This window comes from Hermetia illucens, chromosome 2 (genome assembly GCF_905115235.1).
Source record: "Hermetia illucens chromosome 2, iHerIll2.2.curated.20191125, whole genome shotgun sequence".
NCBI lineage: Eukaryota > Metazoa > Arthropoda > Insecta > Diptera > Stratiomyidae > Hermetia > Hermetia illucens.
Window position 1 is genome coordinate 143909720 of NC_051850.1, and position 223989 is coordinate 144133708.

A 223989-nucleotide genomic window follows, 5' to 3' on the forward strand; every position below is an offset into this window, starting at 1 on the left:
GAGTTGCTTTCCTTCTTTTAACAAAACCCTTAGGGAGACTCTTTCCAACTGAATTTGTTCTTAACCACACTGTGCCTCCTACACTCAAAAATATGAGGGTCTATGGTTTCCTGCACACCACACTTTAGACAAGTATCATTGTTGATTTTGAAAATCTTCCGAAGAAAAGGTTTGCTATAGATATGGTTTGAGTAAAGTCTACTGAAAGTTTTGACAATTGCTATAGTATTTGTTGAGATGAAAGCTGTTAAATGGGTAGTTTCGGAAAGATTGCCGTGAAATCTTTGCCTTTTAGTCTCGACGTTCGCCCGCCACAGTATGAGGCACATGATGCGGTGAAGACTTAGTTAAGTCTAAGCATCTTGTCAACTGAGACACCACAATCGTGGCTATTCTGTTGTCCAGATATTTGGGCATCAAGAGCGTGGAGGCAGCAGCACAATCACGCACTGATCTCACAATGGCCCAAAACGATTTTACGACTCTCTCAGGTTTTAATTCCCATGAGAAACCTCAAAGTTTACTAACCTACTAGTCTATTTCACTTTATGATTGTTTATTGACGTGATCTTTCTGGGGTAGGGATTTCATAATTGTCTTGCCCAGAAATGTTATATCCGGTTCCAGTTTTAGGGGGGACTGATGTACCAAAATTTTACATGGTTTGCCATTATTTATCCTAAAGGCAAGAACGCTAGACTTATCTCTGTTCACTGGGAGTTTCCAAGGTATTCACAAAAAGGTCAACCTATTAACGTAGTAGCCTATCTACCTGATCGTCTCCTGCCCCTATAGCATGGATGATAAAGTCATCTGAGTATTGGTAGATGTCAATTGAGTCCTTGAGTATGGAGTGAAGCGAGGTTATGTACAGATTGAAAAGTACTAAGCTTAAAACACTTCCTTGGGGTAGGCCACTGTTTACCCAGCTTCAGCTCCCTGTATTCCAGAAAGCGCAGGGTCAAAGAGTATATGAAAGATGACACATTTTTTTCTCATAGTTTCGGCAAGAACGAGTAGGTCCGCTCCTTCATATGCTTTCCTGACGTCAAAAGACCCCGCTTTCACGACTCTACTCTAACTCTTGGCTACAGAAATTTTCAGCAACAGGTCGCTTAAGCACGTCGTGGTCGATTTCCCTTTTTTGTGCGGAAGAAGCAAAGTCTTTCCTTGATCATACCGTTAACAATTTTGGCGAAAGCGTTTGTTAGAAAGATAGGTCTGGTGTTCATGATATGTGGTTTTTGGGTATTGGAATAATCTTGACTGTCCTCCATTCTTGTGGTGATAGGAGGGCCTTCCAAGCCCCATTAAACGCGCTCAGAAAGTGTAATTTGGTTTCTTCATTCAGCCAGTTTACATAAGAGTAAAATATCTTATTCCCTAGAGCGAACTGTCTCTTGTGCCTAGTAAGAACTTTATTAAGATCATCCATGTCGAAGTCCGCATGGCAATAGGAGGCATAATGTGTTGTATCTAGGGGTACAGATCTTTTGCCATAGTTACCTTCTATTTCTGTGAGAAATTTTTGTTTCTTGTCTTTATCCCATGATGTAAGTTGCCTAGACCCTTTCTGAAAGTTGTTGAACCCCCTGATCTTTAACCAGAATTGTTTAGTGTCGTTCTGGTTCGACATTTCTTTCATAACTTATCCCAGAAGTCTTTTTAGTGGCCTGTTTGGTCCTGAGGAAGTTCTCGTAGTTTGGAGTTTTTCTGAAAGCTATCATCACTCCCTTAGATTTCCTTAGACGGGATCCCAGGTCCTTATTGCACCAGGCTTTGGACCTCGTGGTTCTCCTAACTTTGTATGTTGCCAACTTGATCTGCTTCTGTATTTGAAACGTGAAATTCCTCAAGTCATCTTGAGGCTGTAGGTTCTGGATCAATTCCCTAAGTTTGATATTGGCTACTCTGGAAACATCTTTACGTTTTACATCTAGGCTCTTTATCAAGATAAGTACTGAAGACTTGAACACTCCCGCGTGTGTTATTGTCGAGAAGATGATCTTCCCATTATTCAGTGGTCTGAAGTCGTCATTACAGATGCTATTTATAAGGATGTTACTTTTCACCAAGTTAATCGAGTCCCCAACAGCTCTGGCATTGAAGTCTCCCATGATAATGACATTTTGCAGGTTGCAGAGAAAGTTCATAAGTCGCGCAATCTTCTTCCGTTAAGTCTGCACTGGAAATTGGAATGGGAGGGGGTAAAAATCGACGTTACAATGATTTTGGGTTTAAGGTTTAGTGTTTCTGCAATCAGTATTTCATGTTAGTGTCAAAATTGAGTTTTCTAAAGGTTATTCCGTTGCGAAAACGACCGCCACTCCCCCATATTCATCATCTCTCAATCGGGACACTAAAGAGTATCCTGTGTAACCTTGGAAACCGGAGTGAAATGAATGTCATAGGTTTCTTGCAGGGACACTATGTCGGTGTTTTTGAATTGTAAAATCTGGCCTCCTCATCTTTACAGTTAACAATGCTATGCAGATTCTTACCATTTGGGTTTTCCATGAATAGCACGTCGCTAGAGTTGTTAAACTTTTCTGTCATAACCCTGATGAACTCTATCTCGCCTGAAATTCCTAGGTGCTCGTGCCGCTCATACAGTTTGTTAAATACTAGCATCATTTTATTAGTTTTCGGTACTAAGATACTATAAAGTAGGCAGCATGTTGAAACACTAGGGAAAAGTCCTGTAAATTGTAACGGGGTTTCTTGTCTTCATTGCCATACTGTACTTTCCTTGGCCCCTGGGAATGTTGTTCACATCTGCAATATTATCTCTTGAGTTAGTTTGGTTTGAGCTGCTACCTTTTAAAAGGGGGAAAGCCATGTTGTATTCGACGTCATTGTCAATCGACTTCTAATAATTTCTAATCGTGTTAGACGCTTCCTTGATAGAGATATTCTGTACGGCTACAATCTTAATAGCTTTTTTATGCTCCGTCCATTTAGGACAGTCGCTATTCCTTGCATTATGTTTCAGACTTCCATATAAGATACATTGTTTTTTGTGCACCTTCGCAATCTTCAGACGAGCCACAGTTTAAGCATTTACGTTTGGATGCTTTACACATCTTAGCGATATGTCCTAACTGCCCACAGTTGTAGCATTGCCTTTCCCTCATTTCAGAGGGATCTACTTTGAAATAGGTTTTCCCAATTACGAGGGCGGTCCGATAAGTACTTAGCCTCTCCGCCCGATGGCGCTACTATCGCAAGAAGTATTTACTGTCGTGTAGAACATTCTCGTAGACGGCTACTGTCAAAATTTTAGTCGAATAGGACTTGTAGTTTTGTTTTTAGCGCGTGTAGAAGCGGGCGTGCGGGCGAATTTTAGAAAAATGGAAAAAGAACAATATCGGTCGGTGATTCGATTCTTGTTTTTGGAAGGGAAATCGCGCAGCGAAATCAAAGAACGCTTGGATGCTGTGTACGGTGACGCTTCTCCTTCGATGGCGACCGTCAAAAATTGGTTTAATGAATTTCAACGTGGTCGCACGTCAGTTTTTGATAAGCCACGCCCCGGTGCCCCGAAAACGGCTACTGCGGAGAAGAACGTTACAAAAATCCATGACCTTGTATTGGCAGACCGCCGATTGAAGGTACGCGAGATAGCCGAGACAGTAGGCATCTCAAAAGACCGCGTGGGTCATATCCTGCACGAAATTTTGGGCATGAGAAAGCTGTCGGCGAGATGGGTGCCGCGTTTGCTCACTCCGGACAACAAGCGCAACCGTGAAACCACTTCAGAGCAGTGTTTGACGCTGTTTAAGCGCAATTCGAAGGAGTTTCTTCGTCGTTTCGTGACCGTCGACGAAACATGGATCCACTGGTACACTCCAGAGACCAAGGAACAGTCGAAACAGTGGACTTTACCCGGCGAACGTGCTCCCAAGAAGGCAAAGACTGTGCAATCGGCAGGAAAGGTGATGGCCGCCGTTTTCTGGGATTCACAAGGTGTGATCTACATCGACACCTGGAGAAGGGCAAAACGATCACAGGGCTGTACTATGCCGAATTATTGAGCCGATTTGACGCCGAATTGCGGAAAAAACGGCCGCATTTGGTGAAGAAAGAAGTGCTCTTCCACCACGATAACGCACCGGCTCACACTTCCGCCGTCGCCACGGCCAAATTGGTCGAATTGGGCTACGAACTGCAGCCCCATCCACCGTATTCCCCAGATTTGGCCCCGTGCGACTATTATTTATTTCCTAACTTGAAAAAGTCACTCGCCGGGCAGAAATTTGAGTCGAATGAGGAGGTTATAGCCGCCACGGAAGCCCACTTTGCAGACCTCGAGAAAACGTATTTTTCAGACGGGTTAAAGAAGTTGGAGCATCGCTGGGAGAAGTGTATCGAGTTAAAAGGAGACTATGTCGAGAAATAAATCGCCACTTTTCAAAAATTTTCGTTTTTTTTTGGTAGGCTAAGTACTTATCGGACCGCCCTCGTATAACTGACACCGGCAGCGATTCTCCCAGGAAGGTTAATTTTAGTGCCGTGGGTATTTTGACTTCCTTATTTTCACTGTCAGTTCTTGTGAACCTCTGGGCTTTGATCACTTTTACGTTGGACTCTGAGGCTTGAATGATTCTCTCTTCCATCCAATTGAGTGATACACCCTTAATGATGCCAGAGTGGCACGTCGCACGAAACGCTATGAAGGGCTTCAGGCCGCGTTCTTCGACCCTGGGATCCATTATGAAACGGTCTGCAGCTTGAACCGTTTTGAAAAATACCGATATTCTCACGTTTGATGTTGACAATATCTTTGCTGTAGTTAAGGGCGTGCATGCTACGGTCTGATCGAGAATGGGGGTAAAGTGTTATGTTTAAGATTTTGTAAGTTTTATAAAAATAATTCCCTAGTTTACTATAGCTCTTTTTAAATTATAAGGAATAAAGAATTTTATTTATGTTGAGGTAGCAAACACGTGTTTCGGACACAACATGCCCTTCTTCAGTGCTTATTTTGTAATGATTTGTTTTACTTAACTCTAAGCCTTATTAGCCCCAATTAGACCAATTAACATGATAACTAATATTTAATTAACTAATTTGTTTGAAATTGTAATACCCCCTTAATTACTTACCCTAATTAAATTAGATGATAAATTTCCCAAATTGGTGTTCAACAACCTGGCGTTACTTTGTTTAAATATTTCTAGACTTTCTGCGGCGTCTAGTTTGTGGACTTTATGTATTTTTTGTATGATGTCCACGTTGTCCCATGAAATGTTATAGCCGCTGTCTACTATATGTTTTTCGACTGCAGACTTAACGTGCCGTAGTGGGTTTTTAGTCGCTAGTTCCGCTTCTTTGGTATGTTTCTCGAATCGTGTTTTTACCAATCGCTTAGTATGCCAAGTGAGTTTATAGATCCCGCTCTCTTCCTCCTTGGATTTTGAATCCTTTAAGCTCCTAAGTCGCATTTTAAGTTGTGCATGTCTACTTGTTCCGCTCGAAACGTCTCACCATAGGGTCAAAGCTCTTACTGTACAAGACTATGATCTTGCCAGTCCTCATGTATTCCTCGGAAACTTGGGTTCTTAGCAAGAAAAATTGCGAACTCTTGGCCGCGTTCGAGAGAAGAATCCTCCGAAGAATTTTTGGCCCCCTACATGAGGATGGACGATTCCGTAGCCTACACAATGACGAAATCTATGAGCGATACCATGACCGTCCGGTTGTGGATAAAATCCGGCTCAATAGGTTACGGTGGGCGGGTCACTTAATCCGTATGGATGAAGATGATCCCACCCGGAAAGTCTATAAGGGCAATATCTATGGTAGGAAAAGAAGACGAGGCAGACCCTGCCTAAGATGGAGCGATGGCGTGGGCCAGGACGCCAGACAGCTTTTAGGGATATCGAATTGGTGGACCTCGGCGCAAAACCGGGATGTCTGGAGTTCCTTATTAAGGCAGGCCTAGACCGGATACCGGTTGTTGCGCCGTTGATGATGATGATGATGATGTCTACTTGTTGGGACAGCCTCTACTTTAAATCCTTTAAGCGCATTACTAATCCTAGGCCACAACGAGGTGTTCACTGTTGTCTTATCATTGGTGCCTGACAACGACGTCAATTGTTTTCTGTTATTGATAGTCTGTTTCTTCCTGATTATAACGTCTGTAATGTTGGTGCTATAACTGTTCTTTCTTGCGGTGTCTTTTATATAAACCAGTGATTTGATATATCTCGATCTGGTTAGGGAGATGTTTAGCATTCTATGTACCATGCTGTGGAAGACCGCGAATTTGTGCTGGTATGAATGGAAAGAGCTGCTAGGGTTCGTTGGGTTTTGGGCTCTCTGAATATATCGAACTCGAGGTTTTCCCCGTTTCTAATGACTTTGATGTCCAGGAATGGTATTTCCCCCATTTGTTCAGTCTCCATAGTGAAATTAATATTTTTATGGAGCTGGTTGATTTTTTCTAGCAATCCATTCATCAGCGATTTGTCCACTGGCTAGTACATCATCGACATATCTAACCCAAAAAGTGGGCATTATTCCTTTTAAGAGTTTTAATTTAAGATTTTGGTTAAATTCTTAAACATAACAATAAATTTCTTTTTTTAACAGCCATCAAGGCATTCAAAATTATCTGTATAATCCACTGTCAATTGCACTCCTCATCTTTGTCACAGCCACAGTTAGATACTAGACAGCTACCTCACTCCCCCTTGCCCCTCAAGGGGGGAAATCAGTGCGAGTACACACGATTTCAAATTGTTTTGCCCTTGAGCATGAGCGAGATGTACCGAAAACCCGATCAGCTGTGTTTGACATACCGCCCGGACTTGCCAATGTAAGTGAATACGTGAAACAACTTTTTGCTATATGGGTGAGCACGCCATAGTACCCGAATAGCAAAAGCTCACCGATCTCTCTCTTACCAATACGATTTGACGAAGATTATGCCTTTTCCTTGTTTAGCGTCTCTGATGTGTACAGATAAGCTTCTGCCAGCACATTTGCAAGTGGGGTCATTTTTGTAAGGGTACTGCCTATAGTAGATCTACTGTGGTCACAACCTTGACAGTATTAACTCCTCTCGTTCTCTTTAGTACCGCGTCTACCTTTTGGGGTTGAAATTTTTTATTTTCTTTTCTACCTTGTCAAACAGATCTTTCGTGATTGGAGTTCTTTTATAATAAATTGCTTTTATTCTAACGCTGTCGTTTTTTTAACATGTTTTACCAATTTAGGCATAAGCTGATGAAATGCTGTTTTATTTATTTGAGCGAACGGCGCATGATTTTTGTCATCGCACAAACTAAAACTTCCGTAAACCATGAGGAGAAACCTTTCAGGTTTCTTTAGAGCATGCTCTATTCTTTCCCGTGTTGATGATGTAGATGGCTGTGCAATCATTGGTCTGATGTGGACACGAGGTTCTAAATTTTCTGTATCAACACAGTGAGATGCAGAGGAAACTTGAGATTTTATTAACAAAAAACGAGCAAAAGCTGTTTCTGAAATAACCTACGGATTCAATGGATTCACTTGATTCACATAGATAAGATGTGTTCTCCGCGGTGCAATGTTTCAATATAAGACCTGATCGGAAGCGTATGTCGGTGAAGACGAGGTTCTTACACCATCCTTCGCACATTTCCATAACAATTTCCTGCTTCTCACAAGCGAATATTTGCCCTGGAAAGACTTTCGGTAGTATAGAACGTGGGCAAGTGGAGTATCGAATGAAAGGTCTCAATTGAGGCTTTCCACAGGAAATATTCGTTTTGACATTGGTTACAAAGGCGATAGGTGCGGAGTCCGAAAGGGGTCACTTACTTGAAGAACCCATTCTCAGGGACAACCCATTCGAAAAATCTGAAAAAAAAATCATGGTGGTCTATGCACTTGGTATCTAGGCCCCCCCCCCCCCTCCGTTACGATATCTGCTCAAATAAAGTTGATAATAGCATGGTATTGGTGGTCAAATGATAGTAAAATCCATAATAAGAACAAATAGAGGTGATGAGAGGGCGCTTCCTTGATGAACACCAACAAAGGTACGAAGCGGTTTTGATACACTCGCCACACTTCGAACTTTACTTTTCAGATTGTGGTAGAACAATTGAACCCAGCACACGAGTTCTTCTGGTACTAAGTGATGTCGTAGAGCATATCAGATGAGTTCGTGTGGCACACGGTCAAACGCTTTCTCTAGATCCAGAAATGCAATGTAAAAAGGACGATGCTTCTCACGGTATTTGTCCATGAGTAACCGCGCAGCGTGTATTGCGTCAGAATTTGTTGACAAATCCGGCTTGATTCACGATTATTTCAACGATTTCGCGAATACAGTTGTCAAGAATGCGTTCAAAAATCTTCCTGGTATAAGAATGTAACCGGATGGGGCGGTAATTTGAACATTCTGCCGGGCTACCTTTCTTTTTCCATATTGGAAATGTGGTACTTTCTTGCCAGTCAGGTGGTGTTCTACCTTCCTCGGTGACCTGATTGACGAATTCACTGAACCACAATTTCTGGTCCCAGATCTTCGCTTTCCAGAGCGTTCCCCGGTTTCATTCGTGTTATTGTTTCCTTGACTTCAGTTGCGCTAACAGATGGAACTACTCCAAATGCGATGATTGTAGAAGTTTTCACCCACATGACCATTAAGGTCCCCTGAAATTATGATATAGTCATAAGCAGGTATGTTACAGGTCTTTGTATCGAGAAGCTGCCAGAAATAATCAGGTCGACCTGTTTGTGGTGCGTACGCGGTGAAGAAGTGAATAGTTCAAATAGCCGATATAATAGTGAGCTCCATCAGCCGATCATGAAATCGTTCGACTTCTTTAATGGCGTGAAGGAAATCGTCTGAAATGGCAATGCCAAAACCATATTGAGTGTGTGGGCTACCGAAATAGAAGTTTTTAGCCATTTTTACCGGGTCCGCGATCTGTCGCAGCTTCTGGCATCTGACTATCTGGTTCCTTGCAGAGCGCAGATATCATTGTGCCTTTTCCGAAGGGCTCTTGCCAATTCCTCGGTCTTTTCAGTTACCGTGCCAATGTTTAGCGTGCAAACACGTATTTGTATTTCTCGGACTAACTTACTCACGTTCTGAAGCTGTCCATTCGTCCAAAACCCTTTCCTTACAAAGTCTATTTAACATGCAAACAATTTACCAAATGGACTCTGTTTCGAATATGAATTTTACAAAATGATACGTAATCACCATCCTGCAACTGAATTTTTGATGCTAATGTACCCCGGCTGCAACGGGTAACATCACACGCACATCCTGCGATACTGAAACAAATGTGGGATATTCTGTTAGATGGGGCCATGTTGCTTGTTTACTTCAGAAACACTCCATGCAAGGTAAACAAAAATCATTTCGTTTAGTTCGTAGATTTTATTGTAATTCGAATTATCAATTTATATATTCTACATTTAAGATTTCCACGCACTCAATATATAACAGTTCTCAAATGCAAAAAGTGAAATACATTTCAAATTCTCAGAAATTTGTATTCCAAACTGGCATCTTCCCCCAGACGTTGAAAGCGTGCCTTCCCGCTTTCGATTAAACTCAAGTTGTACAAAATTATTTTGCTTTGGCGGACGCCGCTTCTCGCTCGACGGCCCTTTGTTTCGCTTTTTCGTAGAGAGGCATCAACTGACCTTGTTCCGCCAACATTTTCAGCAGTTCCACAATGAATGGAAGATAGTTGTGTTTGCGGCGGATGTTCTCGACCTGTGGAAGTGGAAATAGTCGGTTGCAAGTGAGTAAGGGAAAGTGTTGAGTAAAAAGGGAATTAAATGCTTTGGAAAGGCAACTCACCTTGTATCGCTTCTTCTTTGCGATTTCGTCCTCGATAAGCGACCTTAGCCTGGCAATTTCGTTTTGCTTGTCGTCCGTGTCCATAGCATTCTCAGGCGAGTTCAGAAGTTCGTCGATCTTCTTCTGGTAGATCATTTGTCGGTCCGAAACGATGGCCATGAGGTTGAAGTGGATCTCGCCTTCGCTGTACTTCAACATGCGCTTTTCAATGATCGGCCGCACAACATCCACCCAATTCTGGTTGGCGCCAACAGGACCCAAGTCCACTGGTCCGCTCTTCAGTCCGTCCAACTCGTACAGGCGCCCATCAATCGGGATGTACCCAATGAAGTGGAAGACATCCTCGTCCTTGTTTTGATTCTTCGAATCCAATTCAAATAGTGTTTGTCGGGCGAACGAGTTGTGGACGGTGCGGATTTGCGAGGCGTTACTGAGGCTGAGTCCTTTGGTGTAGGCGTCGAATGTCTGGCAGAATTCCTGTAGAAGCGGAAGTTAAGTGAGAACGGTCTGTGATTGTAAGCGTGAATATGTTTACCTTGAATTCAGACAGCGTGTTACCAAGTTTCACGTCGGCATGCTCGCAGTTCAACAAGATACTCAGAATAGCTTGAGTCGCGCAGGCATTGTTGATGACTTGTTTCGCGAAGAAAATCTTATCCAATCGACTGTCCTGGACAATGGAACCGGCCGGCTCGTCGTCCTGTACCCACTTGAAGAGGAATATCAGACCGTGGATGGGTTCCAAGTTCTTGAAAGAGTCTGCGTCCAAACTCCAGAGTTCTTCCACTTGAACTCCCTCGCAACCTGGCAATGTAGAAAACAAAAAACCCGCATTAGGCGAACCTTCAAATTACCGGCGATTGTGACCGCGTATTTGCTTGTAGATGTTGAATTTTACCAAATTCTCGTATTAATTCCGTGAATACGCCTGGATCGCTCTCAATTAGACACCAATTTCCAGCACTATCAGTCATTTTTGTAGAATAATGTTCGCAATCAAAGTGAAACTTTACGACAGAGTGATATTCACGAATGGTACGAAAATGACGTTTGATATTTTTCGTTGATGTGCGCCTAAGTGATGGCAGCGCTATTGGTGAGCATGGCGACAGTTAAAATGTGAAAGTGAAGCGTCTAGTTTTTGAGGAATTGCGGGTTACTTGGAGTAAATATGTGCTTTTGGGTTTATCCTTATCTTTATTTCAATTAGCTGCTACAACTTTCGTCTATTTGTTTATTGAAGTTGAAAAATTAATTTCGATTCCCCATTCCCTTCCAAACTCAATATCTGAAGAAAGTCCCCGCAACCACTCAACAGTTTGAGGAACACCGTACACAAGTTCGCGGCCTATGAGAAAATCTCTGTCGTCTTCGTATCTGTGTCGTGTTCCGTGTAAACTTTTGGGCAAATAGAAGATCCTTTCTGGCATTTTTACGCAGTTCGTCACCACCGAAGCAGTCGTGGCCGCCCATGCAAAATGTCCGCGATCCCCGTGCAGTGATATCCCTGGTGTATTTTGTGGGAAATTCGCGGTGGCAAAACCAAGTGCAACGATGTAAATCCGAAATTCGGTCAACGTTTGCAAAAAAGAAGACAACGACGTCAGCGACGAAGACGGTGCGAAGGTGTTGTGCTCGCGTGCGAACGAGAGAGAAGAAGTGACCGCGGAGCGCGGACTGAGTGCAGAAGATTTTTCGTGTGGCGGCTGACGATATTTTACGTTTGAGTGGAAGCGAAAAAGGTGGAGGATTCGGTGTAGCCGGCAAAATGGTCGTTTCAAAGGATGGCAAGCGGAAGCGCAAGGAGTCGCCGATCGTTGATTCATCGCCGGAGATCCCGAAACGGTACGTTTTGTAATAAACCCGGGTTGGAAGAGGATTGGTCGCGTGTGGGGCTGTCAGTGGTGTCGGCACCGCGGTTTGTGTGGTGCATTTTGACAAATGTCGGCCTCCAATGAGCGCCACGGCTCCGGCGTATCTGCTGCTGGCCGAATGGCGAATCTTCTCGCCCGAGTTCACTTCATTTGCTGGCAATTAACACTTTTCAGATGGTGAATGGTGTTCAGCGAGGCTGATTTACGGTTTCCGGCTGGAAACTGGGCGGCTTATTGGGCGCTTTCATTGTTTCGATAATTACGCATTTTATCTCTTATTAGAATCTTTTCAAGCATCACTTAATATTGTGGCGTAGACTGCGATGTTTCTTCACCCAAAAATCGCCTTGGTCCCACGCTTCAATCTCTGCGAATTGCAAATTTCGGGTAATTCCGTTCGCGTACCTGGGCCGGAAAGTGCGCTCTTAATTGCCAGCACTTTCTTCGTTTTTTATAGGTCCATGTCTCGCATCTTGATTGAGAACGATGGAACAGAATCCGAACAAGAATCAATCGCGAAATTGGGATTTCCATGCGATTTGCTTGAAACTGAGACGGATAAAAACTTCTAGACGCAGAGAACAATAGGCCGCATTCCTAGCCGGGGGAAGCTTTGCAATTTCCCATTGTTAACACGTTGTACCTAAATTAGGTTTGCCTTGTGGTTGTAAACCATCGGGACTTCCAATAATCAATAAAATTGAACGCGATCATGATCCCTTTCCTATTTGCAAGTGCAGGAAAAGCGATCTATCAACTTTCTAAATATCGCAACTGACGGCCTTTCTTCCAGAGGTCAGTTGAATTGGGGAATTATTCTTGCTGAGGCAGTTCCAAGTGAGGCGCATGCAGCAACCGCGTAAACACGTCATTTGAAGCATCGCAGCATTGGTTGTTGCCTTTCCGAGTAGCTCTTCAACTCCTTGTGGTACCACACTGAGAGTGTAATGAAGGGAGCAATGTAGTTTAACCCTCCAAGTGGTAAAGAGTTACACGCTTCGAATCCATTCGCGGTTTCGAGCTATCAAGTCCTGGGGACCGCTGAAACGCATTTCAGAGAACCATGAACGATGACGTGTAGGTGGGCACGCGCTACATCCCATCAAGAGGTAAATGGCAACCCATATAAGTCGCGGCGGGGGCACGGATTTTGCAGGTTTCCCCAGATTCATGTTTTCTCACGGTGAAATATGTGGAAGACATGTTCTGGTAGAAAGTATGCACTCAGTGTCTGCGTCGTGGTCAGCTACAAAAGATGGTCTGTTGGTGGCACTGTTGCCTAATTCTACCGGAAAACGAGAAAGGAATGCTCGACAGAAAAAAATTTAGACACAATTGGTGATAAAAACACTGGTCTAATAACGGTGGGCGATCCATACAGTCTGGACACCGTGGAAATGGAAAGCCAGCAGCCGATGGCAGCAAAAGGTACTGCAGAAGAAGGCGAAGCTTCTTGGAATTAGTACATTAAGGTTGCTACATCATCGTGTGTGGTAATATCCAGAGAAATCGGACACAAGGCTACGGAACTTTCAACGGAAGATGAGTACAAACTGGTAGCAACGTGAGACTCACACTGGATTTAGCAAACTCTTCTTATGTCGGCAACCATAAAAAGTCAAGTCTAATTAACTTGCAGCACACCAAAGCCTCGTCCTTTCTAGTAACAGCAAGGCTGGTAAATTTACAGAACCGTCTTTCTTGTACAAAAGCTGAGGAAGGATCTACAAGAGCGAAAGTCTGGGTTCTGATATCAAAATACTGAGACAACTCTCTTCCCAGGATTTAGTTGCCGTCATTTTACAATACCAGATTAATGGCAAGAGGAGAAACGATGTAGTTGCCTCTGCCTCTGATTCTTTGTATCCTCATCTCTCCTGAGGATTTCAAGGAGGAGAGGAAAGAATTTGGCCAGGCCAGAAAAGTCCTCTTGATCATGCTTCCGACGTCGAGGTTAAAATGGTGTGGGGTTCCCTCGAGGATCTTGCGGGCAGCATCCTACCTAATTAGGCCACACGTGCAGGATTCGAGATTGCTGGGTACGTCGGCAACGTTTTTCACGTAGTTTGGCGGATAGTGGCGGGTTTAGCTTTCGCATTGCGTCTTTGAACAGACGGAAAAATCCGGTGATATTATGGCCCAGCCAAATGTTGAGTACAGGTTCGCTGGGGAGTCTCAGGTTCTTCCTGTATACCAGTTTGGAAATATCAACACTCTGATTCCCAATTTGTAATTTTTCCACTTATTGCCAATCACAAAATGACTACAAAACGCTTTAGTTAGATTATTAGTTCCGTAGTATATATGTCATTACAAACAAGTCGGAATACCCGATGCTGGTGCTTTGGGTATAAAGGTTTTGTTTATACATATTACAGGTGTAGATATTACGCTCACCCTTCCGCTGTTCCCGCGGGACACCCATTTGGTTTTACGTCGCGGGGCTGGATCAGAATTTATTCTGCGTTCGTGTTTCTCTTGCGTTTATTCTTCCGACTGAGTTCTTCCTGCTTAAGCTTCTTATCGATGGCTGCAATCACTTTTAAGACTTCGATTCATATCTACTTTCCTTTCACCACATGTTCGATTAAATTTTCGGGTGTAAAAAGCTCCCTGGTTGTAGCTTCCAATGTAGCCCTTTGGGCTGCAAATATCGGGCAATGGAAAAAAACGTTCTGCGTCCTCTGATATATTTGGGCAATATGACGAATCATCACGCCCAAATCGATACAGATATGGTGGAAACTTACCTCGCCGTGCCGTCGCTCGATCCATTTTCGAATATCCTATATGATTCTGTGGGTTCAACGGCCTTTTTCTGACTCGTCCTGCTTCTCCTGCCATTCCGCGACAATTTCAGTTCGTGCGAACTGTCGCCAACGGGTAGGAGATCCTTAGGTGACATACGCTCGATCGTAAATTCGTTGTCTTTCTTTCGCCAGAATCTCAATCGGGACCATTCCTGCTATCACGCAAGCTGCTTCATTGGATATTGTTCTGTTAGCGCACCATGTTCGGAGTACACTTATGCGATACGCAGCTCCAATCTTTCGCTTATTTGCTGTGTTTTTCAGTGCATTTGCCCATACAGCGACTGCATACAGTAGGATCGAACTGACCACCTTTGAAATAAGGAGTCGACGGCTTGGTCTTGGGCCATCTATATATGGTAGCATTCTCGCAACGAGCTGGCGGCGCGAGATCTTGGGCTGCACATCAATGAAGGCAAGACAAAATATATGGTGGCAATGTCAGCATCGAAAATCAAACGGGAAGAATAAAGATAGGAGAATACAACTTTGAGACCGTTGATAATTTCTCCTATCTAGGGTCCAAAATCACAACCGATAACAGCTACGATGATGAAATCCGCGCACGGTTGTTGTCAGCCAACAGAGCCTATTTCAGCTTACAAAAACTCGAAATGTCTCACCATAGGATCAAAGCTCTTAATGTACAAAACAATGATCTTGTCAGTCCTCATGTATTCCTCGGAGACTTGGGTTCTTACCAAGAAGAATTGCGAACTCCTGGTCGCGTTTAAGAGAAGAATCCTCCGAAGAATTTTTAGCCCCCTACATGAGAATGGACGATTCCGTAGCCTACATAACGACGAAATCTATGAGCGATACGATGACCGTCAGGTTGTGGATAAAATCCGGCTCAATAGGTTACGGTGTGCGGGTCACTTATGGATGAGGATGATCTAGCCCGGAAAGTCTATAAGGGCAATATATATGGTATAAAAAGAAGACGAGCAGACCCTGCCTAAGATGGAACGATGGCATAGGTCAGGACGCCAGACAGCTTTTAGGGATATGAAATTGGTGGACCTCGGCGCAAAACCGGGATGTCTAGAGTTCCTTATTAAGGCAGGCCTAGACCGGTTGTTGCGTCGTTGATGATGATGATGATTCTCGCAACCAGCGCTCTGATGTTATATGCCTTGGTGCATGTCTGTCTGTCATGCAGTCTGAAGTTTAACCTCTGGTCAATCATTACGCCTAAGTACTTAAGCGCATGTTTGGAATGAATTGTGTGTGTTCCAACTTTGATCTTCATGGAAGTGCACTTTCTCCGCTTGGTAATAAGTACTACTTCCGTATTATGCTCTGCGAGCTGTAGACCAGCATTCTCTAAGCAGGATTTAATCTCATGCTTCATTTGCATAAAGCTAGACTTCTTCGAGAAGGCGGGCAACAACCATCACACCAATTTCGTCGGCGAAACCAATGAAAGCCACACCAGTAGGAAGGTCTAGCATCAGTATTCCGTTATACATAATAATCCACAGGAGTGGCCCTAGAACGGACCCTTGTGGAACTCCGCATGTCATTTGGTATAATTTCATTCTTTCATCTGATTCGCAACACAGAATCCTATCGATTAGGAAGTCGGCAACGATACGCACCAGGTACTTCGCCACGCTCAAGTATCTTGCTCCATCCAGCGGAATTGAAGGCATTCTTCACATCGAGTGTGATCACTGCACAACATTTGTCCTCGTCAAGTGCGATATGAGATGTGTTACCTACTAGCAACTAAATTTCAATATAATACTAAAATCAGTACTCTGACATGCTAAATGCATACACATAACGTAGCTACGTAGAAATGGGGTAGTTCTGGAGTCAAATATACTCACAGAAGAAACAAACAAAACCTTTCATACCTGAAATCCCGAGCCTCTGGTCTCCCGACTTGTTTAGATTTTTCGGTTGGATAAGTTCTGATAACGAGACCTGTTACACTTTTTAACTGGAAGGAGAGAATTTGGTTAGGTGATCAAAGCCAAACCGGTGCTCCAAATGATAACATTCGCACGACAGACGAAATAGAGTTAAATCTTCGCACTTTATAGGAGGCATTTGCAATTGTTTTTAGAGTCTGGTGCCCGACTAAATATAGATGGGACGAAGATCAACCTATTCCCAAGAAGCTGACCAGGCAGACTTTTAACATCTGATGTGGGCATAAACGCCAGACATTTTTTTCATTGGATAACGCCGATATATTGAAGGAAATAAACAACCCTTACGAAAGCCTCCACATTTTAAAAAAAGACTAAACACGAACCTGGGCAACAACTTGTCTACCTTAGTTGAGCTTTTAGGGGAAAACAGGTGCAGGTTTAGCGATCACGATATTTTTCGATTTATCTCCACGCCAGATCTGCTTGTCGTTAACACATGACCAATAAGCAAACAGAACGTCGGTTGCAAGAATCTACTCCTAGTCGGGCCCTACACACTCTTGGCCCATCCGAAGACGGTCCCCGCGGCCACCGCGAATATGTCGTGTGAGGGCTTGCCGAATTATGCAACCTTAATTTGAAGCATTTTCAGACCATGCCACCATCACCGCCCTAATTGTTCATTCCTCCAATGCAGCTAGGAGAGTTGTGATAATTTATAAAGCCTGAGAACGTTGTTTTTTGTTTTCATTGCACCTACTTCAACCATAACAGCGTGATGTGACATACAAGAGGAAATAGTATTGATGAACGAATGAAGCCTCATTGGGCAATTTTACCTTGGATACATCATGTTACATTTTTCTCCTCCGAATGTTGCTTTGTTAGTAGCTATAAATTCCTCCAGAATTCCTTGCTTGCGCAGGGCACTACAAAATTCGATCGATCAAGTCTAAGCATGGAGCGTAAATTCTGTTTGCGGGTGCTACTATTCGTAAGGTCAGCAATCATCTCCTACCCCGTAGAGAAAATATCTTTCATTGTTTTTCGGCTAAGTGCACTGGTAAGTGGAATCCAAAATTCCCTTTTGTCCCGGACGCGACAAGCAAAGAAAGATTAACGGATAATTTTATTGATATGATTATATGTTTTCTATACCAATACCAAACGATTTCATGGCAAGCGTGCTTCTCAAACAATGCGCGTCGCCAATGGTGCAATAAATGTTGGAATCCTATGAATTGTTATCATCACAGTCCTACATAAACGTGTTTCTGGACCTCATGCTTCACCTTGATATGAGTCCCAGTCAGATTACAGGGCCATATTTTCTCTTGGGTTCAACGGCCCTCGATTCCACCAATCCCGAAGATACTTCTTGAATATATCGCTGATTGCAGTGTTGTGTCCAAATCTCATTTTCTTTATGATCCATATATCTGTCTTTGACATGGTTATAGGACAAGAAGAACTTTGTATGCAACGCAAGTTTTCAAAAGCGAGTTACCAATTAAAAGAAGCCAATGGTGTCGAGTTTGTATTATATCAACAAAGATGTCCTAATATTGCCCTTTGAGGACCTTTTGCAAACACATTTTCGTAGAACTTCATTTGAAGATTAATCTAAAATAACCAAGCAAAGCTAAGAGTTGCTTCTTGTCACTAATTCACTCTAGTCTGTTAGTTTACTCCTGTTAGTGTTAGAAAAGCGTTATGAGATTCGAATTTTTTTTAAATCCTGTATTTACGTATTGTTTTATTTCATTTTAGGACAAAGGTTCAAGCTCAACGCAAATTTGCTCAGGGGCAAGGAAATCCGTCAGCATCGTACTCTCTTTCTTCTGCAATTGCCGCCAGCAGTTCACAACCAAATACTCCGATTAGAGAAAACAAAGAACCCATCCCGGAACTGATACCCCACAAGAAGCCAAGTGCGGAAGACTTGGTAACATACATTTGCTTTCGTGGAACTCCAGGACTACCACCACATTTAGATTTTTTCAATCAAAATAAGAATGCCACTAAGGATGAAACGGATAATAAAAATGAGGTAGCAACACCCAACGAAGTGAATAAAAGTAAATCGCCAGCAAACGCTCCCGGCAAAAAAACCAATAAAAATAATGACAAAAATGATAAAAACGAGAAGAATGATACTCAGCCCAATGCAAACTCAATGGAAAAGGCAGACAAGAAAAGTGAACCTCCGGAAAAAGAAAAGCCCGAACCCATGGGTTATGCAGCCAGAAAAAGAGCTGATCAAGTCGTTGAGGGCAATCGAAAATTTAAAAATAATGAAAGGCTTACTAGATTACGGGAAAGACTGCCAAAAAAATCGGAAACGAATCGTAGATCACCACGAACTCGGTCAGCATATAAACCAGAGAGCGACGAGGAAGAAGATGAAGACGATGAAGCTGTAAGCGAGATATCTGAGCCAAAAAAGACTCCACCGAAAAAGGCTACAGGCCGAGGAAGGCGGAAAGCTGTGACACCGCCTGCAAAGGAGGAACAACCATGCCCTGAACCTGAGCAGCCCGCTGAAGAAGAGAAGCCATCAACTCCGGTTTCAAATCTTCGAAATAAACGCAACCAAGCCAAGACGCCAGCAACACCCGAAAAAAAGAAAGAAGAGGAAAAGAAGCCCGTGCAATCGAATGACAAGAAAGCTACCCCCATTCCAGATAAAGTGACTACGCCATCTCCTGAAAAGGTGGCTGTTTCTACTCCTGAGAAAAAAGCGGCTCCAATATCCGAGAAAAAAGCTGCCCCAACACCTGATAAAAATGAAAGGAGGGCGGATTCGGTAAGTAAGAAATCTGATGTTAGCTCAAAGTTGTCAAGTAAAGGCGGTAAGAAGACTCCGGTAAAAAGGAATTTAAAAGAAAAGGCGAAATCAGAAAATGAAGAAGACGCTGTAGACATCACGCCCCCAAAACCGAAAAGAGGTAAGAAAGCAGTTGAACCTGAAGCTTCAAAAAAATCACAAACAGATAGCTCCCAACGTTCTGCTAACAACACACCTGAATTGGAAAATCGAACTGGTCGGCCAATGCGTAAAACTAAAGAAGCTGCCACGATATATATGGAATGGATAGGCCTGAAATTAAATTTAGACGATGACGGGTCATCTCTAGATAGCTTTCCAGAACTACCAAACGCTAAGGAAACTCAAAAAATAGAAAATGAATTGAAACAAAATACTTTAAAAGCAAAACCTTCTCCGAAGCAAACTAAACAACCGCCAGCCAAAAAGAAAGGAGGCAAAGGTGGTGGGAAAGCAGCTGCCGCCAACAAAAAGAAAGCCGAATCAATGGCTAAGACAGGGGATGCTGAGAAGAAGGAAGTCACGAATAAGATAAAAGAGGTGCCAAATTCAGAAAAGAAAGATAAGGTAGTTGATAATGAGGATGAGAAAGTAGAAACCACTTTTAATGATTCTGACGACGAACCACTTGTTGCACAGAAAGTTGAAACTGAAACGAAATCATCACCAGCAAAGGGAAAAGGGAAAGCTGCGAAGAAGAGAGCGAAACCTCCGCCTAAGACAACGGCCAAGAAAAAGGTAACAGCTGCATCACAGAAACAAGAACCAAAGTCTATAGAATTGGCTGAGTCTAAAAAAATTGAACTGAGCAAAGATGATTCAAAGGTGGATATTCCAGCTTTAGTTGAAGCGGGCGTTGAAAAAGGTGAAAATTTGGAGAAAAGCTTTAGCGATTCAGACGACGAACCGCTAGCGACTAAACTTGTTACGAAACAACCGGAAAAGGAGGCAAAACCTGACCCGGAACCACTTCAAATTATCACAGAAATAACACCCGTTACACTACCAAAAATTAGTCCACCAAAAGAGGAGAAAACGATTTCGTCGAATAAAGTTCATCCGCAGTTAAATGTTACAACAAGAATAGAAGACAGACCATTTTTAAAGGGTCCAACTTCCCCAAAGTACCCAGCAACGAAACCTCCACCGATCGTGGCACCACCAATTCACAGGCCAGAGCTCATAACGGCTCCGGCTCCTATAATGTCGCTTCCTGTAATTCCCCCGCCAGCGCCATTTACACCACTTATTGAGAGATTTCCATCTCCCAAAGTGAATCCTTCATTTCTAACTCCAAAGTTCGATAGAAATTTAGACAGAAAACTTCCGTCAGAGCCAGTCACATCTCCTACAACAAAAAACAATCTACCATCTCCAACAGTGCCGAAATTGGATTTTTCTAGTAGCAAACCCGCCTCGCCCAGTAGTAGTACGGCTAATGTGAAAAAATCAGATCCGGATGCAATATTATCTGCAAATCTAATGCCTAGCAAAGAGGAGTCGGGGAAAATTTTCGGTATAGCAAGTGTGAGTCTAGCCCAAAGTTCGGGGCCAGATAATACCAAGTGTACCCTCGGTAAATGCGGCTCAATTCATAAGCCCGTTTTAGGGCCGGTAGTGCCTACGGAAGCATATCTGGGAGAACCATTGTCAAGTAAGGAGCGGCGGAAAGCTAAAGTCAACATGACACATGAACAAATCCAGAAATGGTTGATTGAGTGTTCGTCAAATCCGGATGATATTCAAGATGACCTGGATGATGATTTTGATGAGCCTCTGAAACCAAAAACATTCGCACCGACTCCTCCATTGGTTCGAGATGACAAAGAGGGTGGTGCGCTATCTCTAAAGGCGACTAAGGAAGCGCGAAACGAAAGCACCTGGTCAGGGAAAGGACCTTCACTGAAAGCAACCCCCGTTGTTGTCAAAGAAGATTCAAGGGAAAGACCGAGTCCATTGCTCTCAACAGATTTGGCTAAGCATGATTCACCATTTGAAAACCGTAATTCACCGAAACCACAGAAAATTTTCGAGAATTTAACAAAGGAAAAGGCATCGTCACCAACTACGACACTAAAAAAATCAGAATCAATATCAAAGCTATCGCGTGATAACACAAAGTCGCCGAAACCTTCGACTTCTTCGGCGACATCTTCGCCAAAACATTTAAAAAATTCAAAAGCAGTTTCGAATGTATCACAGAAAAAACCTGCTGTACCGAAAAGGCAACCGGTTTACAATACAAAACCGACACCGGGAGAAGCAAACAAGAAGAAACCATCGAAAAACAGCTTTTCTGCATTCTCACCGGAAAACGAGACCAGTGTATATTCGTTTGATAAAGAAGACGATGTCCCACCTCCTGTAGCAAAACCGTTCCGTCGTCATAGCCGCCGGGAATCAAATGCGGATGAAAATACTTCAAGCGAAAAACCCAGCAAGCCGGAAAAAACGTCCGGAAAGGAAGTGCAGCAGAATAGTGTATCTGTGACGTTAAGTCCTGAAGAAAATAGTAAATCAATTAAGGTGAGCCTGGAAAATACAGATGCAGTTACAATAGCAGCAAAAGCAGATAAGCCACCTGCAGATAACTCGGCTGTCGGAGACTCTGATTCGGAGGGTCACACATTCTATATTCCTCTACAAGGCACTGGTGCAACGGCTACAAACTCAGGTAAATCAGATGTCATTCAAGGAGTGGCTGTGAAGTTGGGGCGGGAAGGCCCCGATGGTCCAAATCAACGAGTCATCATGCACGCGACGCTCGTCACAAAAGCGCAAATGGGTTCGAATACTACTCCGATTCCGGAATCAATGAACGTTCATGAAATTGTGAAGAGTCTCTTGTCTAACAGTAAAGATGCGCCTGCCCCAGCAACTTCAAAAAGCGTTCCTGTTGGTACAGTTCAACCTCGCTTTAAATCAACCACAGAAGGACAAAACGCTTCGGGATCAGGTTTGACAAGAGTCAATTCAAATTCATCCCTCCTGTCGGGTTCTACAAAATCGAAGCCGGCCCCCGTAGTGCAGAAGAAACCGAAGGATACGACGCCTATAAAAATGTTCAATAACACAGCATTCCCTCGCCACGACGACCCAACTCAAATGGTCGAAGCGCCAATATTCCGGCCGACAGACAAGGAATTTCAAGATCCAATGGAATTTATCGAAAGGATCACGCCGATTGCAGCACGATTTGGTATTTGTAAAATCATACCACCGGACAGTTTTAAACCCGAATGTCGAGTCTCTGACGATATGCGATTCACAGCTTACAACCAGTATGTGCATAAAATGCTTCATCGTTGGGGGCCTAGTGCAAAAGAATTTAGTGCAATCAAGAAGTATTTGGCGACCCAGAGTATAGCAATGACCCACCCGCCTTGGATTGGTGGCATGGAAGTGGATTTACCCCGGCTGTATCACACGGTGCAGGAACTAGGTGGTCTTAAGGAGGTCATAGAGAAGAAGAAGTGGGCCCGAGTGGCTGAAGAAATGTGCATTCCAAAATTAGCTCAGGATCGTGTAACGAAACTAGATGATATTTATTGTAAATATTTGCTGCCATATGACACACTCTCACCTGCAGAACGGCAGAAGTTATTTGATGAAGTGGAAGCAGACTGGGCAAAACGCGAAGCGAGAGCCAGGAGGAATGCTGATCGTTGCGTGAATCTCGAAAATATCAGTAATGAAGATGGGGAGTCGAGCGAAAACGATGATGAATCGGATGAAGAAGTTGATGGTGTATCAATGGAGTGCATAGTGAAAGGAAGGAGCATGCCGCTGAATGCCTTCTTCCGAATAGCACGAAACACAATGGCTCTGTGGTTTAAAAACACGGAGCCTACAGTGGCTGATATAGAAGCAGAGTTTTGGCGCCATGTGGCTGTTAGAGACAGCCACGTATGCGTCCATTCCGGCTCGATAGACTCAAGTGGATGGGGCTACGGTTTTCCATCGCCGGGACCAAAGACAAAAGGATCTCCGTGCGCCAAACATCCATGGAACTTAAAGGTTCTTACGAATAATGCAGGTTCAGTTTTAAGATCGTTGGGTCCTGTAATGGGCATCACTGTGCCCACCCTTCACGTAGGCATGCTTTTCAGTGCATGTTGTTGGTATCGCGACCCGCATGGTCTCTCGTGGATCGAATATCTACATACGGGTGCGAGCAAAATTTGGTATGGAATTCCTGACGAACAAAGTTCAAAGTTCCGGAAAGCACTAACAGCACTTATTCCAACACATTGTCAAAACAAGACTATCTGGTTACCATGTGATACGGTCATGGTACCGCCTCATATGTTAACCGACCGGGGTGTATCGCTGTGTCGAGTTGAACAGAAACCAGGCGAATATGTTGTCATTTTTCCAAGAGCATATACATCGAGCATAGCTACGGGATATGTGGTTTCGGAGAGTGTCTATTTTGCCACAAGTTCGTGGTTGGATTCAGCAAAAGATGATTTCAGGGTAAGGACATTTTTTGAATTTTTCAGTCGGAAATATTTTACAATGACTTATTTGTTTTTAGGATATTCACGAAAGCTGTGAGCCGGCCATGTTCTCTCTAGAGCAAGTTCTATTTGCGATTGGAAATGACCAACGCGTTTCGATTGACATTGTAACGCAAATTTTACCAATGCTGTCGGAAATGTATGATAAAGAAGTTGCTGCCAGGCAGCAATTGAAGGTAAGTCTTTTCTATCGAGTGATTTTTTTTTTCTTCTTCAATTAGTTGTGTTTGTACAGGGGCCTAGGCCAAGTTCAGACTTGCTTAGGATGATTATCAAGAGTACGAATGTAACTGACGATTGATTGTTTTGCTCAATAGATAAATGTGTGGTCCCTAATTAGTTTGATGGTCCTCAGTTTGGGTCGCAGTGTCGACCGGAATCCTGTCTGAAGCCATCTTTCACTTGTGAGGACATGCCTAACGGATGTTTTTAGTATTAATTCAACATTTAGTTTGCAATTCATTTCCAGCAGACTACCCATAGTATATTAGCGCAAGGTTCATTTTGGAAACAAAGGCGTAACCCTCGTACCTCGCTTGCCCACCTGACCTCTCCATCTATTTATTGTAGGGCGTTCGTATATTCTATCCAATCCAATTTTTATATAATAGCTGAAAGTGGAAATCAGCCGTAATGTAATAAGTAACATTCTTCCGAAACTTGTAGTACTCACCCTTACATTTCTCTCCCCTTAACTTTCGGGAACGAGACTAATTCCACATTGAAGGAGAAGAGAACACTCTTAGCTAAAGTCGACGCGACATACGATATGCCGTGTATGTGACCGAGATAAAATGCCTGAAAAATATGAACTTCTCAGCTCGATATCGCTGGTAGAATTATAGTTGCTGATCACACCATAATTTTAATTCCGTTTTTGATTTTTTTGCTGCGCCCAACAAGGCAGAAACTTTTCGTTTTTAGGTTATTTTATCTTTTCAAGATTGTTGTTTATCGTACCTCAGTCGGCTTTTGGATTCTTTTCCATTTACTTGGATATTAAAGCAAGTTCTGGCAAGTGACTACTTACCCTCGGTGCGAAGGGCATGACCACAACCGTCCTCATATTAAAAGTTGCGCTGCGGATGGACCCCCATAGAGAGCGGTAGATTGTGAAATTAAGAAGTTTGTTGTTTTCTTAATTACCAAGTGCGACCACCACTTCATCCAGAAAGTGTTGATTCGCGGTGTTGAGGTACTTAATACGCTTAATTTTGGGTCGGTGGTCGTCGCCAACAGTGATTTTGCTGTTCCCATCAGAATCAGTCGAGAACTTTTTTGCATCAGGTGATCATTCCGAATTTGGACGATTGCCAGCTGGTCAATTAGCGAACAATCTCCCCTCCGTAATTGTAAGATATAAGGACGGTGGTGAGCTCTAAGTTTTCACTTCCTGGAAATCAGCTGCAACGATAACGATATTGCAGGTCCGCGGCTTCATAGGCTTGCTTTCTTTTCTGCTGATTAGCCGGCATTTTTTTGCAGAGGTTATTGTCATCGAAGCAATTGTTTTCACGAACCTTAATTTGGACTTCCTCGTTTAGGAGCCAAGTGTTGCGACAATTGACGAAACACCTACCGGGTCTCGTGGATCGTGTTCTTGGTTAGCTATTGGGTTTCTTCGATGGTCGCTTGTCGGTGGTCGAATAAACAACATCCATTTTGCCTTTGGCCTTGTACTGCTCGTGTTGTTACAACGACATGCTCTTATTCTTGATGGTAAATGCGAGGTGGCGTCCCATAAGAATTTAATTGGTTTGCGCTGAGTGCACACTCCGCACTGCTTTGTCATGGACCTTGCTGACTTCCTTATTTTCAACTATCATTCATGCGTCACAGTGATGAGAACCATTGCTAATTTCTCAACAGGAACGAATGCGCTCTACTTTCGACCCTAATGGGTCCCTACCTAAGCTTTTGGCCACAACCCAAAAGAGATATAAAAAGAACTTGTCTGCGGAATTTGGAAGCGAGTCTCCGAGCGTAGGGAAGTAAAAACTTTAATGATTTGTCCATTGGTGGTGGTTTATATCCTGTAATATTTCTTCTTAGTGTCCGTGTCGTACGGAAGGTCGCGGTTCAAATCTCACTGGTGGCAGTGAGATTTGTATCTTGATTTGACGTCGGATATCAGTCGACTCAGCTGCGAATGAGTCCCTGAGTCAAATCAGGGTAATAATCTCGGGCGAGCGCAATGCTGACCACATTGCCTCCTACAGTATACTGTAGTGTATCGCTACGGTCTTGAATGAAATGCTCTAACACATTTCAAGGCCCTGATCCAATATGGATTGTTGCGCCAACGATTATTATTATATAATATTTTTTCTTCGGAAAAACCAGTGGGGATACTTTTAATAATTCCAAATCTGTGAATATCTTTCAAGGATATATATGCTTTTAACCCTAATGTACTCAAGCGGTTGTACTCAGATTGTTCGCACAGAACACTGACTTAGAATAAACTTTTATCCTCGTAGGCCCATCTTCCTTGACCATAAATACCTAGTCATTAAAATTAAGACGCCTCGTAAGCTTATGGAAATTGAGGGGTTTGAAAGCCTCAATTCTTTTTTGACCATTAATTTTGTTTATGTATACGTGGGGTTGCTTTTCTTCACACATACTGTGTACGCTTTACATTGATTGTTCTCATTGTATTTGTACACTGGGGTTGTTTGCTCCATATGAACTATATTTTGCTTCTCCATGGGAGAAAAAGTTTTACTTAGGTCCTGAGACTGGGAAACCTCGGGAAAATCTTTGAGTTAAGCCATGACTGGTAGAATTCCGGAAACTTTTAGCTGTTTAATTGTGGGAGATTGAATTGGGGATCTTGACAGGTTCCTCGATGCCCTTCTCCTTTTCCTGGTTAGACCATAGCCACCGATTTCTATTGGGCTTTTAACTGTGGCCCTACAGGTGCCTGAGATGTTGAAATTTGGGAGACAGACCGGTCTAAGTTTATTTTCCCATTGTCCTGCGGTTTATATTCCCTAACCTCCATAACCTATCTTAATTAAGGCAGAAATGCCTGTTTACAGGGGAAAACACACTCCAAAAAATACGGAAACAGGTTACTACTTTAAAGTTTGATTGGGTGTAAGAGCAGAAATAAAACTTAAGCACTCACCTTCTGTTAGCAGATTCACAGCCAAACAAGAACAAAGAAAGAAACACGGTTCATTACACCCACGCGGATAGGTAAAAAGAAATTTAACTTCAAACTAAACAGCACTGTCGATACAAACACGAAGTGCGTCTGCCCACAGCAGATGTCACGAAATAAGTGATTTCTTCAAATTATAACCAAAATCCTTTTCGTATTCTCTTGGCAGACAACCTTTGACCCAGTGCCGACATCACTACTCGTTCAATAGTTTCTTTCGTTTCCCAATCTTGAAATTATGCTGGTCCTTCTATGCTGTGACGACAACACACAATTGGAAATTCTTCTTTAATGACATGTGAGGGATAAAGTGTTAAAGATTCGACCCACACCAGCAAAGTGGCGAGCGAATCTATGTCGGCGAGTGCTTTGTTGGAGCTAGCATTGCGTTCTTAATTTTATCTTCCTTTCCTAGTCGTCATGTGCATTTTCGCAAATATAACTGAGCTGTGTCATACATTGACTAATATATCTAAAAGTTCAGTAGACAAACATTGTCACTAACATATATAACGTTTTTATTACAGGCGGCCGGACTCACAGAGATAAAGAAGTTCCAGCAGCCCGTCGCGAAAAGTAAACAAAAAGTTCCGGTGTCTGAGGAGCACGAGTGTGATCTATGTCGTGCCAATCTGTACATATCAATGGTAAGGACAACGGATGGCATCATCTATTGCCTGCAGCACGCTTTGCGAAACATCAACAACGGCAACATCCAAGCAAAACAATGCACGCTAATATACACCTATGATATCGATGATATCGAGAATTTAATTAAGAAAACAAAGGATCGGTTAAGTCAATCTCAGAAAAAGGGGGCAGGTAACGGTTCAAGTAACAAGAAATCGAAATGAAGTTGAATGAAAAGTGGTCTTATTTCCAGTTAAGATAAGTTTTACAATACAACTAACTTGTGCATTCACTTCTTGTGTAAATATCCGCCGAGAATTGATTATTATATAATTTATTATCGCGAACTTTCATGTATACTAAATTATTATCGCTTTTCACTAATACCTTTTAGTTTTTCCACTTTGTATTAACATTGTTGATTATTTTCAATGGTAGCAATATGATATACCGTTACCATGTAATTTAACATATTTTTCTGTAGTTTAAGGATGAAAATCATCTACTTTTGTAATGGCAATATATTATAGAGGATGCATTTTGTATAGAAGCCAGTGTAGCAGTAGAATATTGCTGCAAGCAGACGATGAAAGAAAGGTGTCAGCTACGTAGTAGAAGTAACGCATGTGGTGTGAATTTTTTCGACGTTTTATACCTAAGGTTTCACTTTGCAGCCAATTCTATCATTGTATGAGTATCTCAAGGGCGTCTGATTGAATGTTAGTTCAGAACCAGGAATTAATCTAAGAAATCACGAAATGTCAGAATATGACCAACCAGTGTTGGTGGTCAGGGTTAAGTACCCTTTGATTGTCATGTTCACGACGATGGCGACACTTGTTACGGGCATCACATAATCTCCTGTTTCAATTTCAAAGTCAGGGCACTTTGAAACTAAAACAAAAGGGAATAGGCAGTTTTTGAGCAAACAATTGCGAATAGCCACTGCCACTTTGCATGAGGTTTGATTTCAATTAGACAGTCTGCATGACACTGACCTGCTCCACAGATATTACTCCAGTCTCGAAAGCCCTCAAAGACATGGGCTGATGAAAACACACTTCATTGGAAGGTTTCGGTGAAACCTCTGAAATGTACATAGAACATGCAGTCGCAGAATTTTTCTCTAATTTTAGTGTTATTGTCGATATAAAGATTATTTTTTTAAATGAAAAAGGAACGTATTTTAAATGTATACTATTTTAGCTATTAATATTATTTTATAGTGCTGCTATCTAGTAAACTCAGTTATACATATTTACATCACGAAACTGTAAATCTACGAGTGCTTAATTATGTGCAACTTTTATGTTGTTTCCTTCCCGTGATTGCTGCAATATAAATGAATGCTTGTCCTAAATTTTAATGTTTTTTTTTTTTAACCGAAATAGGATTATAGTTGAATAGTGGCTTTTACATATTTTACATTGCTGAAGAGATGAAATTATTTTTTGTAGAGATATGAAAAGACGACCATGAAAACAAAAACACGCGAAATATTGATTAACAGATTTGATACCAGTCTTTCCAGTTAGGAAAACTGCGTGCAAGGTTAAGCATTATATTGGAGGATAGGGTTTTGTGTTGTTGAAATATGTGTGTGCGTTCTGAAGAGAGACTGGTGGTGAATTTGAGACTTCTTTTTTTTTGTTAAATCATTTTATCTCTTTTTTGTTTTATTATTTTTAGTATAAAGGTAAACACTATGTATGCTTAGGTTGTAAGCAAATGGACGGATATAATTGTATAAAAAATCTCGTACAATTGTAATAATTATAAATAAACAGATGAGATGAATAGTTCTCATTAAAAATTTATTAATTGTCGTTGTTAATTCCCATGAGTCAATCCTACCCTGGTTTCGTTGGTCTAAGTGTAAATCGATTTTGTTGTATATATTTCTTTTCGAGTTTCTCACTAGTCAAGAGAGATTGAGAGAATTTGGTATCCCGACTCAATGAAAAGACTGACTAGGCTGACCCTGGTCAATGTGCGAGTCTAGATAAAGTGACAGGATCGCTTTCTTTCACCATCAACAACGGTCTATGATTGTTGCGCTGTAAACTTGACTGACTACTCAGAAGGAGTGGGGTTGTAAATAAAAATGGAAGTAAACCAGTAATTATTAGTTGTTAAAAGCGAAGTATTACAATTACAAATATATATATGGTCGCCCTTCACCTCTTGGTGGGGTGTAGCACGCCAACCATACCTACGCACTGTTGCTCGCGCTTATCTGAAATGCGCCTTGTGTTCCGACCAAATTCTTCGGTAGTAATAGTATCAGGCTATCGTACTCCGATGATACGATGCAGATAGGTGTTGACGAAGGCATGGAACTTTTGAGTAACGGTGGAGTTCACTTTGCATGTGTTACTCTCATAAGATAACATAGAAATAACACTAGCACAAAACAGTCTCGACTTGACCTTCACCATCATCATCAACGACACAACAACCGGTATCCGGTCCAGGCCTGTTTTAGTAAGGAACTCGAGACATCCCGGTTTTGCTCCGGGCTCCACCAATTCGATATCCATAAAAGCTGTCTGGCGTCCTGACCTAGGTCACCGCTCCATATCATGCAGGGTCTGCTTCGTCTTCTTGTTCTACCATAGATATTGTCCTTATAAACTTTCGGGGCTGGATCATCCTGATCCATACGGATTAGGTGACCCACCCATCGGATTTTATCAACAATCAGCTGGTCGTGGTACCGCTCATAGGTTTCGTCTTCTTGTAGGCTAGGAGGCAAAAATTCTTCGGAACATTCTTCTTTCTAACGCCGGCAAGAGTTCGCAATTTTTCTTGCTAACAACTCAAGTCTCCGAGGAATACATACATACATGGCAAGATCATAGTTTTGTACAGTAGGAGCTTATGCTGAGACGCTTCGAGCGAAATAGTTTTTGTAAGCTGAAATAGGCTCTGTTGGCTGCCAACGACCAGGCGCGCGCCTGATGATCTGTGTGATGTTCCAGGATATGCAATATGTTGCGGGCGAGTGAAGGGCTAACAAAAGTCAGATTCACAACCGAATCTGACCCTCCTTTCTGGTAAGTATTAACTTGGCCATCGTAAGCCAATATGATCTCTAACTGCCCGAAAGCCTCCAAAAAACTTTTGGATTCGTCAGTGACTTCAATGCATGGCCTACAGAATGTGTGCTCGAATCCAGCCAACGTCAGGCTTGGAGGAGCATAGCAACTATGGACGTATATGAAGTCTATTTTTGCCCACACGAAACTACATGTGGGCTCCCTCATACATTCCTGTATGGCTACCCATACATTATTGTTACCGTTTCTATAGGGTTCGTTTACTATGGTCACTTGCACTTACAATTCGTGGCTGGTCTGAAAGAGCAGGTTTTGAACGATCCTACAGTGATTGAGGAACAACCCTACAGTGATTGGGATTGATTTTTTCACTGTCCAGGTCGTCCTTTTTATCGCACAGCATGCATTTGGAATGTTGAGTGGTTAGAGCACAATGCTGTCGTACGAAGGTCGCGGTTCAAATCTCACTGGTGGCAGTGGGATTTGTATCGTGATTTGACGTCGGACACCAGTCGACTCAGCTGTGAATGAGTACCTGAGTCAAATCAGGGTAATAATCTCGGGCGAGCGCAATGCTGACCACATTGTCTCCTACAGTATACTATAGTGTACCGTTTCGGTCTTAAATGAAGTGTCCTAAAACACACTTCAAGGCCCTGATCCAATATGGATTGTTGCGCCAAAGATTATTATTATAATGCATTTGGAATCTTTGTTACATTTCCGATCTCATGCTTTTGAGCATGCACGGCAGCACTTTCAAGTAAATTTTTGATTTGGCAAGGAAAGCATTCGAACTTGCTCTCTTCGAGCCCTTTCAGCTCCAGCATGAAGTCCTTCTTTTGGTTCTTCCGGATCCTACTCACATTTTCTCCCAAGTCTTTGATATCAAGGTCAACTTTCACCCTGCTTAGCATGTCTACTTGTAAATTATTATCGTCTCGAGACGAATCTTCATTCACTTCTTCATCTTCTTAGGCTTTGTGTTTTTTGGGAAACTGCTGGTTTTCGTCTTCCTCTCCCCGAGCCTTTTTTCTCTGTCCATCCACAAGTATACGTTTGCCTGCCACTGCGTTCGTCCGGAATTATAGTGGAACTCCAACAGCTTGAAAATGAATGACCGCTATCGGGCCACGAATGCTTCTTTTTCACCAATTCGATAAATTTGAAATAGCTCTAGTTAATTATTAGCAATTTTTGGAATAAGTATTTGTTATTTGATCCCAGCTATACATTGGAAGGTTCAAATACATTTCAATTCTTAAAACAAGTATATTATTAACATAGTCTCATGCCATTGTCGGGAATTTTCTGTTTAACTACGTTCTTTTTTATTTTTAAATTTTCTTCCTTTAATTCAAATTGCGTTAAACAGCAAATTTTTAGGAATCAATATTAATTTTTTTATGTAAAAAAAGAGCAACATTTCCAAACTGATGCAAGTGCAGACCCTTTTTTGAGATCCAGGGGGTCAATTCTTTTCAGCCTCTTGAATTTCCGATGAGACAAGATTCTCTTAGCCATTGTGTTGGGTAACTGGGGTTGTTAGCGGGACACTTAATTTCTCCCCCTATTTTCCTGGTCTCTAAGTCTTTATATACTTCTTTGAATTTTAGACTGAGACCGCTAAAGCAGATTGATGTTAAATGGTTTTGCAGAGCCCCATAGTTGAATCCCACAAGTCCACACAGGCTTAAGATTCGATTTGTAGACCAACAACTTACAGTTCAAAGAAAGTGATGATTTTTTGTGAAGCATCCACAAGCAATTCTTGAACTTAAGTTCAAGCTAGTGATTTTTTGCCTCTATGTGCGGTTTCCAAGTGAGTCTTCTATCAAGGTATATCCCCAGGTGTTTAACATGATCCGATTGGGGTATAGCGATGTTGTTGATCTTCAGTTGAGGACACTTTTCGCAAAGTGAAAGTTATTTCACCTGGAATCTCCGCTTTGTTAAATATGATATTAACAGATTATGGAAACAACCTACTCCCTGGTTGATTTTATTAATAAGACCTGCGTGCCAAACCTTGTCGAATGCTTGGGCCACATCTAGAAATACTGCTGCACAATATCTTCTGCCTTCGAGAGCATTGTTTATTTCTGATACAATCCGGTGGACTTGTTCTATTGTATTGTGCTGCTTTCTAAATCCGAATTGGTGATCAAGTATAACGTTTTTCTAATACTTTCCATATTGTTGGAAGAAGGCTAGGGACCTATAGGTCTGTATAATTTGACTTGTGTGGCATCTTTTCCAGGTTTTGGAATCATTGTTATGATTGCATTCTTCCAACAAATATCCGATTCTGAAGAATGCAGATATAGCACAGCAATTTGAGGGGTTTTACTGGCAATTGCTTCAACATGAAAGAAATAATTAGTCAATTAATAGTCACTGGATTTAGAAGTAGACAGCCCGCCCATGAATCGTTGAATATCAGACTCCTGATCCTCAATTAGCGCCGATTTAAGCTGTTTTGAAGTTTCATTAAGTCTGCTTTTTGCGTGGGGAAATCTATGCAGTTGCCATTCCCTTCGTGCTCGTCTTTTATCCCGCAAAAGTTTTAAAATTGTCAACGATTCTTAGAATTTGACTCTCTTCTATAGAGGCGGCTTCCAGTAACATTTTATTGAAACGCTCAAACACTTCAACAATGTCGGATTTTTTCCTTAATTGATGGATCAGTCCAGGTTGAGAGTTGTTGCACTTAAGCTTATTTTACACCGTGATAATTACGGGAGAGTGATCTGACGATAGCTCGTAAATTGTTTGTGCTATTGAACATTGGCGTCCGATTCCCTTTGAGACCCCAAAGTCGATTAGGTCTGGAATTTTGTTGATATCAGTCGGCCAGTAAGTAGGCTGACCTGCAGATATGTGGTCAAGTTTGCCGTCTAACACTGCCTCATACAGTTTTTTACCTTTAGGAAAAAATAACCTGGAACTCCAGTGGGTATGCTTTACATTGAAATCTTCAGCGGCGATGAATTTGCTCCCTAAAGTCTTGAAGAACTGAGTAAACTGCTTCCGTGCTATTTTATGTCGCGGAGCGCAGAAAATTAATGATATGACTAGTTTTCCTGGCCATACCTGCAGGTTGCTTGAATGAAATCCTTATTGATTACTTCCAGTGAATAGTGTTTGAGCTGTCAGGCCTCTGGTTTTCGCTCCAGGGTGGTTAGCATCTTAAAAAAGATACCTTGAACCTGTTATTTTTTTTTTTGTGAAGTTAGTTGCCGATATTAGAAGCAGATCGATGTCATGAGTTTTCAAAAAGACGGTAACTTCAGCTCTGTGTTGGCTTAGGCCGTTTGCATTCCAATCAACAATTTTGATGGTATTTATTTTTTATTTAAAAGAATCTGTAACATCATATTGTGGTTCTTTATTAGTTCCTGGATCATGGTGCTGATGGTATTCATGAACTGATTCAGATTATTCGATAGTGCAGCAATAATTGAAGATAGTCATTGCCTTGAACTGTCAACGGCAGGTTTGTCTTGACCTTGGTTTTTCACTACATCAGCATATCGCACTCCAGGACGAGTAGATGGTAAGTTAACATAACTAGCCGGAGTTTGTGTTTTAGCCATTTGTTGTTGCTTCCATTTTTGAACAGGCAGCGGGTTTTGCTTCAGGGATTTATACACTTCACATCTTTTATAATTGACAGTATGATCTTGTCCACAGTTGCTGCATTTCCTGGCTGTAGCATCTGTTTTATTTTTAGTGAAAGAACTGTTTTATAGAATTCCCCCTTGATCACAACGCGCAGGCCTTTGCTGGTATGTGTAGTATTGTCGGTTTTCCAATAGCAAATTGAATGAAAAACAACTGTTTCGAATTTTATCATCTATATTGACTTAATATTTCACCAATGGCAAACATAACATTCAGGTGATTATTCATAAATACATAAACAATTATCAACTCACATCATCGAAATTTTGTACATCCATTAAAAATATAAAAAGTTTAAATTAATAACGTAATTGTTGTATAGGAAACTGGGCATATTTTTTCTCATTAGACTACGTGCTCAATAGTGCATCGTGACTTAATCTTAAAATTTCATAGATTTCATAATCAATCATACGTTCTTAAGTTGGATACGAAAGGGCAATCAGTCGTCCATTTACATTATTTATGGGACAATTTTCTTTAAAAGGAGATGATTACATCGGTGTATATACAATTGATTTATTTACACGTATATAGGTCTGCAATAAGGATCCAAACTAGTGTATATTCATAAAGTGAAAATTCTAGTAGTAAAATACTCTCATCATCTAATAATAAATGCGTAGAAAGCAGTACGTTTGGATTGTAGGCTCCTGACTTGCTCAATTAACTCGAAGGAATTACTATGTTGGAGAATAGGGGAGCGTATTCCAATAATGTTGGTATCAATTTGATTGGAATGATTGTAAAATGCATTGATTCTTCAGAAAGGGATTTCTTAAAATAAATTGTAAAGCTCGTTTCGGTACATCGCGAATTTTGGAGTTAAAACCTTCACTCATCCATAAAAAGTGTGGAATATGGGCTATACTAAACGTTTATCCACGCGAAACCGTCGGCAGTTAGATGACCATGTATCGTTTAATATCGTTAAGTTATTTGTATATACAGAATAATATTTCATACTTTAAACATTTGCAAAACTTTTCAATTTATTCTAAATCTAATGCAATAATAATCTCTTTTGTCTCGAAAAAGTGCAATTTGCAGGAAGTAAATTATATAAATATATATTAATTTATGAACCGAAGACATTTGAAATTCCCTTAACTTACTCACTGGATTGCATAATATTTGCTTGCAATAAATATTCGGAACAAAGAGTGCTTCAAATATTTATTTTAAACTATGCCTCGTTCGAATAATGAAAAGTGTAGGAAAAAGGTGAGATAAAAACTATGATTTTATAAAAGTTTATATGGAATATGTATTCATTTTATATTTAACTAATATTTTAGGTATTGCAATCAACTATTTTCAATAAGTCGGTGAAATCTAGGTGCGCCAAAAACAGTCGTGCCTGAAAGTGTTGCGCTATTTGGAGCGCGTCATAGCTTAAAGTAGCGCGACTGAATTGGCCCTTTTTCTATGACCATCGATATTTTTTATCATAGTTGATCCATAAACTTTTTGAAATGATACAAACTGTGTCCAAAATAATTTGCATCAATTCGAAAGAAGCTTGTCTCCGAAATATGCACAGTACATGCCAATCAATTTGAACATTCAAACAATTATTCACAAAATACTTCTAAAATTTCAATGCAGGTGGGATTTTTTCCTCCACGTATGCATGAACCGAACAGTCTCATTCAAAGACGTAGTATCTAGATAACCAATTGGATTTCGTTGCTTTTCTCTAAGAATTCTGTTCCAGTTTTAATGGAAAAGCCAATTTTCTGACCCTGTCAATAGAAACTTTTTGCAATGCGTTAAAGTAACTTTCGTTCTCGATTAGCCAATATTTTTACAAGATGGCACAATACTGACACAAATGGAATAGTTCTTATTCATCACAGTATTAAATACCCTCTTAGTTCAGACTATAAAAAAATTTTCCCTTCCTAGGTATGTAGGTCAAAAACTCCTAACCATCTCTCCTTAGGTGATACAGACATTGCTTCTTGCAGTTATACTCGACGATAGTTACAAGGATCAGTTATGGATGTTGTTAAAGCTCTTATGAAATATTTAAAATGAATTAACTACCTACGACTTGCATCGCGACGTTTTAAAATATCGAAAATTACATCAGATGCATTTTGATTATCACTATTGTGTGAACCTTCCGAATCGGAATTGTTCAGATCATTTGAATCTAAAAGTGGAATGCTTTGAGCAGTATTATTGCGAAATTTTACGTTGGTCGAAATGTTATTCGACATGGAATCGTTGTTTACTATGAACACCTCTTCACTCTTCATTCGAATGTAGGTGGTATATTTGTGAGCAACGTGGCAACAAATACCACATAGGCATAGTACCAAGCCCATTATATTGATGGGACTCAACTGATCACCTAAAACTTCCACGGCAAGAACAAGTTGGAAGATATCCTGCAAAATACAAATATAAAGAGCAATTAATATTCGCCTGTTGTTTATTAGTGATAATGGGAAAAAATGTTTATTCAATGAAAATAAATCTTCAATTGGTTTTAAGAGAGCGATAACAATGTGCTTACAACTATACAAAGAATTTATATTAGAATTAAACAAGTCGGGAAACCGGAAGCTTAACACTTCAGGTATAAAAGGTTTTGTGTTTTCTTATGTGAGCAACATAACGTCAACGGCGATAACCTGCCCAGAACTAAGCGATTTAAATATCTCGGGTCAATGCTATCAGCCAATGGAGAACTGCGTAATAAAATTGCTTCACGCATTAACGCAATCTGAATGAAGTGGCATTCCACAACCGGTGTTCTTTGTGATCGACGTATCAGCGAAAGCCTCAAATCTAAAATTTACCGCAATGTCGTCCGTCTGCCGCTCTCTATAGTTATGAGTGTTGACCGACTATAAAAGACAATGAACGGCTCAAAAACCAGCACATGGGCAAATAGTTATAGACCGCTAAGCCTTCTCAGCAATATAGAAAAACTATTGGAAGGGCTAATCAAACAGCGTAAATAGCGTGGAAAATAAAAGATTGATACCAAATAAACAATTTGGCTTCAGGCTCAGTCATTTAAGCTACCAATTATTGCGGATCATTATCAAAATTAAATCTGCATTGATTGCGAAACAATCTATGACTTTGATATCGCTGGATCTAGAAAAGGCTTTCGATAGAGTTTGGCACAACGGTTTGCCCTATAAATTAATAAAAGAAAATTGTCCTTCCTATTTTATCGGTATTGTTAGTAGTTTCTTATCAGTAATTATATTTCGGAAATTGAAATTATTGAGGCCGGAGTTCCACAAGGGTCGGTATTAACTCCTCTAGTATACCTCCCCGGTTCGAAAATGTGCAGTTTGCAATCTTTCCATATAATACCGTCATTTATGCAACGAATTCTTTATATTCAGAAATTCAACCACCTTTTCAACAAATGTTAAAACTAAAACCGGCTTCGGAAAGTAATAACTGAGACCTTTCATTTGACATCTTACATGACTATATTTGGTGAAAAAAAAATTACACCCTTCTTTGCATGTATGAGGACATCCCCTTAAATTCGATGTAGAATTATGTAACTCACTGTATGCGTGAGCGTTCACAGTTCCTACCTGTCTACCAAATTTGGTGTCAATCGCTACAATCGTCTCCGAGAAAAATACGTGTGACGGACAGACAGTAAACCGATTTTGATAAGATTTTGATTTACACAAAACTTTAAAAAATGGCAGGAGGAAGCTGGCAAGTTACCAGTTAGGATATTCGAAAATCACCAGAAGTGATCAGTAAGAAGGTGACTAAAAAGCAGAGGCGAAACTACCGAGGAGCAGTAGTAGGTGAAAGTGTAAAATAGCAGATAGAAACCATGCGATACATATGAAACAACAGGAAGAAGCCATCTAGCAGCAGTGTACAACTCGCTTAGTGACTTGAGGGCAGTGGTTCGCCAAGTTGTAAAATTGATGAGCGTAACACTTATGAGTATTTTTAGAAATGTTAAGTGTTATAATTGGAGTAGAGGAAGGGACGTAACACGGGATTATAAGAAACGTCGGACAACATCTAATTCTTTGCCACCGTCAGCAGAAACGACGCTTCCTAGATGTACAAATTGATCGACTTCCTCGATGTTCTGCACATTAATACAGATAGGGTGAGTGTGATAACTCGTGGGACTGAGAACCTTGGTTTTGTTGGAGTTGTATCTTCAGTCCAATTCTACTTGCCTTTCTCTTTCTAAATCCAGAGCCATTTGGCCAAGGTCGATGACACCGTAAAAGATTAAACAGATGTCATCAGTGTAGTCGAAGTATTTGAGTAAAGACGTGAATTTCTCCACGTGCTCCTGACAAAGGAGCATGATGAACGTCAACGATGACAAGAAGAAATAATATCAGTAACAAGATAAAACCCTGGGGGACTCCGTTTTGAATTTCAAATTCCTTTGAGGAGTCGGCCGTTAGCGACCTTCACAGGACCATCGAAAGATTTGTGACCACAAGCACGTTCTTCTATAACGCGGTATACACCTCTGAAATCAAACGGAGGAACTCCACAAACCTCCCACTGTCAGCGTTACGGCCGCCAGGATCGTGTTTCTCCACCACATGACCGGGCAAGGTTTTGTCAGGGCCCATATTGGCATTCAGATCACCCATCACGATCACAATGTCACCTTCAGAAAGCCTTACCTTTAACGCAAATCTGGTGTCGGATTGTTGCCGACGGTCAAGCAACAATCCGACACCAGATTTGCGTTTGCTACCATTTGGCTTTCCAGAATACAAAAGCGTAATGACGCAACAATTGAGGAGTACTCTTCAGAGTCCCACCATATTACTTCGCTTAGGCCCAAAATGTCCACCTTATATCGTTGGGAATTCTCGCTTGAATTGGAGAAAGCTGGCATTCTAGGGACCCTCGATATCATTTTCGAGGAGCGTGTAAACATTGAAGAACTCAATCATCAGCCGTTTTCCATAGCCAAAGATCGAAGCTGTAAGATCAGTCCCGCCCGAGCAACAAAAATAAATTTAAAATTCAAATAAAAACAATATGAAACTGAATAACTAATAATAAAATAAAGGGGAAAATAAAAATGTGAATCAGAAAAGAAAATAAACAAATGAATAAATAAAAAGAAATATCAAAAAATAAGTAAGGAAATGCTTAAAAATTAATTAAAGGAGACTCCTCTCTCAGAGCTCTAGGGTTGGTTCACAAGGATATAACTTATCTTTTCGTAAATCGTACTTGTAACCACACATCGAAAATCATAAACCCTAAGTAGCGCTGAAGATTCAAATGTGTATAAAAATTTAAACATCCAACAAGATAGGCAAAATTTTAAAGTACTACATTATAGTTCGGTTTAGTATTTATTTTGATATAGATAAATGTAAATGTGTTTCTGAGAAAAAATTATCTAAATCGTCTTTTATCTGAACAGTACGCTAATCAAGTTTCAATTTCATTTCATGGCGCAAGCTTCACTAGCGGTCATCAATACCAACCGCGGGCTCCATAGAGCACCCTATTCTGGTTTCCGAGGTTGCTATGTCATCAATGCCACCATTAAGTAAATTCTTGCAGCTTAGTCTCGGCAGGGCCGCTTGCCGGTCGATTCCTTCACACAGAGAATCAAAGTAGATCGATCAAAAGATCTGAGATATGATTTCACAGGACGGCGACGTCGGAGCGTCAGTCATAGTAAGTTTTTCACGAACCGAGTACGCTCTTCGAAACCGACTTCTACTTGTCGAAAACGGCGACCGCGTTCGAACACAGATCTTTCCAACAAGATACTCAGAAAATTTTGACAGTCACAATGAAATCGATATGATCGCCTAATATAACAAAATTAAAAGTAAATCCTTGTACAAACCTATAAATACTCTTTTTCCTCGAAACGTGTTGGAAAACTAAGGAAGATTTCCAAGAGTATGTGAGTGGCCAGAGATTTCCGAAAAAATACTGCCTTTAACAGTTTAACTACAGGTGCGTGGCCAAATTAAAAGGAAGAAAATCTCCGGCCGGGATAACAGTCCCCTCGGGCCCAAGCATAGCAATTCGATCTCATCTTTTCCGTTCCATGATTATACGATCTTTTTTATCGGTCTTGAAATGTTTTGCACTTATTATTTCGATATTTCCACGTAGGGGGTATTACACACTCTTCGCTATTACTTTAACCACACAACTATTATCGAAAATAAAATAACCATAGGGGTAGGTATGGTAGGTATCAGTGATCGCTCCGAGGAACCCAATTAGCACTATGGTGCCCCGTTTTGATGTCACAGCCTCCTAAGATCGTGACTGCTGTTATGAGAGCAAGGAGAAAAGGCCCAGCCGGCTTAGATCTTTAGATTCAGCTCGTAGCTTTCACGAAGGAAAGCAAATCTCTCACCCTGCAGCTAGAATTCTCTGGGGTACTCAAAGAATGGTTTACCAAGAGTCCTTAGCCTGCCTCTCGCCGTAATCTTGTACGTATTTCCACGCGCCTGGCACAAGAGCTCTGGTGATCGGGTTTTGTTATAAGCACAGGTGGTAAGCCTTCGCCATCTGAGGTCCGTGGCTTCTAAGTAGTGCGACTAGAACGCGCGTTCAGCGCATTTCTGCACTGCCTACCAGCCTCGAGGATGTCGCTCCAACCGCTTAGTACAAAGCCTTAATGGCCGCTTGGCTGGCGGTTAGAATGTTATGTTTGTTGCTCGAATCATGCCCCAGGAATCGACAGGCTCCCAATATTGCCAGTACTTCCGCTTGGTAGGCGCTCGCGAAACCTGAGAGATTATACGTGGAGGAGGTGTAGGAGTACATTGAAAGCATCTATCATGTTGGATTGCAGAGCCCCGGCGCAAAGCCTGCCATCATACAATAGAGCCATACGTTAGGATGGGACGTGCCACAGCTGTATACATCCAGAGAGCCATCCTTGGCCGGAGACCCCCATTTCTTCGCAAAGATTCTCTTGCAATCGAATGCTATACAGGCTTTCTTAACCCGCAGTTCTATGTTCAATCTCCAACTCAGCTTTGGATCAAGGATTACACCCAGATACTTTCCATTGGTGGTGGAATACAGATACTCTTGGTGGTGAACAGCACCAGCACCTTTCTCTTCGTTCCTTCCATGATGTCACTCATAACGGAGGGAAACATCCTTGACAATAATATCACCAATTCGTCGGCATACGCCACCACCTTCACCCCGCTCCTGTCCAATATACGCAAAATTTCGTCCATCATCCAGAGCACCGAAGAGTTGGCGCCACCCTGGGGCATACCTCTGTTCACAGCTCTGATCAAGTGGCTGCCTCCCAAATGCGACTGGATTATCCTGGTTCTTAGCATGAATATTATCCAATGCGTAAGATATCCCTCCAATCTAATACTGGTCAAGGGTTCCTTGATGGGGTTGGTAGGAACATTGTTAAATGCTCTCTCTTTATCCAAGAAGGCAGCTAGAGTGTGATACATGTACTGCGGTGACCACTCAACCGCGGCAATTACCTCGTGAAGTGCTGTTTTGCCTTTGACGTAGGCGTGCTGCGACTTAGAGAAAGGCGTTCTCTCCATAATCGTCCTTACGTGGATGTCTAGGACGCGCCCTAGGGTCTTCAACACGAAAGAGGTGGGGCTGATTAGTTGAAAGTCCTTCGCGGACTCATGACCGCGAATTGTAAGGAGGAAAATGGAGGTGTTGAAGGAAGTTAAGTAGATGAAACAGATATATACTACATACAAGAAAATGAATCTCTCATCCGCTTGTCACTGCGAAACTTATCATTTACTGCCATAAGCATTGTCCCATTCTTAAAAAGTTACCATTATAGTTAATATCTTCTAACAGATCAATTCTCAACATTCCGACCTATTGGGGAGAATTTAATAAATTTCAAAACCCTTATTTAAATTTACCAGCAAGAGAACAAAGCAGCTGCCTGAAAAAAATGTTTGATTTGGATATTGAGTAGGAACTATTGCACCAACTCAGAGTTGTTCTATCTATGTCGTTATTTGCTTTCAGATAAATATTAACTTCTAGATTGGTTATAGTTCTTACCTTGAATATTCCACTTATCGATAAGGTCAAGCTCGATGTGTGTGATAAGACCATGAATTCACTCACTTCCATTGCAAATGCAATCATCGCTCCAACCGTAATTTTTGTAAATACAAGCAAAATGTCAGTGTACGGAACAGTACTGATTTGTTGTAGCAAATCAATTGCTTGTTTACCTATGACGAAAGAAGTTTTAATGATATTCCCATGAACTAAACTTACTAGCCAAAAACGCGATGTGTACCTTCAAAACCAATAGTGAATGGAATTATTGAGATAATCATCCATGGTTGCATGTGGAAAATCATATCGATTGGATTATGTAGTCCCAGTTTCGATTTCTGCATAATTAACTGAGCAAAACTCCAACGAATACCACTCGTGAATGAGGCGAACAATAAGAATGCAAAACCGAATACATCAAATTCCGTTGACTTGTAAGTAAACATAAATAATCCAGTGGCAATCATAGCCACAATGGCGACAAGTGACCAACTCTGTTGTAAGAAAAAAATCAATCGTCTGCAAATTGTCTTACCAAAAAGTTCCATACCTTCTTTTCTAATCCAAGTAGAATGGCGAAAAACAGTATAAAAATAATTGTACTTGATTTGGTCATAGTATAAAGTGAAATTTTAACTAGTTCCAGTCCCCAATTGGAGAAACCAATATCAATGCCGCTAGCGATACCAGTCGGTGATATTTTTTTGAATGATGTCCGCCAATCAAGTAGAACGCGCGATTTTCCAGTAGCTACTCTGTAGATGTAACGTAAAAGCGTCGAGAACATCAATTTGATGATTAGATGGTAGAGAACTATTGTTAGCGGAAATTTGTAACGCTGCAATGAAAAAATATTTTAAATTACCAAAAAGCAAATTAAAGTAGGAATGGAACATAATGCTTTCTCTTACTGTAGAGCTTAAATTAATTTTTGAAATTTTTTGTAAGGACTACCAATGATAAATATATGACAAAGAATTGAGAGAGATTGTGTAACTGTATTATTATCAACAGCTTTTTAGCCAGGCCTGAATAGAGGGGGTGGAAAGGGGGATATTCCCTCCTGGAGTTTTCTTGAGAGCCCACAATAACTATTTCAATGAAAAAAGGCGATAATATGTAAGCCTGCATAATTTCACCCCGGCCCTGTTTCCACCAAACTCGATTTCTCACTTTCATTTCATAACCTTCAATGCTTAGGCAGCAGATAAGACATGGTGATGGCGAATACTCTCCCGCGAGACGTTCACAGTGCATCCCGATAGAAAGTAACTATGGAAAAAGTAGCAACCAAACCGCAAGTTAGATTGGTAAAACAAAAATGTCTTAGACTATGAACAATTAAGTAAACGTTAATATCTTGGAATATGCGGTCAGGGGTATATGTGTGGGAGTTTAAAGGAGGTTGTGCCCATATCGTGGGCGGAGTTCCTAGTGGGCTCAAGCGTGGAGTTGTGCTTTACAACTCGCATACCCTAGCCCTTAGTTGCGACAGGAGTGTTAAATAGGCCTCGCATCCATTAGTATGAGTGCTGAGCCTGTGCTCAATATAAATCAATACTGCTGTGTTAGTCATGGCGGGGCTCTGATTGTGGTATCCAAATCAATCCGTACGCAAAAAGTACCGTAGGATTCCTACACGACAGGTACTCACGCTAAAACTCCAGGACTTTCATGATGGACAAAATAATAACCTTGCCCTCATGATTCCTCAGAAACTTGAGATTTTAGCAAAAAATTTGCGAGTTCTTAGCCACAAAGATTTTTCCGGAGCCTATGTAACACAGAAATCTATGACCGATATCACGTTTGGTTGTGGATAAAATCGATGTGTGTGAAAATGATTCAGCCTGCAGAGTCTATAGCAAAACCGGGATGTTTGGGGTTACTAGGCTAACTCGGACACCGGATGCTGCGCCACTAATAATGATGATAACATACTGAAGCAGCATATCAAGAAGCGGAGGGTCACATGGAATATACACTCTAAAGCCGAGATAGTCCGCCGGCGGAAGGTAGTGAAATCGAAAAAATATGCAAGAAGAGAAAGAAATGAGAACTACAGCTAGAAATGTACTAGGGTATACACTACGATAACGTCGGAGGTTAGTAGCGAGGTAATTAGAAACAAAGGTAGGACTTATGTATTTCTTTTATAAAAACAATTGAGTGGGCATTTGCCCCATTAGTTCCTAGCACATAATATATGCATATATTATGTGAGAGTATCCACTTTCGCGTGATACTGACATTCAAAGTCTTGAATTTACATCGAAGCGATAACATTGACCTATTATAAGCTTGGTAGTAATAGTGCGATTTCCATCAAACTTGGTACGATCATGATTTATGTTATAACCTACATTGCTGCAATTTCGTGATTTCAACATTAACTTAAGGGGGGTTTTGCAGTCAATTACTATAATTTAGTATTATACTATCATTAACTTTATTTGAACATATATCTATCAAGCTATGCGATTTCGATCGCATAGCTTTCGGTCACGCTGCTCCGCGCGTCTGATGAGATCGCCTCTGCCCTGAATTCGAAACCGCATAGCCAATATTATAAAAAATTGTTAAAAGTACTGGGCGTTTGCCCACGAGAGAGTAGTCCGCGCACTGAATAGCAGAAGTAAGTTGCTTCTCAAATATGTGCAGCCCGCCATCAAGTAGATGGTGGGCTCTGGACAAGCTCCCCCCAAAACAAAGCTTTCCATTTTTATTAGCTCAAACCAGTTGTAGGTTCTAATAAATGCGATTTCGGTCGTTGTAAATCATACCCTTGGCGGGTTTTGAATTGAATATAAACGAGCCGAATGCCACCTGTTGTCGCTTTCGGTCACGCTGCTCCGCAGGGTAGAGGTTCTGAGGCAGCGTCTGATGAGATCGCCTCTGCCCTGAGATCGAAACCGCATAGCCAATATTATAAAAAATCAATTCATTCTTTAAATTGAATCCGAAAGACGGTGACATTATCAGTATAAGAATATATTTTTTTTATCTCAGTTAATTTCATTCCGCCAAAAACTGTGTAGATAGCTAGAATTTGAATAGGCATGTTGTACAATGGTTGTCCCATGATTCATGATACACATATAAGATAAGAAACAATGCGATATGAATTGACTAAGTTCGAGTCGTGCTATCAACGAAAATAAATCAGTTTATGGAGATGTTATATATACACAGATATTTTTTCAGGTGAGGGAACTAAGCACTGTTTGCTCATGTACGTATTTAAATTTCAATGAAAATAATAGATACGACGAGGCATGTTTGCATGCTTTATGTGATTTTGCAATGAATAAGGGATTCTAGGTAAAAAGTGTGAAATATGCTGAAACTGATTTTACTAGAGAAAATTTTTCGCAAAAAGTACATTGCTCTTAAAAATATTGTAGAAAAGAACCATGACAAATGCACGATTACGATATGGTTATCTGATGGTACCTAATATTGCAAGAACTTCCGATGAGTTGCCTTGAGAAAGTTAATTTTTATCTCTTTGTTGAGGCATACATTGCGCTGAAGGCGTAAAGGAACCTTAAACATTAAAACCGCCAAATTTAATACAATTCTTCAACTTTGTTGCTAATTTTATTTAATTTTCCAGGTTTCAAAATAAATTTGGATATTCCATCAATGCGCATAGTATTCTCATAGATAAGATATTGTCTTCCCGGAACCGATCTTTTAACATTGGTTTTTCGTTTCAATCGGGTTACTGCCGCGAAAATTCCCTTCCGTTTGATTTTTTTTGGGACCTGGTCGATGAACTGAATCATTCATTATTTTATCTTCACACCCATAAAAAGTTAAGATTTGGAAAAAAAGCTTATCAATTTTCCCATATAATATAAACTGAACCCCCTAAAATAAAATGTTTGCGAACATTATGTTGATCGAGGTACATGCATTAGTATCCACAGAGATTCAACCTGTATATGGTAGGTAAACACTGTATTATCAATCGTATATTGTGTAATGGGTCAGTATGAAAAGTTACAGAAAATTTTGAGCTTTAAGAAGAGTAAAACTGCCTTTATTTGAAAGAAGTTCAATTTTCCCTGACCCTCCTATGTATTAGGAGGAAGTTCTTTTGCAATCATTAATTTGAGTTTGCTTAAGAGAAATGCATTGGATTGATCAATGAAGGATTCTCACTTTTACAATCATTCCAAAAACACATTCATGACATGAGAAATGTGTTCCTTCAGAAAAAAATCCGCCTCACCAAAAATTCCACTTTAATTTCCCTGTGAAATGACTTAAATTAGCTACATCTACAAAGTTTTCATCCGTCCATCGGAATGCGGAATAAGAAAAACGATGGTCACAGGGTACTATAGGTCCCAGGGCGAAATGTGGATTGGTACCCACTATGGAGCATAAAACCAACAACCACAACCAAACCCTATTACCACTTCCACATGGTGAGCGCTGGTAGTTCTTTCTTAACAAAAAGCTATAGACGGGAAAGAATGAAGGCGAGTCTCACGCGCTTAAAAATGGGATAAATTATGCCAACTGATCCTCCAGGTTGGAGGTTGGCTAGGGTTGACAAGCCTACACGGAAAACCGAAGATACGACGCTACAAAAGGAGCCTCGGACTGGATGGATTTTTCAGGATTTTACACTGCACCTTATATTATAGTGGCCATTCAGTAAACCATGTGCTCGAGGTAGGTTTCTTAATCAGCAAAAAAATGAAACCTGCTGTTATCAGCTTTCAAAACATAAGCGAACGGCTATGCACTCTGCGTTTGCGAGGTAAATTTCGAAATATAAGCCTCATTTACATACACGCCCCTACAGAGGCTACTTTGATGAGTGCTCAACAACCGGAACATCGCCGAGTTGGAAGTCCCGCCAACTGAAGACGACGGATAAATGCTGCCACTACCAAGCATCAAAGAAACAGTTCGTCCAATCAATTGGCTTAAAAATCATAAGTCGCCAGGAACCGATGGAATTACAGCTAAACTGGTTGAATATGAAGGCTACCAACTACACCAAGCGGTTCATCAACTTATACTTAAGATGTGGGACAGCGAATCAATGCTTGACGAATGACAGCGAGGCATTAACTGTCCTATACATAAAAACGAAGATATCATGCAATGCAACAATTATAGAGGTATCACGTTGCTGAGTACTATCTATAAGATATTCTCCGCTGGTCGGATAGTCCCATACGATCAAAACATCATCGGCCAACACCAAAGAAGCTTGTGCGGCAAGCGATGGGAAAATTGTTGGAATTAGTTTCACCATCTTTTCATCGACTTCAAGGCGCCTATGATAGTGGGGTATCTCTCGCTAAATGAAGTGTGGATATCACACGAGCATGTTTCGAGGTCCTTGGAGATGTTGACCTCCGGCGTCCCTGAGTGGATGCAGCATGCTGGAGTTGCTTAAACCTGATATGATATCCAGCACAGGATCAGCGGGGAGTCGCAGATTCTCCCTGTACACCATTTCCAGGAAGCTTGCCGTGGATTCCCCTCGGTGGGCTGTGCGAAGGCCGAGGAGGACGAAAGGCAAGGACTGCGACCACGCCGGACCGAGCCATTAAGGCGGCCTTCAGCGTCCAGTGCCAACATTCATTCATTGGACTGAGAATGGTACGTAGTGGTCCTGTGGCATTTGAAAGCCAGGATCATGCCTAACTCCGAGAACAAAGTAAACTCAAATTGCATTCCCTGGTCTGGGATGATAACAGCTGGTTCACCAGGCCTTCTCGACAGAGGGCCTCGGCACATGATAGTGCAGTAATGTCAGTCAGAGGTATTGTTTCAAGCCACCACGGAAACCTGTTAATGATTGCGAGGCAATACTTGTAACCGTGCGAGTCTCGCAATGACGCCGAGGTGGATAGGGTGGAAGCGCTTGGTCGGGAATATGCCTACTTCCTTTTTTTACGTGCTTGTTGATCTTATATTGTAGTTGCGTTGAGCTGTTAAGAAAAGAAACTCAACGGTTGCCAGATTTGATTCACCCGTTGGTGAAGAGCGGTGCATACGCTCTGTCTGAGCGAACACGGCTGGGGATGCATCTGGCCGAGAAAATGCCAAAGCTGTAGTATTCAGCAACTGTTATTTGACGGACGTCTTTCGTTTTGGGCTTAGACAAGTAAGCTTTGAGGGTCGCTTGGTGAAGAGCGATCTTGGGTAGGAAACGACGAAAGAAATTTAACATGCCCAAGAACCTTCACAGATCTTTCACGGTGGTTGGCGGGGGAAAGTTTTAGATCGCTTCAAACTTGTCTGGGTATGGTTGAATTCCGTCAGGGGTGGTCATGTGGCCGAGAAATGTCACTTGCTTCTGCAGGAATTTGCATTTTTCCAACGTTTAGAATGAGCCCGGCCTCAAGGTGACTTTGGGCTCGAGATGGTCCACATGCTCATATTCGGAAGAAGAGGCGACCAAAACATGATCCATGTAGACGAAACAGAAGTTTAGGTTTCGTAGGACAGAGTGGATGATCATCCTGGTGAACTCGAAGAGTCCGAAAAGTGTGCAGATAGCTGTTTCCGGTATGTCTACGGGAGCAACAGGGATTTGGTGACACGCCTTGGCCAGGTCCAAGGTCGTGAAAACACAGCAGTTTGCCAGTGAATGCGCAAAGTTATGGATGAGTGGAATAGGGTATCGGTCAGGAATTGTCTGAGCACTCCTGTAATCTCCGCTAGACCTCCATTCGCCATTTGGCTTAAAGACCATATGGAGTGAAGATGATCAACAGCTATTGGAAAGTGTACAAATAACCTGTTTCATGAGATCATCGACCTATTTCTTTGCAACAGCTAACTTCTGGGGTGATAGGGGACGCACCTTTGAGAAATCAGGGACTCGGTAGTGTTGATGTGGTGCTGCACATTATGCTTAGCCGGCTGGGAGAAACTACTTTTAGCCGCAATATTGCGATATTTTCAGAGGGGTGCATGAATGCGATAGTCGACGATGTCCTCGAAAACAATGGAAAGAGTGTCGTTTGCGCAAGTGGAAGTTAACTAACGACTTTAAAGGGGTTGTGGGGTCTATTAAGGGTTTGTTCTGCAGGTCCACCAACAGCCGGAAGCGCCTAAAATAGGGGTGCAAATGTCTGCCAAAACGAATCGCTACTCACGTCCATCTGTCAGTAGCCGTAAGTGCAGATGGGAGAGGAGTTCGCGGCAGCCAGTCGCTAGTTTTGCGATATTAACGTGTTTGGACGGGGTACGAGAGAACCGATACCTTCGCGCCCGTGTCGACCCGAAAGGGCCGAAAAGTATAAGACGACGAGATACTGCGCTTCGGGTAGCCGCCGCCGAGGCATTCAGCGAGCCTAGTTTTTTTTTTATTGAAATTGTATCCGGTGGTCCATTTAATCGCTTGAGCTCTGAATTAACGTCCTTTTCCGAGTAATCTCTTTCAGAGCATCCAGAACACTGCACGTTCGGTTTACGTCATTTTCGGTAGGCGGCACCATAGGTCTGTTGTCACGGGACTCCTTCTCGTCTAATTTTTGTGCAATGCCTCCCCGATTGGGTGCGAGCACGACAGTCCATCACTTTAGCGCGTTCACTTTTCTGCGAGGTCACCACTTTGGTACATTTGACCTACTCTTTATTGTCGGGGAGTGAAAAGCACTTTTTACAAACCGTTTTCGAGGTTTAGCTGAATAAGATAGGAGTTAAAGCGACAAATTCGACGAACCAACTCACAAATGTCATATTACTGCTTCTCAAAAATGAGTGGCAACTTTTTCTTGCAATGTCGTGAATTACGTCCGCGCTCATCGGCGGTCGGAACAAGACCTGCGACGACGCAGGGGTAGATAGGGTGCAGTGGACAAAGTATCTTGCTGACGGGACGATTGACCTCTTTAACAGGTGGCCGGTATACCACATTGCAAATCTTCCGATGGTGTAGCGAAGCACGTTAACAGTCGGCTCCTCATCCACGATAACGAGCAACTGAAGAGGTGGAAAGAACACTTCAGCAATTTCTTGATCGTATGGCATCCGGTGAAGTTCCACCTCTTGTAGATAAAATGGGCGTAATATGTGGATACAGACTATTCCTCCAAGCAGGAGAGGAATCATCTCGATCATCATTTGAGTGTATTAAATGGAAACTGCTGGGTTTGATGCTCTCCCCATAAAGTTATTTATTGCTGTGCCTGAGGTTGCTGCAGATCTGCTATATCGGCTCATACGGAAATCCTGGAAATCCGAGGCCGTCCCCGGAGAGTGGAAGAAGGAGATCAAAAGAAAGGCACCCGTTTTGAGTGTTGAATAAGAGGATTATTTGTGTGCTCTCTGCCGTCGCAAAGATAATAGCTAAAATAATCCTGGAATGCATGAAGAACACTTCGAAAGCTTGAGCGACAGAGAGCAGGTTAGTTTCCGCTCAGGATCCTCTTGCATTGACCACATCAACACCCTACGGATCATATTAGAACAATCCGCAGACTTTAGATCTTTGTTTCACCTGCTGTTCATCGATTTCGAGAAAGCTTTCGATAGCGTGAACAGGTACCTGGAGTGCTGTAGATAGGAGGGGCATTCCAGAGAAACTAATAGCTATTATCAGATGACACAAAATGTCACATCCTACATCAAGGCAAAATCTCGGAGTAATTTTAGTTCCAAAGCGGAGTCCGAAGTTGCATCTTCTCACCGATAGTATTTCGACTTGTTATCGATGACGTTCTTCATATTCCCCTGTACAGAGGGCGTAGAGGGCTTCAGTAGACCATAACATGTTTCCTCAAACACCTCGACTACAGCTTGGCCGAATTGCTTTGAATTTGGAGAAGGAAGCAAGCAGAGTCCCAGTGAAGATAACCGCGAACAGTTGTTCCGACGGCTTGATGTTTCTCGATGCAAAAATAGCGCTAGATTCACCACCAAAACACCATCAAATTGAGGGTGTTCCGAGCCAACGAAATTTTTCTACGACAGAAAGTTTCAACATTAATAAATTGTGTTACGAGTGGTTTCCACGGGCGCGAAACAAATGTATTTTTTTGTTGGGAACATCAATAAAATATAAAGTGAAGCAAATTACTGATAAGCTATACAAAATTTAACGCATCTTCCAGCTGGTTGGAGCGTTTAAAAAAACATCAAATTTAGAGGAGGATATTCCCACTCTAACTAACCTTTGAAAACCTAGAAATCTATGAAAGGATTTCGCGACTATCTTAGTGACAGGACCCAAGCTTGGGATCCTAGGGAGAATTTGGAATATTTTAATTATCTAGCTTGGCCGTATAGCCCCCTCCTCCTTCTCTTCTTAATGTCCTCAGATACCCACAGTGTCTCTGTCTTTCTCTCTAGAAAAGCTAATTGCCGTTTTGCTCAAGCACAACGGTGCCTCTGCCCCTGGTGCTGACAACATCAGTTATCAATATATACGGTGGTTGGCGCCTGAAGCCCTCTCGGCTATGCTACAGGGGCTATTATTTGGGCGGTACCCATTACCAAAGCTCGTAAGGACCTTGAACTTTTGACGAGTTACCGCTTTATCGCCCTCATTAATGTGTTTGCCAAATTATTAAATTCGATGATTAAGGTTTGTATCAATAATTTCTGTTATGAATAAAAAGTTCTGCCGGCCAACTGTTACGCCTATTTTGCAGGCAACACAACCAAATCCCAACCTATATCCTTCAAAAGGAGCGGGGTTACACCCCTGCTTATTAAAGTTAAGAATCACACACTTGCTCATGTCATCATCATGCCCATCACCTTCTTAGGCAAGGAAATAAGGAGAACTTTTTCGGTTAGAGATCATTTGAGCTCTATTATCCCAAAAACCTTAAAGGCCGGTTGGCTGATTAATCTTGCAACTGGATTTTCTTATCAAGATCGGTGGTAAGGCCTCTTTTAGAGTATGCAGCTACGTCCACCATGAATTCGTCCAGATACTGTGAAAGCAAGGCTAACTATATATCTATTTGTATTCTGAGAAGATGCCTCGAGCTGACCAGGACCACCCCCATCCACCAGGATTTGGCTTTGGCTAAGAAGCCGTCGCTCCGTTTCAAAAGACCCCTCTTGGCGGCTAAAGAACTTCTTAAACTGAAGGTAAGGAATCCTAAAACCTGCAATTTAGTGGTACGAAATCTGAATGCTGACAATGGTCTCTCCTCGATCAATATGTCGGTCCGGAGCCCGTTTACCACTGTAGTTTCCGTGACTTCAAATAATTTTTAGGTCATCTTGTCTTATGATTTGGGAGAAACCTGTGATAGAGTCCACGTGGTGGCTGCTTGTGGTAGATTGGCCGATGGCCTTAAATCTAGAGGTGGTTTCTGGACATTTTTTCGCCAACATTCACGGGACTTTACTTGTAATTAAACCGGAACCCACGCTTGTACTTACAACTTCCGAAGAAAAATTACTGAATCGTCTTCGAACCAATCACACATATAATAAAGTCTTTCTCAAAAAATTTGGAAATATAGCTTCGGACATATGTATCACTTGTAAAGTTAAGGAAACTAATGAACACATAATCTTCTGGTGTAAGTAGTATACCAGATTCGATGTCTGGCTAGAGCAGTATTCACCTGGCGGCTCTGCTTAACCGTGTGAAAAAACAACTTGAGCCGTCCACTCCCAACCTGGAACATAATTCAAAACAAAAAATATTTGCATGTTCAATATTATTGTGCATTACCTTTGATCTCCAGCGCAACAATAAACACAATAATAATATTGGCTTTTAATGTCGAACATCTGGGAGAATGCACCAGATGCAGCCTCGTAATTGTGCATGGAAATTGTATTCGCTTCGCACAATCGGAGAGCGGCTGACGATGGACCGCACACCGTTTTATTTACGGCAATTATGTGCATCGATTTTTGAGACCATGAGTAATTGGAGTGATTGCATGTTGGTGATAACCTTTTTCTTTGGAAAGCAATTGAAATTGAATTCTCCTGGGAAGATGAAGAGTTCAAAGGTGGAAGGTTATCTACATTGACTCATTCACGCACCCGATTGTTATTAAGAAACGAAAGTGGTTTACATTTCACTATTCAATGCAAAGTCATTTTAAAGCCACGGCAAGTATCTGTTGCAATTTACGTTCTATTCAGTGAATTACCGCAGCTCCACTATCGTATTTGGGGATTAATTTTTTTTAGAATTGGAGCATGTGAATTGCAATTCTATCGCTTTGGTTTGGACTGGTTTGTGGAATTGGCCGTTGTACTTGGGCTCGTAAAGTGGCATTCTTGTTTTGAGTAGATTCTAGTCTAGATTTCGGCGTAAGTACTTAAGTACTTGCTTATTCTTTCAGGTATAGATAAGAGGCAAGTTCAAGTTTCTCTGGAATTTTACAGTTGAAAAAAAATTGGAGACAACGCGGAAATGTGGTGATATCAAATATGCCTCGCAGCCAAATTGTATTCGATTTGAACATATGCTGATGTGTGAAAAGCTCTGCAAGACCCCATCGTGCAAAGATATTAAGAATTCCCTTTTGTTTGCACATCTTGTGTACGCGAGATTGTGTTATGCTGGCTTCCGTCGATAGTGCAAATATCGCGTTCTAATCGGCGTCTGAGCCCACGCTCAATGGAAGGCAACGTTGAGTTATCGAGAAAGCGAAAAAAGCACGCAACGACGTGGAGAACGGTTGCATGAGATGGAGGTGATATACATAATTCGCCTTGCAATATGGAAGTAATCGATATGGATTTACTACACGCTACCTAGCTACATGTTTCCCACGAATTGTAGATGTAATGTGCGGCGCTGTAGCGATATTCTGGGCTGGAAATGTACCAGCTGGCGCAAAAACAAACCGAACAACGTAAACACTGAGATTACAGGAAGATTGGTGATAAGCAAGTACCTTGATAAGCCATGACTGGTAGAAGGTGAGGCAGATGGACAGCGACAGGTACAAGACAATGAGTCCCAGGCTCCCAATTGCCATATGCAGGACCACTTTCGACAGCGGCGATCGCTTCGGGATGGTGTCGATGCGCATCACGTTCTCCAACTCTACTTGATCCTCGTCTCGAATATGACTGTTTCCCGACGTGTCCGTTGGCAGTCTTTCATACTTTGGTGTTGACATTTTTGCATGAGTTGCAGTTGATGTGCTGTCGTTATTATCGTCTTCGGCGACGAGATCGAGTTGGACCCGGGAGACGATCTGATGTTATTGGCAAAACACAATTTCCTCGAACACTACACGAACGATTTTTTACACGCTTGGAAGCTATCCCATATGGTTGTTCTAGTGGGAATCACAAATGTCGAAGGTAATGGGGGGAAATTTTACAAAAGCGATAAGTTGCGTAGTTGTCGGCACGCACGCATGACAACTTCCAACTTTGTTACTATTTTGCTGCCGTCTGTTGATTCTGTCCCGGCTGACGTTGACATTTCGTTTCGGGCCGTTCTTTCACTTTCTTATAAGAAAGTTGTGGGTGCGTTCGGTTTCGGCTCAGGTGAAATTTATGGCACAATTATTTCCAATTGGTAATGACAGCACGAGTGACAATTGCTTGTTGTTTTCGTGTCAGTGGATGCCTTTTTGTTAATTATAATATTGAAATTTGGATGTTGAGTCATGGTAGAAAAGCTAGCCGGGGAATATTCACAATACTTAAAGAAGACAGATATTGGGAAAGAAGTAAGTAAATAAAAACAGCCCCTATTTACGTTTTGCCTGCTTATGTAGAATTAAAGATGTTTAGTCTGTCGCCTGTCGTCCAACAAAATGTTCCACTCATTCTTAATTACTTCATTCCGGCAAAACAATGCTTTTGTTTTAATATGTAAGGGGTTCTAGGAACCCATTCACTTGATGATGGCTGGAGTAATTAAGCAGAAATTGTAAAAAGTGACTGACGGTTTCATCCAGGGGCAAGTCATCAGACGCCCCTCTGCTATGGGAGCAGCGTCATCGAATGTGGCTCCAGGTGGTATTTGCCTCTTTATGTATAATTGTGGTCACGGATACCTCTTTTTTTGAGCTAAATACACAAAAAGTGACTGACGGCTTCCTCCTAATTGTCCCCGTCCAACGTCAACCGAATGCGAACTTAGGATTCCTTCAATCCTCAAAAAAGGTCAAGGGACTCATCCAATCCGATTCAAATACTTCCTATGTCCACTGTGTCCCGTAAGAAACATTAGGTTGTAATTCAACTGTCCATGCTTTCACTCGCCCCGTCTCCCAATACACGGCATCAGTGTACGGGTCCAACGGCTTTTTTCGGAATTATCCCATCGTTGTTGCCATTTCGTGTACAGCTCTTTCCTAGTGGCTCTCCGGAAGCCCGCAGCCACGTCGGCCGTATTCACCCTCCTTCTCCGGTAGAGACAGTGTACTTCATTCCTCTTCAAGGGAATCATCCTCGCGATGACACGCACTGACTCACCGGATACTGTCCTATATGCACTGCACACATTTAGCGCAATTGGGATATGCCAGTGCGCACGCGCAGGCAGGAACCATCTATAGCAGGATGGATTTCACCATCGCTGCGATAAGCAGTCGGCGACTAGACTTTGGTCCTCCAATATTAGACATCATGCTTACCTTACTAGAGATGAGCTAACCTTTGCTGCCTTTTCGCCCGCATAATCCACGTGCCCTTTGGAGCTCAAGTTGGCATCGATCATTACTCCCAGGTATCAAACGATTCATTTTGAAACGACCTCGCGATTACCAACCCGGATTTTGACAATATTGTTTTTCCTGCTATTGGTAATAAGGAACGTTTCCGTCTTATCTTCCCGCAGGTTCAATTTCATCATGATGGCATGAATAGTTTCACTTCCATACAGTTCTATGTCCTGGGAATGTTTCGCAACTATTACCACCGCCAGGTTGTCTGCAAAACCAATCAATGTTGCCGCCTTTGGTACGAAGGCCGAGCAGTACGTCATATGTTATGTTCCACAGCAGGGGTCCAATACGTAGCCTTACGGAACACCTGCTATCACAAAATATTCCTTCGGTCTGTCGTCTGGCTCATACCAAAGAAGTCTTTCGGAGAGGTAACTCTCGGTTATCCGAGCTGAGTAACTAGGGACAATCAGTTTAGCCAGGGTACCCTTAATCCAACCGCAATTGGTCGAGTTAAAGGCATTTCTGACATCCAGCGTCACCCCTCCCAAGCCAGGTACACGACGGTTGCTATCACATCCACAATGGACGTGCTCAGCGAAACCCATACTGCCGCTCCGATAGACCACCCAACAAATAGAAGCAGCCTGTTGTATACTACCCTTTCCAAAATCTTCCCCATAGTGTCTAAAAAACAGATAGGGCGACATGAAGAGGGTGCGCCATGTGGCTTTTGGGGCTTGTCTTTTCTAGGCGGGAAACACTCCCTTCACCATGCACGTGCTTATAAACCATGAGGCCCTGATTTTAGCACTCAACTTCAGGGGTTTGTTCGGAATCCCGTCCAATCTCGATGCTTTTTTTATCCCCAATTCGTCCACAAATTTTTCGTTATTCTTCCTCGGTCACCCTGGGAATTGTGAAGACATGCTGTGGAACTGTTGGCTGAGGGCCACTTTCTTCCTGTTGCAGGAAAACGATTGCGATTATTGTGAACAAGAGTCGCGGGCATGTCACTTGGAGTGATTTTTATCCACGAATCTTGTTCATTGCAACCCTGCACGCAGTGCTCCACGGGTTCGTATTTGCCTCAATGTACAACTACATGTAGCAATTCCTCTTAGTTTCCCATATAGCCTCCTTAAGTTACTTCGAAGATCGCATTCTTTCTCCGACTGCCGATATTCTGGCTTTCCTCTTGTCCTTTGGTAAAGCCCCATTGCTCGCAGATACGATGCTCTCAACAGCGTGATTACTTGGTTCCACCAGTAGTTTGCTTTCCTACTATTGTGCAACTTCTGCACCGGCATTGCACAGTCGCATGCCTCAGTTACCCGGTGATATAGCTAGCTCAATTTTTCTAGTGCAGTTCTCAAGTGGGTTACTTAGGCTAAGTATCAGTGGCCGCTCCAAGCAGCCCAATTAGCGCTGTGGTGCGCTGTTTTGATGCCAAAAACTTCTAATCCCATGGCAGCTTATGTAAGAGCCAGGAGCAGCCCATAACATTCACAAGGGAAAGCAGCTCTCTCACCCTGCAGTGAGAGATCTCTGCCCAGCTGACAATCGCCAGTGGGACACAGACTATACCCGCCGAAGGAATGCCTCGCCTGGCTAGTCCGTTAGCTCGCTGATTTCCCTCTATGTTCCTATGATATTAAGCGTTTCTACACATCCCCAACAACCTGGAGGATGTCGCTGCTGAGTACAAGGCCTTAATGTCCACTCCACAGCTATACAGACCTTCTTAAACCCCAGTCCTTTGTTCAATCTCCAATTTAGCTTTGGATCCAGGATTACACTCAGATAATTTATATTGGAAGATAATCTATTCATTCAGTCGCAGGAGGTGAAATTCGAGTACACTTATCTTAGTGGTGAATAACTTTAGTTCCGTTTTAGTTGGATTTATGCCGGGTCCGCATTTTGTGGCCGACAGGCACATCTTTCCCAACGCTCCTTCCATGATGTTACTCATAATGGAGGGAAACATCCGCGTCGGCATACGCCACCATCTTCACCCTGCTCCTGTCCAATATACGTAAAATTTCGTCCATCAATATCAACCAGAGCACCGGAGAGACGGCGGCACTCTGGGGCGTACGGAGCAGTTTCTGTAGATTGCATTTGAGGTAGGGTGGGACTTAAAGAAGGCGTCCTCTCCATAATCATCCCTAAGGGGATGTCAAGGAGGTGAGGCTGATTAGTCGAAAGTCCTTCGCTGATTCATGGCCGCGCTTGCCTGCTTTCGGTATGAAAACTACTCATGTGCGTCTCCAATACTGTGGAGCGTATCCCAAAGAGATACAGCTCCAGCAAATATTGACATGCCACGGCACAACCCTTTCTTGCTACCTCTGCAGCATAACTGACATTATGCCAATCGGATCTGGAAACTTATATGCGAGAGTTTGTTTTTGATAACGGTGCTCTGGTTGATAACGAACAGGTCGCTGGAATTCATGTTCGAACACAGAAAAGTGGGCTGGTTCTTTCTCGCCAGGATGCATGCTCTAGGTCTGTCCTGATTAGCGTCTTTTGTTCTGCGGAATAAATTGTAATATATTTTTGCTTTGGAACCCTCTTGTATTAGTGCGCTACCCTTAGCATGATCGTCAGTCCCCATCGAACCATCTTTGCGTCCCAGACTCCGAATCGCACTTTGTAGTTCACCGTTTCCAATGCCTCTAGGCACTCTCAATTTATACGGAGCAGAAAAGATTGACTGTTCTTTTGGTATTCCTCACCCTTGATAACTACCCAGTCGTCGATGGGAATCCTGGGAGGCGCAGGGATTAGACGAGCTTGTCCTTATCCATGCGGATCTTCGGCAGCCAAATGCGAACGGCTGGCTTCCTAACGATCTCGTCGTATGGAATGACTTGATGATTGATCTTAGCGACGCATAAACGGAGAAACTCCATGGAGAATTGCTCCTCGTATGCTATAACTTGAAACCCTCGGACCACTTGAGAGGAATCGAAGCTCGAATCCCGTGTCTTAGCCTTTGTCGTCCAGGATATACTCGTTGACCGTGTCCGACAGCCTGGCCTCAACACTGGTCCACGACTTCGGTGCTGGTTTGTCGCTAACGGAATTGCCATCCGCCAGTGTCTGTATTCTTCCACAATCGCCTGGTATTTAACGAGGTCTTTTTCATCCCGCTTGTCGTCAGTACACTCCCTAGCCTAGCCTCCTTATTCTTCGTAATAGAATGTGTATGGCCTTCTAGAATTAGCTCTTGGGCAGGACTCCAGTGGACCTCCGCTTCTTAGTTGGTTACCGATGAGGACATTTTTGTCAGCCCTTGCTTTTGAGGGGTCCCCCGACATCGACGGTTTCGCGCTATGAGTACTATGGCTGGTATTCGCCACGCCCATCTCGACGACAGTGGATTCCAAGCTGGAAACCACTTGCCATCTCGCTCCGGGAGGTCCTTGCGGTTAGTTTCAGTGCAATGCTTGTGGCAATGATCGCGCTGTACTTGAACCACAACTTTTCTATTTACTGCTGATCACAAAGTGGTTAATCTGCTCATACGGAGTCGGTTAGTTGAGACCTAACAGACCTTATGGAAAGCTCTGCGTTCGAGGAATGTGCCACCAATGATGACCCGGTGAAACCCACAAAACTGTCACAATTATCGCTTCATCTGGAGTGGCATTCTGAAATTGCCGTTCTTTGTGATCAACGTATTAACGAACCTCTCAAACCCGAAATTCACCGCAGTGTCCTTCGACCGTCATCCTCCATGGTTTTGAGTGTTGGGTGAAAGCTTTTCGACTCCATCCTGATGAGGCTTTTGAACGAGCAAATGACGAAATCGATCAAGACGAGTCTACCCCACTTCTGAACGGGACAAGATAGATATTTTTTTAATTCAAATTTTCCGTTTCAGTTGACATTTTATGTAATTCTAATCCATTTCTAACACATTCATTCTTCATTATATATTTAAGTAGGGAAGAATTTCGGCAGAATCTTATCAAGATATTTTCTATTAGATTTCGATTGGTGTTTCCACTTTTAACAAAAGTATGTTTTCTTATGTGCAGATAAACCCAATATGCTCTAGCATCGAGGAAATGATGGCTAGACTGGAAGAATTTGAAAGTTTACTAGTAACTGTGAGTATCGCGTAATCAGTCATTCACAAATTTTTCCCTTTACATCCAAGTTTCCTTCTTTTCAGGTCAAAATTGACTCAAATTCAAGTATACAACAAAATATTCCTCAAATCCTTGCTCAAAAAGCTGAATTTGATTTACTGTGCCAACGTATTGACAGCCTGGAAAGATTTGTAGCAACGGTAAATGAAAATCTAAATACCATGGAAAAGACGATAGAAATTGCCGAGGAAGAACTGAACGTCACAGATTACAGCATCAAAGGATTATTGAAGCCGCTGTTTAACAAGTCGAAATCTACGAACAGGCCTAGAAGCAATTTAGAAAATGGCGAATTTAAGACGCCCATACTTCTAAAGACTTCGGATTATTTCAACAGTGAAAGCGAAAGTGTAGACAAGAGCTGAAACTGTTACCGTCAATTATTTTGATATATCGTTAATGCCTTATAATATGCATGTAAATATTAGCAGTGAAGTAGTGTTTTGCAGGACGCAAGAGCCATGATCGCAGGGCCTAAATTAATTAAGTGCCTTTTTAACAATTAGATGTTAGTCGTAAGTATAAATTTGTACCAGGAGACGAATAAAAACTATGTATACTCATTTATTTCCTTTGTGTTTCTTCCATATTTCTTGTTCTTCAGTTATTTCGGGGCAAATACCTTCTGAAATTGAGAGCCTTCGTATTTAGTCGTATTTAGTCATAGTGACAAATATTCCGTTTCACTACTATACGTGGAAGATGCAATTTATTACCCTGCAACTTACCCATTATCTAAGTTGTTGATAATTAGATAATGCATGGATATGAAGGCTGTCTCCTGCTAGGACCTCTCATCATCATCATCATCATCAACGGCGCAACAACCGGTATCCGGTCTAGGCCTGCCTTAATAAGGAACTCCAGACATCCCGGTTTTGCGCCGAGGTCCACCAATTCGATATCCCTAAAAGCTATCTGGCCTCCTGACCTAGGCCATCGCTCCATCTTAGGCAGAGTCTGCCTCGTCTTCTTTTTCTACCATAGATATTGCCCTTATAGACTTTCCGGGTGGGATCATCCTCATCCTTACGGATTAAGTGACCCGCTCACCGCAACCTATTGAGCCGTATTTTATCCACAACCAGATGGTCGTAGTATCGTTCATCGATTTCGTTGTTATGTAGGCTAAGGAACATCAATCCTCATGTAAGGGACCAAAAGGATTCTTCTCTCGAACGCGGCCAAGAATTTGCAGTTTTTTGCTAAGCACCCAAGTTTCCGAGGAATACATGAGGACTGGCAAGATCATTGTCTTGTACAGTAAGAGCTTTGACCCTATGGTGAGACGTTTCGAGCGGAGGTTTTTATAAGCTGAAATAGGCTCTGTTGGCTGTCAACAATCGTGCGCGCATTTAATCGTTGTAGCTGTTATCGGTTGTGATTTTCGACCCTAGATAGGAGAAATTATCAACGACCTCAAAGTTGTAGTCTCCTATCTTTATTCTTCCCGTTTCACCAGCGCGGTTTGATGTTCCTGGTTGGTTGGTTTTTGGTGCTGACGTTGCCACCATATACTTTGTCTTGCCTTCATTGATGTGCAGCACAAGATCTCGTGCCGCATGCTCGATTTGGGTGAAGGCAGTTTGTACATCTCGGGTCGTTATCGTCAGCATAAGCCAGTAGTTGGGTGGACTTAAAGAGGATCGTACCATTGCATTTACCTCAGCATCGCGGATCACTTTCTCGAGGGCCCTGTTAAAGAGAACGCATGTCGAATGGTCTTGAGAGTGATCCTGCTGCTTTTATCTCGCCTTGCACATTGGTCAGAGTCAGCCTAGTCAGTCTTATCAATTTCGTCGAGATACCGAATTCTCTAATGGCCGTGTACAGTTTTACCTTGGGTATACTATTATAGGTAGCTCACTGCACTGGTGTCCATATTCCGACAGTTTCTCCATCACTTGCCGCATAGACAAAATCTGATATGTAGCTGATTTACCTGGAGTGAAGCCTCTTTGGTATGGGCCAATGATGTTCTGGGCGTATGGGGCTATCCGGCCCAGCAAGATAGCGGAGAATATCTTAATTGCTGCACTGCGTGATATCTCCCTTTTTATGTATGAGACAGATAATACCTTGTTGCCAATCGTCAGGCATTGATTCCCTATCCCATACCTTGATGAACCACTTGGTGCAACTGATCGCTTCCATATTTAACCAATTGGGCTGTAATTCCATCGGCTCCTGGCAACTTATGGTTTTTTAGCCGATGAATTGCACGGATTGTTTCTCCTAAATTTAGTGGTGGCAGTATGTGTCCGTCGTCTTCAGTTGGCGGGACCTCCAACTCGCCGATGTTCTGGTTGTTCAGTAGCTCATCAAAGTACTCAACCCATCGCTCCAATATGCCCATTCTATCGGAAATCAGATTTCCCTCTTTGTCTCGGCAGGTTGAGCATCGAGGTGTATAAGGCTTCATCCTGCTGACTTGTTGGTAAAACTTCCGCGCCTGGTGCGGTTGCTCCCTGTACTTTTCGAGTTCACAGACCTGTTGGTTCTCCCAGGCTTTCTTTTTCTGACTGTGAAATCCCTTCTCCGCTCGACGGAGTTCGTGGTAAGTCTCTGCGCGTGCCCGCGTTCTTTGAGAATGCAACATTACTCGGTATGCAGCATTCTTCCGTTCCGTTGCTAGCTTACATTCATCGTCAAACCAGCCGTTCCGACTCTTTTTGCGGCTTTTGATTTGCGTATTTATGATAACGTTCTTCAGGTGATTGTGGAGATCACTTGTTGATGCTTCATCTCCAGGATCTCTGTTGACTGTGGTTATTAAGGCATCCATTTCCCTCTTATAGGTGTTGCGGAGGGCTGTGTTGTGGATGGCTTCAGTGTTACCTCTCACCTGATTGTCAGAGGGGATTCTGGGTGGTGTTGTTATTCGAGTTCGGAGCACCATGCCAACGAGATAGTGATCCGAGTCTATATTGACCCCCCTATATTTTCTGACATTCATCAAGGCTGACAGGTGGTGGCGTTCGATCAACACGTGGTCAATTTGGTTGAAAGTGATTCCGTCTGGAGAGGCCCATGTATGTTTTTGGATCGCTTTCCGCGCAAATCAGGTACTTCCAAAAACCATTTCGTGTGACACTGCTAATTGAATGATCTGCAGTCCGTTATCATTTGCATTTTGGTGTAAACTATGGAAGCCAACGTATCGCCTGAATACGGACTCCTTCCCTACTTGGCTGTTAAAATCCCCAAGTATGATTTTGATATCATATCTAGGACAGGCTTCGAGGGTTCGTTCACTGCCTCGTAGAAGGTATCTTTCTCCGACCCTGCAGTCTCCTCTGTAGGGGCGAGAACGTTAATGAGGCTTATATTTTTAAACTTGCCTTGCAAGCGCAGAGTGCATAGCCGTTCGCTTATGTTTTCAAAGCCGATAACAGCAGGTTTCATTTTTTTAGCTGACTAAGAAATCTACTCCGAGCACATGGTTTACTGGATGGCCACTATAATATATGTAGTAGCGACTTTTCTCCGGGAAACCGGTCCCTGTCGAACGCATCTCCTGTAACGCTGTTACATCATCCCTATGTTGGGACAGAGTATCGGCTAGCTGCTCAGCAGCTTCATCTCTGTACAGGGAGCGCACGTTCCATGAGAAAATGCAAAAATCGTTATTCCGTTGTCCTTGCCAGGTTCGTCGCTGTGTAATCCGTCCAGTCCGAGGCCTCTATTGTGGGTTCGTAATGTTGGTTTTCCGTGTAGGGTTGTCAGCCCTACCCAACCCCCAACCTGAAGGACCAGTTGGTACAATTTGTGCCGTTTTTAGGCGCGGGACACTCGCCTTCATCCTTCTCCGTCTCCAGCTTTTCGTTAAGAAAGACCTCCCAGCGGTCACCACATGGAGGTGGAGATAGGGTTTGATTGTAGAGTTGTTGGTGTTGGTTCAGCAGGCGCTTCTCAGATTTTATGCTCCATCGTGGGTACCAATCCATGTTTCGTCCTGGGACCTATACTACCCTTTGACCACGTTTTCCGATGCCAGAAGGAAAATAAAAATTAATATGGATTGACCATCTCGTGTAATTATTACTTAATTAATTTTATATATAATTTTATAGTTTATAACACTTTGATTAAGAACTTTCATTTTAATACTTTCCTCAGGGAGTGAAATTATGTATATTTCTCGGTAAATATGTATTTTCGCAATTTTACTTTTCTATTTGTTTTCTCATAAATGTTTATGTTCAGTTCTTATGCATGAGAAAGCTGTTCGAAAATATCAGAGGCCGCGTCTAATGCTAATCATATCACAAGGTTAAGATTTGAGCTGCTTTCTGTAAACTGGATATTTCCGAGCTAGAAATTGGATGGCATCAAGCTTTTACAAGGCCTCGTTTCGATGCATTTTTCAAGATCTTCGATTCTATCTATAATGCTTAAAAATTCAGTTGATATTTTAATACGCCTAAACTGGTTTAACGAAAGTTTACTTGTTTACACGAATTACCATAAAATTTCCGGTAATACCTGTCGCGCAGCCAAATTCCATAGGTACGTTACCTGAAGAAGGCGGAGGTGAACAATGCATAGAAGTCACGTGATATTGGTCATTTATAAACTTACCATTTTTCGAAAATTTCGTTCAATTCATGTAGATATTTTATGCAACGTAGGTGTTATATTTTGTGTTGAGATGTTGAATATGGGAACGATAACGGGGAGAATACCACGAGCGTTGTATTCTAGCTATTGCGCTGTACATATGAAGATTGAATGCATTATGACCTGCTTAAGTGTGAAAGCTTCTTATGTACATAAAAATACAATTCAAGCAAATCTTAAGAGATGCTCGTGACAAACTACTATTTTTAAAGATGTTTTTTCCTTTAAAAAGTCTGGACAAATAAGTTAAAGCTTTGCAGCGTTCCCTGCCGATAATCCCATCTTCTTCGAAAAATCTGCAACTAAAGAAAACTTTATTTGCGCGTGAAGAGCAGAGAAAAACTTTATTTTGTTATTCTAGAATAATATTTGCATAATTTGAGTTCTTGGAAATGTTTTGTTATTTCATTTACCTTAACTGATTTGCCGTAATGTCTTTGTACATACTAATATTTACCAAGCTCACACCAAAGGCACCTAACAAATTTGTGTGCTTTTCGGAATACGCGTGTATCTATGCACGAAGAAGTGTGAACACATTACCAGTAAGGAGTATCATACTAACTTTTACATTCAGAATATTTAGAAGAGTAGACGATGGTGTGGAAAAACGACCGAATACCGCATTCTTTTTAATTGTAGACTAGCCTCATTAGGAAGTAAGAGAATATTGCAGAGTCATGATTAGCTGTTCAACGCTCAAATATCTGAAAATTGTATGCAATTATCGATTTTATCTTCTGTCTCTTTAAAACGATATTAAATTTCTAGTTAGTCTTATCACTAGTTGCCATTTCTGATCATTTTTTCCCAAGTTGGAAATTTGTAGAGAATAAACTTGGCAAGTTACCACCATTTAGGTTTATTACAATAATAAAAGTTAATCACAATTATGAGTGGGCCGACATAACCTTGGGGCGTTTAATTCAATTATTATTGTACATTGTTTTGTTTGGAAGTTCTGCTGGTTCATGTTTTTTACTTCACTAGAATTCTAATGAGCTGATTGTAACCAGATACATTTACCGATTGTTGAAGTTATTACCATTCTACCACATCCTGCAAATTTGAGTCACACAAATTTGGATATTTCTCTAGCGTGTTTAAATTGATAGTAGAAAAAACCACGAAATTAAAACGCTGCGGTATATACAGCGTACGCAAACTATACCCGGACTCGCCTATAAGCTTTCCGAAGTCCTCCATTTCCATCCGCACCTCTGCAAGCTAATTCTTAGCTTTCTTGGCGGGTGGAAATCCCAAGTCCAACTCCATGAACACCATTCTTCCTCATATTCAAGTCCAGCTGGCATCCCTCAGGGATCATCCTCTACACCTCCACCAGAAACATCCCGGCTGGTGAAGCCCGCCTGAATTGGACGAGCTCCACCGGTACGTCACCCGCTGGAAACTATCCCTGAATCCGCAGAAATGAGAGACTATCGTATTCTGCGGTAACGCAAAGATGACGCCGAAAATAAGGAGCGACATATCAAACGTATCCCTGAAAATCCACAATGCCGCAATACCAAATGTAAAGGAAGTCACCTACCTCGGGATGACAATGAATTCCCGTCTATCCCACCTCTCACATATCATGAAGGCACTAAGCCGTGCCAGTGGTGCCTTCAAATCCCTTTATCCAATACTGAAATACAGCAGCCCAACTCCTCCGAAAGTCAAGCTGTTTTGCTACAAGCAGCTTATCCGTTCCCTTCTCATTTTCCCGTCTATCCCACCTTTTACATATCATGAAGGCACTAAGTGGTCAAAGGGTAGTATAGGTCCCAGGGCGAAACGTGGATTGGTACCCACGGAAATGCCTGCTGGACCAACACCAACAGCTCTACCACCAAACCTCATCTCCACCTCCACGTGGTGACCCCTGGGAGCTCTTTCTTAACGAAAAGCTGCAGACGGAGAAGGATGAAGGCGCCTAAAAACGGGACAAATTGTACCAACTGATCCTCCAGGTTGGGGGTTGAGTAGGGCTGACAACCCTACACGGAAAACAACATGTTACGAAGCCACAACAGGAGCCTCGGACTGGACGGATTATACAACGACGAACCCAACAACGACAACGGATGCAAGATGCGTTGGACAGTGACCGGTTTCCTGGAGAAGAGCCGCTACAACATATATTATATTGGCTATTCAGTAAACCATGTGCTCGGAGTAGTTTTCTTAGTCAGCCAAAAAATGAAACCTACTGTTATCGGCTTTGAAAACATAAGTAAACGGCTATGAACTCTACGCTTGCGAGGCAAGTTTATAAATATAAGCCTCATTAACGTTCTCGCCCCTACAGAGGAGATTGCAGAGTCGGAGAAAGATACCTTCTACGAGGCAGTGAACGAACCCTAGAAGCCTGTCCTAGATATAATATCAAAATCATACTTGGCGATATTAACAGTCAAGTAGGGACGGAGCCCGTATTCAGGCGATACGTTGCCTCCCATAATTTACATAAAAATACAAATGATAACGGACTGCGGATTATTCAATTAGCAGTGTCACACGAGATGATTGTTGGAAGTACCTGGTTTGCGCGGAAAGCGGTCCACAAACATACATGGTCCTCTCCAGACCGGACCACTTTCAACTAAATTGACCACGTGTTGATCGAACGCCGCCACCTCTCAGCCTTGATGAATATCAGAACATATAGGGGAGCCAATATAGACTCGGATCACTATCACGTTGGCATGGTGTTCCGAGCTCGAATAACAACACCATCCAGAATCCCCTCTGACAATCAGGTGAGAGTGAACACTGAAGCCATCCACAACACAGCCCTCCGCGACACCTATAAGAGGGAAATGGATGCCGTAATAACCGCAGTCAACAGAGGATCTGGAGATGAAGCATCAACAAATGATCTTCACAACCATCTGAAGCACGTTATCATTGATACGGCGACAAACATACTTGGCCTCAGCCGCAAAAGGAGTCGGAACGGCCGGTTTGACATGAATGTAAGCTAGCAACGGAACGGAAGAATGTCGCATACCGAGTAATGTTGCATTCTCAAACAACGCGGGCACGCTCATAGACTTATCACGAACTCCGTCGAGCGGAGAAGGAATTTCACAGTCAGAAAAAGAAAGCCTGGGAGAACCAACAGGTCTGTGAACTCGAAAAGTACAGGAAGCAACCGCACCAGGCGCGGAAGTTTTACCAACAAGTCAGCAGGATGAAGCCTTACACATCTCCATGTTCATTTTGCCGAAACAAAGATTTCCGACAGAATGGGCATATTGAAGTGATGGGTTGAGTACTTTGATGAACTACTGAACAACCAAAACATCGGCGAGTTGGAGGTCCAGCCAACTGAAGACGACGGACAAATACTGCCACCACCAAGTTTAGGAGAAACAGTCCGTGCAATTCATCGGCTAAAAAACCATAAGTCGCCAGGAGCCGATGGAATTACAGCCGAATTGGTTAAATATGGAGGCAACCAGTTACATCAAGTGGTTTATCAACTTGTGATCAAGGTATGGGACAGCGAATCTATGCCTGACGATTGGCAACGAGGCATTATCTGTCTCATACATAAAAAGGGAGATATCACACAGTGCAGTAATTATAGAGGTATCACGTTGCTGAGTACCATCTATAAGATATTCTCCGCTATCTTGCTAGGCCGGATATCCCCATACGCCCAGAACATCATTGGCCCATACCAAAGAGGCTTCACTCCAGGCAAATCAGCAACAGATCAGATTTTCTCTGTGCGGCAAGCGATGGAAAAACTGTTGGAATATGGACACCAGTTGCACCATCTATTCATCGACTTTAAAGCCGCCTATGATAGCATAGCCAGGGTAAAACTGTAAACGGCCATGAGAAAATTCGGTATCCCGACGAAATTAATAAGACTGACTAGGCTGACCCTGACCAATTTGCGAGGCCAGATAAAAGCAGCAGGATCACTCTCAAGACCATTCGACATCAACAACGGTCTACGACAAGGGGATCTAGGGGCCTAGGGGCCCTATCATGCGTTCTCTTTAGCTTGGCCCTCGAGGAAGTGATCCGAGATGCTGATATAAATGCAAGAGGTACGATCCTACTACGGCCACCCAACTACTGGCCTATGCTGACGATATCGACATCATGGAAAGAACGACTCAAGACGTACCAACTGCCTTCATCCAGATCGAGCAGGCGGCGCGAGATCTTGGGCTGCACATCAATGAAGGTAAGACAAAATATATGGTGGCGACGTCAGCACCAGAAACCAACCAACCAACAACATCGAACTGCACAGGTCAAACGGGAAGAATAAAGATAGGAGGCTACAACTTTGAGACCGTTGATAATTTCTCCTATCTAGGGTCGAAAATCACAACCGATAACAGCTACGACGATGAAATCCGCACACGGTTGTTGACAGCCAACAGAGCCTATTTCAGCTTAACAAAATCTGTTCCGCTCGAAACGTCTCACCATATGGTCAAAGCTCTTACTGTATAAGAATGATTTTGTCAATCCTCATGTATTCCTCGGAGACTTGGGTTCTTAGCAAGAAAAATTGCGAATTCTTGGCCGCATTCGGGAGAAGAATCCTCCGAAGAATTTTTGTCCCCCTATATGAGAATGGACGATTCCGTAGCGTACATAACGACGAAATCTATGGGCGATACCATAACCGTCAGGTTGTGGATAAAATCCGGGTCACTTACCTCGGCGCAAAACCGGGACGTCTCGAGTTTCTTATTAAGGCAGGCCTAGACTGGATACCGGTTGTTGCGCCGTTGATGATGATGATGATGATTCTCATGAAACAGCACTATTACTGTCAGTGGTAGCATTCTACCCAGAACTGAACAACTTAAATATCTCGGATCAACGTAATCAGTCAATGGAGAACAGCCTTATCGAATTGCTCACGCATTAGCATAACTTGTATGAAGTTGCGTTGCATAATTGGTGTTATTTATGATCGACGTATCAACGAACGTCTCAAATCTAAAATTAACCGCAATGTCATCCGCCCTGTTGCCTTGTATGGTTTTGAGTGGTGGCCGACTATAAAAGACAATGAACGGCGCCCTGCAGTAATGGAGACTGATCGTGGAAAAATTGCGAGGGAGGCATCTTCGATGATATGGTCTCGTAATTCGCGCTAATGAGAATTCACTTGCCAAGATTGGCCTGAACATCAAAGTCAATGGTAAGCGACCAAAAAATCAGCCGAACTGACGGTGGATTGACACGCTATATATTGGGGATTTGAAAGCCTGGCGACTGCATCCAGATCAAGCCTTTGATTGAATAAAAATGGTGCAACCAATCACGACGAGCCGACTTTGTTTGTGAATGGACAAAAGCTAAAGAAAAAAAAGTGTTTTGCATTGTTTGCCGCAGAGAGAAGAGGTATAAAATAATAATGTTCTGATCGAACTAGCAAGTTGGTGAGACATATAATGACAGTCAGCAACATGATACCTTTATAATTGCTGCCATGCATGATATGCCCTTTTTACACCCATTTCCTCAGAAATGGCTACATTTATTGATACGAAATTCGGTGGTAGGTGGGTAGTTAATGGACTGATGGATGACATCTAAGTTCATCGTTTAGGGCCGGGATTGACTTTATTAACTCTTCGACGTATGTGTAAATGTATAGAGAATAAAATTCGTATATTTAATTGGTGGTAATTTTTCAATTCTTCGCTTTATGTTATCATTTCTACAGTCGCGATCACATTAGGCGAGGTGTACTGTATGTCGAAAAAAAAACATCAATTAAGTCCTCTCAAATTTCAAATGCTTAAAGTTTAAAGAAGACGGTTATTTTTTGAAAACTGTCAATGCAGGCTATGTTAGGTTGCTCTACAGAAATTATTTCCATCATTACTGAAAACAAGATGGGAAACTCCTCATCTTGCCTAAGAATTATAAGCGTTAAATTTTGGCTGAGGCGGGAACAACGCAGGAGCTAAGAGAGGTCTCAAAAGAGGTCACGCTGAAGCTGGAAGACGCAGGTTTCGTTTTATATTGGACACACTCTGCTAGTACCAGCAAGTAAAAACAAACAGCTACCAGAGGACAAAAGAATTGTAGATAGGCCACACACCGCATCGAGAAAAATGGTGTTGAAAATTAGTGGTAATGATTGGGCAGAAATTCTCGCAATATCGTAGACCGGGTCCAGATGTTCCCACATAAACGAAACAAGAGGAACAACACACTAGGCGTCGAATGATCTTCTCTTAAAATATCTTATCTTTCATACTTACGACTGAATCTGTCAATTCGACCGAGATTCATCACTAAAGAAAATGTCTTCTGCGACATGGAGACATAAACATACAAATTGCATTTACCGCAAGGCTTGTTATCGAAAGAAATACAAAAAATTTAAAATTCCAAGCATTAAATTTGTTTTTATTATTTGTCCATTTTCCTTATTACAAATTTCATTTTATTATTTGTTTCTAGACCATTACAAACTAGTAGCATCATCCTATTTCCATCATTGTATTTTTTTAGTTTTTTTCTTTTTTTTCAATTGCCACGTTCTTACTGTACATCGCCAACCATTTTGTATTTATGAAATTGTTTATTATTTCCAGTTCACCGATAGGACCTCACAAACAGATAATTTGTTTTACATTCTTATCAGTCCCATTGGGAAGATTTTTGCCTTTCTCGGTTCGAATTGTTTCATAAAAAGGAATGCATTAGAAATTTTGAATTTGTGTACGAAATTCATTTTATTTTCTTGAAACACAAAATGATGTTAGTATGCTATTGAAAACTTATAACAGCTCTTTTGGTTGATCGTTTTTGCATATGATAAATTAGAGAAAGTTTTCAGTTTTATTTGTTCAATTAGTAATCCAGATATTGAAGTTATAAATTAACAACCCAAAATAAAGTATTTTTAAAGAATAGAAATACGTGGATCTATTTATTTGATAAACAAATGTGTATGTTATTCATGCGACAATCCATAGTTTAACTAACGAAAGTTATTCATTCTGGTACGATGCTCACCTGCAAATGTTTTACTCAAGCCATATCTAAGAAAATAGCAATCACCAAGATAATAACGTACAAAATAAATAACAAACTTACTTTAATAATTATATATAGTCGTAATAATGATATAAGATTATTTTCAAATAATTGCCCGTATCGAAAACAAAAATTGACATCTTAAAACACATAAGAACTTAGAAAGTTGCAGTAATTTGATACTATCGCTAGTTAGTTATGTTCTCTGATATACCCTCGAAATAATACATAAAAAATATTACAGTTAAACCCTTCATTTCTACTTAATTTAATGAAACATTATTTCCTATTGGTTTGTACTACGAGAACTGAATAATATGCAAAATTGAAGAATGTTTGCAGCAATAGATGTTGAAGTTAACCCAAATAATCCAAATGCAAAATGTATGGTTTTTAGTGGAGGATATTTTGAGCAAACTTGTTTGAACTAAACTTGCAATTGGAAGTAAATTCGATTCTTAGCCTGCTCTTGGAGAGTCTAATATTTCCTGTTCATAATGTCGGACTAATTGTGCTGTTATCCTCCGTCTTTGTCTAGTCAAAGAACACTATTTTATGATTGCTCTATCCTACTTAGTTTGTTGTGATGGTTGATGAAGGTAGCCTATGGCAAATCACAAGAGAAGTCTTTGTACGATACGACATATGAGACGTTTAGGGATAATCAGAACTGATCGGAAATAACTTTCATGCTAGGACCTTAAATCAATTCTGTAATTGACGGTAGAGAACACATCAGGTGTTTGACTTGAACAACCCAAGAAGACTGCACACAGGAGGGTCAATTCGAGATTGAAAACGGGACGAAAAACCATGGCAGCAATGGCGGGTAGGTGCGCGGTAGGACCAACTTTGATTCACACTTCAAGGAGAATGGATTTAATGGCATTGCGGAATTTGAACTGCCATGGCATGCTCAAAATATTTTTAGTGAACTCATTAATTGCGCAAGAAATTTCCATTTGAGATTCTCTGAAATTATAATCACTTCTATTATTTCATTTTTCCCAGGACCACATAGCGCTGAATTTTCATCCAACACTTTTTTCCGCTGACAAGAGAACTTTCAATTGAGAGTAACACTCACGATGACCCACAAACCCAAACATATATGGTGGTCCTAAGAGGAGCAAATCCAGTGGCAAAAGGGCACGAAATGTCATTGTGTATATTTGGAGTAAGGGCGAGGTAACTAACTGACCCGTGACCCATGTGGTTAACGTATTGGCCGGTGTGTCGACCAAACCATAAACAGCTGTGCAATGTCATAGGCCCGCAGCCATATACTCGCAACTACAGTTAGATACTAGACAGCTACCACACTCCCTCTTGCCCCTCAAGGGGGGAAATCAGTGCGAGTACGCACGATTTCAAATGGTTTTGCCCTTGAGCATGAGCGAGATATAACGAAAATCCGATCAGCTGTGTTTGACATACCGCCCGGACTTGCCAATGTATTGGTGAGATTGGTAAGTTTTTGCTTATGTATAAGTGAATACGTGAAACAATTTTTTGCTATATGGGTGAGCGCGCCGTAATACCAGAATAGCAAAAGCTCACCGATCTCTCTCTTACCAATACGATTTGACGAAGATTATGCCTTTTCCTTGTTTAGCGTCTCTGATGTGTACAGATAAGCTTCTGCAAGTACATTCGCAAGTGAGGTCATTTTAGTGTGGGTACTGCCTATAGTAGATCTACTGTGCTCGCAACGACGTACGCGCCCATCAATGCACTGCGTCATATACACGACACTAACACCAGACCTTATGTACCGAATTTTTCTTGGGCATTTACCGTCGACGGTCGAACATGTGCAATGATTTTCCTCCATGAAAAATTACGAACAACGTCTTGGGGTGGTGCATATAGTGTTTTTTAAAATGCATGCTACTTTAACGGTGACACCTTTATCGTCCTGAAATTGTTGACAGAAAGTCAAAATCATATTTCCACGAGACAAAATCAGGTGCGTTACGCTTGAATAACGTTGGGAAATATTATAAACTTATTCCCAAAATGTGTAGTCCAAACAATGCGTTTTGGCAGAAACGAGGCTGCCACCGTACCTGTTGAACACTCCTTAATATAAACAGTTCATGAGACTGGTATGCTAGTGGGCAATACTCACGGTCCCCGTCGTTGTACGGTGCGAACTGACAAAAATGTTGCGGACGTAACCAAGAGGGTACGGCTCAATCCTGGATCATTGACCTGCCATCTGTCCCAACAATTCAATATTTCCCGCACCAGCCTGATGTGAATTTTTCACAAAGACCTCGCATTACTTGCTTACAAGGTCCAGTTGTTTCAGCAAGTGACACGAACATCCGTTTTGTTTTCGCTTCTCATTTTGGGCCTTAGAGCATCTAGAAATGGACAACGATTTTCTGGCGAAGGCATTTTCATCTCGGTGGCTATGTAAAAAACGAGTCTACCGCATCTGGGGATCCGAAAACCAGCACGTGATCGTCGAGAAGCCAATGCATCTTCAGGGAGTGACAGTTTGTTGCAGATTTAGGAGTGGTGGCATCATTGGCCCATTTTTTTTTTTAAATATTGGTGAGCGCTACAGAGGCATGACAAACAATTTTTTCAGGCCGGAAATTGAGGATATGAACTTGGATGATTTTTGGTTTCAGCAAGATGGCTTTAGAAGGAAATTGCTTACTTGCTCAAAGAACATTAACGTACTTGCAAATATGTGGTTGACGACGTTTGTTCCCTAAAATGAAAGAGATTTGGAATTTGCAGCGATTGCCAAGCTTATGGAGCTGGTATTAGGAGTTCTATCCCACCCGGCATAGTCGCCTGACATCGCTCCTTCCGACTACAACCAAACCTTTTAGGTATTTTTGAACGTAAGGGCGATCACAGCAGTTCTATTGTTTTCATCTCTGTCTCGTCAGTAGCATTAGACGAAAATTATGCGTTGTTGTTGTTTAGAAGCTGCGATATGTGCAGTTAAGTTTAAAAAATACATTCACAAGTTCGTGCCTTTGAGTGCGGTAACTACATATTAGACACACTGTCGACTTGACGCTGGGCTTGTTTAAATGTTTATGACAATGGGCGCACTCCATCGCACACATGACATCTATACTAGTAACCGAAGATGTGTAAAACAGATCCGCGTTACTCAGTCGGTAGGGCGCACCGCTGCCATGCCTTTCCTTCACCATAAAAATTCGAGCATTGGGTCGGCAGTTGAACCTCCTGTGTACAGTCTTTCTCAAACAACCAAACAAAAGGAGTATTCTTACTCAATCGATTAAATGTAATGTTCACCTCTGAGATTTATGCCATGCGACACTGAAATAAATATATCTAGGGACTTTGTAGCAGAGATTGTCCATGAGCCGAATTTAGTAATAGTTTGCTGAGAGACGCTCTCATATAAAAAGTAGTACAAGAAAGGCGTCACCCAGTTTTGGTGATTTTGTAGAAAGTTTCATTCAGAATAAGAAAGTAATCAGACACATACCTTGTGTTGGGTGGGGCCTCTACTTGCAAGCAAAACTCTATAGAGAGACCCGATTTTCTTGAATTCGGCTCTTCTTCGTTTCTCGGATAGTAAAATGTCTCTTAGGTTGAAATAAATGATGGAAAGAACATCAGTTTGATTTTGGCACTCGAAACATCAGTCAAATTCGACTATTTATCTAGCGTCATAATAAAAATGCAAAGAATTGTAAAAAGTTAGATAGTGAATAAATTTTGATGATCAAGGATTAGATATGCCAATAATCAAAAGATAAACAAATGCACAAATTGAAAAATGCATCGAATAATATATCGAAAATACATTTGTGACAAATTCCACTGTTAGAAGACAAAAACAAATCAATATAAATGTCATTTCTAGGCTTTACTGAAATAATGGAATGGGAACATTTGCTCCAATTAAGTACCAAATAAGAGGCCATAAAAATTTTAGCAAAAGAATTTTCTTAGTGTACATTTTGACAATTCATATCGAACAATGTACTTTCTTTTAGATGGTAACATTTCATAATAAAAAATGGTTAAAAAAATTGAGAAACATTATCATTCAGTTCCCGCTTTGGTATTTCAATATACTTAAATAACGGAAATTTCTTGCTTCGAGATGGGATCCTAATTGAAAAATTAATGGAATCCACTTTCAACGCCAACTACACCTTCTTTTAAACAAATAAAGGCAATTCTAGGAATATGGATCGGAGGCTTCAAATCCGGATGTGCTCTTAATGTAACTTCCAAAATCTAATCTTTCTTCTAAACATGAAAACAAAAGCTACATTTTCAATTTTCAAATCAGTCTCCCCTTTCTATATTGAATATTTTGCAAGCAATCGATTCAAAGGACATAGTCAACGTTGAATCCCATCTAAATTCCATTCCGAATGTCGGTTCAGAAGTGAAACAAATTTATTTTTTTCACACTTAATCATCATATCTATAAATAATTTATATATTAAAAACCCTAACTTATATTACTCAGTTACTTTGATTAGATAGCAATTCGCAAGGTTTTCTGAAATCTAGTTGTTCTCCCGCACACAGAATGTGAAAGGACTGTGCTTTTTTGGCTGCTTTTTCTTTTTAACGTTTTCAATGTTTTGTTATTCTCCTAACCTTTTATTCTGAAAATTCTTCAAAAATACTTAACAGCTTTGATTATAATATATGCACGTAGAAAATAACAGGGAAAGTGTTTCAGCGTTAATGGTTTAGCCTTTCTGTTTTAGAGATTGAAGAGGGCATGACAATAAGAGGCAATGGTGGCTTAAAGTTTAAAGCTCTGAAAAGAAAAACCAATAAGTCGCAGAGCTAATCTACTTATTTTTGTGTTCACAAACATACACAAAAAATGGAAGATCTCGCAGCAAAACTTTTTGAAAGGATAACATAATGTATGACGACACTGAATTGCCACATATGAAATGAACACCTTTGATCCTTATTGTCATTCCATCCCCAATCTTTACATTACTTATTCATTTTATTATAAACTATTTTAAAACTTTCCTTTTTTTTGAAAATTTGAAATGTTATTACTTTAATAACTTATTGCGCTTTGACTTTGGGATTTTGTGCATATTGTTCAGCGGATGCGCTCAATTTTGATGAGATATCTGATGATGTCGTTGATGTTTTCGTTGCAACACGTTTACCCTTACGAGCGTTCGTTGACAAATATGTCTTGTGGAAGAATCTTGCAAACAATACGAAGTAACTGAAGTACATGGCAATTGATAATTTGATATTCATTGGTGAAATATTACACGAGGAATGTCCGACATTTTTCAGAAAACCATGCGCCCATATATTTATAGCACAGCCAACAATCATTTGTGTCAATTGCAATGATGTGATGATCATTGGAATAAAACGTGGTGGATTGAAGCGAGCAGCCTTCAGTGCGTAGTATGAATACATCACGGAATGGACACAGTAGTTCATTACAATGAACCAACGTGCAGATGCAGTGTATTCGGTGTAGGAGAACCATGAGTAGATCAGAACGGTGATGTGATGGTACCAATGGAGGAAGATGAGCGGCTGTTTACGGAGCACTATGAATAGTGTATCACCCAATTCAGGAAGCTTGGAGAGGACAAAAAGCCACGTCCAAAAGCCGCTAACACGATCATTCTCGATGAAACTGCAAGAAAATAGAAAGAATAGTTAGAATTTACTTAAAAAATAAAATCCGGAGTATCTACAATAGTATATAAATTTATTTGCTTCATTTTCATCCTCGAATTTATACATGCTTTTCCTAAGATTAACCGATCCAATACTTAGAGAGGGAGCAACCGAAGACTTATCGATGGAAAGTCTAAGTCAATATTTAGATTTCTCACATATTCAATTTTGAATCGATCCAATCGGGATTCTGAGCACAATAATTAAATTAAATTGTAACTAACAATGCCTACTGCAGCAATTATTAAATCGAAGTTGCTAGAAGAAATTCAACGGCGTTTGGATCTTATCCTGCAAACAGAGCTGTTCAGAAAAAATAATATCATGGTCATTAGCACCTTCATTACAACCAACTCCGCCAAGTTATTTACATAGCATGCTAGTCCCAAGCCCAGGTAAAGGAGGAAGATTTGAGATAACGTACTGTGTACTATCCTCAGTAAAACAAAAATAAAATTTTGAGATCAGGGAGAGAGATAAATAAAGTATAGTTGAAATTAGTCCACTATGCTAAATCCTACCTGATCTCGCTTGGTGACAGGTCTCGCGACAGCCCGACCAAAAATGCATCCAATGTCGTTGAAAACAAAATGATCGGACTGAGCAACAATTAGCCTCGGAGAAATGCTAGGGTGTCCACCTCTGTCGACGCGTCAGGACGAGCCCCTGTCCCGTCGAGAAATGAGGAATGGAACACGTCAGGACGTAAGTTAGTCCGAGCAAAACAAATACGTGCCTGCACGTTAAATGTTGACATCCTGACTGCAAAGACCGAGGAATTTGCAAGGGCTCTTCGGAAAAGCGCATTGATATCTGCACTCTGCAAGAAACCCGATGGTCTGGTGCCAAAAGTTGCGACATTGAACGCGATGAAAATGGATATAAACTTCGCTATTTTGGTAACCCATACAATACGGTGTTGGCATTGCCATCTCAGTGGGTTTCCATGACGCGAACGTTTTGATGGCCGGCTGATAAACCTCACAATTATATCAGCTGATCACACTAATCATTTTTTCACTGCGTACGCACCACTGATGGCGAAAAAGATGCCTTCTGGCAACTTCGCGATGCAAAGACCTGCAACGTGCGCGCTGATGATTATATCGACATTGCAGACGGATGAAAAGGCAGACGGTAACAGGTGCCATGGGGAATTGTCTCATCTTCCTACATTTTATAGTGGGAATAGTAAAATGCAAATCGACCATATTCTCATAAGACGCCGACATTTTACCACCGTCACTGATTGCAAAGCCGTTCCCTATGAGACCATTGTACCTTAATATCGGCCGTTGATTGCCGTCTTGACGATTTCGTGAGAAGAAAGAAGAAATGATCTCGATTACCAACTATTACGAATGTAGAAAAATCGTGGAACCAAATTAGAGACACAATCCACAAAACGGCCTATGCAACTCTCGGAGTCATCAAGCCAGGTAAGCGGTTCATCAACCGAAATACTTGGCTTTGAACTGACGATGTTCAAATGAAGGTTCGTGAAAAAAACGCATCTACCAAAAATTCCTCGACGATAAAACACAAATGGCAAATTTATAAGAATGCCAAGCGGGAAGCAAAGAAAGTGATCAGTGTCACCCGAGCGGTCCATTGCAAAAATTGGTACGTAAACTGGACATTCGGACTGGCGAGAGAGATCTGTATCGAGTTGCCAAAAGCGAATCGAACACTTCTGTTGCTTTAATGACGAGGACGGTACTTTGCTTGCCGACCGTCGAGCCGCGACGGATAGATGGCGAGAATATTTCAAGCATTGCCGATATTTCGAGCAGTTCCACCTGTCAGCGCAACTGAGTAGCAACAGGACCTGACGACATCGCATCTGGTGGTGGGAACACCATGAAGATTTTTGAATGCATTCTTGACAACCGTATTCGCGAAATCATTGAAATAACCGTGAATCATGCCGGATTTGTCAAGAACTCCGGAACTAGAGACGCAATACACGCGGCGCGGTTAGTCATGGAGAAACTCCGTGAAAAGCATCGCCCTTCTGGATCTGGAGAAAGGGATGTCTTCCTGGCGTCTAAATAGCAAAACTGATCTTGAGCATTTTATCCCAAAATGGAATGATCGCCTCATGTAACACGATCTCAGATTGAATCTGGGTAAAACCGAGTGATCGATCCTAATGAAACAGGCACAATCACTGTCAACGATAGTGACCGGCCCAGAACTGAGCGACTTAAATATTTCGGGTCAATGTTATCAGCCAATGGGGAACTCGGTTATGAAATTGCTCCATGCATTAGCGCAACCTGGATTAAGTGGCGTTCATACTTTCGATGTAATAGAGTGGAGTCACACGGAAGTAGAGTCTGTCAACAGACACACACAATATTAACAAAGAATTTGTCTCGGAATTGGTGTTCCAAGCGAAATTTCGTGGGTTAATTCATGTAAAATGTTGCAGAAGGAATATGGTGATTCAGCCTCAGTACTCGTGAGTGGTGCAGACCTTTTAAGGAGGATGGAGAAGTTGTAGACATTTTGACCTGCTCTGAACGCCCGTCGAAAGATTTGACGAAAAGATGACATCGAAAAAGTGAAGGACCACAATCCAACCACGATTGAATTACAGATTAACATCCGACAAGGAACAGTCGTTTTTCTACACGCAATGCCCCAGCGAATTTCAACTGTTTTTGAAGAGGGATGCCGAAGAAAAACAAACATTACGGTCAAAAAAGATTTCGGACAAAGAAAGGAGGGAAGGAAAACGGCAAAGGCACTACAAAGGGATTTAGGAAGCTATAAGGAAGAGCATAAGGTTGGCCAAATGGTAAACGCGATTGCAAAGGTATTAAACCCGACGTTATAGTAGATTTTGATCAAAGAACGAAGCCTGGGACTAAGCAGTTTAAGTTTACAGTACAAGATATGGGTCAAAAGCGACGAAGAAACGGTAAGGTATCTCGGCTGGCAGTCATACAGAGAATTAATTTGGATGTTCAGGTGACATCATCTCTGCGTTATAGTGTCTACAAATTACTGGCAGAGTGTGAAGTTGCTATTTATTATTAAATCTGGGAAAATCACCTACATGGATGCAGAGCTTCTGATCAATCAGCCTGATTTCCTCTGTGTTAAAAGGAATGGTGGAGCGATTCTTAAGGGTTTAGTGTATTCCTAGTGGCAGCTTCATTGCAAACCACAACTATCAGGAAGGAAAACCCAGAATGCTTTCATGCAGATCGAACACGCCTTCCACTATCCCTTATTTGCAGCGATTTGTAACATGGCAAATCATCATGGAATCAATCAATGTTGAACAATTAATTCTTCACATGTGGAGTGGAGGTGATCCATAGTTTGGGCCTATGTAGTGGACTCACGTTGAATGATTAGTTATGTTAGCTATGTTGAATGGTGGATACATGCTATTCATTTTGTCGGGCGTGGAAGTCTAGTTGATAGCAGCCTAGTCATATCAAGGAGCAAAATCAAAATTTCCTTCAGATTGCTTTGATGCCGCAGATCACAATGGGTCCACTAAATCTACGCATTCCCCATAAAGTCCGTTTTGATGAATACATTAATCATCTCGTGGCTGAAGTCAAAGTTTACTAATAGTAAAAAATTGCTGGCCCAAATTCAAAGGTTCATTTTCTTAAGTACCACAGAAGCAATGGAAACTACGTTGTCTGCGGCACTTTAGGCTATCAGAAATCTTCTCGCTCAGAGTGTTTTCGAAAAAGTTTATTATAGAACTGGTCCAGCCCCCAGAGCGGCGGATCATATGCCATGCGAATGTATACGCTATTTCTGGTAGGGTCACCTTATTCGAATCTGTTCCGGCAGTCAAGCGGCGTTATCAGCATTGAGTGAAAACACCATATCAATTCACTTGGTGACAGTTTTAGATGAAAGGAGGTACATTTTCGGTGCAGTTACCAAGCTAAACATGAACTTTCTATAAATGAAAGTGCCTTCTTGCCTAAAAATATTGCATAACTTCAATCATTTTCGCCCGATTTTAATAAGTGATTAGATTCTGTGTCATTACGCATAAGTCATTTTTCATGTTTCATCGCCACAGCTAGAGTCCGAATTCCATCTTGAAAGATTTGATGAATGTCAAATAGGCTTTTCTGGCAGTTTGTATTTTTTCTCTTGGCCCTTCAAAGAAGCATTTTTTTATTGTAATATTTTGGCAGCGTTACCTTGCTGTTGTCTTGAAAACTTCAGGTACTCAGGTTTGCTTTGGTTTATTTTGAAGTCTATTCCTAGATTCAGAACAATTAGGGGGGGTTCTTGAATCTCTGAATACAATTGCGATGTGGTCCGCAAAATCAAACAGGATTGCTACACTTTTTAGGGCAGGCATACAAGCAAGCAGCTGGGTTGAGTGCAAAATATAACTGTAATTTAAAAATTATTATAGAGATCTTTTCTCTTCATCGTTATCGATATGATTTTTGCCTGACGGTCTTTCAATGCTAACTTTTTTGGTACTCCGAATTTTTCTAACGCCGGCCATATCGCTGCTCTTTGCACTCTATCAAACGCCGGGGTAAAGTCAATAAATAGATATTGCGTTCGATATTACACTCGTAGTATTTCTTTATGGGCCGTTGTTAAGCAAACAATTTGATCTATCTTTGATATTCAGGGTGTGGCGTTTCCACATTACCTAATACTAATGACTTCTGACAGCACTTTTTATGCGGTGGAGGATAAGGTGATACCCCTATAATTCCAGGATTTTATCTTCTCACATTTCTTGTGGATAAATATTTTAAGTTCGAGATTCTCAGGATCAATCAGTATAGATGCTGCGAGAATTCAAAACTAACACTTTTTCATAGATCGACCGTTACGTTGTCTCCTTCAGATGCCTTTCAACCACCTGCGGCGTTTTCTCTTTTTCATGGGTTGGAGGGATTGGTTCCTTATTTTCTTGATTACTCTCCTGGCCACTCTCTCCCGTAGCATCCCATCGTCCACCAATGTTAAATAGCTCCTTAAAGCTCACAGTCCGCCTATTCAGCATGCTGTTTTTATAGTCTGTTAATTCTGGTTGATATACCCTGCTTTTTATCCTTAGCTTTTAAAAAATCACGTACTACTGCTATAACAATTTTTAATTTGATGGCCTTTCAGAAGTTTAGCTAAGGTATTTTTCGTCCGAGCTTTTGGAAATGTCTGTCTTTGCCTTTGAAACTTCAACATTCTTCCCCTTTTATTACAAAACAAGACGGATGTTTTGGAGGAATTTCGAAGACAGTCGTTAGGTAATTGCGGTGCCTTTTAGGCCCTCAATGGTTTGTTTTGGCTGCGTTCGAGAGAAAAATCCTCCGAAGAATTTTTGGCCCCCTACATGAGGATGGATGATTCCGTAGCCTACATAACGACGAAATCTATGAGCGATACCATTACCGTCAGGCTGTGGATAAAATCCGGCTCAATAGGTTACGGTGGGCGGGTCACTTAATCCGTATGGATGAGAATGACCCAGCCCGGAAAGTCTATAAAGGCAATATCTATGAAGACGAGGCAGACCCTGCCTAAGATGGAGCGATGGCGTAGGTCAGGACGCCAGACAGCTTTTAGGGATATCGAATTGGTGAACCTCGGCGCAAACCCGGGATGTCTGGAGTTTCTTATTAAGGCAGGCCTAGACCGGTTGTTGCGCCGTTGATGATGAATGGCTTGTTTTCATTTCGTTTTTTAATTCCAACAAGAGAGTTTGAATTCTTGCGGCAACTTGGTTCATTCTTCTTGAAGCGCAACTTCGGTGGAAAATCTACAAACACTTTGACGATGGAGTGGTTATTCATTTAACAAATTTTTTTAGTTCTTATGGATTGAGTGGTCAAATTATTAATTTTGGAGAGGAGCTTAGAGCTTTTTATATAATAAAATTGAATATTGTGCATTCAGCACATCTAAACTGAATTTATTTTCTTATATTTTTTTGGTGGTATTTGAGGAACACACCTCAAACTCCTTGAACTTTTTTGCTGATCCTGACTAAATATTAATTTATTATTGTTTAACTGGGGCGAAATACGGATGAAGTGCTAATAATAAGGTTAACGTAGACGGATAAACTTTTGTTTACGATCTGTTTGGGGTATAGGGCAATCCTCAAAGGCTTAGTTGGATTGATTTTTTCTCTAGGTCTGATTTTCTTTAAGTTGATTAAGTATTTTAAAAAAGATTGTGCTTTGAAATGAATACCATTCAAATCACCTATCGTCGATAGAGTGCTATTTTGTCGTGAACAATAAGAAACACGATACGTCTTCCATTACGTAGTGTAACGAATTTGGGTCCGAAGAAAACGTATAGATGGAATGTCGCTAGTTTTGGATAGCTAACGGGAGAGTGACTCGATCATGGAACAGTACTAGAGGGTACTTCTCACGAGGGATTTAAGAGAAGAGGAGTGAAGTATAAAGGTCGACAATTCTGCTGAGTTTATTATCGGAAATGACTTCAAGGTCTTCCGTGGAGTTCTGATATAAGGAATGTCCGCTAAGAGAGTAGGAAAAAGAAGTGAGTGAGGATCTGAGCGAATTGTACATAGAGTGACACTTCTGACGTTTAGCTCTGAACCATTAGCAGAGCACCAGAGACCCAGAGTGTCTAGCTATGATTCAAGTGAGACACAGTACATAGACAACGATATAGTCGAAAACAGCTTAAAGTCGTCGGCATACAGGTTGATGAAGAATAAAAATAATAAAGGGCCCAGAATAAATTCCTGCGAGATGCCAGAGGAGAGGAAGAAGAAATGGGATGTGAACTCAATAAAACAGATGCTTCCGGATCGGTTGGGGAGGTAAGAGGCAAGTTATAAAACAATTTATATAGTAACCCTTTGAAACGAGAGATTGGACAGAAATAACATATCTTGTGATTTATAGTATTAAAGGCTTTAGCAGAGTCAGTGTAAATAGTATGTACTTCCTGCTAAGAATTTAGACATTAGACCACGGAGTTGGTAGAGTCGAGCAGGTTGGAAGCAGTGGACCAAAGTGGGCGGACAACCAGTCGCTGACAAGATTTTGAAACAGGACGAGAAGAGTGAAATCGGACGGTAATTTTCAGCAAGAATGCGATCACCAATTTTGTGAATGGGTATGATAAGAACCTTTTTCCATAGGCCAGGAAAATGGTTCTCTTCGGGGCTCTTGTTGAAAATAATGAAGTGGATGGGAGATGGAACTGGCCAGTTTTAAGGGAGTCATCCCGTGTGTCGCATCCGAGAAATCGATTTTTTTTTGCATCAATTGCATCTAGATACAGTGTAGAATATATGGGCAAAGTGATTTTTTAATATTCGTGGTGGTTCGGAAATTATAGTGTACGTGATAAGTCACATGCCAGATTTATGTCGATCGCCGCAATAAAGCGCGTATTTATCGGTCCGAATGACTTCGCTAAAAGGACAAGAATTGAAGCCAAAGCTGTACATGTGTTTCTTGAAGAAACCTAAGATTTATTGACTAGGTACAACAGATTAATGGTCAGCTAAGGTTTTATGGCTAAAAATCGCGCGTTTTTCTCGAAACTGCATGTTGAAAATCGGCTGCCACCATAGCCCAAAATCTATCCAATGAAATTTTTTGAAATTTTCACGACTTATTCAGAACATATTTCTACGTCCGCAAACTAGGATAATTGCGATTAATTCAGTAGTTTTTTTTATTCATTGAAGAAGTCATGAAAAAACACCAAAATTCACAAAAAAAGTTTAACAAGGCACAAAAAATTTAGTTTTTAATATTTTTTAATAATCCTAGTTTGCGGACTGTAGTTAAGTCTGTACGTTAAAATGCCGTTCACTTTTTTCTTTAAGATGATCGCAGCGCCCTCTAGCGCGGCAGCAGGAAAACACCTTTTTTTTGAAGATGGGAGTATGAATTGCTCCGTATTTCAATAACGAACTATGCGATCGGACTGGCAAAATTACTATGAACGCTCAAGATATTAATAAATTTGTGGTGAAAAATTCGTATTTGTACCTTTATCTAGTTCTTCACAAAAAAATTCTAAAAAAAAAACCAAAAAACGACCTTCACACGAGATGATCCCTTTAAGCAAAAATAGGTTTGGAAGACCGTCTTAATCAGAGCCGACAGTAGCGTTAAGCTTATCAGTGAGGTACTCGACAAGGAGTGGGGTAAAAAGGGGAATGATAGATGTGGGGCAGGCCACATTCGGTAACGAGAAGGAAGAGAAGGGAGGAGAGGGAACATGAAAAGTAGCAGCAGAGTAAATTGCAAGATAGTTGTTGGGGAGTTAGCAGAGGAGTCAGAGAATTTAATGGAAGCAGGAGATAGCTGGGCTGGGCTACAGGAATCGCGAATGTGGGACCAGAAAGGTTTGAGGTTTCTGCGCTCCAGGGAGTCTTCAACACTCGCACTGGATTTGACCGAGGAACACAGAGTTTTGAGAAGAACGAAGGTAGTATACAGAGGTTCCAGACATGGTAAGAGCGCAAGGTCTTAGGAGTAACAGGGAAGACAATCTCATAAAATGGTAGAGAAGGTATTGAGTGCTTGGTCACATGTAAATAGAGAGAAGAGGGGAGCCCGGTTGGTTGTCGTCAGGGCTGAGTTCAGACCTTCGAAATTTTCCTTACGAAATTTAAAATTGGCTGTTTTGCGCACGACAGAGGAGTGAAGTCGGGAGATCTGAGCATTAAACTCATCAGGAGCAATGTAAGAGCGGGCATGAAGGGGGAATTGGGAAAGGTTAGAGAAGGCAAAACAAAGAGTGCGATTCAAGTGATTACTGGAAAGGTTTAAATCGAAACTAATTACTGGTCAAAGTTGAAATTCCCATTTATAAACTTCCGATCAACAAATACAAATGTGTGTTACAACTACAAGAGTAAAGTAGGAATAGATTAACGACTGCTTTCGCGCATTCTCGTCACCATTAAAGTAGTTTGACATATTCGTCAGATTTGGAAGGGATGTGTGTGTGTTGTGGAGGAGAAGCTACAGCTTCTGAGCACTCAGCCCGTGTTGGCCCATTGTACTCGCCACCCCCGTCTAACGGAATATTCCGGATTCGTTAACATATCACAGGATTTTGAAGGGATACATTGACAAAGGTTCGCATTTACTATAGTCAAGAAATTGAACATACCCCGGGAGGGAATTCGAATAAAAACCACATGATATCCTGACCATCATATAAAAATAACGATGTCATGAACTCCATATTTTGAATTATGAAACGTCTCATGTCACATGCAGCGATAACCCTTTGAAATGTTACTCGGTGGTTTCGAAACTTGTGTTTTTTGCTCATAATCTGACAATTTATATTTTTCAATAATGTTATCAGAGAGTTCAAATTGTTAAACCTCATATTACTGTACTATCGCATTACAACATAGCTATAAATTTTGAGACACATGAAGGGCAGGGTTCTAGTTCAGAAGGATTTTCTGAACTTCCTCATTCCTTCCACCAAAGGGAACATTATAGATTTGAAAAAAAATTGGAATGTCTCATTAATAATCTTGTCAGAAGTTGCTCACAACGCCTAGTTAACCGGTAATCTTGCCTGGAGCTGATAATACAGTACTGAGTATTCTACTGATAAAAATGTGGCGTGTTCTGAGTTACATCATGAGATAAGAATTTATTTTCCCAGCTCAATTTCCTAGTGACTAAGATCAAGGCATATCAGCACAACAAAAAGTAAAAAGATAGACGCATGTGTGTATGAAATTGTCGAATATGCGTAAAATGCTTATCTGAAGAAGTCGGCAGACGGCTGCTGTCGCTTCTTTTTGTTGCGTGGGTGAGATAAGAATTTGTGTCTGATTAGGGCATGAAATTAATTAAGATTATGATTAGCTTGTAGTTTTTTGTATGTACATGGATTCTCGCAGTATCTTCCCAGGAAATTGAATTGACTTTGATTACTATGAGTTCTATTTCGGGAGAGATCACCACTGAATGAAGCATGCAAAAAAGCTGATAATGATTTTCAATGTTACAAACGCATTTCGTTGTTAGTAAAATGCGGAAACTGTTTCTTGTTTTTCACTTCACGTTGCCACGAAGTAGAAAATTCTCAATTATTCACATTTCATCGACGTATTGGCTTTCATTTCATTTTCAAACACCAGTATCGGGGCCAAGCTTCCGAAATATCACACACCATTTTGATTCAATTCAGCGTTTCCACTAGACAGCCTTCCATAATAATCTAAGTAGCGGACTTCGAACGTATTCAGAGTATACCTATACCCATAAATGCACATTGGACTGGATAACGTTCGCACTGGATATGTACTTGCTAGTGGCCAGCAGAATGGTATGGGGTACTCGGCAACTATTTCAAACGACAATATAATATGCAGAATTGCATAAGTGCACAAATAATCCATGAAAATAATGCAATGTGCTTCTGCGATTAAATAATAATTTTTGTTGTGGTGTGCAAAAATATGTTGTCATTGAGAGCGGTATTGGAAATTGCGAAAAACCACGTGCATGTTGCAGTATTTTTGTGGTACAGAATAAAAATAAGATGGTCTCTGATAAGCTTATGCGTAAAATAGATTACACATTGGACGCGCTTTGATTTCATGCCTTCCAAGTCAATGGTAATGAACGCGTTAGAAATCCAAAAAGACCAAACCAAGGAAACGTTTTCAAGAGAATGAGTCGAAATAGAGAGACCTTCCTTTGATTTCCTCTCATACATGGTATTCGACATTTTATGCCAAATAAGCTATTTTATATCCGTGGAGAATGGTTTTTGAATGCAAAAAACTCGCTGACCGCTAAAAGTTGCGTCACAACATTGGAATTGCAGGCAAACACCAAACACTTCCCTTCTGCCACTGGGTAAATAAAGGTGGCTACTACGTCGCAAAAGGTCGCCATAAGGCCAGGGGGACCATAGAGATGGACTGATGAGACCAAGATTGTCGCAAACCCAAAGAAGTTTCCAAGAAAACAGTTACAGCAGGAATGATTTCGGGATCTTAGACTGTTTTATGGCATGGATTGCTCTTTGATGATGATCTATAACTCGACTGCATTGACCGTGGGTCTGCAAAAGTGAAGCGCTTCATCCCCCTATTTATCCTACTCCACGGTTCAACGGGGGTTCTGACAAATCTGATACAATGTTGGGTGGTAATAGCTCTTTGATAAAGACGGAGTTAAGTTCTATAGGATGGGGGCTGAGAAAATCGTTGGAAGTACCACACCTACAAATTCCTCGTCCAGGGATTAGCAGGATTTAGATGCAGAGAAATTCGAGATTGTCATCTAGATGGATTACCCCCCTTTGTATATTGATTTACTGGTCACATTGTCTACCTATGTTTGTACGGATCAAGTTTAAGATAGTTCAATGTATTAGAATCGTTACATTTGGTTTGATTTGAAAATATAAGAATATGGGTCAGATGTCAATAGGCGAGTTGATAATCTGTTGTAGCAGAAGGGCCGTAGGTAGATAACTCTCGGGTTATACAAGATCCTGGAATAGGTTTTCCCATTGCTAAATGCCGCAGTTTAGTTGAAATTCTTAACAGTTTTTGGAGCACATAGTGCAGAATTTTCAGGTTTGGGGTGTTGTTTCGAGTGAAACTTTAAGGAATGGATTTGGAATATGCAGGCGTACATCTCTGGATATTCATTATTCGATTGGAAAGTTAGCCTAACGTCCAGCGTAACTAAAGGTCATATCAATTGATCTATCATTACAGTCAGGTTCGTTTTCAAATTCTGTATGACTATCAAACTTTGCCCAATATGTGCCCGGAGTTGTTCGCACTACATTGTTATGCACATCACTGATATGGGAGGGAGCATGAGCGTATGAAAGCAATCGGAGAAGGGTAAATATTACTTACCGCTTAGTGCGCTAAAGGTGTGTGGCGCCTTCAGGAAAATATCAGGCGAGTGGCGGGAATGGTCCCGATGTGCACCCGGGGCACGTCATGTTCTATTGTTACGATTTTACTCAGAGCGGAGGAGCCTGGAAGACTCAATGAAAATCAACATAAATCTTCGGAATATCGCCGGGGAATGTAAAATTTGACAAACTGGTGCGTGGTGAACTCTCCAATCAAAAGGATTCAGGCGGAACTTGGGAAAACGAAGCACGCGAGTAGGGCGCTAAGAACAGAAGGCATGGCTTAAAGCGCAGTCCACGAAGTAATGCTTTGCGGCGGTCCCATGGGGAAGGAAGAATAAAAAAGTGGGAATGGTTTTAGTGGGTGAGAATGCCACACATTGCTGCAGAAATGTCTAGACAATGAATCAATTTTAAGAAGACGTTGTTTTCCACAAAAGCATGCAAGAATGACCAATGAGTGAAGTGTAGACAATACTGGTTCTTTTCAACGCTGAAGCTGTGATCCGAAAGAAATTTATACCACTAGAGTTTGTCGCTAGGTGGGCAATCTAATAGTCCTCCAGCCACGCCCCATCCATGTGTTCATGACTTTCAGCAAAGAACAAATTGATGCTCTAATTCCATTACAGGCCCGTCCTAAATATCTTGCACTCTCAATGTAATAGGTCCGTATGCCGAATTCATCCTCCTACGGTACTTTAATCACTGTTTTCGCTTCTTGCTAGAGATGACTGCATACATTGCCTAAGTCATCCTTGAAGTTTAGCGTATCATCATCTAAAGATCGATTTTGCGAAGACATTAACTTCTTGATAGTATTGATTTGCTCTCCATTTGGTCCGATCCAACAGCAAGTTGTTGTGAACTTAGGATCCCTCACTTATCCTAAACAATTGTTTTTCTCGTAATTGGCAACAAGCCCTCCATTGCTTCGTCCACTAGATCCATTCATAACCATAAATGAATAGTACTTTCACTTTCATTTGTTCATAATTCCACATTCTCAGTGTGCTTCACAACAACTATCGCTAGGCATTGTGCAAAAACTAATCGAAGTTGCCTCTCGCCATTCGACGGGAAACATTCTCTGCCCTCAAATGTGCATATGAGTCGAGCGGGCATATGTAGTTTAGGCAATCAACTTGACAGCTTTTTTGTTCTTTCTTATTAACCTCAAAGCACAATTGCTTGTAGTAGATCTGCCTGCTACTTCGTAAGGCTTTCTTAACAAGGTTGAATGCCGACCCTACAATGGGATCGAAGAGGACTGTCGGCATTGATGCATAGCATTGGATTGAAGCACAATGTCTGTGAGATGGGGGGTTAAGAGTACATTCAAAGTTTTCCCTGCTTGTCGCAAGAGGTGACCAAAAGAGGTAGAACTTTGTCAGCTAGCAACTTGCAAATTTTGAAATTTTACTGCTACTTAAACGACTTTTGGCTGTCGAAAACGTATTATGATTGATTTCTAGAAAGGCGCAGGATCCTCGACAATGGTATCGAGGATCTTTAGAGTGATCCATTTTTTCAACTCGAGCGAGAATTCCAACGGTATAAGCATTCTGGAGATTACTCCTTCCCTTCTTCTACCAATGTGGTTTTGTACTCTGGAAAGTCGGCTAGCGAATGACGGCATGACGCGCAAGGAATCTGACGTAATATGGGCCGTGTTTGCTACTGCGCTGGTCAGGGACACGGAAGATGCCGCACAACGCGATGATTTTAGAAATACCACAGCACGAAAGTACTTGCATGTGGGCAAATTTCCGATGGGCCTGTAAAGGACTTTAATGATTGACTCTTCATTCACGATGACGAGCAGCTGAAGAGGTGGAAAGAAGACTTCAGAAGGGGATGATCGTTAAGATTCCAATGAAAGACACCCGTTTTGAGCGCGGTATTTGGAGGGGCATCTGCGTGCTCCCTGCCGTCGCAAAGATAATAGCTCAAATAATCCTGGAATGCATCATAAGCATTTCGAAGGCTTGATCGCTGCTGGTTTTTGATCCGGATCCTTCTGCATTGATCACATCGTCACCCCACGAATTTTTTTGGAATAGTGCGCGGATTTTAGATCTTCGCTTCACCTGGTCTTCATTGATTTCGAGAAAACCATCATCGACATTATTTCTTCTTGTTATCGGTGTCATTATTCATGCTGCCTTGTTCGAATGGCGTGGAAGTTCAATGGACAATGACATTTCTCTTCAAGTACCGCAATTATGCTGAAGAAATCTGTTTGTTCTCTCACCAGGTCATGGATTTTGGCTTGATTGTTCTGGATTCGGAAAAAGACAAATAGTTAGTATGAAGATTAACAACAACAAACCCTCCCTATTTGCATTAATGGGCGAAGCATCGAAGGCATCGAATAATTTGTATATCTAGGAAGTGTGGATTCTGCCAACGGTGGCACAGAACTGGATGTTGCCCGGCGCATTAACGGTGCTAGGTCCGCTTTCGCTACCTTGTCCAAAACCTAAAATGCAGCTACCTTAACACAGATCAAATTGACTAGCATGGAACGCTAGTATTCTTTCTGTGACGTTGCATGAGAGTAGACATGGAAAGTTATTCCCACTGTCACCCGGCAGCCACTTGTCTGCCTCGTATCATCGGAATATCCCCGCCTGATACTATTTCAAACAAAGAACTTGGCACGTAGGCCTGCCATCCGTATGCGAGGTGGAATTGGCAGTGAATGGGTCACATACTAAGTAGGAGCGATAATTACAATGCATTGGAATTCTCTCTCCTAAGACGGAGAACGAGTGTGTCGTTCCAAAGCATGTAGCGCAGAACAGTAGAAAAGGAATGTGAGCATCTTGAAACGTCCTGAGAGAGCTGAAGCCCATTTCGGGTAACTGAGAGTGATGGTGTCTAGGTGTGGTTGACGGGGCTATATACCACCAAGGGGAAAATGGTAACCATATATGCAATGCACCGGTTGCTCCTTGCAATTATGGCTATTACAAACGGCATTGGACATGTTGAACTTACTGTGAAGATCCTGGTATTCTTCTTCCAGTAATCGGTGGTTTGGCTTTCCCCTATGGCATTTGGAAGTCCTTTCCATGCTATACTAGTAGTATACATTCCTGCTGTGCCACAAACACGGCCAATGCTTCCAAGAGTGCCTTCGAGTGTCGCTTCTGTTTCTGTTTCCAAATACGGTTTGCGAACATTAAGACTATCCTTAAATGACCTTCTAGTGGTATTGAGATAATCCTAAATATATAATAAACTCTGTATTCGAGAGTATTTTTTCAAGATGGATCGTAAAATTCAATAAACGTGGGAATATTGTGATATTCTATGAGGTTATGATAAGAATACTCCCGGAAAACAGAATGTTGCTCTCAAATTATTCTGTAAAAAGAAGCTGCGTCCTTAAGTAGTCGAATCTCCGTGTTAAACTGTACTTTCTACTATGGATCGAAAGACTGTTGTCATCTATTCGCATAGAAGCTGATTATTAAGGTTGGACTCAAGTCGGTTGATGTTGTATTCTCGCAAACAAAGCGTGCCCTTGAGTTCCACGATGTAATAACTCAGTGGTTTGGACTTAGACCCCAAGCGTCGTAGTGAAGGGCGATAAATCAATGTTCTGATAAACATCTGGAGCCAATTAAGGATGGATCGTTCATCTATATGTGATTTATTGGATGTTAAATCATTCCCAGGACATTGATTTCACGGACTCTATCAACTTAGTGGGATCGTTCACTTTTTCATAACTCATTTTGCTCGGAATTGCGTTTTGAAAAACGAAACAATTATATTGATATGTAGGTTTTTATATGTAACTCAACTTACCTAGGAACGCAAACAGAATGGAATAACCCATAATGCCTTAACACATGTATCAGTTCAGGCGCCGTCCGACATGCTCCCATTATACTGAACATTGCCAGCGCTGTATTCCAGAATATGAGAAGACCGCGGAGCTCAAATCTGAAAGAATAGAAAAAAAAATAATTAATAATAACGTTAATTTAAAATAAAAAAAAAATATATATTAAATCAGCCAACTGTCCTGTTTAGTAACTCTAGCATTGAGGGATTGATTTTTAAAATTCAATCCTATTGACGAAATTCCAAATGCCAAATTTATGTCACTTCTATTTATACAGAAATAAACAAGAAGAACAAACAAGAAACAAGAAAAACAAAAATGCTGCATTGAAAACAGAAAAAGGATCTCATAAAATCGTTCTCAGTCCTAATAAATTGACTGCATACAATAAATTAAGTTTAGTTGATAACCCGAAAAGAAAGAACCGATATGCATCCAGATAAGAGAAGATGAAAATAGGATAGGGAACAGGAAAACCGCCTATAAAAAAACTAAAACCTGAAGCACTGAAATAACTCAGGAATAATTGTTACCATATGTCTCACAATTGAATGTACAAACATAGATAAAAAGGATCCCTTGCACATTCCAACGATGCTCTCCATAGCACTAGCGAAGAGACGGAGGATTTTCTGAGAAGGATAATGTTGAAAACTACTCGTATTATCTCGTCTTGCGTTGGATAATTTTCATTTCACCACAATATTGACCGAGCATTTCTTTAGAGACATTTGTGACGATCGAAATTGGTACGGTCACTTATGTTGAATAATTTATTTAAAGGATATTTCACAAGTAATGCGGTCAGCCTCTCTTGTAGAAATACTTTTCTAATATCCATATTCAACACCGTAGATCTGTTTTGACGTTATCCTGACAGTTTATTTTAGCATAACTCAATATTTCAAAAAATTAGATAATTAGCTAGCACTGTTTTGTTTCCGGTTAAAAATCTATGCAGGAAATAATAGATACATAACAGTTAAAACAATTGTGGCGTGCTTCAAGCTAAACAGCTTCCCGGAATAATCAAAACATTATAATAATAATAATCGTTGGCGCAACAATCCATGTTGGATTAGGGCCTTGAAGTGTGTTAGAGCACTTCATTGAAGGCCGTAACGGTACACTAGGAGGCAATGTGGTCAGCATTGCGCTCGCCCGAGATTATTACCCTGATTTGACTCAGGTACTCATTCACAGCTGAGTCGACTGGTGTCCGACGTCAAATCACGATAAAAAGTTATGCTTGCGCCTCATATAAATAAAAACTTAATTCCTGGAAATCTCAAAACGTTTTTCATATAATTTTATGCTCATTTCAATCATTATCGAACATTTTATCAAGAAGTTTTTTCCATAGAAAACGCTAACTGGGGGCGAATACCAGTAAAGCAAATACGAGTCAGTTCAGTTCATTTGAATCTTTAAGCGCATTAGATGACAACGAATCATTTCTTGGCGGTGCTTACAATGCCATTTATTGTACTCAACTGTTTTTTCCAAGCTCACATCACATAAGCAGGTATTGATGACAATGCCAGTCACTTTTAGATATTTTATCCGATTAATTTTTAGGCATTGTTTACAAGCCAACACGAAGAAGAAAAGGTGAAAATATTCCAGCGATACCGTATTGATTTGTTTAACACGATGATTGTGGGAGTGCGAATTTAGTGATGGGAGGAGGAAAAGTTTGGAAGAAATCCTATATTTATGTTTTCCAATAATGTTCACCGTAATTACGAAGAAAAATTAGTAATGGCATACTTTTATGATTGATGAAATTGTGGATTCTAGGAGGCAGAATATAGAAGGACGAACAGGAATTATGCTATTTTGGTGAATAAAGGGGAGTGGGAGAATCGTAAAAAGTACAGGCCTAACCCAAGTTGACGTACATGCGTTTTCCAGGCATATCGTAACTATTGAGGGAGTGTGTGGCGATTCGCATCCCACGTGTTAAAGTAGGCAAATGTTTAACACCAGAAGCATATGAGGATTAAGTTGTTTTCACGTATTCGCGGAAAAACAGAAACCATAGGCTGAAGGGTGTAGTATGTAGCAGAAGTCGTCCTATACTCTTAGGTGAATTGTTGAAGAGAAATGGAGCGTTAACTATCTTACACTACGGAAAGGTGTGGCTGTTGAAGTGTAATCTGAAACCTGAAGCACTAATTCACATGGTGAACCTGAACGTGATTTGACTAGGGTACTAAATTATCATGATTTATTGCACAACAGCATCGACCTAAACTCTTTTTCTGCAGACTGACTCTGGAATTTCTTACCAAACCGTCTTTTTACGTTGCATGACGATTACAAACAGAAACCTAAGTTCGAAATGATATTTTCTTGATAACGCTACATGTTTTAGTAATTTGACAGTTCTGGCCTTCCTATCAAATCTGCTAATGATTTCCTCATTCATCTATTTCTGTCCTTCATTCTACGATGCCACTGATTGATTTCAACGTGCCACAGATTCTACATAATGGAACCGATGGACTATAATCTAATGGCTATACAGACTTTGCCTAGTGTAGCATATTTTGAGATACATAACAGGAGCCACTGTGAAAAAAGAGCGTCTCCTTACCTCATAGCTTCAGAGTCAACAAGGACATTACTCCCCTATCCTTCGGTTAAAGGGGTTCATATTCACTACCTGTAACTTATGCTTGTTCGCTTTCTTTTCACGTCTGCTGAAAAAATCGTGAGAACCAAGTGGGTGTCACCTAGGCCATTGTTGCCGATGCAATGTAATGGATCTCAGCTCTCTCCAGGTCTTTCCTAAAAGCATACATTCCTTCTCTACTGTTCTACGCCATGTGTTCCTAGGGCGACCGACTACTTTGGTATATGGATTCCTTTGAGTGACATTATCAACAATGAATTCGTTGCCGCCAAAATGATCCAAAGAGTGTTGATTTGGAGGATTCAGGGCGAGGCCCAGCCTGCTCTTTTTCGATTAAGCTTTCGAGATATGGTTTAATGCGTTGCAGGATAACTTTAGCTATTATCAGCAAGGAGCACGCAAATACCTCTTCAATTATCTCACTCTAGACTCCTTCCCTTCTTCGGAGTCTTGACGATCATTCCCTCCTTCCACTCAATGGGAAAGTTATCAGTTTTCTCGAATTTACGGATGAAGAAGCAGCTGTATAGGGACTACCGAAGATGCGGTGAAGTTCCGCGGAGAAACCGTCAAGCCCAGCGGTCTTGTCCTGCTTGAACGGATTGATGGACGGAATGTTTTCCCTTTTATTTGGAGGAGTATTCCGTATCCTGTTAAAAACCGTGGCGAAATGTTCTCCTTATCTCCTAAGTTGCTCATCGTCGTGGATGAGGAGTCTACCGTTAACGTTCGGTAGCGTAATCGTGTTATTTGTAGCAGCTGGTACTTTCCTGATTAGCGCAATAGTGACTCCTCTTTTGTCATTTTTCTACGGTACCGATATCACGTTCGTCCCCACCAGCAGCCGTAATAATATTCTTCAGTTCACTACGCTCCTCGATCCACTTCCATAACCGGACAATTAGCTTTATCTTATGGCGCTCTCTCAGACGTGGGTAAGAACTTCATTTTCACCGGAGACAGAAGCATTTTTGATTAATACTCTTCGGCGAACTGTTCAAGATTTTTGCCGTCCGATCCCACTGTTGAACGACAGCCTGGTCTCGCGAACCGTGTTGAGCTTCATGGGTCGAAGCTCCATCTCTGCGGATGCGATACGCAAGCGAATTCAACTCCTAAATCTACTGAGTGTTGGCATAAATGACATTTGAGACAAAACCACAATTCTGATGAAGACCATAGTTACTATCCCGAAAAGGTTAGAAAATAACCATCCTGGAAAAAAAATTGGGTGTACCAGGAAAAATAAACGTTGCAATAATCAAGTTGGCTGATTGACAACCTCTTGATCTCGTTGTCCTAGGTTCGTGCAATCGAAAACTGCAGAAAGGAGTATCTAGCTCACAAAAAATCGATATATACACCATACACCGGGTACGCCCTTAATTAAAAAAACAACTGCTTTTCTCTCTGAAAAGGTGTATTAAATATAAATGGGACTATTTTTTAAGGTTTTGTCTGTCTGTCGGAAAGTCCTAAACCGACTATCACGAAATTTGGTGAGAACATGTGGTCTGTGTCTATGTCCGTTTACATACAGCGAGTGGTGCCATTTTGTGTTGAGTTTAAAGGGGGCTCCTCATACATGCAAAAGGGGCGTGTACATTTTTTTTTCACAGAATATGGTTGTGTAAGGTATCAACACAAAGGGCTCAATTAGTATTTTTCGAAACTGGTCTTATTTTTAGATACTGGGTGAAACATAGGGGAAATAGGGCTTAAAATGCGTGCCACAAAAAGTGAAACAGATCTCGTTGGGATAATATAGGACATAATTCTGAAAGCAATCCGATATTATTAACAAAGTTACAGAAGGTCAAACGTTTACATTTCAGATAAATTTATGGCACACTAAGAAGTGAATCATCATATAAAGTGAACTTATATGAACGGTTCCATGGGGACGTTTTAACTTGGTTTTTTTGGCTTTTTTTTAGTTATTTGCATATCAGTGTCAATTACTCGAGTAAAACATATGTGTGTATACGTATGTGCTAATGAAGCTTGTGGGTAGTAACCAATATAATAGACATGTGTTGACCTGGTTGCAAGCGGTTTTTAATTTACGTACATAACATATGTATGTATGCGTTTCTGCACGGAGTAAAGTAGAAATGCCTGAAGATGCGTTATATCAATTTAGATGCGCACATAGATATGTTTGCATCGCCACGCGGTAATAGACAAGGATTGTTTGCAGTATTTACGTTGTTGATATGTATGTCCATATTTGTATCTTGGAGTTGTTTAGAAATTATTCTATTTATTATATTTTATTTACAAAAGTGTTTTGTTTTTCTACATGCTCTTCTGCCAAGGAAATGCATTTTTCCCGTCGTCAAATCGCTTTCCTCTGAGCGCTTATTTTAGTGATAGGATATGCTAAGGTTTCCAAACCAAAGGAATTCAGATTCTGTTTCGTTACGATGACTACTTTAGGCCTTCCATTCTATTGAAAAAGAATCGTACTTCTGACGAATTTTGTCTTTCTTTATCGTCGAAATGCCAATTTCTTGGCATCCAGCATTTCGTAGTAATACTGTTGATTAATAGTGCGTCGATCATTTAGAAAGTCGAGATAAATAACAAATTTCCGATAAAAAAAAGCAGTTGCCGAATTTCCAAGTCATCTGTCACAATTTTTTGGACACTTGTGCAGCTAGGTACTTTTCAACGGAAACCAAAATGAAGTTTACATTTGACAATATGCTCTGTGAATTTCAAAATGATAAAAATTTTGAATCGGTAACGCTGCGCTGCCAATCGTCACTTAGTGAAATAGGCCAAAATTTCCGTAAAATTTAAAAAACAAAATAGTGGTTTCGATGAATGCAGTCTACCACATGATAAAAGGAACCTTCTCCGAAAATTGGCAATTCGAAAACTATGCGACCTCATTCGCGAGTTACAGAAAAACAACTTCAAAAGTGCTACGACATTGGAGGAAAATGTCACAACATCCACGGGCGGATAGTTTCACTGTAGAGCACAGTATTGTGGCTAGTGAAGTTTCATAGTCGCCCGGTCAGAACGAAATCATTCATTTCTGAAAATAACCAGGAAAACATCCCGCCTTTGCGGAAAAACGTCCTATAAAAATCTTAAATTTTTGGCATTCTGTTCAACAGTATGTCTATAGGTCTAATACGAAGTTTAAAACTAGCGACAAACATACAACTGTCCAGCATGGTAGCGGGAATTAGTTAACTTGGGGGCTTTAAAGCGGCCTGAGTGAGTAGATTGGTATTTATTGCAAGAATATAAAAAGGAATTATGCTTTAATGTGTTGTGCCTTAAAAAAGTTCGAATTTCATTGGTTTTTAATTAGAATGCGTTAATTTTTGCTGTTTGGTAATGGTTTCGATGGTACTTGGTTGTGTTCGTTTCCTTGCTTTCCTTGTGCGATCTGCATTTCGTGGAAATAAATGTTTTGATGTTTTCATTGCTTCCTCTGAGACATTCTCAGATAATCGTTCTTCAAACTTCTCTCTCCTAGAACAATTTTTCGCAGTGTATAAACAATATTGGTGGTCACATTACACGATATACATAGTCTTGACACAAAATACAACAACAACAGAGGTGAAAATCTTTTCGTTTTGCTTGAACCTAATTTTTTCCCTTCCGGCAACATTGAAAAAGGAGGTTTTATTGTTGTACGGCACTAAAAGGGAATCCCTCGTTGACAATAGTTCGACGGGGTGTGGTCTAAGGCGAAAACTCACTGAGGAAGAGGACAACTGGTCCTCGAAATATCGGTATATGAGATATGAAAGAAAAACATTGTAAGGGAAAATACTTTTTTAAGGTTGCGAGTAGTAAGTGGGAGACTCTCCCAATACGTTCTGTGTGTTAGAGGGAGATAGCACGATGGAGCTTTTAAGCTTTCAGCTATCTCGCTTGGGTGAGGGCTTTTGGCTTTTTGTATTACAATCGGTTAGCCTGTCACACGCATTTTTCTTGGGAATGGTTATAGTGATTGATATCAAATCAATTATACAGTGAGTTACATCATTCTACGTCGAATACATGCAAAAGGGAGTGTACATTTTTTTTACACCAAATATAGTCATCTAGGGTATCAAATGAAAGGTCCCGTTTATTACTTTCCGAACTCGTCCTTAGTTTTGGCATTCGTTGAAAAGGTGGAGAGTGCGGGGATCGATAGTAATCATTTCTTTCACGGACCCGTTCTGAGAAACTACCCAACCCAAAAATCTGAAAAAAATCAAGAGGCTACCACTGTATGATGCTTATGCTCCGAAATACCCTCCATACTGATATTTGTTCAAATAAAGTCAATAATAGTATTTTACTATAATTTAGTAGTTGACTGCAAAACCCCCTTAAGCTGATCCTAGATTCACGAAACGCAGCAACGTAGGGTATAACATAGAGCATGATCCTACCAAGTTTTTCTTTCCTGGATAATTCCGCTAGTGTATTTCGATAGTCGTTGGTTATAAAAATGAAAACCGCATTTGACATTTACTTATTTTCAAAGTAACTTATTGTGATTCGTCTAGAAGCTTGGCTTTAAACTATTAAGTTAATCCATTTGATTAATTTTCAATTTAATTAGTTTCGTTAAAGAGATCAATATAAAATTGCTCATAAAATTAATACTTGATGTTCAGCAATCAAGCAACGCTGTAAACAGATAATCGAATTAAACTATCACAACCTCATTGCTATAACTCTTGACCTGCAAAAATAACGTTCACGTCACATCGAATGTTCCCACCGTGCGTTCCACGGGGCATATATTTGGTCCAAATCTCGCAAAATCTCGGGTTCATAAAACATCTGATGATGAGAATGAAAACAGATGTCACACGTTGAATTTACAGATAAACGCTGCAAAAATTACTATGCGTCAGGCATCACGCGACTAACGTTCACATAACACAGCAATCTGTAGCGCGCAAAAAATTGCATTCATTGCAAGCGTGAGGAGAAAGAGGAAACTTCTAACTTTCGCGATACTACTAAGTGATAAGATCTAATCGGAACTATATAGTGGGCATAGTGCATGGCGTTCTCGATCCACTCGAGTGATTTGACAACTTGTAAATGATTAGACATACGAGTTGTGCTGAAATTGGAAATAATGAGATGATGTGAGTTACATGACTCATGGAGAAATTATAGGAATTGAGATTATTATTGGAATGATTAATGCAGTAAAGCAAATGGTTACTATCCAGACCTTAATCATGATTGAATTCACACATCAAATACTCCAACTAGCCCGTGAAAGGCACTGAGACTTTGGCATAAACTATTAATTTTAGTATTCTACTATTAATTTTAAGTTAAATACAATTTTTGCACTTTCAATTCAAAAGTATATTTTTAATTAAGGTCTCACCATGAGCATTTCTGGTTGCCCATTTATGACAGTTTATGAGAATGGGGCGAAGCACTGCGTTTGGCACTGGATGAAAATCCCCAGAATTTCATAGAGGTAGATTTCCATGAAAAGTATCTGGTCGCCCAACTGCTAGCGTTGCTAAGCGTAACAGATAGCATTGGTAAGTTAATCTTTTCCGAAGTAATTTGCATGGGATAGGCGAACAGATATACAATCATCCGTTTAAATGCATTTGCTGAACTATGCAACAGAAATTAAAGCCAAAATAATGATGAAAATGCAACTGATTTAGTCACTAGTCAATTTTGACATGATTGTCCTAATCCCTAAGGAAGGAGTCTAGTCTATAAATTTTGTTTTGTGTAAAACAAAACCTTATTAGAATTGATTCGATGTCTGTCACACCTGATTTATTCAAAAACGGCTGTATCGATTGTCACGAAATTTGATGAGAACGTGTGGTTCCTTTACATATAGCAAGTAGCGTCCTTTTGCGTTAAGTTTAAGGGAGAAAGGGGGGAGGGGCTCCCATACATGCGAAAGGCGGGTGTAAATTTTTTGTTCATAGAATATAGCCACGTGGGGTATTAAATGAAAGGGTTCAATTAGTACATTTCGAAAGTGGTCATATATTTGATATTTGCTGAAACATAGGGGAATGACGACTCGAAATACGACCCTCCAAAAGGGTAACGGTGTAACAGGGTTCAAAATGTTCGCTCTCAGAACCTATCCAACCGAAAAATCTGAAAAAAAAAAAACAGTGGTGTATCTAAACGAATTTTAGCCCAAAATACACTTCGCCTTTAAAACGAAACCAATTCGAGGCCACTGTGTTGAGAAATGTTGACCCAGAAGAATCTCTGGTGAAAAATGTCGATCCAATTTTCTGCCAAGTGCCCTATCCTGTTGTTAAGGTTTCACAAGTGATTTCGCGAGTTTCCAAATTGCCATTCTTCTGTGATCGAAGATCTTATGAAAATCGAGAATGCAATTCGTGACAATCGTAGATTGAAGTTGGATGAAATTTTTTGCGAAGTTTCTGTAAGTGTTCAAAATCTTTGCTGTATGAAGCACCATAAAAACTCTTGGTTGTCGAAAACTAACTGTGAGTTTGGTTCCAAATTAGCTGGCAAAACAATAAAAGTTGAATGCAGTTTTCCAGAATTTTTGGAGCGCTACAAATTCCAAGGTAATCATTTTCCCTATTTAGTGGTTAGTTGAGATGAAACATAGGCCCGGGAAAAGCATCAATATTGACATCATATTTTTTTCTCCTTCCGCCAAATAATTTAAAATCACAAATTTCAGCCAAAAAAATCATGGCATCCGTATTTTGAGATCATAAGGGCATAATTTTCGCTATCTGACTTAGAGGGAAGGCACGAACGCAGCAAAATACTGTGAAACCCTATGGAAACTGAAAAGGCTGATTTGGAATAAAAAGAGGAGTGTGCTAGGAAAACGAGTGTGTCTGCTGCATACCAGACCTCACACGTTTCGAATTAACCCTACCCTCTCTCTGCATTCCTCCACCTTTTCACTTCCCAGAGTGGAAAAATATTTTGAAGCTATATGAAATCTAGGCCTCAAAATACATCCCATTCCGATATCTGCACAAATAAAGCTAATAATAGTATATTACCATGTTTTGGAAATTTACCGGAAAGACCCCCTTAAGTTCATCCTAGGAGTACAAAATTTGGCATCAGCATGGATGATAATATAGGACATTTCTGAAAAGTTTGAAAATAATCCGACTATTATTAACAAAGTTATAGAAGGTCAAAGTTTCGCATTTCAGGTAAATTTATGGCACCCAAGGCATGTATGACGTCATCATCATACAAAGTGAACTTAAATGAACGGCGAGGGGACGAACTCAGTATTTAAGTCGTTGATTTGTATGTACATAAGTATATCTTGGGGTTGTGTAAAACAAAACCTTATTAAATCGTTTCTTTGTCTGTCTGTCTGTCACATGCACTCCTTTCTAAGACGGCTAAGCCAAATCAAACGAAATTTAGTGGACATATGGGAGGCAACTATGGAACCTCATGCATATAGTGAGTGACCTAAATTGTCGTGGAATTTTAAGGGATAGATACATACAAAGGGGGGAAGTAACTTTTTGCCTCTAATGTAGAGGCAGAGTTTAGTTTCTATGTAAATTATGAGATGGATGATTGAGGGTTGAAAATGTGCAAATTAAAGTGAGGCAGGACTCATTTTCGGGAGCTTCACAACCCAACAATCGGAAAGAAATTGCGATGTCTTTTCAAATAAACTTACTAATCGTATATTACCAACTTTTTTAAAATGACTGAAAAGCCCTCCTTAAGTTCATCGCAGGAGCAGCAGCATAGAGTAATGTTGCGCATAATATAGCCAAGATTCCTGAAAATCCAGTTATTATATTTCTTGTAAATTTACTGTATGTCATAATTAATCTTCAAGTGAAATTAAAAGTCCCATATATGAAGAAGCTACTTATTCCCAGCCCTTTTTTAAGGTTTTGTGTGAAACAAAACCTTATTAGAATCGATACGGTGTCTGTCTGTCTGTCCGTCTGTCTGTCTGTCTGTCTGTCACACCCGATTTATTCGGAAACGACTGGACCGATTGTCACGAAAATTGGTGAGAGTATGTAATCTGGTGATCCCTTTACATGCAGTAAGTGGCGCCATCTTGTGTTAAGTTTAAGGGGGGGCTCCCCATACATGTGAATGGAGGGTGCAATTTTTTTTTTCACAGAATGTAGCCATGTAGGGTATCAAATGAAAGGTCTCAATTAGTACTTTTCGAATCTGATTCAATATTTGATATTAGATGAAACATAGGGGAGTGAGGGTTCAAAATATGACCCACAAAAAGTGTAACAGGTCTCGTTCTCCGAACCTATCCAACCGAAAAATCTGAAAAAAATCACAGTGGTGCGTCTCTACGAAATCTAGGGCTCAAAATATATCCGGTTCCGATATCGGCACAAATAAAGTTAATAATAGTATATTTCCACATTTTAGAAATTTACCCGGCACCCCCCTTATGTTCATCCCAGAAGTACAAAATTTGGCATGCGTGTAATGAAGAACATAATGCACAGTTTGGTCAAATTTGAAGAAAATCCAATCATTATTAACAAAGTTGTAGGGGGTGAAACTTTACAATTTTTTGTGAATTTCGTGCACTCTACAACCTGCATGACGTCATCATCACATATCAATTCGTCAATACCACAACGAAATGAGTTCTTATGAATTGGGTCGCAGAGAATTATTTTGTTTTAGTTTTTTAGTTATTTGTCAGCCAGACATGTGTGCATGTAGGTATATAATATATGCGTGCTAATGAACTTTGCGGGTAGTGCCTAATTCAAATAGATATAAGAAGTAAATCGGAAATATGGGTACGATCAATTTATATACGTGCATATATGTGTACAGTATTCGGTAATAGGCAGTTTGTTTGTTCAGTTTGTTTGTTTAGGGTGAGGGTAATATCTATGGCTGTAATATGTACGTATGTCTCGTAGTTTGGAAAAATATGAAGGATTATGTTGAATTTGTAGCTATATACGGACAGAAAAATGTGCGTTGAAGTTTCTCACATAAGATGAACACAAAACCTTTATATCCGAAGCGCGAGCTTCCGGTATTCCGACTTGTTGCCTCTTGTTTCGGTGAACTTTTTCATTACACGTGAGGGATTGAAGTGTTCAAAGGAGCCCCCCCTAGCTTTCCCTTCTAGGAAGAGTCACGCCCACCGCTTTCATCAGCTATGAAAATCTTGTATATAAAAAGTGAAAGTGAAAAATAGCAAACAAATAAACCCCTCAAGAGCGGAAGGGGAAGGGGGGAGGAGGGGAATTGCAGTATATTTATAAAGTACAGTAATGTGCTACTAACTTTATTTGAGCAGATATTGAGATGGGGAGCACTTTGAGGATTTGATGTTGTATACAGGGACCACCATAATTTTTCGGATTTTTCGTTTGCGTACTGTCTGAGAACCGGCCTTTGAAATAAAAGTCCATTGTCTAACCTCCCCACTATCTCAACCAATTTATTACTAATGTCAAAAATAAAAACCTGTATGGGAAGGTACTAATCGAGACCCCTCAATAGATTCCGAACATGATCTTAAACTCTAAATAGACGGATGTCAATCCCAGCATGCGTGAAATTCACAGTTCCTACCAAATTTCATGTCAATAGATATAACCGTTTCTCAGAAAAGGGCGTGTAACGGAAGTACAAACACAAAAACAAAGAGAGGGAACTGATTTTAATAAGACTGTCTTTTCCATAAAACCTTAAAAATTAACAAGGCTGTAAAGTAAGGTAGCTTGTTAATCAACCAAAACCAAAGAATACTTTTATGAAAGAATATTCTCGAATATCAACGAGGAATTTCGCATGAAATTATTAATTTATTCATTAAATTGTTGAGTTTTTCCAGAAAGCGGATTAAGAGCAGGATTATGGAAAATCTGTAGATTTAATGATTATAATTGCCTGATTAAAAATTCCCTGAAACGCAGTTATCTTTTTCATATGGAATATTATTAAAATAAAAGATATATAACATACGTGATTATGATACAATAAATTGTACGTTCTAGAATTTTCATGTGTATTTCCAGAAGATTCTGGTATGGTTTCGTCTCTACAACATTCATAAAAGCATTTATAACTATTATATGACGGTTACCTTACGGGAAATTTTCCATATAAACATGATCACATTACATTGCTAAAATGATTTTAAATTTAATATGTCTTTTAAAAATCTTCCATTTCAAATAAACCGGTTTGACGGTATGACGGGGTGGACCGAAGTTCATACCACCACATCGTATGTTCATACTTGTTTGTCTGAAGATAGGTATGGCCAAATGAATGGAACAGATATTTGAAATGCTTTTTAATAAAATCGATGAAAAATAAATAAAAATAATTATGCTAATGAAAGTAGCAAATTCTTAGGTACGATTTATTTACTAGTGAAAACAGATGTACCGGAGAGATCGTATTGTCATTGATATGGAAGGCAATAAACATGGCGTGTGTTAAACCTTTTATTCCGTAATAAATCGGTTCAATGGCCGATTGTTTTTATGAGAGAGATTTTTGCAAGCACTTAAGAAGTACAAGAAAGTATTTATTGTATTCTAGAGGGTGGCTCTTCATTTAAATCATCTTTAATCCTTTAAAAATGTTAACAAAGAGTTGATATATTGATATTTCTACACAAATAGTCACTTTCATTACCAAAAGCAGAAACCGATTAGAAACAAACACGGAGGGGCCATCTAAACATAAATAGGAGCGAAAGTAAATTGCAGTAGTTATGTATGATAAAAGAGTCTTCACATGGTCCGGATTTGCATAAATAAAACGCCTAATTAGAGAGGTTTTTCTCCAGATGGTTTATCTTTGATGATGATAGATTATAAAAGAGCTTTATATTTGGACATTATTACACCTGGGAAACTAAACTATTTGCATTTTTTCCTGCTGCTGATTAATGTGCCTATATAGCATATTTGGTTCATAATTCGTAAAAATATAAATTCCTCCGTTAATAATCTATCTAGGAAGTTACATTTTATATTTCAAGTCAACTTGCATATATTATGCCACCAGTTTGGAAAACATGTTTTTAAAGGTGAATATCCACCAAATGAAGATGCTTTTATTATTATTGGTTGCCATAAACCCCTATGTGAGACGTAGCCCATCATCCAATCAATTTTCTAGCTCCCCAAGGACTTTCCGAGAAACTTACACTCTTACTCCACTTCTCTGTCCATATTTTGGTAAAAAAAAGTTTATAAACAAATATCGAGAACTGCATTTCTATTTTAAGCGATGAAAAACGAAGGATGCGGATATTTATTTGTTCTGTATATAGGCTTGATCAGTTGGTAAAACCGGTCTGAAGTGGTGAAAATGTAAACAAACGTTACTGACCTTTGGAAGAATTCCAAACAACACGGAAGTTGCCAACTTTGTTGGTGGAAACATATTTTAATATAATCGCCGTAGGGGTTTAAAAACATAAGAAAGCATGTAGTCAAACCAGATAAATTGAAAATATGCACCCCCGCTGACAGTTAAAAATTTCTCAGAAGTTGCTTATTCAGGCAGACTGATGCGTTTGAGTCATAGGTGATTATTTCAATGCTTTTGACATATTAAATTTCGAATTAATTCTGTACATGTAGGCTTTATACAATATAAAATAAGTCAAGACTTGTGGAAAGTTTTTCAGCGCTAGAAGCTTCCATGGTTTTGGTTTTTCATTTTATCAGAGCTGCGGTCATCTTGGCACCCTCGCTCGCACACTGCTTGCCGCATTTGGATTTTTCAACTCCTGATTTCCATGGCAGTTTTGTTTATTGAATTTACGCCAAATGGTCGACCCACTTTTTGCTTTAGCACTTTGGGAGTTTCCGCTTATTTCAAGAGCTTATGACTGGCATCAACTATAAAAGTGTACTTAGATAATACTTTTCTTACAAGTGAATGCATTATTTTATCAGCTTTGTATTTATTGGTATTTTGTCCAAAAAGTTCGCGATAAAATATGAATTGTAGAGCTCACCTAAGATCCCTTGCGAAGAAAATTCGCCACTGCTCCTCAGATACCGAGAGAAATTACTAGAAGCAGGAACAGCATAGGGATAGCTTCTGAGCACTCAGACCGTAGTGGTCCATTGTATTTGACTTCCCCATCTAACGAAATATGCCAGATACGTTTATATATCGTAGGGTTTCCATTAGTGGATGTGATGCTACCTACTGCAACTGCCTCATGAATTCCGCTTCTTCATTACAGAATGCACACATATCATCTTGAAGAATTCCTATTTTGAATATATATTGTGCCCAGCTAGTGAATTATGGCCAATCAGAATATCCACAATAGTCCTTCTGCTTTTCGACAGGATAAACTTTGCAATATGGTTGTTTGGTTCTCAGAGGGACAGTTTGGTTTGTCTAGTAGCATTAAGGCTCTCTGCCATCTGTCATTATGGGACGCTTATTCCCAGCTTTTGATAGCAGCCTTAGTCAATGCTATTAACACTCCAATTGCTGGTTCTTTAGGGTCGCTCTAGCTTACGTTTGAGGATAACATAATATCTTCTATCATACAGATTCGAGAATCAGAAGGCATTACAAAAACTATATTCAGTTCTCCCAATGCCCTGTCACCCCCTATCTCCCATGACCGTTGTTTTCCCTTAGATGTAAACCAATTAGTCTATGAGCTGTTTTTATTGCAGTGCTTTGAATATATACAGCGACTCACAAACTTGATCACCCTCGGATTAGTTACACTTTTTATTATTTAATGTTGTAGCTTTAACGTGGGTCTACAAATAGCATTACTTAGTGTTCGAACTTTTATTATCAATATATTCCTGAGTTAAGGCAGAATAACGGTATATTAATTTGGGATTGTGTGATAAATGGTTGTGTGATCAATTTTGTGAGTTTCTTGCGTGAAGTAATGGCGGGTGGCTAACAGCTTTATTAAAACTGTCAAATTAAATATGTTTAATAAATATAAAAGTAAGGGGAGGACGAACAAATAAATTAAGGTGCTTGTTATCATCAGTTTTTTTTGGGTAGGGTAGGTGAATGCATTTATGCACACAGTGTTGGACTCCCGGTTCGGTACGTCGTCGGACTACCAACTAAACGTCCCCATCACCAGAGAGCTAGCATGGAACCGTTTGTCATATTACTTCGGCTTAACTCCCGAATTCGCCAACCTTGCGGAGCCTTCAAATTAGGGAACTCCTTTCACCGACGGGAGGGGGGAAGAGGAATGGAAATGTCAGTTCCAGGAATCCCCTGTCATCCGGCTCCTCCACCGGTTGAGTTCCATCTTCTTAGCAACGAGAAGGACCCGAACATAATGGGCAACATGACTCTGACAGCATCTCTTCGACAATGTTGTCTGGAGAGATCCCCTGTGTTTAAATAGAGCTGCTGACGAACCCCACCTTCCACAAGAAAAAAAAGTGTAATGGGCGTCGTCCACAACTTCATTGCAAAACATAGAATCCAGAGATCGTGCCTTTCCAATCTTGTGTAGGTAAGACTGAAAGCCTCCATGCCCACTTAAAAATTGAGTATGAAAATTGTCAGTCTCACCATGCTTCCGATTCAGCCACGCATCTAAGTTGCCGATGAGCCGCGCAGTCCATCTGCCTCTAGTTTCACTTTGCCAAGCGAGCTCCCACTAGTCTAGAGTACGTTGCCGCACGAGCAACAACCTCCCTTGCATTTGTATACGGCTTGACGCTTCTTAGCAAGAAGGGCAACGGGGATCACTACCGCGATCACCATCACGGCCGGTTCAGAGACAGTGCGGTACACAGACGCCACCCATCACACTCACCGTCTCTGTACTTACGCGAGACGTTTACGATATAGCTCCTTGCCAAGAGCGTCAGCCCACACCTCTGCGCCGTAGAGCAGGACAGATGCGTTGAACGTCAGTAGGCACTGAATAAGAGAATAAGACCTTAACTCACAACATTCGCAAGGAAACTGAGGATATGTTGCATAGTGGTGGAACGTATTGGCAGATTTTAATGGAGGTTGGCTTCTCTGGTGACGTAGTAAGCTAAATCCGCCAACAAAAATCCGATTTGACTGTAAAAACTAAGGCATACCACAAGCGGATTTTCAGCCAAATATTGGAACAGTAACTTGTAAGGGCCATAAGAAACGATAAATATCGAAATGCAGTAGAAATAGGCCACACAATTCAATACAATCACTAACTGGAAATATTTTCAAAAACTGTTTGACGAACACTGTGAAATGCTGCTCCTAGATGGCGCGCAAAAATTAAGAAATCCTTGTTAACACCAATCGTTCGTAGAAAAATATAAAACCTAGGCCGAAAACGGCTGGGGTTGATACTTCGAACATTGTCATTCAACAGGACAATAATCCGTAGCGCACAGCAAAATCGACCACCCATTGGCTCCAGGCGTGGGAAACAAAAACGTTAGTTTGGCCTCATTAATTCGGACCTGGGCTGTATTAAAACGGTCGGTCGCATGGGAGTCAGGGAGGCGAACCGTGACTAAATGTGTAGGATAAATGGAACGCAATACTATATTAAATTTGTGAAAGCCTAGTTTGCAATATGACAATGAGAATCGAGGAAGTACTAGATGTCAGAAGAGTGTATACAGAATATTAGCTTTCATTTTTCCATATAATCGTGTAAAGTCACAAAAGGAATCACGATGGAGTGTTACATAACTATTAACTTTTTTTTAATTATATTGACGAAATTTATAGTTATATATATATAACCGTTCTAGTTTGTAGTTTGAATGAAATAAATATTTTAAAAAAATATAAGAATGTCCTTGAGTTTCTAGCAGCAGATCCCATTTACAGCGAAAGCGTGACCAATTGTGTTAGTCACACAAGAGCCGCAGAATTTACAATGAAAATTCTTTTGTTACATCTTAATTCACCACACTACGTAGGTGTAAGCGGACATTGGCCTAATGATAGTAACATGCATAAGTCTATATTACTACATGAGACCTAAGTCTCTATGTCGAGGCAAAGGACCGCCTGCATAGCCCACTTCATCAGCATTCAGCACTTCATCTTTACCTCTACATGTGTGTCACAAAGAAACTTTTTATCTAGAATGATTCCCAAATATTTGAATTTTCCGGTGAATTGTATTGTATTTTTGTAAATAATGCCATTGTGGTCTTATTTAGATTTACTGAAAGTCCATGCCTGAGGCACCAACTGTTAATCAAAACGACGGCGTGTTGTATATTTCTACACTCCGTTTCGACATCTCGATCGACAGCTAGTATAACCATTGGACAAATTTACAGTTCACATAGTAGTGGGTCGATAAACACGCTCCAGAGGAGTGGCAATAGCACACCTACCTCTTTGGGGTTTGCTTCTGCTGTTAGGTAGCCCATTTTCACACAGCAACCCTCCTCCTTCCCCCCAGCAAACTCATTTTATCACACAGCAACCCCTGCGTCCGAAAAGTATAGTTCCATTTGATTAGAGTATCATCAGGCTCTCTGACAGCATCTGAAAGTTTTTGGAAAGGTGCAGAGTTAAATACTCCTTCAAACTCCATGAACACCCCCATCGCTTTCACTACTTTCTTTGAAAACACTGGTAAGCATGTTGGTTTTCTTTCATTTAGTCGATGCGACCTTAACGTCTTACTACGAATGTGATGCACAACCAGTTTCTGCAAACATTTCAGCAAGACTGCTGTCAAGCTGATCTGTCAGGAGTTCTTTGGGTTTAAGAAGTCATCTTTCGTAGGCTTTGGTATGAAAACGTACGTAGCTAGCCCAGAGTAAGACATGCTCTGATGATTGAATGAATTGGGCCTTGGGGCTCAAAGACAAACTAAAAGAACCGCTATTAATGAAGTCTTTTTTATGTGAAAAAAAGATTGAATTGAGCACCAGAAGACATGATTGCACACCACTTGATTGGATGATGGGCTGAAATTTAATTTGCTCGGGACTGCCATCTCCAATTCGATTCTTTTCTCAACAATAAAAAAGGTAAGCATAATATCGAGTACTGACACTCTGACTATCGTTTGCGAATTTCTTAGTGTTATGATTTCTTTTTCTTTGTTTTTAAGGTTTTGTGTAAAACAAAACCTTATTAAAATCGATTCAATGTCTGTCTGTCACACGCATTTTTCTCCAAAACGGCTAAACCGATCCGAACGAAATTTGGTGGACCGATGGGAACTATGAAATCCCACGCATACAGCGAGTTGCAGAAATTTAGGTGGAGTTTAAAGGGGGGCTCCCCATACATGCAAAGAGGGGATTCAAAAATTTTTTTCACCGGATATAAGTGTGTAGGGTATCAAATGAAAGGTCTCGATCTGTACTTTCGAAACTGACATTAGTTCTGGCATAAATTGCAAAGTGCGTGAGTAAGGAGTCAAAATGTACGCATTTGAAGTGAGACAGGACTCATTTTCGGAAACTACCCAACCCAAAAATCCGAAAAAAATCAGGGTGGTGCGCCTAGATGAAATCTAGGCTTCAAAATATGTCCCATTCCGATATTTGCTCAAATAAACTTACTAATAGTATATTACTACTTTTTAGAAATTTACTGAAAAACACCCCTTAAATTCATCCTAGGACTTCCGAATTCTGTACCAGCATAGAGGACAATATTTCGTGTATATGCGCTGAATTTCATGGAAATCAGGCAATTAACGCCAAAGTTATAGCAGTTCAAACTTAGCAATTTCGCGCGAGTTTACTGCTTCCAAAGCCATGCAAATCGGATGCTGACGTCATAATTACCCGGAATAATTGACATTCGCGTGGAATATTAAAGTCACATCCATGAAGAATCTATTTATCTGCAGCCCTTTTTAAGGTTTTGTGTAAAACACTTATGTGAAATCTAATCTTCGAGAGATGTCCCATTCCGGTATCTGCTCAAATAAATTTACTAATAGTATATTATCAATTTTTAGAAATTGACTTAAAAGCTCCCCTTAAGTTCATCCTAAGTATACTAAATTTTGCACCGACGTAGAGGACAGCCTCGTGCATACACATGCCAGGTTTCATGAAAATCCAACTATTAGTGGGAAAGTTATAGCAGTTCAAACTTATCAATTTCGTGCTAATTAACAGCATTCTAAGTCATACAAATAAGATGCTGACGTCATAATTAACGAGAATAATTGACATTCGAGTGAAATATTAAAATTCCTTTCAAGAAGAATCTAGTTCTCCCTAGCCCTTGTTAAGGTTTTGTGTAAACACAAAATTTTCCGTATCAAATTAAAGGTCTTGATTAGTACTTTTCAAAGCTGATCTTAGTTTTTACATTCGTTGGAAGGGTCGGGAGCGCGGGGGGTTGAAAGTGATCACTTCTTTAAGGGGGCCATTCTCAGAAACTACCAAACCGAAAAATCTGAAAAAAATCAGGAAGCTGCCACTATATGGTGCCTGGACTCCAAAATACCTTCCATGCCGATATCTGTTTAAATAAAGTTAATAATAGTATATTACTACAATTTTTTGTAATTGGTTAGAAACCCCCCTTAAGTTCATCCTGGTACCATGAAATTTTGCAGTGATATAGGCTATAATATAGAGCATGATCTTACCAAGTTTGGTGCAAATCGCACTATTACTAACAAAGTTATAATACCTCAAATTTGTTGCTTCTTTGAAAATTGAAGACTATGAATGTCAATATCACCCGAAAGTGGATACTCTCACACAATATATGGATATATTACGTGCTACGTACTAAGAAATACACAAAACCTTTCGTACCTGAAGCGTCCAGCTTCCGGTTTCCCGACTTGTTTTTTTCTTGGTTTGCTTTGGCCCGGAGGAATCGTTTTGGGTTTGTGGGATTCTTTGCGATGCCGAGCAAATGAATAGAAAATACCCGCATTTCTAAGTGATAAGTAATGATCGTTCGATAGAGTGATGATTCCCGTTGTATGTGCAAATATCTCATTATGGTCTATGAGAATTATGAAAGGTCCTTTTTTTATTCATGTTTACTTGACGATGCCGCACATTTGTCGCTACGAATGTGATAATTCTAGGGAAAATATATTATCACTAGTGGTAGATAGTAATATCGACTATTAAGTGCAACGTGCGATGTTAGTGATATTTCCTTATAATATCACTTTCTGAAAAAGTGATGTTATATCACATCACCTACTAAGGATATGTTTCGCGCATCTCTAGTTAGTAGCAACAAAGTAGTGTTCACAGTAGAAAAACTTTCTGCATATTTTAATAGAGTGATATTCCAGAACGATTTAGGTTTGCGTCATAGGTTCGATTCTACAAATATTCGAATTTTTTCTTAACTATTATAAAATTCTACATTTGTTTTCTTACCAATATTTTTTCTTATTCAGAAGCATATCTTGGAATGAGAATCTTGACATACAATCGCTTCTATGGCTGGGAAAAGAGAAACTGAATCCCATGGAAAATTTATGGGCGTTTATGAAGCGGAAATTGCACAGAAATTTGATAAGTAGTGTAAATTTGGAAAAAATTAGAAATGTCGTTTGAAGATTTTCCGCATGACGTGATCAAAAATCTGTATTTGTGTAACTTTTAGGGAAAGTATCACAAAATAATTTAGGAGATATTGATAAGAAGGGGATTTTGATGTCTAGATATTATACAGAGGCATCATAATAAATTTTTGTTCAATTTTTCGGCTGATTAGTTTCTGATAATTTAAGCGATCTCCTTCTAGCTTCGCCCATATCTCCAGTTTGCAAGTGATGTAAAAAAGTATCTAATCGTATGGATTATCTTTCACATTTACAGTGCGAACATTTAATTGTTGGCTAGCGTTGTACCATCGTTTTGTGATGTTGATGAAGCAGAATCCTAAATCATAATTTCTACAGTTGTGTAGCGTCGGATTTTTGAGCATAAACATCATAAAAAAATTTTGAATGTTTACCATTAACCCGGTGGGTGGAAGATGTTGACGTATTTCTTACACTTGCCTTTGGATTTTAAAAAGATGTGCTTATCTAGTAAATTCAGTTCGCTCTTGTCTAGATTTCCTTCTGAACTACAAAATTACACTCTCTCAATTTAGGAATTTGAAAATGCAATCATTTTTGAATCCGAATAGAAACTTCGAGTCTGCAAAATGACATCCACAAAGTTAAACATACATTTCGGTTCCCATTCAGAATAAATTCTATTAACACCTGTTTGTACAATGAATCATTCCAGTTAATCACCTGGCGTTATGATTCAAAAGCGCAAGTGTTGTTTTTATCAAACAAAAACAAACAGAAATCATTTATTACTTCCCAGATGTATGTGAAAATTCACGATAATTTGACCCACCTGGCCGGAATGTGTAATCGCTAGCTACTATCTTAAATGTAAAAGTGTAATCTCTGAAAATATTTTGCAATAAACCCGAAATTTGTTCACATGTAGTCGTGTATATAAATCTAAGATACTCTTGAAATAAACGCCACCAAAAACTGCAATGGGCTTCCCAAATTATAGGATGATATGCGAATGTATGTATTATGGGCACCCAAAAAGTTTAAAGATAGATGGTCATTCAACTATGTACAAAAAATTGAAAAAAGTATCTAAAGATATTTATAATTGCGCAAAAAAAGTGAAGGTATTATATATATATATTTGCGAAGATAGAAAGGTATTCTCGAAAATTTTCTGATGTAAAAAAACCCATCATCAATTAAAGTTTGAATGCGCAAAAGAGAGAGTTGTGAAGTTCGTTAAATTTAAGTTTGACTATTTTTTTGTCCGTATTGGTTATGAAGGCGAGCTACAACTTGACCGCCGTAACCTTTGCGCTGGTCTTACGTTCAAGTTTTTAGCGCAAATATTTTCATTCGTTCAGATAGTTTTACTCAGTGCATCTCTACGTTCTCATGAATAAAAGTAAACATCTTATCATGTTTCATGTGAATATTGCCTTTTCCATTTCAAATAGAATCTTTGAATGTCAACAATTCGCTATGCATATGGGTTTTTAGGAGAGGTAATTGAGAAAGCTCATAAAATGGAATAGATCTGAAAATAGAAATGTTATGAACTAAGGCAGTGAACTATTCGATGCTATTCTGTCAATTTAGATTTGCAAGTTGATTTTGTGAGTCATAAAGATGAATTGGATAATTGGAAAATAAAAATGTGAAGGACTTTCAAATGATATGCTTATGACGTGGGTTTTTCTCAAAGCTTAAGTCGTGTTGATTCAGAAATAGTTATTTCAACTGCTATTAGCATTGATCGCAAAGTCGATATGACAATCAGAGAGTCACTTCTCCTTTTTGTAATTCTAGTTTTGCATCGATATCCTGTGCTTCAATTAGTAACATACAAATTTAAATATATAAAAGAATATCAACAATTTTCCCCGGTGAAGGAAGTCCCAGAGATCCTAGTCGAGTGATAAGACTATATGTAATAGCAATCTGTAGAACAATTAATGCAATTCAGATACAACTTAAGGGACCATTGGCTTGATTTAATGAAATATCTCTCAAGCGTTTTTTCTTTGATAACACCGATAGGAATTATTACTCATTGAATTTAGTGGAATTAGCTTTTGATTCCTAAGTGACATCATTACTAAATAATTCCAATTTTCTCTCTAAGCTTGGGCATCCAGTTAGAATCGTATGTGGATGCAGACTACCTTTCAAACAAGGATAAAATCATCCCAGATGATCGTCAAATTATGGAAGTGGTGTGACAATTAAAGAGGTATTTGCATGCCCCCTGATGTCGCAAAGATAATAGCTAGAATTATCATGGAACATCTCAAAAGCTTGATCGTTGGTTTCCGAGTTGGGTCCTCTTGCACTGACCACACTAGCACCCTTCGGAACGCTCTTCATCTAATTTGAGAATGCTTTCGACAGCTTTAAAAAGTTGTATATTTAGAATGCCTATGCAGAAGTCATATTCCAGAGAAATCAACAGCTATTATTAGAGCGACATATCATTATCAACAACGGCGCAACCACCGGTATCCTGTCTAGGCCTGCATTAGTGAGGAACTCCAGACACCCCGGTTTTAAGATCATAGTCCTGTACAGTAAGAGCTTTGACCCTATGGTCAGACGTTTCAAACGGAACAGTCACGAGTTGTATCGATTTAAAATCTCAGAAGAATTTGAAGTTCAAACTGAGTCCAACAGAATTGCATCTTCTGCAAAATATAATTTCTTCTTCTTATCGGCGACGCTTTTCATGTTATCTTGTCCGAAGGAAGTGGAAGACCATGACATCTTTCCATAAACACCTTGCTCTGCTTGGCCAAATAACTTTGTATTTGAAAAAGAGCCCAGGTGAATTTGACAGGTCACGGGACTCATCTTTTGTATCTGCATTAGTTGGCAGATGATTGAAGGCGTCGATCAATTTGCCTACCTGTATATAGGGCCAACATTTGGAAAGTGACAACCGTTGTTACTCAAACGCTCCAAGACTTCATTAACACCTGTCTTCGCCGTGGGATTGGAATGCTCTGATCCGACATAATCTCGAACAAAAAAAAACTTCGGTATATAGGCCAGGTATCAGCAGATGTGGTGATTTTGAGGCGGAAGTGGCAGTGGGTAGGTTATACTTTAAAAAAGGAGCGACAACTCCTTTGCTGAATATGCCACGAAATGAAACCCATTACCCCAGGAACATCAATTAAGGCAGAATGGAGGGAGCTGAAGTACATTTCGGTAAACCGGCAGCAATGGCGCGTGGTGTAGTTGGCGCGCAGTGTCCCAATTAAACAATTAGGGTAATTTAAGGGCAAGGATGAATGACTTTAGTCTTGCGAGGCATGGTGTTAGATTTGTGTTTTTGAAAATCATAACGTTGATTCCGCGGAAAAAGTTTAATAGAAAAAACAATTTACATTTTCCGGTTCTGGTTCTAGCGATGTTTCTTGAAACTGCTTACCACATGCAGATGAAGCAATATCCCCAGTATTTAATTGTATGGGATCTTTTTGATACTGCCAGACCACAGTTTTGGTAGCCCAGGAACGGATACACACTCGGAAATGAACTTCACGAAAGTTTCCTTTGTGACTGTTATCTATTTACGCCAGTTGGGGAGGTTTCCTGAAGTGGCAGCATGTGATCATTTTGTTCACTTTGTTCTGTGACGAGCTGATGAGCAATTTATTTGCTGGTATGTAGTATTTTTCCTTCTTAGTTCCCTACTCTTCTTTCAATGGCCTACTTTTTATCGTGGTATTCAATTATTCTGAAACATTAATTTATAAATATAAATTTAACTTTTTCTTTTTAACTTTTCCTAAAACCAGTAATCCAAGTAAATATTTTCAATATTTCAAATATAGAAATTTTTTAAAATTCCAATATTCATAAACCTTTTTGATGTTTTGACATAGACCTGATCGTTCTGAGTTTCATTAAATACATTTTTAACGTTGGATTCTGACTAAGGCGAAACGGCATGCAAATGCTGGGATATATCGGAACCGTTATTGAATATATGTTAGTTCGAGGAAGGACCGCTAAGTCGGCTTCTGTAGAAGTTGATTTTTCACTTGTTTAGTATTGGCAGCGAATGCACAGTGGAAGAAATCGGAAAATGTGGGAAGTAGAAAAACGGCAGACTTCATGCATTTCGTAAGTGCAGTGCAGATTTTAATAAATATCGTGGGCAAATTTCCTGGGAGGAAACGCGAAAAATGGAACTGGAAATGAGATCGTATTTCGAACTTATCGTCTTTTTGTATCTGCTCGTGATCTCCATCCTGTATGAAACGTCACAAGTATTTTTGATATGTTCGCATGTCATGCTGCATTATCCTGAATCCTAATTTTCTATAGCCTCTTTGTGTCGTCACACACGTTTTAAAAAGTTGATATAATTATACTTTAAATAGAGAAATAAACTTATTTACTTAGATTCTTAAATTAGAAAAAAAATAGTTGGTATTTTCGATACTGTACAATCGCTAAACAATGTGAGAAATTCGTGAAAGCTATGGGGACGATGCATTGCAAATCTGGCACGTAACGGCAAGGTGGCTTTTAACGTGTTTCAGCTTGATTTTTGACGCTGCTCCCAGGGCAGAGGTGAGGCAGCGTCTGAAGATTTGCTTCTGCCTTGGTAAGAAACTGTAAAGCCGTCTTCGGCTAACATGTTAGAAACCATTGTATTATGAGTTTCATTGGACGCCAGCATTACAGGAGATGATGTTAATTATCATGAATCGGATTTTAATGCTCTTTTTTGTAGAATGCAAATTCATTTCTAACCGTACCGAAAGTTCGAGGAACAAATATGACACTCGTAACAGCAATAAATAACCAAAAAATAGCCCACTTTCAAATCTTTAGTGTAGGAAACTGTAATCTAAGCTGTTTCAAGGAATATTGCTAATAAAGGATAATGCTGCTATTCATTGAGCGTCAACGGTTACAGAAACAAGTCAGGAAACCGGAAGCTTGGCGCTTCAGGTGTAAAAGGTTTTGTTTCCCTATGTGACAAGCATAACGCAGTTCTCCATTGGATGACAGCATTGACTCGAGATATTTAAATTGCTCAGTGCTGTCAGATTCAGTGATTCAGTGGTTGGGAAAATTATGAATTTGAGAAAATCAAGGAGATAATAGAGCCAAAAGAGCGAATATTACAAATTAAATATTATACACTGTAAAGGTCCAAGTAAAATTTCATCCGGATTCGAAGACAACATTAAACGTCGAGTTGCTAGGTACTTACAATTGATTGTGTGTGTTGTCACACTTTACACGCATTAGTCCGGATAAATAATATGTAACAAATAGCTCACCTGTAAGAGAAAGACAGATCATTAATGATAATATAATTTCGTTCAAGCTAATAAAAGTAATTGTGCTTATTTTTATTACATCCATAAACTGAGTACGATATTGACTGGGCAAACGTCCTGTCAGATTGATATTTTAGACAGAAACCGGATGATGTCTTGAGGTCTAACTAATTGTTCGAACTTTATTGCAATTAAATTCGCATAGAACAACGGTGTTTTAAGGTCACGAAGAATTACTCATAAGGATCAAAGGATAGGAGGAAGGTAAGAGTTACAATAGTAACTTAAATCAGTTCAGCTTTGCTGGTCCCAAATCACTCAACTGTTAACTACTGAACTTTAATATTTTTCATCGAAAACAACGTTTTTTTCACATTCTGAAAATATGCATCCTCATACACACTTGCCACTCAAAAGCAATAAACAAACATACAAATTGTCGTCTCGCATGTAATAACAGTAACTATCCTCAGATTGTAGAGCGTGTAATTATAGCAAGCATTGTATTATTAACTACACACCAGATCCCCAACTTGGCTTTCAAGGTGGAACGTTTTATTATTTCTATTTTGTGGCCGATTCATTACTCACCTGGCTCACATATACAAATGTAGATATTAAACGAAATTTTGTTTTGCTTCTTACTGTTCTTGTTTCCTAAGAACTGAAATATAGAACTATGACGTCATAATCATCAGTTAATCGTGACCTTGATATTCAACTCCGTTCTGACCCCCAACAGTTTGCGGTAGAGAAATCCCCAGTATAATGTGCTCACAATACAAAGTAATATCGATTGGGGTTTCAGTGGTGCTATTAAATGGACACTGAAGTTTATGTCACTTGGATTGGCCACCGTGTTATAAGTAGAAATTTATTTAAAATTATTCATGAAGCTTACTTTATTTTGAACAGCGGAAGAGTAGGAGACGGTTTTGGTAGGATTAGTTTTGTTTGGATGTTATCTTTTATGACAAATGAAGTGAATGCGCAATGTTTTCTCTTTAAAATTCTCATCTTGGTGAAAGGTGACTCTAAATTATACCTAGCTCAACATTTGATAGATAAATGTCAACAGTTAAATGATTATAGTAATCAATCAAACGGAAGGCCATTCTTTTTTCTTATCTTGTTAAGTTTAAGATAAATTTCATTTACTTAGGTTGATATATACATAACTACACGTGTACAATTCCATAAAACCAATTTAATGGGCGGTTATAAAAAATTGCTTTTAAGGTTTTGTTAAAAACGAAACCTTATTAAAATCGGTTTACTATTTGTCTGTCTATCATATGCACTTTTCTCAGAAACAGATACCCCTGTTGGCACTAAATTCGGCAGAAAAGTTGGAACTGTAAACCCCCACGCATGCGGTGAATTACATGGCTATACATTGTACTAAGAGGGGAGAGTCCCCATACACCTAAACGAAGGGTGTAAAATTTGTTTCATCGAATATAGTTATGTGGAGTATCAAATGATTGATACTTTCCGAAGAAGCATTAATTTTGATATTGATTGCAAAGGGGAGGAGCCCGGGGATTCGAAAATTGTCAATTACTTCAAGGACCTATTCTCAGCAACTACCCAACCGAAAATTCTGAAAAAAAATAGTGGCCCATGCACATAGTCCGAAATACTCCCCGTTACGATATCTGCTTAAATAAAGTTAGTAATAGTACTTTATTATATTTTGAAAAATTACTACACACCCCCTTAAGGAGATCATCCCGTGTGTCAGATTTGTGGAATCGTTTTTTTTGCATCAATTGTATCTAGATATAGTGTAGAATATTTGGGCGAATTGATTTTCTAATCTTCCGAGTCGTTCGGAAATTACAATATTTAACAGGTAAAGTGTCGTATGTCAGGGCTATATTGAAGCGTGAATTTGAAAATTGAAGCTAAGACCTTACACGTATTTTTGAAGAAACCGAAGGTTTATGGACTATGTGTAGTAGATTAATTGTCAGTTGCAAAAGGGGTGTGTAATTTTTTTTTCATCAAATATAGCCAAGGGGGGATCAACGGTCTTGGTTAGTGCTTGACGAAGCCGGTCTTAGTTTTGACATTTGTTGGAAAGGTGGGAAATGCAGGGGGTTGAAAGTGATCATTTCTTTAACCCTGAACCCCTTTAACAGATTTCCGGTGTTTTTTACCGGTAGGCAGTTCTAGTTTCGCCTTTTTCACGAATCCCCACTGCTTAGGCACTCATACGTCTCTATACCTTCTCAGCGCTTAGTATAACATTGTTAGCGAAAGTGTCCAGTGTGTTTTGTGAAATCTCGTTGTTTTATCGCTAGTCAATAATCGCAACCGGTAAAAATTACAGGAGGTCTGTGTTTAAGTATTTTTTTAATTTGTGTTAACATAAAACTGGCTAACAAATGGTATTTTTTTATTATTGCTTTGTGTTTTTGTTTTAGGATATGGAAATGGATGGAAAAATCGTGAAAATAAGGCAGACATATAAAAATGGCGCAAATAACTCCGACCGCCGAGATTTAGATATTGTAGAACTAAAAGCTACTGATATTCAAATCAAACCACGAAAATATTCGATCAATTTTCGCTAGGGATGGAACTGGTCCACACATTTTTAGATGTGTAGATGCTAATTGATTTCAAGTAGTTCTTTCTTGTCTAAGATTTGATGATGCGGAAACCAGAAACGAACGAATAAAACAAGACCCATTAGCTGCTATATCAGAAGTTTTTAACGCATTTATCTCGAATTGTCAATCTGTATAAACTGTTGGTGAAAATGTATGTGTAGATGAGTTGCTAGTTGTATTTCGCGGTAGATGCAAGTTTAAAATGTAGATGCCTCTTAAGCCTGCTAAATACGAACTAAAGGTTGTGGCGCCAACAGATGTAAGGACACCCCGTCCTTGCATCTGTTAGTCGTTCGTGTTTTTAAATTAATATAAGGGACCAAATATCAACTTGAAACCACTTCGGTCACGCTGCTCCCAGGGTAGAGGTGAGGCAGCGTCCGATGAGTTGCCTCTGCCCTGGACGAAATCGTAAGTCATATATTTTGCAACTTGGGTGCTTGTCCAAGAATGAGGGTTTCGTGGACCATAACCGAGAAAGCACGTTGCTTTCCAACTGGTCCGGTCCTTCCTTAATTCCTAGGTTTATTCTGGAAAGGATTTAGATTCAGTGAGGAGGAAAAAAGATATTCAAAGCCTACACAGGCTGTGCTAAACCTTGCACGACCTATTTATTATATTAGGTTGGGGAAAAAGTAATGTAAAGTAATTTTGTTAATAAATGGCGACACTTAAACATATCTTGTGTTGTAGTTATCGCATCGGGTCATACTATACGGCGATTTGAAGACGACAGGGGCTACAGGTGTCTCTTTGACAGTTTTACGATCGTACGTTTCAGTCTCAAGTTATAGCGCGTCAAAGATGGAGTCCACCAAGCAAGAAATTCGTCATATTTTACATTTTTACTACCTGAGTGGTAAAAATGCAACGAAGCCGACCAAAAAAAATTTGTAAAGTTTATGGGTCCGATACTGTAACGATTTGCACAGCACAGCGGTTCGATCGATTTCCTTCTGGTGTAGTGGATGTCGAAGGTACGCCCCATACTGGTAGGCCAATCGTCGTAGAAACCGATAAAACTGGATAAGCACCATAAAACCGTTTGGAACCATTTGCAGAAGATTGGATTCCAAAAAAAAGCTGGATGTTTGGGTGCCACACGAGTTGACGGAAAAAATCTCTTGGACCGAATCAACGCCTGCGATGCACTGCTGAAACGGAACGAATTCGACCCAGAAGCGGCCAGGATTGGTCAATAGGAATGGTGTTCTGTTTCATCAGGACAACGCTCGGCCTCACGCAACTTTGATGACCCGCTGGAAACTACGGGAACTCGGATGGGATGTCCTATCGCACCCACTGTATAGTCCGGACCTGGCACCAAGTGATTACCATCTCTTCCGGTCTATGCAGAACGCTCTTGATGCTACTAAGTTCGCCTCAAAAGAGGCTTGCGAAAACTGGGTGAGTTTTTTGCAAATAAGCAGGGGGGGTTATAAAAGGGGGATAATGGAGTTGCTTTCTAAATGGAAACAAGTTTGCGAACAAAAGGGCGCATATTTGACATAAATCGGATAATTCTAAGTATGTTAAATAAAGCGTCAAAATTCGATCACAAACACGACATTACTTTTTCCTCAACCCAATACAAATCGCAATATTACGGCGAATTAATCAATGTGTTGAAAACCAAAAACCTCAACTTTGTGGGCTATTAAAGAAAAATAAAGCAGAAATTCCACCTTTGCTTTTGCCGACAAGACAAAAACAAATTGACTCATCTCTTTATGGATTTACAAGTAACATAACATTACTGTCCTTTGCCCTTTGCTCTATATCAAAGCCTCCATTAATACAAAATTTCGTGATGCTAGGATGAACTTAAGGGTGGTTCCGCAGCCAATTACTGACAATTATAGCAATATACTATTATTAACTTTATTTGAACAGATATCGGTATGGAGGATATTTCACCTAGGTACCATATAGTGGGAGCTTCTTGATTTTTTTCAGGTTTTTCGGTTGGGCAATTTCGGAGAATGGATCCGTTAAAAAAATGATCACTTTCGACCCCCCTCACTGTGCACGTTCCCAACAAATGTCCAAATTAAGACCGGCTTCGGAAAGTACTAATCGAGACCTTTCATTTGACACCCCACATGACTGCATTTGATAGCGAAAAAAAAGAACACCCCCTCCCTCCTTAGCATCGACGTAGAATGATGTAACTCACTGTATGTGCGAGCGTTCACAATTCCCATCTTTCCATCCAATTTGGTGTCAATCGCTATAACCGTCTCCCAGAAAAATGCGTATGACAGACAGTAAACCGTACGGAGACCCCCTTTATAGTGACATAGAATGATGTAATCCACTGTATGCGCGAGCGTTCACAGTTCCCATCTTTCCACCAAGTTTGGTGTCAATCGTCGAGCAAACGGCCTTAATACGGGATGATTTTCTTAACTTCATCCTAGATCCGCAAAATTGCAGTAATATAGGTTCTTATATATGACAGTATTCTCGAAAGTTTGGTGGATATCCTATGATTATTAACAAAGCTTTAATAGGACAAAGTAGCCTCTTTCATGTCAAATTACTACCCCTTAAGAGAGGTATATTCAACGTATATCCACTACGATATATAAATGGAACCATCGTGTACCCAAATATTCTTACACGAAAAATCAACAAATCATTTATACCTGAAGCGCCAACCTTCCGGTTTCCGACTTGTTTCAGCTATATTATGATAGGATTTGCGAAAAGGGGTAAGAATAAATATACACTTTTACCAGAAATGAGATTGTTTCATTATCAATTACAACTGTATCTCTTCAGATGCATGTTCATAGTCATACGAGTATATAACGATTTTCTGAATATAAGATAAACTCCCAAACTATCTCGTTAAGTTCCGGTTCGATTATATTGTGCAAATAACACGGTTGTGTCGGATACATAAATACAAAGTGGTACAGATAACAAATTCAACATTGAGGCTACAGATGAGTTATCAAATTGTACATTAATAATAACATCCCCTGTCCAGTGAACTAGGTGGCCTTTCACGCTACGAGATTTATGTGCCGTAGTGCCGACAGTGGAAATGATATTTTTTGATTGAATATTTCCCACCTATGCTGGGATATGTATGCCATAGTTAAGTTACATATATGTACATAATTTACAGCGAAAATCTGTTTCATTTGGAACTCTTTATTTTGTGAAATTAAATTTCCAAAGTATTGCACCTTAGATGACGAGTATAAATACGTCACGTGCAGGAGCGTAGGCGTGTGAATTAGGGATGACAGGATATGGAAACGCCGTTGTTTGTAGATATATTTGAGAACATCTTGCCGCGTTGCCGTTGTCAGTCAGAAGCTCCAAGTCATCCTTGAACATCTGCCTGGGATGTACTATTGAAGTACGCTGGCCTGAAGTTATTGCAAACGAAGAACTTGGTCCGCACAGGGTTATGCCACCGGTATGCGATTTGGTCGGAAGACGGAAGTGGCAGCGGATAGGTCCCACATTAAGGAGAGGCGGCAATTATATTACTCTGAACCCACACTCAATAATATTAGGTATAAAAATAAAAAAAACTAAAGTGGAGACCGTTCAGGAATTGATACTCTCATCAATCCTTTCCACTTCTTGGCGATATGCTCACTCTTTATAGGTGAAGCCTCGAAAGAATTTTAATTTTTTTCATACCAACCACCACCATAAACATCTTTCCAATGTTAAACTCAGTGCTGACGCATTCAGGGAAAATGGGTATCCCCATATTCGTGACCAACATTTTTAAATCGTAGGTCAATGAATCGATCTCCTAATTCCAGTCCTTCTTACATTCTTTGAGTCAATAGTCTTGCTAAAATCCACTCAACCTCTAACCCATGCGATCCAACTTCCTGCATTCCTACCACGTTATCCTTAATTACCAACCATTGACTGGTAAAGGCTCATTTCCCGAAGAAAAACGTACACGCACTCAATCTAATCCATCCATCTTTCGTTTACTTGGATGATGTACTTCTGATTGCATTTTCGTCTGACTCGGAGCATGTAGAACACCTCGAGTATGTCTTTCAACGTCTCTTTGAGGCTGAGCTAGTATTCAACATTGAGAATTCTTCCAACTGCAGGTAAAAATACTAAGCGAAAAATTGTGCGATCTCCAGAAGCAGTCCAAACGTTTGAGACCACCAAGCAAAAACGACGCAACACTTTTGGCACTCCCTCGACAAGATGCACCCCTAGTCGTACTCGTCGATGTCTCAGACATCACAGTAGTTCTTCATTAGCAGGGGAATAAAAGAAAATCGGCGTTGTATTCCTTCTCCAAGCAGTTATATCAACGAAACTACAATACATACAATCGCCAATTATAAGCCGTGCATCTGAGCATCAAATACTTCGTTGTTTTTGTTAAGAAGGATGAGGGAGCCCGGAGTCTGCCATTCTCATCATGGCGAGCCGGAATTAGGCCAGAATTTCTGTGCAGTTTGTTAAGATGAATATACCCTGATTCTAGGGCAGAGGCAGAGGTAGCGTTTGATGAGCCCAATTTTCATTTCATTTCATAAGCCAGTTTACTTCGGACATTCAACATGTGTCCGGTAAAGACAACTTAGTCGCCGGTGCTTTGTCCTGTATCTTAGAGATCACTATTCCAGCTGTAGTTGATTTTTCGGCAAAAGGATCACGCTCTTCTTCAGTTGAGACTTCAAATACACGTACAAGGAGTTCTCTATCTTCAGTTCATCTTCCGCTATCTGCTGCTAGATCTCCGAAAAGGGACCTAGGAAATATATCTCGCTTTCTGTATGGAGGCATTTCGCTCAGTGCACGATCTTGTGCATCCCAGCATGCGGACAACGAACCGGGTAGTAGCTAGGAAGTATTTCTGGCCGTCCATGAACAAGAACGTTACTCCATCGAATGCCAGAAGTATAAGACCACTCAGCATGTTAAGAAGTAGATGTATTCCCTAGGTAAATAAAGCGCTTTCACGTCATATATCTTAGCATTGTAGGCTAGAGAGAGAGTATTGCCTCACGATCATTAATCGATTCAGGGGGTGGCTTGAGGCAATACCTCTGGAGGACATTGAAACACAGCTATATGCCGAAGCTCGCTTCGAGCATGGATTCTGTGATTTGGTATTCCAGCCGTAACAATCAAAGATGAGGGAATGCAGTTCTAATCTGCTTTCTACTAGGAGCTTGGAAATCTCCTCGGTTTCAAACGCCATCGCACAGCTGTATACCATACGTAGTTCAATGGCATGCAGGCACGTTGGCATTAGATACTATTAAGGCAGCCGATGATCGATCCTGGTCACAGGTCAGGCTTTTCGTTTTGGTTGGCCTCAGGAAAAGTTTTCTGTCAGTCCTGATGATCTGGTGTATGGGGAGAACCTGCAGAGACAATCTTGAAGAGACTGAATTGTTTCGCCTGTAACCGGAGAGCATTGAGAAAATGAAGCCGCCTCCGCCATCTTGAAAAATAGGATGCATTATAGGTTTGAGGGTGGTTGAGCTCCGGAAAACCAAGATTCAGTATTCCTTCTTCCATGTGGATCAGATACTTCTCCGCAACTTTATTAACCATTGCGAACCATTGGATTGATAAATTAATGCAAGAAAAAAGAACGGGAATGGCAGGAAATGCCGTGCCGCGAAGAAACTGAAACTATATATATTATAATCTGACTCTAGCCTCCTTAAAGAAATATAAAAAAAAGTCATCAATCATGCAAGGATCTCTACTCAAAAAGATTTATTGAAGGTTAAAGAACTTATTATAACATCTACACTTAAGAATCGAGAAAATCAAAAATTTGACTGACGGTTTCGTCCAGGGCAGAGGCAACTCATCAGACGCTGCCTCACCTCTGCCCTGGGAGCAGCGTGACCGAAAGTGCCAACAGGTGGAAAGACGCTCCCTTTTATCAACGCAAAAACACGACAAGGTTGCGAGTTATATTGGACTTAAAACGCCAGTCGTTGTAGTCTAAGCTAGACTAAAGCTGGGTTGTTGTTTAGGATCTGCGGGATCCTAAGTCCCCATCCACTTGATGGTGGACCGGACTAAATGAGGAGCAACTTACTCCCTCGTTTTTTAGGCCATGGATCCCTAGTTTGGAGCGTAGCACCCCAAGGATTAAGAATCGAGAAAATCAAAAATTTGACTGACGGTTTCGTCCAGGGCAGAGGCAACTCATCAGACACTGTATTCACTGTTGTAGTGCTAGTGTAGAAATAAACTCATATTTCGCAGGCAACTAAATATCATAGAATTAAAATAATAGAAGTTAAACATCTACGTTTGTTCAAATGGACAAAAAGGCCTTCTACCACCCTGCCAGACGCAGCCGCCACCTGGGCACTGCCACAGGCTGACCTGAATCTTCTTAGAGGTAGCGGGCATAACATTGGGAAATATAGTGTCACACAAGCTATGGAACGACTTATAGATCGAGGAGAGACTATTTCTAGCATCCGGGTTTTAAACCACCAAATAATAATTTAGGAAGTTTTTTGGCTACCAAGAGGAGCCTCCTGAAACCGAGAGGCGGTTTGTTAGCCAAAGCAAAAATCTGGTACAATGGGGTGATTCTGGTTAGCCCCAAGCATCTCAGGATACAAGCAGATATTGAGCTTGTTTTCAAAATATTTTTACGGATTCATAGTGTACGTAGCGGCATACTCTATAATGGGTCTTAACATAGATCTATAGAGATTGATGGCCTTATGGGGTGTGAGACCCCAAGAAAAACCAGTTGAAAAATTAATCAACCTGCCTGCCTTTCAGACTTAGAAATAATGGAGTTCAAATGGTCTCTGATCGAACTAGTCCTCGTTATCTTCCTGCCTAAAACGGTGATGGATTTGACGTGGAAAAGGGTAAGATTATTAATTTTAATGAGCAGGGATGTTGCCCTGCTTCTCTTGAAGGATATACATTGGGATTTGGGTATGTTGATTGATAGGTCCAATATTCGGGATTCTTTTACTTGCCTTTGCAAACATTTGGAAGCTAAAAATATCAATAAAAGAATTTGAATAAAAATACTAAAATAATAAAAAAATAATGCATAACTTCTAAAACAACACCAGGCTCGTTATTTATAGGCCTTCTAAAAGTGAAGTTCTGCTCTTGATGTTTATGGCGGCTTTTCGTCCTTCTTGCAAACGGTTCTGCGACCTTTAATATTTTAGGCATCAAATTTCATAATACTCATAATGCAGTAGAGTCGCGATAATTCTTACAGTCTGGGGACTGACTATTTGGTATGAAATATCGAGATAACCAATTATCGGGAGCGTAAACAAAAAAAATTAACTTTGGGGACCGGCAAATTTGTACAGGAATACGAATAATCGATACGAATTATCGGGATTCCACTGTGTAACTCGAGTCGTCCTCTTCCTCCTGGTACAGTGTATTTTAAACCTCTCCGATTGTTCAGCATTAGTTAATTTATACTCCTTTTCCAATGTTGATTTGGTGGAAAAATATGCAACAAACAAAACGTGCACCTATGTAAACCCGCATTAATGTTTATTTTGACGCTTATATGTAACATTGGTTCTGCCGTAATATAACTACTAATCAGCCCAAAACAATCAGCTTTGGACTTTGATTCATACATTCTTAATAGAAACCCTAATTTGGGTAGTGTACTGAGTAATAAGCCAAATTGATAAATAATGTTTCTTTCATCAGTTAATAAATTGAGGTTGGTTCGGGGTTTTAGAAAATTGACAAATAATCCATTTCCAACGTAATTTTTATATTCAATCCATTTCTAGCGATCTAAGAAAAAATATGAATGAATATCTCCAAGCTGCCACGTTTGTATCTCTTTAAGAAATGAGGAACCTAGACTCCCCCTTTTTTGGTTACTCTGCAACAACCTAACACGTTTGAAGTTACTTTTAGACTGTACATCACATACTTTTACTAACTCATATCCGTACGTATCTACAAATGAGAAATCGACAACATACGACCATTTTTCTGTTGGTTCCAATAGCGAAATTCCAGGCGATCCATCAATATAAATATTTGAATGTGTGGCATACTTTCACGATTGCCAATGATTTGTTTTTTTTCTCTCATTGCATATACGTAAGTGTTAATGGTTTAATGTTAAAATTTTGCCGAATAATCTTATAAGGTTGCAGTTGATTACGACACCAAAATTCAAACAATATTTGAAATTTAAATGTTATTTTGGCCAAGTAGAATTTGTTTGACGGTGATTTCCTTGTCTCTTGGAATCAACGTATCTGCCACAATCGAATTGCTATCTTTTTAGCCATCTTTTAGTTACTAACCCTCTTTTATATTACAATACCCTCAAAATGAAGGAACTCATTTGAAAATATTATCTGAATTACCAACTCCTCAGTTTCAAATTAACAGTCATATTATTCCCTCCGGTAATTGAATGATATCGTTTGCAACTTAATTTGATTCGCATTTCAGTTAAACGGTCATCCAAATAGAGACGAGATTCTCTTCCAATTAAATGCGCTCGTGTATTGAGAAATTGAGGCAAATGTCGGCAATTAGATGGTAGAATCAAATCATTTTATTCATAGCTACCTGCGTTCCACAGGTTCATTAGACACTTAATACGGGGAAAAAACGCTGGTAATCGTTCGGCCGGAGTTGTGCTCTTTTTGAATAAATTATGAGGGCAGAGATAGTACACGCGATTTGTTGGTAAAAGTTTGTAATGAGTGCTGAGTGGACTATTTATCCTAAAAATATAACCTGATAATTTCTAACCTGACAAGGTCCTTCTGCATTATAATTTAGAAGGACTTTTTCAACTGAAAAGCGAGAAAATCAATACTAAAATGCCACGTTTGTGTTGTACAATAATAAGGAAGGAAATCTTACGGTTGATTTGTCAGAGGACTAGGTACATCTCACTCGTGTCACACAACGAAAAAAAAAAATCCTGTGGAGATGTAGGCGGGTAGATTTGGAGAGGCACTTTATTGACAGGGTCATGGCCGGCACGAGCCCACATCATATGTATACCTGTAGGATTCGTTCACTCTTCTATTCTACGTAAGGAGAGCATGAAAGCGTAGTCCTTATGTGTACAAGTATGATATATGATCCTCTCCCTCAAATTTACATGCAAAGTTGATTCAAATGAAAGCATTTATTAATTTATTGCTACATAATGTAATTACTTCTCAGATCAAATTACTTTAATTAACGTTTCTATTGTGCAGATAATGTCTGCATTTAAATTCAGAGAAGATGATACGATACCATTAAATATTTTATGGTTATAGTAGAAATTTAAAAGCCTAACTTAGTATATTTTTCCTCGTGCATTTACATAATTCAAACCCTTTCTTCAACCTCCAAAATTAAGGCATTCATTACTTTTTAAAAAGCTGTGGCCGGTTAAAGTGGAGTTCTCTTATGATTTCATAATGGTAAAAAGTTTGGATTTTCTACGCTTCTCCTAGCGAAGGAAGGAAGAGAAGAAGGATGTGAATGGCATTACGGAAGAAGAGAGAAATTCCCCTTTCCAATCCCGGAGTTATTGCAGACACCTCGCTTAAAAAGATATCGCGCTTCAAAATGGAGTTGGAGTTATTTTGTTGGCATGACGGTAGGATATAATTGTTATTTCCCACCCCTAAAGAGATGCGGGAATATGGAAGGACTAGCGAGGGGTCCCTTGTCTAATCTTTGAAAACTCACGACATTGACTCTCTCTGAAACAAATCGGAATATCGGAAGGTGGACGCTTCAGGGATAAAGGTTTTGTGTTCTTCTTCTTGCTTTCTATGCACGTTTTTCAATTCGTACATAACTAAGAATTCAATTTCTAAAATATGGCAATATGCAATTATTAACTTTATTTGAGCAGACATCGTAATCACCTTTTATTGATTTATCAGAAATAAGACTAGCTTCAAAAGGAACTAATCCAGTCTTTTTCACGACCATATTCAGGGGTAAAAAATTGCACTCTGCTTTCACTTATATGAGCGGTTCCTGATCACCCCATCGGCCAAGTCAGGACGTCTGAAGATCCAAGAATCGTTGACGAAGCCGACACTTCAAGAACTCCAAGAAAAAGATATAACGCAATAATAGTTGACGATGCAGCAACATAATCAACAAGCGCATCGTCAAGAGCAATAAGATCTCCGTCATCAACAACAACATGAAGATCATAAATTTATATTATTAAATAGAGTTAATCGTTATTCTTTTTGTAGTAAAAAAAAAATAATGTAAGGTTGCAAGAGTCGGCACTGCCTCTTTTTGTTAACATAAATATAGAAAAGAAGGCTGCAAGAGACGGCGCACAGCGGATGCCGTCCGTTTTAATTACGGGATGGTTAGGCTGCACGAGGAAGCTATTGGGTTTACCTCCGAGATCCTTGTGGACTGTTCTTATACGCGTTTGAAGGAGCAGCTCGTAACACGCTTGTCAGTAAGTGAGACGGCAAAATTTAACCGCTTCCTGACAGAGCTAACGCTGGGTGACCGTGCGCCAAAGTCGACACCGGGCAGTTTTTGTGGCTGCAGAAGCTTCCAGAAAACATACAGACCATCTTGACGTGTGCGAATTCGTGGTTTCTGGATACGCTAGCTGTCATCGCGGACAAAATCATGGTTGTTAAGGTGTCCCGCGACAATTTAGGTCAGGTGGTTCAGCTGCAGCATATGATGATAGCATTAACAGCCATCGTCTCTGAATAGGCAGAGACCGTTGGTGTTTTGCGTTCGGGGAGTAGGACTAGATCAAGGCCTAGATCCGTCTCTCGAAATGAGCGATTGGTTAGTAAGTGGTCGGGATATGCGGCAAGTACCGACGCATGCTAGTACCATCGTAGGTTCGATGAAAAGACTGCAAAGTGTATCAGCCCCTGCAAATTTTTCATCAAATAAATCGAGATTTCTGGCGAATGTTACTTAAAATGCAGCACCAAGTCGCCTCACAATCTACGACCCCTTGAGCCGGCGCAACTACCTCGTCGATACAGGCGCTGCAGTGTCGGTTTTTCCCGTATCCCGGCAGAGCAATTTAATACCACAATCATTGAAATTCACAAAGAAAATTTTTCGTCGATCCACACATATGACTACAGGACTTGAGTTTAGGACTTCAACAAACGTTTTCTTGGCGCTTCATAATTGCGGACATCAGTATACCCATCTTAGCCGCGGATTTCCTGTGCCACTAAGGTTTGCTAGTGGATATTCAAAACAGGTCCCTCATTCACCCCCCAACTTCCCTTAGGTCATCAGGAAAAACTTCATCCTGCTCATCCAGAACTCTTTCCATCGTTTTTGAAGACGCTGCCGACGCACGTATTCGTGCACTACCTCGAAAATGTAGCAACATCACTACCGAGCGTAGTCTCTCTGAGTCCGTTAAGCCTGATGTTCAGCACCACATCAACACTACAAGTTCCCCATTTTTCTCTAAGGTGTATCCATTACCACTGCAGAAGCTCACCAAATTTCGTGACTATAGTTTCAGAATATGAAAATAATTTTTGAACTCCCCTTTTTGGAATGGCAAATACAATTCTGTTGGGTTGTTAAAGAGAAGAATCTTTCCTTTTGCTCTTAGTTACCATTTTCACCACTTTTCTCCAAAGGTAAGGAGGAAGCTGGGCCTCCTTCCTTTCTCCACCCGGTATAGGTCAAACTTTACCACGAAACAAGCTGGAAACCGACTCCTGGCGATCGCGCTGAAGGGGAGAAAGTAATTCATCCCTTGTAGTGTTGCGAGATCGAGGAGAGTATGGAGAGGTCTCGAAAGTCCCGTAGCTGGGATCGGATGACTGGCGAGATGTGCAAAACTATCTGGCGGGTCATCCGCATCTCATGTCCAGTGTCCATATGGGCATTGTTTACGGGATGGTTATTTCCTTGCATTCTGGAAGATTACCGAAGTTGTTGTGCTCCTGAAGTCACCAGAGAGAGATTGGAGTAATAATCCTCGGTCGTACAAGGCTGTATCTCTTCTTCCGGTCTTTAAGAGGATTATGGTTGAAAACACCCGATCAGACAGTACGGCTACTGAGCTGATAGGTCCACCGACGATGCCTTGATGCATGGTAAAAATTTCGTTGTCCGTTGTGTTAGAAACTACGTCCTTAGAACCATTATAGATTTCAAACGCTTATTTGATTACCAAGTTGGTCATCTGTGCTATGGAAACTTCGTGAGTGTAGTTGCCACCTCTGTGGAAGGGCTATTTCCAAGGTAAGACAGTATTCGTCCAAGAAGTTGGGGAAGTGTGGGATATTGTGAAGCGCGGCTCCCCGGCGATAGATCTCTTCGCAGGTCGATTAATAGGGAATCTGATGATGGATGAACTTACCTCGGTGATTGAATGAGTTGCTTCCGAGGATGAGCTCCTCATTCTTGTTGAATGGAACAAGCGACTTGAGCTCAAGGAGGGGGTTAATGAGTACATTGGCATTGTTCATGCCACTTACTTCGTCCATCTTTGGTTAAGCAAACCGGGCGGAAGAAAGTGACATACTTGGGAGTCATACTCGTGAAATGCATGTATTTGCATCTCCACTTGATCGCCCCAGGATGCGTTCACTAAATTCGTGCATATATCAAGCCCATTCGCCTTCGCAGGAGAGCTACTAGATCCATATATGTGGAATTATTTCTTGCATGTTTTACATACGGATCCCTTCCCAGGAAACTGCTCTACGTATACCAACGAGTGGCATTATTAGCATTTCTTCTTGTATTCCAACAACTCTACGCACATATTGTCGGGTGTTACTTCGTTAATTTAGAGGTAGTCCCACGTGCCATGGCCTACAGGATACATAACTGTACATAAATCTAGTTAGCGTTGATCAGGTGGAGGGGTTAGAAACTGGTCACATATCAGCGCCTGAAATGAGTGTGTATATTCCTGATGGGGTAGGGTAGTTTGAATGGGTTTCTCTTCTCGTGGAACCTTGTCTTCAGTCAGAGTTGTGTTCTGTGTGAGGTAGATTCATAGGACTCGTTTCATGTTCCCGTTTCTGTCCAGCATACTGTGACATTCACAATCTAGATGGGATTGGCCTTCATGTAATGGACGGTATCTTTGATTAGCCAGTGACTTGTCAGTAGTGATATGCTTCGATGCGCTTATGTATACGTGGCGACGGACGGAATTCCTTGACTGCTTCATCTGCAGCATGATGGACGAACGGCCATAGTTGCGGCGGCGGACAACCATCAGTTCTGTGTGTTACTATTACCTTGTGATGTCTTATGTGTTATGTTGTACGCAGAGCGATGGTTGACTGATTGAAAATGTCCATTATGTTTCTCCCTACAAGGCTGATTTCATTTTCGTTAAGAACGGAGTGAGCCCTGAGTACACCATCAACTTGATGGTGGGCCGGACTAATGGGAGAGAGACTTTTCTTGTCCTCTTTTTTTTTGGGTTACCATCCATCCATTCGTTTAAAAAATCCAGATGCCTACGGTTTCGTCCGTCGAGTGGGAGGAAGTCTTTCTCCAAGTAGTCTGGTCTGGCATCAAGTGGATGCGGACAAACAGCACATTTGAACCACTTCGGTTATACTGCTCCAAGGGCAGAGGCAGATGCATCATCTGATGAGTTGCCACTGCCCTGGACGAAACCATAGTCGGCTTATTCCAGTCAAGTCGTTGGGGAGTCTGTAATGAGACTTATCTGTTGCCCAGTAGTTTACGGTTGGCCCTCTTGTGGGAGTTTCAGGCTGGTTGTGCCCATATTGCGCTGTATATATGGGAGGCGCCATGCCTCTTAGTTGTGGCAGGGGTTTTAGATAGACCTCGTATTCGCAGATATGGAAGCTGAGCTTGCACTCAGTATAAATCAGTACCGCGATGTTAACCACTGCGGGGCTTTGATTGTAGTCTTTTTTCATTTTTTTATTGATTGGTCCCAGCCGCAAAAAAAGTCGGAACGACTGGTTCAACGATGAACGTAAGCTAGCAACGGAACGGGAGAATGCTGCATACCGGACAATTTACAGAAAGAAAAAGGAAGGAGAACCAACAAATCTGTGAACTCAAAAAATACAGGGAGCAACCGCACCAGGCATGGAAATTTTACCAACAAGCCAGCACGGGGAGGCCTTATAAACCTCAATGCTCATCCTGCCGAGGCAAAGAGGGATATGTGATTTCCCACCGAATAGACATATTGGAGCGATTGGTTGAATACTTTGATGAACTGTTCAACAATCATAGTATCGGCGAGTTGGAGGTCCCGCCAACTGAAAACAACGGATAAATGATACTACCACCAAACATGGAAGAAACAGTACATGCAATCCATTGGCTTAAAAATCATAATTCGCCAGCCAAACTGGTTAAATATGGAGGCGACCAATCACACGAAGCGTTATCTGTCCCATACATAAAAAGGGAGATATCACGCAGTGCAGTGTCAAGAGCCCTCTTTAACCTGGCCCTAGAAAAAGTGGTTTGCGATGCAGATGTTAATGCAAGAGGCACCATCCTCTATCTAGAGTCGAAAACCATAACCAATAACAACAATGACAATGAAATTCTGAAACGGTTGTTGACAGCCAACAATCCTCATGTACTCCTCGGAGACTTGGGATCTTAGCAATAAAACTTACGTCGGTTCAGCTAAATTTCACGGTTTTAATAGAAAATTGTTACTAATGCAGTAACAAATGGTCAAATTACCTGAAGCAAAATAGCAATTTGCTCTGAAATAAGGATGGACAGTGTTGTTATGTTTATAATCTGTTATTCCAATTGTAGATTTTAATATATAATTAAATGAATCAACGACTACAACACTTTCCTCCCATTTGCAAAAGCTTGCACGTTTTCATTAAATTATTCATATCTCATGCAAATTGTTTGCCCACAGCTATCATCCGTCCCACAGTTTGTTCACTTTACTTGCATTTAATAATTAATTACTACGGCCACATGGAAACCGTTTAACGTATTAGAATCGCGCCACTGGGGATCATCGGTTAATAATTAATAAGAAAGTTCAATGGAAAGTAAGATGATCAATAAGTTACTGGCTGGGGAGTACGTATACACTTGTAGTATCGTTGTATAGTTTGGTACGTGAGGCAGCACGAATACCACATATTTCACTGAAATTGAACCCTATTTGAAACACCCTGTTTCTATTTTCTTCAAGAACTAAAAGCCTTGTCTTCTAGAAATCATAGAATGACTTCTCGTGTCAATAACATTACATGGTCGACGTTTCGGAGCAACAATATTTGTCCATAACTATTTATACCTGAACAGCATTTTGAGAAAAAGAGTTCCATTTTCATCAATATTCCTATTTCCGGAATAATTTGTTAAAAAGAAAAAGGAAACCGCCTTGGAACTGGTGTTTTGTTTGTTTCCTTTTATAGCGAATATTTCCTGATTAAGAAAATTTGATTAATCGAACAATATCTGATAAAACTGATTTATTTCATGTTAAGACGGGGTTTCAACAGTTTGACAGTGAAAATGTATTTGCTGTTTTGGTAGGGGAAGCGTAATTTTGAAGGAAAATGCCAATGTATCATTGATTGATTGATTTTCTTCGGCAAACTGTGTATTAAGCCCGCTATCCACGTTCAGTTCGATCTGTCAGTTACACCGGCGGTCAGTTGAACTGAAAGCACCGTCCACGTACCCCCATCTGGGACCAGCAGTGTATCTGTCTCTCGACTCATTTTGCCAAGAGGGTCACCACTTAGTTAGCGTACTTTGCCGTTCTTCATGAGCACCTAATTCAGTCGGCTCTGAGACAGCGCTATAGGCGGACGCCAGTTGCAAACATCCACGTATTTACACTTAGTGAGGTGCTTGCGATACACTTCCGTGCCAAGGGCATCGGCTCATACCTTTGCGACATAAAACACCCATAATAAAACGTCCCCTGGTAGATAAATTTATCATAAGCCAACTTAAGATCATGACTCCAGCTGCAACCTTGTCCGGTGGTGTCTTGATTTATTCGAAGAAGCTCCTCTGGTTTCGTCTTTCTAGTCAACTCGCCTTTCGATATGGGATGCAGAGTCTGTATTCCCTTTTGGTCAAAATGACTACTTCAGTTTTTCTAGCGCAAAGTTGAAACCATGAGCAGTCATCTATCCGTTTACCCGCCGCCTCTTCTGGTATATCGAGACTACCATAAGAAATGTTTCAGAGGTTCGGCTTGAGGACGAATCTTTGCGCTATCGCCGACATAAGCGCCTTATAGAGCAGGAAGCGGTAACCTCAGATAATTCGTCAATATCCGCAAGAGCTATCTCGGCACGTGGATCGAATTTTCCAATGTGCTTAGTATATTTGTATATATCTTACGGAGTTGAAGGTATTTCTGAAAACAAGCGTTACGATGGGCACTACCTGTCCAGATCGGCGACTGTGTTGCTCAGCTCGATGAATTTTATTCAAGACATTCACAATAGCACTCTCCGTGGATGTTCCCGCTCCAAAGCCGAACTACCTTATGGATAATTCCCCTGCAGCACCTATCACTTCAGCGAATTTACTCTTAATGATATTTTTGAGCACTTCCCCGGCCGGGATACACAATCGGTATGCAGACCGTAGGGTCTCGTTTCGCCTTATTGACCAGCGCGAGACGTGCCACGTTACACCGGTTAGGAAAAATGCCCTCCTTTAGGCAAGCGTTGAGTGCACCGAGCAGTAGATTTACTCGATGGTGGAACACTACTTTATATACTTTTGTCGGGATACCCCCTTTTTATTCTCATAGTGAGAACTGCCTCTTTTCAGGGTGTAAAGCGCCTACCCCGTTGTTGTCGTTTTCTGTTTGAAAAATGAAAAGGTAGTTTGGACTACTTTTCTTTCTGTTATAAAGTGGCTGTGTAGTAGCAAAGGCTGAACAATATAATTGGTATCGCATAGAGTTGCCAAGTTAACTTTTGCGGTAAAAACGTCTTTATATTTTGGCCTTCATGCTGTAGTTGTGACATTAAGGGAGGAAACCCTTGTAAGAAGCGTTTTTTTTTTTAAAAATGTGTTTACCATCTGAAGAATGTATTTTCAAGGTCTGCAGAAACTTTTTTATGTTGATTGCTACAAAGTGGAGATTGGACTCACAATTGAATACCAAAAATCAAGAGAAGGAAGGTCCAGATCTTTAAAAGGAATGGGGAATTCTCGTGGTCACATGTTCAGGAATGACTCTGATTCAAATACATGCAACGAATGGGGCAAGGCTAATTTTTTTAATCCACACCAACCCGAGGTTAAAACCGAATCGAACCTCAACTCGATGGAGCTAGAATTTTTTATAGTCCTCACGACAGTTTAGATCCGCTAAAGGAATATTTGCCCTTTGTGAGGGATCAATTGTCAACAGAAGAGTTTCGGCCGATTCCCGAAAACATCATGAAATGTTTAGTAGCCAGTAGTATATAGAACAAATGGGGCCACTTTGAAATTGGCTGAATGTATCATCGCTAGATATTTATACTATTAAGCCAAAGAAGAACGCTCCTCCGGCAACGATAAGTGTGTATAGGTCGTGGAAAATTAAGACCGTCGATGTAATTGCTGTGTGTGTGTGAAGGTCTTAAAAAAATTAGAGAAAGAAGTGGTCGAAGGTTTTCTAGGAACCAGTTCATTTTCGATGTAAGGAGGATCCACAAAATTGTATTATTTGAGAAGAATGTCTGACCTTGGTAGGTATAATTATTCCAAGATCTGGAGTGGTTTTGAATCCAGTGATCTAATAATTATTACCATTGTAGTCCGTAAAATACGTGCGAAATTTTCAAGTTCAATGAACGAAAAATATTTATACGGGGTCTATATGCATGAAACCGCATTCTATACAGAGATGGCCATAGGTATTCATACATAGATGGCTGTAGTAGTCTGTTAATTTTTTCTTGTTGTTTTGACATCTGTCAAAAATAAACCATTTGCGATTTAATACGTATAATAATAATTTCAACCTCTGATATATACAAAAAATATTCTCCCGTTTTTCGATTAATATCGCAATTCCTCGCTGATAGAAGTCCTGTTTTTCCGGTGAATATCTTACTTTCCAGCGGCATAAACTGGACATTTTAGGCTGATGACACCCTGGAGGGTATTCACGCCTTTTTGTCACTGTATTCTGCTTTTGCAGTCTGGAAAAGCTATTGGAAGTATTTGGGGATCCTGATGCTAACAGCTACCACATGGCTAGCTCTCATGGCCTGGAACCCCGTGACGTTTCTTGGCTGTGAGATTCGGCTCCACATTAAGGAGCATCACAATTGGACAGTGCTACGCATCAATGGAGATTTGCGACATGGAGAAGGGGGATACCATTAGCAACTTCTCGCAGTTGAGGAGAGGATTCCTAAAAACGATATTGTGATTGTAATGGTGTAAAATTTGTAGATTTTTTCAGCTCCCCGGCTTCATCATCGACGACAATGATCGAGTTCAGAGCCTCGCATAAGATCAGTTCTGCTTCGAATGATTGGCAATTGATAATTTCAGAGTTGCAAACTGCTCCCCCAAATAGAAGCGAAATTCTCTTGATCGTCAACGCGTTTGACTGAAGTCTGAAGGCGTTTTTTCTTTATATTCATTCGTAAATCATTTGCTAAGATTGGTCTGAATATCGAAGTCGATGGTAAACGACCAAAGGGCAGGCCTAAACAACGGTGGCTTGGTACGCTGGATGGGGATTTGAAAGCCTCGAGATTGCACCCAGATCAGGCATTCGATAGAGCCAAATGGCGAAGCCGATCACGACGAGCCGATCCCGCTTGTGAACGGGACAAAGGCTGGAGAAAAAGAAGAAAAAAGAAGATTCATTCGCAAATCTTCGGAATCTGAGATCTTTCCCAGTTGAGTGAAGAGCATCGAAAACGTCGAACGATTTGTATATCCTGGGGCACCACAGATCTTGGTTCATTTATATAGGTTTACAGCAATCTTACATACATATGTATGTATATGCCAAGATAGGGGTCAAAATTTGTAGGCCGTGCCACATCAACAGGCGAGTGAGAAGTATCAAAAGATGATGCAAAGGGTTTGGAGTATTTTCGTCTTCCTATGCGAACTAAGTTCCCAGGAGCCAAAGTGAAGCCTGATTCTCTGATTTTAGTTCAGCCTGGGAGTAAAAGCTGCAATAACATAAATCATAAAATAAAACACGATACTGGAAAGTTTCATTAAACTCCTATCATTATTAGCAGAATTATAGTAGGTCAAGGTCGTGCTTTTCATAATTGAGGCGTTCAGCGTTCGGTTTCTGGGTATAAGGTCCACGTTGATGTAAGCCACAAAACTGCCTATAACACGTGATTTTTTTGTAAATGACGTAAGGAAATAAAGCGACCCATCTTCGACGGATACTTCGTTGTAGTTGAACCTTCGTGGTGGCGGTTGATTGGTTGACTTCTGTTTCGTTTGCTATTACAGAAGTGGAAAATGCTGCCCGAAATGGTCTCATTTCGGGATTTTCAAGGCTGTATACGAGCTTGAGCTGTGAAAATGGAAATTATTGAATAGTTTCTGGGATTTTATCCAGTCGATCTACCAAATAAGGATTATTTATTTATTAATTATCATTGTTACCGTGAATTATTATCGAACAACAAAAAATTGCTGGTTTTCATTTTTCTGAGATGGATTTCCTATTTGACTGTCCAGTTTGAGGTTTTGTAGTTTGGCTGAAAACTGTTTGTTTTATAACAAGACGGGAGTGATTGCTTGGATTTGACTAGAATGCCTTGGCCGGTTTTATTGCCAACGAATGTCATCGTAAACTACAATATACATAAAGGTAAGTTCAAGTAAAAAATGTTTTAGGTACATTAAGGTAAATAAACTTTCAACCGTGACTTCTCAACCACAATTAACGTGACAAATAAAATGTAAAATAGGGTTAACGACCTGTAAAATGGACGTGCTGATATTGAAATGTAAGTCATATTGTTTTTATTATTTTGAACTTTGGTACCAAATAGCCCCCTTAGAAATGATTATTCATCCACAAAAAAATCCATATGAATACAAAAGATGCAAACCGTTTTTTTTGGATCTTCTATTTTACATATTTTAACATTGGAAAACCCGCTTCCATCTTGCATCTTTGGCATTGACGCAAAAGATGTAGTGATTTTTTCTGGGCAAGTTACTGGGATGCTATCTCGGCTCAGTTACCTTGAAGACAACTTTGTTGGGTTTCATCTAAGCAAGCATCTACGCTGGCTTAGCAAATGATGAAAGCTTTCGTGCATTTGAACTTTCACCGAAACATGAAATCAAAAGAAATTTCACTTTGGAGTATATTTCTCTTGCCATATTAATTCGTTTCTAACGTAAAAATCATGTTTTTAGTGTGAATGGATTATGCGTTTGAATATATGTAGCGGATTAGCAACAAGTCGTGAGATGAATTTGGGAAAGTTAAATTAACATAATCTTGAGTTGCTCATCCGTAATCTACTATGTGCTTATGTGCCTGCAGTAAGCGTTTAAGTAAGTTAACTGGCGCAAAATATTCACTAAATCCATTTGAAATTATAATGGAAATCTGCAACCAGGAAATCTTCGAAAACGAATGATAACCATTTACTCAACAATTGGTTTTTCCGCATAGAGACAAGGGTTATGATTTTCCACTTATTTACCACATTTCAAGTATTAAGATTTATATGGTTTATCATTTTTCGCTAGAGTTAATCAGGCGGAGGCTTATCGTTGACATTCATAAAGAGATACAATTCACTTTTGTCTGTTACAATATGTTAGCGAAGTAGGGGAGAATCTATCGAAATGCTTATCAATATACGGACAGGTGATGTAATAATCCTCTATTATTCATATCTAGTAAAATTTATGAACTTTGGACTAACTTTATCTGCAAGAGTATGTGTTCGCATTGGAAAATTCGTGCGGTCTTCTGTTTGGATATTTGTATAGGAATGTTCATGAACTGGAATACAGGAATAATACATATGTGTGTCTGTGGCTTCTCAGCATCCGCAAATTTCGTTCTCTTTGTCCTGTGCCGACGAATTTATTTCTAGGCATGCAATATATTTCCTCTTCTCCTATTTAACTCCTGTCAACACCTCCATTACCCTCCTATTTAGCATTCCAATTTCTACTTATTTTAAAATATTATAGTAATTTTTTAAAATGGTCACTTTTATTTTCTATTTCATAATTTTATTTTCAAAAAAATCTCATCTTCTATCTTCGCACAAAACCCTAAAATTCATTTAAATATTTTCAAGTTAATATAAATATTTTCTAACATTTCGAAAACGATTTCTGTTGTTTGCACATAAATTTAATCATGCTTACAAAATGCATTACTAACGCATGTTTTTGGCTAAGGCAAAATATCATCATCAACGGCGCAACAACCGGTATCCGGTCTAGGCCTTAATAAGGAACTCCAGACTCAGGCAGGGTCTGCTTCGTCTTCTTTTTCTACCATAGATATTGCTCTTGTAAACTTTCTGGGCTGGATCATCCTCATCCATACGGATTAAATGACCCGGCCACCGTAACCTATTGAGTCGGATTTTATCCATAACTAGACGGTCATGATATCGCTCATAGATTTCGTCGTTATGTAGGCTATGGAATCGTCCATCCTCATATAGGGGGCCAAAAATTCTTCGGAGGATTCTTCTCTCGAACGCGGTTAAGAGTTGGCAATTTTTCTTGCTAAGAACCCAAATCTCCGAGGAATACATGAGGACTGGCAAGATCATTGTCTTGTACAGTAAGAGCTTTGACCCTATGGTGAGACGTTTCGAGCAAAACAGTTTTTGTAAGCTGAAATAGACTTTGTTGGTTGCCAACAACCCTGCGTGGATTTCATCGTCGTAGCTGTTATCGGTTGTGATTTTCGACCCTAGATAGTAGAAATTATCAACGATCTCAAAGTTATAGTCTCCTATCTTTATTTTTCCCGTTTGACCAGTGCGGTTTGATGTTGATGCCTTTATTGATGTGCAGCCCAAGATCTCGCGTCGCCTGATCGATGTGGATGAAGGCAGTTTGTACGTTTCGGGTCGTTCTTGCCATGATGTCGATATAGTGTAGTTGTTGGGCTTAAAGAGGATCTTACCCCTTGCATTTACCTCAACATCACGGATCACTTTTTTCAGGGCCAGGTTAAAGAGGACGCATAATATGGCATTCCCTCGTCGTAGACCTTTGTTGATGTCGAATGATCTTGAGAGTGATCCTCTTGCTTTTATCTGGCCTCGCACATTAGTCAGGGTCAGCCTAGTCAGTGTTATTAATTTCGTCCGGATATTGAATATGGTGCAAGGATATAGCTGTACCGCTATTGGATGTATACCGACTCGAGAAAGGTCGGCTGATCCGGCACTTTTCAATAGAGGCGCATCCTTAAGGCGAATTGCCCGCACTTTATATAGTTTGTGAGTAGTTTTTGTGCTAGACAAGCAGCAACTAGTTCAGAAAATTGTATTAATATATTTCCAGTGTAAACTAAAGTGGCAAAAGTGAGTGTGGCCTTATAAAAATTTCATCTAATAACTTTCGTAATTTAGCGATGGCAACAGCAATCGAAGTAGGAAAGTCTAGACATTGATTCGGGCTAATAATAAGAGAACGCCATTACGGGTGCGATGTCATTGGCAGAATCGTGGGAATCTTCAAATTGACAATCCTAATGATGGCCGAGGAGGCGTGGTGGATCCAAAACTGGCAACCAGCATAAGTAAGAAAATGCCTTTGATCACCTTTGGTCGTTGGCTTAGAATTTAATTGCTAAGGTCATTTCGTTAAGGGCTCGAGAGAAATGTAGAAAAATTTCATGAGGAAACTTACTCAATCATTCCCATTCTTTCCTGTAACTTGGTTAATCAGACCGAAGTCAAATATAGGGTATCCTATTGGGAATGCACGGTCTAAATATTGTTGCATTTTTTCACTGCGTATGGCAGCGTTATCGTTGTGTAAATCCATACTAAATTTCGTGCATTTTTCAGGAATGAAAGTGCACCTAATGTGTGAAGCACTATCACTACCAGTGGCAGTAGCCTGCCAAGAACTAAGCGATTTGAATATCTGGGATCAATACTACCAGCAATGTGAAATTGTTTCCCCCGTCACCGAAACTAAATGAAATGGTATTCTACCCCTGGCTGTGAATACATTGCATCAACCAACGTCTCATATCTATGTAAAATTTACTTGTGTCATTCGCTCTCTCGCCTTTTATGTATGGTTCTGAGTGTTGGCCGACTATAAAAGACGATTGACGGCGCCTCACAGTAAGGGAGACAAAGATGTTGCCTTGGACTAGTAACGTAACACGCTATGATCACATTCGAAATGAGGACATGCGCGATCGATATAGGGTCACACCGATCGTGGAAAAATTGCGAGAGATACGTTCTCGATGTAATTCGCGCTGACAATAAATCGATTGCCAAGATTGGTGTGGACATCGAAGTCGATGGGAAATGAGCAGAAGGGCGGCGGAAACACCGATGGTTTGATACTCTAGATGGTAATCTGAGAGCCTCTAGACTCTATCCAGATTAGGCCCATGATCGAGCAAAATGTCACGATCAATCAAGAAGACCATATTACAAACAATAGTAGTTATTCAACTGTATTGTGCATTTTTGTGGAGCTTCTAGCGATTAAAGTATTGCCAATAATTCGACGACTTTTCTTCCCCGGTAGTATGATATTTATTTTGGTACGCATATACCGATAATTCAGGAATGATTTGGTCCCTTCTTCGTTGCTATACGTCCATTAACAGTAGATTTAGGAGTTGCCTTGTGAATGTACGTAACAAAAACTATGTTATCATCGACTTCGAAATAGACCATCATCTGACGACGGCTTACCTTCATTTGTGTTTCGCTACTGCTTCTTCTCGCAATTTTTTCCAAATTCAATACTGGCCATACTGGCAATACTACAATACCGCTGAAATTGTCGACCACATCATAAAATGACGTGACAAGACCTGACTCCGTTGACTGCAGAAACAGGGAGATGGAATGATAAAAATAATAAGCTGTTAGTTCTAAAAAAAGAACGAAAAAGTTTATTAAGTTGATATCAGACTCTTCCTCACCTCTGCTCTGGGGTAACGCTGCTCCCAGAGCAGAGGTCCTGTTAATGGTTGCGAGCGTAGATGAGCACAACGCGCTCGGCCTCCTTTACAGTGAAAAAGTAACGTAGAATGGGCCATAACAAAAGGAATTCCGTTGTAGCCTTGGCTAGGGAAGCAGAAGCTGTCAGAAATTAAAATGATTTTGCCACCATATACAGCATCACAAAAGAGCTTCGATAGTCCTGTGACGGATATTATCGATAGGCTTCTCGTACCAGAGGAGGAACACTTCATGATTCTCAATCGTATAAAATCTGGAAAAGTTCCGCCTCTTGTCGATGATTTGGCAAGTTATTATGTCATGTGGATACGGACTGCTTCTACCAAATAAAACCGAGATTATTTTTGCCATCAACGCGCTTAAACGAAGTAAAGCCGATTGCCCTGACAGTCACCCTGCAGAACTTTTGCGTGCAGCCCCTGAAGAGTGGCGTTGTAGATTCTTCTACCTCTACTTATTCGTAAATCTTAGGAGTCTGAGATCTTTTTCACTGAACGCAAGAAAGGGAGCACGTTAGCATCCTGAAGAAGGGCACCCGTCTTGAGTGCGACAACTGGAGAGATTTTTGTGTGCTTCCAGCTGCCGCGAAGATAGTGCCTTAGTTGGCTGAGGATATGCAGGGGTTCAACGGACGATGTCATCTTTCCTCAAACCCCTTGAATATGCGGATAACATCTACTCGCCCTTTCACTGAGTCATGGAACTTGTCAAACAGCAAAGTTCACAGTCTGATTGATCATCCCGCTCTTCCTATTTGCATTAATGGATAGAATTAACGAGGGCGTTGAAGAGTTCGCTAATCTAGGAAGCGTTGTTTCTGCCAGCACCAGTACTGAACTTGATGTCCCTCGATGTATTAACAGCGCTAAACCCGCCTTCACTGTTCTATTTAAAATCTGATAATGAATTCATCTCAAAATCAACATGAAATCGAGGTTGTTCCGCCCCAATGTCCTCTCTTTGCCCTCCTATATGGTAGTACATGGAAGTGACTGTTACGTTACTCAGAAGTTCTAAGCTTTTATTAATTCACGTCTGCATCGTATTATGGGGGCATTCTGAAGTTAGAAGTTGGCTGGGTCGATTTTCTCACGGAAGATATAGTGATAGCGCGGCGGCATGAAGTCGACCTTCCAAAGCTGGAATCTATTCGGATTCCGGGTTGGATCCATTATTCCCTGCTTCGGCTATTGCAAGGCAGAAGGTAGTCATGGAAATGTGTCCGCATTCCTACCATGTTTGGGAGCCTGTTGGTTGTAGGGTCCAATGTTCCTCGACGGGGGTTGACTTATGATTTATGCGCTGATCGCAATGACTAATTAAAAAATATGAATTGAATAATTACCACTTCAGTCGCAGATTCCCCACTTTTGCATATCGCAATAACTGAAAATTCTAAAAAGAAATCCCAGGAGCCAAACACGTCTCCAATTTTCTTTGAAAGCACGTGTGCTTGTGTCGGCGATTTGAATCAGAAGAGCGGAAGTTTGCGCCGCGGCGGCGGCGAATTCATCCCGGCAATGCAGACGTGGTTCATGCCTTCGATGTGCCGTTACATATGTGCGAGGGTTCGTGTGAAGCCATTAATAAGGAAGTTTACAATTCCAAGGATGAATCACAAGGTGCCATGTTTCAAGGGCTGATAAAAAGGGCGATTTCTACAATGGACCTGAAGGAGGCAGCAGTGAATTGCTGGTATGATTCAACCAGTCTTTGATTGAATAAAAAAGGGCCCAGAAAAGTTGAGTAGTGACGTCAGCAAGCGGTTAAAGGAATTAAAAGCTCTTAGAGAACATTCGATTAAAGTTCAAACCAGCAGATAGTGCTTCTAGAGGAGCAAATCTTCGCAGTTTGGTGAATCATCCTCACATGGTGGACTGTCGTATAGGAGGTCGACAGTTTCACCAGCATCAATTCCAAAATTGATTTGTTGGCATGGTTCTCGAGTTTTTCGATGCTATAAAGAGTTGTGGCTTACGTACTTCGGGAAGTCGAATTTCTCTTAAAGCATATGAGCAGAGTTGACTGCGTGTCCTCCGATGGATATACAGGACTGAGTTTACTACAGAAATCGAATATATCATTAAAAGGAATCCCAATTCCATACAAAATAGGCTACGAAGTCTGCATCAGTTTATCGACAACCAAGTGTGCTAATGGTAGGAGGTACACTCCGAAATGTTGAGCTTGCAAACAACCACAAGCAGGCAATCCTGTTGCCTCGCATTCAATACGTCATATTCCTGATAATACGAAAAGCGCATAAGAATGTCAGAGATTATTTGAGAATGCAATATTGTATTCTGAACGATCAAAAGGTGATTCGAAGCGAAGTTTATCGTTATTTGACATATGTAGATAGAACCAGCGAACTCAACAACTGATGGCGAATATTCCTACGGTTCGCAACATCCCCAACCCGCTGTTTTTGTGTTGTGGAGCAGACTATAAAGATCCATTCAGGACATGTCTGGTTTACTGCTGTTTTAAAAGGATATATGTGCGTTTTCATGTCTATGGTGACCAAGGCTGTGTATTTGGAACTAATAAGCGACTCGCCCACCGGAGTGTTTCTGGCAACTTTCAACCAGCAATCACGGTAGTAATTGATACATGAGCAAGCAATCAGTTAGACAAGGAGATGCTACATTCGCGAAGGATGATGGAGCATGGAGTTTTACTCTGGTGGCTTCGCTCTGGGGGGCCGCAAAGAAGTCAGTTAAGCAAGATCTGAAATACATCTTCGACGAAGCGAAAATTATTTCAACATTCGAAAAATTTAAGACTGTGCTGCGGCAGGTTGAGGCTTGCCTGAACACGAGGTATCTGGTTCCAATTTCGAACAATCCTGACATATTAGAAGCGATGACGTCAGGTAAGTTTTTCGGTGCGGCAACCATTCCCAAGGTTGATAGGACTCAACGGAGTCTGTACGAGGAGTAGCAGCAATTGAAACGATATATCAGATGTTTCGGCAGAGGTGGACAAGAGAATATCTATATCGCTTACAGGCCAGAACAAAGAGGATTGACGAGGCTAACAATTCAAGGACCGATCAGGTGGTTTTTCCACGAGACGTCGACAAGGTGGTCGTTCGCACGAGTTCTGAAGATCCATCTAGAGAGAGTTGGAACTGCCCGTTACCATGACTGCCAGAGAAGCAGGTTGGCGTTACAAATTTTTGCTCCATACCGATCAAATTTGCAAATGATCTGGAGATCATGCTACCGTTAAAGGGAACGGGTCATCCCGAAAGTTAATAAGGCCCACAAACTTTGGAGTATTAATATAGCAATCTGACGCCGGTACAAACGGTAGGAAGGCGAAACGTCCGAAGAAGGTACGGATGGTTCCATCTACCTAGGCACGAGCGTTGCTAAATAGGACTACTCTGTTCGTGTCGTTCAGGATAATGTTTGTGCAGAATATATCTACGAGTAAATATGGAATATGGAGACCTGGTGCTGGATACTATGCCGGAAAACTTGGTCCAGCCAGAACTATCCGAGGTAATCTGAGATTGAAGGTCATCTGTACAGTTGAGGCTATGCTGAAGAACCATCAGGATATAGTTTCGCTCTTGACATGAAGAGCTTAAGCACTCAGATTTCAGATTTTAGTTTTTTTTTCTTATAGGGAGCTGATTTCATACAACTCTAAAGGTAAAAAATATTAAACTGAATGTTCTTTTGAACGGTGATCGATTTGAAATAATATTCCCGTTTTGTAACTCCATATTCATTAGAGCAAATTATAAATATGTAAGCCTCAATTAGCAAATGTTGTTTTATATACAGAAGTGAGTAGTTACGTTCCGTATTTGCGAGGATTATAATTTATTTGTTTTTTCCACATATCTTAACTTGCATCTCCTACTGTAATCTCAGTGGAAACTTAATTTATTGCTTTACATAAGCTCTAATTATTGAAATAGTATTTTGTTAGGAAAAAACTCAATCGTGGACTGATTTATATTTCTGTTCATTACGAGTAAGCGCAATCAGGCACCCAAGCATTTCTTTAAGAAAGTTACGATGTTTTTACAAATTTGTTTATCATTAACACATTATTAAATGGTATTTCCGCCGAGTCAGGTGTTTTCATAAATTGTTAGTTCTTACTAGAGAACCCATGGAAGCGTAGCGAAAATAAATTATATTACAGCAATTGAATTCCACGTACATCAATAAATTGCTAGTGTCGTTATCTTTCTGAAACGTTGGGTTACGGTCTTTATGGTTTTCAATGCATTATGGAAGGCCATTTTCCGGCTTCAGATGTTATTCATTTCCAAGAAAAATTCAAAATTATCTCCTTGAAGTGAAGTTTCATTTACACTTCAATTTCTCATGAAAAACATCTCAAGTACAAGATTTCAACCTTAACCCATTTCCTTCCACTGTAATATTGCAGCCTTAAGCAATGAGAGGACAATAATAAGAAATGGGGGTGAAACATCACCCAATGCATCAGAAGAACCATCAGTATTGATTTATGAATTTATTCGTTTTCATTTTTCCAACCTGTCCTGCAAGCCAAATGGAAGTTGAGTATTATTTCCTGACATAGTGCCTATAATAGCAGCCACTCTGCTTTTGATGCAATGAATGATATTGCAGGCGCTGTGCATCTCGTCTCTCTCGAGAAAAAAGGTTCGTTGATAAACAATAATGGTAGGCATGTGACATAATCGAACAAGAAAAATGTAAGACCTCAAAGAGAAATTTACGAGGAATAGCGCGTGCTGAATGCATTCACTTCGCGGTTGAATAAGATTCTCGAAATGCTTGAATGTTGGCATGCGGCCAACGAAATTTCGCAATAATAAATCGATATAAATCCAGCAGCCTCCGGAGACAAAAAAAAATTGAAAGATATGGCTCAGCAAACAGACATCAACAAACGGGCTATTAGTGTTGTTTTTTGCAGATTATGGCTATTACGGGGTAATGGACAAAGTTTCGCGTTTCAGACATCGTAAAAATAATACGATAGGGACGACTCAGGCTACACAAAGCATTGTCGACACTTTCGGATGCGTGTAGAGAAGATTTCTCCCTATTGAGAGCCTATAAACATATCCTTGCTTGATGTCTTGGAGTCCAATGAAGTCTGGAACTATTCACTGACTGACTTTTTTGAATGCCTAAAGGGATGTTTCCGATTAAATGACAAAAACATGACGATAGAGCCTTTGACATATTGCACCATTATAATGACGCTTTCTATGAAAATGATGACAATTTGGAAGATTGTTTGCCATCCTACATGGTAATTCAATGCACGTGTCACTTGTTTGCTCTACTTTCTTTCGGTTTTTAACCCTCAAGACACATTGAAGTAAGAGGAGACGGATGGGACATAAAAGTGTACCAATTACATTTATATAATTCTCTTACATGTTGATATTTCTTTGAAATTTTGAGAATATATTTAAGTTCAATTCAATTTTCAATGACATTATAATAATTGGAGGTTGAAGTAGCGGAACAACATTCAACATTCGAAAAGTTATTATAAAGCGAGCAACATGTTAAACATCAACGCACGTTAAGCCCCACTACCGTCGTTCATTTCAGCTATACAGCTCCAAACATTTTCAATCCAAAATATTGATTATTGTAATTTTCAATGAGATTTTGCTTCAGTTTCATTACCATCACACTTAATACCGCGCAAGTGATAAGCCTAATACAGCGGGACAGCACAGTGATGAATACAAACATCCATGACCAAGCGAGAATCGAACCTGGGTTCACGAGATTGAGGGGCTGAAGTTCACCTAACTCGACCATTCCGACATCATGATATCTTAATGTACACTAAATTAACACAAGAGACCACTTCGACCTACTATAACTTAGTCGCTTCGTGAGTTGGGGCTGAAGAACAAGGCCTCGGATAGAGACCGACTTCACGACCGCGACCTTTGGTTATCGAAAACGGATTATGATTGGCGGTGAGTAATGGCGAATGTGACGCGCTCGACCTTCGACGATGATGAGTGGCTAAAGAGGTAGAATTAACACTTCACCATGATTCTTAACCATATTACATTCGGTGAAGTTCCGCTTCTTATGAAACATGCGGATATGGACTGTTCCTCCTAACAAAAGGGAAATTATCTCGCCCATCAATGCACTCAAACTGAGTAATGACCTTGGCGCAAAGATAATTGCTAAAACAATCCTGGAACACAGTAAAGAACATCTTGAAAGCTTGATCGACAGAAAGCAGGTTGGTTTTCGCAGCGGATCCTTCTGCATTGACCACATCAACACCCTACGGATCATTGTAGAACAGTGCGCGGAATTTAGATCTTCGCTGCACCTGCTCTTCATTGATTTCGAGAAAGCTTTCGACAGAGTGAACAGGGAGTACATCTGGAGTGCTCTACGTAGGAGGGGCGTTCTGGGCAAACTAATGGCTATTATCAGCAGTACCGAGGTAATATCGCAGAGGATTTTGAGGTCTAGAGCGCGGTCCACCGGGGTTGCATCTTGTCAGCGATATTGTTTCTTCTTGTCATTGGTGACGTTTTTCATGTCGCTCTGATCGCAAGATGTGGAGGAGTTTAATGATGAGCAACGATGATGACATCTGTTTACTTCATCACTGGGTCATGAACGTTGGCCAGTTGGACTGAAGATAAACACCAACAAAATCAAAATTTTCAGTCTGACGGGTTATCACACTCTCCCTATCTGCATTAATGCGGGAGCATCGAGGCGTAGATCAATTTGTATATTTAGGAAGCGTAGTCGACGTGCAAACGACACATTAACAGCGTTAGATCCGCTTTCCCTGTTTTGTCTAATTGGAAATGCAGTTATCTCAAACTAACATCAAGTTGAGACTGTTTTTTGCTAGTGTTCTTTCTGTGTTGCTTTATGTGAGTAGCACATGGCAAGGGATCACCACTGTCATTTGAGATCCCCAGGCCTGTCTGCGACGTATCGTCGAAGAAGGCTGGCCGGATACTATTTCAAACAAAGAACTTTGTTCGGCGCACAGGCCTGTTTGGCGTGAGCGATGTGATCGGAAGGCAGAACAATAGAATTTCCATCAGACTTTCTAGTATCAGGCGCTATGTGATATCCTATGTTACTACACAACTTTGCAATTCTAGTTTTCAGTAAATTTCCTTTCATTTGTTACATGGCAACATTCATTACATGGTTGTCGGCTCTCCTTCAATATACATCAAATTTTGTGTCAGATTCTCATGTAAATTGCGTGTAACAGACAAGTGATGATGATTTTTGGTCGCCCATGATGCGCATTCTTACGTCCCACTATAGAATCGCTAAAGATCACCCACAGTGGTCAAATGACAGTAAGGATCACAGGGCGACAATATTGTTTGGCACATGGCTACCACAGATACTGTGAAATGCCTCTTTTATTTTAGTATTGACAGCAGGCCCTTCTGATAGGGGGTTGCGCGAAGCGCTGACGTTTTCTCGGAAAATATAAACGTGTCCAGGAATCCAGGATATAGCCTCGGTTTGGAAGGGTCAATCAGCAACGGCTTCGTCAACGTAAAACGGACTATTCTTTTGGGTCTTGAAATGTGCGATCTCTTTTTCGAACAAGCGCAACGCGGCAACTTCTGTAGGAAGTATCCCGTAACAACATTAACATGCTCACGTTGCAAGACACGAAATGGTCGGGAACGCTCGCAATTGCGGACCTTATACAATATTATACAAGTGGCAAAGAGTGAGGAAGCAGAGAACTTGACGTCGCTTTTACCATGAACAACATATTTTGACAGCTAGTAACTGATTTCAAACCGATTAATGAACGAATCTCCTTAATCCATTTCAAGATCAAGTTTCTCCATGTGTAGTATATCAACTACCATGCACCCACGGAGGAAAAAGATGATGTCATTAAAGACGAATTCTACATCCGACTTTACAGAATTTTTGACAGGTTGACTTCCCATGATATCCAAGTATTATTGGGAAATTTCAATGATAAAATTGGCAATGAACTGTTCAGAGAAGGTAGAGACTTCAAAGTGAAACAAACGATAATGACCGAAGATTCATCAATTTCACCAGCAGCAAAAATTTAGTCGTTAGCTCCATTTGCTTCACTCATAGGAACATACATAAAATGACGTGGGCATTACCAGATGGGCAGACATTCAATCAAATCGACCACGTTCTCGTCGAAAAAAGAACTACCTCGAACATATTCGATGTGACGACGCTGTGAGGTGCTAACTGTGACTTGGACCATTTCCTGGTTAGGGGGAAATACCGCTGCCGAATAGTAAAACCGCCGCAATCTTAGCAGCTCGACTAGAAAAATCAATGTGGAATAGCTGAAAGAAAATACAGTCAAAGTGGCTTACTTGTCCACAATCAAGGCACATTTCGACCGACTACTTCATGCTAGTCCTGAAGAAAGTAATGAGGAAATGTGGCGAAAAAATAGGGATGATATCGAGCTTGCAGCGAAAAGTACCCTTGGGCATATAGAACGGAGGAATCGTAACGAATGGTTCAATGATACTTGCCTGGAAGCAAATAACAAGAAAAACGGAGCTTACAGACTACTAATCGGAAGACAAACCCAAGCCAGAAAAACAATTATCATGAACTAAGGCGATACGCCAAGAAGATCTGCAGAGGAGAACAACCGAGGTTCAATAGCAATCAAATTTTCACACTTGACGATAGTTTGAAGAAGAACGGCCTACGAGTAGCATTTAGCACAGTGAAACGGATGAAGATAGGTCCTAAACCGCCAACCACGATATTTTGGACCAAACGATAGTACATTTTGACACCTTTGTCATTCCGAATGACTCAAACGAAGAACAAGTATCCACACACCTGACTTTGTACGAAATATAGGAGATTTGTTTAAATTAAACTCACATCAAGCTCCCGGAATCGATGGCATCCCAGAAGGAGGAACAGAGCTTACCACTCGACTATGCAAATTAATCAGCAGAATTTGGACAACCGAACAAATATCTGACGACTGGAGGAAAAATGTAATTCGTCCAATGTCCGAAAAGAGGTGATCGTCTGCATTACGAAAACTACCGGGGGATTTTATTGCTGTGCACGTTCTATTATACAAAGTGCTGACGAACGATGATTGAAAGAGTGTTTAGACAACATCATCGGGGTGGCTTTAGATCCGGACGATCGACAACGGACCAGATATAGATAAAATTGCTGGGAATATGACATCGATGTACACCAACTGTTCGTCGACTTCCGTCAGGGGTATAATAGGGATATTGTACAGAATAATGATCCAGCTAAAAATCCCACCGAAACTAGTCCGGCTGGTGAAATGATTAACGAGGGCCGGGTAAGAAACCAAAATGAACTCCCTATAGTGGTTTGCTCTCTTGGTGCTCGAAAAAGTTGTCAGGAAGGTAAAATTCGCGCAACTGAAGGCGTACGCAGACAACGTGGATATTCTTGTTCGACAATGCTTCGTGCGAAAGAAGCGTTCGAGCCGTTCGAGACAGGAGTGGGTCAGTCAGGTTAAAGGTCAATAATGCAAAACGAAATACATGACTCAAACTCGAAAGACGGTTGCAAGTATGTAGAACATTGCAATGGGCGAGCATAATTTCGAACAGGTAGATCAATCCGTTTACCTACTGCTCGAAGGACGGAAACAGGAAACACGAAATCCAAAGGCGAATTATTACTGCGCTTTCCCCCTTTTTTTAAGGTTTTGTGTGAAACAAAACCTTATTAGAATCGATTCGATGTCTGTCTGTCTGTCACAGCCGATTTATTCGGAAACGGCTGGACCGATTGTCACGAAAATTGGTAAGAGTATGTGATCTGCCGTTCCCTTTACATGCAGCAATTAGCGCCATTTTGTGTTAAGTTTAAGGGGGGGCTCCCCATACATGTGAAAGGAGGCTGCAAAATTTTTTTTTACAGAATGTAGCCATGTGGAGTATCAAATTAAAGGTCTCAATTAGTACTTTTCGAAACTGGTTCAATATTTGAAATTGGGTGAAACATAGGGGAGTGAGGGCTCAAAATATGACCATCAAAAAGTGTAACAGGTCTCGTTCTCAGAACCTATCCAACCGAAAAATCTGAAAAAAATCACAGTGGTGTATCTCTACGAAATCTAGGCCTCAAAATATATCCGGTTCCGATATCTGCACAAATAAAGTTAATAATAGTATATTTCTACATTTTAGAAATTTACCCTGCACCCCCCTTATGTTCATCCCAGAAGTACAAAAGTTAGCACAGGTGTAACGAAGAGCATGGTGCACAATTCAGTCAAGTTTGAAGAAAATCCAGCTATTATTAACAAAGTTATAGGAGGTAAAACTTTACCATTTTTGTGAATTTCGTGCACTCTACAACCTGCATGACGTCATCATCACACATCAATTCGTCAATACCACAACGAAATAAGGTCCTATGAATTGGGTGGAAAAGGATTATTTTGTTTTAGTTTTCATTCATTTGTATGTGAATATCAATTATTCCAACGAGACATGTGTGTATGTAGGTATATAGTATATACATGCTAATGGACTTTGCGGGTAGTGTCCAATTCAGATAGATATAAGAATTAATTCGGAAATATGGGTACGATCAATTGATATACGTGCATATATGTGTACAGTATTCGGAAATAGGCAGTTTGTTTGTTTAGGGTGAGCGTAATATCTATGGCTGTAATATGTACGTATGTCTCGTAGTTTGGAAAAATATGAAGGATTATGTTGGATTTGTAGCTAAATACGGATAGAAAAATATGCGTTGAAATTTCTTAGATAAGATGAACACAAAACCTTTATACCCGAAGTGCGAGCTTCCGGTATTCCGACTTGTTATTATTCTGTTAAGGGGAAAGTCGCACCGCGTCCTTAAAGAACTATTGTGTCCCTTTAAATGGTTTTAGTGTACCTATTATTAGGAACTTTAGTATATTCGCCACTTCCAAAGCTTTCAACACTGCATTTGGTATTGAGTGTTTTCCCAGATGCCTCGACCTTTGCACAAGTGTTCAAGTGCCGGACACTCTCCCTAGCTCCCCTAAGTGATTGTTTAGCCGGCAGTGACCATCGAAAACTCCCACTATGATTCGGAGGTTCTTGTTGGTCAGATTTAAGCAATCTATCATAGCTAGTTCGTCCGCTGCCTCATTGCCTTCCAACCCAACATGACCTGGAACCCAGAGTATCCAGACCTTATTGAACGAGTCGAGCGTATTAAGTCTCTCAAGGCATTTTCGTACCAGTTTTCCCGCTTTCCTCCTTAATGAGATTGAGAAAAGTACACAGACGCAAAAAAACTGCGCATTTACAAGATATTAATTCGCCCCGCATTGGTGTGTGGTTGCGAGACGTGGTCGATATCTTCGAGAGAAAAGTCCTCGCGAAAGATTTTCGGAGGAGTAAAGGAAGGACATGCCTGGCTAATCTTATATAATCATGAATTGTATGAATTATTTGATGACCCACTAGCATCGACACTAGCCAAAATCCGGAAATTGCCATGGGTTGGCCACATCGAACGAATGTACTAGGGAAGGATTCCGAGACCAGTGCTGAAAAGCAGAGTCCATGGAAGCCGACCAAAAGGAAAGCCGAAGAGACGTTGGGAGGATTCAGTGGACGCAGATTACAGGTCCATTCTAAGATTTTCTAACTGGAGGACATGGTCTTTGGATTGCGATTACTGGTGATCCATCCGGGAGACCAAGGCTCGATTTGGGCTGCAACGCCATCAAAGAAGGATCACCTATAAATCGGGCGTGCAGACTACTATGATTAGCCAACCCCAGCAACCTATAAACGATTGTATGAGGCACCTAGCCATTGGTCTATACTCTATAGTCCTCATGATCCTCCATGACTCGCACTGGCTCTATTTGGGTATATGCCGGACAGCCTGCCATTTGTCACAGAATGACAGAGGCCCAAAATTTTTGCCGGTGGTTTCCTTCCTAGTTCGGTAATAAACCTATAATAATTTCCGTTAGTGCCTCCCTAGTTCGCGATATTCTGCAACATCAGTAAACACTACACAGCTAGTAACCTACTATAGACTGCCCTCTGTTGTTGAATCTTGAGAGAAAATTTTAATTCGGTCAATTGGAGTCAAATGGGAAATTTCCTGGCAATAACTGTTGTAAAGAGGCTGTACGGCACAGATGACGGGCCCAGGAAGTACATTGTCTCCGTGGATGGAAGAAACAAGTGGAGGAAAAAACGGAAATTATGCTCTAGTAGATGATCTCCACTCCATAAACTAGTAACATATGCCAATATCTTGTGAATATTCCCCTCTCTGAATTGATTTTAATGAGAGTTTGTTTACGGAAAATCTTAAAAATTAATTGTGAAACCGCAATGCGAAGAGCAAGCCTCAGTTTTTTAGTCGTAAATTCCTCTCATATCGTGCAATATGACTCAGAAAACAAAATTTAAAGTACGAGTAGATTCTAATATCTATGTCTCATAATTGCATGGTTAATTCTCTATAAAAAGATTGAATGTAAACACCAACTTTTTCCATTCTCCTCCTGATTATCATCATCAATAAGTGTCTTTACCAATGTATTCTCACCTTTTTAACAATACAATACAAAAATTTCTACGTATGGCATGTTTTAATGATATGTCCAACATATGAGAAATTATATGTAGTTTGCACCGTTAAAACTCAGACAATCGGATCAGATACACACATGCTTCCACTACTATCGGATAGAACATCTTCAGTGGACATGGCGACAATACGATTCAGTGTGGCTAATTATTTTTATTTACGTTAAACAAGCAAGTTTCAGTGGAAACTCTGGTAAACATGCAAATATTTCTGTAAGCAAGCAAGCAACTTAACGCCGTAATGACAATAGTAATGACTTCGGCGAAAATGTTGATTTTAACTGAAGTTTTTTCCTTGACGTTTTTAACTTTTCACATGAGGAAATTCCATAATTGGAACCTGCAAATGGATGAACCGGATTCGATCAATTTTAAGTATTACCGTGTTACTTTCGTATTTAGTTTCCAAAAATATATGAAATCTTATTTACTTTTTGATGTCATATCTTAATATCAGCGGCTGGAAATGATTAACTCATTTTGACGATAGTGGAATGGGTGAGATCACCGAATTCGATGGGAACATCAGAGTTAATGACTTAGTTAAATATCGCGGTGATTACATTTACGTAAAACACTTTTGCTCTTAGTAAAGATTTGGGTTAATGGCTTTCAATTTCAAATTAATTACAAGATGTTTGCTAAAATACAAGCTTAACTTAAATCCCTACTCATCATACAGAAGCTTCTGTAACATATAAAATGAGCCACGCGGTAAGATGTTCTTGACATGAATAAAAAGATCGCAAATCCATAGCTCATTAATCTGACATCAGTCTATATCTTAATATATTCAAGGATGAATAAATCCGTTTTTCAGTCAAGTTCCAAATGGGCTCCAAACTCCAGACGAACACAATCAGGCTGTCAGATACTTACAAGGCGTAAATCATCGAGCGTAGTTAAAATGTCCCATTCTCATGTATCTTACCTGCAAAAGAGAAGAAATATAAGAACAATTAGTCACGATTGAACGCTTATTTCGATTTAATTAATAATTTACAAAATTTAATCCAAATGGTAGAATTTTCCAAAGCCCCGGGGGAGAAGACATACTTTTATGTGTATAAAAATAGAATTTTATCTCTAATTAGAAAAATCAATCTTTCATTGAAATTCTATTTTCAGGCAAATAGGAAAACCACAAGCCAAACCTACATATTATCGTTATATGGTTATCGTATTGTGTTCAATAAGAACTTGTCTCTACTAGAAATATTGGTTCACTATATTTGGTGAGAGTCATGTGAAAATATTGGCATTCACGAAAATGTCACGCCACAATTCAGAAGAACTTTGGAAATTTTGTACAGTGATCATCTCAAGCTCATGAGACACTTTGTTAAATAAGATTTAGTTTTTTAATTACATCATCAAGCTTCCTATACAATATTTTTGACATCGGATAAGGGGGGAGGGAGTTGAATTGATTCGAGACGTAGGCAATGAGGAACTTTTTTCACTATTTCAATTCGCACACACCGCCCACATATTCGAGGAGGGTGTTCAGACCCGAGTCTGCAGAGGACTCATCAGAAGTGGCACTCGCACGAAGTCTCACCGGAGGTTATCTAGTACCACGGGAACCGGGATGGTCCTCTGGAAGCATATGTTCAAGGACAATTCCTGGGGATGTGCTCTCGGTCCGGTTATTTGCGTCGTGGGCTTAAGCGTGGAGTTGCGCTGTACAACACGGCGTCGTAACTCCTAATTTGCGGTAGAGGCGCTAAATAGGCCTCACACCAGCTGGTATGAATGCTAAACCAGCACTCAGTATAAACCAGTACCGCGTCTAATTGTAGTCTCCAAATCAATACGTGTCCGAAGAGAACCGTGGGATTATGTCTACACGGCATTGTTTATCGTGGGGTCTGCAGGCCCGGCGAACTCTTTCAGCAATGGCAAGTATCGCAACTTCTTACTATCAGTCGATAAGAATTTTTGACTGATTTTACTTGTTATGGACGCGTGTTGAAACTTGTGTTTACAATATTTTAGATAATCGGCACGCTCTGACCATCAAAACTGCCAACGAAACGAGCGGTGGAAAACTTTGACATCATAGGTGTCAGAGTACCGTTCGTCGGAAGCCATTTGCGTTGACAGGGTTTCTGAATGTTTCGTACGAGAGAGCCTGGGACGACGGAGAAAACCACCCCAGTATTCATTAAAAACTTTGGCCGGGACATTGAGTCGAAGCTCTCTAGGTGAGTTTTTGAGAAAACACTAGCTGTCGTCTTCTAGGCTAGTGGTTCGCTGGGTTTTCCGATTGCTGATTGAGGAATGGTTAAAGGGTATCATAAGTCCAGGGCGAAATAATAGATTGGTACCCACGATGCAGCATAAAATCTGTGAAACGCTTGCTGAACGAAACACCAACTCTACTACCAAACCATATCTCCACTTCTACATGTGGTGATTGCTGGGAGTTATTTCTTATTGAAAACAGCAGACGGAGACGGATGAAGACGACTCTTCCGTGTCTGAAAACAGGACAAATGATGCCGAATGGCCCTCCAGATTTGGACTTGAGTAGGGCTGACAACTACATGAAAAATCACGGATTCAATCAAAATGGACAAACGATTTGCATATTTTCTTATGAGCATATTTTCTTACGAGCATCGAACCGATACCTTATCCTAATAACAGTTGGGTTGGCGAAGCAGAACTTTCTTTTTCTTCAAATGAGGCCGTTTTTTCGCGATTTCATCCTTCAAGCGCCCCAATAACGCTATGTAATAGTCGCTGTTGATGGTTGTTCCATTCTGAATACTGATGCCATAGCCTTTCCAGTCAACTGTTGCGTCTTTGCACGCTTTGGAGTCGGTTTACGACGTGCAGTCCACTCATATGACGATCGTTTTGACTGTGGTGTGAAATAATGGAACCATGTTTCGGAAGAGTTTCAAAAACTGCCCAGAATCGTCAACTAGTTGTTTTTAGTCAATTGTAAGCTCGCGCGGCACCCACTTTGAACAGAGCTTTCACATTCCCAAATATTCATGCCCGATATGTCCAACACGTTCCTTTGATATCTTTAGAGCCTGAGCTATCTCGATCAACTTCACTTTGCGTTCATCCTAAATTATTTTGTGGACTTTTTTGATGTTTTCGTCGGTAACAGCCTCTTTGGGGCCTCCACTGCGTGCACCGTCCTCGGTGCTTATTTCGCCTAGTTTAAGTTTAGCAAACCACTTCTCAATGGTTGATTTTCCTCGATCAAAGTCCGAATAATGTTTATCTAGCCAAGCCTTGGCTTCAACAGAAGTTGAATGTCCTAATATACAGAGAGGCCAGACTAATATAGACTTGGATCACGGAACGACTACCTCGATGATGATTGTAAGTTGTTAGGAACGGAACGGAAGAATTCTGCATACCGCGTAATGCAGCAATCGCAAAGAACGCGGGCACGCACAGAGATTTACCTGAAGACAACGGAAGAATGCTGTCTGGGTCATCAAGCATGAAAGAAACAGTTCGTGCAATTCATCAGTTTAAAGATCATAAGTCGCCAGGAGCCGCTGGAATTACAGTATCAGATCAGATTTTTTTCCTGCGACAAGCGATTGAAAAACTGCTGGAATATGGACATCAGTTGCATCATCTTTTCATCGACTTCAAGGCCGCCTATTGTAGCATAGCCAGGATAAAACTTTTCACAGCCATGAGAGAATTCGGCATCTCAACCAAATTGATAGGGCTGACTAAGCTGACCCTCATCTATGTGCGAGACAAGATAAACACGGCAGGATCACTCAAACTATTCACTATCAACAACGGTGTAAGACAAGGGGATACCTTATCGTGGCTCCTTTTAATCTGGCTCTGGAAAAAGTGATTCGCTTTGCTGATGTAAATTCGAGACGTATCATCTATCTTAAATTGCAGCCAACTACTGGCCTATGCTGACGATGTCGACATTATGGGAGAACACCTTCAGATATACAATCTACCTTCATCCAGATGGTGCAGGCGGATCGAAGTCTTTGGATGCACATTAATGAAGACGAAAAACATCCTGTTACACCAAATGGCATTGGTCAAATGAGAACAATAAGAATAGAAGAATACAATTTAGAAATGGTTGATAGTATCTCCTATCTAAGGTTGAAAACCACAACCGGTGAAAGCTACCACGACAAGATTTGATTCCTGGCAACCAGCAGAGCCTCTTAGTCGGGTTCGAGGGAAGAATCCTGAGAAAATTGTTTGGCCCTCTACAGGACGATGGAGGATTTCTTAGCTTATATAATGAGGGAATTTAGCGATACCATGACCATCGACTTGCGGTTAAAATCCGGCTCAGTAAATTGCGGTTGGAGGGCCGCTTAATCCGTATGGGTGAGGATGTCTTTAAGGGCAATATCTATGATGGAAAAAGGAGACGAGTAGACCCTGCCTTAGCTGGAGCGATGGAGTGGGCTAGGACGCCAGGCAGCTTTTGGGAACATCGAATTGGGGGATTTCGACGTAAAATCGGGATGCTTGAAGTCCCTTACTAAGGCAGACCCGGACTGGATATCGGTTGTTGCGCAGTGGAAATGATGATGCAGTAAATGCACAATAACTGTTAGTGAATCTGACACAGATTTTCTGGCGATGCACTGTAGGAATTGCAGGAACCGTGACGAGAGTTGTTTGTCCAGTTCTAAGTCCAAAAGAAGTTGACTCGTTTTTGAATCCTCTGTCGCGGTGAGAAGCCTCTGCTTAAGAGCCTGGCATTTGTGGGTTTTACTAAGCAGAATCGATATATCTAGCTCAGCTATCACTTTGACGAATAGCGCTACGTCGCACCACCTAGTGGTGAGCGTGTCAACTAATTCTCTAATGAGAAACTTTTTCACGTTGGCACACCTTCTTAATACAGGGTCATCTACTTATGACCCATGTGAATGGGTAACAACTTTCTTGCTTTTAGGACTAACGCAGCTAAAGGGTGACCCGCCCACACTTCTCCCAAGGATGTAAATTGTGATGCAGTAACCATCGCTGGTGACCGATATTGGACAATAATACGCAATTTTTTGGCGTCATAAGTTCGGAAATATCGAATATGCAACCATTGATTCCAGCACGATGGTGCGATTGCACATACAGCCTATGAAACGCTACGCTTGTCGCAGTTTTAAGCCGCATCACGCCCACCTTCGTTCGAAGCCATCAATAGAGCTCTCAACTCCTTACATTTATCGATCCGGCTCCACATTTCTGCAGTCAATCAGATCTTCTGACGATCTTTTTGAGCGTTGTTAAGAATTTCGGTCGTTTGTGTAGCAAAGAAGTTTTCTCACTGTTGGATAACAGCCGAGGCGCGGAAATGGCCCTATTGATTTTAAAGGACTAATGCTTTGCTCCCATGAGAGTAGACGATGTAGCGATATGCGAGCGAAGATAAGCGACCATCAGATACTGGTTTCTTTCGAGGCTAATATTTGCACCTCTGTTGATACGGACATTTAGGAGAAAACTACTACATCTAGTGCTGATTGCGATGTTGTTAATTTCATTATATGTTCATTGTACAATTGAAACTCTGAAACTGACTTTATGGGAGGTTCTATGTTTGAACAATATGTCGCTGATGACGTGTTATCTCAATTTACTTTGTTATTCGGATTGCCCATCACGATTAAAATGTCATTTAGATTCTAGAAAGCATCCTTGTAGAGTTCTTTATCTTGGACCAAAATCTTTCAAGAAAGGTTCTTCCAAAGAGCGACTTTTTCGCCAGGCAGGGAGCACTTTGAATGTAGTTCAATGAACGCTTTTACGGAAAAAAAATTATTTCGCATAAAAAATTTGATATAATTTTGTTGTTCTAAATAATGAGGCATGAAAATCGCAAAATGAGGTAGGTGATCTTCAAGTATAAGCCGATAAAAAAATTTAGTGAAAACATTTTCCTACGAAATGTGAAAGGAGAATTTGACTACTTTTTTCTTAGAGTAACAGACACCATAATCTTTTAGGTTTCTCCATCTCTCTCTTGAATTTTAATTCAATTTTTTTCCGACTTAAACCTGCTGAATGGTTGCCAGAATAATCTAAACTATTTGGGGAGTGTCAAACGAAGATTACAAAAACAACACTAGGTCAATCGGCACCAATTTCAGGTATTGATTCTAAAAATTCTTAGCAAGTATAACTGGTTCTTATAAACGACGGTGATCGTATACAACTTTTATTTATGTACGCCCAAAAAACCGAAATCGAAAGAATCTTTAAGTTACATGTGCTGGGAGTAACGAACTGAACGACCTTGGCGCGAGACCAGGGCATCTGGAATATTTTATCGCGTCAGGCCAAAACTGGATACCGATAGATGCTGCTGGTGACAACGTGTAGGACCATCAGTTTCTTATTGGGATATATAATAAATATTGGGTATTGAAAGGTAAGGGCGTACTTAAAACCTCTAAAATTCTGAGCAAAGTATTAAGGAGGTTCTATCAAAGGATAAGTTACGTTTTGTAGGAGAAAAAATTAAGTCCTGGGATATATAAGACACGAAAAGAATCTAAAAATTAAGTTCACAGTTTTATGATAAGCATACCAACATACGTGAGTAGCTGGTAGTTCTCATTTAAGAAAATCTTAAATAATGATAATAATAATAAGATCGGACTTTAGCTGTTGCACCGGACTTTGGCTTTTCGCACGTTCGACCTAATTGAATATTAGTCATGATCATTTGCACTATGAAACAGTGCGTTATCATAAAAGGTAGTCAAAATCTATGATAGCAAAGTACAAACTGATCACCTGATTGTCTGGGAGCCTTGAACCTTGCCCTGGCTTAATTAGACGATTTGATAACAACGAACAATGGAATACCAAACAAAATTTTTGAAGGGTAAACTAGAATTTAATGCAGTTCATTTGAATTTCATTTGGAATTTCTTTGTTCAAATTAATAAAATGCATTATGCATGGCCACAATTTAAATCATTAATTGAATTTTATGTAATTTGTCCTACAAACCCAGGTTGGGTTGGTTTCTAATTGTAAAATGCATATAAAAGCCAAACGTTTTAGACAAGATTCACGTGTTGTTGACCTTACGTTGTTGGCTGACTATAGTTCAAGATTTACAAGTTAAAATGGAACTTAGATGTTCCAGTGTTAATTGCATCCCATAATTTTCAGGTTGGAAGAGCGTTACAAGCGAAACAAGTGCCTTTTTGACATTTGAATAGAATATGGATTTATGGACATGTTGCATTTGAAATTGCGTGTCGTTCTCGTTTATATTAATGATATTAGAATTTCAGATAAGTGGATAGAATATATTTCAAAAATGAACTTTGACGTTATTCCAGGAATCAGAGATGATGCCTTTTATGACTAAAATATTTTATGTGAAACAACGTTCACGTTTCCGTCAACGTGATGCTGCTATTTAATAATCTCTTATTTTGGAAAGACGACATTTAGTTATTACTTTGAGGTTTTACTTTCATTTTACTTTTTAAAAAATTCAAAAATAAGACAGATTCGAGAATTTGATGCTCCAAAGGATTTCATTTGACATCCCAATTTTTCGGGAAAAAAGTATATATCTTTGAAAACTCCTTTTAAAACAGTGGAAAATCATCGAATTCCACAACTCTAAGTTCCGACTTAAATGCTTACCACAAACAGAAAAACTGACACAGCGTTAGGCAACCGCATAGCAGTACAGGAGGAACCAGGTTTTTTATCGGGCACATCCCCAGGTATCCGAGAGATGTGCATGGACTTGTATTAGTTTAAGGGTAGGGTTGTAGGAAGAAAATCCGGGCCAAGGGCGCGAGATTTGAAAGCCTGCAACGGCGGCAGAAAACTTGGGGATTCTCCAGTTTTCGTACATATGTCTTTCGCTCCTTTGCATTAATTTACGAACTGCACTGGCCGGACCATAGAGAAGTTACTTCTGTACGTCGGACCTCAGCAAGTCCCCCAATCTGCTTCCAGTTAAAGAATTTTCTTGTCGATTGGTTAGCGATCGCACAGCTATTGAAATTCTCACATGGATCTTGGGTACGGATCAGTATTTCATCAGTCATAGTTTGCCATAAGTCAATCCATCAAAAATGGACTGATGAATACTGAAATAGTGTCGTGTTCAGTATAAACAAGACGGCAAAAGATCAGTACCATTCCGAAGTTATGTTTTGAATAACAACACAATGGCAACTGCATTACACCGATAAAAATACCCTAGACGATCAGTTTGGCATAAATTTGTCATTCTGTCTGATGGAATGCTGATCGTTTAAGGTTAGCCATACACTTTCTGTTCACACTGACGAAAGCATTCTAGAAACCGACGAACAGCAGATATTACGTAGATGTTAAACCCGCGCACTGTTCTCAAATGTTCCATATGATGTTGTGATCAATTCAGGAGGAACCAGTCTGATCTCTGTCGATCAAGCTTTCGAAATGTTCTTTGATGCGTTCCAGGAATATTTTAGCTACCTTCCAATTGTAACGCTCAAAATGGGTGTCCTTTTTGTAACTTTAACTATCATCCCCTTCTTTCACTCTCTGGGAAAGATCTTAGATTCCCAAAATTTCCCTACGAGTAGATTTGCACAAATTGCAGGTACAGCGATAAATAACTCTACGAGGAGACCTTAAAGTTCAGTGGCTTTACTTAGTTTGAGTGCATTGATGGACGAAATGATTTCTCTTCTGCTTGGAGGAACAGGCCCTATCCGCATGTTATGGCGACTAGAGGAGGAACATTGCCGGGTGTGAGACGGTTAGGAACCGTAGTGAAGTGTTCTTTCCTTCTCTTCAGTTGTTCGTCATCGCGGATGAAAAGTCGACTGTTAACGCCCTTCACAGGACCATCGAAAGATTTGCACACTTCTGGAATCAGGGTCATCTGCGGCATCTTTCGCTTCCCTGACCAGAGCAATTACAAACTCCCTTTTGTAATGGTGAACAGCCCGTTAAATTTCCGGTGGATCATATAAACGTCCGATATGGAGCTTGTCGGCGTTGCAGTTCTTCATACCTGCTAGAAGTGGCGGACGCAAAACGCAAGCCACCATTGGATGGTGGTCCCTTCGCGGCCGATGCCAGCGCCTCTCTTGTATTCCACACATAGAAGACAATTCCTAAATCTACTGCTGATCACAAAATGGTCAATCTGATTGTCCATACGATGTTCCTCAGTTAAAGTCTAACTAACTTTATGGAAGGATCTGTGTTTGGACAACTTCCAACCATTATCGTTAAACTTGGCATTGAGATCACCCATCACGATCACAATGTCACTTTCAGGAAGCCTCCCATGAACTGCGTGTAATAGTTCGTAGAAAGAATACTTCTCCGCTTCACTATAAATTTTGATGCTCCTTAACCTGGGCCGGAATTTAGCAAGGAAAAATCCTATCGGAAATAGGTTCCCAGTTCAAGAGAGCGCACCTTGTGCTAGCCGTCAGTAACAATTTGACACCGGATTCGTATCTGCTAGCACTGGCTTCTCAGAGTATAAGAAAACATTGGTGCATGAGGGAGATGGGTATTCTGTAGCGTATCACTATCTTGTTTCGCTTAGATCTAAAATGTCCGGCTTATATTGCCAGAATTTTCAGGGGGAAAATGAGCATTCCTGGGACTCTCGATACCCTTGTCGAAGAGAGTGCGCCTATTCCAAAAAACCAATCATAATCCTTTTTCATTAGTCAAAGGGTCGGATCGTAAGACCAGTCCCTTTTGGGAGCGTTAAGGTTTCGATAGCAGTGAAGTTTATAGAGGTTGCTAGTCCATATTTTACCTCTACCTCTTTTACGGCAAGTAATAAAACTTTGAGTGGATTCATAGACCCCAACTTACAGGGCGGTACCGGTGACTCCAGGCTAAACTACCACTTGAGGAAGGTAAGGATATTTGCGGACCTTGTTTGCTAATTCCGTCGGAAGAGTAATCAAGCCTCTTTACATATTCTGTCACAGTGTTGGCCATTGTTTAAAGTAGTTTGGTCTAATTGGGATGCTTAGGGTGAAGTATATAGAAGTTAGAGACATCTTAAAATCTATGTCGTTTATACCATTGATTCATAGACTATGGTAGGCAAGACGCAGAGCAACTTCTATCGATACCATTACTATTATTACATAGAGTGCACAAATTGATGGTTTGGGACTGTAGTTCACTTGATACCAGGACCGTGGAGGAAAAATCAGGGTCAAAATTACGTGAAAAATCCGATGTGAAAACTATGGAAACTCCCGTTATCCCATTATTTCATTTAAATTTCTTAGTCCAGGGATGTAAGCTCCTATGCCCCCTCTCGTCAGATCTGTCGAAAAACACAAATAAAGAGCAGCCTTGAAAATGTACTTCGTCAGTCTTCGAGATCATCCTTCTCGCAATCCATAAATTCGAAGATCACTGGCACAAGTGTATTGAAGTTCAGGGAGAGTCCGGGGGATTTAAAGCGTATTGAATAATAAAATGTATTTTCAACTATAAAATCGTAGTTGTGAAGGACAGTACACTTTTTCAATGAATATCCTCATTAGAATGTTAACCTTTGGATTTCTCCCAGGCAAATGAACTCCTGCCAGTGCACAAGTATCAGTTTTTCACTAGAAATGTTCAAGAACTCATTCTTATTTAGCCAATAATCATCGTGAATTTCACTATCAGGCGTCGTGCGAATGTTGCTATAAATTTCACATTCAAGTATTGAGTTATCAAAAAGAAATGAAGGAATCGCTGCAATGAATGGAATTTATGATTTGTTTAAAGGGGCCAGAGTCCAAAACATGCATATTGTACGACTGAATGAGCTGAATGCTTCAGTTATTCGAATTGTCATACAATATGCACGTTTTGGACTCTGGCCCCTTTAAACAAATCATAAATTCCATTCATTGCAGCGATTCCCACACATTTCACACAAGTAACATTTGTAATAATCGCATGTGATTCGATTTTCTCGCCTAACAGCATCTCCTGATTGAGATTTCATTCTGATAAGAGAAGCCGATGATAAGCAGCATCACAAGTTCGCGTGCTCCCCAGGGTTAAGGCAAAGAAAGCAAAACATTGTGAGTCACTCAGAAAACACGGTCCGCGGCCTGATTCTGGCAATGCCCCGATTTGTTAGATTCCAGATGCCCGAAAAAACATCCGATTGCTCAGTGGGGCACGAGACGGAGCGCGAAACCCCTCCCACCCCGGCCTCTGCTAAGGAACCAACATCTCTGCGCTGACATAACCTCACAGACGATGGCAGGTGTGGAATTTGTCGCGACCGCGACTCGGCCGACTTTCTTCCGCCAAATTTCCGGTTTCCTAAATGGACCGCGGCTGGGCCGCCCGGCCCGCCGCAAACACGGGCACGTACGCGCGGAATATTTACCTGGGTCGGTTCTGCATGAGGTGCTGGCCGCCGAAAATGACGAGCATGTAAATGCCGCAGTAGTAGAAGACCCACGTCCAGTTCTTGACCATCCAGCGCCTGGTCTCCTGGTGGACGAAGTCATTCTCGAAGTCGAACACGTACGAGTAGTTGGGCGCGATTTCCACACTCATCTTGGAGGGCTGGCGGCTGGGGGCTCCTGCCGCTTCCTGTCTGTGGCTGTCGTCCTTGGAACTGTCGTCGCCGACGGCAAACTGACGCCCGATCCGTTTTCCCTGCGGAGCGCGGCTCCCGTGCGCTGCGAGACACTCGCGTGATGGACGAAGGACTCTGGTGCTGGCCGCGAACTCGCGAGCACACTCGGCGGGCGCGGAATTATGTCACACCACGGGCGAGCAAAGAACCGCTACCTGGTCACCGTTCGACCGCGATTGCTACCGTTTCAGACGCTGCGGGCGCTGCTCGAGTCCTTCCAACTGGCGGAAGAGGAAGAGGCACGGATTCGCGAGAAGACGACGGCGAAACACCCGTTCCAAGTGGAAAAATCTGACTCTCGTGGCGGCCGGCGTCTGCGTCTGCCAAATGGAGGACGTTCCTTCCCTGCTAACGTGACGGAAACGCGAAATTCTGAGGAAGAGCTCGAGGAGAACGGGAACGGCAGCGAGACCACTCGGGCGAACTGTCAGCGCGTAACTTTCATGAATGAATGAACTGTGCAGCGCGGCGACCGACGAGTTTTCTTTCGCGCGGCGGCCGTGACGTCGCCTGCGTTGACGTACACACACAGCCACACGGACCGCGCGAAAGTATCGTGCCATATTCCTCCCCTCCGTTGCATGAGCTACTATTCGTGCAGATCCCCGCCCAGGCGTTGAATCGTTTGATAATCGTCGCACGTGCGACGGGGAACCAGCCGAAGAGGGTTGCTGCTCTCTGCAAAATTATGTTATGACTTCATTATATGCAAAGATCAATGAAAACGGGTTGATATGTCATGGCAGAACGCAGGCTGTGTTTATAGTTTAGCTAAACTCTTGGAGAAAAAACTTTACAGATGAATGTGCATTTGGTGCCGGTATTGTTTGCTTAGTTTTATTTCAAACAGAGAAATAGCCAAAGAAAACTTGGATACTTGAAATTTAATAAAAAGAGAGCAAATTTATAATAGCAATTTAGTAAATAATCATGTGGTGACCATTAACTTATCGTTGAAATTAAGAACATTATATTTATTTGCAATATAATTGTAATTAAGAACGAATACAGCTTTTTAATTAATTATTCCTTAGGATTCCCAGTCCCAGCTAGACGAAATAAATTTCGCGAATCCTGCCGCACCAAAAACTTTGGAAATTGGGAGAGGCCTTTTAATTGATCCGGAGCTTCTTTTTGTCATGTACCAAAACCTTATTCAAATCGATTCACTGTCTGTTTGTCTGTCTGTTACATGGACTTTTCTCCAAAGCGGCTGAATCAATCCGAATGAAATTTGGTGGACATATGGGAACTATGAAATCCCACGCATGCAGTCAGTTACATATATTTACATGCAGTTTTTTTTTATCATCAAATATAGTCAATATAGTGCTGGGTATCAAATGAAAGCTATCGATTAGTGCTTCTCGGGTCTGATATTAGTTTTGACGTAAATTGCAAAGTCCGCGAGTATGGTGTCAAAATGTACACTCTTAAAGTGAGACAGGACTCATTTTCTGAAACTACCCAACCCAAAAATCCGAAAAAAGTTAGGAAGGTCCGCTTGGATGAAATCTAGGCCTCAAAATATCTTCTCATATTAACTTACTAATAGTATATTACCAACTTTCATAAATTGACTGAAAACCGCCGTAAGTTCATCCTAGGAGTACCAAATTTTGTAGCATAGATGACAGTATCGTGCTTACGCGTGCTAAGTTTCATAAAAATCCAACTATTAGTGTTAAAGTTATAGAAGTTCAAACTTATCAATTTCGTGCTAATTAACAGCATCCTAAGCCATACAAATAAGATGCTGACCTCATAATTAACGAGAATAATTGACATTCGACTGAAATATTAAAATTCCATTCATGGAGAATCCACTTCTCCCCAGCCCTTTTTTGTATCTATTGTAGGTTGTTTTCTTCATATTCGTTAATAATACTCGGTTTCTTGTGTGAAGCGTATGAGTTCGTCCCCTCCATTGCGAACCTTGGCCAGTGAAACATCACATCTTCACATCTAAGACAATTCGGAGAATCATTCAACCCAAAGCGGTGCAAATTCTGCGTGGAGTAACCACCGTGTCCCGTGAGATACCGGGTAATGTGGTAGTAGGTCTCCCCATGTTTCAGCTCAAGTCACGCTCTAATGTTGGGAATAAGCCTGTGTGTCCAATGATCTCTCGTCTCATCAACATTGCCAGAGATCATGCGACTCTGATCTTACTGCATTTCTACGCTCTGTGCGCCCTTGAAGCCTGAGCCTTTTGAAAAACTTTAAACGCTCATATCTCCGTTAATATTAAGAATTTCGAGAAAAGGAACTTAATTCGTGATCACTAATACAGAGGAGATTTAGACCTTTGAAATGGTATATGGGTTGGGGGGGTTTATGAGAGAAACGTTGCACACTCATATCTTGATTAATATTGAGAATTTCCAGAAAAGGAGCTTAGTTGGTGATTGCTCGTATAAAAGAGATTTCATCGTCATCATCAACTGCGGAACTACCGGTATCCTGTCCAGGCCTGCTTTAAAAAGGATCTCCAGATATTCCGGTTTTTCGGCGAGATCCACCAATTCGATATCCCTAAAAGCTGCCTAGCGTCCTGGCCTACGCCATCGTTTCATCCTAGGGAGAGTTTGCCTCGTCTTCTTTTTCTGCAGTAGGTGCTGCCCTTATATATTTTTCAGGTTGTATCTTCATCAATGATTAAATGACCCTACCACCGCAAGGTATTGAACGGGATTCGATCCGTAACTTGTCGGTCATTGAATCGTGCATAGATTTAGTCGTTATGTAATCTACGTGGTCGTCTATCCTCATGTAGGGGGCCAAAAATTGATTGGAGGATTTTTCTCTCGAACGCTGCCAAGAGTTCGCAATTTTTCTTGCTAATAACCCGTCTCCGAGGAATACATGAGGACTGGCAAGATCATTGTCTCGTACAGTAAGAACTTTGGTGAGACGTTTCGAGCGGAGCGCATTTTTTGGCTGTCAGCGACCGTACGCATATTTCATCGTCGCAGCTTTTATCGGTTGTGATTCTCAACCCTAGATTGGGGAAATTATGAGCGATCTCAAAGTGATAGTCTCCTATCTTTATTCTTTCCGTTTGACCAGTGCGATTTGATGTTGTTGGTTAATTGGTGGGTGGTGCTGACGTTGCCACAATATATTTTGTCTTGCCTGCATTGGTGCGCAGCCCAAGGTTTCGCGCCGTCTGCTCGATCTGGATGCAGGCGATTTGTGCGTCTCGAGTTGTTCTTCCCATGATATCAATATCGTCAGCATAGGCCAGTAGTTGGGTGGACTTAAAGAGGATCGTGTCCCCTGCATTTACCTTAGCATCGCGAGTCACTTTTTCCAGGTCCAGCTTAAAGATAACGCATTATGTGGCATCCCCTTGTACCATACCAATCTGATCTGTTGCTGATTTGCCTGGAGTGAAGCCTCTTTGGTATGGACCAATGATATCCTGGGCGTATGGGGCTTTCCGACCTAGGAAGACAGCGGAGAATATCTTGCTGATGGCACTCAGCAACTTGATACCTCTATAATTTCTACAGTCTCCACTGTAGTATCGTGAACGTTAATTATGCTTATATTTTTAAATTTGCCTCGCAAGCGCCGAGTGCAGAGCCATTCACTTATGTTTTCAAAGCCGATAGCAGCAGGTTTTACATTTTGGCCAACTAAGAAACCTACTCCGAACACATGGTTTGCTGGACAAGCACTATAATATATGGCGTAGTGACTCTGCTCCAGGAAACCGGTCCCTGTGCAACGCATCTCCTGAAACGCTGTTACATCAGCCCTATATTGGGACAGGGTATCGGCTAGCTGCTCAGCGGCATTCGATCTATGCAGGGAGCGCACGTTCCATGAGAAAATGCGCAAATCGTTATTCCTTTGTCCTTGCTGGGTTCACTCGTTGTGTAATCCGTCCAGTCCGAGGCTTCTTCTGTGGCTCCGCAACAAGTTGTTTTCCATGTAGGGTTGTCAGCCCTATACCCAACCCCCAACCTGGAGGACCAGGTGGTACAATTTGTCTCGTTTTTAGGCGCGGAAGACTCGCTTTTCTCCGTCTGCAGGTTTTCGTTAAGAAAGAACTCCCAGCGGTCACCACATAGATGTGGAGATAGGGTTTGGTTGTAGAGTTGTTAATGTTGGTTCAGGACTGGAAATTTATAATTCTTTTTCGCGGACCTGTTCTCAGAAACTATTCAACCGACAACTCCTGAAGCGCTTTGCTTGTGGTTTTCGGTTTGCTCGATGTTGCTATTGTCAGGTTGTGTTGCTTTAGTAAAAATATCTAAAATCGACCAGTCTCAATTTATTCTATCCTCTTTAATCGGCCTATGTATGAACTCTGCATATCTATCCACTTGGTTTTTTGGTTTTTAAAATCATTTTTATTTTTAAGAAATAGGTAACAATAGTATATAGATTGGAAAAATGAACAATAAAAAACAATCTTTTAAAATAATAAAAATAACTTAAATCTAATGGCCACTGTGGGCTCTCAAAGTTGTCGAATAACAATTTACAGGCAGAGAAGAGAAACATTAAGAAATAAAAATCTAATTTTACAATAAGTTGTCGGGAAATGGTCAAAAACCCGACAGAATTCACTTAGCCTTAGTGGCAAATAAAGAAATATAAAAGTAATAATAGTAGTAAATGTTTTATCGCTTCAAAAGATACTTTTCACTTAAATTATTCTGCTTAAAACTATCATAATTATATCTATATTTTATATTATATATTTTTTTTTATTTTTTTACAATAACATCCATAGTTAGAAAAGATAATAATAACAGTTATAATATTTACAAAGAAACAAGGAATAATAACGTATGTATGTATAAGTTACAACTGGAGGCAAAATCAGCACCCGCTCAATATGTACATATTTACAAAGCCCCACCAAGAAGCAAATGGCAGAACTGAGCCCGGCCACCGCTAACCGGCATCCCGCAGCCACCAGTACCAGGATTTCTCTTTTTCATCCCGCTTAATATCAATTGTTCTCGCTTTGGAGTATCTCCAGTCGAATCCCGGAGCCCCCACTGTCAAATTCGGGGGTATTCTATCCTTTTGTCCGTGGCCCGTCTATGTATATGATACATAACCGGATCACCGGCAGAATCAAGAATTAAACCATTCCTGTCAAGATACACGAACGCTTCGGGAGGAATGAAGCCTGTCGTGAGAGTTTTCTCGAAATACCCATCATTTGGGTAGAACGGCTGCGAAACCCAAGGGTTCTCACCATGCGAAGCAGATCGCACTATATGATTCCGAATCAATCTGACGATAACTGTGTCGATTCTTGGCACTGCAGCAGCTGCATACATCACTTCATTAGTTACATAGTGCTCATAGTTCCTTATCTTCTCCATTTGGCTAGCACTCAAATTAAACCGGATAGCACACCCGTAAGTGAGCACCAGTCTAACCAAAGTAAGATAGCAAATAATCTTAACCTTCCGGCTAAGAAGTGAAGCATAAAAGAGTCTTCGAAGAGACATGAATGCCCTGCGAGCGCTTTCTAACGCGACTTTAAAGTGCTCGTTAAATTGGAGACGCTCGTCAAGACGCACACACAGATATCTAACGCACTTCTTATGAGGAATGTGCTCAGAACTATCCTCGTTCGCGACATTGTGGAAATCTCTCCAATTCCTTTTCAAGTTCCTACTGGCATACGCCAAGGAATTTCGAAACAGAATCGTTTCACACTTTTGCGCATTGATTTTCATCCGCCAACTGTTCGTGAAGAACTTAATATCATTGAACATCTTCTGAAGTTCAACTTGCACCTCAGTTACCTTCTTGTGTGCCGTGTAGGCTATCAGATCGTCACCAAAGGCAACCAACGACCTTTTAGGAGATTTATTAAAATCGAAAGAGTTGAGTAATTCGCCGGCAAATACCGCAAAAAGTGTAGGCGCAGTCACCGTCCCTTGCTGTAATCCATTCAGAACATGAAATTCTCTGCTAGTAGTGAGATTTCCGTCCGCAATGACAAAGCACTTGCCATCGCTACGAGGTGGCTGGGAAACTCATTCTTCAGGAGCCTCAAAATCAGTCCATCCAACCAGACGGTATCAAAGGCTTTCTCCATGTCTGTAAGGCAAGCGCCTATGCACTCATCATTTCAATACCAAAACCTCAAACACCTTGCTGATGTTAGGCAGCAAACTGATTGGGCGGTAGCTTTGAGGGCTGGATGAATCCTTCCCTCTCTTTAAAATCGGAAATACTTGGGCTTTCTTCCATTGTCCTGGAAAGAAGGAATTGTTCAATAAATTATTGAACAAAATGCAATAATTACGAATGGCAATGTCTGGTAAATGTCTGAGAACCACGTTGGGAATGCCATCCATACCGCATGATCTCTTATTGTTTACTCTTCTGAATATGGAAGATAACTCAGCACATGAGACAAAGTAATCAAGCAGATTATCACTCGGTATGAGATCAGCCTGCAACGCAGAGCTAAATTGGAGAACTGTGGTGCAGTTCAGGCTATATTTGAAATTGTGGACATCTCGTTCTGCAATTTCCGAAAGTCGCGTTGGCTCTAAGTCCGTTCTGGGCCGATGCACCGATTCAAAGTATAAAGTATAAGTTCGAGTTTCAGAGCATCATTCATCACGATATAATTGCCTTGCGCATCAGCAGTTACCCTATTCGTGTCTACACCTGAGTCAATAAGGTGTTGTATCTCGCTGCCACCGACTTTAATTCTCGGTACAGTTATTCGTGACTTTTCACTTTTTTCAACCGTTTTATGGCTGCAATTTCATATCCTTCCATATTATTGCGAGGTTTAATCTTAGGGACGACTTGTTTAATTGTTTCCAGCGTCAAGTTCTCCAGCTTGAGAAGATACTGAAGTATTTCCTCGTTGCTCAAGTTTCTGTCACCTGGTGCAATTGTACTATCGTTTTCCCCATCAAGAGGTGGGCATTCCTCTCGATATCCCCGAATAAACCTCTCTTGGAATTTCTTCCAATTTGTTTGTTTAAAGTTCAGCCTGTGGACGCCACTGTCCATCGGCAGAAGGCGAACTCTTCGTCCATCAAACAGAACTTCAATAAGAATAGCGTTATGGTCGCTATCGTAAGGAAGAGTCTGTAGTTTCCGTTGAGGATTCCTAAAAGTAAAGTTCAAGCACGCGTCAGCAATGCACAAATCCAGATAGGAATTTGCCCTGGGCCAGGTTGGACTCTCTGACCCATATAATTCGCATTTATACTCTATCTGGTATTGCTCTATCCAAGATTCGAGGAATACCCCTCTGGGATTGTTTGTGGCGTTTAGCCATGAGGTATGCTTAGCATTCGTTCGTTAGTCGCCAGCTATAATATAATAATTATGCAGCCTATTCAGTTCGAGTATCGTGAACAGAGAATGGAATTCCTCCTTGAACTTGGCTCGATTGTTTCCCACTGCATAGACTGACAGAATGTATAAATTCCCTCCTCTAGGCAGTGAAAACAGAATACATGAGACTTGGATACACTCAAAGGTTTCAAATTCATTCCTATTAATATGCCTGAAACGATAATGGCGACCCGCAAGTATTCCGGTACCACCTCCCCCATCACAATTTCGTCTATCGTTCCTCACGAATTCAAAATCCTTGAATGTTATCGGATGCCTCGGATTGAGGTGGGTTTCTGAAATCAAGACTATGTCAGGCTGTTGTCTGGCAGCGAAATCAAGGAGCTCCGCTCTTCGATGGATTCCTACGATGGAATTCACATTAATCGCGATGATCCGGAGACCATCCAGTGGTACCGCTTTGACAGCAGCGGGCATGCTGTTTGTGTAAATATTCTGTTATGCTATTTATTTTTGTATTGTGTACGTGTAGCGTATGCTGCATGTTTTAACACATGGTTAGTATTTTATTGAGGATGGTGTTCATCCCGCCACTTGCATCTTGTTGGGGCTTCTTAGCTCCCCCTTGTCGAACTACTTCTGCAAATGGGATCCCCGAGACGATTGGCGCCGAAGGGACGGTACCGTTCAACGCCGCTGACACCTTCGTTCTTTGGGCCGATTTCGGTGCCTGCTGCCTTGTGACCTTAACATTGCGGTATGCAGGACATCCACGGTACGAAGCCGGATGCCCTCCGCTTCCGCAGTTGACACAGAAAGTTTTTTCCTTGCTATCTGCTTCAGTCAGCGAACATTCGGCTGCGGTATGGTCTTTCCCGCACTTTACACATCGTAAGGTCATTTGACAGTTCACTGCCGAGTGACCATAGCGCTGGCATCTTCGACACTGGACTATTCCGCCCCTTAGCAGGCGCTCAAAACGAATGGCCTGGTAATTAAACGACCTGATGTCGATCGCTTCCCCGGCTTTCCGGGCTTATCTGCACAAGGAAGCGCGGCAGGATTCGTTTTTCCAAAACGGATCTCCTCGTACTAAAGCGTGATTGTGTCTTTTTAACTCATTAATTGATGCAGCTTTGGGATGCTTGCTTGCAGCAGGTTAACAGATAACACATGAAAATAAGATGACCCAATTTTACAAATCTTAGGTGAATATTTATTTTGTTTTTGGAAAAAAATCTTTATAAACTAGATTGAATTTAAAAAAATAGAGAATAGTTTTTGTTAAATTCTAGAAAAGATCACAGATCTCAATTACAGGGTAGAGCTTTTACAGAAAAGAGTTGGATACAAATAATTTTATTAAAGTAGACCTATACTAGCCAGATTTTCTGTCAAAATCATATTGTGGACATCATTGAATACTCTCCGGATGTTATTTGTATCCGTTGCGACAGTAAAATGGTAAAAGCACTCTCTCGGTGTGCAGTCTGCTATCCGTGAGACTCGTCTTGGCGGCTCTAATGTGATATCCTGAAATGAATAAAGGGACGTGGTTTTAGCACTTATTTTCAAGAAAATAGAAACATTTTCGGAAATGCAATTGTGTAGAAGATCTTCTCTGAGACACGATCATTAAATAAGATAAATAGGAAGCATATTTTCTTACCACTAATTTTTGCTTAATAAAATGTTTCGTTCGATCCGATTCATCGAAGAAATTTCCCCCTTTTGACAGTCTTTTATATTCCTCATATTCAGGAAAATATTGTCCAATACTTTTTCCAGCCTGGATTTTCCTCTCCATGATGTCTTGTTTGTTGAGAAAAACAATGATCCCAGCACTGGCTAGGAAGCGATTATGCCAGACTCCACTGAATAATCGAACAGCCTCGGTTAAACGATTCTGCGTGGGATCTTCACGGAGAGTTTGGTCAAAATCCCCGCAGGAAATTACAAACAGGACAGCCTCAATTCCTTCGAATACTTGAATCCACTTATTTCGTTGATCTCGTTGTCCACCGACATCGAACATCCGAAATTCCTGCAGGCCACCACCCATGTCCTTAGGAATCTGTAGTTAAGTAGAAAAGGAGTTAGTGATGTCCTGGAAATGATAGTTACCAAATTTACCTTAACTGTGAACTCAATTTGATGTATTCCTGTCGTGACTTTCCGACTATGCAGGATATCTTCCGTGGATGGTATATAGGTGGGCCTCGCAATTGCTTCAAGTTTATCTAGGAAACTAAGAATAAAACGCAAATTTTAGTTATTTATTCTAAAACGTATATTGGATTTTCGCAGTCTATAGGAAGATAGGTAAAGTAAGGAAAAGGAAGGATATGATGCTTACTATTTAGCACAGTCCAAAAGTTGAAATTCATTAGAGCGCATATAACACGATCGGATTCCCGAATCATTCCAGAGAGCTAACACATGATCTCTATATTCCTGAATTGTGGAATTTCAATATATTAGATTCAGGATTACAAATAAAAGAATTTTGCCTACCTCCGTCATATCTTGCGGCCTTAATTCATCAATTGAAGCAATAAACTGCCCGCTCCGCCTGTTATTAAGCGAATCATAGTCTAGTCCTAAGAGATCCATCTGCCGAACAAGTTCCGCAATAGATTCATGAACGTTGCAATAGATTTCAGGTATCTTTGCACGCTTTTCTCTGAAAAAGAATTAATGAAACTTATACGATTTTCGTTATGACAGAAATTGTAAGAATTGTTTTAAGGATAAGAGTACCTAGTTCTATTGTAAAATAAAGGGCATAATCAAATCGGATTTAAACTGTCCTACAAAAACAGCTGAGGGAACTATACTGGGCGAACTTACAAGTCCAGGGTTATTGAGGGATTGAACTCAAGCATTCGTAAGCCTTACAGTCATAATGGGAACACTCATGGGTACGTCTTTTTGTCTAAAGCCTTTGTCCCGACGTGTTTGGTTGCGCCTACCAAAGGCCTGATTTGGCTACAGTCGAAAAGCCGGCCTTTTGGTCGCTTACCATCGACTTGAATCTTGGCGAATAAATTCTTCTTAGTACGAATTACGTGACCATACCATCGAAGATAACTTTTTTGCAATTTTTCCACGATCGGTACAACCAAATATCGATCCCAGATATCTTCATTTCAGATGTGATCAAGGCGTGTTACCCACTAGTCCAACATCATCTTCATTACCGCAAGACACCGTTCATTGTTTTTTATAGTCGGCCAACACTCAGAACCGTAGAGGGCGACAGGCGAGAGACATTGCGGTAAATTTTGATTTTAAGGCGTTCAATGATATGTCTATTACAAAGAATACCAGTTGCGGGACACAACTTCATCCAGGTTGCGCTAATGTGTGGAGCAATTTCATAACGCCATTCTTCATTGGCTGATAGCATTGAGCCGAGATATTTAAATCGCTCAGTTTTGGGTAGGTCACTACCGACACAAATTCAGTTTTATTCAAATTCAATCTTGCATGCATGAAGCGTTCATTTAATTTTTTTACAAATTGCTCGGGATCACCTTCACAGGTATGAAAGGTTTTGTGTATTTCTTTCTTAAAGACATTTGGGTTTGTATTTGTCCCATTAGTACGTAGTACGTAATATATGCATTTCTTATGTGAGAATATCCACTTTCGGGTGATATTGACCTTCAAAGTCTTGAATTTGCAAAGAAGTCACAAATTTGACTTATTATAACTTTGTTAGTAATAGTGCGATTTCCACTAAACTTTGTAAGATTATGCTCTATGTTATAGCCTATATTGCTGTGCCAATTTCCTGGTGCTGGGATGAACTTAAGGAGGTTTTGCAGCCAATTACGGAAAATTGTAGTAACATACTATTATCAACCTTATTTAAACACATATCGGTATGGAGGGTATTTTGGAGCCTAGGCACCATATAGTGCCAGTATCTTGATTTTTCTTTCAGATTTTTCGGTTGGGTACTTTCTAACAATGGGCCCGTTAAAGAAATAATCACTTTCAACCCCCCCACTTCCGCACTACCTTTCCAACAAATGTCAAAACTAAGACCTGCTTCGGAAAGTTCTAATTGAGGCCTTGATACCCAACATGACTATATTTGGTAAAAAAAATGTACGCCCCCCTTTTGGATGTAAATAAATTCGACGTGAAGGGATGTAATTCACTGTATGCCCGAGCGTTCACAGTTTTCACGGTTCCGCTAAATTTGGTGTCAATCACAATAACCGTCTCCGAGAAAAATGCGTGTGACAGACAGACAGACAGTAAACCGATTTTAAATAGGGTTTTGTTTCTTAAATCTTAAAGAGGGGTGGTAAGAGGACGCTTTCTTGATAAAAACCGACAGAGACTCGATGCGATTTTAGTCTAAATTCCCATCTGGGAAAGGTAAGGATATCTGCGGCTGCGGAATGCAGATTCTGGGGCTAGAGCGTCAATCCTCCGACATATTCTAGGACACTTGTGCAAACTATGTGAGAATAGAACTAGAAAATATCTCAAAATGCCTGCCAGTTATGGGCACAATAGCTCATTTAGGATGCATTGCAACTCCCTTTAATACCATTATTATGGTTCCATCCTTCAACTCTATTGGAATCGTTACCTAGAAGTAACCATAACAGATATGATTCTGCAGTCAGTAAAAAAGTTGAAAGCAACACAATTTAGATACAGTGATAAGCCACGGCATAATACACAGTTTCTATAAAAAATCATATCAGAGAAATTTGGTAAACAGTGTCTTCAAAAAATGTCCTATCAGAGAAATTTTTTCAGCATTTTAACCTTTCAGTCCGGGAATGTGTTACTGTATCCTATTAAAGGATTAAGAGGTAGTAGTAAAGCCAAGTAGATTATCTCACGAAATTCTCGTAAATTACTGCCTCACACGTCAAAGTGAGGCCATATATCTTAGGATTTTAAGAAAGCGGTACCATAAGATTTCCCGACCTAGCTTGACGCAGGGGCTCTGACCTACTCAGACCTAGATTTGTACTGGATTCCAATGCAAAGACTACAGAATAGGGCATCAACGCAACGAGAGCAAGAGGTAGTGGTCCAGTCGAAATTTAAACATGGTGCTCACAAATGTTGAAAGTACATCTACTTTTAGCGAAAGGCTCTGGACGTGATCGTCGATATAATATACGTGATTGCCACAATTGCAAGAGATATTAATTGACATGTTAACACACTCATTACGGCCGACGGGTAACCGTTATACGAGCTGAAAAAGAAGTTTAAAGAGCAGTTAACTGACTACAAGTGATTAAGAATCTACCGATCGTCATTCATCGAGACATTACCAGCAGTCCAGATTCGAGGAGGTTCCCCTAGAATCTTGGAAGCATGTATACTAATGAACCCTAACCAAAGATCGGGAGAGTTTTTTCATATCGCCGTCCGTTGAGCAGAATGAGTTGGCCAAGTTGGATTTTCTTAAAGACCCAGATGGTACTTTCACAAACTCCAAAGTTGAATGAGTGCAAACTCCCTTGAAAGCATATTATCAGGTAATTGAATTGTATAGGAGAAAATTAACGGGTTTTGCAATCTCTTCATCTAAAAAGTAAAACATTGCGAGAGCGGTGATTACCATTGAAATAGTAAGAGCTGGTATACTACCCTTTGACCATTTCAAAGTTTATTAATCATTTTTACGGCGAGTCATAATCTGCACTATGCAAACATCTTGAGTAACTCGCCGAAAACTATTGATGAGCATTGGAACACCATCAAAAGTCCTGAGCTCTCCAGTGCAAATGAGGTTGTCAGGCACGGCATAAAGAGCCACCATATGGACATGCGGTATAGCAGAAAATCTAGGTAAGCCTAGCGTGAGCCGTCACACAAGGGAGTTCATTATTGTGCTAACCAGAGGATCATAGGCTGCGGAAAATATCCGAGATTTCGCTACCGTATACTGACATCTGTTTGCTCTCTCAAAAGCTCCTTCGTCATGTCTTCACCACTTCATTGGGACTCTGGCTTAAGAAAATCTTAAATGAATGACCCTCAGGATGATCTGGAGAGACGTGAACCGCCGAACCGGGAACGGTAGTGAATAGTTTTGGTGAATGTGCTATGTTCCATTTAGAAGATGTTGGGCACCATATCGTTTTTTTGATTTCCATGATACAGAACAAACCTCTTAAAAGCGGGTTCACGATGTAAGAGTCCGTGAACATAAAAGGGTTTTTGACTATGCGCTCTTTTTACAAGTTTCTGATACGCCAAATAACATAGAGGTGATAATAATTTAGTTAAGTGGAGATGGCTGCGCGCTGAAGCAGGGGTAGATTCCTGAATGGCGATGTAATCAACAAAAGGCTACCACAAAGAGTTGTGTTGTCACTACTTCAGTGAAGTAGGATGAGTTGCCTGAAATCCAAGCATGAGCTTACGATATGGTTGCACTGGTTGTTGAATCAAGTGTAACGCCTTCCGATTTTCGGATCCCCAAACATAATTTTAAGAAATATAATATTATCCTCAAACATAGAGAAAACTAGGCCTGAGCATAAAAATCTATGGCAGAATAAAACAAAGGTCTCCTATACTGATGGCTTTGAAACAGAAAAATTCTTGGAGCAGAGGTATGCCTCTAGGTGAAAGCACAGATGCCTTTTTCATTGGAACAATACAGAACGGCTTTTCAGCAAGGTGAAGTGTGTGATCCTAACAGCGACAACCTTCATAATAGGCAACAATTGTATGATAGGTGCATCGCAGTCTGCAGTGAAAACCAAGTAGCCTTGCAGGCATTGAGCAGTTTTTTAATTACATTATAAATCATTCTGGAATGTAGAATTCATCTGAAACGCACTTCTACCTTCAATACGGTGGAAATACTCTAGGTACCTGGGCACTGTAACGAAGTAAGAAATGAAACCTTAGATACTTTAACATGCCAGAGCCGGAACAGCAATTAAAGTGTCAACAGCTTTGGCGAATGCTGCAATCAAAAACTGGGAGCACGTTTTCCTTGAATACTTCCAGACAGACCAAACTTTCCTATTAGAACCAAACAAACATACTCCAAAATTTATCCTGCCGAAAGTATGAACAAGATATTGGCCAGCCATAACTTACTAACTAAATATATATTCAGAATAGCAGTCTTAGAAGATATGTAACCATCCTGTAACAAGGAAGCGGAATCCATGGAACCCAGTTATTAATAAAAACCTGAATCAAATCAGCACATTGACGCCTAGTATTCCCAAGATTCAAATCATCGGATTTTGCACCGATTATTATTAATTACGGGCACACTGGCTCAGTAATTCATAGATACATATCTAGACGATGGTAGGTAAGCAGTTATCAGTAGTTCCTTCAAAGAGCTAAATACTCCTAAGATTGTGACTACTATTCGAAGAGCAAGATGAACAGTATCCAGCCGCCTCAAGTTTTCAGAGTGAGCCTATAGCGTTTACGGAGGACAGCCCCCCCCCCCAACTTACAATCATAGATCTCTTTGAGGTCCTCAAAGAATCGTTCGCCTAGGGTCTGTAGGCTGACTCTAGCTAGAGCTGGGCAACCGCAAAGGAAGTTTCTCCGTCCTCTGCCAATTTTGACAATGCTAATTGCAGGGTATGCCGAGTCTAGCTGTATATGATCCCCTACAGGCTAGTGCGCTGTGAAAACCGCCAACTGCATCCACCGAGGGACTATCAATATCGGAGCGGAGCCTAGTCAGTCGGTCGGCCCATTCATTCCCCTCAACGTAATACGACTTTGAATGTGTCGCCCAGACTAAACGAAAGAACCTAGTGAAGAAAAACTTGAATAAATCAATGCTAGTAGCTGGTTTCCTAGTTTTTAATCTATACCAGATTTAATCGTACAAAAAAAATCAGAACTAATCAGAACATCTACCCTTATTCCGTTACTAAATAATTCACTTAATTAGACACTTCCAATTAAGGACTATTACTTACTGTTCTGTAAATCCATTTATGTGCAGAATTCTCATTTGCTTAATAATAGTAGTTTTGCCGGATTCGGCCGTCCCTAGTAGTAAAATTTTGATTGCACTGGCAAACTGTTGATGAATTTGCTGTATTTGCTTATCTATTTGTCGTGATCGAAGAGATTCTTCCGTTCTGTGTCCAAGGCAGCCTAACATCTGAAATGAGATTAAAAACATAAATCACTACAAAACTAGTAGCTCAATTTAAAGAATGCTATCTTGAAATATATAATAGTAATCTAAATATTTAGTCAGTCTTTTTCGGTTAGGTAATATACATTTTTAACAACTTCGCCCATAATGATCCGATGATTTCAAATTTGAATAGAAAAAACGGAAGGAATAAAGGGTTTTGTGTATTCATTCCTATGTAGCTCGTAATGTATATGCATTTAGTATGTCAGTCTGTTCAATTTAGTCTGATATCAACATTCTGCTTTGGGTTACAATAAATTTACAAGAAATAGACAAATTTGTTCTATGGTAACTTTGCTAATAATATTAGGATTTCCCCTAAAATTTCCAGTATTGGTCTCAATATTGTCATCTGTGCTACTAAAAATTCTGATTCTAGGATAAAATTAAGGGTGGAGACCCCCTCAATTTTTAAAAATATAATAACATACTATTATTGACTTTGTGGTATGAAGGGTGTTTTGATGCCTAGACACTAAATGCTAAGATAACTCCGAGATGCTGCACATGGTAAGTGGAATACCGTCATTGGACTTCCTAGAAAATCTAGAAATCTCCAGACTACTGGAGGAAAATAAGATGAACCCAGATCTTGGAAACGTTCCCTCATGGCTCTTCAGCGTAATTTGCAAAAATCTAATCTTTAATTAATTAAAAATTTGGGATATTTGAATTGACAAACTAGTTACTTCCCAATTTAAGCACCCGGACAATTTTTCCAGTAAAAATGATGGCAAAGACTTCTTTACCTTGGATTATTGACATCGATATCTGCTAAAAAAAATAATAGGGTTGCTTCTAATCAAAAAACACTCTTTCCGATTCATTGAGACAGAGAACAAACAAAAAGTTCAACACTACAAACCACGCAGCTTCATAATTTCTTCAGATTTTTAAGTTATACAGTATCTGGGAACCAGGCCATTGATTTATAACTTCACTTTTCAAATTTCTCTCCCCCGTCACCCTTTATGGAAAATTACAAAAATGCAACGTAAAGTAAACTATTTGGCAAAAAACAAATTTACACCCTCTTTTCACTGCGGAAACGCCCCTTTAAATGCAATGCATATGTGGCTCACAATTCCAACATTCTCAACCAACAGATATAATTGTTACTAAATAAATAGCGTATGACAGGTAGATAGACCAAAAACAGACAAGTCATAGAAGGAATAAAGAAGACCCTCAAAAGTGGATTCATAAGAGCGAAAATAGTTGACATATCCATCTAGAGTTGCTCTGTGGTACCTACCCTGGCTTTACGAGAGAGGAGAATGCGAGAAAAGAAAAAAGGGCGGTGGTAGATATCACATCTTTGAGCGATATTTTAGCAAAAGATCTTCAGAGACACGTCAGTGAAGACTGTACATACAGGGACCACTAGGCCATTTTAAAACCATGCAATGCACAAGACTAAATTGCCCACGGAAAACAGTGTTAGGTAGGCAGCGAACCAGTGTGATATGCCAAGATGTATTGTACCCAAACAACAGGTGCTAAACTTTTGGTGGAACTCTGAAATGGAAGAATGCCGTTCAGGGCCAGAATGAGGCTGACACGGACTCCTGGGGTGGCACCCACAAAACAATACAGTCGAAAGACAAGGGTAAACGCTCTCCATCGGTTACTTGGTATCTCGGTCAGTACTCTCCTACATAAAATTAGGACGAATCTTTTACCACAAAATGTGGGCACAGCCAACCTCCCCATCGTTGAAATAGACCCCGCTGCAGTTCCAGGTAAGCGAGGAGGAGGTTTTTGAAGCTGCGAATAAAATATTAGAAAATAAAGCGCTTGGCTTGGATAACACCCCCCAACAAAGCACTTAAGGTAGCAGCCTAAACAATGCCAGACATATTTGCCGAAGCATTTATGGGATGTCTTTAAAAAGGAGCATTTTCACCCAAATGGAAGAGGCAGGAACTAATACTGAGTTGAAATTTCTGTCCATGATTTTATTTTTTACAGTAGTTATAGATTAAGAAAAGAACTAGATTTTTTCCGTATTCTGTAAATTTTTTATTTTCTTTAGAATACAATTCTTCTGGGGACCACATGCCTTTTTCATCAGTGCTAATACCTAATAAGCTAATACTAATTTCCGTTGTTGCCCGACGAGGAGAAATATTGCGCAATGATACCTCTCGATGAGAAGAATACCTCCAATTCCGCAAGATGGAACAAAACACTTATGTATTATACATCCCTAACTAAATTAGACACTTGAAATACCTGAAGCGTATGGTTGCCGGCCTGTTAACCAATAGGTTTTTAAGCTGCAAATTAGATGAAGGACGACATGGGTCCCACTAATGTCCATCCTATGCCCACTTTTGTGAATAATTATGTATAGCGGAGTACTGGCGCAAGATTTCCCCATTGATACTGCCTCCATTGGTTTCGCTGACGACATTGGAGTAACGATTGTTTAAAGTCTTCTCGAGGAATTGAGCTTCATGCAAATGAAGGAGTTTATGATATCTATTAAGGTCTGGTTGGAAAACGCTGGTCTATCGCTCGCAGAATATATGATGGAAGTAGCACTTGTCACTAAGCGGAGAGAATGCACGTCAACGAAACACGAAAAAGTTGGGACGCAATCAATACGCTAAGAGCCTGCGCTCAAAAATTTAGGGGTAATTATCGACCAAAGGCTGAATTTCAAATCATATGTTGAGTGTGCAGCAAGCTACGCATTTAACCCCGGAGCAATGATCACGAAAAAGCTACCAAATATTGGTGGCCCAAGGCCGAATCGTCGATCCCCCATTTCAAGTATGGTTAACTCCATCCTGGCCCAGCATAAGCTACTGGAAAAGAAACCAAATAACGAAAAAATTGGAGAAGTGCACTCCTAATAGAACAATATCCGATGAAACGTATCTCACCGGAGATCCTTCTGCGCGTGTCGGCGGCACACGAAGTGAAACTTTCGCAGGAGAGGTGGTATTAGTCAAAAAATACCACTGGACCCACAGAATAATAAGGGATATTCGGAGATGGAATACTGCAGAGGAGGCAGAACGCATTTCATTTCAGTGCCGGAGATTCGCAGCTCAGAAGGCTACATTTTAAGCTACAACCCAAGAGCACTTAACACTCGAAAACATTATGCAGTACATGTTAAAATTGAAAGCGGTATGGACTGAAGTCTAAAAGGTGATAGCAGACATCCATAAGAAGCTTAGACAGGAAAAGTGAACTGGACGAACAAACGAGAGAGAAGTACGAACGTGAACACGAGTGCAGGATAAAATCTGATCCAGCCCCGCGACGTAATACCATATGATAGTCCCACTGATAGAGGGGAAGGAGGTGGTTTTAGTGGATGAGAGTTCTAAATAATCGTCTGGCAGGAGACAGCGGTAGCTTTTGAAGCTTTCTACGTTTCATCGGGAAAGAAGGCACCCAGACTTTCCATTATCGGAGGATATCATGACATCAGCCGGGTTAACCACTAGAAGAAAAGCGTTTTATTAGTTGAGTTCAGGTCGGGCAAAAGGAACTTCCACAATCATCCTTAGGTGAAGGACTCTATGGGGATTGAATGTATGGAGTTGAATAAAAAAGCAAAGATCTGGGTGGCCTTAAGATACAACAATCTGCATAGTGGCAACATGAACCTCAGAGATCTAGAGGGATTCATAAGGTAGTTACAAGGAACCGCATATTTTCAATTCTGAATATAGTTCTTGAAATACCGGTGGGGTCAACACTCTTCAGAGTCAGGATAATGGCTCGGTAGTATACCTAACCTTGGTTAGGGACACGTTATCCAAGGATCACCAATGATAGGTGAGCCAGAAAAATACAATTGCCATCAGCCTGCCATTTTTCAAGTGAAACGTGGAACGAGAACAAAACAGTTTTCAATCCAGCTGAGGACATATATACGAGTTATCCATGCACAAATAGACAAAACTATATATGCAAAGTCTATTTGTTAATCCAATGCGATTTCGATAACATTCGTAATTCAACGTATTAATATATATAATCCTTCGATAATAAATATTTCAATAAAACCGACTCCGTTAGCAAGCAGAAAGGCGAAGGTCACCACAACACAGTGTTAATGGAAAAAGTCTACATTAGCACTGAACCTAACAATGGATAATGAAATAATTGGTTAAGTCGCGGATTTCATTACTCACTGGGCTTAGAAACAACAGAACTATTGATATCGTTCTAGCAAAAATATTCCATTGCCATTTGCCTAATCCCGTGGTTATGATAATCCACCTGCAATATATTGAATCTTCCCGAATGGATAGACATCGCTTTATGGGCAAAATAATAAAGATAAAGAGTTTTCAGTTGAACTGATATGACGAGGGTTAGTATCCGGTTAGTGTGCCGTTTTTTATTTCAGCGGATATAAGATACAAACGTACCTGCACCCATAGGCGTACATATTTATGGACAGATAAATAGATACTCATTCATTAGTAGCAGAGTCCCTGAGATCTAATCAATACCGTTTCAGTATCTATATGTTAAGGGAAAAACAACATTTATCAATAAATGACCAGTCATCTATTTTTAGTAATATTAGTATCTCTTGTTCGCAATTACTATGATATGCAGTCATAGGTGGAATGTAGGGCATCCAAGCTGCACCAAACTTTGGAGCCATGGTCATATGGTTGTCATGGATCTCTATATGGAGCATAGCGGGTTAACCCTGTATGAACGCAATCGTTCAACGCTTCTGGTAATATCCCTCTGTTTCATCTAGGACCTCTTGAAATACCTAAATTCCTCCATAAGTGCTCTGCGACAAACAGTTCGAATGTTCCCTACTAGTTTATTACTCTGGGATTGTGCATAACATGCACTAGAATTATTGGCCTTTTATCAAATCCGGGCCGGGGTTCTATTTATGGGGGCCAACCTATTACTCTTTTATTTTAAGAAAGTCTGTAATCCAACTCCGGGATCGGGGCGAATTACCCTTCCTCGACCCCAGGTCCAGAGTTTCTCCTGATGAACCTGATTGCCGGTCTTCCGTAAATTTCGACAAATCTAACGATGAAACGAAATAAAATTCCAAAATGAAATAAAATGTTCAAGGTAGATAAATATGAAAACGCAAAGTAGACGCTGTAGAGATTTGCGAAATGAGTTGTTCATTGCTTTACACATCCCTATCAATGGAAGTGATAACCCCAGAGAGGATAACTCGAACATTCCTCCTGTTCAGCCTTTTGACTCTAATTCTTTGCGCTTCTCATTTTTTTTCTAATAGAGACCATCCGAGGCTCTGATGAACTTCCCAAACCCAAAAGAAGCAGAAGTCGAGCAAGCATGGGGTTGCACCTCTACCCTTCAATCTGGGACTGGAACAGATTATATGGAGGTGGTCTGTGGATACAAAAGGCAGGCTGCTCTAGAAATCTAACCAAATCGTCGCATATACGTCACATATGCACATTTTGAAAACCAGTTGCATATACAGGAAGGCAAAGCTCCGAATATGCAAAACGATAATATGAGTTGTATCCAATATTTGACAACCTTGAAGTCTCCAAAATAATCAAACTCCGAAAGTTGCGATGAACCACCTTGAACGTATAGACAACACTCGGATACCTAAAAAGGTATAAGGTAAATGAGACCCGAGAAACGAAAACCGAAATAAAAACCCTTAAAGGTCTAAACAAATCCTGTTGACGAAGACAGTGCATTACTGCTCGCATTTAATAATCGGAGGATGCGAAGGTCAAAGCCCAAAATAGGCTATAAAGCTCTCGACGACCACGATGAGATCCTATCCTATTCGAAACGATGGGCGACATTACACTAGTATTTGTTGAGGAGAACCCCATGTGTGGAATAAGAACTTTGAGGAAAATTTGGGCCCCCGGAGAAACTTCGGGCCTGGAGGAAAGCACCCATTTAAATTCTCTCCTTAAAGACTTTTCAACGTCACCATTTTAATGGTCCCATAGAATTAGCTTGGATGTGATGCTAACAATATGCGAACACGATTTTTAGAAGCGAGAAGATATAGTAAAGCGGAGAATCTGAAGAGACCCTGATGTGGAGAAAAGATTCAAATAACTTATCTCTTAACAAAATATGAACTCAAAAAAATACATAGTTTGCATCGTTCCAATAAGGCAGGAAATATCTTTGAGATCATTGTATTTTACGGAAGTTTTATTGAGCACGAGTTCGTCCTTCCCAAGAAAATTACTTAACTTTTGGTCCTAGATGTGACAAGGGCGCACCTCCATTTTAAGGTTTTGTGTAAAACATCTCCAGTTTAGGATCCCAGATATTAGGGAAAGGTTTTCGAGTTTAACAAGAGTTGCACTATCCTCCAACCGGATGCCGGTACTCAAATATGGCAGATTCATTAAATTGTTAAGCATACACTTAGAATAGATCGGCACTTCCGCCTAAAGATGGACGTTTCCCCCTTCTTGTGTGCAGTCCTATTCTCCACCATCCAACTGAGGTTTCCGCTGAGGTTCGGGACGTTTTCCAAAGAGCGTGTATAGAATTCTCGGAAATGGATCCTTTTCATAGACCAGGTATTCCTAGGCATGTATTCCAGCAACTCCGAGAATTCTATCTCAAATCAATGATGAGATTGCATCTCGACTGTGTGCTAATATGTCACTACAATCACTTGTATATTGTAGTGCAGTTGCGGCTGTCAAATTGCACGGTCAAAAGATTCGCTTTCGTGTTATTGGTTTGAGTGAACAAAGAGATCCACCATGGAAAATTCGTCTGGAAAGTCGGCAGGATTAACAAAGCCAGGACATTGCTAAGCGGATACAAATCAGCACTGCCAATGCCGGGAGACGTGTGAAAAATAAAATGCAAAAGGTTCGTAGGAACTATGCCATACCCAGTGAAACATCCGTAGTTGAAATACTCGACACACTGAAGCAGAAATTTCTATCCACGCTACGACAGTATGGCTAAAGTCACTCCAGACGTGTCCAGAATGCAACTTAAGCGAGGAACCAGCGGAGTATTTTTAGATCCCTCAACGAATCCCAACAGAGCGTCCAGATAGTACAGTTTTCGATGACGGAACCGCCAGAGTATTAAGGTGGATTTTGGTTAACCGCCCAGCATGCTGAGCTGGAAGGGGCCAGGTTTGAATCGGATGCAAAACTTCTCGTACAAAAAGTTTACCAGTATACGAGTTCAGTTGGCACGCAGCATAAATCAAGTCATGAGTCGGGCGGATGAATTTCCACCTTTCTTCACTGCGGGAATTAACTATCTCGCCTCAAAAAGGACACATTGCAGACCCCGCGGATACAAGACCGATTACTTGCTTACCAACCCTCTACAAATTCATAACGTCCGTTATTAATGGAAGGGTCAATACACACCTCGAGACCAACAACATTCTGTCCGAGGAGCAGAAGGGCTGCCCAATTAGATCAAGGGGTTGCAAAGATCAATTCATTATCGACTCACTAGTTGTAGGACAAGCAACTACAGCCCAAAGAAATCTCTTTAGTAGTATTATGGATTATGCCAAGGCCTTCGACAGCGTTCCGCATACCTGGCTAATCATTGTCCTACTTCTGTGTCGCATGGATCCCAAACTAATAAAGTTTTTGGCGACAGTCATGGAAGGGTGGCACACCACCTTATCAATGCCTTCATCTGAGGGTGCCCACACCTCAGGGCCTATTCATATACGGAGAGGTATCTTCCAGGAGGATCCGTTGAGTTGCCTTGGTTTTGCATAGCACTGAACCCCCTTTCATGACTACTGAATGATGCTAAAGGACATGGTTTTGCAATAAAGCATGGCCATCCATAAAGTTCATCACGAGCCGCATGCCAGACATAGCATTGGTGACCTCCACATTCAAGCTATGATAGAGACAAACTTCTACAAGTACCTAGGGATTCTGTAAGGAACCCATGCTCGATTTGGTGATCTGAAGACTGGTGCTGAAATTGCATCTCTTGGGGAAGAATAAAATAAGCGCATTTAATGTATTCGCTATCCCTTCACTGACTCATGCATTCGGAATATTGCCGTGGACGATGACCGATCTGGAAAACGTCCAGCGGCAGATACGGACTACTATGTCCAAATGCATCATCCAAACTCTGCCATGGAGCGACGGTAGGAGCGTGGTTGACGAAGCGGCACAACATCATCGCCAAGTCGACTCGTTGCGCGCTTATTTTTACAACAAAGAGCAGGCGAGTCCCTTGCATGCGGCTGTTTGTAAGGGAGACTGTGGACTGACTAAACTTAACTTGAAGGATCGATCTTTCAATCCTCTGAGTGGGGTGAAGTCGGACCAAGAGCGGATCGATGAATGGAAGTCGAAGGCAACGCACGTTAAACACGTGAATTGTATGTGGCAGCCATTTGTCGAATAGATGGCTGCGTGCTGGCGAGCTCTTGGCTGAGACGGAAGGATTCATGCGTGCCATTCAGGACGATGTGGTCGCCACCCGAACTTATAAAAAGCTCATCAGGAAAAAGCGGGTAGAGAACAACCAGTATAGAATTTGTGGTACGACGTTTGACGTCCGAGCCTAAATGCTTAACACTTCGTGCTAGTATAGATAAAATTCGGCATCTGCCGAGATTGCGACAACTCGAAAATAATAATCGTCGGCGTAACAATCCATATTGAATCAGGGCCTTGAAGTGTGTTAGAGCACTTAAATCAAGACCGTAACGGTACACTACAAGGTGGTCAGCATTGCGCCCGTCCGAGATTGTTACCTTGATTTGGCTCAAGTATCCCTTTACAGCTGAGTCGACTGGTATCCGACATCCAGTCACGAATCCTCGGCCCCAGTGAGATTTGAGCTTACCTTCCGCTATAAAACCCATCGTTCTAACCACTTAAGCCATCCGGACGCCGTAATTATGTCGACTAATAACGATACAAATCTCTTTGCAACCAGCAGGATTTGAACCCTTTCGTTACGAAAGCAGGAGTCTCGCGCTTGAAACTAACAACAAAGTCACCTTGTACTATTAAAAAGGTATATTTAATCTAGTACTCAGGACGGTATAGGAGTACGCCTTTAGTGTGCATTTCTTATTGATTTGGTAGCAGGTTCAGAAGGGATCTTAAGGATCATTGGACAGAATTCCCGGCAACAATCTTCGATGCATGCCAAGGACCATGTCACCGGGAAACGTTTATTCACACGGCATGGCGACCAAGATGAGTATGTAGGCAAAAACCCTGAGATACAATTCCGCTACGGAAGTACCATTTCATTTTGAAATGCCTCATTATACTAACCATAGTATTAGCAATGCACTTCATATGTCACTGAACATACCCAGAGTAATACGAGTACAGAAAAGCGATGGTACAGCTTCAGGCTCTAGCTAGTAACAACACTTACAGCAGTACGACATTGCAGGCAAGCCAGCGTGGTACCTTAAGCTACCAAATAACTCCTTTTGCATAGTTTTCTGCTATTGAGGGTTGTTGTTAACGCCCGAATAGGTAAACACACAACACAATAGATTTAGCTGATGCTCGATACAGTAGAGTTTTAATTAGGATTCCCTTCAAAATGCCGCCGTTGGAGACTCTTCCTTTTCAAGGCATGGGATCGTCCTTCTTGCGGTATAATATCAAATGTTGCAACCAATATTAAGACTCTTCTAACTCGGTCGGAGACTTTGCTATAGACAAAATGCAAGGAAAGCGGAAAGATAAACGAGTTCTTCATCTTCTTAGGAAAGGGAGTTATGCAACAACTCTTTAAACCATGAAAAATATATTTAGAGGATAGGAGTGTACCGCTTACTGTTTCCGGCCTTTTATTTTTAATTGCAATTTTTTGATTGATGAGCCTCTACTTCCGTTTCATTGTCTTTACAACGAATGCTATCGAAGTGATAAGCTTTCTCTGAAGGGCAAAGACTTACCTCAAAACAACAGCGGGATTCCCATTAAGAACAAAGTTATTCTATCGGACAACAAAACGGCGACCCTGTCAGTTAAGATACATATAATATCGGAACATGCTTATCCAAGAGATTCAATATACTTATCCACACGGTAAATGGGTTCAATAAATTCTTCACAGAATAGATAAACTTTTTAGGTAAAACTGATGATGATGAAAAAATCTTTTCATTGAACTTAACTTTCCGTTGATGAGTTGATTTATTCTGCGATATAAAGGGAAATAAAAATGTAACTGACCCAGATTGAGTCGGTTACAGTTCTAGAGTTTGCTGCCAAAAGATATGAGTTATCATCCACGATTGGGAGATAGGAGTTTGCCCCAGATTCAACTCAGGCAAGTCCGAAAATCGATATAAAATTACTAAAAGGCTGAGGATTTAATGGAATATATGTACATGCTACATATATATGGTGGCACTTATGTAAATGAAATAGATGAATAGATAATTGGAAAGAATTTCCATTTGATCTCCGCATATAATAAGTAAATATTTATGAATATGTGATAGCTACACTTGGGTTTTCACATTATACATAAGAATATACATAGAAGAAGTAAGCGTGCCTAGAAACGTTTTCAAAATTTCTTATCATTACTTCTTCAAATATAAGGAACGCCTTCAGATTGTATCTAATAAACACAAAGCTAAAAGTCTAAGGCTTATCTTTCGTCTTGTTTACAATTCATTCGAGAAATATAATAAATTTTATTTGCAATTCCTTCAGAATTGTGTCGATTCCACTCTTTTCCATAGCTCTTGTGAAAACAGCCCCATTCGATTCAATTGGGGAACCGTGAATTAGAGCTCGGAGCTTGTGTTCACGTGATTTTATAGATAATCATAATGGTAACGTGGCCATTCCCATGGGGTGCACTGCGGAAACGTACATACTGTGCTGCGTGAACAGTTGCTAGGTGTTGACAAAAAACTGCGGTTCAATGGAATGTTTTGTTGAAATAGAATTTGAAAGATATTGAAGGTAACATATTGGTCAGTCGTCAAGTTTATACCCTCTTATGTAGCTGATATGTACATATGCCAAGGACGGATGGATTTTGCTTATCGGTTAGTCAGGCAGTCATGTTCAAATCTGAGGTCAGATACGGCTGATTAGGCTTTTAAAGTTTGTTTACATGGGGTCTATTGAACTTCTTTCCTTGAAGAATAAGGTAGAAATGCGTGCCTCAAGAACGACTACTCCGACCTTCGTAGATGTCATAATATGGACTCCAATAAATGAATTTAATGTGAACAGAGTCTTAGTAGAGCATTCATTGAAGGGTATTTTGATAGTCGTTGCCATAAACATAAAACTAATGAAGGAAGACACGTGGCTAAGGAAAGCATAGATAATCTAATATGTAGAAAGTTAGCACTCATACGTACTTATGAATAATACGAGAGCTGACAAAGTTTTATTGGGCTATGAATTAACTAGGCTGAGCCAATGGAAGACTCTGATGGACAACCACACCCATCAAGACCTAGCTACTAGGCAGCTAAATTCCCATAATCGCAAGGTTATCCTATTGCCTGTACATAATACTAAATTATCTGAAACATGTTTATTTTTACGAAATTATATCAGATTGGCCTTGCACAAAAGAATTAATCTGCTAGAACCACTTTGTTGCCAGGTGCTTTGCAATTCCGTATTATGTAAGTCAGGGTAAACAAATGATCTTTGCTGTTGTTTTTGCCTACATTTAGCGCTTCCTACCCTTGCCAAGTTGTATTTGATTTGCGTGACACAAGTAACTATCCCTTTGGAAGATTATGTCAAACTATACTAACATATTAATTCGTAGAGCAGGACCTCGACAATATGTTCTTTTTGCAAGGAATTCATTTTGTTGCAAAGATAAACGATTTTGTATATTTCGACAAAGTTTAGTGACGCTTATTTTAGAAACATGAATATTTAGTTAATAAACGTCAAAAAATATAGCATGTTACTAACAGCCAAAAGAGGGTTAATACAAGCTTTTTGTGTAGAAAAGTAGGATCGTCATCATCCACGGCGCAACAATCGGTATTCGGTCTAGGCCTGCCTTAATAAGGAACTCCAGACATCCCGGTTTTGCGCCGAGGTCCACCAATTCGATATCCCTAAAAGCTGTCTGGCATCCTGACCTACGCCATCGCTCCATCTTAGGCAGGGTCTACCTCGTCTTCTTTTTCTACTATAGATATTGCCCTTATAGACTTTCCGGGCTGGATCATTCTCATCCATACGAATTAATTGACTCGCCCACCGTAACCTATTGAGTAGGATTTTATCCACAACCTGACGGTCATGGTATCGCTCATAGATTTCGTCTTTATGTAGGCTACGTAATCGCCCATCCTCATGTAGGGGGCCGAAAATTCTTCGGAGGATTCTTCTCTCGAACGCGGCCAAGAGTTCGCAAATTTTTCCCAAGTTTCCAAGGAATACATGAAGGCTGCCAAGATCATTGTCTTGTACAGTAAGAGCTTTGACCCTATGGTGAGACGTTTCGAGCGGAACAGTTTTTGTAAGCTAAAATAGGCTCTGTTGGCTGCCAGCAACCGTGCGCGGATTTCATCATCGTAGCTGTTATCGGTTGTGATTTTCGACCCTATATAGAAGAAATTATCAACGGCCTCAAAGTTGTAGTCTCCTATCTTTATTCTTCCCGTTTGACCAGCGCGATTTGATATTGTTGGTTGGTTGGTTTTTGGGTGGATGCTAACTTACATTATGATCGGTTTGCAGACCTTAACATTTTCATAACATTTTCTCATAGGTTTGTGAATTTTGCAAATTTGTCTTTATCATGTTTTCAAATGATCAACGTATCGCCAACTTGACAGAGGCATTTCTTAAGTTTTTATGAACAAAGGAGAGAAATTTTCTTCAAAACTCTCCATGGAAATCTCATCTCATACCAACGGCTTAAGCTACTGTCGTACCAGATATCCACTCACAAAGCTTCCACAGAAGCATGACAAATGTGAAACTAGCCTATAATTCCCTCCAATTCTTGACTGTACCACGAAGTAAGGATCAGCGCTTAGGCGACCTGTAGCTTTGCGAAAAGGTTTGCTTATCGGTTCACCCAAAGATCCTGGGGTTCCAGCCAATGTTTGTTTGACAGAATTTCTGAGAGTGGGTTCGCACCCTTCTATAAATTGCTGCTGCTAGTTTTCTGGATATGTTGCACGGCAACAATTAGATTGAGACAAAGGCTATTGATCCGTTGCTTGCGGTGGTTAAATGATGAAAGCAATTAATCTATTCCAAGAAATTCGCAATGGAGTCCCCATAAACAGGGTTGTATATATATAAACTTCCCAATAGCCTGATTTGACCTAGAACAAGATATACATAAAAATAAAACCGACGAAGTCTTCGCTCAATTCCTTGAAGCCAATCCCTCCAGTAATTTGTGACTTACGAATATAGGAAACGACAGCATCTTACTACTTTTTCATACATACGGGGTATCATCAATATCTTTTGAAAGATGACTAGATGTTTTAATATCTATGATAACTAGTTGAAGAACCATAGAGAATGCCGAAATAAAAAATTCAGGTCCATTGGCTGACTATCTTTTATAGAAGCAAAAAACTCATAAAAGTTACAGCATCAATGACATCAACTCTGATTGAAAACGACGAAAGATGTCAAAACCTGAATAAGTTGATTCGTAAGGAGCACCTTAAGCTTTTGCATCTAGCAGTAACTTTTCACCAAACAGTGTATAGGTTATTTGAGTACCGTGTTAAGGTTTCGCGTAAAACAAAACCTTATTAAAATCGAGTCAATGTCCGTCTGTCTGTCTGTCACACCCAAATTACTAGGAAACGGCTGAATCAATTGTCACGAAATTTGGTGAGAAGGTGCAATCTGTAAACTCCTTTACGTATAGCAAGTGGCGCCATTTTCTTTTAAGTTTGAAGGGGGGCTATACATATGAAAGTTGAGTGTACATTTTTTTTCACCGAACTTGGTCATGTAGGATATCAAATGAAGCAGGTCGATTAGTACTTTTTGAAACTGATTTTATTTCTGATATTGGGTGAAACATAGGAGAGCGAGGGCTCACAATGTGTGCACCAAAAAAAGAAACAGATCACGTTCTTAGAACCTATCCAGCTGAAAAATCTGAAAAAAAAAACACAATGGTGCAGTGAAATCTAGGCCTCAAAATATAATACATCCCATTCCGATATCTGTTCAAATAAATCTAAAAACTACTACTACATTTTAAAAATTTACCCAAAAACGGCCCTTAACTTCACCCTAGAAGTACAAGATTTGGCATTGGTATGAGGGATAATATAAGGCATAACTTTTGGAAGTTTAAATGAAATTCAACTATTATTAACAAAGTTATTAACATTGAGAAATTTGTTTTACACAATACCTTAAAAAAAACAAAAGAAAAACATTTTATCATATAGATCTAACCACGCAATAGAGCACTAGCCTGCCGTACGGAAGATTGTGGTTCAAATCTCATTGGTGGTAGTGCGCTTGAATGAAGTCCTCTAACAGACTTCAAGGGCCTAATTCAATTGCATTATTATTATTATTAAGCAGGGCAAACTAAATTTGAGAGACGAAGTCAATATAAAGATGTAAACCGATGTCTGAAAATGATAACTTGAAAAATAGAATTCTGGCAATACCTGATACCTGTACCCTTTCTTTAGTTGGTAACCAAAACAAAGTGGAAATTCGGTGAAGGATGTTTACTCCACTAACCCCTGTAACCGAGGGCTTGTTAGGGCAAGGGACTAACCTGATGGAAACTGCTCCATAAAATGATGGTCACATGTGATGCTAAGCTTGTCTTTGTTTAAATATTCTTAGCCTTTTTCGTTGCTAAGTCATTCCGAATTCTGGTTTCGTCCAATTTTTTTTTTCTTTAAACACCATTGATCTTATGTACTTCTGAGGGAATAGGATGAATACTATTGAATGTCGACCGCTACGAGGAGGAATAATCACGCTTCTATAAAGAAAAGTAATATCATTACATTAAGGCATAAGATGGACCAAAGAATAGAATACTCTTTTGTGTACGTAACGAGCTGTTAATTGCAAAACAGAAGATAATCTTCTGCGCCTGCCTTCTAAGGTCCAATATTTAATCAAATAGCTTCCATTTATGACCAAATTTGTATAATCCCAAATAAAGCGGAAAATAAAGGAGAATGAAATCAACAATGTTTGGGAAAGACCAGTGACGCCGTAAGACACCATAAATGAGATTAATGAATTTAATTAAACGGCTATCAGCCTCACCCATTGCAATTATATCTTATCAGAAGTGCAGCAACAAGCTCAAAAAGTATCTAATTATCAATTGCACTGAACTTTCTACTTTCCTCCAGTAAGAGCTTTAAATGTACACTAATTATCGAACAAAGAAAATATTTATTTGGCTTGTTATAGATTATGACATAATTGGGCTTGAGAACATTTAGACATAAATAACCTTCATAAGCTTTCGAACTAAAATTCGATTGAAGTTTCTAATTTGCCAGAAGAATGGTAATTTTACCAATGATTTTATGTAGAAGGGTGACTTTGGCGGTTCACTCTAGTTGATAACACCCCCTGTATATTCAACAGTGGATAGTTTGAAATTCAGGCTGTGGTAATAGAATGGTCATAGTTCGGTAAAATTGTAGATTAAGATAAAGGTATCTTTGCGCTCGTTATCGTTAGTTCGATAGGTAGTTGCCAATGGCGAGGTTCATTTATGCACGACTGGAGGTTTCATCTGATAGCTTGAAATCTAGGTAGCTATAAAAGTGAACTTTCCCGGAAGTTACCTTCCTGATCCATTAATCGGGATTCGTGCCGGCACAGTTGATATTCAAAATCATGGAGTTCTTTAAATTCTGCGGGAAATTTCTTTCAATGTAATTAAAGGTGCCCCGAGTAGCATATACTAATGGTACTTTCACATGGTGAATGGTACTATAAAGTGGATGGCGCTGGCTCAAAAAATTGGCAGAAAGCCGATGTATTTTATTAATTCCCTTGGTTGGCAAAACCTTAAAGCTGGAGGAGGTTTAATTGAAGGTCTGTTTTGTTTCGCGCTTGTGCTCCATTTATATTACTGGGGCTATGGAAACATGTCCAATCGAATCCTTGAAGGTCTTCTTAAAACTACTCCTCTCCATCTGTAGTAGATACAGGAGAAAAGGGCAAAATTCAGAATACCTGGAGGTATCAGTTAGTCGGCGAACTGCCTAAACTGGACCAAATAGACGAAAAGGCTGCTATGTAATATGTAATGGAGTTGGCGAATTTTAAATAGAACATTTTAGGGTACCTATAGAAATACGGAAATGAACGCACTCAGAGGATTGTTTACACCGAAGCAGTAATAGCCTTAGAATCGTAGAAGATTTTCTCAAGGACATTGCATATTAAAGTACTACCTTGAAAAGCTAACGATATCCTACCTCTATCTTCACCGCAATTAAACAGGCTATCCCATTAGCACAATTATGTTAAGAAAGCGTGACTGGGAAGCCTCTCACACTATAGAAAATGAATACCGCTCTTCAATATAATAGACAAATATTTGAAGACTTTAGACAATCCTTAGACATTACACTGTCTTACCCCGATTCAATAGCATTACTCAAAAATGTAGGACGGTTAGATTTACCCTTTCAAGTCTAGTAGGTTGATTAGCTTATAGTGTGGCATAAACGGTGTTTATAAGTGGGTAAGGACGCAACCTCAAGGAAAATAAATCAGCTTGTTACCCAATGAACCCCCCGCGTGAAAGCTGGAACCCTGGATAAGGACAAAGTCACATACATACTTGAAATCTGATAACACCGTATTTTACAATAGCTGCCAATTAGCCTATAAAACTTTTCGAACTGCCGTGGTTGGCAAGGTCTTCTTTGCACAAGGGTTTGCCATTTTAAGCACTTCAGAGAAACTTTGAAGTTTAAGCTGAACCCTGGGAGCAATTAATTTTTATCCCAAAAGTTTCCAAAGTTATTCAGTTTCTACTTGTTTGTTCCTTCGATTTTTTCTTCATCTTCTGACCAATTTGAAAACCGGCTCAATTCATTTTGATCCATTGATTCTGACAGGGCAAATGACTCCGTAGTAAGTTTTAAATTGTTGGAGGTCGTTCTTAATTCAAGAACACCGAACAGCAATAACCCCTGACGAAGGTTAGAAATACAGCTCGTATAAGAGTAGATAGAATCGAATGGGCATTCCTGAAGATTCCATGTACTATCACTGACTTCCTAATGTAACTTTATGTACGCATTTCATTTTTCGCATTTTGAAAGTGTTGTGTAAAATAAAACGGTTGAATATATGTATTCCTGTCTGTCAATCTGTCTGCATGCCAGACTCATTTTGTTCGAGAAAAGGTTCTATCAAGAAATTCGAGAAAAACATGTAACTTAATCTACGCTTAGAACACAACAAGGCGTTAAGGCGTCTTAGAATTTGTAACTTTGATTATTCGTCATATGCTAGTAATAGTGCAAACTTGGTAGGATTATGCTCCATATTATAGTCTATATTGCTACAAACTTTTATAATTCAAGGATGAATATAAGGGGGGTTTTGCGGTCAATTATTAAAAATTATTAATCTAATTTGAACAGGTATCGGTATGGAGAGTATTTCGGAACCTAGGGATCGTATGGTAGCCCCTTCGTGATTTTTTCAGTTCATTGGGGGGGGGGGGGGTGAGTTCTGAGAATGGGCCGTGAAAGAAATAACCGCTTTTCAGCCCTCTTCCTCCCCCATGCGAATTAAATGTCAAAACTGGGAGCAGTTTTGAAAAGAACTAATCAGGACCAATCATTCGATACGCTATATGACTATATTCAGTGAAAAAAAAATGTATACCCCCCTTTTGCACCTAGGAAGACCCCCTTAAATTCCACATGAAATAATGTAACTCACTATATACCTGAGCGTTGATAGTTTCCACATTCCCAACAAAGTTTGTTTCAATTGGTATAACCGTTTCAGAGAAAAATGCGAATGACAGACAGACATGCATTAGCCATTGAGTGTGGCAGCAAAGAGACTAACGCAAGGGGCAGTTCTTATTAGAAGCATTCATCCAGTTGGATATAATTCTGGCCAACGAAGCTGATGTAAACACCTATCGGAACGTTGGATCCGGTTCAGTTGTAGATCTGACTATTGACAGCCCTGGGGTGGCAATATGTCCCGGCAAGTTGGTGAGGACTTCACGTACAGCGAACCGTACAGCAGGCAATCAACTTTGAACTAAGGGCAGAACCACAGGTCAGAAGAGCTGCAACCCAGGAAACCAGGAACGCCAGGCTGGTCTGTAAAAGCAATAGATGAACACACATTCATGGGTGTGGCTAGACCAGACTAGCAAGAGCTCTCCATACCACACAATGCAACGCTAAAGCATGTGATGCATCGATACCTAGGAGATGATCACTGCCCACAAGAAAACCCAATTATCGGTGGAATAGTTGCCAGCCGTCGATCGATTTGCCACCAAGCCAGAAGAACGGCTCGGAGGGCAATAGGTATGATCAACGGCAAATGGAGCGGGCCCATAGGGAAGCCCACAGACCCCCACCCCTCCCTTCCCCCACAATTTCGGCGATCACCAGGGACAACCTGCTGGAGATCTGCTGCCGAATAGGTGACAGAAAAGCCCCGGATTTGAACGGTATACGAATGAGACCTCAAGCTTACCGTGAAACCCAGACCGAATGTGTTGACAGAGTTATTTGAAGCGTGCATTTCCGAGGGTATCTTTTCCGGATCTTGGAAGCGGCAGAAACTGGTGCTGGTAAATCTCTAGGAGAACCGTCCTCCTATAGACCCATATGTCTTCTAGACAGTATGGGGAAAATGTTAGAGTGGGTAATTTCTAATAGATTACTCCCGGTCGTTGAGAGCCAAGAAGGTCTTTCAGATCGGCGGTTCCGTAAAGAGAGATCAACCATTGATGCCATCAAAATAGTTATTTGCTTGGCTGAACATGCAATTCAGGGAAGAGGTTGACCCTGGACATGCGGAATGCATTCAACTCGGCGAATGGAAAACTATACGAAAGTCTCTGACGACGATTAGTGTTCGCAGCTATATCGCTGCTTTTATCGATAGCTACTTGCCAGAGTCAACGCTCTTGTATAATACCAATGAAGGACCCCAGGACTACGTTGTCTCCGTGAGTGTCCCGCAGAACTCTGTACTAAGCCCACTTTTGTACAGGAAGCTTGATGACGTGAAAGCTTGGACCATCATGTACAATGATGTACTTAACCTTCCGGTTCCGGAGGAGGCTACGATGGTCGGTAACGACGACATGGTTGTGCTCGAAAGCATCTCGAAAATGCTGAATTGTACCCAAGCGGAGCAATCAGTGCTGTTAAGGCTTGGTTAAAAAGTGTTGAACTGGCGTTCGCGGGGAAAAAGACGGAAGTGGTCCTTATAACTAAGGGCCAACCCAGAATAAACTACGAAAAGCAGAAGAAATGAAGAAGGAGCGGTTACGAACCCCACGGGCAGCTAAAGTAAGCTAACTCCGCCTCGTGATGTAATACCTAAAGGGGGTGGGACGGATGTGTGTGTGTGGTTTTAATGGGTTAACTCACCAAGAAAGTAAGAAAAGAAAGTCGGTCATCATTTAAGCGAGTAGCAGCTTGCTCACGGTTGGACTTAAAAAGAGTCCAGTGGAGAAAAACGAAGGTAAATTGCATAATGCATAAAATGAAGAAAAATGGAAGATAATTAATATGAAATAGGAATTGTAAGGGGCCTAAAAAAGCATTGGGAAACTCCACAGGAAATAGAGAAAAGCGCCAATCATTAAAATAAGCTCTATAGGAAGATCGAAGAAAATAGCCAGAAAGATAGGAAGCAAGACATAGTTAATGAGGGGAAGTTGAGCAAAAAATAGTTTGAAGGGAAGTAAGTTTTGGCTGACGGGATCAAAGGGTTTATAGAAATCGTCTTAAATGACCTGTATCTCTTGCCTGAAATTAAGACTACGAAGTCGGGAACTTAGCCGAGTTTCACGCAAGGTTGAAGTTGGATCGCCAAAGCTGATCTGATGTTGCTGAGCCAGTGCGGGCAAATTGAATACTGTTTTTTGCTTCAATGTCTTTTTTTCATAAATTTAGATGGAATAATATATCAAAATATTGAAAAGCAATTTGAACTTTTCTTTCAAAAGAATGTTCGCGGGCTTTAACTGAAGAAATTCGTTCATAGTGTATATTGTGGGATTTTCCCTTTTTAGATTAATTTAATTCCTTTCAACGATAACATAAAAATGTAAATAACATCAAATAAAAAAACTAATTATATTATAAGGAAAAGGTAAAAATTAAGAAAAAAATATCAAAAAATATAACTTTCGAACTCACCGCGTTCTTGTTTTGAATTCCAAGTTTTTCGATTGCCTTGCTGTTGTTTGTGATCACCAGAGCCCCGGTCAACTGTTAAAAACAAAAGCGCGATGAGACCGAAAGTTATTTTATATTTACATTAAACAATAAATAAAAATAAAATAAATCAAAATAATAATACTATTCATTTAGCAGAATATTTAGATTACTATTAGCTATAATAGTTTGATTTATAAAAGTTTTAGAAAGCAAACCGGTCGAAAATTTATGTTTAGCATATCTCATGAAAATTAACCCCTATTAAAATCAATCCACTGCAGTCTGACTGTCTTTCATTGATCACTCAGCATTATCAATTATTGGGAACCGACAGAAACTATTATCACTCAATTTTGCCACGCGTGCAGTAAATAAAATAATTTTATAGTTCTTCCAGGAGGGGCTCGTCATATACTTGCTAACTTGGTAATAGGGGTTTTCCTCTATCACGATTTATTATACCGCTAATATAGTTGGTAAATAGAGGAACACGGAAGGTGTTTTCTATTAAACTATTTAATGGAAAATTTTGAAAAAATTTTGAAATCATTCACAAATATCCACCATAGAATATAACACATGCATACAATCAGTCTGGAAAGTTTGATGGAAATTAAAGTATTTCTATAAAAAAGTTACAATATTATCTTCAATGAAGTGCTTTGATTGCAAACTTCATAGAAAGATAGGAGATATCATGTTAAAATAGAAATGACATAACCACAAAGAAAATTGTAATTTTGGCTGCAACGTGAACTGCATTCCCGGAGTTAAGTGTATAACAAGGCCATCACACCCTAAATCTTCCCTTCCGGTTTCCAACTGTTACCACAAAAAGTTAGAATCACTCCACTCCTGAGAGGTTGATTTCAAACAAAAGATCAGCTGAAGCTTTCTGACGCAGTAGACATATAAAATATATTTGTAAGCAAGTTGTTAAGGAAAATTTATTTTAAGTTTTCCGAAACTGATTCAAGGATGTCTGGCTATTTTCTTACTGACTCATTAAAAAAATATATATAGAAAAAAATACAAAGAAGGAGATCGTTACCAATTTCGCTTTGAAGCCCATGGCATAATATGTATAATGGTCAGTCCTTATCCAAAGTTTATTTACAGAAGGTATTTTCCACGAGAATGGTAACGAACGTTAATGCAAACACTGAGGGTTATATATGGTCTCACTTTTCACTAAAGTGTTGCACTCTAATATAATAATAAATTCGATCACAGTTCCACTTTCCAATGTTTCAAAACGTCCCAGAATAGTGTTCGAAATCTACCAAAATTCTCAAAAAACACTTCAAATTGATACACTGTTCTCCTCCGTTCTATAGTTACTTCAAAAGATACTATTGCACTCAACTGCAGGTTTAATGTTAGTTAAAATATATAAGTCACACGTTAGTCCAGCGCGTATGCTTATCAAATATTCAAGCAACTGAAGAAAAATTCCGATGTGATTTCCATAAAATGGTTTCTTACCTTAGCGCGAACGAGTTCAAATACACTTGTCTTTATCGCGTTATCGGAATACCTGTACACCTCTCTGAAAGCGAACTTTGAGTATGGGAGTGATCGGGCCTGATTTCGATTTCAAATATGATATCAGGGCACAGATAAGCGTGGGATAATCTCTTCTATTTCTCTACCTCTCTCTCTGGTTTACCTTATCGACAGGCTCGATAACTGATTTGAAGGCACTCTCTGTATGAGTTATGGATAGTGTGAACGAACAAGATAAAGATTCTTTTGTAGTAGGTCAAAATAATGCTGACCAGGTTCAGACTCAAGGTGACTAAATTGAAGGCGGTTGCCACAGCTCCTTGCTGAAGAGGTTGAAATCGAGATAGAGAAATATCTTTTGCCGTCGACTATCTATCACTTGCCCTGCTGCAGATCACATGCCCAACTAAAGTCAATTACCTGTCACATAAATTATATATCAATATTAATTGGCTGTTAGTCAATACATTCTAAGACTGCAAGCTTATACCACCCAGCTATCATCACTTCTGGTGTTGTTTTCTTGTTTTTTTTCCATTCACCACCACTCCTTTGCCATCTTAGTCTCTTATCACTGATAAGATAGTGGCTCCCACAACATTCTCCTATTCTGACTAATTTCATCGTTTCCGCCGTCCCCGCACCACACGAGAACAATACAGCATTATTCAATTACTTCTACCATTTCCGATTGAGCGAAAAAATGGCAATGTAACTAATTGTGCGGACATGTGTAAAAGCTGGTACTTGCTCGGGATGGGGCGGGTACTTTCAGATGAAGCAAAAGAGGACACCCAAATTAACATTGATAACTAACGATATATGGATTACACCATGGACGAAAATAACTATGAGATTAGCGTGAACTTTCATAATAGGATCAACAAACTGCAAATGCTCAAAAAACGTGCCGGAACTGCGCTGCAGAAACAGCATCGCAATTTAGCACATCAATGATAAAATTGATAAGATATTGGATATGCACTGACAATATTGGGGCGTAGGTGGCCATATTACACGGTAGAATTAACTAAATTATTGATGGGAAATGTCAAAACCAACGTAGCTGATAATCTTTTTATCTTACCGTTTTCAATCTGTCAGGAATGACCTATTATTGGAAATGAATGAGTTCATCAGAAGTAGTGCGCGAACAGAGAAGGAACCATGGTACATATCGTGCACCGTGTTGTGAGGGATAAGAGTTACATAATGGTGCGATTTTAACGCTACCTCCTCAAAGCAACCACCAGTACGACAGTTGTGGGCGTAAAGCGCTAGCTTGTCAATTGCATTATCATTGTGTTCATCTTACTTCTGCAAGTTTATCCATTCATCATCATCAATGCCGCAACAACCGGTATCCGGTCTAGGCCTGCCTTAATAAAGAACTCCAGACATCCCGGTTTTGCGCCGAGGTCCACCAATTCGATATCCCTAAAAGCTGTCTGGCGTCTTGACCTATGCTATCGCTCCATCTCAGGCCTCGTCTTCTTTTTCTACCATAGTTATTGCCCTTATTGACTTTCCGGGCTGGATCATCCTCATCAATACGGATTAAGTGTCCCGCTCACCGTAACCTATTGAGTCGGATTTTATCCACAACCGGACGGTCATGGTATCGCTCATAGATTTCGTCGTTATGTAGGCTACGGAATCTCCATCCTCAGGTAGGGGGCCGAAAATTCTTCGGAGGATTCTTCTCTCGAACGCGGCCAACAGTTCGCAATTTTTCTTGTTAAGAACCCAACTCTCCAAGGAATACATGAGGACTGGGAAGATCATAGTCTTGTACAGTAAGAACTTTGACCCTATGCTGAGACGTTTCGAGCGGAACAGTTTTAGTAAGCTGACATAGGCTCTGTTGGTTGCCAACGACCATGCGCGGATTTCATCATCGTAGCTGTTATCGGTTGTGATTTTCGACCCTAGTTAGGAGAAGCTTATCCATTGCAAAGCATTAAGTGTGACGATAAATGAAACTGAAGCAACAAAGAAAATGTTTGGATACCCTATACTCTACAAAGGAGTGAGAAGAGACAAACATAAACGTAAGGCTAGACTTCTATAATGAACCTAGACTGACTTTAGTGAACTACAAAGACAAAACTATATTTTACAGCCGGAAAAGTATAAAGGAAATACAGTACAAGTCCGTCAGCACGTAAGCACAACTGTACAGAATTCACCATTGATAGCCACTTTCTTACATAACTTTCTGCTAGTCAGATTGGAAAAACCGTCGTAGTTTTCTCAACAACCGATGTCCAGTCTAGATCAGCCTTAGTAAGGAACCCAAAATATCCCAGTTTTACGCCAGGTCCAGCAGTTCGATATTCTTAAAAGCTGCCATCGCTCCATCTGGGGCACACTACATATATCGCCCAAATAGAATTTCTATGCTGGGTCCGTTTTACCGGATTTTATCCACAATCAAACGTACAGGGTATCCCTCATAAACTTTATGGGAATCCTCCCTCTTTCTGTAAGGGGTCAACAATTCTTCGGAGGATTGTTTTCTCCAACACCGCTAAGAGATCGCAATTGTTCTTGCTAAGAATCCAATTTTCGTTTGGAATTTAGGTCCACCTAATGCGGACCGGCCAATCGCAAACAAACTTTCTCCCGCTTGAACCTCTCCTTTGGGCTAACGTCCAAAGTTTAAAAAACACAGACAACTACAGTTTCGTAAAGAGCAAAGGCAACTCATCAGGCACTACCTCACTTCTGTTCCGCTTCGGCCGGTTTGACCAAAACCGCTAGGTGGTTTGATTATAATTCACACTCATGACGTGACCATGTACTTCGTCTTACTTTCGTTAACGTGCTGCCAAAGATCTCGCATCAACCGTCGCCTGCTTGATCTATATAACCAGTTTGTACTCAACTCAGAATCCGGAGCATAAATTGATGAATCGCTTGGTATAACTGGTTGCCTCCAGTTCATCTATAATTCCAGCTCAGAATCCGGAGCATAAATTGATGAATCGCTCGGTATAACTGGTTGCCTCCAGTTCATCTATAATTCCATTGGTTCTTGGCGATTTCTAAAGATCGTTTCTTCTTCGTCGTTTTCAGTTGGCGGGACCTCCAACTCTTCTTCTGCAAAATTTTGTCCTACTGTGCTGTTTGTCCTATAGGAATTGAGTAGTGCTGACTATTAGGCTGGAATTCAAGATAAAGTAGCTCGTAGAACCCGCGCTATTTGCTCCAGACATCTTACAGCTTGACATAGAATCAAGCAAGTGGGCGAGTGCAGTCAATCCACCATTTGTTACGCCGAATTCGTCTTCTAACGTGGCAATCCTGCAAACTGCCAATGTAGAGTTGTATACTAACAACTTGATTACCCATAGTGCATTAGCGACTGTATTGAGCGGGGATATTGCTTTACCAGTAAAAGAGATTCTCTAGATTCTCTGCCTTCAGTTCAGCGACCCACTCAGGAAGTACTAAAGTCAACAGTTGTTTTAGCCGCTCCTAATTTATGTGTAGTCATGCCCTAAACAACTTTTCCTATCCAGATTAGCGTGCAATACATCGACTGAGAACGTTCTGAGGTATGTGAAACATAAACTGAGTTACTTGCTATCACCGCTGGCTTGTACCAAACTAACTAAGGATAACAATCCGGGTCGTGCTATTGGTCGTTTAAAATAACATACCCATACAAACTTGATCGGTTGAATCAGTCGTCGTCCTAGCTGCCAGGCGTTTTCACCAAAGATTTCAATCGCCAGAGCCGTAACGGAAATTTCCAAAAAGACCGCCATCCTCGACAGCGCCTCACAACTAAGCTGCTAGATCTGCAGATATCGGCCGCGGCCTCTTTGCATATCATTTGCTTCACTGAAACGTGGCTCGATAGTAGTATTTTTAACTCTCAGCTCCTCAATAGGTACCCAATTCTTCGTTACGATCGTGATGTGCAGTGTTCGCACTAACTCATAGGTGGAGGTGTTTCCTTCTTCTTCTTCAATGGGGCGACATTGGTCCTTGAACTCCAGGATTGACTTCTTCCAGCCATCTCCATTCTTCGTCTGGTCTCGTCCACTGAGTCCTTCCACAATTTGCGTGGCTTTCCCACTCGTTGGTGTCTTTCGGGTGTGCCTTTGAATATCCTGTTAGGTATTCACTTGTCGTCCATCCATTCTACACTCCTTTTCAAAATTATAACCGCATGATTACTGAGTATATATAACCAAACTTAAATTAAATTCGAAAATGTATAAAAACAAACATAATGTACCAAAAATGAAACCTAAAAATAGCAATTAAGCTTAAAAAATGTGTAAAAACATAACAAATTGAGAAAAAAAGTAAAATTGTCCTTTTTCATAATTATAACCGCATTAATTACCTCGTTACATAAAAAATAAATAAAACAATAATGGGCAGACCTAACTCATGGCTTAATAATCGATAGTGTTTCCTCCCTTTTTAATCACTTCGAAGATTCGATTAGGCATCGAATGAATGTATTATATTATATTTTGAGAGCATTTGTGGTGTCAACTCATGCCATGCTCTTTCAATGGCCTCTTTCAGCTCATTTCTGGAAGAATATTCTTTATCCTGGGAGTAAATCTGTCGGACTAGCCATCCCCAGACATTCTCTATAGGATTCAAGTCTGGTGAGCAGGCTGGCCATTCAAGTGTGGCTATGGAATTCGCTTCCAACTAGGCTTTAGTGGACCTACTTACGTGTACGCTGGCATTATCTTGCTGGAAAATTACTTCATTGCCCTCAAAAGAGTTTATAAAAGGAAGGAGATTATCCTGCAGAACATTCTGGTACTCCTGGCTATTCATTCTCGCCGATATAAATGCTAGACGCACTGTACCTTTACTACAAATGGCTCCCCAGACCATAACTGTTCCACCTCCGAAATTCCTTCTGGACAGATATCGTGGTTCCTTACGCAAATCTCGCCAGTAGCCATCAAAACCATCCGGACCATCTAAGTTAAATTTTTTCTCATCAGAGAAAATTACCTAATCAAAAATAAAAGATAATTTTGCTGAAAACATCCGCCAACAAAAAGGTTATACCTGATCCCAATGTCGTGACATGTTATTTCGGGCGAATTCCACTCGAGCATCCTTATGATGCTGCTGTAATCGTGGTGCTTTCCTCATTTTTTCCCGTACGAGATTAGGATTTCGATTTATTTCCCGCCATATGGTCGGAATCGATACAGAAAGCTTACATTCGTTCCTTATGCCTCTTAAACTGTTCGTGGAATTTGAAGTGGCTTTGCTTATGGAACGTCGATCTCTATCGGAAAGCACTCTAGGTCTTCCTTTTCGCTTTTTAGTACCGTAATTGTCCACATTATTCAAATAATTACGAACTACTCGATCCGATCTGCCTATTCTTGACGCTATTTCGCGTTTTGATATACCTTCTTTAAATAAGGCACTAATTTGCCCTTTTTCATAATCGGTAAGCTTAACCCCTCGTGGCATATTTAAAAAAAATTAATCAATGAGCAGAATCGATCAAAAGAAACTAACAATTTTACAAAAATATGTTTTTTCAGCAGCCTACAAACAGTATCAGTCGCGCGCGGTTATACTTTTGAAATAGCACAAAACCGGTTTTCTGTGAAATATTTCTGAACGGTTGCGGCTAACACCGTTAGTCGGTATATTTCGAACAACAGACTATTACACTAACTGCTGAAAAAATGAGACAGCTGCATCTATATCGAGAACTATAGAACTTAGAATTTTGCCGTGCGGTTATAATTTTGAAAAGGAGTGTATGTGACCGGCTCACCACCAATACTGCTGGGTCGTCATAGAACTGGTACAACTCATGATTGGGTGATGTGTTCTTTTCATTAACTTTTAGGCCGACTTCTTGGGCTGCTTCATTTATTTGTAAGAATACTTCCTTACCATCTGGAATTGAACGTACCATGTGTACGATATGTCGTCAGCGAATCTACTTATTTGCGAAGATTTGTAGAGCAATGTTCCCGTGGTTCAAAGGCTAAGGTAAAAAGCATTGGAGCATCTTTTTGTTGTAATTGTCAAATCCTTTCAAAACATTGCGTTAGCTCGATAAACACGTTGACATTGGATTCGGTCTCAACCATCGTGGATCGTCTTTTCGAAAGCCATATTGGTATTCACCAATTAATTTGCCTGTACATGGCTCTAGCCTAGCTTGAATGATTTTCGTTAGGATCTTGTAGGACGTGTACATCAATGAAATGCGTCTGTAATAGACACAGGTAATTTTGTCTGCTTTTTTGTGTATAAGAGAAATTACGCTCTTGTGTCTTCGGGTAGTTTTTCATTTGTCCAAATTTTTAAAATAAGTTTATGTAGGAGATTATCCAGGCAATTTCCTGCCCTCTGTAATACTTTATCTCGATTACAATTGAATCTCGGGGCCTTGTTCAATGTTTGGCCACGCAGGGCGGCTATCACCTCTTCAACAGGAGGAGGTTCAACTGGTGCTTGTTTTTTACTTCCGGGTTCATCAAAGCTGTATTTCTCCCTGGTGCTTCCAATCAGTTGAGCAGCTTCTTAAAGTATATCTTTTCTTGATATCGTCGGAGTTACCTACGATATTTCCTTGGCCATTCTTACAGAGACTTGTCTTGCGGCCTAGAGCCTCATACGAAGCCTTTCACCGCGCCGTATGTGGCTAGTAAATTTTTGTTTCATGTCGTTGACAAGTTTTAATATTCTGTCATTGTTGTATTTTTGCTCTCTTTTCCTGCACGTCCGGTTTGTTATTTGTTCTTTTTGTTGACTGCATCACGACATTCCTCGTCGAACCAATCATTACGAGTGAGTTTGGTTTGAAAGCCGATTGTCATTTCTGCGAATGTTTCTATTCCTTCTTTTAGCTTTGACTACGTTTTTTTCGACGTCGAGCGCGGCTAGCGATGTATTGTGGGTGGCACAATTGGCCCCACGTAGTGACCTTACATCCGTAATGCTGACTAATGCCATTTTTTCGATAAGAACATGGTCAATTTGACACATGTCCTTCTGTAAATGTCGCGATCTGGGAAGCAAATAGAACTTACCGTAATGTTTTTACTACTAGCGAAATCAAAAAGACGCTGCCTGTTGTCCATCGTGTCTTCATAGAGGCTATGCTTTCCAGTTGCACCTGAGAGAAGTGAGAATCCTGTCGTCCAACCTGGGGGGTTGAAATCCCCTAACATTGTAGAACTCCTCCTTGACCGCGTCATTTTTTCTTCCGTTGGTGCATGGCAGTTCAATAGTCGTACGTTAAAAAAAAATTGTTTTCATACGGGTTGCACATAGTGGTTCATTTATTGTTTTCAAGTCAATGACTCTTTCTTTGAGTTTGTTGTCCACGATGAATGCCAATCCCAATTTTCTGCTTCCTGATTCTTTTCTGGTTGTGAATACTGTGTGCGAACGTTTATCGTCAATCTTGCATCCGAGCCATTCCGTTCCTTGGATCGCTAGGATGATATTGTATCCTGAAACTTCGTTGATAAGTTTCCCAGAGCTCCGATTCTATTTAGAGTGCAAACGTTCCAACTTCCAAAATGGTCATGGTTTGAGGCTGGTTGCGCGGCAAAAGGATATTGCCAGTAGCTGTTGCCGGCCCGTCACTGGTAGATGAGAGTATAGCGTCTCACACCCGCTACGACTGTCGTTAGCGTTTAATAGCAGGCACCACGAGGAGGTGACATCAGACCAGAAAATGCCAATATAACCGAGTTAAGGCGCTAGACACCTTTATAAGAGAGTTGCCAGAAGACCGACCCAGATTATTAAGAATGCGCAAATTTACCGACAAACGCACTACCTATGCCAATATCTACCAGAACGGTGCAGACAAAGACAAATCCAAAACCTCCCCTCCCACAATTCATCTCAACAAATCAAACAATATTCTGCCTGCTCTATGGCAAGGTTGAAAAGGTTAAGAACCAACCCATCGCCTGGTTCAAAACCACTTTGGAAACTTTTAGTCAACTCGATATTAATTTTGATTTGGGATCCAGTGATTGTCATTGTTACCTTTGTCATACCGACCAGTTTTGCGAAAATTTCAAAACCAAGCACGATACGTTAACTATTAATCTTATTAGAATAGATTTAAATTAAATTTCCCCCTTTATTCTTAAGTTCCAAGAAATATTGATTTTATTGTTGATATTGAATGCGTATCTAAAGTTTGCATTAGGCAAATATTTCTCTTCTTTCTGCTAACCTACCTTTGGCCTTATCAGAGCACAAATTTTTATCTCATTAATAATTCGAAAATATTTTCATTGCAATTATTCGAGTCATGTGACTAAGTTCATGCAATTACTAAAGGAGAAGATTTTGATTCAAATCAACAATAAATTAACAAATAAAGTACGCACCTCAAAATACTTTCATATATGTATTTTTGAATACCGTCGATAAACTTCATGAATTAATTAATTTATTTCCGATGCTTGTAAATTGTATTAGATAAAGTTCAAGGATACACTTAAGATAATATTTATACTTCCAAGGAGACTTCTTATAAGTAGTTCAATACATTCACACTGAGACTCTTATACATATATATTAATTGAATCGTAATTGAATGTGTGAACACATGGAGCTCTTCAAACAGTATGGATATATGCTAGCCCTGCAGAGACTGCAGGGGCAGGACTGAAAATTTTCGCATGAAGACCGGCAAGCTCGGCCGCTTTATTCATTTTAAAGGAATGGATAGCAAAAATAATTTCACGTTTGTTTAGAGGAACAGTCCGTATCCGCATGCTACAATGGGTTACAATATCAGAGGCACAACTTCACCGGTGGCTATATGAGTCGAAATCGTGATGAAGTGCTCTTCAGACGAAAAAAGGTACGGTAACGTCCCTTGCAGGCCTATCGAAAGGCTTACGACCATTTGCCAAACAATATTTTCTTCTTCTTCTGCTTCACTTTGCAACGCAACGGTGTAAATTACGTTGCACTTCCTTACCTTTTCACTGTAACGGAAATCCACCACGTGACCCTCACCCATAGTTACAGCTATTAATGCAGCTCTTAGCTCCTTACATCGACCCGCACCGCCTTTTCTGCATCAAGATCCCGTGAGAAACCGGCCCCAAACTATGAAAGCACGACTCACGGTATCCGTCAGCAACAGTCCAACACTCGATGTGCGTCTGCTGGAGAGCTTGGTCTCCAATCTGCGGACTCTGACAATCTTGACCATCTTGACCCAGGCGCATCATCGGAGGACGAATTGCTGGCATCCAGGCAAGAAATAGTAGCCAAGAAGTAAGGGCCAGCAAGAATATCAGCCACTGGAAGCCAGGGAAGAAGCGGAGGTCCACTGGAGTCCTGCTTGTGAGCCAATACAGGAAGATCGTACAGATTCGGAGCAAAACTACGAAGAATAAGGAGGGCGGTACTGCCAACGATCGGCATGAACAAAGCCTCCCTGAATACCAGGCGATTGGAAATGCAACAACAATCGCCTGGGACGCTAGAAGAAGAGGAAAACTACTGCCTTCAAACGCAATTCATGTAAAGATGCGGGCCTCTACAAACGGCTACGAGATACGAAACCCTTGAGCGACGTTTACAGAAGCCACTTACGGATGGTAATTTCGATAGCGGTAAGCTGGCGCCAGAGGTGTGTACCAGTGTTGACGCCAGGCTGTCAATGATGATCTCCGGGCAAAGGGGAATCAAAGGGATGTACCCGCTGCTTTAATTCCTCCTAGGTAGTCCACGTGATAGCATCAGAAGACCAATTCTCTCGTACGCTAAGATTAGCGACGCCTGGAACGGCGCAAAACTCATGATTGATGAGATTCCCAATAGACTGGTTGCTCGCATTTCGTTACCGAAAATCCGTATAGATAAGAGCAAATCCGTCCAGCCCTTGCTCCTTCAAACCCCAAGTTCTCAATGGAGAACAGCCAACCTTTTCTACTCAGAATAAATGGCGAGTGCTTGGAGGCACTGAAAAAGGTCGGTTCTTAGTCAAAAACATAAAGGTAAAAAGTGTTCCACTTTGCGTTCCTTGATTCAGATGCCACCACCAACGAGCTGCTTGAGAAAATGTAAACTAACGATACGACGAGCACTGACGACCATTCTACGCAAGCGGATCATGTTGAGAATAGCGCAGATAGATCTGCAGCACACTAAGTACGCCTCAGCTAATCTGTTGGTTTTCCTCCGAGAGGAACACATCGACGTCGCATTCATACCATACCATACCATCTATGGATGGAAGAAGGCTAAACTATCAAAAGACTCCAAAGAAAATATTACAATTTATTCGACACACAAGAGACACTAACCAGGACAGATCTAAAATATTTACCCCCACGAAAAGAGTTTACCAGCCCTCCAACGACCTAACCGCAGCCAAACTGTAACAGGCGGAGCAAAGAATGTGTATATTTCCTCGGCTTGCATGGCTCACAATTGACTAGCTAAACAAGAATAACTCCAACATTTGACGGTTACCGTCACAACGAAGAACCTGTTGATAAGCTGCGACACCAATGCAAGGCATATATTATACTTTGGGGTAACTCGGGAATCAATTTCAAGATAGCAAACTGAAGAGTGTCTGACCTGAGATTGATACTTTTCAAGATAGCGAACTAAAAAGTGTCTGACTTGAGATGGATACTTTTCATTCTAAATTTCACTGTGAATGTCTCCGACCCTTCCAGAGGCCCCAGAAGAATCAACTGAAGGAAGTTTGACCATGTAGTCCAGAACAAACTCTCCAGCACTCGCAGTGGTAATATCGCCACGACAGACAAATTGGTGTCAAAGGTCTGAGCTCTGGAAAAAGCAATTGAAACCCATCTTTAAAGTCTCATGCCCGGCTAAAACAGAAGAAATTTAGCTGAGCACCATTTCTTTTGGATACTTAACGCACTCCTGAAGATGAGCCCGCGTGGTTTGCATACCAAAAATTAGCTCGCCATGAGTCCGAGAAGGACTTTCGGTCAATTTCATCTCTTTCGTGTCAAAGACCCTACAGCGCACAGTGAACATATACCTAAGGACGATCATGGAGAGGGCGTATAACTCTCACACTTTCTGTCAATCGTGCCCACTATCTGGGATGATTTGTGAATAGCGTGCTATTTAAATCCACTTCCATATTTCAGATTACACTAATCTTAAAATATGTTGGAGCCAACCCATCATCATCATCAACGTTGCAACAACCGGTATCCGGTCTAGGCCTGCCTTAGTAGGCAACTACAGACATCCGGGTTTTTGTACCGAGATCCACCGACTCGATATCCCTAAAAGCTGTCTGGCGTCCTGGTTTACACTATCGCTCCATCTGATGCAGGGTATGCCACATCTTCTTTTTCTACCATAGATATTGCCCTTATAGACTTTCCGGGCACGATAGTCCTCACTTATACGGATTAGGTGATCCGCCAACCGTAACCTGTTGAGGCGGACTTTATCCACAACCAGACGGTCCCGGTCACCGTGGAATACATAAGAGATGACAGGATCATTGTCTTGTACATAAGAGCTTTGACCTTATGATAAGACGTCTCGAGCAAAAAAAAATTTACAAACTGAAATAAGCTCTATTGGCTGCCAATAATCGTGAGCGGATTTCATCGCCATAGCTCCTCCTCAAATATTTATAACTACTTGGATTCGAAGCCAGGGCAGTGAGGTTGAGAGGCCAGTGCTCTATCCCCTCAATCATCATCGCATAAGAAATTAAAATCAATATACGTCCAAGAGTCAAACACCGTATTGCCTAATAATTCAGTTTCCTGAATAGCCAAGATTATTTTTCAAAAAGTTGACTGACCGTTTCGTCCAGTGCAGAGGCCACTCATTAGATGCTGCCTCACCTCTGCTCTGGGAGCAACGTGACCCAAGCTGCCAGATGGTAACCGCTCCATTTATATATAATCCCAAACATGACATGAATGCCAATTATATTGAAGTGAAATCCGCCATATGTTCAGACCTAAACTAGACTAAAGTAAATTTTTCGTGAGGATGCTGGGAGTCCTGAATCCGCATCTACTCGTTGATTTTCTTCTTCCCTTGTGGTCCACGGACCTCTCGCAATGGCGCGCACGTTCCAGGTTCCAAAATCGTAATGCTTTTCTTTTGCCTGGTTTGTCGTTGTATTTTCGATTCGATCCGAGGCTCAGTTTCAGATTCCAAGACAATATTATACAATGAAAAGATTGCCAGCTTGTTGCACAGCTTCTGAGATACCTGAAGCAACTTTTTAGGGATACTTGTGTTTTGAGAACGTTCTGATTGAAACATATTTTTATCTCGCATGCAGTTATTGTGTTTAGCACGGTCTGCAACTATGTGCATTCATCCGCCTTTCTCACTCATTTTGTACTACTACATTTTGTCCTAGTTGCCGATTTGGACCGAATTATTCGCCCACGAGATTCTCTTTTATGAATCCCTTATTCAGATACTTGAACTCAATGACAATTCTTTGGATTTATTTTTGTATCTGCTCCTGTTTATTTTTGCTTCATTTTCAGCAGTTTTTCAACTTTGATTTATCCATTGTCGTGCAAATCTATTAAGTCCATATTCACCTTGATTTTCCGAAAAATACCGATATTTAACTAGCCTAAATCCAATGCCCGAAGCTCTAATTTTTTTATTATTGCTCCTTGCTGCCATCAGCATGTTATATTTTAGTTAGAGGATACTAGAAATACAAAATGTTTCTATATCACTCTCTTCCAATTTTACGTTTTCATATCTTAAAAAATATTTTCAATTGTACATTTCTTTCCTCAACATTTTCACCCTTCGATCATACTCCTTTGTAAAGTCAAATAGTGTATCTTCTTTCTAAGCGTTGAATAAGCTATAATACTTAGTTTTCTATTGCACCATTATTCGTTAGATAGCGTCGAGTCACCGTGGATTCCCTCTCCTCCAATTCTTCGCCACTGCCCTGGAGGCATCGTGACAGAAAGTGGTTGCCAAGTCCTGTTCGCTTTCATTGGGTGGATATACAGTCGCGAACAACTTGAAAAAGTTAAATCACATCGTTTTATGACCGAAATTTTCAGCCACATTTAAGAAGCATAGCAAGGATCGGAAACGCGAATTATTGCCCTTAAAATTTTATACCTGAAAATTTGCAGACTATCTACAAACAACAAAAAATTAGGTAAAATTAAAAAAAAATTATTAAAGATTTCCACATGTTTATTAAAAGATACTTTGCAATACATTGTCAAATCTTACTTGTATTAAATTCCTTTAAACGTTTTGACGTTTGATCTTTCAAGTGGTAATGTTGGTACTTATTAAATGCACTTTTCAATATTTTGTTGAACCACCTCTCGCTTTTATAACCGCCATAACTCGACGTGGTAGTAGTAGTCCGGTCAGCTCAGTGGTTAGAGCACTAGCAATGGTGGTAGTGGAATTTGTATCGTGATTTGACGTCGGATACCAGTCGGCTCAGCTGTGAGGGAGTACCTGAGTCAAATGAGGGTAATAATCTCGGGCGAGCGCTATACTGACCACATTGCCTCCTACAGGTTATTGTAATCCTGTATTGTACCGTTACGGTCTTGAATGAAGTGCTCTAACACACTTCAAGGCCCTGATCCAATATGGATTGTTATGCCAACGATTATTATACAACTCGGCGTGGCATTGAACTGATTAAATTTTTCAAGACTATTCTGGACTGGACTATTCTGTCTAACCCTTCTAAATTAAAGAAAGAGGGGCCTTTCGCTATCTGCACTTTCATTAGCGCCAAAGGTTCTCTATTGGGTTAAGATCCGTGCTATTGACAGGCCATAACATATAGAAAACACCGGGTTCGCGTAAATAATTCTTTACCTGTTAAAAATTAGGAAAGATAAGACAGTTGAAATTGCGGACTATTCTTGAGGATGAAATAAGAATTAAAGAAAAAATGATGCTTACCAATTGAGCTCGATGACAAGGAGCGGAATCATTTTGAAAAATCATTTGATCCACATGTGAAAAATGCTCTTCAAGGACCAAATTTTCTTCCAGGATGTTTTTATAATCAACAGCCTTGATCGTCCCTTCAAGCATAGCCAATTGTCCAATTTGGTCATACGAAAAACATTCCCAAATCGTTCTGCTCACTGGATGCTTTGATGGTCGTAGAATACACTCGTCGCTATAACTTTGTTTGATCTGAGAAGAGCACATTCTTCCAATCATCAACAGTCCAGCTTTTGTGCTCGTTAGCCCACTTAAGGCGTCTCGGTTTCATTTGAGCGGTCAAGCGCGGTTTGTTAGCGGACCGGTGTACACATATTCCAGCCTGTTGGAGCCTTCGTTGTACAGTTCTTGTGGGAACTAGTGTTCCTCCAAATCCAACAAAATGCCTTCTAACGTCCTCAGCCGCCTTGAAGCGGTCTCTAAGGCTAATCCTCTTTAAGAGTCGATCTTCACTTGCAGAAGTCTTTCTGTGTGGTCCTGATCCTACTTTTCGCTCAGTAGACCCAGTCCCAGCAAATTTTTTTAAAAAAGTTGCTACTGCAGACTTCCTGTAGCCTACTCTAGCCGAAATTTCCCGCACACAAGATTCGGCTCGCAACACCAAAATCTTCCCTTTTGCAACTTCACTCATTTTCTTCACATTCGACATCCTTTCCGTTTTAAGGTTTTGTGTAAAACAAAACCTTATTAAAATCGGATTACTGTCTGTCTGCCTGCCCGTCACACGCATTTTTCTCGGAGACTATAACAGCGATTGACACCAAATTTGGTGGAAAGGTGGGAACTATGAACACTCACGCACACAGTTAGTTACATCCTTTTACGTTGAATTTAAGGAGAGGTTCCCATACACGCAAAAGGGGGCTGTAAATTTTTTTTCACCAAATATGGTATAGTCATGTGTGGTATCAAATGAAAGGTATCAGTTAGTACTTTCCGGAGCTGGTTTTAGTTTTGACATTTGTTGGAAAAGCGGGGAGTTTGGGGGGTCGAAAGTGATCATTTATTTAACGGGGTCATTTTCAGAAACTGCTCAACTGGAAAATCTCAAAAAAATCAAGGGGCTGCCACTATATTGTAGCTAGGCTTCGAAATACCCTCCATACCGATATCCCTTAAAATAAAGTATATTACAATAATTTCTAGTAATTGGCTGCAGAACTCCCCACGGAATTGCAGCAATTTAAGCTTTAATATAGAGCTTGATCCTACCAAGTTTGGTGGAAACCGCACTATTACTAACGAAGTTATAATAGGTCAAAATTACCATTTCTTTGGAAATTCAAAATTTTGAATGTCAATATCACCCGAAAGTGGATATTCTCACATAATATATTCATATATTACGTGTTACGTACTAATGGAACAAATTCACACTCAAATGTATTTATAAAAGAAATACACAAAATCTTTCATACTTGAAGCGTCTACCTTCCGGTTTCCCGACTTCCTTTTAACTATTGTCTGTCGCGTCACACCACAAACACATTACTGATCTAAAACCTTCAAGGTCGCATCTATTTACGCTAAAAAATTTACGACCTGCAAAATAAAGTACCTGTGTTGCTTGTTCACATTTCATTCGCCGCGATTGTATATAAGGGATTCAGGACAAAAATCTTTTTTTCAATAAAGGAAGGAAATGCGAAGAGATTTTTTCTTTATTGGCTTCAAATTTTCATTTTAAAGTCACAAATACTGTACTCGGGTACCAACTATCCCATTTTCAGTATATTCTCTTCTTCAAATAATCTTCAAATTTCAACTAATTTTTTGTGTAAGGACTGAGAGAGTTCTGGGTCCGTGGACCCTACGTTTAAAACTAAGAACCCATTTGTTCAAAAGTGAGCCTCGAGTCAACATGGATCCCAAGTTACGAATACTATTCTCCAAGTAACAGTATGAATTTAGATTACCGAGACTGCTACTATTTGTATTTGACTTTAATCTCAAGATCACTGTTCCATTTTCAATGGTCAAGGTCCCGATTACTGCTCGTAAACATTAACCCACTTCAATCGTTGGATAGTTACGGATGAAAACACCCTTAACCACTTCTTCATTGGCATTAATTTCCCGAACTCCTTCTATAGTTTCATTGCTCCACTTTCCCGAATGCCTGGCTTATTCTTGTGCCTTTCTCTTGACTTACTC

General features: G+C 40.6%; 6 protein-coding genes across 12 annotated transcripts; 2 read left to right on the top strand and 4 right to left on the bottom strand.

Annotated features, from left to right (window-relative positions):
* Positions 1-9368: 9368 nt before the first annotated feature.
* Positions 9369-10876, bottom strand: LOC119649883 (ubiquitin carboxyl-terminal hydrolase isozyme L5). Its single transcript, XM_038052260.1, has 4 exons — positions 10716-10876; positions 10353-10621; positions 9818-10294; positions 9369-9730 (listed from the first exon to the last, which is right to left on the bottom strand). The coding sequence occupies exons 1-4, from the start codon at positions 10789-10791 to the stop codon at positions 9581-9583; spliced, it is 972 nt and encodes a 323-aa protein (XP_037908188.1). The 5' UTR covers positions 10792-10876; the 3' UTR covers positions 9369-9580.
* A 255-nt stretch (positions 10877-11131) lies between these two features.
* Positions 11132-29347, top strand: LOC119649882 (flocculation protein FLO11). The gene is made up of 4 exons (XM_038052259.1): positions 11132-11662; positions 18155-23687; positions 23749-23907; positions 27428-29347. The coding sequence occupies exons 1-4, from the start codon at positions 11586-11588 to the stop codon at positions 27752-27754; spliced, it is 6096 nt and encodes a 2031-aa protein (XP_037908187.1). The 5' UTR covers positions 11132-11585; the 3' UTR covers positions 27755-29347.
* Positions 29348-34429: 5082 nt separating this feature from the next.
* Positions 34430-54679, bottom strand: LOC119647927 (solute carrier family 35 member C2). The gene is made up of 5 exons (XM_038049259.1): positions 54163-54679; positions 42855-43142; positions 42546-42798; positions 42302-42477; positions 34430-36669 (listed from the first exon to the last, which is right to left on the bottom strand). Exons 1-5 carry the CDS (start codon positions 54388-54390, stop codon positions 36319-36321), a joined length of 1296 nt encoding a protein of 431 aa, XP_037905187.1. The 5' UTR covers positions 54391-54679; the 3' UTR covers positions 34430-36318.
* Positions 53409-60626, top strand: LOC119647928 (biogenesis of lysosome-related organelles complex 1 subunit 4). Of its 2 annotated transcripts, none has more exons than XM_038049261.1 (3): positions 53409-53572; positions 59946-60017; positions 60083-60626. In XM_038049261.1, the coding sequence occupies exons 2-3, from the start codon at positions 59976-59978 to the stop codon at positions 60422-60424; spliced, it is 384 nt and encodes a 127-aa protein (XP_037905189.1). In that variant the 5' UTR covers positions 53409-53572; positions 59946-59975; the 3' UTR covers positions 60425-60626. The 2 variants fall into 2 exon arrangements, with proteins under 2 accessions (XP_037905189.1, XP_037905188.1); XM_038049260.1 differs by lacking the exon at positions 53409-53572 and adding an exon at positions 54807-54951.
* A 15017-nt stretch (positions 60627-75643) lies between these two features.
* On the bottom strand, positions 75644-170466 carry LOC119647793 (elongation of very long chain fatty acids protein 6). The gene is made up of 3 exons (XM_038048995.1): positions 170261-170466; positions 93090-93227; positions 75644-77361 (listed from the first exon to the last, which is right to left on the bottom strand). Exons 1-3 carry the CDS (start codon positions 170431-170433, stop codon positions 76764-76766), a joined length of 909 nt encoding a protein of 302 aa, XP_037904923.1. The 5' UTR covers positions 170434-170466; the 3' UTR covers positions 75644-76763.
* Positions 170467-179019: 8553 nt separating this feature from the next.
* LOC119649906 (guanine nucleotide-binding protein G(f) subunit alpha) lies at positions 179020-208250 on the bottom strand. Of its 6 annotated transcripts, none has more exons than XM_038052303.1 (9): positions 207835-208250; positions 206329-206400; positions 200709-200921; positions 185767-185954; positions 180332-180500; positions 180174-180271; positions 179951-180065; positions 179487-179891; positions 179020-179350 (listed from the first exon to the last, which is right to left on the bottom strand). In XM_038052303.1, the coding sequence occupies exons 4-9, from the start codon at positions 185952-185954 to the stop codon at positions 179180-179182; spliced, it is 1146 nt and encodes a 381-aa protein (XP_037908231.1). In that variant the 5' UTR covers positions 200709-200921; positions 206329-206400; positions 207835-208250; the 3' UTR covers positions 179020-179179. The 6 variants fall into 6 exon arrangements, with proteins under 6 accessions (XP_037908231.1, XP_037908229.1, XP_037908228.1 ...); XM_038052301.1 differs by lacking the exon at positions 200709-200921 and having other exon boundaries at positions 207835-208056; positions 208128-208245; XM_038052300.1 differs by lacking the exon at positions 200709-200921.
* Positions 208251-223989: the final 15739 nt, after the last annotated feature.

What these genes read in the sequence shown, in the direction of transcription:
- LOC119649883 (XM_038052260.1), bottom strand. Translation starts at nt 10,791, where the DNA reads ATGACTGATAGTGCTGGAAATTGGTGTCTAATTGAGAGCGATCCAGGC. An exon ending in GGAATTAATACGAGAATTTG is followed by an intron (nt 10,622 to 10,715) that starts GTAAAATTCAAC and finishes CTACATTGCCAG; the next exon opens with GTTGCGAGGGAGTTCAAGTG. An exon ending in CAAAGAAGAAGCGATACAAG is followed by an intron (nt 9,731 to 9,817) that starts GTGAGTTGCCTT and finishes CCACTTCCACAG; the next exon opens with GTCGAGAACATCCGCCGCAA.
- LOC119649882 (XM_038052259.1), top strand. Translation starts at nt 11,586, where the DNA reads ATGGTCGTTTCAAAGGATGGCAAGCGGAAGCGCAAGGAGTCGCCGATC. An exon ending in CAGCAAAAGATGATTTCAGG is followed by an intron (nt 23,688 to 23,748) that starts GTAAGGACATTT and finishes ATTTGTTTTTAG; the next exon opens with GATATTCACGAAAGCTGTGA. An exon ending in CTGCCAGGCAGCAATTGAAG is followed by an intron (nt 23,908 to 27,427) that starts GTAAGTCTTTTC and finishes TTTTTATTACAG; the next exon opens with GCGGCCGGACTCACAGAGAT.
- LOC119647927 (XM_038049259.1), bottom strand. Translation starts at nt 54,390, where the DNA reads ATGTCAACACCAAAGTATGAAAGACTGCCAACGGACACGTCGGGAAAC. An exon ending in ACCAGTCATGGCTTATCAAG is followed by an intron (nt 43,143 to 54,162) that starts GTACTTGCTTAT and finishes TTTTCATTGCAG; the next exon opens with CGTTACAAATTTCCGCTAAC. An exon ending in TACTTGGATTAGAAAAGAAG is followed by an intron (nt 42,799 to 42,854) that starts GTATGGAACTTT and finishes TTCTTACAACAG; the next exon opens with AGTTGGTCACTTGTCGCCAT.
- LOC119647928 (XM_038049260.1), top strand. Translation starts at nt 54,889, where the DNA reads ATGGTAGAAAAGCTAGCCGGGGAATATTCACAATACTTAAAGAAGACA. An exon ending in AGACAGATATTGGGAAAGAA is followed by an intron (nt 54,952 to 59,945) that starts GTAAGTAAATAA and finishes TCTTATGTGCAG; the next exon opens with ATAAACCCAATATGCTCTAG. An exon ending in TTGAAAGTTTACTAGTAACT is followed by an intron (nt 60,018 to 60,082) that starts GTGAGTATCGCG and finishes CCTTCTTTTCAG; the next exon opens with GTCAAAATTGACTCAAATTC.
- LOC119647793 (XM_038048995.1), bottom strand. Translation starts at nt 170,433, where the DNA reads ATGAGTGTGGAAATCGCGCCCAACTACTCGTACGTGTTCGACTTCGAG. An exon ending in CTCATGCAGAACCGACCCAG is followed by an intron (nt 93,228 to 170,260) that starts GTAAATATTCCG and finishes CTATTCTTTCAG; the next exon opens with ATTTGAGCTCCGCGGTCTTC. An exon ending in CATTCTGTTTGCGTTCCTAG is followed by an intron (nt 77,362 to 93,089) that starts GTAAGTTGAGTT and finishes ATTTTCTTGCAG; the next exon opens with TTTCATCGAGAATGATCGTG.
- LOC119649906 (XM_038052298.1), bottom strand. Translation starts at nt 207,421, where the DNA reads ATGGGCTTCAAAGCGAAATTG. An exon ending in GGCCGCAAGATATGACGGAG is followed by an intron (nt 180,272 to 180,331) that starts GTAGGCAAAATT and finishes TCCACAATTCAG; the next exon opens with GAATATAGAGATCATGTGTT. An exon ending in CTTTTGGACTGTGCTAAATA is followed by an intron (nt 180,066 to 180,173) that starts GTAAGCATCATA and finishes TTTTATTCTTAG; the next exon opens with TTTCCTAGATAAACTTGAAG.